The 214,520-nt window shown below is 40.3% G+C and overlaps 3 protein-coding genes and 2 long non-coding RNA genes across 11 annotated transcripts; 2 read left to right on the forward strand and 3 right to left on the reverse strand.

Moving 5' to 3' along the window:
• Positions 1–8,061: 8,061 nt before the first annotated feature.
• Positions 8,062–37,432, reverse strand: LOC102154029. Of its 3 annotated transcripts, none has more exons than XR_005383105.1 (7): positions 36,969–37,432; positions 36,391–36,587; positions 34,360–35,531; positions 16,959–17,165; positions 12,204–12,300; positions 10,829–10,930; positions 8,062–8,679 (listed from the first exon to the last, which is right to left on the reverse strand). It is a non-coding gene; the product is annotated as an uncharacterized LOC102154029 (long non-coding RNA). The 3 variants fall into 3 exon arrangements; XR_005383104.1 differs by having other exon boundaries at positions 36,965–37,432; XR_005383106.1 differs by lacking the exons at positions 34,360–35,531; positions 36,391–36,587; positions 36,969–37,432 and adding an exon at positions 20,151–20,258.
• LOC111093735 lies at positions 36,349–50,458 on the forward strand. The gene is made up of 4 exons (XR_005383107.1): positions 36,349–36,599; positions 47,208–47,293; positions 49,028–49,176; positions 49,709–50,458. It is a non-coding gene; the product is annotated as an uncharacterized LOC111093735 (long non-coding RNA).
• Positions 50,459–71,077: 20,619 nt separating this feature from the next.
• On the reverse strand, positions 71,078–135,191 carry PROS1 (protein S). Its single transcript, XM_038582503.1, has 15 exons — positions 135,037–135,191; positions 114,672–114,829; positions 111,718–111,742; positions 103,210–103,296; positions 101,081–101,203; positions 100,849–100,980; positions 97,471–97,596; positions 94,181–94,302; positions 91,264–91,379; positions 88,230–88,419; positions 82,842–83,009; positions 81,404–81,572; positions 76,648–76,802; positions 74,135–74,360; positions 71,078–71,561 (listed from the first exon to the last, which is right to left on the reverse strand). Exons 1-15 carry the CDS (start codon positions 135,110–135,112, stop codon positions 71,401–71,403), a joined length of 2,034 nt encoding a protein of 677 aa, XP_038438431.1. The 5' UTR covers positions 135,113–135,191; the 3' UTR covers positions 71,078–71,400.
• A 6,927-nt stretch (positions 135,192–142,118) lies between these two features.
• On the forward strand, positions 142,119–206,434 carry ARL13B (ADP ribosylation factor like GTPase 13B). Of its 3 annotated transcripts, none has more exons than XM_038582506.1 (10): positions 142,119–142,159; positions 156,688–156,758; positions 159,875–160,124; positions 183,798–183,903; positions 184,722–184,924; positions 189,570–189,684; positions 192,622–192,847; positions 195,235–195,351; positions 196,330–196,398; positions 204,319–206,434. In XM_038582506.1, exons 2-10 carry the CDS (start codon positions 156,704–156,706, stop codon positions 204,393–204,395), a joined length of 1,218 nt encoding a protein of 405 aa, XP_038438434.1. In that variant the 5' UTR covers positions 142,119–142,159; positions 156,688–156,703; the 3' UTR covers positions 204,396–206,434. The 3 variants fall into 3 exon arrangements, with proteins under 3 accessions (XP_038438434.1, XP_038438432.1, XP_038438433.1); XM_038582504.1 differs by having other exon boundaries at positions 142,150–142,434; XM_038582505.1 differs by lacking the exons at positions 142,119–142,159; positions 196,330–196,398.
• Positions 167,014–180,093, reverse strand: STX19 (syntaxin 19). Of its 3 annotated transcripts, XM_038582508.1 has the most exons (3): positions 179,047–179,434; positions 173,804–173,984; positions 167,014–171,231 (listed from the first exon to the last, which is right to left on the reverse strand). In XM_038582508.1, exon 3 carries the CDS (start codon positions 171,104–171,106, stop codon positions 170,222–170,224), a length of 885 nt encoding a protein of 294 aa, XP_038438436.1. In that variant the 5' UTR covers positions 171,107–171,231; positions 173,804–173,984; positions 179,047–179,434; the 3' UTR covers positions 167,014–170,221. The 3 variants fall into 3 exon arrangements, with proteins under 3 accessions (XP_038438436.1, XP_038438437.1, XP_038438435.1); XM_038582509.1 differs by lacking the exons at positions 173,804–173,984; positions 179,047–179,434 and adding an exon at positions 179,947–180,093; XM_038582507.1 differs by lacking the exon at positions 173,804–173,984 and having other exon boundaries at positions 179,047–179,433.
• Positions 206,435–214,520: the final 8,086 nt, after the last annotated feature.

Consider the following 214,520-nt stretch of genomic DNA (forward strand, 5'->3'; position numbering starts at 1 on the left):
AGGCCTTGAGTAAAACACTTGTGTGAATTATCTTTTACTTTCCAGATTGATTTGGAAACTCGACGTTGAAACTGCCCAAATCATCATAGCAGTGTCAAGTGGCTTCTGCATTCTATCCAAAGGCAGGATGGCATAAATGAATCAGCAGAACAAATGCTTTTTTTTTTTTTTGATAAATTTTATTTGGCTGCCTGAAGTGTTTAATCATAATTCTTAGACTATCATATACTATATTTTTTTCATACTATACATTTGGGGGTAGACTTTCCTGGAAATTTTTATTTCTCTGGAAGTAAATCAAAACATATTTCAATATTATGACTCTGTTTAGGGGAATATAAGCCCCAGAAAAGCATCTGAATTGAAAAAGTGAGAACTATGGTTTCCCCACTAACATTACCCTCTTTAGCAATGACACACACTGAGGAATTATGGATACATGTGATACATATTTGATTATCTGCTAAATGACTGCAGTAAAAGGAAATTAAAAGGAAAATCCAAATTACCTAAAGGCATAATGCTTCATTGATTAATAATTTCTCACCAAAATATTGTTAAGAATTTGCCACATTTTTATACATAGAAATATAAAATATTAGGGTAAAACTCTACAGAATAGTTTATTAAAACATCTTTCACAATATTTATGACCTTTCCACCAAATAGGCCCAAATAGTAATGAGTATCACATTATTTATGCTTCCTTGAATGTACCTAGCAATGAAGTAAACCCCTAACAGCTTTCAGGATTATCTGCTGGGCCCTCAAAATTTGGATTTTTAGTGTCTGGACCACAGAGTTTGTGATTTGTAGTATGAGAAGATGTTCTAGGCCTGTGCGTTCTAGGATACCTTTTATGTGATTTTTGTGCACATCCAACGTTGAAAGACTACAGATTATTAGAATTTTCGAATACAATTCTTTGTATGTCAGGAATCAAGGTGTCAGTACTGGAGAGAACAAACACCACAGGAGGTGTGAGAGGATTACACATACACAGATTCTAACAGCTTCTCTGTGACTCTTGAATCTTCTCAATAAATCATGGACCAATGAAAAAGTCCAGAGCAAAGGGCCCACTGGGTGGCTCAGTGGTTGAGCATCTGCCTTTAGCTCAGGTCATGATCCTGGGGTCCTGGGATTGAGTCCTGCATCAGGCTCCCCGCAGGGAGCCTGCTTCTCCCTCTGCCTGTGTCTCTGACTCTCTGTGTGTGGAAAGAAAGAAAGAAAGAAAGAAAGAAAGAAAGAAAGAAAGAAAGAAAGAAGAAGGAAGAAGAAGAAGGAAGGAAGGAAAGAAGGAAGGAAGGAAGGAGGAGGGATGGAGGAAGGAGGAGGAAGGAAGAAGGAGGAAGGAAGGATCCTTCTTCCTTCCGGAACTCCTCCTTCCTTCGAGAGAACTTCCTTCCTTCCGTTCTCCTCGGATTAAGAAGAGGAAGGAAGGAAGGAAGGAATCAGAGCATAGAGAAAGAGTAAAGATGTCACACAGAGAATATTGTTGGGAAAAGCTGTTTTCACTCACCCTGATGGAAGATTGTCATTCTCCTCATCTCAAACCTTTCAAGGGGCAACAGGTTTCAAGAGGAGCATTCTGACAGATTTGAAATGTGTGCTCTGTAGTTGAGTAACATAGAGAACAGGTGACATATCATGCCTGAGATTGTTGAACAGATGGCCGCTAGGTTTAACTCCCAGACAACAGAGGGATACAGACAACTGCCTTCGCACAGAATCAGCAGACTGCTGCTATGTGGCCAGTGGACTGCTCTCTCAGTGGTGGTCAAGGCAAAAGGGTCAGCTCGGGTCCTCTCCTACACAGAAATTCTAGGGACAAAAAGACCCCGCCAGATAAGGCTGGATGTGGTAAGCTGGATGCTGGTTTGAGTCTTGATGTCTGCTCAGAAGAGATTAGTGATTCATCTGCTGATGTCAAGGGAAACAAAGGAGGGCACAGAAACCCTCCAAAAGCCCATGAAAGTACACTATGAAGAAAGAATCATCTGCAAGGGGCACCTGGGTGGCTCAGGGGTTGGCCATCTGCCTTCAGCTCAGGTCGTGATCCTAGGATCCTGGGATTGAGTCCTTCATCGGGCTCCCTGCATGGAGCTTGCTTTTCCCTCTGCCTATGTCTCTGCCTCTCTCTGTGTCTCTCATGAATAAATAAATAAAATATTTTTAAAAATCATCTTAGACCAGAAAGCACAGACAGCTAATGATGGTACAATTTCAAGTCAGAACTCTCCAAATCCTTTGCTACCTTTTCTTTGAACCTGCAGGTTAAGAATCAGCAGGTAGTAAATGGAGGGAGCTAACAAATGAGAATGGGTTGATGTTATGGCTCAGTCTTGGAGAAGGAAAGGAGGAAAAACCAGGCATGGCCCCCTTTCTACTCCAGATTTCCATATCTAAGGCTGGCTCAACTTGGAGATGAAGATTTTGACAGTAAATCAAGTTCACACTTTTTATTAATAAGGACCAGACATCCTATTTACCATTTGAGACAATGTTCAACACTTCGTCCATTAACTTTTTAGATTATTTATTTAGTGTGCATATACTTTCTTGAACTGGAAAGAATTTTAAGATGACTCTTATGAGAGACTTTCATAATAAAATAGTAAAACCAAAATAGAAATGTGAGTTCAGTCGAGAGAAAAATAAAGAGAATATAAAGAGAAATTCAACCTGATAGAAAAGGGAAGCTCTCATACAGAGCCCATAACCACATACAGATGGTTAAGAGGCAAACCATTTATATCTCACATTCAGTTTCCTGGAGATGAAGGCCCAAGTAAAACTTACTGTATGATCTTCATTATCAAAAGTAAATGTCACACCATACCATCATGAGCACTAGGTTTTCCTAAGACTACTCTAAAAGAAAAAGAAAGAAAGAAAGAAAGAAAATCTCATTAAATGGGATCTGTAAGTAATGAGATACCAATAGAAGTGAAATAGAAACAAAGGTGCCTGTGGCCCAGCTGTTTACCATCAAAACTTGCATTGTACATGCTCTTAGATAATGAGAGAAATAATATGTATATTGGCTTATGTATTAGTTTCCTGTGGCTGCTGTAACAAATGACCACAGTCTTGGTGGCTAACAATAATGTAAATTTACTCTTTCACACCTCTGGAGGCCAGAAGGCTGAAATCAGTTTCATTGAGCTGAAATCAGGTGTTATCAGGGCCCTCCAGCTTCTGGAAGATCTAGGGAAGAACCCACTCCTTGCTTCGTCCAGCTTTAGGTGGCAGCCCATATTCCTGGGCTTGAGACCACATCACTCTGCCTTTGTTGTCACATTGCATTATTCTCTTCTATCTGTGTAAAATCTCTATCTGCCTTCCTCTTACAAATACACATGTGATTTAGGGCCCACCTGGATGATCTAAAATGATCTCCCCATTTCAATATCCTTAATCACATCTACAAAGACCCTTTTCTCCCCCCCCCCCAACATAGAGTAACATGAACAGGTTCCAGTGATTATCTTTTGGGGGATCATTTTGGAGCATATCACAGCACAGAAGCAACAATAGACATAGTATATAACAAGCAGAATAAGATTTGGTTTGCACTCGTACGCGTTAGATAATTAACTCACATTCAAAATCCAGAAGTCACATTGGATTTCAATAACATCTTCATTAATATAATTAATTCTCACATCACTGCTATATGTAGAATTTTAGGTCTTAGCAGTGCGAATAAAGTAGATTTCTGGAAGCAAAAATGTGTTGGCGAAATGGCCTGTGTAAACGTGGGACCAGATTATTGTAAAATTCCATTACTCAAAATGCCTCTAAGAGCTCTACATAAGGAAAGTAAATTTATTGCTATCCCTTTAGGATAGTAAAATCTAAAACAGCTCAATGTGGGCCTTAGCTCACCACAGAATTTTACTCCTAGACAGGATCTCAGCCCATCATCCTTACTTTTTAGATAAGGAAAGTGCCTCAGCCAAGAGCCGGCCCTTTGGCCCTTCCAAGGTTCCCAGAGCTCCCCAGTGGCAGGGATCAGGGCTAAAACCTCCTCATTCCTGCCCCAGGCTCTTTCCTTTGAGCTCTGCAACTGTCTTTTCTGTTTGGTCATTTCCTGAAATAAAGTTGGGCTTTTGCCCCTCTTCTATTCAGGTATCTTCAATCCTCAACACTGAAGCACATTGATTCCAATTTCAGTTTTTACTTAAGTCTTCAGTTCTGGATTTAATAACATAAATACTGCTGCTGACCCCCTAGCAAGGAAAGGCTCATCTGCAAAAGAGGACTTTTAGGGGGACGGCCCTCACTACTTAACAGCCATTAGGTTCATTCAAAGGAGTTGATCTGGTTAAGACTTAATGTAAACAGAAGGAGACAAAACCTGCAAATGCCCACAGTCCAGAACCGTCTACAAGAAGCAGTGAGCAGGACTTGTGACAGCTGGGAAGGCTTCTATCTGCAGAGTAACTTAAAGATGTAGTGAATCACACCGAATAAGTTGGTTTGTGGTTTCCTAAAACTCGCTGGCTCTGTACCACCGTTTCCGGGGGGGGGGGGGGGGCTCCCTAAAAGGGCGCAGTGTCCTGCTGCTTGATAGTCCTCGCAAATCACCTGCTTTCGAGGTGACCAGGCCAGTTTCCCAAGGAGACGGTTGATTACACGACCTGCCCCGTGTCTCCAACAGGTGCCAGGATGCCCTCTGACAAATCCAGCTTTCAAAACCAGCCCGGGTAGGTGATTTTGAACGGATTTTCTTCCTGTGGTTGTCCCTAACGCAGAACACGGCGACATTACAGCGTGGTCCACCTTTTTTCTCAGAGCGTGAAATGCCGGGCTTGGCGCGCCGCTGTGGTTTGACCATCACGCCCAGGGAGCTCCGCGCTTCAGGTGAGCCGAGTCACATGCACCCTGGCTTCCCCGAACCCGAGCATGCTCCCTCTCGGAGAGATGTGAAGTTTACCTTATTCCTGGAAGATTGAAAAATCAAATAACAAACAACCTTAGTTAGTGTCTGCAATCCATACCTAGTTCAGTAACCCCTGGAGACTGCTCGGCTCCAGTGCGACTTGCAGTGTTGGGAGCTTTCGGGACTTGAAATCCTTTTTTGCTATCAACTCCCAAGCCGAGATGAGCTGCAGTGGGAGTTGCCTTTATTACTGGCAACTGGGGTCTGAAGAAGTTCTCTGGTTTGTTTTATTTATTTTAAAGCCACGAGCCAATTCAAGGATGATGAATGGTGTCAGTTTGACAGTACCAAAGACTGAAATTCTTCATTTCTTCCAAGGCTTAGCAGGGCAACGGCTGCTATTTCTTTTACAGTTTACCGGGCGAAGTGCATTAACTCTTACCTGGATAAGCTGATTCTGAAAATGTGGTATTGGGATCATGATCTAGCCCGACAATCCTTTCCTCCTGGAAGCCCTTGTATGTGGAAGGGTAGATGTATAAAAAGAGATTCTTTTTACTTTTTAAGAGATTTTTTTTTTTCAGTTGGAATTGAATAAAGCCTTCTGATTGAATTTATTCAGGTCAGCCCAGTGATTGAAGGATAGAGCTGAGGTGAACCCGACCCCAACAATGACGGCTCCACGGGCCCAATCTCAGATGGGGTTCAGATTTATTGACCTGAATTTGTCCGGATTGAAAGGAAGTCTCTGGGAAAGCTGACCCTTGCATCGTCTACCTTCCTGCTTCAACAGAAACGTACTCCGCTCCGTGCTTGGCACCCGCAGTGGCAACACGGGGGAGTGGACATTTGCTGCTGAGGCACAAGGAGAGAAAAAGCTCTGTCCAGGTGGTCATTGCCATCCAGGTAGTAACGACTTCTGGCTGCTGATGTACAATCTAGTTTCCAATGAGGATCATTTTGTCTGAAGCAGTTGTTTGTCACTTATTCTTTCCCATAAGTAATTGGTTAACAGCACTTAAATATTTTCACTGAAATGATTATAGAAATTCAATAAAAGGATAGAAGACGTTATTTCATTATTTCTTATGCATTCTTTTCTTCAACTTTTTAAATATAATATATATGTTTTAAAAGAAAATTATTGATAGGGATTAAGTCTACAAACATAATAGTAAGGAAGTTTGAAAAACCAGTATAACAATAAAATTTTGCTGAAATCATGATGCTACTTAAATTCATGCAATAACTGCGAATATAACAGTGGTTACTAAAAGCTTTGGCTTAATAATGAAAACATATCCTGTTTCAAGGTATTTACAATCATCCTGAAAAAGCAATATTAATACACTGGAAAAAAAAAACAGGTTACAATGTGCAACAAAACCTGAATGTTACCATCAAATACTGCAAATCTTATGAAAATTAACTTCCTTTTATAGTGAATCATTTTAATACATAATTGTTAAATAAGGTGGCATAACTCCAAATACTGATGGAATTCAGATAAAGAAGAAATTAAATGAAATATAGGGTATTCGAATTATGAACTAGTATTTGGTGAACAGAAAGTATATTTTTAAAATAGGATTAAAAATAAAATAAAAATAGGATTGGAGGAGGACATTGCCAATTAGAAAAAAATGCTATCAGATGTTATGAGCAGGGATTATCCTGGACCAATGAGGCCTCATTTCTCTGGTGGATGAAACACACTTTTAAATTACTTTAATGAATATTGTTTTCCCTTCACCCCAAATTTTTAAGAAGTTGAAAGCTGAGTGATTGTTAGGATAATTTCAACTCATGTCAAAAAATAAATTATAGAAAACTAAGTTGGAGAAAAAAATAGACAAAACACAATTTCTTTTCTGAAAGGATTGAATTTTTGTGTTCAGATTTGCTGCTCACAAGCTCGACAGATTTTTGAAAAGTCTCTTTCTTGATTTAAAATGAAAGCTGAGTGAGAAATGTTCTTGAATTCATTAGACTAATATAACACTTCATAGTTTACAAGTATAATGATTTACGTTACTTATTTTATCCTGGACTGGAGAGAGGATAACTGCTTCCAGGGTCACCCCTGTCCATCTGTGTGACTTTGGCCTTTTGTTTTTCTATTTCAAACTTCTTTCGAAGTTTAGTTTTCCACTATATGGAATAACTTACCACATAGAGTTGTTGTAAATCCTTTGTGCTTGCTATAGAGCTGGCGCTCCAGCGTTAGCCCCCCCCCCCCATGCAGACTAAGCAGGGCCTCTATTTAAATAATGACAAAATTTGGAAAAACTCGAGTAACTTCTTAAAGTCTTCACAGATTGACAACAGACACATAACAGTAGTTTTCAGATTTACCGTCTTGTGATCTTTCTGTTGTGTCGTATAGCTGCAAATACAAATAATTTTTCATATGCTTATATGGATAGATGGGAGAGTCTCTAGGTACATTTTTACCTATATTTAACAAAGCCAATTTGGCTTCTGTATTTAAGTGGTGTACACTTAAATATGCTTCTTAAACTGTGTCCAGGGGGTATGTGTCCCTGTGCCCTTGTTATTCAAAACCACAGACTAAACTTGGAGCATTTTAAAGATGGAGGAAAGGGCAATATTTTATGTCAAAATAAAAACCACATATAAACCATATGCAATGAGGTAGGCTATTTTTTAATATAAAGCAAGAACTGTGCTTCAGAAGTTTGTTTTAGATCATATCCCAGTCTCTGGTCCATCGGGTCATGTTTTGTGCTGTGCCTGATAGGTTGAAAGGAAGGTTTGACGAGCACTGAACTACCATGTTAAAGATCACAGAGGCACCTGTGTTCACGGAAGTCTACATTTTGCAGAATATAGGTTAGAGATTGGCTGGTCTCTAACCCTGTCCATACTGGAGTCTCTAAATATTCTTGTATCTACTCTCCAGCATTTCTCCTCCTCCAACTGGAGCGAAGGAGCGCTCAGCAGAGCACAGCCAAGGCAGCCCGAGGGAGGGAACACGGAAGGCCTGCTCTAAACGACGCACAGTGCCTTCCGTATTCTAAGGGGCAGGATTTTTCTGGAGGTGAAATTTAAAAGCCTTTTTTTTTTTTTTTTAAGATTTTATTTTTTTATTCATGAGAGACACTGAAAGAGGCAGAGACACAGGCAGAGGGAGAAGCAAGGCTCCATGCGGGGACTCGATCCCGGGACCCCGGGGTCACGACCTGGGCCACAGGCAGACGCTCTACCGTTGAGCCACCCAGGCGTCCCTGAAATTAAATTCTTAATTATATTATATTAAACGCCGTCGTGTCGGGGGCATGCGTGCGTGGTAGTAAATTGTGAATCCAATTTTCTACAGGGCTCTTCGGGGTGCTGCGGCCGAGATTCGTCAAGTCACTGCTGCCGCGTGCCGCTGGCATCCTGGGCCTGTGCCAGCTGGGGTGCTGGAGGGAGGCCGCAGAGCCTCAGGGTGCAGAGACCCGGCCCGCCCCTGCTTCCTGCCCGTGCCCTAGCGGCCGCAGCACACCTCCCTGCCAGTGACACTTGCTCAGTAAGCATGCTTAATTCCTATTTGCAGTTTTTCCCACATTCCCAAAAGTCTGCGTTAAATCGCTGATTTAGGCATTATTTCTTTTAAAATCATTTCCTTAGTGGCATGGTTACTATCACAAACAACAGTGACAGATTTTTGCTTGCTTTCATTTTTTTCTCCAACTTGATCTCTTCCAGAAATCTCCAGAGCAATCATACTATCTCTCATCTCTCCCCCAAGAATTCTAGATGGCTTGGATAATCTCCTTTTGTGATTACTGGAAGGAAAATATTCAAATAATTAAAATTTGTCTCAACACTACAAGCCATGAGACCATGAGATCTTGTTTCAAACCCTGTTTCAATGTGTCCATATAAAATATTATTGAATGAAGTAATTAATTTGGACTTGCAATTAAAAAAAATTCTCTTGAGAGTTTCTGTGGGATTAGGAACCATTTTTTTCATTTCCTTCACAGATGCAGCATAAAAATGCACCAGAAAACTAAACCACTATACTTCTCACATCTGTTTTTCCTACTTTATATATCAAAAGTCTTAATTTTTTTCCCTTTTTTTCCTCTTCTTTGTGTAATGCTCTATAGGGCCTTGTGAAGCGAATATTTTCAGCTTTCTACCATTTCATAGGAAATAAATACCCACAAGAAGATTTTTAAAATAGTTTTAAAGCTTTTATTTTGAAGATTTTTAATCTTTCAGAAAAGTAGAAAGAGTTCAATAATAATTTCTCATATGCCCGTTGTTATGGCTAATTTTATGTGTCTACCTGGCTAGGCCAGAGTGCCCAGATATTTAATCAGTGCTATTCTGGATTTTTCTGTGAAGGTGTATTTGGATGAGATTACCATTTAAAATCGCTGGACTTTGAGTAAAACAGATTGCCCTATAAAATGTGGATAAGCCTCATCTAATCAGTTGAAGGCCTAAATAGAATAAGAGACTGATCTCCCCTGAGCAGAAGAGAATTCTCTCAACGGACAGTCTTCACACCTGAACTCCAACAGGGGCTTTTCTCTGATTTTCAGCCCACTGACCCACTCTACAGATTTGGGACTTGCCAGCCTTCATAATCATGGAAACACATTTCTTAAACTATATATATTAATAATTATATAAATATATAAATATTTTACATATATAATTTAAAATAAATTTACTCACACACATACTCACATACATACAATACACACACACATACACACCTTATTGGTTCTACTTCTCTGGAAAACCTTGAAAAATACACCCATTATCGCTGTTAGCAATTGGCAGTTTCTCTATTTTCTTAATCTATTTTTGTTTGCAATTATTTAGAATAAACTCAGACATCATGACATTTCATCCTTAAGTAACCAATACACTACCATTGGTAATCTCTGAAAATAATATTTTCCCACAAAAGATAATACTATTATCACACTTAACAAATTTAATAATTCTTTATATCAGTTAATACTTACTCCATCTTGAAATCCTCCCAACGGTCCAAAAAATGTCTTGTTCAAACAAGAAGCCAATTAAGAACCAATCATTGTCTTGGGGTGTGATTAGACATAATACTTTATAGGTGATGCTGTGTAGGTCATAATAAGAAGCACGTAATGTCGGCACTATTAGTGATGCGAACTTTAAACTCTGGTTCTGGAGGATCTGAAAGGAGCCTGACCTCTCCTTTGTAAAATTACATCTTTTTCTTTTTGTTACCTGCAAATAATCTTTGTGACAATATTTTGACATCCCATAAAAATATGTAACAACCTTTTATCTCATGATTTTATCATCCATTAATGATCCTTACATAAAATTACATCAAATATTTTATTAGAGTTGCAAAAAAAATGTTAGCAAAATATCCAATGATAATTTATTATAAGATTGCAGGAAAGCCAGTTCTATCTTCCATCTCCTAATTTGTTCAACTCTGAAACACACTAGATAGAATTTTGGGTTGTCATGATTGCAATCAGTAAAAGCAAGTAAAAGAATTGCTCGGGATAGATGAAAGCCTACTTTAGGATCTAATTTGTGTAAGATGAGGGGAGTCTAAAAGACTAGTAATGCAAATATTGATCTTCAGGAGTCCCAGCCCCTATATCACTTTTAAAAATTAGTTGGGATATATTATATGAAATATTCTGATAGAATGAGGAGCAGATAATGTATGAGTTATGCTCGACAGTGCAAACCAAGGAGTTATTAGCTTGGAATTTCACACACACATCCCCCAGGTTTATTGAATTATTTTTATAAAGATCTAATCAAATAACTGTATATATAACCTGCTAATTTAACACCGTTGTTACCAATTGTCATGTATTTCCAAATGGTTTCGGCAATTCTTAACCTTTTTTCTTCCCATTTTTTTACATATTCACTTTGAATCATAGGTTCTTAGACTTTGAGTCTTACCTCTTTGGTATCTGATTTTCACCGTTCTTCCTACTACTGTATATCTTCTGCATATATCAATTTTCCTTCAACTTTACTAAGTCAGCAGCAAAGGAACATCCACTGAGGATAAATGGAAAAGATATTAAATTTAAGGGCTATGGGAATTTAGAAATTAACTTTCTGATAGGAACAAGAAGATGCTGAGACAATCCTGGAAAAAAGCCAGTTCTCTCTAAGTTTGTGGTCTGTTCTAGGAGATTGTAGACATTTAATTAAGATCCCCAAAGACTTTGAACACCGAATAGTTATTCAAACTCATTGTAAACCCTTTGAGGTTGACTCATTACTAATATTTTACATTTTAGGGTAAGTTTTTCCCACTGACACTAACCAACACAACCTTAATGTGGGTAAGTGGAATAGGAAGTTCAAGATCACTGAACTCTTGTAAAGTGACCTATCTATTGTTTTTACTTAATTCTTCAGACATGCTTTGTGGCTTTTTAAAGTTATGACTATTAGATTTTTAAGTTCTATTTTCCATCCAGTGGCCCTAATCTTCCTTGGAAAATCTTGAACAATAGGGACAGCTGTTAAAAGAATGAGCTCACCAATTAGTTTCATACTGGAATAATAAATAGTGTAACAAGTAACTCATCTTACTGTTTATTTCTTAAGGGATGGTGTGGAAAATGTCCACTCATGACTCAATTGCAATAAAATAAATAGGATTCGATCTGTATGCTTTGGTTGACAAATTTTCCTAAGCGTAGAGCTGTGCCAAATTAAAATGAGAACCTGTCTTCACAAGCTTGGTTGTTATTTGTCAAAGTATTTATTCATCTTTTTAGTCTAAGAAAAAATCAACGATGAACAAATTATTCTCTTAAATCCAGGTGGTGTGCAACAGTTTTCTCCTTAAATTAACTCAGCATTTAGTCTGCATGGTAGTCCATCATGGGAAGTAGTACATGGAACAGTATCTACGGAGAGATGATAGGTTTCTGTAGGTTCTAAATAAGTATCTATACACTGACATCTACTTGTTCTATTTCAGTGATGGGGTTTACTCATTTTACCTACTCTGAGGTGACGCATTACTTTCTTTAAATGTAGATGTCTTTTTTTTTCCTTTATATTTCAATGTCTCCTTTTCCTTCCTTCACCCAAGGAACTTATTGGTCTGTTGTGAACTGAATGTTGGTGTCCTCTCAAAATTCATATATGAAGTCCCTACTCCTCCCCCTACCCCTATCCCCAGGGTGCTAGTAATAGGATGTAGGGCTTTTAGAAAACAATCAGGTTAGATGAGATCCCAAGGGCAGATCCCTCACAAATGAATTAGTGACCTTATAGGAGTCGCCAGAGAACTTGCCTCTCTCTGCTCCCTAACCTGTGAAGATACAGCAAGAAGACAGCTATATACACCAGGATGTAGGTTCTACTAGGCACTGGATCTTCAGTCACCATGATCTTGGACTTCTGAGCCTCTGGAATGATGAGAAATAAACAGATGTTTTTTAATCCACCCCGTCAAGGATAATTTGTTACAGCAGCCAGAACTAAAATCGTCTAAACTAAATAATTGCATGTCACATACAAAAATAAAAATATGTTTGAAAAATAATGCTGGTCAACTCCAACATTGCATATGAAACCATTTCACCTCATTTTACGTTTTTACTTCTTACTCAAAAGACAGTGTTCTGCAGTTCACAAACACATCTTTCTGGACAAGCTTAAAATTGAATGTCCATTGGAATTATTATGTGGTCCAACACAACTTTGCTTCTCATTTTTGCCTTCACAAAGCTTGTGAAGTGAAGACAAGCCCAAAGACAGTTCCTATGGGGATGCAAAATGCCGACATTCGTTTCTGTGTGACCACCACAAGGCTAACTGGCATCTAACCTGGAGGTCCTCAAGAACACCCAAACTGGGATCCCTGGATGGCTCAGGGATTTAGCACCATGCCTTTGGCCCAGGGCATGATCCTGGAGTCCCGGGATCGAGTCCCATATTGGGCTCCCTGCATGGAGCCTGCTTCTCCCTCTGCCTGTGTCTCTGCCTCTCCTTCTCTCTCTGTGTTTCTCATGAATAAATAAATAAAATCTTTAAAAAAAAAAAAAAAGAACACCCAAACTTTTTTTTTAAGATTTTATTTATTTATTCATGAGAGACAGAGAGAAAGAGAGAAAGACAGAGACAGAGACACAGGCAGAGGGAGAAGCTGGCTTCTCATAGGGAGCCCAATGTGGGACTCGATCCTGGGTCTCCAGGATCACGCCCTGGGCTAAAGGCAGCGCTAAACCACTGAGCCACCTAGGCTGCCCAAGAACACCTAAACACATAGGAATGCCTTCCTATGTATGTCACTTCAATCAGAAAAAAAATTGAGGAGGAAAGTGATATTAGAGGAATTAGTAAGTAAGGGAGTGGTTGGGGAAAAAAAGAAAAAGACAATAGGAAGCATTTATAGTGGCTTTCTGATTTTCTTTGAATGTTCTCTAACAAAGTTCTGGAATAAAAGACCATTATAACATTATGTACAACTGGTAAACTGCAAAAATGGAGAGTTTGACAGAGGCCATTATTAAAGTCATCAAACTGAACAAATCAAAACCAAGTAAAAATAAAATATTTTTATTGAATTTATTATTGTATTAAATGTATTATTAAATTTTAACAAATACTAGAGACACTAACTTCAAGCAGTTAAGTAATATTAACACATTAACTTGAGAAAATGTTTACCTCTGCCTATAATGCTTAATTATAGAATAATTCAGGGGCATTCATTTGCTTTAAGATATTTTCCAAAGCGGTTTATTATACTGTTCCGTTTTCCTCCTGTTTCTTACCAACAACCCCTGTGCAGTTAAAAATAAGTTTTAAAAATTGTCTGTGATAAAACTCTTGCCTTTCTTTATGAGTAGGTACATTATATTAAATATAAATGGCATCAAATAAACCTGCAAATTTCTAAGCCATGCATGAACTCCTGTGGGCTTCTGCCCTGGTCTTTTGGCGATTCTGAAGTTGAGAAACTATCTCTTTATGGTTAATTACTTGCCCTGACACAGAACTACAGGAGAAGGTAGGACTAGAGGTAAACCCAAGAGAAGATTCCAAATGGCACTCCTCAAAGCTTGTTAACCATATACAGTGCAGGCAGAATGTATTTTCAAACAATGATCCACAGCAGCATTTCTTGTTCGACAGAATATTTTCAGATCCTTATCATTCCCTCATCAGGAAAGAGAGTCTGTTTTTCCTCCACTTGTCACCGAGTGGAACTTTATGGGTGAAATATACCTCAAGTGACACTGTGTGACTTTGAGGCAGGGTTGTCAGGAAGGTGTGGCTTCTGCTTGGCTCTGTTTCAATCTCTCAGGACACTCACCCTGAGAACCTGACCACCACATAGAACTTTGTAGGTGTTCAACTGACAGCTCCTGCTAAAACCTTAGGTGACTGCCACACGGGTTGCTAGTTACACATATGACTCAATGACTCCAGCTGCCAGGTTGCTGGTTGCCCCTGTTGACGCTGGATGGAGCAGAGACAAGCTGACTGCTGAGCCTTGCCCAGTGGAAAACTTGTCAGCAAAATCAACGTCGTCTTGTTTTTAAGCCACTGAGTGTTGTGGGTTTGTTACTGTTATGGACTGGACGTGGCCCCTCCCCCATCCATAATTTTAAGCTCTAACTCCTAATATGACTGTATTTGGAGGTAGGGCCTTTAAATAAATAATAATGGCTAAATGAGGTCCTACAAGTGGTACTTTAATTCAGTGGGACTGGGGTCCTTATAAGAAGATGGAGAGACACCAGGGCTCACTCTCTCTCTCTCCACTGACACACAAAGACTATGTGTAGACACAGTGAGAAAGTGACCTTCTCTATGCCAGGAGGAAAGGCTTCATGAGAAACTGACCTGCTGGCAACTTGGTCTTGACCTTCTAGCCTCAGAATTGTGAGAAAATAAATTTGCTGGTGTGTAAGCCACTTCCTCGGTGGTATTTTGTTATGGCAATCTGCGTAGATTTTGGAAGCATGAAGTAGAGTACTGCTATGAAAAATATCTAAAAATGGGACAGAAACACTGCCAGCTGGGACTGAAGGGGACCGAGAAAATAGGACAGAATGAAGCAAGGCTGTTGGAATTCAGGTGTTGTATAGGATGGGGCGCCACAGCTCTCCAACTTTGAACAGGCCTTCTCCCTCAAGAAAAGCTAACAATGACTCTGAAGGCAATTCAGACACCATGGAGGATGCCACTCCCACCTCACAGCCAGGGGGCAAGGATGTTTCAGGAAGGTTGCAGAGGGCAAGGCTACCCACAGAGCTGAGGGGGTGGGGCTCCCAGGTGGGACTGAGGAGGGACAACACTACCCTGGGCCTCAGAGGCAGAGCCTCCAGCCAGAGATTATTCTCAAGCTTTAAGACCTAGTAGAATTTTTCCCTCCTTGGGATCTGTCCCTCCTTTTGTATTTCCATTTTCTCCTTTGGGAACAGGAATGTCTATCCTCTGCCTGTCCTATCGTTGTACTTTGGAAGCACATAACTTGTCCAGTTTCACAGGTCCTCAGCTGGTGAGGAATTTTGAGTCTGGAAAAATCATAGCTCAAGTCTCACCCATACTCAATTTAGATGAAATTTAGATGAGACTTTGGAGCGGATGGTGGAATGGGTTATGATTTGGGAAGGGCTTCTTCTGGCATGGGGTGAATTCTGCACAGGAGAAGGACAGGCGTTTGGGGGGTGAGAGGGTGGAATGTTAATGACTGAATTGTGTTCCTCTCCATTCACTTGTTGAGGCCCTAACCCCCCGTGGGACTATATTTGGAGATAGGGCATTTACAGGAGGTATTTCAGATTAAATGAGGTCATAAGGGTGGGACCCTAATCCAATATCCTTAGAAGAAGGTGTCCTTAGAAGAAGAAGAAAAAGAACATGCCCACACACAAGAAAGGCTCCAGGAGAACACAGAAGCAGCTCAGTGTTAAAATCTTCAAATATAATTGCATATTTGTCTATTTATCCTTTTATTTTTGCCAGTTTGGGGTTTCATGATTTGAAGCTCTGTCATTAAGAGCATACATATTCAGAATTCATGAATTTTCTGGATGAAAAGACCCCTTGACCATTATGCAATAGCTTTCTATATCCCTGAAAATAGTCCTTATCTGAGGTTTACTTATCCTGACATTAATATCATCACACCCATTTCCTTATGGTTAATGTTTACCTTGTTCATCTTTTTTCCATCATGTAACTTCTAACACAGCTATATTTTTATGTTTATAATGAGTTCCTTGTAGACAACATATAAATGGGTTTGCTTTTTCATCCTGATAATTATTTTTTTTAAGATTTTATTTATTGATTTTAGAGATCAAGAAAAAGCAAGCAGGGAGAAGAGCAGAGAGGGAAGGAGAAAGAATCTCAAGTGGGGACTCTGAGCTCAGCTCCATCTCATGACCCTGCTATCATGACCTGAGCTGAAACCAAAAGTTGGTGCTTGACCAGGCCCACTGAGCCTCCCTGGTGCCCACACACACACACAAAACTCTATCTTTAATTAGGGTGCTTATACTATTTACACATAGTACAGATTTCTTGCGTATTGTTCCGAATGTTGGCTTTGCAAGCAAGTATAACAAATAGGAAATTAATTGTAAAGTAAGTTTATACAAATAGAATCTCACTTCTATCTGTTGAGTAGTTGGGAATTCTGACCAAGATAGTTTTGAAGGCAAAAAAAAAAAAAAAAAAAAAAATTGGGGGATCCCTGGGTGGTTCAGTCGTTGAGCATCTGCCTTCGGCCCAGGGCGTGATCATGGAGCCCCGGGATCGAGTCCCACTTCGGGCTCCCTGCATGGAGCCTGCTTCTCCTTCTGCCTGTGTCTCTGCCTCTCTCTGTGTCTCTCAGGAATAAATAAATAAAATCTTAAAAAAAAATATTCTGACACCAAAATTATCTTCAAGCTATAGATGATCTTGCATTGATTGATTATTAGCTTTTGGTCAAGTGCTTTTGTTTTGAGTGATCTAAACTAAGCGTCTTAGCACATGCCCAGTGGACTTTCATTTCCATAATTTCATATCTGTAATGATATGGGTCACTGTTTATCACTCATGTTACCGGTACCACAGTGCAGTGCAACTGCAGAGCTGATTCTGTCGCCGTCTGCTAGTTCTTCCATGATCATACACCTTTGAAACTTTGAGTTTTGCTAAAATAAAAAATCAAAGGAAAGGAACTGTTTTCTCATAAACTTTGCACTTTGCTTCTCTCCAGAGGTATGTATTGACTTTGCCACCTTATCAGTCGAGGCTTCCATCCTAATACCTAGAATATGAAAATAATAATATCATTAATATTAATATTAATTATTAATATCATAATAATATTTTCTCCAAAAGAATTTAGAAAATATGGTCACATTCTCTTACACCATACACAAAGATAAACTCAAAATGGATGAAAGATCTAAATGTGAGACAAGATTCCATCAAAATCCTAGAGAAGAACACAGGCAACACCCTTTTTGAACTCGGCCACAGTAACTTCTTGCAAGATACATCCACGAAGGCAAAAGAAACAAAAGCAAAAATGAACTATTGGGACTTCATCAAGATAAGAAGCTTTTGCACAGCAAAGGATACAGTCAACAAAACTAAAAGACAACCTACAGAATGGGAGAAGATATTTGCAAATGACCTATCAGATAAAGGGCTAGTTTCCAAGATCTATAAAGAACTTATTAAACTCAACACCAAAGAAACAATCGAATCATGAAATGGGCAAAAGACATGAAGAAATCTCACAGAGGAAGACATAGACATGGCCAACACGCACATGAGAAAATGCTCTGCATCACTTGCCATCAGGGAAATACAAATCAAAACCACAATGAGATACCACCTCACACCAGTGAGCAGGGGGAACATTAACAAGGCAGGAAACCACAAATGTTGGAGAGGATGCGGAGAAAAGGGAACCCTCTTGCACTGTTGGTGGGAATGTGAACTGGTGCAGTCGCTCCGGAAAACTGTGTGGAGGTTCCTCAAAGAGTTAAAAATAGACCTGCCCTATGACCCAGCAATTGCACTGCTGGGGATTTACCCCAAAGATACAGATGCAGTGAAACGCCGGGACACCTGCACCCCGATGTTTCTAGCAGCAATGGCCACAATAGCCAAACTGTGGAAGGAGCCTCGGTGTCCATCGAAAGATGATGGATAGAGAAGCTGTGGTCTGTGTATCTGTGTATACAGTGGGATATTACTCAGCCCTTAGAAACGACAAATACCCACCATTTGCTTCGATGTGGATGGAACTGGAGGGTATTATGTTGAGTGAAATAAGTCAATTGGAAAAGGACACATTATATGGTCTCATTCATTTGGGGAATATAAAAATTAGTGAAAGGGAATAAAGGGAAAGGAGAGAAAATGAGTGAAAATATCGGTGAGGGTGACAAAACATGAGACACCTAACTCTGGGAAATGAACAAGGGGTAGTGGAAGGGGAGGTGGGCAGGCGGTTGGGGTGACTGAGTGATGGGCATTGAGGGGGGCACTTGGCAGGATGAGCACTGGGTGTTATGCTAAATGTTGGCAAATTGAACTCCAATTTAAAAAATTTAAAAAAAAAAAAGAAAAGAAAATATGGTCACAAGAGAAAAAGCGGATATTTCCAAAGATTTCCCTTATGTCTGTGTCTCTGGATGCAAATCTTTCCTTTTTATTGCTCCCTCTCCTGAAAAGGCATCCATAGTATAGATAAGACAGTCTTCTCTCTTCTCTTTTGCTTAGTACATTTAACTGATGAAAAGCAGAATGCTGATATTATCCAGAGACAGCCAAATTGCCCTTAAGGGAAGGTGTCTGAATCACTTGCTGGGCTATAAAAGGGATTGCTAAAAATTCAAATGATAACAAACTGTTGTAACAAAAACCATCATTTTTAAGGATTCTATCTCATTTTTCAACTTGGTGTTAGCTAGAAAAGAACAAGTAGAAGGAAATAATGCATGGAAAATAACAGAAGTTCACTTGCCTTTAATTGAATGAATGTGACTCAAATTTGAACTCCTGGTGTGCCCTGAAAAATTCCCTTATTTAGTTATATATTAAAAATGGAGAACTTCAGTGGAAGATTTCAGTATACCAAATCATAAGCTAACTCCACAGAGAATACCATAAATACTGATTTTTCTCAAACTGTATAAAAGAAAAAAAGATAAAATTCTGTTATAGCTATCAGAAATTTCTTTGGGACAATTATGAGTCTAGAGAAATCATATCAACTCTATATAATCTAGTTATGTCTACTAAGTCTGTATTTTACATTGAATATGTTCTGCTATATAACAATAAAGAGAAATATTATAAAGTTGAGAAGTAAAACCTTCACTACTTTAGAAACTTAATCTTGTTTCCTTAATCTCTAAAATTAAATAACCTGGGATCCCTGGGTGGCTCAGCGGTTTGGCGCCTGCCTTTGGCCCAGGGAGCGATCCTGGAGTCCTGGGATCGAGTCCCCTGTCGGGCTCCCAGCATGGAGCCTGCTTCTCCCTCCTCCTGTGTCTCTGCCTCTCTCTCTCTATGTATATCATAAATAAATAAATAAATCTTTAAAAAAATAAATAAATTAAATTAAATTAAATTAAATAACCTAACCTTAAAAATGTAGATGGCAAATCACTTACACATAACTGCTTTGTTTTTTTGTTTTTGTTGTTTTTCTTTTTTTTAGAGAGTGAGCACAAGTGGGGAAGGGGCAGCAGGAGAGAAAGAGAGAGAATCCTATGGAGGTTCCATGCTCAGTACGAAGCCTGATGCAGAGCTCAATCTCAGGACACTTAAATCATGACCTGAACCAAAATCAAGAGCTGGACACTTAACCAACTGAGCCACCCAGGCACCCCACACAGATCCACATTAAAAAAAAAAAAATCAGCTTGCATAAAAAGCTGAACCTAAATTTACAGAAGAGCTGAAAAAAATGTTAACATTTAGAGATCATTTTAAATGGATCTGAATCTAGAGCTCTTAATTTACATAATTAGTTATAGAGTTTTTAACACATCTAAGCTGCTACTTTTTTAAGATTTTATTTATCTATTTGAGAGAGAGAGCACAAGCAAGGGGAGGGGGAGAGGGAGAGGGAGAGGGAGAAGCAGACTCCCCACTGAGTACGGAGCCCAACTTGAGCCAAAGGCAGATGCTGCACCCACTGAGCCACCTGGGAGCCCCTATGATGCAGCATGTTTATTTGAACTTTAAAAAAAAATAGCATTTTGAAATATGAAGAGACAGTAGAGATTACCTAGTGTAATTATATTCCTTTTAGAATGGAGAAGATTTGGGTTAAGAAAAGATGAAACACTTGCCCCAAATCTCCCTGCTAGTTAGTTTGCCACAGGGGAATTAGAACTCACATCTAATGACTTAGAATAGTAACAATACTAAGTTAGAACAGGAAATTACATCACAGTTAGAAAATCTTTACTTCCAAGTAAATATCATTTTACCTAACGCTCTTTCTACCACATCCACTATTTTTGTCCTTCGATTTGGTTTCTACTGTTCATTCTATGTACCTGTATGATTTTGCTTGGGAATAACAAACTATCTCACTTTCCTTTTACTTAGTGTAGAACAGCTCATCTTCTAAAAATGAAAGCCATTCTTCTATCTTAAGCAAGACGATTTCTTCCATGGCGACTAGTAGCATTCAGATTTACTGACCCTGACAAATGAGAAGAGTAAGTTTTTAAGTGAATATTCTACCACTGAAATGTTTCTTGACTAACAAATGATTTCCTCTGCTCGTTTGGCCTACGCTGAAGTTCAACCACTCATCTGTATGAAATCCCTCAATGTGTATAGTTACTTTTTTCCCTTAAGTACTTATCATTGGGTATGAAATGATCTTAGAAATGTTTTCTAACATACTACAATGGCAGAAAATAGAAGGCTAAATCACTTTATTCTATTTTATGAATTGTTCGCTATTCTGCTTTCTTAAGCATCTTCTTCTAAGCTTCTATTATGTAAAATGTTGACAGTCATATCTTGAGAGAAAATAGAATTGAAATTGTAATGAATGTCTCTAATGGAGATCAGGGTATAAAAAAAGAAATGTGTTATTTTTGAATAACAGGTGGAATGTGGTGACACTCAAACCCATCATTTTAACATTTGAGGGGAACTACCAAAGAGAGATAGATATGCTGAAAATAGAAAAAAGAGCACATTATTCAGAAGCACAATATTAAATTGTTTTATACATTTGTTTCTATCTATAAGGTGCCACAATATTGGACTATATCCTCAAATCTGATCGATCTGCAAATAAATTTGAGTTTATGTATATAAGCATAAAATGTGGATATAAAGAAAACTCCCAGGGCATCTGGGTGGCTTGGTCAGTTAAGTGTCTGCCTTGGGCTGGGATCATCCCCGTGTCAGTCTCACCTCTCACTCTTCTTCTGCCCATCCCCCTGCCATGCTCTCTCTCTCTCTCTCTCTCTCTGTCTCTCTCTATCTCTCCCTTTCTCTTTCTTTCAAGTAAACAAATAAAAAAAAACACTTAAAAAAAAAACACTCCCTATATTGGACTTATATTTATGTTTGTCTATGTTTATTTACTTCCTCTTCACATTAAAACTGTGATCTTTGAAGTTTCTGTATTAATAAGATAAGCAGAATAATTTAATTCCATATCTCAGGTATGATTTATTTCTCTTCCCTTTTGGGGAAATGAGCTAATTCCCATGGATTATCCAGCATTATATATGGTTTCATTATCTTTGTTTATTCAGATAGCATTCAGTTGCCAACTTGATGGTGACTGTAAGACACAAGCTAACAAAAAAAGAGTTTTTCATTTTGATACCAAGAAGTCATTAGGATTAACAAGTTAATGTTTATCAAATTACCCTAAACACTCAAGTGCTTGTTTTTGCATTAGTACAAAGGATTATCTGGTAAACCAGATTAATAGCAGTGAACAGTGTGATAAAACAAGAATCATCTGCTTTAAGGAATTAAGTAATTATATATAATTAATGGAAAGGAATAATAATTAGTGAATACATAATACTTATACAATAATCAGTTAACACTTAGAAAATAATTAACTTTCCTAATGACCATTTTCAACAAAATTAATGTATTTTGCATGAGTAACTAGTGACAAGTAAAATACTAATAGCTCCTCATTACAGCACCGCCAGAGGGGGTAGAAAGAATATGGTGAGAGCAAACCTTCATGTTTTTCATTAGTATACTCATGGTTCTTTTCCTGAAAAGTAACAACCAGATCCTAATATTGTGCTTCTTAATCTCCATTCAAAGAATAACAATGGTTCCCCACTACTTACAAGATTAAACCTCAGTACTACAGCCTGACACTTAATCTGATTAAAATCCAACCCAGGTTCTTCCCCAAATTTTACTTCACTCTTCTATTTCTGCTTTTTAAATAGTTCTTGAATGTATAAAATGACTACCCTTATTTTCTTGAAGTTAAGAATTTGGATAATTGATGGCAAGGTGATCAAAATTCAAAGTACTTTAGCTTGCCAGATATTATAATGATCTTTCAAATGATGCTGAACTTCCTCATTAAGATCAGTATTCAGAAAAATAATAACCAGTCATCACCAGAAAAAGAACTAAGTCCTGCTTAACGAAATAATGAAATAAAACTTCCATTGGGACTACACCTGCTTCCAAATGCTCTGCAGTTATTGTCAACTCTTCTAGGACATGGTATATGCTGTAGGAATTTCCCTTATTTTTCCATCCTTGACTTTTGAACATTTGCCTCGGTATCTAATCAGTTGGGCGGCCCAAGATTTGCCCATCTTAGACACCTACCTGCTGTTCTTGGCAAAATATCCACTGGGAGTCTTTTTGAAACATGAAGCTGAACTACAGGGGGAAAAAAGATACACAAGAGACTAACTTAGCCCACAATATTGTTTAAAGGCTAGCAGGAGCATGACGGAAGGAGATCACATTAAGAAGAGACGGAAACAAAAAAATAAGAAGAGACAGGTCTTCTGAGAAGGCAAAAAAGACACAAAGACATAGGGAATTCAACATCATGTGGCCTTATCCGAGAGATGTGTAAAGATTATTCAGTCTGGACACCTTATTTTGGGAACAAGGACCAAAGATACGGAGTGGTTGATACAGTAATCTCCAGTCAGTAAGTGCGATATAATTTAAAAATGAGTCTTCTGATTGATAGCTGGTGTACAATTTTTCTGCTCATCTATGCTCTAGATCAGGGAGTGCACCCAAAGTGGAGTGCACCTACCTTAGAAGATGAATAAGCCAAACCACTGTACCGGGTATAGAAAATGTTAGCATTTCTGATTATATTGACTTTTTACATTTCAGAGAGAAAAAGAGATATGTAATTATGCTTTCCAAGATTTTAATGTTCAGATTGACACTAGTCGCCACATTAGGGTGATATATATGTAGATGTTCATGTCACCTACAGTGCGCAGCCCTGAGAAAAGAGTGAGACATCTACAATTAGGAAAAAATGGGATACAAGTTCGTTTACTTATGCATTTGCTTTCATCTATTGATACATATCATAGTCTATATTTACATTGCCCCAGAAAGTGAATTTATAGATTACATTTCACAGTTCTTTTTCTGTGTTTTTTTTTTAAGACTTTAAAAATTTATTTATTATGAGACACACAGAGATTGACAGAGACACAGGCAGAGGAAGAAGCAGTTTCCCTGCGGTGAGCCTGATGAGGGACTCAACCCAGTACCCACAGGTGGATGCTCAACCACTGAGCCACCCAGTTTCCCAACATTCTTCAGTTTTAATCAACAAGTGAATTTACAAATTGCATTATCTAGTTTCAATGAAATGAAACCTGCATAAAAAGGGGAAGTGGCTAAAATTAAATTGTTGCTAATCCTAATAGGACAGCTTTACTGGCTGCATTACAAAATAAAATCAATGAAAGTCTAATCAGATCTGATACAATATCAGCAAAAATATTAAAATCATCAAGAAAGTGACCAAAAATATGAATATATATATATATATATATATATATATACACACACACACATTGTCAGTAATGGCAACTCTCACTCTAAATGTATATTTTGTGTTGAGGTATCAGTTAATGAATATTATATTTGTATAATGAACAAGAAATAAATAAATGGCCAGTGTATAACCAAAAATATTTTGAGACCGCTGCTCAAAGGGACTAGATATCAAATAACAATAGATGAGCCCAAAACTGGAGACACCCCATTTGTCCATCAGCAGAAGAGTGGATGAGCAGGCTGTGGTCTGTTGACACCAGGGCAGGACGCTGCAACGGAAAGGAGGGGGTCATGGAGATAACCAACAGCTCGAATGAATCCTCAAAGCACGTGCTGAGAGCAAGAAGCGAGACCAAACAAGAGAAAAGGGACGTACCAAGGGATTTCATTAGTATGCAGCTCAAGTTGAAACTCTACAGTGAGTGCCAAAAATTAAAACAATGTCCCCAGGGATGGAAGACAAATGACATGGGGCGCGCGGACCTCCCGGGATGCGGAGAGTGTCCCTCCCGGTTTGGGAGCCCGGGCACCTCCCGTGTGCGCACGAACCAGGTGACACGTGCGTCCCATCTGAGCACGCGGCACTTACGACGTCCGTCCCTCCCCGGGCCCCGCGGCCGCCTCCCTGAAGGAAACGCCGAGCTCGCTCTCGTTCGGGTCCTGGTGTCTCCACTGTGCGCCGCGGGGCCCCCTCCCCCCTGCTGGACCCCCTCCCCCCCGCAGGGCCCTCCCCCCGCAGGGCCCCCATCCTCCCCGGTAGGGACCCCCCTCCCCTCCTCCCTGCAGGGCACCCCTCCCCCCGCAGGGCACCCCTCCTCCCGCAAGGCCCCCTCCTCCCCCAGGCCCTCCCCCCCCCGCAGGGCCCCCTCCTCCCCAGGGCCCCCCTCCCCCCGCAGGGGCCCCTCCTCCCCCCAGGGCCCCCCGCCCCGCAGGGCCGCCCCCCCCGCAGGGCCCCATCCCTCCCACAGGGCCCCCCTCCTCCCCGCAGGGCCCTCCCCCTTCCCCCCTCCCCCCCCCCCCCCCCCGGCCGGCGCTGTCCAAGGCGGGGGCTGCTGAGCAAAGGAGAGGCGCCCCTCTCGTGCAAGCCGTTTGCTCTCCCCTGAACTCCCGAGCAGTTCTCCTGTCAGCCCTGGAGGAAGCTTCTCCTTGTTCCTGGACCAGCAGTGGATAAAACGTTCCAAGTCCCCGCAGGCCTCGGGCTTCAAACCCGTGGGTTCGGAACCAGCTGCGGGCGGATCCGCGCTCCCCGCGGGCTCCTGGGCGGCCCAGGCAGCTCCCCCGGGCCTGGGGCTGGGCGCTCGGCGACCTACGCACCCGCACGCGCTCGGCCAAGGCCCACCCCGAGGCTGAGAGCGCGGCCGGCAGCAGGGCCCCGCGCCCGGGGGCAGCCTCATCCCCACTCGTGGGACCAACAGGCCGAGACTCCCGGGGCCCCTGCTCCGCTCCGCCTCGCGACCGCGTTGGGCGCCTCGCCCTGTGCCCGCCCGGCCCAGGCCGCCAGGCCCTGCTGCCCCCTCTGCAGGGCGGCGGGCTGGGTCGCCGGAATTGCTCAGCGCCACACCTCTGGGGGCTGGGGTGGCAGAAACCTCTTTTAAACCCACTAGAAACTTCCTCCCAGAGCACACCAAAACGCTTTTAGGATGTGACAACTGAATTCAACAGCTCCTTGTAGAATTCCGTTTTATGAGCCTGCTGAACCGTCGAAGGAGCTTCTTTTTCCTTCCACTTACTGTTTTACTGCCAGCCTCACCCTAGCCTGTCAGTTGTTTCCTGCTAACTGCCTCATAAGGCATCCCCTTAAAAAAGCAAAAACCTGTGGGGGGGAAGCCAGCAGTTATATTTGTTCTATTTACAGCAATAAAACTGAACTCTAAACTTCGGGAGGGTTTCTCTGGACTCACAACCCAGGAGCTAGCATTTGAAGTTCACAAGCCTCTGACAAGTCCTGGTCTCCGTACTCCAGGCATTTCACAGCTAAGCCTGCAGATCATGGTTGTAATAAGCCCTGAAATTTTAACTTTATGAAACAATACCTCCCAGCTCCTTCACAAATGCAATACACTCAAATTTAATGTATGTGATTTCAAGGAAGAAAGGTATGAAATTGGAAACTAGTCTCTTGATAAGACATTTAGATGTTAGCACTTTAACACAGAATAATTTTTTTTCTGAAAACTTCCATTCTCACCACATCTTCTAACTAATTTAAATAAGAAAACAATTATTTTAATAATTAAGTTACCTAATTTAATTAGGAGAGATAATCTTTATTTCACAGAATGGTACTTTTACTAGACCTGCTGGAGGGAGATCCATGTAACCTCAGGTGACAGCCAAGCCCACAGCATCCTCCTAAGGAAAGTGGCCAGAACTGGTTCTTTCTTGAATATTATGCTTTCAAATGTATAGTGAGTGACATCAACCTCAGTCCTTTGATCACAACTGATTGCAAAAATAATCAGGGCACGAGTCAAAGACAACTACAGTGGAGCAGGTCAAAAGTGAGGCCAACCATCTCTGAAAAGCTTTGGCCGGAAACTCTACTCAAGGAACTTGCCCCATATTGAAAGATGATAAAACAAGCCAATCAAAGATTCATTTTTAGAAATGTTAAATGAAAAGATATCTCATATTCCTATTAGATCCTTGGTGATAGTGTCACAGTTTCAGTTCTCCAAAGGGGGTAGTACTCACTTAGAAGAACTTTCAACCCAGTATTTCTATAAAAGCTTAATTAGTTCCCTTCGCCAAAGGTAATTCCTATGTGCCTCTCTCCCTCAGTATTAAAGAATCTGACTAAATAACAAACACCAGCGCTGGGAATAATGCATTTGTTTTTATGTGCATGACAGAGTAAGTCAATAAAACAAAGCCTCATCATTGACATCATAGATCATATTTCTTACTTGCAGCTTTCCTCACCACTGGGAACATGTTTAAAGGGAATATAATTTGGAGGAACAAAAGGAATTAATTTAGCCAAGCAGTTGACTGTGAAAATTGTATTATTGAGAGAAGAATACTAATTGCAAATAAATAGGTGGACTGGTTCATTGTACTAAATTCCCACTTTCCTCAGGCCGTGCCTCGGTTAAAAGTAGAGCTTCTGTTTTAAAATAAAAAGTTGGCAAATACCAAGTATATAATGAAAATTCTCCCCAGTTTATACTGCAAACCAACTTCAATCATCACTGACTTTCCACTGACAAAAGCGGCCAACCAAAAATAAGGTCAGCACAAATGTTACCCAACCAAAAATTTTTAAAAACACCAAATTATAGCTAAACATATAAAAAATTCTTACACTACAGTTTGGATCTTATCAATACTTCAGGTGGGTGGTAATTAGATATAGAGGGGTCTTTATTTTAGCATGGTTAATCATTATTCCTCCCATAATTTTGCCTTCTCAATAATATAAACCCTGATGCAGTTTGCACAAATTTTGCATATTTTCCATAATATATACATTCTTATTTATAATGCAAATCTAATTATAGTCGGTCATAAAAAGGTAAATGATATTTTGCTACTCATAATTGGTTTTAGGATCAACAAAGCTATTATCACTCAATTTCTGCTAAGGGCACTCTATCTTCATATGTGCCAGGTACCAGTGAAACTAAGCATTTTTCCACGTTTTAGTCCATTTTTTTTAAGATATTATTTACCGAAGAGAAATGGGGAGAGAGAGTACACATGAGGGCAGGGAGGGGCAGAGAGAGAGGGAGAAACAGGCCTCTGCTGAGCAGAGAGCCCCATGACATGACCTGGGGCTCCATCCCAAGACCCCATGATCACAACCTGAGCCGAAGGCAGACACTTAACTGAGCCCTCCAGGTGCCCTTCCATGTTTTAGTCTTATCTTTCTGAATTTAACCTTCCTTTTTTTTCCCAATAATTTGAAGGCATTAATGTGCTTCACTACTCCAACCTTCATATTCCATCTTCTATAAACCTCTTTTTTTTTTTTTTTTTTATAAACCTCTTTTTTTTGTACTTCTCTTGAACGATGACCCCCAACCAGATTTCTTTGGTGACTTCCCTTCCCCCCTTTTCTAGTGACTTCCTTGTCCATATCCAATCACTGTCCTACTTTGTCTTCCATTTTCTTTGATCTTATTTTAACCCTAGCCCAGAAATTTTGTGCACATGTTTGTTAAGTTTTGGTTTAGAGAGTTTGAATTGGTTTTTTGAGGATGGTCTAGTCAAATAACTAATTGAACTAATTAGTCTTAGGTGGCAGAGAGGAGCCAAATTTTTTAAAAGATTTTATTTATTTATTTATTTATTTATTTATTTATTTATTTATTTATTCATGAGAGACACAGAGAGAGAGGCAGAGACACAGGCAGAGACACAGGCAGGCTTCCCTCAAGGAGCCTGATGCGGGACTTAATCCTGGGACTCTGGGATCATGACCTGAGTCAAAGGCAGACGCTCAACCACTGAGCCACTCAGGTTCCCCAAGGAGCCAAATGTATCAGAAGAGAGCCAAGTAGCAAAAGACCAGGATCAAAATCTTAGTTTCTGAAAAAAATATTGAGTTTAAATAGCTCTCAGTTTTACTTGAGATTAACAACATAAATTAAACTATTTGAAGGCATCTGCCTAGAATCTGGCATAATAGTAGATTGTAAATTCGAAAGCAAGTTTATAGAAAGTTGGCCCACTTTCTCAAAATGGCAGGGTAAGTGTAGTTTGGATAGTGGGTATAATTATTCTTCATCTACCCACCAATTGTTATCAGAGGACAATTTAATTCAATCAGACTTATCAAACATTTACTGGTGTTCTAAGAGTGTTGGTCATCCATGCTAGATACTATTAAAGATGGAATAATTTCAATATAAAAAAAAGTTCCTCCCTGTGCAAAAGGAGACAAAAGAAAGCCTGCAACTTGATACTAGATACTAAGCATTCCAGCGACTTTGCAAATTTAAATTAAACCATCCTTTCATGAAGAAGCATTGGATTTTAAACCTAGGTAATGAAAGTTATTCTAAATATGAATAATACTGGGAGCTTCCTTGTACTTTCTAGTGGTGAGAGATACAAAGAGAAGTTTAACTTCAAAGTCCACAGAGGGCAATGGAGGTACCCATTAGTCCTTGTTCTCCACACAAATCGTCCACAGAAGAGGGTGTCTTTTGAAACTCTAAGGCCATGAAGAAGATAAAACTAAACTTAAAGAGTTTGCCTCTGCAATTCAGAGTTCAAGATGCATCAGAATTTCATTATTCAAATGCACCCTTTCAGTAACATCAGATGAGATTCGATCTTTGGCTCAGAAGCTCAGGCTAGGGTGACGGAGAATCTGGAGGATCTCTCCTAGGTCTGATAACAGTGATGTATGTGATTTGATTGGTTGGTTCATATTCATGATTTATCAAACACTCTCTAGGTCAGTAGTTCTAGAATTCATAGAACCTTAGAGCAGAAAGGAACCATACGAAATCACTCTCAAATAAATGACTCAGTGATGGGTGTTTAAAAAAAAAGACAACCAGCCCAAAATTGAGTCTCTTATGCTAAGCCTCATGTCAGCAAAACAATACTTAATACCTAACATAATTGCAGATTCACCCTCTCCCAGGTATGTAACCTTTAACCAGTCAGTTTAGAATTACTAGGTCAGCACAGTGGGGTAATCCACTCAGTGGACCTCCTCTGTCCCCAATAGGAAGATGACTGTGAAACAATCCTCTCTTTCCTACAAATTTTCTTGACTCCTTCTGTCCATAAAAGCCTTTCATTTTGTACAGCTCTTCAGAACTCCTTTCTGTTAGATGGAATAGTGTCCAATTCATGAATCATTGAATAAAATCTATATGATCTTTAAAATCTCGTTGTATTTGTCTTTTAACATGGGAAGGTGAATCCTGTGGTAGTTAGGGGAGAGAGAGCATTAAGACCAATTTTTCTGCCTTTTGGAGCACTGTTTCATTCTACTAACACAAATACAGAGAAAAAAAGCTTTAGTCCACTGGTTAGTTTCATTTTTCTTCTATCTTTTAGTTCTTAAAACCTTTTGCACTCTAACCCTGCTTTCCATAAATCTCTAGGCTCTGCTGAGGTGATTCTTCAACATTTTCTGCTGTAATTGCTATTTATTTAAGCAAAAGAATAATTCTAATGGACTCTTTTTTTGGCTTGCATCTCATAAGAAAATGCGAAATCTCACCCCTAAGCTATTCTTTCAAATAATAAATACTTTATTTTTATTTGAACTAAAATTACATTTTGTAAGCATGTTCCAAATTACTGTTCTAGAAAACTCAAAATGCTATATGAGGCCAAAAGGAAATACTTTTCTTTTTGCTATAAGAGTTCTTATCTAAAAGAGCAAGGGATCCAACTAATTCAATACCATTTTACACCAACTCAATTCTAAATAGTCTGAAAATATGCTCATAATTTTAAGCAGAGTGCATAACTCTCCTTAATCAATCAATCATTTTATGTGCTGGCAAGAACTCATTCAAATGGAGTTGAGTGAAAAACAAAACAAAACAAAAGACCCAACATGCAAGAAAAAGAAAGGAAACACAACAATGTGAAGTCTAAGGTTGGTGTAAGAGGTTTTTATTCATACAAAAGAAAAAGGTGAATATGGATTTCAGGAGCCAAAAATCATCAAGGTAAGTTTTGATGACAGAGGAGGGGTGGACTGACAAGAAATAAGAAAGAGATACCAGAATTTTTCTAAGACTCTAATTCTCTCTTTGACATGTGTACGTTTGTCTGTAGGTCCACTTAATGTTGTCATGTCCATGACGGAGTAAGAAATCAACCGGGAGCAAGATATACCAAAAACACTTCTCCTTAGCCAAAGTTTAGGAAAGAAATTTATAGGATCTGGAAATTGAGGGGAGGAATGCACAAATGGAATGGTAGCTGGATGAAAAGAGGCCCAGCCGGGCTTTTTGATCATGTCCAGTAATGACTAGTCACGGCTGGGCCTGCAAAGTTTCCAGCCCTGCTGGGGAACCATCTGAGCATTGAACTAAATGACCCTCCATGATTCTCAAATACTCTAGTAGATCAATCGCATTTTAACATTTGCACAGCTGGTTATTTGGTTAAATGTGGGCAATTCCCCAAGTCCTCATTCGATTTTGGAATGTATCTGTTCACTTAGAGCACGCTGTAATGTGCTGCGTCCGCTCATGTATCTGTACCCGGGGAATTAGCTCAGCAATCCTGTGCTCCCACAAACCAAACATCCCTCCTGGAGAGACGGTAGAGGGCTTTCTGAATTCATTGGTCATAGCCCTAAATGCACACTATCCAATAATGGCTATTTTAAAACAAAGAAGTTATTAAGATTAGCTAAAGAATCAAAAGCTAAAAAGAAAGAAGAAAAGAAAAGAAAAGAAAAGAAAAAAATAAAAGAAGAAAAGAAAAAAAAAAGAAAAGAAAAGAAAAGAAAAGAAAAGAAAAGAAAAAAAAGAAAAGAAAAGAAAAAAGGCCCAGTGGCAAAATTAATCCCCAGATGATTTATGATCGATCTACAATCTATCGATGTTGCTAAATTTCAGTACAATTAAAAAGCAACTCCCTCAAACAATGGGTCACAAAATACCAGAAAAATTGCCCATGGACTCTAAAAATTTAGCAGGCAAGATTTTGAGATTCATGACTAGTAACTGCTGATTATGGCATTTTAAGTTTACCACTGAACTTTTACGTCTTTTTATCATAAAAATGTATATTCTTCATACCTATTATATGGAGATTTTTCTCCTACCATCAAGGAGGGAAGCAGAGACAATCTGTTCTTCCTCTCTTGGAAGGGAAAAGAGGTGAGCTTATTGGATGAATGTGATCCCGGCAGCCTTCCATTGCTACTCCCAACAGGCTTTGCTGCTGCCCTGTACCAGCCAGGCCCCCCTGAGCCCACTTCTCAGATTCTTTCCCATAAAGCAACACTTATGGTTGCAGAGTCTTCTTCCTCAGTGACTTTAGCTTTAGGACTTCTGCTTGGAGAAAAACACTTAGATATTTCATTTGTCCAATTACTTCTCAAGAGAAACCTGCCCAGATGATGTTTCTACCCAACCCCTCTCGGTGTCTCCCTCTATAAAGGAGAATGATCGAAACATCTATCTCAGAAGGTTTTGTGAGAAATAAAAGTGCAAATGCATGTAAAGTCTCTGCTACTGGACCTGGCAGTTAGAACACGTGGTGTGGATGTTAGCTCTCATGGTCAAGCATCCTACTACAAGGCAAAAAGGCACTTTCAAAAATCTTAAAAAGAATTTGTAGCTTAATATGTAAGTTGGAAAGAGGGGAAATAATAGTAAAAGAGGACACAGAAAAATACCAAAGGCAAAAGACACTTTAATTCACTTCAGTTTAATTCATGGAGCTACATCTGCTTTGAGCTTAACCTAGATGCAAAAAAGGATGTCAGTTGAATTGTTCTTCATTCCATTCATTTTGTGGATTTTTTTTCCTTTACAGAACATTCCATCTACTTCAAACAGAGGCTGTAGAAACATCCATTTCTGAACATAATGGAGATTGTGAATGCTATGATATTTTTATTTATGTCTTGGGCATTTAAAATAGCATGTGCGGGGAAGGAGTGGGATGTTCTAGGTAGTCAAGAGTGGGCTCTCAGTAGTGAAAAATCTTACAGGTTCAACAAAGCTATACCCACAATATATCCAAAACACAATCTGAAATACATAGGAATATGTGCATCCATGAAACTTTTGTATTTTTAGATGCTTCAGAGTTCATTTCTCTTAAAAGTGAATGAGAATGAGCACCTATATGGTTGCATGAGTTATGAAATTAAGAAAAATGAAAGTCAAAAAAGCCCTTTCTAGAATCACTCAGCATTGTCATTTACCCCCATGTGATAGATTTAATTATTTTTGTCCTTATACATTTCTAAGAAGTGCTCAAAAATAAAGTTTGGTTTCTTTTGCCAAGAACTGAGAAGGTTCAGAAAGCAGGGAAGCAGGAACTGACCTCAAAGGGTTAATGAGGGTAGAAGCAGTGGAAGGGAGACTGGGTGAGGTAGTTGGTGCAGCTGGGGATTGTTAATAGCAATCAAGGGCCACTATAAACAAATCAGCAGGAAATAGAGAGACTCTACATTTTCCTGGCTTGGTAGCAGGAGCCAGCTGGACAGAGGGAATTTGGCTTAAAACTCTCATAAGGAAACTTGGCCTTTTTCTTTTTCAACCATTCCAGCATGGTAGGTCACTGAAGGAAACGAACTGAACCTGCTTACATGATAACAGATTAAATGACTATCACAAAATATAAAATCCACAACAGATGATGACTAATGTAACACAACAACATAGGAACAATTTCACAGCTAGGGAAAAGTGGGTACAGTTTTAAGAGTAGCCAGGGAAACTCAAACAAAGAAAAGAGAGAAAAGAAGAAAAAGTTATTAATTTATAATATATATATTATAAATATATTTATATATAAATTATATAATATATATATTATATTTATATATATAAATATATATATATATATAAATTATATTCCCCAGAGTTTAAAAAAAGAAATCATTTGTTTGATAGCATCCAAACCAACAGAACTGGTCACCATGATCAAGTCTGCTTGAAAACATCCCATAGGCAGTCCTTAGGCAGCTGCTATTGAGGATCAAAGGAAAAAACAATCTGGAAAAAAGAGAGCCTGAAAGGCTTTCTCTCTCAAAAAAAATAAATAAAATAAGAATAAAAATAAAGGAATGATCACAATTGAGAAAAAGAAGCAAATGTTTTCTTCCAAGACCTTCCTGTCTGGACACTGTCTGTGCAAACCTCCATCATCTCTGCCAAAATTTCAAATGTTTACTACACCCAGACCCAACTCCAACAAATCTCCATTGTTGTTGCTACTGGTGCTTTGTGGTCCTTGGCCTAGCATTGGCTTTCCTGCTCCGTGGCTCCCTTTGTTTCTACCCACAGGGTGCACACTTCACTGTCCAGGGGACAGACAGGACGCCAAGGGATTCTCCAACCATGCATCAGCAAGGCGAATTCACTCTCTCCTGACTTCCTTTCTCTGTGTCAATTGTCTGCTCTATAAAGCTGACTTTCTCAGTCTGTCTAGCCAGAGCGTTGACTTCGGAACTCAGATCAAGTAGAGACCCTACATTTACCATGACTTGGTGTTTTCTTCTTTTGGCTATGACAAACTGGATGCTAAAAAGTTGCTATGAAATCACTATTGCTATCAATTGGGCAGCTGAATCCTAAGGGGTACCCTGAAGATGTCTAACCCCATGGAGGTGAGTTAACACAGCCAGAAAAGGCTGACCGCACCTGCTATTAGGCCTGCGTCCAAGCGATGGCCTCCATGCACAGCAATGTGCTTGGTAGTTAAGAGGCCCACTCAGGGCAGAGTCTCCATCCTATCACCTAGCAGCTATACCTACGGTAACCAGGAAAGGTACACACCTCGTTGAGATCCAGTTTTCTCATTTGCAAAATGGAGAAAATAGTATCCAAAGCACAGTGTTGCTGGAGGATCTAGCATCTGAATGTGTGCAAAGTCCATACCATGGCGCCAGGCACAAAGAACAGGCTTTTGGAAAAAAATAGGCCAACTCTCATTACTTTTTCTAGGAACCGTTTTTGAAAAATTTTATGACTTTCCTCCATTTGAGGCAGACTCATTTAACTCATACCCAATGGTGAAATTATAAATATTTTGCTATGAATAGTTTTACCTCTCCTTTGTCATTTTTTTTTTTGTCAAGTGCATTATGTGCACACAATTTCCACCAAATAAAGGCAGAAACAATTTCTTAGGATTTTGCTTTTCTCTCCTGGGCAGCAATTATAATTTGCTTGGAACATAGTTTATTGTAAGTCATCAAATACATTTCCCTAAGGTGTCATTGCATACCACCTATCTAAATATTTTTTCTGCTGATTTACTTATTTATTCTTCAGAACAAAAATAAAGAAAGCCCTATGACAAAAAAAATATAATTTACTTATCCAAGGGTCTTACAAAAAAGCGTGTACAACTTTAATACACTGACCCTCTATTTACAATGAAGATCTCCAGCATCATAGTTTTTAACCTAATTCTGTGCTTTCCAAAAATTCTTAGTTTGAACTTACACACAGAAGAGATTTACACTGAGCAAAGACTATACATTTGAAAAAGGAAAACCCAGTTATAAGTCCAGACATCATGGAATCGGGTTTTTTTGTTTTGTTTTCAGTCACCAAGTTAACAAACATATAGAGCTCTTAGACGTGCCCACACTCCACTCGGCCGACAGTATGATAGTGAAAAATAGTCTTGCCCTAACAGGGCTTGAACTGTGGTATGGAAGGTAGAAAATAAACAGATAGTGCGTCTGCTGCGTTACTTCGTGGTCAGTGGCAAGAAGAAGATAATGTGGGCAGGGAGGACCCGAAACGGGAGGTTGAGGTTGCACACGTGGACTGGGGCGGCTCGCGGTGAAGCTGAATTTTGATGAAAACCTGGAAAGCGCAAAGGAACTAACTCTACAATGTCTGAAGGAGCAGCACTTGACGGAGGAGCAGCAGCCAGTGCCAAGGGCCCGAGTTGGGAGTGTGCTCGGCTGTTTGGGGAGGAGCAAGGAGGATCAGAGCTGGCATGGAGGAAATGAAAGGAAGAGAAATTTAAAGAAGGGGCGCGAGCTTGCAGGGTCTTACCCTTGTACATTCTTTGAATTGGTAATAAATACTGCCTCGAAAATAATTAGAAGTTTTATGATCCTATAAAATAGCTACTCCAGGTGAAGGTACTCTAAATAGAATATCTTAAAGAAGGAAATATAGGTATTATAATATATGCACTTAGAATAGAAATAGGATTTTATTCAGATATATATGTAAGGATAGATACATATGTATAGATATATAAATAAGGACGATTACTTATCAGACTTTAAGGTTAATTTACTTGGAAGTGACTTTTTTTTAAAGATTTTATTCATTTATTCATGATAGACATAGAGAGAGAGAGGCAGAGACACAGGCAGAGGGAGAAGCAGGCTCCATGCAGGGAGCCTGACGCAGGACTGATCCCTGGACTCCAGAATCACACCCTGGACCAAAGGCAGGCACTAAACCGCTGAGCCACCTAGGGATCCCCAGAAGTGACTTTTTGATACTCCAAAGTCCTTGGTTGCGTGTGTACTACATATAGTGAGTCTTTTCTATACTTCATTTTTTTTTTAAGATTTATTTACTTTAGAAAGAGCACACACAAGCCAGAGGAGGGGCAGAGGGAGAGAGAGAGAGAACCCCAAGCTGACTCTCTACCAAGCTCAGAGCCCAGGCGGTTCATTCTCAAGATCCTGAGACCATAACCCGACCCAGTAACAAGAGCCGGAGGCCTAACAGACTGGGCCACCCGGCCGCCCCTCCTTTAAATCTGAAGCTAAAGATATGTATTAGAGAAAATTCAATGACCATTGAATTGGGTTTTTTTGTTTTTGTTTTTACCTTTTGAGATAAATCACAGGGTTGATCGTTTATGCTTAGTTTAAAAATATGGCAGAGATTAAATCAAGATGGTTTATAAATAGGACTGGCCTCCAGTAGCAGGTAAGCAGCTCCGCCCAGCGAAAGGACCGTTGACTCTGCAAGGCTCAGGGCTCCAAATCCCTCGTGCGCAGCGAAGAAGATTCCTTCAGACGCTCCTTGAATCCAAGGTAGGAGAAAATTATGAGCAGCAGAGCACTGCACGTGTGTACACGATCCTATTCCTTTACAACCTTCCAACCCAGAAAATGCCCAGAGGCGGCAGGAGAGCGAGGCCGAGGAGGACGCAGGGCGCGACCCGAGGCCGCAGCCGCCCCCCCCCGCCCCCGCCCCTGCCCCCGTAGAGGAGCCACGCGGTCCTGAGAAAACTAACAAAAAATGAATTTTAGGACCGAAATGAAACCAAAGGTTTACAGCACCATTTTTATAATTTCAAATATAAATTTGCTGAGATAGAAGGGAAATCTTTAACCCCAACTAGGACACGTGAAACATCTACACCTCATTCCATTCCTCTAAGCAACACTGTGCTTACCCACCAGGGAGAAGAAAACATGTTATATTTCAAGTACGTTTGTCTCCAAAATCCTGAAACTAACGGCCCGTGTCGCTAAGACGGTAAACCAGGGGCGCGGCTGCCCCTGTGCTCGAGCTTTGGCGCGGCCTCCCCAGCGGCCGCTGAGTCCCCGCAGTCGCGGCCCGCGCCGAGCCCGTGGCAGCCGGCAGTGTGGCCGGCCCGGTCCGGGTCGAGTTGGCGCGTTGCCCGGGGAACCCGGGGGGCCCACTGCCCCCCTACCGGGTAGCGGGACTTGCTCCCAGTTATCTTTACGTCCCTGCACCAACAGGACGGATGGAGGCCGGGAAAACTGCTGCCGAGCCCCACCCGCACCACGCAGTGTGACTTCCCAGCGTCTCCCGGGCCGCGTGCCATCCACGTGCGGGTCCCCTCCGAGGTCTAAGAAAGCAGGCGTCGGGAGCGCCTCCGCGTGAGCCCCCTGGCGGCCTGCTCGGGCCCAGCGCACCGGCCTACCCCGCGCCCCACGCACCGCGGCCTCCGCACCTCCCGCTGAGTGCATGACCACCCCCCCGCGTGCCCCCCACACCCGGCCTCCGCACCTCCCCCCGAGTGCACGCACCCCCCGCGCCCCACGCACCCGGCCTCCGCACCTCCCCCCGAGTGCACGCACCCCTGCGTCGCACGCACCCGGCCTCCGCACCTCCCCCCGAGTGCACGCTCCCCCGCGCCCCACGCACCCGGCCTCCGCACCTCCCCCCGAGTGCACGCCCCCCCGCGCCCCACGCACCCGGCCTCCGCACCTCCCCCCGAGTGCACGCACCCCTGCGTCGCACGCACCCGGCCTCCGCACCTCCCCCCGAGTGCACGCTCCCCCGCGCCCCACGCACCCGGCCTCCGCACCTCCCCCCGAGTGCACGCCCCCCCCGCGCCCCACGCACCCGGCCTCGGGGCCTCCTCCCCCCCCCCGGTGATAAAATCCCGGGCAGGCTAGCGCGACCCGACTTTGTCCGCGGCCCCTTCTGTGCAGCGCGACTCGCCTCACGCCTTAGGATGGTTTCCAGGACGCTCCTGACGAAGACGGAGACCTGTCCCCAGGTTCGCTCGCACCCACGGCCCGGTTGGGGTCCTCACCGCCCGACTCCGCACTCCCCCCGCAGGTTCCCCCCCGCAGCCCCCCCAGCACCCAGCACCCAGGGCGCGGAGAGGCTGGCCCGTCCCGCCGCGCGAGGCCCCACGGTCGTCCCTCTGCCCTGTTCATCCGGTCACTACTGCTCCAGCCTTTCACACACGTCAGCAATTTCAAGTTCTTCTCCAATCCATTAGTTACCTTCTATATTTTTTTAAAAAGACGTTATTTATTTATTCCTGAGACACCGAGAGAGGCCGAGGCCCAGGCAGCGGGAGAGGCAGGCTCCCCGCGGGGCCGACGCGGGACGGATCCGGGATCCGGGGTCACGCCCTGGGCCGAAGGCGGCGCTAAACCGCTGAGCCCCCGGGGATCCCCTTTTTAATATTTTTAAAGCCTATGCAGCTGTGTAGTCTGTTCCAGCGCACTGAAAACTTTATTGTCACAAAGACAATGCGGTCTGATTCAAACTATATTTGAATTTTTTTTAGTTTTTATTAATCCTTAGGAGCTAATGCGTTCAGAGGGCTAAGTGGGACAGTGCCACACGAAATGCTAATGCACAAGGGAAAAAAGACCAGGAAGAGACAAGAGAAATGTGATGAAGCTGTATAAATAATATATATTGGCTGAGATTTTCTTTAGGAAATTCATCACCTCCTTTCAGAGTTGTCTACTGCCTCAAACCACCGCTGAAAGATTATATTAATATTCTAGTCCCTTTAAATGGATTACTTGCTTTGTCAGCGATATTTGTGGGTTTTCTTTCCCTCAGAAACTAGAATATACTCAAATGTGAAAGTTGTGTTGCTGTTTACAGTGTACTTTTACATGTTATCTCGTTTGACTATATCAGCAATGACCTCTTCCTTTTCCTTGACGAGGTGTAAGTAAAGGTGGCGTAAAATGTGAGAACGAATTTCTTAAGAAAACCTTTATTTTTAAAAGGAAAAGCAGCTCCCCCATGACATACATACATCCTCCCTCGTCCCAAGAACTAAATACCTATGGTAACCGATGCGAAGCTTTATGATACGGCTGCAGAATCAGCATTTTTGGTCAGCTTCTATTAACTGATCGTCATGGCAGATGAATGAGAAGGGTTGAGAGCCAGTGTCAACTGGCACGCAGACCTAAGGAGCGTCCAATTCTTTCTTAACCGTGCTCTTAACGTTTTATGAGACATACACATGGCTAAGTCACCACATGTTGAAAAGCTCGCTCTCGCTCTCGCTCTCGCTCTCATACAGACACACACACATAAACACACATAAATATAAAAAATGATTTTATTAATGCATTAATGTGTAAAGTTCTTTTATGAATGTTTTCATCTAGTAACAGCTGATAGAAAATAAATAGGTGGTCTCTTATCTAGAGTTATTTACTCCCATTTCACAGAAAATGTGTTAGGTTCAACGAAACAGTTGCAGCTAAGCTAATTATAAGAGTGAATTTACTGTGTATATATTATACCTCCTTGGATTCTTACTGTTTGGGGGGAAATTTTATACTTTTTAGATTGTTTTTATATTTCATACTTTTAAGGGCATTCTTCCACTGAATTCACAATAACAATAACTTAAAGATTTTTTACTAGTCAGCAAATAACCATAGATGAAGTTAAGAGCCTCGTTAAGGAGAAGATCAGTAATGCTATTCTTTATTCTGCAGCCAATAATTTTATAATTAACAGGAAATAGGCCAGTTGTTTCTCCAGTATAGACGGTTTCATAGGAATTCTTGTGATGTGATTGCCAAGAATAGATTTCTGTGTCTGCTTAATGGTCATTGAAGAAATGACACATTTTCCAAGTTAACTGATCAATTTCTTCGGCAGCTCTCTTATTCAATATAATAAAAACAAAGCATATAACCAAGGATTCTAAAGCACATAAAGAATGTTCAAAAGTCTGGCTTTTACACCCATAACATAAATAAGCACCAAGTATATCTCTAAGCTGAGAAAAAGTTATTATTCTCTCTGAGCAAGAGACTAAACCACTAGATAGGATGTACACCAAGCTTCGTGTCTGTGAGTCTGCTTTCACAGAAAGGGAAGTACTCAGCACATTTTTACCACCCAGCAGCACAGAGAGCCCACAATTATGTTTAAGACAAATCCATATTGTGGGCTCGAACAATCACTGCTATATTAAAAATCTCAAGTAACACAAAGATCGTGTTAACACACAAAATCAATCAGATAGATGTTTGAAGTCCACAAAGAAGTCACTGTAGCTATTCTTCAACTATTCCTTTGATTTCTTTTTCCTTTCTTTTTTTTCTTCTTTTTTCTTTTTTACTTCCTTCCCAAAAATCAGACCCTGATACTGGCAAGTTGAATTAAAAACCTGTCATAAGACATCTGTAAATGATTCTGTAACCAATGGCCATGGCCAGACCCCAAATTTAATTATGTGTAAAATGACAAATAAAACAGAAAAAGTTCCAAACGTAATTAACATGGCGAACATTAAATAGATTCAATGGATATTATATTTAGAAAGTCCCAGCATTGAACAGGCGCCTAGCGCAAAGGCAGTATTTTTCTTCGCATCACACACAGCACTAGTCATGAACGAGAGCATGCAACAATTGATTTAAAACCTTTCTGAAACTGTGGGTGCTTTTTCTCCACACAAATACATCATTGAAAACACAACACAGCTCCATGAACAAAGAGGCTAGGCCCATCCATGCCAGACGAGTAGCATGAACAGAGAGGACAGTTGCTTCCTTGTCGCCAGCCCTCCTCTGGGCTAAACACAAAAAACTTTCATGTCATTCAGACTTCATTTCTAGTTTGAGATGTTTTCCAGGAGTCTATTTTGGTTCAAGTGCTTGAGGGATTGGTAATGTGCCCTGGTCTTGGGCGAAGCAGCGTCATGCCTGTGCAGCCAAGTTTAAGAACCACTAATGGATGTTCCTTCTGACCTAGATGGAATACATGTAAAAACTACAGAGTGAGGTTGGATTCCCAAGGTTCCCTGTGGCCTGTGACAATTGCTCCTCATCTTTAGTGTGCATTAGAATTATTGGGAGGACGTATTAAGATAAAGATTGCTAGCCACACCACAGAGTTTCTGAATCCGAAGGTCTGGGACAAGGTCAGGATTCGCATTTCTATCAGATTCCCCTGGAATGCTCATGTTGCAGGCCCGGTGACCAGGAATTAGGGCAGATAAGCCCACAGTACCCAACGTGCTTTTCACATGTGAAGTGAAAGTGACTAAGCCTGGGTTAGTCGGGATTGTCTAGAAAACGGAGCCAACAAGGTGTGTGTGTGTGAAATGCCTTTGACCGATTGGATGAGACCCACCTGCATTATGTGCGGTGCTCTGCTTTACACCTTCACAGAAACATCCAGAGTAATGTTCAACCAGATATCTGGACACCGTGATCCAGTCAAGTTGACACACAAAGCAAACTACACATGTTCCCATCCACCCACAAATGTAAATACAACATTAAAAAGAAATAACTTCTCATTTCCAAATCTCTTTATTATTGCAAGTTACCAGGGGTACAGTTCACATTAATCAGACGGTGATAGAAACAATAAGAAAGTTGAATGATCCAAAAGTGATTGAGTTTGGCCATAGTCAGTGACAAAACCCTCAGTGTATTTAGTGACCCAGCAGGTACAGCTTTCTATGTGATATTTTAGGATGCTTATGAAAAACAGACCCGGGACTCACTCAAGGTACAATTATGAAGCCGACCCTTCCCCTTTCCAGTGCTCCTGTGCTGGGTGACAGGGCTCCACGGTGTCTGACGCCCTCGAGATTGCCCGTTCCCTCCATCAAAACCTCTATGTCCTATGCTCCTGTCCCCAAAATCTCCTAATCTCAGCTGTAAACATTATGACAAACGAATATGCTGTGAAGTGCAGAGATAATTTGATGACACTGACTGATTTTTATGTGGCTCAATAAAGCCAACCCCTGCCAACATTATTTTTCTGAAATTGCAGGTGGAGAGCAAAGCTAAGCACGTAAAGGAACTTATTTTTCACACTGGGGTCTATGACAAGGCGAGCCTTAGCGGGAGAGCTTTTTCAAAACATTTGCTGTGTCACTAGTATGCAGGCCACATTAACGCGCCTGGGGATGGGTTGGTTCCAGAAAATTCGAGTAAAGCCCCTCCTCCCGCATCAGTAGTTCTCAATCCTAATGATGTATTACATCACCTGGTGGGTTTTCACTGTGTCCAGATGCCAGGGCCCCTCCCTAATCCAGTTATGAAAGAGCGTCTAGGATGGTGGGGCCACGGACCTGCTCTCCCCGCCCCCCTGGTGCCGACGGGCCTTCCATTTCCAAGCGACGTCAACCACGAGGTCACTGAGCTTGTAAGGAAAGCAGGCTACGTTACCCATCATAAACAAAATCTTTGTGGTATCAGTTTTACCATCTATAGTTACAGACTTTGTACCTCGAGTCAGCTGAAGTGAGAAACAGCCTCGTATGGGAAGAAGTCTGGGGGGAACATGGACCTCTGCACCTCCTAACTTCTCGTTCTCTCAGCTTTCTCTCTGTTACCCTTTGAAAAATTCTCCCTTTCTGGAAATTACCACCGTAGGTATGGGGCATTCCAGGTACTTAGGCAGAACAACAGGGTTTTAAATAGAATGATGATTAAAAATAGAGCATTTTCCCCCCTGATGGGGCTTTTCGTTTGCTAGTCTAATGAGCTTGAAAGACAAATGGCCTGCAACCACCCTGAAGTTTCTTGTAACATTTGATCAACCGGAGCAGGGGCAGGTCCTCAATCAACTGAGGCCGCTCGGCGGCTCCAGCCCAGACAGGAGCTCAATGAGTCTTATTGATTGGCTGACAGAGGATGAATTGTTCTCACCGTTTATTTCAGTTTTTAAGGTATTTCAAACACACATCTTTTAGTGCATATTTTAAAATAAGATACATACTTCCTTTTTTTAAAATTTATTTTATTTATCTATGTGAGAGAGCGTGAGAGAGAGGAAAGGCAGATGGAGAGGGAGAGGCAGACACCCCGCTGAACAGGGAGCCTGACGTGGGACTCGATCCCAGGACCCGGAGATCATGACCAGAGCTGAAGGCACAGGCTCAACCGCTGAGCCCCCCAGGCGCCCCAAGATACGGACTTAAATATTTCAATTTTAGAAAAGCAACGTAAACCTTCAGAAAACATTCATACTGAAAAAGTTTCTGTTGGCCTCGAAGAGGTAACTCTGAGAAAGAAGAAAGGACCAATGCTCGCGTAGAAGCGCTGAAGAACTGTCCCCAAAGTGTTTTTTCAGATTTTGGACTTAAGAGAATTTTAGGCACGTGGGGGGCAAAACATTCTCGCTGTTACAAATCCTTACACAAAGGAGACACCCACCCTCCAAACAAAACCTCACCGTCTGTGACTGCCCGTGGGTAGGCCCACATCTACACGGTGACCCCTCGGCCCCCCGACTGCAAGGGCGCCGCGTTGGAGAGCTGTAGGCGGCCTCGGGGGTACCCCATGCCCCGGAGGAAGCTCAGGTCCCCCGAACCCAAGCCTCTCGGCCGCCTCTGCACCTAGCACCTGCTGTGAGGAGCAGGATTAGGGGCTGCCGGCCGCCCCCAGCATCTTCATCAGCTTCTCAGAAACCGGAACGTGAGGCCTACCTCAGATCAGCCTCTGTCTCTGAAAGGATCCGAATAGCACCGTGGAGCTCTGGAAAGCTGGGCTCGCTTTGGTAAATTAGACATCTCTGAACACAATCTTTATAGCTGGAAAATCGGAAAATCGACGATTTCTCCTATAACTCCAAATGTAAAAGGACATAGAGAAGATGTTTGACAAGGGGCGCCTGGGTGGCTCTGTTGTTGGGCGACAGACTCTTGATTTTGGCTCAGGTGGTGATCTCAGGGCTGCGGCTCCGGCCTCGGGTACCTTGCTGGGATCCACGCAGGCCCTGCTTGGGATGCTCCCCCCTCAACCCCGCCCCACCACTCATGCTCAGGCTCTCTCTCTCTCTCTTTAAAAAAAAAAAAAAAAAAAAAACCAAAAGATTCTCTCCCTCTTCCTCTGCCCCCACTACTCTCATGTGCCGCACTCTCTAAAACAAAAAAAAAAAAAAAAGAAAGAAAGAAAAGAAAAGAAAGAAAAAGAAAAAAAGAAAATGTTTGGCAAGAACAGTGTACTGAGTGAACGTGAGCGAAGACATCAGGGTAATTAATTTGTTAACAGCAAAAAGAAAATTTTCAAAGACGACCAGAATGCCCGGGGCTAGTCTACAGTAAATATGAGCACCACTTTTACATTATTTCAATACATTTTAAGATACACGGATCATTAGTATGCAGTTTTCAAGTGGGTAAGGTTGGTGATGTTTTTAATGGTGCATTTTGTTGTATTCATCTTTATTCATTTAACTTTTCAGTAATGTCTCATTTTGTTTGCAATTGTGCCACAAAATAGTTGCACCCGTATTTGCAAATAGGAAAAGAATGAATGAGGTCGTAAATATAATTATTAATTTGCATAATATTTATAATTATTATATTTATGTAAGATTTATATAATTTGTAATAACATTTATTTTATATATACAATTACAGATAATGATTATATCACAATATTAGTGATACTGTTCATAATCAAATTAAAATACTAAATATTTTAAATGCACAAAATTAAAGTATTTGGCTATATTATATGTATGTATTATTTGTACAAGTCAGTTTTGATGTTAATATTCTAACACCACTTCCTTCCTAGCCTTACAATACAAGTTTTTGTTTTATTTTTAAAAATGACTAAGAAAAGTTGCATTCAAATATGAAATTCAGTAGATCTCTTTAGAAGTAAAACTCAACTGTCATGGAAAACTTATGTTAATTGGATCTATTTTAGAGATACATGCTAGAATGGTAATTGCGTTTAAACACATAATTAATAAATAAAACATGAATTATTATGACTCAAAGAAAGTTTTCAAATTTTAAGTCTCTTACTGTTCACAATTTCAGTAAAGCAAAAATACATATGAACCTCCGTGAGAAGTCCCATTGTTGCTTAGTCAGCATTAATATGCTCATCACTGTCTACTTGGTGCTGGCCTTGTTATCAGCAAGTTTCTAATATCTCAAACTAAGATATTTTTGAAAGAATGAGAAATGCCATTTGTCAGGCAAATCCCTTCACTGATTTCATTGCAAGATTTAGGAGGCACAGAGTCAGAAGAGAACTTTTTAACCTAGTTTATTCTTTGAAATGTTGTTTTTACCTTACAACAAATACTGCTGTCGCAGAGATAAGAATAAGAAAAATCCCGATAATTTTCAGGATTACACAGGACACACCCAACGTATTTGATACAGTTGCTTTGGGCTACCCTTCAACCACCTGGATACTCATCACGCTCTTCAGCTTGAAGGAGAACCTATTTTGCTCATTGAAGTGTCAACTGCATCTCTTACCCTGCACAGCGCAACTAAAACTTTGCTTCTTTGGTTAAATTCAACAGGTAATGAGACCTTATTATGAACCTGGCACTTTAATATACATTCAAAGAAATACTCGAGGATAAGACACAATAATTGAGGAAAGAAAGAGAGAACTGTAACTTTTATAGCTCACAAACTCACAAACTCAATGAGCAAATAGTGCAGATGCACACGAAATAATGCATTTTAGTAAACCACACAATAGTTCCCAAAAGTGATGAAATAATTACTAGTCCCACACGGGAAAGGGAGACAGGCCCGAACACGGGAGGGAGGAGTGGACAGTAGTACTCTAAGACAAGAGACTTACTTTTGTTCTTAGAAGAATGGATAGAGAGGAAGGGGCCACGCTTCCACATTTAGAAGAACAACTTGAGTAAAATTGTGTCACTGGCAATAATCAAGGTCTGAGAGACATTAAAAGGAAGAAATTACTGGTCATGAAATGCTGGACAAGGATGAAGACAAAAAGAAATGATTATTTTTAAGGTCCAAATCCAGGAGACCAAGAGAGCAAAGTGAACGTAAATGTGAAGGGACCTTTCACAAGAGAAAAGCTTGAGTTGGGTTTGTGTATGTTGAATATTCAGCCATTCCCGGGACAATCAGGAGAAAATTAAAAGTGGTACCAAAGCTTGACCAACATGAGATGTAGTCACTGCCACCATTTCTGCTACAAGGAAAAGCATAATAACTAAAACTTTTAATTATTTTGATCATAGCGTCTCTTCCTTCAATATGAAACACAGAGCAGCGGATATTTTCAGTAAAGGTTTTAGAGGGATCCCTAGAACTCCTGAATTTTCAGCATCTCTGAGGAAATGAAGTTCAACTCAGGGCCATTTCAGCCCCTTCTATGGCTTTTCTTATAGGCTCACTTCCCCACACTCATCAAAAGTTTTCCTATTTCTTCTAACAGTCTTCTAATTCATTAACTCGAACTTTGCTCTGAGAATATGAGAAAACTATGTGTCTGGAGTATCAAGGTGAAGAATAAGTAGCATGATCATACTTCCATCCTCTCACTCCCTAGACAGATGGCATGGTGCAAGCTCCCCACCAGGAAATAAGCAAACTGACCATAAGCTTTTTCCATGTTTGGCAACATGATGTTTTCTAGAAACAGAGAGTAATGATCCAGGCTCAGCTCAGATTTTTGGTCCAAGAAATACAATAGTGTAACCAGAAAAAATTCAAAAATATTCAAATTGGGGTGCCTTACTCAGTTGAGTATCTGACCCTTGATTTTGGCTCAGATCATGGTCTCAGGGTTACAAGACAGAGCCCCTCATTGGGCTCCAGGGAGTCTGCTTTGGACTCTCTCTCTCCTGTCCCTCTGCCCTTCCCCTCACCTCTCTCTCTAAAAAACAAAAACAAAAAAATAAGACATTCAAATCATTTAAAAATGTCCTCTTAAAAATGGTGACAAGATGGAAATAGACTTTAAAAACCGCAAATCATCTGAAATATTCATTCTCCCCATCTTTACAACTCTTAACATTCCCCATATGGAAGGCAGCAGCTCCTAAAAGTCTTCCTCTCTGATGCTCTCAAGGCCCCACCACCATCCCGTGAGAGGCTCGCCTTTCCTTCTAATGCTATTCTTTTTTCTCTTCCCAAAGTAAATACTCTGTCTTCCCTTTTTCAGTTTTTTTTTATTATTATTATTTTCTAGTTCATTGCCTCAAAACAGCACCAAAGTAACATGGGAATTGAAAGAACTTTCCTTGGAGGTCAGAGGGAAGAAGAAAATCCGGAGGGGTAAGCAGCACATATTGACGTTTGCAGTTCCCATCACATATGGATGCCTAGTTTCAGGGTCGTTTACTTTTAATGTGTCTTATTTTGTCCTCAAATCTAGGCTCTTCAGCGGACAATTCAAATTCTCAGGAGATTTCTGGGCTTTTGGAATCAGGGCGAGACTGAGTTGAAACCTCCATTGTGCAGTCAGCTCACCCGGGAGGCGCCACTGTCTTCAGTGCTTCTGGGCCAGGGGAGTGAGGGCCTCAGCGCTGGGCCCAGGCGGTGCCAGGGTCTCGCTGGCCTCGGGCTCCCACAGTGCCCCCCAGAAGGCAGGCACGGGGTGCAGTCTGCTCCAAGAGCTAGCGCAACATTCACATGTTGCCTGTTTTCCTCACACACACTGGGTTTCTGTCTTATTTTGTTTTTAAGGAGTCAGAAGTTGGAGAATATGATTTATCAAATTGTATTTAGTTTTTTAAGTGTAAGTGTACTACCGAGAAAGAAAAAACTCTATATAGATTGCTTTTCTTTTTCTATGTATATTTTATTTATTTGAGAGAGAGAGATGGGATGCCTGGGTGGCTCAGTGGTTGAGCATCTACCTTTGGCTCGGGGCGAGATCCTGGAGTCCCGGGGTCGAGTCCCGCTTCGGGCTCCCTGCATGGAGCCTGCTCTTTCCTCTGCCTGTGTCTCTGCCTCTCTGTGTGTGTCTCTCGTGAATAAATAAATAAAATCTTTAGAGAGAGAGAGAGAGAGAGAGAGAGCAGGAGGGAGAAGCAGACTCCCCACTGAGCAGGAAGCCTGATGAGGGACATGATCCCCAGGATCATGACCTGAACTGAAGGCAGACATTTAACTGACTGAGCCACCCAAGTGCCCCATCTTTTCACTTTCCTAAATGTCTTTTTCTTTCTAAAATGTCCAAGGACTTTTAGGTTATGGGTAGTGAACATCTACTTAACTAACAACTCTTATATCAACTACGAGTTTCAATGACATGCTTGTTCAGCTGGGTGAAGGGACAGCAGCCGAAGTCACGCCAAGGGGCTTCAGAGTTTCCCTAAGTGCTAGGGAACTTGGAAGACACCAACGAATTATAATCACGTAGCAAATAACAATTACATGAAATAAAAGGCAAATCATCCAGAACGAATGAAATCTTATTTAAAGCACATTATGTACCAGGTAAGAGAAGTGCTGAATATTTGAGTGGGGATGAAAGAAAATTTGAAACCAAATTCTTTGATTTTAGATAGCTATTCCGTGAATGCATATGTTTAATAGCATATTATAAAGTGTCACTTCTGAAACACCCTTATGCTCGCAGACAGCGTATTCTTAGGTCACAAAATTATGACGTATATATATCAAGTCACTTAGCGCTGCTGGCAAGTGTTGCCAGCCTGAAATATAAAACAGAGAGGATAATAAAACTTTAACAAGCAGCAATAAAACTAATGAAATATAATCTCAAATATACTAGTCTAATTCATCCAGAGAGGAAACACAATCACCCAATCCCGGGGATGAGGAAATGAAGCCAGCTCCATAAAAACACATATTCATCACAGTAACATGGATCATTTTAGAATTAGAACCAAAGAGCATTCAAACTGGTTACAGGAGTGTGATTATCAGGGCCAAATAGATGAGGATGACAGGATGAAGCAACATGTGTAAAAGCTTATTTTGGCTCAGTATTTAAAGCTGTGGAAATGAAAATATTGATATTATTTTTATTATTTTTAATAGAATCTTCCGTGCTGAGGACAGAGAAACTTCACGGTCATCAAAGTGAGCAGCATTTAAGAAATTAAGACTTCCAAGCTCACTATATGAGCGGGTCACAGTGTATTTATACGCGGTTCACACGTGCCTGTGGACCACGCGTCCAGTCCCAGGTAACTCCTGGGCCCCCGAGGTTGGGATTAAACTATCACGAATTCCGCCCCCCCCCCCCGCTGCCCCCCACTTATTCTCATCCTTCTCCTCTGTTCTTGAGAACCTGGATTTCCGAATTCAAGGAGCAGCAAGGAGAGGGCAGGAAAGGGAAGGAAGAGTGGGAAAGGGCAGCGCAAGGAGGGAGGAGGGCCAAGGACAGGTGCTCTGCAAGCCCTTCCTCGGGAGCTTCGGGGCTCTGCACACAGAAGTAAGGCAGCGAGCTAACCAGAGAACAGACCTCCCCAAAGATGGAATCAGAAGAGACAAGGTTTTAGTTTTTTGGGTTTTTTCCCCCTTTAAGAGACAACTTGCATGATCGTGCATGGAGTACAGTTACACATCCAGGTAAATTAGCAAAGGGAAACGGGTCAGCGCTGCCCATTCCTGGGGGCACCCACGAGACAACCAGGGGCTCTGCGCTTGGTGCTCACCGCGGGGAGACAGGGGAACATCAGAGGACTGTGTACCAAGGATTGGTTTCTTCTACCCAAGGAGGCTGAGGAAACACAGAATGTCAAGTGCGGTCAAATCACGAATAGGACCGGATGCGGAACTCTGTTCAGCTGCGTGTAAGACAAGCACAGGCCATGCGGACGACCAAGGCCGCGCGGAGATTGTGGAGGGCTTGGGAATTTCTCTTAATCAAAGGGCAACCTGGTGGGAGTGTTTTCCTAAAGTGATGAACTCACAGAGAGTCCGATTACCTGCCACAGGCTGGATTGACTAAGGCGTTTGCAGAAACTCTAATAAGGGTTTTGTTGAAAGACAGCAATGGAAAGAAGGTGTCACCTGAAAAATGTATGAATAATAAGATGGACTTTTTCCTTTTTTTAACCCTACATTTAAATGATAGAAAATGGAATATGAGGTTAAACTCGAGTATTAATAATCAAATTCATCCTACCTTCTATTGTTTCACTTTTCTTTTAAAAATTTGTATACTTCTCTCCATTGGTTTTATTTCAGTGTGTTTGATAGGAGTACTAATACTGGCCTCAGAATTGTTCACTATTTCCTGCCTGTACTGAAATTTTAATATCTAAGTATATGCCTTTCCATCTTAAACGTGGTAAATATTCGGTGGCTCAGTCAGGCATCCGACTCTTGGTTTCTGCTCAGGCCATGATCTCAGGGTGGTGAGGTGGAGCCTGAAATCCAGCGCCCAGCCAGGGCAGAGTCTGCTTGCGATTCTCTCTCCCTCTTCCTCTGCCCCTTGCACTCATGATATCTCTCTCTCTCTCTGTCTCTCTCTGTCTCTCCAAAATAAATAAATAATTCTTTTTAAAAAATAAATAATTCTTAAATAATAATAATACAGAAGGAAAAAAAACACTTTATAGAAATGAAATAATAAGGTTTGTAAGAGTTATAGGTTGATAACGAGTCATTGCTATTATTTTCCTTCTTAATATAAATGCCTGATAATTATTTTTGCTAGATGATGCCTTTAACATCAACCTGCTTTCAAGGTTCACTAATAATCCTACCTGCCTAGGTGGGGGAAGGGGAAACCTCAATATAAGAGCGTAAGTCGACAGTATTCTCAATACAAAGGCTGCTCCATGGAAATGGAGAATTGAATTAGGCTACCTTTATGCTTGAAGAGGGTAATTTCACTTGCTACTTCACAGTTGAGCCTTTTTAGGGCTCGCTTTCATTATAACATATTCGTGTAGCACCATCGTGTGGTAAATCAGACACATACCAGCTTACTTGAAATAGTGCTAGAAGATCCCAAGAGAGGGGGGAAAATGTGCTATTTGTTTGAATGTATTCTGATCACTTTCATTTCATCCAGAAGAGCCTAGAAAGAGTTAGCTGTGGTGACTCATACCCATAGATCTAAGCAAAGTGCTTGTTTACTAGATGGGCTGTGTTTGAAGTCAGAACCACGGCCAGCATAACTGATAAAAACACAGGGAGCAAATTAACGTTTCCCATTTTGGAACTGTTTTAATGTTCTGGGTCTCTCATATAAAAGGTCTATCAACTATTAAAAGTTGCATCTTTTATATGTTTCCAAAGTCACAAGTTATAGTTAAAATAATATTCTATAACCGATGGTGCCTTTCTTATCTAACCGAAAAAAACCCTGAGTATATAAATGGGCAAGTTTAAGTGCACATATAGGGTGTTTGAAAGGAATTTAAATGGGAAATGTTAAACATACAGCTTAACAGCATACTTTCCTCAGTTAGATCATTTGTATCCATTTTCAAAAGCACAAAATCAAACTTTAGTTTTAACTCTCTTCTGCTTAATTTTCAATATCATCTCTAATACCGAGGAATGGGTGTAACGCTGCAATTGCTTTAACAGATTTATGTTTTACAAGTTAAAATTTTTCTTCCAAGATCAGAACATGGAAGTCAAAAATATGAATTGGTAAAGCAGTAACTCTGGATTTAAATACAGAAGTTCTTCTTATAAAGATTTTAATTTTTTTTTCAGAAACAAAACATAATTAAAATTTAAATATAGCAAAAACTACAGGAGGTACAATTCTCTCACTTTAGAAAGTATCAAATGGGCTGATGAAAATTTTGCCTTTAATTAATAGTGTAAGGAGAGAAAGTACGATTAATTAAACTCTATTAACTTTATATATTGTTTTAAGAAATGACAAGTGCTTTCAACTATATTACCTCAGATTATAAATTTAAACACACCAAACGATTGTGTGGGACGAAATTCTAATTTGTTTTCCTCTTTCCCTGTCCCAATTGAATACCAACCACAAATTGCTTACTATATTTAAAGATACAAAATTATCAACAGATATAAAATCAGAAAATGAGAGGGGGAAAAAAGATCAAAAAAGCAAATATCCTAATGAAGAAAAAAAAGAACATATTGAGTAGAGATGAAAATTATCTAACCCAAAGATTAGACAAACACTATTATTTGGTTGTAGGAGAGTCTATTACGGAAAACAAAACAAATCCAGTAGATAGACATAATAAAACAAGTAGAACGCCTCATGGAATCTTGACACACTTAAAGTCCACAAGTTATTTAATTGTCTGCCAATCCCATAAAAGTTTAATTTAGTTCACAGTGGCTTCGGTTCCACAGGTGTGTCAGGGGCAGCTCCCCGGGGCGGGGCTACAAATCTAAAGCCTCCTGAATGTTCACCCTCATGAAGATGAAGGGCATCTAGAAGATCCAGCTATGAGGTAACCCCAAGGAAGGAGCACTGGTCGCCTTCATAGATACATGTCTGTTTTCTTAAGAACGGAGGCAGTCTGGGTCAACGTTTTTTGACTGCCTTACAGAAACTCATTTAAAATAGTTTTATACAGAATGGGCATTTGTTACAGGGATATAAATGTATAGGGCTCCTCAAAGGGCATCCAAAGACAATGATGGGATTGGTTATGGAAGCAGAGACTAAGTATTTAGAAAGTAGTATAGTGTTTTGTCTGCTGATTCTTTTTAAAAATCTAGTATTAGTTTCCTATGGCCATTGTAACAAACTGCCACAAATTTGGTGGCTTGAAACAACAGATTTATTGTCTCGTAGTCCTGGAGGCCACTCCAACCGTCTTCTTCCAGGAGGGCCTTGAGTTAGTGAAGCATCTTAGCCAGCATAGCAGAGAGCAGGAAGTGCTCGAGAGTTCTCCATCACCACTGCCTCCCAAGATGGCTATAAGCCAAGCACTGATTAGGGAGGGAGTATGGAGCCGGCAACGTTGCCTTGAGTCTGGACAAACAGTGCATTGTAAGTCACATTCCAAAATTCCCCTGCTGCATAAGGCTATCACCACCCTTGCTTGAAATAGCACCCTTGCCACTTACCTTCCCCCTCTTGCTTCCCTTACTCCCTCACCAGTTTATCTGGGAGCACTCTCTTAATAAATGGCTTGCATATGAAGCCCTTGCTTAATGTCTCCTTATATTGAAGAAAGTGACCTACCACTTAAGGCATTTCACAGACATCATGTTTAATCTCCCCTTAGACTGGGAAACCCAACCTAAGACAGAAGCTATCTCATACAAGCCACGGCGAGAGGAGCATCCAAACCTCATTGAAGAACCAGAACCAAATTTCCCACTTCTCTCTCTGGGCCTCCCGAGCCTCATGAACTATTGTTTTTGAAGGTCTGTTTTATTTTTGTCTCTGCATACATCTATCTCTGAAGACTTTATTATATATGACCATAACTTTCAACCTAACTTTTTGGTCTCTATAATTTTCTTCCACTGAATATAATAACTCTCCACAATCTGTTAATGACTTTTATAACAGTTTTATATAAAGGAAGCTTATTTCAATGAGCTTTAATAGAAAAAAAGGATCACTCCACAGCTTTAGAGATTATAACACTCTTCATAGTGATAAGCGAAATTAATTATTTCTCAGTCTCATTCAAGTGTGGAATAAAGGGGGAATCTGATTGAACCCGATTATATTGAGGTAATATAATGATATTATATTGATCCTAACACCAGTCATGATCAGTATATAGTATACAAATAACTGTCAAGCTTAATCCCTTTAACAAAGTTCTTCCTTTATAAGAAAAGAAGTGCATGCTAAAAAGAATAAAATAACTAGGAGTTAACCAAGGAGATGAAAGACCTTTACTTGGAAAATTATAAAACACTGCTGATAGAAGTTAAAGAGGACACAAATGGAAAGATAGTCCATGCTCCAGGCTCAGAAGAATTAATATTGTTAAAATGTCCATATTACCCAAAGCAATCTACAAATTCAATACAATCCCCATTCAAATACCAACATCATTTTTCACCAAACTAGAATAAATAATAGTAAAATTTGCATGGAACCACAAAAGATCCCAAATAGCTAAAGCAATCTTAAGAAAGAAAAACAAAGCAGAAGTTATTACAATTCCACATTTCAGGATATACTACAAAGCTGTAGTGATCAAAACAGCATGGTACTGACCCAAAAATAGACCCATAGATCAATGGAAAAGAATAGAGAGCCAAGAAATAAATCCATGCTTATATGGCCAATCAATCCACAACAAAGGAAGGAAGAATACACAATCAGGAAAAGACAGTCTCTTCAATAAATGGTGCTGAGAAAACTGGGCAGCTAAGTGCAAAAGAATGAAACAGGACTGCTTTCTAATACCATATGCAAGCATAAACTCAAAACGGCTTAAAGACCTAAATTTGAGGCCTGAAACCATAAAAATCCTAGAAAACAGGCAACAATTTCTCTGACATCGAGTGTAGCAACATTTTTTTGGATATGTCTCCTAATGCAAGGGAAATAAAGCAAACAAACTATTGGGACCACATCAAAATAAAAAGCATTTGTACAGCCAAAGAAACCATCAAGAAAACAAAAAGGCAACCTACTGAATGAGAGAAGGTATTTGCAAATAAACTCCAATAAGGAGTTAACATCCAAAATATATAAAGAACGTACACACTAAACACCAAAAGTCAAACAATCTGGTTAAAAAACGGTCAGAGCACCTAAATAGACTTTTTGCAAAGAAGACATTCAGATGGCCAGCAGACACATGAAAACACGACAACGTCACCCGTCATCAGGGAAATGCAAACCAAAACTATAATGAGATATCACCTCACATCTGTCAGAATGGCTAAAACCAAAGCCCGCAAGAAATAACAAGTATTAACGAGAATGTGGCGAAATAGGAACCCTGTGTCCTGTCGGTAGAAATGGAAACTAGTGTGGCCACTGTGGAAGACAATAAGGAAATTCTTCAAGAAATCAAAAATAAAACTACCTACCCTATGATCCAAGCCATCGTGCTATTGGGTATTTACCCGAAGAGAACAAAAGCACGAATTCAAAGGGATGCCTGAACCCCCATATTTATTGCGGCATTACTTTGAGTACCTGAGTTATGGAAGCAGCCCAAATGTCCATGGATAGAGAACATGTGGGGTGTGTGTATGGTTGTGTATAGATAGGAACATCCTACATATATTCTGTATATAATACTCCTATATGTATAGGAATACTGCCCCAAACATAAAAGGGAATGAAATCTTGCCATTTGCAACAACATGGACAGAGCTAGAAAGTATAAGGCTAAGGGAAACGAGTCAGCGAGAGAAAGACAGATACCATAGGATTTCATTCATGGGTGAAATTTAAGAAACAAAATAAATGAACAAATTAAAAAAGAGAGAGAGAGACAAACCAAGAACCAGACTCTGCACCACAGAGAACAAACTGAAGGTTTCCAGAGGGCCGGGGTGGAGGGATGCGAGACGGTGAAGGGCAGCAAGAGCTCACTAGTCTTAGGGCACCGAGGGGCGCAGGGAACCGCTGACTCTGCCGTACACCTGCAACCAGCCACCTGTCCACGCCCGCAACAAAAGCCGTGTACGTGTGGCGTACGGAGGCTTGGCCAAAAGACAGACCAGAATGATTTGCTCTTTCTAGAGTAAAAAGAAAGACAAAGAAAGTCTTCACAGAAATAACCTTAAACGTGGACTTGAAGACTAAGTAAAAGTTCACCGGCGGGCAAGCGGGGGCGTGATATTCTATGCAGAGAAAACCGCATAACCCCGTCCGACCAAGCTTCACATGAAGCTCAAATGAGCAGAAACTCATTTTTTCTGGTGGGGTTTTTGTTGTTGTTTGCGTTTTTGTTTTTGTTTTGTTTTCCCTATCCTCAGTACTTGCCATAAGGCTGGTCATGCAGCAGCTGCTCGGGAAGGAGCATCCGGGGTTGCTGAAGCAAGAGGGAAGGACGGTGGGGGCGCGGGCGAGACGAGCGAGGGCCCAGGGGGGACAGAAAGCGAGCCTCGGGCACCCCGAGCCGTGTGGGCCGTCGAGGGCAGGGTGCGGAGCAGAGGGGTCCCTGCGAGGGAGGCGGGCCCCGGGGGGGGGGGGGGCTCTGGGAGCACGGGCCCAGGGGAATGGGGACCCTCTCATTTAAGAGAAAGGACACGACGGGAAGAAGACAGACCTGCGGAGTTCATGGAAAGCGCCATCTCAGGCCCATTAATTCTGAGGCGCGGGGGCGTGCTGGGGCGGGGCGTCGGGGCGCTCCCGGCGGGGGCAGCGCTGCGACCCCCAGAAGGCGCGGCGGCCCCGGGAAGCCAGTCCTGAGCGCGGTCCCGCTCCCACGGCGCGGCTGGAAGGATTCGGGTCGCAGGAAAAGGCCGAGAGGAGGATTCCCGGACCGCGCAGGGCAGAGGCCCCGGAGCGCGGAGAGCGGGGGCCACGGAGGCGACGGCACGTGGGGGGCCGGGACTGGGACCGGGAAGGCCGCTGCCGGGCCGCGCCCTCGGCTCCCCGTGTCACCGCCCGCGACACCTGGGACCACGACCTGGAACCTGCGCGCCGGGCGGGGACGCCACGGCCCTGGGACCCGGAGGCCTGGGGGCAGGGCCAAGCCAAGCGGTAGGGCGACTCCCGGGACACCCCACCGACTCCCGCACACACCCCACCGGCTCCCCGGGCACACCCCACCGGCTCCCCGCACACACCCCACCGGCTCCCTGGGCACACCCCACCGGCTCCCCGCACACACCCCACCGGCACCCCGGACACACCCCACCGGCACCCCGGGCACACCCCACCGGCTCCCCGCACACACCCCACCGGCTCCCCGGGCACACCCCACCGACTCCCGCACACACCCCACCGGCTCCCCGCACACACCCCACCGGCACCCCGGACACACCCCACCGGCACCCCGGGCACACCCCACCGGCTCCCCGCACACACCCCACCGGCTCCCTGGGCACACCCCACCGGCTCCCCGCACACACCCCACCGTCACCCCGGACACACCCCACCGGCTCCCCGCACACACCCCACCGGCTCCCCGGGCACACCCCACCGGCTCCCCGCACACACCCCACCGGCTCCCCGCACACACCCCACCGGCACCCCGGGCACACCCCACCGGCTCCCCGCACACACCCCACCGGCTCCCCGGGCACACCCCACCGGCTCCCCGCGCACACCCCACCGGCACCCCGGGCACACCCCACCGGCTCCCCGCACACACCCCACCGGCTCCCCGGGCACACCCCACCGGCTCCCCGCACACACCCCACCGGCACCCCGGACACACCCCACCGGCTCCCCGCACACACCCCACCGGCTCCCTGGGCACACCCCACCGGCTCCCCGCACACACCCCACCGGCACCCCGGACACACCCCACCGGCACCCCGGGCACACCCCACCGGCTCCCCGCACACACCCCACCGGCTCCCTGGGCACACCCCACCGGCTCCCCGCACACACCCCACCGGCTCCCCGCACACACCCCACCGGCTCCCTGGGCACACCCCCACCGGCTCCCCGCACACACCCCACCGGCACCCCGGACACACCCCACCGGCACCCCGGGCACACCCCACCGGCTCCCCGCACACACCCCACCGGCTCCCCGGACACACCCCACCGGCTCCCCGCACACACCCCACCGGCTCCCCGGGCACACCCCACCGACTCCCGCACACACCCCACCGGCTCCCCGCGCACACCCCACCGGCACCCCGGGCACACCCCACCGGCTCCCCGCACACACCCCCACCGGCTCCCCGGGCACACCCCACCGGCTCCCCGCACACACCCCACCGGCACCCCGGACACACCCCACCGGCTCCCCGCACACACCCCACCGGCTCCCTGGGCACACCCCACCGGCTCCCCGCACACACCCCACCGGCACCCCGGACACACCCCACCGGCACCCCGGGCACACCCCACCGGCTCCCCGCACACACCCCACCGGCTCCCTGGGCACACCCCACCGGCTCCCCGCACACACCCCACCGGCTCCCCGCACACACCCCACCGGCTCCCTGGGCACACCCCACCGGCTCCCCGCACACACCCCACCGGCACCCCGGACACACCCCACCGGCACCCCGGGCACACCCCACCGGCTCCCCGCACACACCCCACCGGCTCCCCGGACACACCCCACCGGCTCCCCGCACACACCCCACCGGCTCCCCGCACACACCCCACCGGCTCCCCGCACACACCCCACCGGCACCCCGGGCACACCCCACCGGCTCCCCGCACACACCCCACCGGCTCCCCGGGCACACCCCACCGGCTCCCCGCGCACACCCCACCAGCACCCCGGACACACCCCACCGGCTCCCCGGCTCCAGCTCCGACGAGTTAAACCAGCGTAAGCGCGGCATCGATCCCAAGGTAAAATCCACCCGAATGAACATAAAGCAGTTTCGAAGTGGCTTTGGGTGAACAACTTCAAGGTTCCGCCTCCCAAGGTTTCCTTCAAAAGACAAAAGCCCATAATTCTCATTTGCTGTCGGGGCTGCCTTTTCAGTTTGCGAAACTAAATGAAAGACAGGGGATGTAAAGAGAGATCCTGAAATCAAGCACAGGGGGGTGTGGGGGACGGGGGATGGGGTGATGGGGGGTGGGGGGATGGGGATGGGGGGTCGGGAGGACGGGCATGGGGGACAGGGACTGGGGTCGGGGGACAGGGATGGGGGCCGGGGATGGGGGAGCCGGGGAATGGGGGAACGGGGGACGGGGGGACAGAGGGGCAAGGATTCGGGAGGTGGGGGGCAGGGGATGGGGACAGGGACGGTGAGACGGGATTCAGGGGGCAGGGGGCCAGGGGCGGGCGCCTGCGTTAGCTCTGCACTGAGAAAGAAGGGGTGGGGGTGGTAGGCAGGGGGGTGTGGGAGGATCCACCCTCCCAGACCGCATAGACCCGGGAATGCAGGTCTGTGAGGCGTGCGGTCAGCTGGAGAGAGAAGGATCAGGGAGGACGTGGCAGGTGCACCAGCTGCCACCAAATGACTTGAAAATGGCTCATTTTAGGTCATGTGAATTTTACTTCAATTTAAAAAAAAAGTGGGCGGGCGAAAGGGAGGGCCTGCAAAGCTCGCAGTCAGGGTCAGGACAGGCCACGGGCGAGCGGGACCGGAGGCTCTGGCGACACGCACCTGCCAGCCCTGGGCCACCTGCTCTGACTTCATGACCCGAAGCAAAGCCGAGTGGGGCTGTGCGTCGGTCCTCGAAGGCGGCGGAGAGAAGAGGCGTGTTGCAGGCGACAGCGTGCGCACGGGGGACACCGGTTGGGGGGTGGCAGGCTCCCCCGGAGGGGAGAACCAGGCCTGGTGACCGGTGACGGGGGAGACGGTCGTTTCCTTTGTGCCTGAGCAGAGAGCATGCGAGCACTTCCCAGGGTGTCGAGGTCACGAGGAAGGACCCCTTGGCAGGAGGCTCTGACACTCGACGCAAAGCCTGGGGTTGCCCCGGGCTGCTCCGTGGGAATCGGACCCGCGTGTTGGGCCTGAGACGTGAACCCCAAGTGGGGACGGAGAGGGGCATCTGGGCACCCCAGCGTCTGCCCAGCGCCCCAATCCTGGGCCCTGCACCGTAGACCCTGCGCCCCGGACCCTGCACCCCAGACCCTGCGTCTCGGGCCCTGCCTCCCGGACCTGCCTCCGGGGCCATGCACCCCAGACCCTGCGCCCCGGGCCCTGCACCCTGGACCCTGCATCCCGGACCCTGCCTTCTGGATCTGCCTCCCGGACCTGCCTCTCGGGCCCTGCACCCCAGACCCTGCGCCCCGGGCCCTGCACCCCGGACCCTGCATCCCAGACCCTGCCTTCTGGATCTGCCTCCCAGACCTGCCTCCCGGGCCCTGCATCCCAGACCCTGCGTCCCAGGCCCTGCCTCCCGGGCCCTGTGCCCCAGACCCTGCACCCTGGACCCTGCACCCCGGACCCTGCGCCCTGGACCCTGCACCTGGGGTGCAGTGCCAGGGAGAACGGGGTCCGCAGGGTGCGGCGGGGCGCAGGAAGCCGCCGGCTCCCAGGTCGCACTGCCCCGGACTCGAGTCCATCCTCCGGGGCGAGGATTCGCTCTCGTCCTTTGGAGAAGTTTGCAAGTGAGGACAAACCGAGGAGCCGGAGAAAGCCACTGACCAAACGTAGGAACTTGTCACTTAGTCCCCGGTCACCTCGCCGGGGCTTTTACTCCCCGGGCTGTGCTGGAAGCAGGTGAGGACGAGTCGCGGACGCAAAGGGCTACTTTAAGGGATTAAGAACAAAAATGAGTCATCTGATCATGGTGTTGACTTTGGACAACTCCTAATAAATCTTCTGAGCGCTTCTCTCAGCCCTAACGTCCACTTCCACGTCGTGCATTGGGTTAGGCGGTTGGTGGAGCGACAAACTGCCTGGCCGGAGGCCTCGCCGAGGAGCCCGCACCTGTAGAAGCCCAGAGAATCCTTGGAATAACTTTGCAATATATATTCCTCTCCGCACTTGACCTCACCATGGCCATGAAACCGCTTCTCTGGATCTAAGAGCCTGACACTTTCCAGTTTCTAACCAGGCAAATGAAATATAAGTAAGAATAGATAAAAAGCTACTTTAAGAAACACAGATTTATTAATTAAAACGGATTTTTTTTCTTACTAATTATTCGAATTATTTAGTATCTTCCATCCGGCTCACTCCAAAGAGGTCTGATACTTATTTTTAGTGAAAGGGATTTTATCCTTTCTCGCTTCTGGCCAGCTTGCTGCTGCGCTTGGCTGGGGCAGTCGGCAGCTAAGGCAGGAAGATACTGGCCACAAAGAGGACAAAAAAGGGCCCGGGAATCCATCAACCCTAGGCTTCAACTTGCTGTGAAAAGTGGAAAGTGTGTGCTGGGGGCACAAGCAGACTCTGAAAATGATCAGGCTCGGCAAAGCGAACCTGGTCACCCTCTCCAACAGCTGCCCAGCCTTGAGGAAATCTGAAACAGGAAAGTGCACCCTGTTGGCCAAAACTGGTGCCCATCACCACAGCGGCAGTAACATTGAACTGGGCGCGGCATATGGGAAATACTGCAGTGGGCACAAGGCCACCATCGACCCAGGTGATTCTGGTATCATCCAAAGCATGCCAGAGCAGACTGGTGAAAAGGAAATCATGCAAAATTTTTCTTTAATAAAACTGGCCTGAGTTTATATTTAAAAAAAAATCAAAAATAAGTAAAACCTGAGTTTTAAAAATTAAAAAGCAGAACAAAGCATTAAATAATAGCTGCCAATATAATTGACTACATCATGGAAAATAATTTTTATCTGAATGAACCTATGATCAACCACTAAGGGTCCATTCTAGAAAGTGAAATTCTAGAGTCTCTTATTTTTGCTTTCTAAACCACACAATTAGCTGTCTGAAAATTATATAGAAGGACCATAATATATCAGCGCTTTAAGTAATTCCTAGAGGAAGCAACAAAGACATTTTAATACTTGCAGGGGAAATGCAGCAAATGAATTACGCAAGTTAATTATAGTTTAGATTTCCTTACCTCCCCCCCCCCCCATAATTTACAAGAGAGTCAGAATCTATTTATTTTATTAAATGAACATTAGCATGAGTGCTCGGTGGATTAGCATGTCTGCTCTTACACCATTATGAATGTGAATGAACGCTCTGGGGGTAGTGATTAACACTGTGATCATGAAAGCCCACAGCAGAAAAACACCTTCTGAGGTTTTCCAATTTCACTTTTTCCTAATTCTGGCACTGTGGAGAAAGGGATGCATGTAAGTCACTTTGTAAAAGGTATACAACCTCCTCTCTGGTGCAAAACATGGAACCAGGAAAACAAAGCAGCTTGTTAACCATTTTCAAGACAGGCCTAAGAAAAAAATTGAAATGTATTGATAGATGAAGTTGGATCTTTAGGAATCACTCCTTTTATGAAGTGGCACGTGGCAAGTTTCTGGTCCTACAAAGTAGAAGATAAGACTTTCAACCTTTAATAAAAGCCATTATTCTAATGCATTTGGGAATCCAGCCAACCTTTCTCTATTTAATAATTACAATAATAAAAATAATAACAAACACATATATCACTTACTATGGACAATTTAATCTTCACATCAACCCAACAAGCCAGGCACTATTATCTCACTTTGCAGATGAAATAGGCAGAGAGACAATAAACAACTTAGCACTAACAGCTACTTAGTTATGGGACTGGTGTTTACACTAAATAGTCGGGATCCCTGGGTGGCGCAGTGGTTTAGCGCCTGCCTTTGGAGACCCAGGATCGAATCCCACGTCGGGCTCCCGGTGCATGGAGCCTGCTTCTCCCTCTGCCTGTGTCTCTGCCTCTCTCTCTCTCTCTCTCTCTGTGTGTGACTATCATAAATAAATAAAAATAAAAAAAAAGAATTAAAAATAAATAAACTAAATAGTCTGGGGGCACCTGGGCAGTGCAGTCTACTGTGCAGCTGACTCCTGGTTCCTACTCAGGTCCTGGTCTCAGGGTCGAGAGATGGAGCCTCTTGTAGGGCTTCACACTCAGCACAGAGTCTGCTTCCCATTCTCTCTCCCTCTCCCTCTGCAACTCCTTGTTCATGCTCTCTCTCCCTCTAAAATACATAAATCTTTTAAAAAAATAAAATAAGTCAGGCTCCAGAATTCATATCCATAATAATAACAGAATATTCCCCTCAGTTTCTACTCTGTTCTCTTAAATTCTAACATCAATCTAATATATGAAGTTTAGACATAGAGTGAGTGCCTGGGATGAAGGCTTGCCCCTCCCCTGCAAAAAAGATATGCCTACATCTTAATCCTTTAAACTCTAGGTGTTCTGAAAAAATAAAATAAAATAAAATAAAGTGTAGGTGTTCCTTCACGTGGAAAAATAAGCTCCTTAGGTGTAATTAAGCTAAAGACCTTGAGACGAGATCACCCTGGATTATCCGGATGGGCCCTAAACTTAGAGGCCAGGGTCAGGGCCCAGAGGCAGAGCGCGACCGCCACCGGAGCCGCGTCTGTCCTGCTGCCGCCTGGGCGCGCGAGGCTGCGGCCCGGCCTGCCCTCGGGGGGCGCGCAAGCACGCCCGCGGCCTGGGCCGCCAAGCCTGTCCCCGCGGGAACGCCTGCGGCTTGCGCGGACTCCCCGGGACACGCACGCGAGCAGCTGCTGCGAGTGCAGTCCTAAGTGGGGCCGCCCCGGGCCGCCCCCTCCCCGGCCCGCTCACCGGGGCGCTGCGGCCAGGCCGGAGTCGGCCCACACGCCCCGCAAGCTCTGGTCGCTGCTGCGCGGAGCGGGGCGGGGCGGGGACGGCGCGGGACGAGCGGGAGGCGGGCCCGGGTAGCACGGCCAACCTCCCGGCCCTTCCCTCCACCACCCCGACCCGCCCGCGCGTCTGCTCGAAGACCGGATTTGTATTCTCGACGTAATTCCTGAGATCAGATATTCTCGGGGCAAAAGATACCTCGAGTCACGACCTGGGCCTCGATGACGGCACCAAACCCGTGGGCGCGCCTCCACTGTCTGAATGTCTAATGGTTTACCGGATGTTTTTTTCTTTTTTATTTTTTTTAACCCAATATTTTTTCCGGCCGAATCAAAAGTTTTGCCTAATTTTAGCAGTTTTGCAGCTGCAGGAAACCTTCTTCTACGTATTGGATTGTGTTTTCCCAAAATGTATATGGGGAAGCCCTAACCTCTAGTATCTCAGAATGTGACCTTATTTGGAGACAGGGTCTTTACAGACCCTAAATAATCAGGCTAAAATAAGGTCATTACAGTGGCTCTAATCCAATATGACTGGTGTCCTCGCAAGGAGACATTCAGAGACAAACATATAAGGAGGAAGATGATGTGAGGTCAAGGCAGGAGACAGCTATCTCTGAGCGGAAGAGCGAGGCTGGAACACATCCTCCCCTCCCAGCCCTTAGGAGGAGCCAACCCTGCTGATGCCTGATTTCAAGACTCCAAAATTGTGAGATTTACTTAAGCCACATGGTTTGTGCTAATTTATGCAGCATCCCCAGCAAACGAATATCATTCAGAATCCCTTCAACCACGGGTGACCATTTCCCTTTCTCTTCTAGCAAGTCCTTCTTACTCTCCTCTTTCCTGGACTTGATCCTTTTAGAATTTGGATCTACTCTTCAAACTAGTATAACCTGAAGAGCAAAACTGGGCAAAAGTGGAACTGAGAAAAAATTATTTCGACTTATCCCATTTGTGAATACAGAAATGTCAAAATATACTAGAAATAAGAACCCTTTAAATGATAAATACAAGGATAGTTCAATGTTAGGAAATCTGTTGATATACCTTACTACAGCATATTAAGGAAGAAAAAAATAATCCCAGTGGACACTGATGACATATAATAAACTTCAATAAGCAATCTGGAAAAAAAACATAGAAAACTAGAAAAAATACAAAGTATTACTGATAAGTAATTTACAAGAAAATTGATGAGTAATATCTTTAGAAATCAAAAACAAATTTTAACTTAATGGTAAAATACCAAAAATAATTCCACTAATATTAAGAACAATATAAGAATGACTGTTAATACCCAGCAATACTCTGAACGCCCTAGCTAATATAATGAGTAAGAAAAACAAATGAAGCATAATATAGAGAGAAGAAAAATTATCATTATTTTAGTAGCAGTGAAAACTATAAAAACCAAGGAAATCTACTGAGTCAATTAAATGGATCATTCAGTGAGGTGATGGCTTATAAGATAAATAATAGATGATACTCAATATCTATGACACATAAAGAAGCCCTAGACTTCAATAAGACAAATCATCCAATAGCAAAATACATGCTAAATAAGCAAGCGTCTCTCTCCAAACAAAACAATATAAAATTCCAAAAAAAAAAATACATGCAAAGTTGTTCAATCCCATTAGTTATCACCAAAATGCAAATAAAAACAACAAACCAGCACCTTTTTCTCATCAGACTAAGAAAATATTTAAAATATTAACAATATCAAGCATCAGTAAGCAAGCAGAAACGCTATACATGTAAATTTTGGAGGACTAAAAATTGGTATTTGGCCAAATAGAACAATAAAATCAGAAAGTGTGGTCATTTACAAAAGAGCCAGTCATTTAAACAAGCTTTATCAAGGCTCTCCAAAGCAATGTGGAGATAATATCCGAGAGAAGATTTGATACTGCAATCCAATGAGGGTTGTTTCAAAACATTTCTTCAGAGCCCTACCGGTCAGAGTGTGAAACCTGCAGGAGAGCTGGCCTCAGCAGATTCCCCTGCCAAAGCAGTGCTTCCTACACGATGGAAGATCATCTAGAAGGAGAGTTATCTGCTAGAGTAAGCGTAATGCCAGAACTTTGGTTTGTTTTAGAAGCATACGCATTTTCAGACTTTTATTTCTGTATAAAATGTATATTTAAAGTTAGGGTGGTTTTTTTTTACACAACTATTATTTTTATAAGGTGTATATATTACATGCTAGAGTAAGTTATTTTTCTTATGGTAGAAGAATTTTTTTTTTTTTTTGGTATCTGGTTTTAATAAAATCTTTTACCAGAAACATGGCAATAGAAGATAGAAGTTAAAAGTGGGTTGTAGAAATACAGCTTTTACTGGGTAGCTTCAGTGAAAAGAGTCCTTAGAGAGGACAGAAAGCTTAATCTCCTAGTGGGCATGTCCAGCTGGTTGCCTGGACTCCCTCTTTGCAGTCCCTTGCGCACCCAGCCCCCTCCCATCCACCTTGCTTCACCGGCGAGGCGTGTTTCTGTCCCGTACCCTAAGATCACCTGTAGGGGCTTAAAATCCTCCAGGCCCAGACTGCACACCAAACTGATTAAATGTGAATCCTGGGCTGGAGGTGGGGGGGAGGGGGGCAAGGGAGAGGGAGGTCAATAGTACTTTTAAAGGTCTGCAGGCGATTTCACCGAGCAGGTTGGAGACGCGCTGGCCTGATGCAGGCCCCGGCTGCCTTCCCGCCAGCCTTGGTGGCTCAGAACGGGCTCTTCCACCCAGGCCGGGCCGCTCGAGTATCTCCCTCGGGATTCTGGAGCCGAGGATGAGGGGCAGCCTAGGCCGTTGTTGGAGAACCTGCTGCGGGCACCAGCTGAGCGGGCTCACCTCGCTCGCTGTCCGGTGGCGGTGGCGGTGCCAGGCGTCCCCGCGTCCCCCTCGTGCCCGGGGCTCTGCGGGCCACGTCCCGGCCCGCCCCATGCACCCAGCCCAGACCGGCTCGGGGCGGCCCTGGGCCCGAGGCTCCCTCCGCATCTCTCGCCTCTCCGCGTGCCCCATCCCGCACGCGGCCACCGGCCACCGCAAGCCGCCGCTACCTGCTACCTATTCCCGCTCGCGCCCACCTTTCCCTCCACCGGGGAGTCTCCCGATCAACCTGCCGCCTGCGCGGAGTCTGCCGGGACTCCCATGATGCGGTCCTTGCTCCGGGCGTCTGCTCGTGGCCTGGAGGCCCAAAGCCCCAAGACCGCGCTCTCTGCAGGCCTCAGCTCTGCTCGGGCCTCTCCGTGGCTGCAGATCGCGCTCTCCGCGTGCTGTGTCCTCACACGGCTGTTCGTCTGTGTGCGTACAACCCAGGTGCGTCTCCCTCTCGCAAGGACCGTAGTTGCACTGGATGAGGGCCCCCACTCTTGTGACCTCACTTAACCTTTATTACCTCCTCAAATGCCCTATCTCCAAATACAGTCACATTAGGGTTTGGGGCTTTAACATGTGAATTTTGTGGACATGCAATTCAGTTCCTAACACCCATCTAAGACCTTCTTGATATCTGCTTCTTGAAGCTTCCAAATTAATGCACTGCACAAAGAGAAAAGGGGCTTTTTTAGACAAATAATAAGGCCTACATCAGTAAAGATGTTCACACAGAGCCTGAAAGATCACTTCTCAGTGATACCATTTGGTCCTACTGATTTGGCTTCTGTCTAAATTCCAGACCCATGTACCTTTTTTGTTTGTTTGTTTGGTTTGAACATGAACAGTAAAAAAGTAACCTAAAATCTGGAATTCCAAGGTAAAAGCTGATTTAAATTAAGCCATGATATGCAAAGAGTCACAGAAGATACTCCTGCTGTCCGGGTTGGACCTCTACAGTTCCTTTCTTCTCCGTGACCATATTTGTACATAGGTGCAAGGGCATTCACTTCTGTAGCCCAATCACCCAGAGCAAACTTTGGCATATTGTATGTGTCCCGCAAATATTTGCTGAATGAATGAATTTATTATGGCTTCCAAACACCTCCATAGTCACTGCATCTAGTAGGTGCTCAGATTCTATATGTTAAAAAGAATTGAATCGGAGCATTATAACAATAATGATGAGAACAAGAGGTCAGAGGCTAGCGATTTTCCTGATTTTTCTCCCATCACTGCCCACCCTGGAAAGTTCAGCCCAGAAGACGGAAGGTACTGAGATACCCGGGAAGCTTTCCCCCAGTGATGTGCAGTACATGGCCTTCGAAGGCTCCCCCCACCCCCCTTCCAGGGACAATCTGATTACCAGGAAAACTTGAGGTAGTATGCCAGTAGCTTCCAAGGAATCAGGGCCTGTGAGGCTTAGTCTTCCATCCTACAGAGGGCAGAAGGAATCGAGACGGAAGGAAGGAAAGGCAGGAGTGAGGAAGACATCCCTGCTTTCTTGGAGGGAGCCCTATGACCAGATGCCATGCGCCGTGCACAGAGCTCTTGTGAAGCTAGACTGACCTGATGAGTGAAATAGCAGTTATTGCTTATCAGGTACAGATCCCTTGGTCTTTTCAGGCATTCCTAGAGTATTTGAAACAACAGAGGGTACAGTATGCAAGCAGGGGGAGTGAGGGTCCAGCTCAAAGTGGCCTGGCATGAGAAAAATTTCTTTGAAAGCTCCTATTTTTGCTTCATATCCATTCACCAAAGTCTTTCAAGAGAAAGAGGTTCAACAGCAAGTTTTGGACTTTGGGGAGATTCTGGGAAAATGTGGTGTTTGAAAAAAAAAATCCCCAGTACTTAAAATTTCCAGACTAATTGTTCTACATATTCTAGGGGCTATAACAAAGACAGAGGAATGTTAGGAACGGAGAGTAGCCCCTCCAAGGAGGCAGGGAGCACGTACCAAGGAGGTTGCTACATCACCCCAATGATCGATTCTACCAGAGGGTGTAAGTCAGGCAAGTTTCTTCTTTCATGGAATATGATAGATACGACACTCTAACTCGGGAGTTTTCATGAACTTGTCGTTTTGGCGTGCTACTGGATTTGCTGTCCTACACTCCCAGGCGTTGCACTTTTATATAACTAGGTCACTATTAATGCGCCAGCCATAGCCTGTGATGCTCGGATGTTCCTATGACGGTAGGCTTGAAAATTGTCACTATTCTAGCATCAACCTCACACCATGTTGAAGGGAGCCCTCCCTCCTCTGCATTTGATGTACACTGGCTAAGCCCCCAATTTCAAAGAGGTAGGAAATAAGGCAAGAAAAATGCCAGTGGTAGTGGTTGCAAGCCTTTCCAGATATTTCTGGTAGAATGTTACATGATCATCCTCATGAATTCCTCCAGGAGATTCTTTGATGATTGGTTTCGGGGACACTCTGGGGAATACACTCCTTGGCAGCTACCTGGCCGGGAGCTCCACCTCCGGGGCGTGGAGCATCATCCCCACACCAAGCTTTAAGGTTGCCATCCTCACTTTGGATAAACTAGCGGAGTCCCCTATCCTTCTTCTTGCCTTATTGTATATTTACTTCTGTATCCCTTTCTTTCTTTTTCCCTTTTAATTATTACTATGTTTTTCTCATTCCTGCTTTCTCTTCACAGACATATTCTTCTTGTTATTTCTGGGTCTGCCTCTTTCTTGTTTTACCTCTGGCACTCTTCCCCTCTTTCTTTCCATTTATATTTGGTCCTTCTGTTGATCTTTCTCTACCTATTTGCTTTTTTTCTATGATCATCTAAATTTTCGTTTCTCACTCCTTCTTCTTTTTCCTGTTAAATTTTTTCTTAAAAATTTCGATCTCTACTTCATTATCTCAGTACAGATACTCCTTTCTATGTGTATCTCAAGTGTCACTACTAATGTCACCTACTTCTACATAAATGTCTACAAGAAAGTAGCTATTTCTTTTTGTATTTTTTTCTATATCTCTTATCCTCTTTATCCTGTATCTTTCTTTTGCTTCTTTTTCCTTTTCTTCTTTATTTTCTATTTCATCGATCTTTTTTTATATATATTTTATTTATTTATTCATGAGAGACACAGTAAGAGGCAGAGACACAGGCAGAGGGAGAAGTAGGCTCCATGCAGGGAGCCCGGTGTGGGACTCGATCCCAAGACCCCGGGGTCACAACCTGAGCTGAAGGCAGACGCTTAACCTCTGAGCCACCCAGGCATCCCTATTTTACCAAATCTTTCACTGAGTCTGTTTTCATCTTTCTCATTTGCTTTTTTCTTTGTTGCCCTTTTCTCTCCTCCTGGTTTTGTTCACACAGGCTCACTTATACCTGTGTCTCTCCCTTTCTCCCATCTCTGCTTTTCACTCATTTTTAACATTCTATCTATCCTTCTGTATGTGTGTGTGTATGTGTCAACTCACATGCACCTGGGAGACAAAAGGATGGTTTTTCCATCTGAAGACTAGTCACTGAATGAGATTTAAAGTCTACCATTTGAAACTTTAGCAGGAAAGAGGAATTCTCTTCTTCCACAGCAAAAGACCGATTGTCAGATGTTCTCTGGGAAGGCCTGAAGCCTGGTATTGCAAGATCATTGTCAGCTGATTCGTGTTTGTAAGAAACACCTGCCCCAAACCTTCTAAGCCATATGTACATGCACCTCAAAGAGAGAGAAAATTTATAAATGGGTCTCTGGAGCCTTTCTGAAGATCACTGCATGTTGGAAGTTTTCTGTTTCTGATGGAAAACGTGGAATTGATCTCTATAGTTGTCTTTGTATCTGGGCATAATTAAACAAGAATCACAAAACTCTTCCCCAAAGAAAATTCACTTTTCCCTCCCTTCCTTTCTTTTTTCCCTTTTCATATGCTTTCAGGTTTTCTACTTCTTTGCTTTTGTACACCAATGTAATTGTCAATGGCTGCTTGCTGAAATTCATCACTCATAGTACCTGGTGGTAAATTGGGAGAAAGGTTACATCCAGTAAGATGAGCTAGCACAATTTCTAGCACATGTCGAACGCTCAATACATGTTACCTTTGCTTTTCTTCCCTTTCTGAGCTCCAGTCTACAAGTCAACTACAGCTACTGATTAAATATTTGACCTTTATACCTTCCAACTAAAGAGCTACTGTGGTGCGTGATTTACATGTTTGTCATATAATTTTATGTTCTAGTCAAAGAGTTGATGGAATATAGATACTCACATATTTTTTTACAATATACTGCAATTTATTATGTTTTACATGATATAAAATATCTATAGTAGAAAAAAAGTTTATTTCCTAAAACTTTTAATGAAATATCTGATACATACCTAAAGTGACTGGTAGGTGTGGGAGTGAAAAAACTGTCACCTGGAATGCATTGCCAACAAGTACGTGGCACTCTCACTTCCTTACTCTAAAGACACGATATCAACTCTGTCCTGTCCCAGCTTTCCGAATTCTTTTGGTCTCTCAACAATCACATCTGGCAACTTGCTCTGATAATTAAAGTTGGATTCAAGGAAAACTATGAACTTCTACATTATTTATTCTCTCTGCCATTCTTTCCATATTAGGTCCTGCCTTTTCTAATCTAGATCTTGTGACTCACAGCCAAACTTAAGGACTATCCCCACCCAAGATTTCAACATCCATTCCAATACAGTCTAGTATCTCATGCTCATAAAACCCAATTACTTAACCAGCAAGATTCATGTGCTTCCATGAAAATATGGGGGAAAGCTACTGGTTCAAATGTGAAGCTAAGTTTAAGTCCCCATGAGGAACTGTTTTTGGAGTAAAGCTTCAAAGCCTTCCACTCAATCCGTACGTAATAGGTCATTGTCTCACCTTCTGCCCTCATTAGGGAAAAACACAAATAAGTAAAATAGGATCTGCTATGATCAATAGTATTTAGTCACATGCACTTTTGTTTGAGTTTACTTCCCTTGCCTTCCAAAAAACAGAGATATTTCAGCACTAGCTCATGGTGACAAAATTTAATTTTACTTTTACAAACATAAAAATGAAGAAATGTCATTTGTAGCAAAAATTCAAATTAGAAATGTTTGTGTATTCCATTATTTAATTTCTAGGCAGCAATAGAGGTAAGAATTTTTTTAATGTGATTTGTATCACAAGAGGATCTTGTTCTTCTTGAAAAAGGACCTTTTTAAAATTCCAGGAAAGTCAAAGTACCATAAAATAATCAAAGTCTGCACAGTGCAGGGAAAACCCTTCCGCTATTATTGAAACATAAGTATAATTACGCACAGGAAAAATATATTATCAGCACAGGAAAGAAGCCTTAAGAATTCTTTGTGCTTTTCAAAACTGATGGACACGAGTGAGCTCTAATATCATTATGCTTAGAAATGGCTTCATCCAGATCCAGCTGAACACCATTAATGTTCACTTCCATACAGCCATTGTAAAAGACATTCACTGGTGTGGCACCAAATGGAATATCTGCAAAAACAGAATATTAAAATATTAGCCCAAGACTTTTGGCATCTTATTTGCTTACAATTAGAGGAACTATCCAGACTTCCCATTTCCAACCAAATTCTAATCATAAAAGAAAAATTAGTAATGTAACTATTCAATAAGTTTATATTAAGTGACTCCTATATATATAAGGTATTCATTCTGCTTGGCACTGGATTCAGCATATCATGAGTTCCTCTGATTTCACAAACACAGGCTCTTTCAAACCTAAGATAAATAAACACACTTTAAAAAGAGTATAAAGGAGAATATTTTTACCTGTGATGTTCTATTTTATTGTTTTCTTTTTAAATTTGAGCAACAGTTTAAGTGTTGTTAAATCATTTTTTCAACTCCAAACTATAGCTGCTTGGAAATCTTTTGAAAATGCCATGATAAATATATCTCTTTTATTACTAGCTCTTTTTAAAATGTCATGATAAACGTATCTCTTTTATTACTGTTGGAATAAAAGCAGATTTCTATATTTTCCCAAATATAGCTTCTTGCTGAGCATACAATGACAGGTCATATTAGGAAATTCACTTTATGCACTGTTTAGTGTTCTAAAAAATAATTTTATTAATGCTTCAGTGACAAGTTTAGGGCCTTTGGGCCTTTCGGCACTTACGCTTTCCTCATTCAACTTAATACTTGAGTAACACCCTTGAATTCCTAAGAACTATGATTCATCTGAATAGCATCCATCTCTCTACTTGCTTCTCTTTTTTGGCATCTCCTCCCTATGAATTTCATTTCCAATGGGCATTTTTCAGCCTTTATTCTCCTTCCTTAGTACCTTATGCAAAAAACATACAGATCAGATTTTCTACCCTTAATCTGCCAATACAGTGAATAAAGTCCACACTTCTCCAGGGGCTCACAGCATTCTTCATGAATCCCTTTCAAGTCTGGCTGAGCATCAAAGATTATGCCACTATTATTAATCTTTTTTTTTAATTTATTTTTATTTTTATTTATGATAGTCATACAGAGAGAGAGAGAGAGGCAGAGACACAGGCAGAGGGAGAAGCAGGCTCCATGCACCGGGAGCCCGACGTGGGATTCGATCCCTGGTCTCCAGGATCGCGCCCTGGGCCAAAGGCAGGCGCCAAACCGCTGCGCCACCCAGGGATCCCGATTATGCCACTATTATAGCAATCCTCAGAATTGCCCATTTCCCCTGGTTTTTGATTCATAACATGCAATTGAATATGCCTATTTTGCATATCAACTGGTAACTTACCTATTGCACTGTTTACACTCCTAATATCTCAATTGTCTGTTCTCAATTTTCCTCACTCTTTCTCTAAACACATCTTGCCTCAAGTCAATCTTCAGTGCTGGTGCCACAGTCCCGGAACCATTGAAAGTTGATAGTTTTACTTCTTTTGAACTCTTTCATTGTTTGTCTGATTTACTAAAATTGCATGCCACATCTCCGATCTAATCACTGCGCGCTATCTTCCTGCCATCATCCTAGTCCAGCAGCTTCCTCGTCTGTCACATGGGGATAGTAATAGCACCTGCCTCAAAGGTCTATTTTGAAAATTAAGTAAGTTGATCCCTCTGAAGTGCTTTGAACGATGCCCAGACTGCTTATCATGCACCATTGATGAGAGTGTAGTTGTTGCTTCTGTTATTGTTACTGCTTCTCCACCTGGACTGCTTCAGGAACCCCTGGCTCATCTCATCCACTTTTGCATCCCAGCTGTCCATCTCTGTCCATCATGCTCAGTGGGTTTTTAAAATTATATTAAAAAGCCATTTCCTTGTCTAAAATTTTTTAAAGAGTCTCATGGCTCTTATAATAAGACTCGGGACACTGAACCAGATCTACAGCACCCCCCACACACACACTCAGTTCACAGCCTCATCCTCCACCACCATCCCCTTTGCTCAATATGTCTTCACCACATTTATCTTCTGTATATTTCTCAAGTGAATCAACCCCCCATTTTTGCCCACACATAGACATTTTAATTGCATATTAATTCCAATTCCTACCCCACTGCCTGGTTAAATTTTGTCCTTCAATTTATCATATTTATTAGCCTTTTCTTCAGAGAGCTCATTCCTGGCCCCCATGAGCAGGCCAAGTCCCTGTTTTAAGACTCTACAAGCAATCCATACTTTTGCTTCATAGAAGTTATCACTATTTAATTATTAAATAAATTGGGATGTAGGTTCTTAATAAATAAAAGGCAAATGATGGGTGAAGAATAAATACTGAACTCACAAGATTACTGTGAGGATGAACTGAAATAATAAACACTTCTAACCAGGAGAGTCAGATGCAACAAAACTTGGTTAGTTTTAGTTCACCATTAAAAAAATAAATAAACCAAATGTACTAATAAAATGTCAATATAAATCCCCAGGAAAAGAATAATGGATACTGGAATTTTGTCCTCCCATCTAAGGACAAAGAATTTTGTCCTTTTACTAAGATTACATATTTAAAATACTATTAATTTGACTTAAAAGATACTTTTTAAAACTTTTTAAAGATAATTTTGAAAAAAAAAAAAAGAAGAAAAAGAAGAAGAAGATACCTGGAAGACCACCCAGGTAAGTGGTCACTGTTCCTTTCATTGCTTTGTCCAAACTGGCAAATTGTTGTGGAAGGTCTTCAGAGGAGATGGTATCTTTTTTAACTGGAGTTGACAGCTCCAGATTGTTTCTGTTGACTTTTAATTCCAGATGGACTTGTTGATTGGAACACAGATTGACAGCCTCTATCCGAGATATTACAATATTTTCAACAGACACTAGGATATCCTGAAAAACAGAGCAAAGATTCAAGATAAGCAAGTATAAATGGTAATGCCACTTAAGAGTGACTTTTGAGGGCAGCCTGGGTGGCTCAGCAGTTTAGCGCCACCTTCAGCCCAGGGCCTGATCCTGTAGACCTGGGATCGACTCCCATGTCGGGCTCCCTGCATGGAGCCTGCTTCTCCCTCTGCCTGTGTCTCTGCCTCTCTCTCTCTCTCTCTCTGTGTGTGTGTGTGTGTGTGTCTCATGGATAAATAAATAAAATCTTTAAAAAAGAAAAAAAAGAGTGACTTTTGAGTTTTTAAATTCAAAATCTGAATTTCGATGAGGGAAAAAAATGTATGTTAGAGCTTCCCAGTTTAAATTTCAAAAAACAATTGTTACAATAATCATATTTTTAAAAATACATGAGTTTTACAAATTACAGGTTCAGCTAAGACATAAACGGGTAGTGGCTTCTGCAAATTCAATACACCAAGAAATTGTTTTACCAAAGATGGGAACCTAAAGTAGTGTCTTAAGCAATATTTTTCTGCTTGTGAGCCTTCCTAACTTCAAAACTTACATGTGAAAAACAGAGTTGAATCACTCTTTGTTGGGGAAAAGACTTGGAAAATTTCAAGTGCTTGAGTAAGCACATGCCAGCAAGACTGAAAGGTTTCTGTGTGCCACACAAGCAAGCCTGTAAGACTCGGGAGAAAATGAGTGAAGAAATCCTGAGAGAGGAAAGCCAGGAGGAAGTTACAGAGAGTTACCAGCAGTAAGTTACAGAGAATTTAACAGAAGATAGTCCAAAGAGAAAATGTATTCATTTTGCTGAACTTTTCAAACTGCTGACATACAAGATTACCCAACTTGTAGACACTGATGTATGCATCTGGATTTTCTGTGTGCAAAGGAAATGTAAAAAGACAGAATTTAAGACCAAAACTAGGAACTTGGGTGTTATGAGACGGTAGAAAGGTAGTCTGAAGTATTTTAGGAATCCCAGTCTCAGCTTTGCAAATAAAGGTCATTTGAGGAAATCTGTTCCTGTTACATGTCCATATCTTTGAACTCGCTGATAGTCTTAAAATGGCCAGCTGACAAAGGGTTCCAGGGTGATCAACAGGATGTGGGATAATGTTAGGAAACTGGACACGGGTCTGGAGAAGGCAATCTGGCCTGCGGGCAGAGACAGGAGCCGAGGAGTCAAACACAGAAAAGATAAAATAAATATCGAGGATGCGCCGTCTGTTATCTCCTCCTCTGCAGGAATGTAGCGCCGGAGACAGGATTTCCATTTTGTTTATAGAAAAGAAAAAAAGGTAAGCAGGAAGCTGGACTCAACCCAGCAAGCTCCTCGGGCAGACTGGAGATAGAGACCCGCCAGGGTCCCCTTAGGTTGCTTAGGCCACCAAGCTGCAAACAGCACACCCGGGACGGCTACAGACACTCCTCGGGGATGCGGCTGCTCCTAGGCCGGCCCTGGGTGTGCCAGGGGAGGCCGTGCCAGCCTTGTGTGACCCGCTGCGACCTGCTGTGACCGACCTGCTGTGACCCACTGTGACTTGCTGTGACCTGCTGCGACCCGCTATGACTGCTGTGACCTGCTGTGACCCGCTGTGACCTGTTGCAACCTGCTGCGACCTGCTGAGCGCAGTGACCGCTGTGACCCGTTGCGACCTGCTGCAACCCGCTGTGACCTGCTGTGACCTGCTGCAACCCGCTGTGACGGCTGTGACCTGCTGTGACCTGCTGTGACCTCTGCAACCCGCTGTGCCGGCTGTGACCTGCTGTGACCTGCTGTGACCGCAGTGACCGCTGTAACCGCTGTGACCTGCTGCAACCCGCTGTGCCGGCTGTGACCTGCTGTGACCGCTGTGACCGCTGTGACCTCTGTGACCGCTGTGACCTGCTGCAACCCGCTGTGCCGGCTGTGACCTGCTGTGACCTGCGGTGACCGCTGTGACTGCTGTGACCTGCTGCAACCCACTGTGACGGCTGTGCCGGCTGTGACCTGCTGTGACCTCCTGTGACCGCTGTGACCGTTGTGACCTGCTGCAACCCGCTGTGCCGGCTGTGACCTGCTGTGACCGCAGTGACCGCTGTGCCGGCTGCGACCCGCCGCAGGGCCCTTGGGCTCCCAGGAGGCCGCCCGAGACGATCTTCTGCGACGGCTGGTGTTTCCTTTTCCCCAAGGGGGCCCCCCTTCCCGCGGCCGGGTCGGGCCCGTCCTGCCCGGTACTGGGGTCCCCGCGCCCCTGCGGAGGCCGCGCCCGCCCCGCGCCCCGCGCCCCCGAGTCCCCGTTACCTGAAGCGTCTCGGAGATGGAGTCCGCCAGCGACAGGGCGAGGGGCACGGAGCTGCCGGAAACCAGGGCGAGCAGGACGCCGGTGCCGGCCGAGGCGCGGACGCTCAGCGACGCGTTCAGCTGCCAGGCGCCGGCCGCGGAGTCGGAGTCGGGGGCTGCGGCCGGACGGGGCGGCGTCAGCGCCCGGCACCGCCCTCCGCGGCCGCCCCCCCCCCGCCGGGTCCGGGGTCCCCCCCCCCCCCCCCCCCCCCCCGGCTGTATGACCGAGGCACCGGCCGGCGGGAAGCCCGGGATGGAGCCGGCCCGGCCCTCCGACGGGGCCTCTGGACGCGCGCAGACACTAGGGGTTTCCCCCGTTGGTGCTCGCACAGCTTTCCCGGCGCCTCCGCCCACCCCCGCCCACCCCCGCCCACCCCCGGCGAGCCGCGGCGCAGGCGCTGCTCCAGGTCCACGTCTGGGTGGAGCCCAAACCCGGCGCAGCGCCTCCGCCTCCGCCTCCGCCTCCGAGGGAGCCTCCGACGGAGCGTTGGGCACGCGCCCGGCCCACAGGCATCTCCCCGCAAGCCCACCCGGCAGCTCCGGCGGCCGAGCTCTCCTTCCGGGGCCTCTGGGCCTCATCACAGCCCTTTTCTTTCCCTCCCTTGTTTTTCATCCCTTTTCCTCGCCACGGGGCTGACCGTCCCTCCCCCTGGAGTGCAGACTCTACGGGCCTCTGGCACCCCCTTGTTCTCCACACTAGTCACTCGACAGATACTTGAATTGATAGGTTTCCAAAGTAGTTTAATTCCTAAAAATATTGGGGCGTCTGGGTGGCTCAATCAATCGTCCAGCTTCACCTGGGGTCATGACCTCGGGGTCCTGGGATGGGGCCCCGCCTCCCGCTCCCTGCTCAGCGGCCAGCCTGCTCCTCCCTCTCCTTCTGCCCCTCCCCTGCTCGTGCCCTCTTTCTCTCAAAGAAAGAAATAAAATCTTGTAAAAATATATAACTTCGCATTTTGAGTGAAGTCTTCCTTATTTAATATGAAGTAATAGAAGACAATAGCCCAAATATCACTAGTAGGTTTTGAAAAGGTGAATGTGAATGGAGAAAATAATGTCCCCTTGACAAGATAACCTTCCATTTAGCCACACCTAATGCTATTACATTGTTCATTATAATCCTTTAATTCCCACCCAGGAAAGTGAAAAAAACGTATATATATATATATATATATATACATATATATATATATAATCATTTTGAAATGAATAAATTTACTATAAGATATTAACAAATTCAAACTAAAATAAACATGCGAATGTACAGGAGTTATAATGTAAATTAAACATTAATTTAAAAGTAGGTCACTTTCAAGGTATCCATGAAATAACTACTTATGAAAATAATTTTTTCAGATACAGTATAACTCTTCATTTTCTTTTCAGAGTCTTTCCTTTGAACAAATTATTGTAGGCCTAGTTTTTTCCTATATTCAATCATGAACCCCAATTAAAACATTTTTTAAAAATAATCCTTCATATACAGACCTAAAGTTAAGGGCATTGGATTCCTTTACGTTAGGAACACAGTGCCTATATGCTCGGGATTAAAAAAAAAAAAAAAAAAGGAACACAGAAAGTACTAGTGTAAGATTCTTCCTTAAAGCTGTAGTAACACTTTTTTTAGACTGCAAAAACACACATTTAAAATGTAATTTTTCCTTAAAGCAGAGATATCAGATTAACATTAAATTTATAATGCAAAGTATTGGTAGCTCAAATGATGAACCCCTCAACAGAAAGAGGCAAAGAACCTAACAAGATAATTAAGATGTAGAAATAGCTAATAAACACATAGAGAGGGATCCTTAGGTGGCGCAGCGGTTTGGCGCCTGCCTTTGGCCTAGGGCGTGGTCCTGGAGACCCAGGATCGAATCCCACATCGGGCTCCCGGTGCATGGAGCCTGCTTCTCCCTCTGCCTGTGTCTCTGTGTCTTCTCTCTCTCTCTCTCTGTGACTATCATAAATAATTAAATTAAAAAAAAAAGAAAAAAAACACATAGAGAGATCGTCAACTTCAGGAGAAATTGGGTTAATAATATTTAAAACCACAGGACTTAAGTTTTCAACTCTCAGATTGTAAATAACCCTCGCATACACTCTCTTACTCTGTTGGTAGAAGTATAAACTGATAAAACTCCTTTGGAAGCAAATCTAACCGAGCAGTAGGAACCACACATTTGCAAAGCCTTTGATGGACATAATCTAAGATTCCCTCCTATAGAATCAATCATATAAAGGTATAAAGATGTGTGACCAAGGGTATTATGGAAAAACTATCTGTAAAGACAAAAACCTGGGTGGGTCTGGCTCCTGTCCTGCTTAGACTATAGGAAACTGGAGAGAGCACCGCTCCCCAACCACCAGCACCACCACGAGGACCCCTTGTGTAGCCCCCGCGGCCCGCGGCCTGAGGGGAGGAGCGCAACCCGCAGGACGTGCACAGCCCATTGCTCCCGTGCCTTCTCGTGCCTTCTCTCGGCAACAAAGCCTTAGGGCTTGGGCGGAAGGCAACAAACCCTGTCGCCCTTGGCACACCTGCGGAGACTCGGTACATGGACAGGGCAGGGAACCTGGGAAGAACCAACCAACCAACCAACTGCCCTTTACCAAGAAGGAGCAGAAAAACATCCTGAGTCCTGAGCATTAGATCACCACCACCACCACCACCACCACCACCCCCCGCTGGCGGTTGGGAGGGGGCAATGAAAAGTTCACACCCTGAGGCCAAGGATCCAATACTTGCCAAAAACAGAATCTGTGTCAGAACATTCGAGAATGCTCCCCAGGCCCTGCCAACAAATGTTGAGTAACAGAGCATCTTCTGGGGTGCAGCAAGACCGGGGAGCGGCACGTGAAAACAGAGGCATGTCAGAAACATCACCTGAAGTCAAGGATACATCAGTCCTTAGGGAAACTCCTCTGGCAGCCAGTCGCCCTCACCAGCGCCAGGTGACGGCAGGGATGGCAAGGGCGCCGCGGCAGCTGCCACCTCTCAGCTGTGGCTCCCAGCTCCCACCTCCCGGCTCCCACCTCCCAGCTGTGGCTCCCAGCACCCACCTCCTGGCTCCCACCTCCCGGCTCCCACCTCCCACCTCCCAGCTCCAACCTCCTGGCTCCCACCTCCCACCTCCCACCTCCCAGCTCCCACCTCCCAGCTCCTGGCTCCTGGCTCCCACCTCTCAGCTGCAGCTCCCAGCTCCCAACACCCGCTCCCAGCTCCCACCTCTTGGCTCCGACTCCCACCTCCCACCTCCCACCTCCCAGCTCCCACCTCCCGGCTCCCACCTCCCAACTGTGGCTCCCACCTCCCACCTCCCGGCTCCCACCTCCTACCTCCCAGCACCCACCTCCTGGTTCCCACCTCCTACCTCCCAGCACCCACCTCCCGGCTCCCACCTCCCAGCTCCCACCTCCCGGCTCCCAGCTCCCACCTCCCGGCTCCCACCTCCCAGCTGTGGCTCCCAGCACCCACCTCCCGGCTCCCACCTCCCAGCTCCCACCTCCCGGCTCCCAGCTCCCACCTCCCAGCTCCCACCTCCCAGCTCCTGGCTCCTGGCTCCCACCTCTCAGCTGCAGCTCCCAGCTCCCAACACCCGCTCCCAGCTCCCACCTCTTGGCTCCGACTCCCACCTCCCGGCTCCCACCTCTCAGCTGCAGCTCCCAGCTCCCAGCTCCCAGCTCCCGGCTCCCACCTCCCACCTCCCACCTCCCAGCTCCCACCTCCCGGCTCCCACCTCCCAGCTGTGGCTCCCACCTCCCACCTCCCGGCTCCCACCTCCCACCTCCCGGCTCCCACCTCCCACCTCCCACTTCCTACCTCCCAGCACCCACCTCCCGGCTCCCACCTCCCAGCTCCCACCTCCCGGCTCCCACCTCCTACCTCCCAGCACCCACCTCCCGGCTCCCACCTCCCGGCTCCCACCTCCTACCTCCCAGCACCCACCTCCCGGCTCCCACCTCCCAGCTCCCACCTCCCGGCTCCCACCTCCTACCTCCCAGCACCCACCTCCCGGCTCCCACCTCCCACCTCCCACTCCCGGCTCCCACCTCCCAGCTGCCGGCTCTCACCTCCCGCCGAGACGCCCCGGCCCCCGAGGCTCGGCCTCTCCGCCGCCGCCCGCCCGGGCGCTGGCCTCCAAACCAAAGGCGAGCCGTACGGAGGAAACCAGGAAAAGCAGCAGGTGGTGGAGGGACAAAGCAATCACGGAGACGCAGATACTGCCCCTCTGAGGAAGGGAACTTAAAACCGTGATGATTAATCAGTGGCAAGGGGGTCGAAAATGCGGACAGCATGTGCGATGAACAGATGGGAAACCTCAACAAAGGGGTGGACATTTTAAGAAACAATCAAATGAAAATGCTGGAAATGGAGATGAATCCTTTTGATGCATTCATCAGTAGACTCAACACTCTGAGAAATCAGTGGACCTTAAAATAGGTTAATTGCATTTACTTGCAATGAATCCCGTTATGTGCCATCAATCTTTTTTAAGATGATCTTTAAATAATAACATAAGCATATTCCACTACCTTTCCCCTCACTATACTGCAAAAATTTAACAACGAAATATATGACAATATGAATAAGCCTAACACCCTGCCTGGCACATAGTTAAGCATTCAATAATATTTACTGCAGGAACTATTGCTGTTTGTCAATGAAACAATTTGGTCATTAGTGAGAAAGAGAGAGACAAAATGAGAAGTCACTTACTATAATCTATGCCAAACACAGCCACTCCAGAACCAGGGTAGTAGGAGCCCTTCTCCACCGTGACGAGACAATGCTTATTCTGTTTTTCTTGAATAATTTCCTTTACTCCTGAAGCTCCTTGATTCATCAAATTCCAGCCTCGTATACATCCATCTAGACGAGGGTTAATCTAATGAATTAAAATATGGGTCAAGGAGTGCCTCTTCAACAAGTCAGACCCATAGGTGGCTTAATTGATTATAGATGCAGTTTCATGTAGAGGGAAAAAACCCTTTCTTTGATGCCATTTTAAAATATTTTAAGTATTTTGAATTTTATCTAATTTTTTAAGCTGCCCTTCAGAGGGACGGCTCTGATCAGCTACTGTGAGTTTATGCCATCCCAGGCTGCGACCCTAATGTTCAACCCCTTCAGCTCAACCTGCCTCTCCTCTATCATCCAGAAATAACTTTTCTGCTCTCAAGTTCCATATACACATCTAGCTGTGGCCCTGGGCTGTATATGGGTTTGTTTTGCCTCAGACACTGAGCCTCTTCAGGAACAAGAGTGTTTGGGCTCTTTAGTCTCCATCAGAGCAACCAGACAGACTCAAGACCCATAGTAGCCATTTCATAAATAGTTTCTGAAAAATTTATTGTACTTTTAAATGTCTTGATTCATCCATTTCAAAGGAACAGATAGATGTATTCCCTCTGACATGGCTCAACTAATTCAGGTTTTACATCATATTGCAAAAATCTTTAAAAAGTGAAGGTAACCATGAATTGCCATGAGTAAAAAGATGGATATCAAATAGTAAATATTTAAGTTACATCAGCAAGTATAATTGACAGGCCCATGACTTCAAATAAAATTTTTAAGACTCCTCAAGGACAGTGCTTAGTCTCCTTCATGAAGCCTACTCCACAGTCAGCAGACAAACATCATATTCAGAAAGTCATCAATTATATATGACTTCAATTTATGATAGGCTGAAGTTATACTCCCAGCAAAGATTTTCTTTTTAAAGTTCCAGCTTTATATGCTATTTTATCTTCCAAATTTAAGTCCTAAAATAGACCCAAGAATATTCTTCGACCAGCTTCTACAAAATATTGTATTTTGGACTCGAATATATGCAATATATATTTGCAATAGGTGAATATGGACAGTAATCATGTTTACACGCATTTGATGCTTGAGAATTGAAAAAAATCTACTTCCCCATGGGTAATGCTGGGCATTTAAATGGGCTCCAAAACACTACACTCATTTCCTTATTTCCTTAATATAATTTTAAGGATCACTATGTTATTTTTCCTTGTTCAATTCAAGTTGTCACAGTTAGTATATTCAACAAAATAACTCCTTCTGACTCTCAGAAAAACACATCTTCAAATCTATTATTACAGGCAAGAGGAATTCACCCGTGATGAGTGGTATAAGCTTGGATCATTACCGGTCTAATGAGGACATTCTCCACTTTCCGAGGTAATCCTGCAAAATATACTTTAGTTTCTAGGAATCCATTTGAAGGCTTAAAAAGGCGTCCGGGTTTATTTATATTCATGACGGCTTCCTTAGCTATTTTTATACTAATACTGTATTCTAGTTCTTCCACAGAGACCTACAATTAAAAAGACAAAAATTCTATATGTTGGCAAATTGAGCTCCAATTAACAAATATACAAAAAAAAAGACAAAAATTATCAGGAATGCAAACATCACTGCATGTCATTTGAAATGCTAAGATTGAAAAATCCTGTTATTATTCAGGTGAATAATTTTTCAAAGCTATCATTTTAATGTAATTATTGATTTGTTGCAATCCATTGGAAAAGTCTGGTTATTATAAAGATGGTAAAAATGTGTTTTAAAGTGATAATTCTTGATTGAAAATTAAATGAACATCATATTTTAATGGAAAAACCTATAATATTGTTCTTTTGAATTTAAACATCCAATTATAATATACATATTTCAAATCCAATGTATCATAAAATTAAGGTTCTTTTTTTAAAGTGAGTCATTCTACAAAAATCTGAGAAAACTTTTAAGTGTTCTTATGTTGCACTTGTCTGACAGTACACATATGGAATCAATAATGGAAATAAATTCTTACTATCAATTATGAGAAATCAGTACCTCTAGTATTTTGTCCATTACATACAGATTATATTTTATTTCAAAACTCAAAAGTAATTGAGGTCATAAGGAAGCACAACACATAAAGTTAAATTGAGTTTTTCCAATTTTGAAAGTAGTTTGTTTTTGTCTTTGTTTTAAGTAGGCTCCACGCCCAGCATGGGGCCCCACATGGGGCTTGAACTCCTGACCCTGAGATCAAGACCTGAGCTGAGATGGAGAGTCCGATGTCTAACTGATTGAGCCACCTCAGTACCCTGACAGTGGTATGGGTTTTTAGAAAAGATTGAAAGTGAGAGTCAACAGCAATTTAAAAAAAAAATTTTCCCAAAAAGGTGACTCAAAAAACCACTGCTGCAATGTCCTCATGCAAAACTACGTGTAGCGCCCAAAGTGCAAACTCTTTGTGTACTAATCAGCAGGCATGTTAAAGCGCTGCTACAGGAAGGGGAAAGCCGTGCTCCAAAGTAAGATGACTTTGATAGCATTTGCAGATTAAAGTCGGTCAATACTGTCTAGTCAATCAGAATCATTTTACTCGACTGTTCCTCCCTTGAAAGATGTTGAGTCAACCCCCAGGGCCTCCGGGGCCCCAGTCTCCCTTGCATCTCTACACTTCCTGCTCCTGCTCAGCCTACACTTCCTGCTCCTGCTCAGCCTCCTTTGCTGGCACCTCCTCTTCTTTCCAATGTCTGTAATGAGTCCAGAGCTCAGCCCAGACCTTTTCCCTCTAGTCACACTAGTATTTTCAAATGAGGGCTCTCCTGCTCCATGTCAGGGCATTTGGAAACTTGGAGGGTAAGGGTGGTACTTTTAACTGTCGGAGTGGGTAGGATACCCAAGCTGACACTGCAAGATGCTGGACACTAATATGCAGGATAGTCATGCAAAATAAGGATTAAAATATTCAATATCCTGCAAACCTTCTGAACATCCCTACAGGATATGCATGCGGGGTAAACTCATGCTTATCTGAGTTGCTGTATATATGAACACAAAATATTTTTTGTGCCATTTCAGCATATTCCCTGAATTTTTCAAAAACAGAAATCTTGTAAACCAAGGGTAAATTGATGTTTGCTTTTGTTTGGGTCATTACCAAGAGTTTCTCACTATTTTGGAAAATTATTTTTACCAATGGCAATGCCATCTATGCACTTGAACTGTGGATACAACACCCAGCATAAGTCTTCATCTGCAGCTTTGGCATTATTCTATATATAGGAGCAAGCTTTGGCAAATATTGTACTTGACCATTTATGTGTTGAAATATCTATTCTTATAAACCACTTTCTTTTATTTCTTTGTATAATAATGAGAGCATTATACTGGTTTCTATCAGGAATATGCAAAAGTAGCTTAGGTTAATGATGCATTTCATTACAGGACAGTAAAGGAGCGGCCTGAAAATATGGGGCCATGTACGAGATAGAGTTTAGAACCACAGATTAACAATAAACAGTCTCCTGGCCTTTGAACCCCTCTTTATCCTGAATATTCAGAAGTTTTTATCTACTTTAAATTGAAGGCTGGACCTTAAAAGTATGTCCAGAATCTGCCCACTTCTCACCAGCCACTATCAACATTCTAGTCAGTGACGCCATCTTCTCTCCACTGAGATGACCCCGTTATCTGTCCTGTCCTTACTCTCTACTATCTGGTTTCCACAAAGCCATCATGTCCTGACTAGGATCACCTTTTAACAAACATGCAAATTAAATCATGTCACTTCTCAGCATTATCCAAGTCTTCCCTACTTAGTATAAACTCCAACTTCTCACTAGAGTCCCCATGACTCTACTTGGTCTTACTCCAGAACACATTTCTAACCTCATTTTCTACTCCCTCCCTTACTCCACTGCATCTCTACTAACCTTTATGTTGTTCCTCAAATAGAACAATCACCTCCTTCTCCCTGGTGCTCTATACTTGCTGTTCACATGGGCACAGCGTCATTTTCCCCACAGATTTCTCATGATTTGTGCCCTTATCTCCAGTCAGATGTAATCTCATCAGCAATGGCTTTCCTGAGTCCACATGCACACTCACCATCATCGCTCTCTACCCCGGACCTCGCTTTTGTTTTTTCCTCCTGGCACTAACCACGATCTGACATATCTATGTATTGATGCAATCTGTGGTTTACATCTCACCCCTAGTATGCAAGCTTCACGAGAGCAGTGATTTTGTTTTACTCACTGTTGTAGCCGCGCTACCTAGAGGAAAGACTAGCACATAAAGTGCTCAATAAATATCTTACTGAATGAATAAAATTATGACACAAATTACAGATCTCCCACCAATATTAGAATCATATCCAAATATGAGATGTAATAATGACTTATATCGATATTTATTTCTACGGTTTATAGCCGTTTTAATTACTTAACAATTACATGCATTCTACTTAATCTGAATTACAAAACGATTCTACATTTTAATTTCTTATTTTTAAAGTATTTTATTTGAAATTTTTAAATTATTTAAAATTCTGAAACAACTGCCATCAACTGAATAGTCCACTTTATAGATTAATTTAACCTAACTGTCAATTATAATGTTTACTTAAAATATGCATTTGAGATAATTTTTTTTTTAGATTTTATTTATTTATTCATGAGAGACACAGAGAGAGGTAGGTGGAGGGAGAAACAGGTTCCCTGAGGGGTGCCCGATGTGGGACTCGATCCCAGGACCCCATGGTCATGACCTGAGCCAAAAGCAGATGCTCAACCACTGAGCCACCCAGATGCCCTTAAATTAAGATTTTTTTTTTTTAAAGAAAGCCAGCACAAAATTTATGACCAGATTAAAGTTTTTCTCTGACTTGCTTATTTTTCTTAAATTTTTAATGTCAAGTTGTATTCAGCTTATATGGGGAAATTTTAATTAAAATATGGGCGTATCAAAAAAAATATGGGCGTATCATTAAATAACAGTTTCTTTCTAACAAGGATCATGAGCACAGGAGACAAAATGTGTGGAACTGAACAGCTGCCTTCTCTCCAGCCCAGAATCCTGCCTTTAACATATCGTTCATGGAGAATTCATTAGTAAACACTACCTGCAACTCAAGATGTTAGCCTCATAGGTAAATATTTACCTTCTTTATATATATTCTGTGTTGCCTAAAATGTATCCAAGTTCTCCTCCAAACAGATAACATTTTCAATTTGTGTCAATCAAAAAATTTTCTATTTGCTCTATTTTGCTGAAAAAGTGATCTTAGTGACTTTTAGATAGGTGATTTGGGTGTATTGGGCAATAAAAAGCATTCTTCAGTACACTGGAGGGATAGCTGTACGCACCGAACATTCCACATATAGATGTAGCACAGGAAAGAGGCAGGGCAAAGCTACACACACTAAGAGAGCACATGAAGAAGCCTGAGAACTCTAGTGATTACTCACAATTGCATCTGATCCCATGAAGACACTCTTCCGTTAAGAGTCAAGAATCCAAAATCTATGGCTATCAAAGGATGAATAGCCCCATTTTTGGCCAACCACATCTGTGCCCAACGGTGCTTTATTATTACCTGTGCTGTAATGAGTTCACATTATGCTGTATTAGCTCCTAAGCCGTGAGGTACTCAGTAAGCTGGAGAGCAAGAAGCATCTCTTGCCATGGTTCTAGCTCCCTGAACTCAGGAATTTAGGCTTTTAAAAAGTGCTCAACTAAAAGCTTATTGAATATATGAGTGGATGAGTGAGTAAATAAAGAAATGAAATAATTCAGTGATAGCTTCACGTGTCTTCTCAATATGGACCTCTTGGCAGGTCTCACAGGCATAGGAAGTGTCTTTTCTGGGTACCACCTGGTAAGGTGAAGCTGGTCACTCAAAAATCACCTGCTGAAAGTAGCAATAACTGTTGCAGAAAAGAATTTTCCCCATTATCGACTAGCAGTAATTCTCCTTTGTGAAAAATTCCATTTAGGCTCATTTTTAGGGGTTATGTAAAAATGTCCATCTCTAAGCACTCTAATTGGTTCTAGCTAGTATATACTCTTTGTACAGGTTGATTATCTATATGCTAACATTTAAAATTGAATTAATCACTATAGTCTTACTCTTACTATGTATATTTCTACATTGCTATGTGTTTTTCTCTTTCATTTAAAAAATATCAGTGGCTACTCAGTGTGGCTGTCCTTGGTCAGTGGTACCTGTGCATGAGATGTTATGCCTGCTAATGATCCCTAACCTACGGGAGAGACCTCAATAACTGCCATTTAAAATGGTAAAGGGATCCCCGGGTGGCTCAGTGGTTTGGCGCCTGCCTTCTGCCCAGGACACGATCCTGGAGACCCAGGATCGAGTCCCGCATCGGGCTCCCTGCATGGAGCCTGCTTCTCCCTCTGCCTGTGTCTCTGCCTCTCTATCTCTCTCTCTCTCTCTGTGTCTGTCATGAATAATTAAATAAAATCTTTAAAAATAAAATAAAAAGGTAACAAGTTAAAGACAGAGCAATCCAAGCAAATACCTGAAAACAATTTAAGTTACAGGAAATCCTAGATATACTAGGTGAGGTCATCATTTATCAGAGGCTGTTTCAAGGATTTACACTGTGGGGTATGCTTCGTACAACATCAAATAAACCTAGGTCTGTTTGATTTGGTATCAGTATAAACATAGATTATTAATGATGTTAAACAAACCGTATCAAAGTGGGATGTTACTGGTAAAATCCACAAAACCTACCGTATTCCACAGCCCATTATTAATAGCCTTGCCTCCAGTTGTGATTTTGGTTGTAAATTCATTCTTAAACTGAATTTCAATTTTTCCATCACGAAGCGCAATCAGGAACCAAGCCGAGCGGTCAAGAGATTCCGCATACAGGATAACACCTTCTGAATCGTATGTCCGGAAATCAAATTCAGCTGAAAATCTAAATAATGGAAAAAGAGAGTCTTATCAGAGAAATATGGGATGCTCAATGTCTATTCTTTTCCTCTTGTACTAGCAAACAGCAATATGCTGAAAGAGCCAAGCATTTCTTTCTTTCCTGAGACTAATAAAAGAGCAGGGGAGAATTAAACTGTTCATGGGTTCTCTCTGGTTCCATGTGTGTTTAAAATCAAGTTAGTATTTTTTTTCTTGCTTATTCTTGGAGTCCTGTTCCCCCGTGAACAGATACTTTGGTAATTTTTCTTTTCTTTTCTTTTTTTTTTGGCATTTGTTTTTAAGGCACTCTTTTAAATGCTGGAACTCCCACATGTACAAGTACCAGATCTATCTCTCCTGGAGCTTTCTATATAATCTGACATTAAGATTCCTTTCTTTTTTTTCCTGTGTCAGTAAGTCAGTAGTAAAAGCTGTTACAATTTCATGATTGGTTTATACACAAAAGGCCCATTTTCCCTATAATTTCATATATGTCAGGAAGGACTCTCTCACAGAGATATACAAGACGGCGTCTGGATGACTACAAACATAATTAAGCCTTCATATGTGGTAAGAAAAGCCAAAAACTTTAAAATAGATCTGTTAGCTTGATTTCAAAAGCTCTCCAAAATTCTAATTGTATGAATCACTATATGAGAGCACATGCAAGGACAGCTTAAAACGTATCATCTAGCCACGTTCTGGGTGTATCAGATATTCTGGCAATATCTGTCGCTATTAAGACTCTGGATATATATGTAACTATTACAAGGGAAGAAATATCTTAGAAACACTGGATTAAAAAAATCACATGTATTGATCAGTGCCCTATGACACCGTAATGAGAATCAGTATTGATATTTCCAAGAAACCAGTAAATCAAAGTGATTGAAAAAAGACAAACAGGGAATAGAAACATAGTTGTATAACTATTAGTCACTTCAGTTAAGCTACAATAAAGATAATTTAAGGTAAAAAGTCAGGATTTCGGATAATTGCCAAGGCAGGCAAGGAAGAAAGGGCTATGGGAACACCTCTACCTACAAGTAATAGTAATAGGGGCACCATATGCAATGGGAATAGATTTAACTTTAAATGGAACAAAGAAAGGCTGATAAAATAAATTTTTTAATCTTTAGAATTCCAAGGAACATTTTAAAGATATTATGTGGAGTAAGGTATATTGGACAGATAACAATGTAGTAGTAATTTACGGAGCTAAGATTATTTTAGAAGGTTTTTTGGTGGGTTTTTTTTTTTTTTTTTTTTTGGTGTTTTTCTGTTTGTTTGTTTTTTCCTTAGGATAAGGACCTCTATTCGCATAACCACCACATTTTGCTGATGTCAAGCACATATTATCTTGTCAAAACCCAAATCTGTGTATGCTCACAATCCTCCAAAAGTTGATCATATAACAGAGATAATTTCCTTCTCTTTGCAAAATCATGCTAAACCAGTAACACAAAGAGTTCTGTTCTGGATTCTTTCTGTCTAGAATACATCAGCATACATTGGGGAAGAATTCATTCTTTTTCTGAAGTTTCGTAGAATGAAAAAGAAGAGTGAATTTGTTAACTTTAGGATAGGATAAGTATTTCATCCTTGGAAACAGAGCTGAAGGAATTTGCAGAAAAAGGGGGAAGAAAGCAACAAAGCACCAGCTCTTCTTTGTGTTGCTTACTAGGTGGCACTTTGTACAAAATTCATCAAGCTGTACATTCAACATACATGTATATTTCTGTATGTGTATCTATATCATACTTCAATAAAAAGCTTAAAATAAATAAGGAACAAATAAGTAAATACTGAAAAAAATAATTATTTAGTCTATTTGATCCAATGTTAGAGCCCAAACTATTGTGAATTATCAGAACAGAATCCCCCTGAACAGGCCTAAAAATGTGCAATTATTGACCTTTTTCCGCTCTCATTCTCATTATTCTCTTAGCAAGGGAATGTTGTCTCCAGTCTGTCACTAGACAATATTATCTGCTCTGAGTTGTTAAAAGGGAAAACCAGGTCTTGGTGGATAAGAACATTGAAGGAGCACAATCACATCAGTGAATCTTAGAATACAATTCAATGTTCCATAATGATGTGATTTCTATGAATTTAGTCGAATTATTTAATGAATAATCATTCATATACCTAATGAATTAAGTTGTATGTGTGCGTGCTTATCTAATTAAAATATTTTAAAATATAGACTTTATAATCAGTCGCAAATACATTTCCTTTCCATTATTCCTACAAAATTCCAATGTCTTTTTTCTAGTTCCAACCATGTATGACTCTGAGAAAATTTGATAATTAAAGTAAAATCATGATTCTAAAATACAATTACTCTTTCCCTGGAGGCAACTTAATGGTAGGAATAACAGACAAGGTACTCAGTCAACTAAAATCTTGTGATGTGTTTCTTTGAAATACCACCTAAGCAATCTTATGAATTTTCCTTAATAATTATGAATATAACTATATTCTAAAAGCAATGCCTTGAGTATTTTCTCATTACTTAGTTTCTATAACATGAATAAAGAAGGATGGAAATGTCACAAATGTATTAAATCTACTTTCCCAACTTAAGTATGTATTCACTGGAAAAGGAAGAAGGACTTATTAAAACGATCATTGGAGAAGGTCAGCCTAGAACAACCCAAATGATTCTAGCATGAAAATTACAGGTGTGAAGGAGTAAATTAACTTTAGGGTTCCCCAAATCATCTGATTGATAATATCCCCTAAATTACCTAATTGAAAATGCAATTTCATACATTTCCAACCTTTTCCGTCCCTTCTACCCTTACCCGCTCACCTCTAGAGATTACCATTGACATTGGTAGCTCACCTGGTGATTTCCGGCAAACGAAATTTTAAATATAAAACCACCCCTACAAATTGCTCTGCCAGGTAAAGTAATTCATAATTCTTGTCGAGGTTCAAGGGCAGGCACACTGGAACAGCCTGGGGGAAAGGAAACAGAAGAAACAAAACACGTAGGTTATTGCCTGCTGTTTGTGTCAGGTTACACACCCTTTCTCTGATTCCTAGTGGTCTTGTCAAACGTATCCTCTGTGATATATTAAATAAAGAACACCCTTGTAAAGCAGCATCCTTTACTTCCTTACATAGTCCATCAGGATAACCTCCCAGAACACAAGTTTTCAAAAGTCTTGCTCCATGTGTGTGGCTTATATTTTTGTCGTTATTTCCCTTGCAAACCTCAGCCCAAACCCAACCTTCTTCTTCCAGTAACATGTCTCCCCTTAATTAACTGCGGTTCTGATGCTTTCTAAGAATTACACTGGAAAAAAATGTCAGAGTCAGAAAGCATGGAAGAATCAGTACATTCACTCATTCATTTATTATGACAAATTTTCTGAGCAAAAACGTATCATCCAGATAATGGAGTGAGGTAGGGAAGCCGAAGGGACTCTATTTGAGAAAGACCACATCTCTGCTGTTCCTTGCTCAGCCCTATTTACTCACATTCTAGATTTCACCTTGCATCTGTGTCAAAACCAAAGAAGCTATGTTCCCTCTCCAGGGGGGAAACAAGAAAGCTAATCATTCTCCGAGTTTTGTCCTAGGCCCCCAAACACCTGATAACACCTAAGAAGAGGCCGGATCCCAAACATGTCCCAGGACCTCAGCTGACACTGGCATCAATACCCCCTACCTTCGATGATTTATAAAATAACACCTATTATTCACCTATTATTTGCCTTTGATTGGACCTACCCTGGATTCCTGAAGGAGCACGTACCCTGGACCCCTTTGCTATACAAACCCCTAGCCCTAAATCATGGAGAAAGTCACTCTCTTTTCCTTTCTGAGGCCCCCAGACTCTCTGTCTGCTCTACCGTGTCATTCACACTATCCAATAAACTCCACTTTCACTTTCTCTGGCTCGCATCTGATTTCTATCCCGTGGGAAGCCCAGGAAACTGGTCTTGGCTGGTCCTGTGGGAACGCCCCCACCCCACCTCCCCAGGTTCTCGGACTCAGCCTGCCTTGTATCAAAGGCAACGCGGGAAAACCTAAATGGGATAAAGATAAATTAAGGTATCTCGTTGGTCTCCAAGGAATATACAGAAGAAAAGAAATAATTTAGAGTCATTAATTTAGTATCAAGGATTTTTTTTTCTAAGAGTAAAATCAAACATTAAAACAGAAAGCTTTTCCGGGATCCCTGGGTGGCTCAGCGGCCGCCTTTGGCCCCAGGCGTTATCCCGGAGACCTGGGGTCGAGTCCCGCGTTGGGCTCCCTGCATGGGGCCTGCTTCCCCCTCTGCCTGTGTCTCTGCCTCTCTCTCTCTCTGTGTGTCTCTCATGAATAAATAAATAAAAATATTTTAAAAAGAATAAAAAATAATTTTAAAAAACCCAGAAAGCTTTTTAGGGATAAGCTTGGGCGTCCACAGCAGGATATTCAGCGGGGTGCTGTGTGTGCGGCACTGTACTAACTCAGGTCCAGAAACAACATCTCTCATTTCCTCTCAAAACTTCAATAAACCTCTTCTAAGGTGGATGGTGATGTGTAACCACTACAAATACTAAAATAACAAAAGACTAAATTACAAAAGAGACATTCGCACAGCATGACATTCATTTCAGTACAATAGAAGTTACCACATATGCCAACCATCTCGCCTTACCTTCCTTACCAAGTCAGGAGCATTTATTGAATGTTACACTTTTGGGCATACACGGTTTTGTCCTAGTAACGAATACAGAGGCATGTGGATACACATGATTAAATCACTGTTTACGTCATTTTTGTCTTGTTTTTTACTGTCTGACTCATAATCCTATAACATTTTACCCTCACTTGTAAAAAGGAATCCAAGAGTTGCCCTAGATTCACTAACACATGATCCTTATTTAGGGAGAAAAAAGTTTCAGGTGTTGACCTATTTATTTCAATGAAGGAAAAACCACCCCCAACATTCAATTCCTAGTCGATTATGAATTAAATCCAAGTAACTAAAAGCAAGTTTGAGAGACACAGATTAACAAAATCAACCTCTATGAATTTTGATATTCTTAATCCCCAGTAAATCCTACTCTGACAGTTATTTCCACCTGAGAGTTTATGAGTGCTCTTGCAAGTGCTAACATGCCAAAGTGCAATCAAACCTGTCAGAGTAGGATAAAGAAAAGTACACATACGAAAATGTTCCCGCTGGTTTCTATGTGAGTTTTTTTCCTCACAAAGAGAAGTACAAATCTTAACTTTTCTTAATTTCTTGAATAAAAATGCACAATGTATTTTGTAAATGTACAGGCTATACAGATGAGCCCTTTCTGAACTATGAACCTGCAGTCTTTTTTTAACCTAGTCACTAATTATCCCCAATATGTATAGCTTACATGACCAAAATTAGTAAATAGATTGACTCATAGCCTGCTAGACTTAGAGCAATTACCATGGAGCATCTGTATTTTCCTGGGGCACGTGGGTGGCTCGGTCTGATTCTTGATTTCAACTCAGGTCACGATCTCGGGTCGTGAGGTTGAGCCCCTTGTGGGGCTCCATGCCCAGTGGGAAATCAGATTTTTTCTTTCCCTCTCTCTTTGCCCCTCCCGCACTCATTCTCTCTTAATCTCTCTCATTCAAAATAAATAAATAAATCTTAAAAAAAAAAACCCTTTCAAACAAAAGAACATCTCTATTTTCCTGACTCACCTCGGCTATGTGGAAATAAGTACCCCAGTCTCTCCATTTAGAAAAGACATGGGAAGTTTATCATTACAAAATGTTACCTCACAGCTCTTGTGATCTTGGGCGAGTTTGAATCCTTTTCTCCCATCACAGTAACAAGAGTAACCTCCAGGGTAGTTGACACAAAGTTGAGCACACAGGTTCTCAGAGCATTCGTCCACATCTGGGGTAAAAGAGAACATAAATCTTATTATCTTCTGAATATTCAATCCAATAGGAGTATTCTGATTTTAGTAAAAGATGATCAGTGACAATGGAGGCGCCTGGGTGGCTCAGTGGGTCAAGCATCAGACACTTATTTCAGCTCAGGCCATGAGCTCAGGGTGGGGAGATGGAGCCTCGCATCTTGCTCCATGCTCACGTGGTGTTGGCTGAGATTTTTCTCCCTCTCCCTCTGTCCTCCCCTGCGCTTGTGTTTGCTCGCTCTCTCCCAAATAAATTAAATAAATAATCATCAGTGATTATAATAGGTTCTCAGTAAAAGAAATCTCTGAATAACATGAACTCATATTTCAACGTGTGGCATGGAAATTTAAATGAGTTGCAAGTGTAATTTCTATCTATTTACACAAGTCAAGCAACAAATTTTGATGTATAACTTTCCATACTAAATAATTAATAAAAATATCCCAACTATACAGCATATCCCAACTATGGAATATGCTATGTATCCCAATTATTCCATACTAAATGAGTAATAAAAAATATCTCAACTATCTATTTACACAAGTCAAACAAATGTTAATGTATAACTTTCCATACTAAGTAAATAATAAAAATATCCCAAATATACTAATAATTAATAAGAATATCCCAACTATAAATTTTCCAATTTCTGAATTTGAAGGAAAAAAGACTGAGCGTCTCAAGGCAACCATCATTTCTAACTACATGAATTCCACTGAGACTGCCTCCCAGTTGTTTGCTTTGATGAAAAGAAAGGGAAGGAAGAGGAGAGGAGAGGGGGAGGGGGAGGGGGAGGAGGAAGACAGAGGGGAAGAGAGAGGAAGGGGAAAAAAATCCCTCTTAACTGAAGGTTAATATAATCAGGTATTATGTAATATCAAGAACCTTTGACATTCCATAATGCAGTGACCGGTAGTGACAATAAATTTAAGGACATATCTTTATTTCTTATCATTTAAAAAAGAAAAACAAAACCCCTATACTGTGAAATCTTCTAGATAGCCCTGTCCTCACTCCATATTTTGAGAAAATCATCCTTGAAAAGTTGTAATAACATGCTCCAGCTAGTCTACTTCAGAGCTACATGACATCCTTGATATTTTCAATGAATGCACCCTGAGATCCTTGAAAATTTGCAAGTACATAAATGCATATATTCGTAGCATATAAATTCCCCCCATTAAATGCCCTAAAGTACAACTCCAAAATTAATGATCTCTTAGCATTAAAATTAAATTGCAGATAGTTAACACAATATGAATATTGTACCTATGTGTCATACACACAGCCCTTAAAAACAAAATCTGTCATTCACTGAATAAAAACTACAATATACATGATCAAGTTGGCTAAAACAAATCTGAATATTACCACAGTAATTTCTTTTTTTTTTTTAAGATTTTATTTATTTATTCATGAGAGACAGAGAGAGAGAAGCAGAGACACAGGCAGAGGGAGAAGCAGGCTCCGTGCAGGGAGCTCGACGTGGGACTCGACCCCGGGTCTCCAGCATCACACCCTGGGATGAAGGCGGCGCTAAACCACTGAGCCACCCAGGCTGCCCTACCACAGTAATTTCTATCTAGAGTTGTGGGAGAACAGAAATGGTGTGTGGAGGGAATATTTTTTGGTGATTGCACAGGAGGTAAAACTTCAAAATATCAAGAGAAGGAGATACATTCGAAAAAAAACCTATTCTAAAATTACTATTGATTTAGGCAAATTCATAGAGACAGAAATTAGATTAAAGGTTATCACCCAAAAAGTAGATAGAAACAGAAAGTAGATGAGAGTTTGGGAGAGGGAGGAGGGGTAATTTATTGCTTAATGGTTACAGAGTTCTGTTTGGGATGATGAAAAACTTTGGAGAGAGATAGCAGTAATGACTCCATAATCATGTGAAAGTAATTAATGGCACTGAATTATACCCTTAAAAATGGTTAAAAGGGTACATTACATCATATACATGAATGTAGTATGTATATTCATATATATATATTCCCATATTAGAAAATCACTATTGATTTGATTAGTTTTAGTTATGATAATTGAATTTATTTTTTTAAAAAACTTAAAGGAGGGCAGCCCAGGCGGCTCAGGGGTTTAGTGCTGCCTTTAGCCCACGGCATGATCCTGGAGACCCGGGACCAAGTCCCACGTAGGGCTCCCTGCATGGAGCCTGCTTCTCCCTCTGCCTGTGTCTCTGCCTCTCTTTCTCTCTCTCTCATTAATAAAAAAATAAAATCTTAAAAAAAAAAAAACTTAAAAGAGGACATGAGGTAATTTGTGTCTATGATTAAAAATATATATATCCCTTTAATACCTCTATGCCAGCCGAGTCACACCCAGCAGCACTCCTCGGCCTAAATGAGTCCAAAGGGCTCGCTCAAATCCACGGCACTGACAGTACTAATCAATAATTCTCAAATTTCTAGAGCTCGGTTGTTGTTCAAATATGATGAGATTTTTCTTTTGTATGTATTTTTTTTAATTTTTTAATTTATTTATGATAGTCTCACAGAGAGAGAGAGGGGCAGAGACACAGGCAGAGGGAGAAGCAGGCTCCATGCACCGGGAGCCCGACGTGGGACTTGATCCCGGGTCTCCAGGATCGCGCCCTGGGCCAAAGGCAGGCGCCAAACCGCTGCACCACCCAGGGATCCCTCTTTTGTATGTATTTAATTACAACAGAACTATATGATTTATTTAAGAATAAATGACACACTGATCCAGGCACAGAAAATCATCAAAAAGCTGGGTATAAAACCAGAAGGTTTCAAACCATTCGCGTTACACCCATGTGATTTTTAAACTTGTTTTCTTTTTGTATGTGTGTTTTTCCTTCCAGGTTGAAATTCTTTTCATCTTTGAATATGGTTTAAACAATGAGAAGGTACGTTTATCTGGCTTTTATCATACATGGGAGGTCTCCAATTCACACACAGCTTAGGAGGCAAACGGAGGGCGCAAGGCTGAACCCAAAGACCACGTGTCTTACATGCTTTTCCTCGGAACAAAGCCAGCGACTACCCGATTGACTAAGCTGTGTCATGGGACTTGTCAGACCGAACCAATGCTTCCAATATCAAGTCGAGGCCCCGAGCCACCCTCCCCACCATCCACAATGGCACCACCACAGGTCTACCTTCACAAGACTTGAGCGCGGGATTGTATCTGTAGCCTTCCGCACATTCGCATTCATAGTCCCCGGGGATGTTCTTGCACACGGCTGCGCCACAAATGTCCGGCATTATCGAGCACTCATCCACATCTATAAGGGAAACCAAAATATTAACAAACATTTTTCCCATACCAGAAGATACTAGCAAAGAGCCCTTGATTTGTGTTTCCTGGATCTAGTTTATTACATGTAATGAGACAACAGAATGGCGGGGGAATAACAAAATTTTAGATCTATCATCATGTTTTGGTTTACTAAACATGATTTCTTCATACAAACATATAAGGAATTTGATGTTTGCTAAGTTCTTTATAGTTCTGTAAAAGAGAAGAGGGCTTTAGTTATTTTCTTATCTACCAAGTTACATTGCGTGAATAAATGGGAGAAAAGATTCCTCATATTCTGTTGTTGTTGTTTTTTAAGATTTATTTATTTATTCATGAGAGACAGAGAGAGAGGCAGAGATAAAGGCAGAAGGAGAAGCAGGCTCCTCACAAGGAGCCCGATATGGGACTCAATCCCAGGACCTGAGGTCAGGTCACAACCTGAGCCATAGGCAGACGCTCAACTGCTGAGCCACCCAGCATCCCAAGATTCCCCATATTCTTAATATAGATCCCCAAATACATGTTATTTAAATATATTCTTCAAAGTAGATTTACTCTGTATTATCACAAATATAAAAAATAAAAATGAGGTGGCTCTTCAGTGAGGTTTTCCTTTGGAAATGGACAGTAGCTAAATCTGCATACTATTATTGTTGGCTAAACTCCTCAAGAGTAATTCAAACTTAAAAGGGAATTGAGTGAGGTCTCAAAGTATTTATAAAATCCCAATACAAATTTTAGTGCTACATTAATATCCAGAAGCATTTATTATACTACGTGGTGGAGTAGGAAACAAATTAGATAAAAGCATGTATGAGAAAAACAAAACAAGCAACAGAAATAGTTCAATGGCGACATAATTATTAGCAAACTGTTCTCTTCTGTACTCTCTGGAGACAGATAAGTTCAGAATGGAAAATATATTTTCTACTCCATAAAACTCTAAAAATTTCTTACAACGGCATGTAAATCTACGATTACATCAAATAAAATATTCATTTTTTAAATGAGCTATAAAAATCCATATTTTAAAAGAAAGTGGAAACATATGACTAAAACTATTTGGTTTGAGGCATTTTATAGAGAATTATCTAAATCATATGAGTTCAGGTTATAGCACATTGATTTTATTACTCTACACTGACATCTAACGTCTGATGAAAAGTTTTATTCTTACATTTTTAGACAATTACAGGCAACTTGATCTCAGGCACATCCACATCTTGGCAAAGGCCCTATTTTAATCGTTGTATACATATTCTTCTATCACCTGGTTCATGGATAAAGACTGTGTGAATGAAGTATGCAAGAACATATGTTCTGGTCATCAGAGACATTCTCCTGCGTAAGAGAACTTTTGTAAAAATCTATATACAAATGTATTAACTGAATGGATAAGAATTAAATACTTTTTTAGGGATCCCTGGGTGGCGCAGCGGTTTGGCGCCTGCCTTTGGCCCAGGGCGCGATCCTGGAGACCCGGGATCGAATCCCACGTCGGGCTCCCGGTGCATGGAGCCTGCTTCTCCCTCTGCCTGTGTCTCTGCCCCTCTCTCTCTCTCTCTATGATGACTATCATAAATAAATAAATCTTAAAAAAAAATACCTTTTAAAATTAAATACCTTTAATGAAAAATGTACGTCCACAACTTATTGAGGACAGACATTCAAGTATTTAAATGCAGAATGGGTATTAGTTGCTTATAGAATGTGTGTAGTATCCTGAATTATGATGGTTTTCTATAACGTGTTCTAAGAGTGTTGGTATTCTCAATTTCTGACTTCAAAAAGACATTCAAATAGGCAGACAAGAAAGCTGTATGGTCACAAACTGGATAATGGTTTAGGAGAAATTGTTACTTAATGCAGTTCACTTTTTTTTTTATTTTTTTAAGATTTTATTTATTCATGAAAGACACACAGAGAGAGGCAGAGACACAGGCAGAGGGAGAAGCAGGCTCCATGCAGGGAGCCTGACGTGGGACTCGATCCCGGGACTCCAGGATCACATCCTGAGCCAAAGGCAGACGCTCAGCTGCTGAGCCACCCAGGCATCCCTGCAGTTCACTTTAGAGTCATTTGATTGCACTTTAAATGATATTATAGTAAATTATACCATGCCAAACACTATAGCACAGTGAGGGACAGATCATCCCTTGAATACGAATTCAATCTGGGGATTTCCCACAGCAGATGTGAACAGAGTTGAACAAGGACACTTTACTTTAACTTACTACATGTTTCCATCTCACAGCAAAAAGAAAAAGGACAAGGAGACAGGGAAGAAGAAAGGAAAGAAGGAAGGAAGGAAGGGAGGGAGGGAGGGAGGAAGGAAGGAAGGAAGGAAGGAAGGAAGGAAGGAAGGAAGGAAGGAGAAAATTATTTCCAATTTCTAGGGTAAAAATTTAACTCCAGGCTGGAAAATTTCATTTTTAGTCATCCACGCGTCTAGCACGAATATTTGAAGATTTAATTACAGCAGTTAAAACAGTCAAATGGGAAGGACAATAGGCGGTGGGGGGGGGGGGAGTCAAAATGTAGGGAAACAGAAGGACAAGGAAAAACAAAGGAAATACATGAGTCAAATGACTTACTGGGAAGCTAAACTGACAGGGATTATTTAAATCTGAAGAAAAAAAATCGTTATGACCAATGATGAGATCTTAAATGTATAAAGAGAAAGGAAACTAGTTTTCATCTTTCCCAAAACCACAACACGAGAAAAAGTGCAAGAAGAAACATTTATATTGGATATATGACAGGTATATCTAACAAGGAAATATGAAATGCAGTGGAAGCGGTTATTGAGGATTATGATGGATTACTTGGTATAGCTGTTTATCTTACTGGAGTAAAGGAAATAATATTATAGTGTCTGAGAACAACAAAAACAATGATTTTGCAAAGGCTCGAGTAAGCAAGGACTTGCCCTGAAACTTCACTTTATCACTATTTCATTAAATTCTTTAGTCAAATGCACACACACACACATACACCCAGTGAGAAAGCATAAAACAATAAATAATAAAATACAGTAAGAAAACAATGAAAAGTTCTATAAATAACGCAATACTCCATAAACATTCAACGAAAAGGCTCGTATCACAAGGCTTCAAGGTGGGTAACAATGTATATTTATTACAAGTACTTGGAACCAGAGAGTTCCAAGAATTTCCTGGGGAAATTCCTCTAAGTGAGCTTTGCTCTCGCACCATGAACACCTTCTTGCTCTCACCTTTGCAGTCCTTCTTATTCAAAAGCATAACAAAACCACTTTTACAGGAACAGTGGTAACTTCCAGGTGTATTATCGCACATCTGGCTGCAACCTCCATTTATATTTGAGGGATCTTTGCACTCGTTTATATCTAGGAAGGGAAAAATAAATGATTATTTAATGCAATAAGGCCTTTGGAGAACTTTCCAGGGGGCCAATCCGGGTGAGTCAAGCAGATGCAGAATACGTACCGTACTCACACCTGTCGCCCTGCCAGCCTGGCTTACAGATGCAAGTGAATGTAGCTTGGCCATCCCTGCAGGTCTTGTATCCATCCTCGTTGCACGGCAGAGGGCTACACTGGTCTGGAATGGCTGAGGGAGACAGACAACTATTTAGTTTTTACCGTGTGGCATGGTCAAAAAGAATTATATACCCTTTAATACAAATCCTGTGCACGGAGCCTGTATCCAACGGAAAAAATCACGACTCCTTCCCTCAAACAATACTTTTTCATAGAAAAGTGAGTCCTTTATTTTTCCCCCTGTGGTCATTTATCTCATTTCCCAAACTGCACACCTGAGTGAGATCACATGGCATCTGTCCGTCTCTGGCTGGCCTGCCTTGCCCAGCATAACACTCTCCAGCTCCCGGCTACGCTGCCACAAATAGCAAGATTTCATTCTTTTTTAAAAAGAGAGAGTCAGACCAAGAGGCCAACTCCTATCTGTGGAGAATGAGCTGATGGTTTGGCTGAGGGCACGTGGGTGGGGAGATGGGTGAATGGGCCACGGGGATTGGGGGGTGCACTTGTCATGAGCACCGGGTGTTGTATGTAGTTGTTGAGTCGCTACATTGTGCACCTGACTCTCATATTGCACAGTACATTGGCTAACTGGAATTTAAATAAAAAATTTTTCAAAAAGAAAGAAAACACATACCTTACTAAAAAAAAGGTGAGTCCATTATATAAATCTTTACAATTATTTTGCAAAAGGGAACTACTTTTATATTTGCAAATATATACAACTACACTATATACAATATATATCTACAACTCTAATTTGTTATTTTTTTGTACAAATTACCTTATTTGATCCTTAAAACAATTCAGTGAGGTAGGCAGAACAAATAAAACTACTCAGTATCAATAGAAAAAAGAATTTGGGGCTTCCGATATGGGCCAAGATGAAGTAACAGGGACCAGATTTATCTTCCTGCCTTAAATAAATGCAGCTCTGCTCAAAAACACATAAAACAAAGGTTTCCAGACACTGGACGGAGTTCGGTGAGCAGAGTACTGGGAATTCCTCGGGGAAGGCCGTTTTCTTCACAAAACGTTCCAGCACCTTATCACCATCTTAAATGATATGCCCATTTGTGGGTCTGTGGTCTCACCCCTACTAGACACCGCAATGGTCCCTTCGTTCCAGCACATTTCCACACCTGTTTCTCAAGCCTCCTAGTTAACTCTGCAAGTTCCTTCTGACACATTCCCCTTTGCTTAAGTTAGCCTGAAGAATTTTCCATTACACATTAAAAAAAAAAAAAAAAATTAAACCTAACCAAAACCCAATTTCCAAATTTTTCAACAAAGTTTTTGTGAAAAGTAGTAACAAACTAGGTATTATTAAAATTATAAAAAAGCTAATCAGTTTATTTTCATATCCTTTGGTAAATTAAAAAATAAAGTATGGGATTAAATACACACGTTCAGGCAAACTGTCTTACCTGTGTAATTACAATCAATTTAAAATCAGAGAAAACGGAGACCAATGAGTATTTGGATAATGTCAATGCCACATGTAAATTATTCACTAGATGAACTTCCCGATTTACGCCTTGCACTTTCACCTTTTCGTCTTGGACTCTCATCTGGGAAATTGGGAAGTTAGAGACCAGTAAACTGCCAGAATTATCACTAGGCCCTACACGAACAGCGGGAGAAGGCTAATTTGATGTTCTAACATTTTCACATTTATGTTGCTGACGCCAAAAGCTAGAAGAACAAACATGACGCCACCTTAACCTGTTCATCAACTAGAACATGAGGTCGTAACTACGTGATTATTTATGAAACAACACTCAAAATAAAGCCATCTGGGAATAAAATCCTGAATCAATGCCCTAAAGCTTGGTAAACAAGGAACTGTTCAACTTAAACAGTAGGTGGAATATTTATTTTGAGTAAAGGAGCAGCATTTAAATTTGAGAAAAAAGACATCCTCTTAAGTGGTTTTGAGAATACCTATTTGCTGGGCATGAACACTTCTAGGGCTCATTTGTTGATTCTACACATTATACGTTTACATGGTGTACCTTATTCACTTATGGGTTTTTACTTTGTTTTGTTTTTTACATGGATGGTAGAGGTGTTTACCAGTGACACAGCTCCTTAGATCGGGGTAAGCATCAGTGGACAGGCGCGCAGCAGTGAACAATCCAGCTCGGAAAGAGCCAAGACAACCTGTAAGTACAAATGTAATCACTTACTTTATCTGAAATCGTGGTGGAGGTAGAAATTATCCAAAGTGATAGAACATTCATCTTCCTGTGGATTTATAGGATTTGGCATTCAAAATGTCATCCCTAAATGTTTCCACCTACATTTTTGAAAAATTAAAAATTCTACAAGGAAGATTACAGTAAGTACAGAATCATGAAAAACTGGTTTATGGAAGCTTCTTTTTGAAGAAGAACCCCAAAGCAAGACATGAAAAAGATCGCAGATTAACAGAAAAATTCATTGGCAAGTAAATCTATATTCTTAACTCTTCAGCAGACACCCAAATTTACCCTCAAATCTGTAGACCAGAGCCTAATTTAAAAGTGTCTATAATTAAGTCACTAGATAAGTCACTGTTTTTGATCGCTTCGGGCAACTTCTAATTCTTCCGCTGTTGCATAGGGAGTAGTAATAACAACATTGGTATAATGCCTCACTGTTACAAAGTAGGTTTACTTCATTCATTTTATTCCTCACTATTATTCTGCAAAATTAGATACAGCAATATGGCAGCAAAAACGGCTGAAATAACAGGTAAATACTTACATACTTACATTAACTCGGAGTCCTTTAGTGTCAACAACCTAACAGTTCTTAGTAGTCACTGAAGACAACGTCATTGATATATACAGACATATCTATGGACGTCAATCACTTCATTGGACAGCCAATCCCAACTTGCTAAAGAAGTGGTATTTTGATTTCCTTCTGCTGAGCAACAACCCCCCAAATTAGAGGCTTGAACAATCACTGCATTTTGCTCACCGTCTGTGGGTCAAATATTCAGAAAGGGTTCAGCTGGGCTGTGTGTCCCTGCGGCACATAGAGTAAGCCAGGGAAGCTGAGGCTGGAAGGACCATCCCCAGCTGGCTTCTGGCTCTCATGGTGGCAGTCAGGCTCCCCTGACGTCTCTCCCTGTCCTCGGCCATGTCATGCTTCAGGGCTTCTACGTGTGGTGGGGTTTCTCCTGGCAGGCTGGTCCTAAAGGGGCACCTCTTTCACGGCAGCTGGCTTCCAGGAGGAAGAAACCAGAAGCTGCAGGGCTAATGAAGAGGCACTTTGTCACCTCGACCACAGTCTGCCGGTCAAGGCAACCCCAGGGCACACCCAAGTGCAGGGAGCAGGGAGGCCCTGTATCTTTAGGATCACTCCACGCTGCTGCCACGTATGTAACTGCTTCGCATTTTTGACTTGTTAAAACTTTATCCCCCTGCAAGGAACCATCACTATTATAATCCACCCCCCACCTGTGGAAGATACTCAGGTCGCCACCCGGTTCCCACCTCTACCAGTTGCATGACAATGGACATCTCCATGCATAAGAAATATATTTCCAGGGCTTTCAGGAATCATCAGATCATTAGATAGGCAGGTGCTTAGTGGCTTTTCTGAGGTGTGTTCCCACCAGAGAACTTAAGAACTTCTCTATCTTGGCTTTCTAATTTTTGCCATAATAGGCAATAAAGTGATATATCATGCTGTTTTTCTGATTTCTAGTTTTTCTGACATACATGTATGTCATTTAAAAAATGTTTGTGTTCTCCTCTGAAAATGTTCCTTATTAACTATTTTCCTATTGGCAGTTATTTATTGTTTATGTGGGTTTGCAGAAATTTGGACATTTATGAATATCATCTCATCCTGTTATCTGTCTCTTAACCTTATCTTTTATGTCTCTTTTAAAAGAAGTTCTTAATCTCTTGTAATCAAATTTACCAATTATTTTGTCTTAAGGTTTGTGCATTTGCAGTTTTTTCCATGCCATTGTTTACAAAGATAGTCTACTGTATTATTTCTTTAATTTCATGGTTTTACTTTAACATTTTTTAAGTGTCTTTATTCCATCTGGAATACACCATTACATTTGTTGTTACTTAAAAACCCAAATTTATATTTTTGATTAGTTAGCCAATCTCCCCCACACTAGCATCTCAACAATTCAGTGATTTGCGGTGTTATCTTTATCAAATATTAGGCTGGCATATATACATGGGTCTGTCTCTGAACGCTGTAGTGTCATTAGTCTACGTGTTCTCACAATATCATATAATTTTCTTTCTATACCTTTGAATTATTAATATTTGATGAGGTGCTTCATCCTTTTACATTTTTAAAGGTTTATTTAGACATGCGGAGACTTTTATTCCCTGATTTATAAGCTAAACTGAACTTCCTGGATTCCTTTAAAAAAAAATCTATCTGAAATTCTAAATGAGATTGCTTTTAATAGATAGATTAATTTGGAAAGAATTGTTCTCCTTTGGGTACCACTCAATCAAGGTCATGAAATGTCTTTCCATGATTTCAGCTTATCCTCTATGTTCTTAATTCAAGTTTTAAATTTTTCTCTATAGAGGTCTTATGAGATTTGTTGTTACAGCAGGAGGTATTATCTTTTCATTTTCTATTGTACTATTTGTGTAAAGAACTACTACTGATTTTTATAGACTAATCTTAGAGCTATCTAAAAATCTCTCATGTGCTCTAAAATATTGTCTATGGATCTTATTCCTAAGGATATCTCATATAAGTTATAATTAATGATAGGTATATATTTTGCCAATGACCTACATAATTCTTATTTATTTCTCTTTCCTTATTGCATTGGCTATAACTTCCAGTGCTTCTCTTCTTATCATCAATCATGAAGAGACTACATATAACGTTTATCCAGCAAGTATAATGTTTACTCCAGATTTGGGGGTTTTTTTTCTTTCCTTTTTTCCCTTCTTCCTCCTTTTTTTCCTTTCCTTCTTTCTTACTCTCCTGCTGTGCATATTTCATTAGAGTGACCATATATGCCAATTTCCCCAAGACAGTCCTATTTTTTTCTTTTTTACCTGGCATTTACCTAGAGTAGTACTAGTCCTAAAGTATCAAAATTTGTTAATTATATGGTATTCTGCATAACCTTCACCAAGCTCAGAAAGTTCTCTTATAATCATAGTTTGCAAAAGTTTTATAATTAAGTGCTGAACTTTATCAACTGCTTTTTCTGTATGAATTGAGGTAATAAGGTACTATTTATGTGGACAATTACATTGGTAAATTGTCTGATGTTAAACTATTCTTGAGGGATCCCTGGGTGGCGCAGTGGTTTGGTGCCTGCCTTTGGCCCAGGGCGCGATCCTGGAGACCCGGGATCGAATCCCACATCGGGCTCCCGGTGCATGGAGCCTGCTTCTCCCTCTGCCTGTGTCTCTGCCTCTCTCTCTCTCTCTCTGTGACTATCATAAATAAATAAAAATTAAAAAAAAAAAAAAACTATTCTTGAATTTCTGGAAAGAACCTTACTTTATTATGATATATTATTTTTAATACATGTTAGATTAGATTGGATATCATTTTATTTAGAATTAATTTATCATTGAAAGGGAATTTTATTTTTAATTTCTTGTTCTTATCTGATTTTGTTTTTTGTTTTTTATATTTTTTATTGAAGTTTGATTTGCCAACATATAGCATAACACCCAGTGCTAATCCCAAGTGCCCCCCTCAGTGCCTATCACCCAGTAATCCACCCACCTCCCCTTCTACTACCCCTTATTCATTTCCCAGAGTTAGGTGTCTCTCATGTTTTGTCTCCCTCTCTGATATTTCTCACTCACTTTCTCTCCTTTCCCCTATAATCCCTTTCCCTATTTTTTATATTCCCCGCATGAATGAAACCATATAATGATTGTCCTTCTCCGATTGTCTTACTTCACTCAGCATAATACCCTCCAGTTCTATCCATGTTGAAGCAAATGGTGGGTATTTGTCGTTTTAATCGCTGAGGAATATTCCATTGTAGAATATAGACCACAGTTTCTTTATCCATTCATCTTTCGATGGACACCGAAGCTCTTTCCACAGTTTGGCTACTGTGGACATTGCTGCTATAAACATTGGGATGCAGGTGTCCTGGCGTTTCACTGCATCTGTATCTTTGGGGTAAATCCCCAACAGTGCAATTGCTGGGTCATACGGTTGCTCTAGTTTTAACTCTTGGAGGAACCTCCACACAGCTTTCCAGAGTGGCTGCACCAGTTCACATTCCCACCAACAGTGCAAGCAGGTCCCCCTTTCTCCACATCCTCTTCAACATTTGTGGTTTCCTGCCTTGTTAATTTTCCCCATTCTCACTGGGTGAGGTGGTATCTCATTGTGGTTTTGATTTGTATTTCCCTGATGGCAAGTGATGTGGAGCATTTTCTCATGTGCTTATTGGCCATGTCTATGTCTTCCTCTGTGAGATTTCTCTTCATGTCTTTTGCCCATTTTATGATTGGATTGTTTGTTTCTTGGTTGTTGAGTTTAATAAGTTCTTTATAGACCTTGGATAGTAGCCCTTTATCTGATAGGTCACTCGCACATATCTTCTCCCATTCTGTAGGTTGTCTTTTAGTTTTGTTGACTGTTTCTTTTGCTGTGCAGAAGCTCTTATCTGATTTTGGAATCAAGATTACACCAAGTTTTCTAAATAAGCTCACAGCGTAGAATCTTATTCTTTCTTCTAGGACACTTTTATAAAAGAAAATTTAACAATTTTTTTTTTTTAATTTGGAAGGAGTCATCTATAAAACATCTGGCTCTGGATTTGAGCATGGAAGAGGGCTTTGGTTGAAGTTTTACTTGTTTAGTAATTATTTGTAACCAAGTTATCTACTTCATATAAAATTATAATGTTTTATATTTTTCTGGGAATGTATCCATTTTATCAAATTTCCAAATATACTTCGGTATAGCGATTTGTATTATTTTGTGATTACATTTTATGATTATCTTTATCATTATAAATTCAATCTAAGTTGGGCTTATCGTATTTCCTCTTTTTATCCTACTCTTTGTGTTTTGGCATTTTCTTTTTCCCTCTTTTTCTTTTTCCTTAATTATTCTTGTTAGGGGTCAATCTAACTTACTAACTTTGTGAATCTTCTCTTTTGTTTTCTTTTAACTTATTTCTATCTTTATTTTTGTTAGTTCCTTATTTCTTGTTATTAAGAGTTTGCAGTATTGTACTTTTAATTTTTTTTCTTGATTTGTTTGTTTAGGTCAGCGTTTAAACACTCCTCAGCAGTCAGTGCCCCACTTTCTACACACACATACTAGGTCAAAACAGCCTTCAGTTTATCCATGGATTTTTCACACTTCTTGTTTTTCATTTTATGTTGTTATCATTAGTGCCTGGAATGCCAATGTTTCCCTTGAGATGATTTTAAGAGAAGGAGTCAGCAGTCTGGGCTAATTCACCAACTTGGCAAGAATGAGAAGCTAAATATCTAATGTTTATATTAAGCTCAGAACCTAACATTTCTCCAAAGAAGTTTCTCTCTCATTAATACAATCATCCACTCTGTCATGTAATATTTTAAAGACTCACATAAATAGTAGAGCTATTTGTTCTACTTTCTATGGAAAGAACAACTTAAAAACTTATGTTTGTATAATGAAACCCAGATTATTCCTTATCAAATTCCATGTTTCCAATGCAGTACATAGGATATGTGGATAAACTGAAGTACTTTCTGAACCCCTGAATCTCTAAACACCACCCACTGTGTTAGTATTAGTGGTCTAGGTTCTTGGGTGTCTTTATCTCACTGTAACGAGATTTCTGAATAACCAAGATAACTGTAAAGTTATGTGAGCCTTGCCAAGAACAAGATTATAAAGTTGTTTTTTTCCCTCCAATTTGCGCCATTGGCCTATAGAATATATACATCAAATGACAGAAAAGCATAAGTAGAGCATTTTTTTCTGATTTCAATGGTAGAATTTATTGCGTACACCTATACATACATAAAGACCAAAATATAGATTGTGAATCAAAAAATAGAATATAATAAAAAGTATAGCTTTATTTTATATTATTGTTGGTTAAATAATAATACTTTATGTTTGAAGAAAGTTTGATGTAGTAAAAAAATCTTATCTATATAAAAATACTTATTTGGTATTCCCAACAGGTCTGAAGTTAGAAAATATAATTATGGTGCACATTTAAATTCAGAACCTGCAAAAGCTAAATAACTTGCTTAACCTGACACAATAGAAATCTTTAGATCTGGGAGTAGAGCCTGCATCTTATGGGGTGTTTTTGTTTTTGCTTTCTGGCACTTGGTTTTTCTACCATGCCTCCAAATAATAAAAGCAAAGAGGAAAGCAATTCGAGTAGAGCCAGAAAAGAGGAAGTTGAGAAAGATAAAAGGAGAAAAAAAGAAAAGCATTTTATCTAAGGAATTTTCCCTAAATACATAGAGCTGTATTAAAATGTATTTAGATTATTTATCTATATCCAAATGTTCTCTGTGATCAAAGTATGTACTTCTAGAGTGCTGCTGATGCCTGCAAAAACACAGCTTCATTACATGGACCTAAAAAAACAAGGATTAATACTCTCTCTCTCTATATATATATATATATTTTTTTTTTTTAAGATTTTATTTATTCATTCATGGGAGACACAGAGAGAGAGGCAGAGGGAGAAGCAGGCCCCCTGTAGGGAGCCTGATGCAGGACTCGATCCCAGGACCCCAGGGTCATGACCTGAGCCAAAGGCAGATGCTCAACCACTGAGCCACCAGGTGCCCCTGACATTATTTCTTGCTAGAAACTTATTAGGTAAATTGTTATTATTCATTTGACAAATGAGAAAACTATGGCTCATAGAAACTAAATAATTTTAAGATTTTGAAAAAAAAAATTTTAAGATTTTGTAGTAGGTAAATATTAGATTGTAAGTTATAAAAAGAAATTATAACAAGTCAACTGGAAAACACCCCACAGCCCACAGAACAGAAATGGTTATGCCATGAAATTCTAAAGAGAGACACCACTGAACTGATGTCCTACAGCTGTGAAGACAGATAAAATGAGATGTAGTATATTGCAATTGCATCTCCTTGGCTCAGGATGTGCCACACAAGAGTCAGACCGTCACAAACACAAACACATGTAAGAGTAACCACTTCAGGAATTATGAAAAAGGACACTTGGTTCTAAAAGGGTCTTCTACTTAGTAGTCTTGGGCTTTTATCTTGTTGATTGCCCTGAATCGTAAATATAAGAACATACCATCATTTCAGAGTAAGGCTCCCTAGGAAAAGGGGAAAGGTATAAATAATCCCCCATCTAAAGATGGCCTCTGGGACTTCCGCATGGGTATCCAGAAACAAAACAAAAGCAAACAAAAAGTAAAGCCTTAACTATAATGAAACTTCAAACTTCAAGAGAAATGAGTTTAACAGAAACAATTATTTGCAAAATCATATTAACAACTCTAAGCTGCATAGTTATTAATGCATATTAGATCACATTTCTATGGGGTTCTTTTTTTCCCCCAACGAGTATTTCCTTTTGATTTCTGCTGGAACCCTCAAGTTGGCTGGGGTAAGGACTGGATGGAAAGAGGCACAAATGGGGAATATTCCAAGCCTAAAGGAGGAGTCCGAGCATGCCTGTGTGGGCTGGACCTACAGAGAGTCCCATCAGAAAGAGGGGACTTTTGAAGATTTGCAAATTGTACTCTACTTATAAAAGTAATATTAATATATTTAAACATTTGCTTAAAGCAAACTGGAGCTTTGTTATGTTTTACTTATATTGAGTTGAAATCCTCTAATCTGAGTGTAGAAATGCCACCTCCTTCCTTGAGACTCCAGAATGGTATCAAAAAGCAAAACATAGATAGGATACTTGAGGGAATGGTGAAATGATGTTGCAAAGAAAGACATTGTTAATGATTTCTATAACTATTTAAATTATGATGATTTATATCATAAGCTCTGGAGAGTGTAGAAATCTTTACTTTCATTAAAAGATAAACTATAAGTTCCAGTTATAAAGTAAACAAGTCCTAGGGTATAATGGATAGGATGGTGACTATAGTTAATAACACCGTGTTGTATATTTGAAGGTTGCTAAGAAAGTAGATCTTAAAACTTCTCATCACAGGAAAAAAAAATAGTAACTATGTGTGGTGACAGATATTAACTAAATTACTGTGTAGTCATTTTGCAACATTTATATACATGTATTAAATATTATGCTGTATACCTAAAACTATGTTATATGTTAACTGTATCTCGATATTAAGATAACCTATGACAATTTATATGCTTATAAAGAGTGTCCAGATACCTAAATACAATTCATCATCAGCCCATGGACCTTTATAACAAAGAAACAGAATGAAAAAGACTAAAAGTCAAAATGCCATACATTAATCAATGAATCATTTCAAACTTGTCTACATATCCATAAATAAAAAACACAGCAAAATTGCATATAAAATGAGATCTTAGTTCCAAAGCTAATTAAATTATATTAGAAGATGAACTTGATCATATCTAAATTCCCTTCTATCTCTATGGTTATATAATTGAGATTCTTTCAACTTACCTAAGTATTTTGGATAAAAATAATCCTAGAAAGAAAGAAAAGAAAAAACATATCTTAGCAAGCCTAAATTTCACTATATAGTTAAAACTTAATTTTATCATGTGTTTTATATTAAATATGCAAATATATTACATATAACTATCATTTCCATATTACATTTCTGCTATATAGTAAAATATGTGAGTAGATAACTAATAACATTAAGCCAATAAGACGCTTAGCTTAAATAAATATTGAGCAATAAAATCATGTTACATAAGCTTCTAAACTGAAAACAGTTTCTACTGAAGATGTTATTACATGTAACATGCGCTTTCTGTTTGTAAATCTTAATTTTTCCATAATGATCACATACTCATTTGACACATTTCCTGTCATGCTGAATACATATGCCAGATTTAATGTTGAATAACAGTGACATAATTTGAAATGAATTAAAGTGAACATTCATCTTTTAGCATCTCATGTACATGTAATACTTTATTTATAAATTGGCTGTGTACCAAAAGTCTGTCTGTAAATCAGTAATTTGGACTAAGAAATGTACTTTACCAAAGGGAGAAAAATGTTAAAAATGATTTCTCAAGGTAAGGTTCGTAGGCTGGCTCCCCAAAGCCTCTTACGCCATAACGTATCTAACGTGTAACATTAATGGCACAAGGACATCTCATGAGAAACCAACATTTCTACACAAAAACATACACAAGTAAGGAATGTACCTCATCCAGGACAGAGCCAACGTCTTCACTCTTGCTTCTCCCACATATAAACCTACACAACACTTGTCTATAGTTCATAGGGATGTTATATGGATGGGATATCCTACCAAGTAATTCTACCATGGTGTTTTCTTCTACAGAACAAGAGCCCGGAGGACAGGCAACAATGAATGGGTTCAAAAGGAGATGATGTGAGTGTGAAAAGAAGATATGAGGGACAGCGGGCAGGTGAGCAACAGGGTGGAGACTGGGAGTGTGGACTAGGGTATTAGGGATGTGGACAAGGAGAGGCTGGGGAAGGATGGAAAATGAGAAGCAGTCACAAATGTATTTTCTTTTCCTTGTCTTTCATTTCTCTCATTTTTTCTTTATTATCTCTATCACCTTTCTCTTGTATATGAGACCAATATAAGAAGGTGTAGGGGAAGAAGCACATATGTGCTTCACTAGTTTCCATCCTCTCCACTGTGGTCTTCTACCTCACTCTCCATTTGCTATTCAGAGGCTAAGCTACAAGAACATATCTACAGTGTTAGAAATATATACTAGAGTATTTATGGGTGATGTAATAATATGATATCTCAGGGATGCAGGCTTGCCTTAAGTGATCTAGCAAAACAAAGCAAAAATTAGACTGGGTGGGGTAGAGACTAAGCAAAACAAGAATGGCTGATTGCTGATCATTGTTGAAATCTGGGGAGGTATATGGGGGTTTATTTTATTTTATTTTTTTAATTTTTATTTATTTATGATAGTCACAGAGAGAGAGGCAGAGACACAGGAAGAGGGAGAAGCAGGCTCCATGCACCGGGAGCCCGATATGGGATTCGATCCCAGGGAGCCCGATATGGGATTCGATCCCAGGTCTCCAGGATCACGCCCTGGGCCAAAGGCAGGCGCCAAACTGCTGCGCCACCCAGAGATCCCGGGGGTTTATTATATTATTCTGACTACTAGGGTATATATGTATTTAAGGTTTTATACTATATATATTATATATAATATATATCCTACCCAATAAAAGTACTAATCTGCTATATGGTATGAAATAAAATATTTTGTCTTCTCAATCACTGATCCACAAAAAGCAATGAAACGGAGAGAGAAAAAAATTTGGCTCAATCCTGAAGAGTAGTAAAAATGATTCTGCGGGTACCTTAGAAAAATGTTCTTTGAACCTATCAAAGTAGGTAGAGTTAAAAGGCTTAAAGAGGAACTCTGGAGGACACAAGTTGTTACTGTCTTGGACAAGTTCTCTACCTATAGAAAATGTTCCTGCTCATTATCTCTCATCTAGTCTCGTGGTCCCAGGAGCCACAGCTGAGCTAAAGGAGGTACTTTGTATGTGTTTTCTCCCTCATTTCCTTTGGGCTACATAGTTCATCTCAGGGAAAATATCTGATGTAAGCTTGATGGTTATCAGATTTGAATTCTCAAGGTCATCTCCATCCTAATTTTTGGAAGCACTGTTTATAATCCTAGTTTCCACAGGGCATATTAGAAAACATCCTTCCCCCGAAAATCAAGGAACTAAAGATATGGTCGGGGGTCCCATATTTCTGTATGATATTTAGTGATCTTTATGATGAAATTCTTCTACACTAACTTGGGATAATTTATACACTGAATATATAAATTCTAACCCCAGGAATTATTGATCATATTAAGTCGGCTCGCGAAACTTCCCAAGGCTTTATGGAAGTTACACTTAGGGAATACAGTACTGTAACGAATTCTTCAGTAAGCATTCACTGAGTACCTATGATGTACCAAGTTCTGGATTAAATATCCTTGTTTTCTAAAACCTGGTTAAAAATGCCAACGGAGAGATGTAATGAAGTATAGTGATAATGTAGACACACACACACACACACACACACACACACACACATTATACTTGAGATATCTTCCTCTCCACCTACCCAATACTACCATTTTCTGGTTGGGAAAAAGTATTTACAAACCATGAGGTCAAGACCACTTGTTTCTAATGCAGTATAACTGAATGATAGTTTGGTCAGAGCACACAGCTTTGGCAATAGTGTCTTCCGAACAAGCCCACTTTCCTCTGAAGTCACTTTCTTCTAAAATGCTTCAGTGGTTACATGTGGAAGGTGATATACACAATCATTAACTTGAAAAAGGAACCCAAGGAACATGACCTCAAGCTGGAAATGTTCAGTCTTTAATTGTATGTCTAGGTATGCTAACTTATTAGATTTCATATATTCTTACCGTTTCAGGGTCATTTTCAAAGATCTCTCTGGCTTCCTCTTTATTGCACAATTCTTCAATGCATTCTCTTTCAAGATTACCTTTTTTGGTTTCTTCAAACATAGAATTTGCACGGCGTTTCCTAACCAGGACCTGAGAAGCATGCTCCTTTGACAAAACTGAGGGAAAAAATAAGTTTTTATGAGTAATCCTTTCATTTCTCCACCTAAAATATGGTATTGTATTAAACAGTGAGAATTAAAATCATTGTCTGATTGTGAACCACATAACGTTTAAAATCAGTATAGGTGACCTGAGAAGAAAAATATGCAGATACATAAGCAGCTGGATTAACAACTCCAAGAGCAGGTTTGGTGTGCAAGCTCCAGCACTTGTATAATGACCTATATGAATCACTGAAGTTCATGCATGAGGCCAAACACATCAGACAATATTTAATGTTTACCTTATTATGACTACACTTGGAAAAAGCATCATGCTGAAATGCCTATATCAAAAGTTACAGTCACGCATCTTTAAAGCGAGAGTCATAAGCTTTCTCAGTTTTAACGGAAAACCACATGACCTCTGTAAAGATAGAGAAATGTGGGAGTACAGTCTAATCAGCTATTTAAAAGGTACTCAGTGGGCTAAAACATTTGATTTATTCATACACACAGGAAAATAAAATCTTTGGAACAAGGAAAATCATGTGCAAAACACAAAATACAGAAGGCAAAGAGAAAAAAATTGGTAATATCGACTGCATAATGGCTGAACAACAACAAAAATAACATAAAGTTCAACATCAAGTGACAGACTGGAAGAAAATATTTCATGATGTAGAACAGAAAAATTACATCCTGAATGCATAAACAACTTTTGCAAATTAAAACAATAGCAACCACAATAATAAACCAAGGAATAATAAGAATGTGTGCAAGATTAAATACAAAATAATATAAAGAAAAACTATAATCAAAATCATATAAATATCACTAAAGAAGAAAATAAAAATGTCCAATAAATGTGAAAAGATGTTCACTAAAAATTTTTTAACTAGATTTTTGCGCATTAGATTTGCACAAATTTAAAAGACTAATGCCATCAAATATTGGTAAGGGCAAGGGGAAACAAGTATTCTTGTATATCAATGGTGGGAATAGACACTGGTAAGCGTTACCTTAAGGTAATCTGCTAGTACCTAAAAATTTAAAGCACACATACTCTCCACCTTAATATTCTGCTTCTAAGGATGCCCTACAGATATGTACATGTACTGGAAAAGGTGTATATGGAATGTTTGTTGATAAACTGTTATATCAAAAAATTAGGAACACTATAAAGAATTCTCAAGAAAAGAATGAAAAAATAAGCTATAATAAATCTGTACTGAGGAATAATATGCAGCTATCAAAGAGAAGGAAGTTACTCTTGTGCTGAAGATCTTCAAGATATATTATTAAATTAAAAATGAAAATAGTGGGATGCCATGCCCATAGCATCACCCTATGAATATCAGTCGTACTTGTAGATATGTAAATATCATGTGGACAAATACGTAGAAAAGAGTTTTGAAACACTCAAACTACTGATTGCAATTATGTTTGAAGATAAGAATGGACAGTATGGGGCTTTGGCTTTATTGTTTTAGTATGTAAACATAACACTAGTTTTTTTTTTTTTTTTTTCAATTTTTATTTATTTATGATAGTCACAGAGAGAGAGAGAGAGGCAGAGACATAGGCTGAGGGAGAAGCAGGCTCCATGCACCGGGAGCCCGATGTGGGATTCGATCCCGGGTCTCCAGGATCGCGCCCTGGGCCAAAGGCAGGTGCCAAACCGCTGCGCCACCCAGGGATCCCATAACACTAGTTTTTAATGAAAACTTTTAAAAGCAAAAATGAAATCTACAAATAATTTTTTAATACTGATTTTTTAAAAAGATTTTATTTACTTATGAGAGACAGAGAGAAAGAGAAAAGACAGAGACACAGGCAGAGACCCAGGCAGAGGGAGAAGCAGGCTCCATGCGGGGAGCCCGACATGGGACTCGACCCCGGGTCTCCAGGATCACGCCCTGGGCCAAAGGCGGCGCTAAACCGCTGAGCCACCCGGGCTCCCCTTTAATACTGATTTTAACCACAATAGTTCTTTCATTAAGATGAGCAAGTAAACAGATAAATTTGTTTTTCTCTTTTTTATCTTGTCACCTGGTGAATAACGAATATACAAAAGATGACAATAGAAGGAAGAAAAAGAAAGGCAGCAGAAGGACTAATTAGTCAACAGTCACCATACTTATCATCTGTTGAATAACTGAACACCTTTCAAGAGTGAAGTAAGTAATGTTACTTTAATGCTCCTACTTGGCCTCTATTATTTCACAGAAGATGAGACTCACTTCAAGAGCGTGCAAGACGGCTGCCCCAAGTTATAATAAACAGCAAAATTAGGGCTTAGATCCCAATGTTCAGACCTGCGACTACCCATTAAATCCGCTGCGTCTCAGAAAACAGGCAGAGGTTTCATTTTCTCCACTGATTAGAGGAATAATCAAAAGGAAAATTGTTCCACCTCTGCCCTAAAGGATAACAATGTTAACCATAAAAAACTAGTCTAAATTTGAATGCTTACGTTTTATTTCCCCTAGTTTCAAACAAATAGTAGTGTTTGAAACTGGCATGGTACTTAATGACTTTCCATGTGTATATGACGTCATTTGATCATCCCATCAGCAACGCCATCCTCCAGAGGACACAGTTCTCATCCCCACGGGCTTTGAGTTGCGCGAGGGAAAGAGGCTGAAGGAGGGGACGCGGCCGAGGCCCGGGCTGGGCGGCGCCAGCGGGACCGGGGGGAACTGGGGAGGCCAACAGCCGCCCTGGCTTGTGGTCCGCTCACGTATAAATGGGGAAATCGCCTACTTAGAACAGGTGTGGGGAGTATTAAAGGAGACGATGCGAAAACGGCGCGTCCACGCGTGCAGCCGCGACCATCACGGAAAATAGCGAAGCGGCCGAGAGGCTGGTGCAGGGCGGCGCCGGGCTCCGGGCTTCGGGCTCCGGGCTCAGGCTCCAGGCTCCAGGTTCCAGGCTCCGGGCTTCCGGCTCAGGCTTCAGGCTCCGGGCTCCAGGCTCCAGGCTCCGGGCTCCGGGCTCAGGCTCCGGGCTCCGGGCTCCGGGCTCCGGGCTCAGGCTCCGGGCTCCGGGCTCCGGGCTCCGGGCTCCGGGCTCAGGCTCCAGATTCAGGCTCCAGGCTCAGGCTCCAGGCTCCGGCCTCTGCGCGGGGCACGAGCTCCAGGCCTGCAGAACACCCTCGCTGTCCTCAGAAAATAAGCCCACCGACTTAGAAGCGTGCTTTCAGAGGAGCCTACTACTCCTGGTCAAAAAGAATATTTAAACCTGACAGCACAGACCCAGATTAAGAACTACAGAGCCGGAGGATGACCAAACTGTGTGGGTCAGGGTGCTTCTACGCAGCCGGCCTCCAAAACGTGTCTTCCTTTTGCATCACTGTCCCTCGTGACTTCTCTCACGTCTCTGTATTAAGAAGTGTTCAAAGTCCTTGTTAGAACCCAACCGAGTATGTTGCTCGAAAAGTATTCCCTTCGGATTCAAATTTGTAGGTTATAATGATTAGTTCTAAGTCTTTCAGGTTAGAAGAATGACTGAATTATCTACATTTTTAACTTCTCTAATTCCTCCCTCTTCAAAACAGTGACCGTAGCAGGTTGAACAATTATGTCTATAACACAATTGTTGTTCAAACCTTAACAGGAATTCTTTTTTGAAATTGTCTTAACAGCCTCCATATCTTTTCTGCAGGGGCAAATCTTTGTTTTCTGAGCATAAAATCTGATTCTCTTATCCTCAAAAAAGGAACTTACTGTTATTGGTACTTGATAAAAGGCACCTGTAATAAAGACAGTGGGGTTAGCACTGCGTCTGGTCAGAGGAGAACTTCCCAGTGTTCAGTTGGGTCAGTCCCACCCCACGAGGGAGGTAGTTTCCTGAGCCCCCTCTCCCAACTTAAGTGTTCACACTTGCTATCCACTGTTCAGGGGGTGGTTAGGACCACTGATCTTGGGCAGGTTGCCCAAAACTGATGAGTGAGGTGAAGGTGACGTTGCCAATGAAAGAGATCTAATGGACGGCCCATCCCTCAAACCTTTTCCATTCTGCTCTCTTGTTCTTTGCCAAGATGGTTCTCACATTCCTCCTTCCAAAGCTCATCTCTTTTTCAGTTATGCTTTCTGACTCTCCTTTCCCCAGGCCCTACTTGTCTGGCATCCCAAGAATGAAGAACTACCCCTAAAAAAAATGTGTCTGAGAAGAAAATCTCTGGCTAGCATTTGGGTTGGCAGTGTTTGAATCTTTGTTTCTGCTTCCGTGTGGGACGAAGCAGGGGAAAATTGTTTTCAATGTACAAATAGAACAACTAGATAATACTCTGAGACGTAACTGCTTCACGTGTGTCAACTGTTGAAATGGCATGTTTTCTTTAGTCAAAGCCTGAGAAAAATAGAACTGCACATAATATAGAAAAAAACATTGATTAATAGTGATGGGAAAACATGTGTCCAGATATTACCAATTTTGTTTAAAATAATCACATAGTAATCAAATGTGAAATCTTTCTTTTTTTTTTTCTATAAAGATTTCAGCCATGGAAGATTTCTGAGGAGGGATATTTAAAAATGTGAAGATTGTAAGGACTATGAAAACCAAAAGATAGATTTTTATTTTTATTTTTTTAGGATTTTATTTATTTATTTGAGAGAGAGACAGTGCAAGCACACAAACAGGGGGAAAAGGAGAAGCAGGCTTCCTGCTGAGCCAGGAGCCCAGCATGAGGCTCCCCCAGGACCCTGGAATCATGACCTGAGCTGAAGACAGAGGCGTAACCAACTGAGCCACCCAGAAGCCCCCAAAAGATAGATTTTTCATTAGTCATTTGTCAGCCTATATAACCATTACCAATTTTCAAAGAAGCTTGTGTTTGCCTTCAGGAAGAAACGCCATGTCTGGATGCATGCCACACTTCAATCTTTTTTAAGTTAATTTTTTTAAAAAAGAACTATTATACTTGCTTTTCTCTAAAGTTCTTATTTCCCTTTATATTGAAGACTCTGCTGCTGACCAACTGATTCTTCTCATATTATTATGTCAAAGGTTAGAGAAGTGTTTGAAAAAGTATTCTCTAAAGGTGAACTATGCATGGAGGTATGCATTCATTCTTGAAGAGGACCAAGCAATAAATAGGCTGATGAGAAATACGTTAAAAGAGTCAAAAATCGTAAGAGTAGATCTGGATAAGAATTTAAATATGGGAAAGAAAAAGAGGAAATAATCTGTGAGCTGCAGGTTGTACATATCATTGAGTCCTAAAACATTTGCATTAAGAGAGATGAAGGCTGGTGTTCATTTAGATGTAGAAAAGCCATCGGTGCCATTAAAAAAAAAAAAATGTGATTGTCAACCCCCATTGTGGATGAGGAGGGAAACAATGCCTGAACTGTTTGGCCACAACAGGAGTGACATGGACCTCTCCTTACTCCAACACTTAATTACAACTTCAATTTACAGTCTCTAGTCTAGAAAAACAAAGAATAAACCAAACACTCTGCCATTGTTTCCCCAAGGTTAAAACCTTTGATTGTAGCCCTAGACAGAGAAAGTGGCACACGTCAGCTAGTCCTTCCAAAGCGACAAGGACTTCTACCCAGAAGACAGAACAGATAGCTTATTACCACCTCATCCCCCCCCCCAAAACAAAACCCTCAAAATACCCAAAACACAACAGTAATCATTGCTTTGATTTGGTGAGTGATAAATCACAGGGCTTCGCCTGAAGGGACACAGAGTTGGAGGCTGCGGGGTAAGGAGCGGGTCTGGAGGCCTCCTCCCCAGAGAGCCTTGGCCCCGGGGCTCCCCCAGCAGCTCCTCTCTGACGTGCACCAGACTTGCCCGCAGCGGCTCTCCTTGTCTCTCTCCCCTCCTACACACCAGGACACCCGAACACCTTCTGATTTTGACGTCATGGACCAAGAGGTTACGGCACAGGAAAAGTTGTGGATTTGTTCTATTTGACCTATTTGTTAGGATAGCATCAATTAATATTATTAGTTCACTGGCCTGTGTCTGTGTTTATGTTTGGAAAAGCAACAGGCAAACTGTACTTGGACATTCTTAAAGGCAACACTGAAAGAGTTGGCCTAATTCTGCACTATCCTACTTCCTGCAACATCCACCAGATATGAGGCAAGGCTCAGAAAGACTCTAGATACATCTTTTTTGACTCTTAAGATAATTGTTCTTTTAAATGCTGATGTGGAAATGAGATTATTTGGAATACTAGTATAGTATTAAGTAGGTGTTTTTTTTTTTTTTTTCAAGTAGGTGTTTATGACTAAATCCCCAAATTTCTGCCAGACCCTTAGAATTCCTGGTTAACTTTCTAAAAGGCAGTCTTTCTAAAAGGTGCAGTCTAAATAACAATGGAAAAAAAATAATTTATTAAGGGGAGAAAATGATTGGGATAAGGGGTAGGGGAAGAAAGACAACAAAACAAGTAATAAGGAAAGACATATTTAACATACAGAAACTTTGGCCTTCTTTTTTTTTTTTTTTTTTTTTTTGGCCTTCTTAAAGAAAAAAAAAATTGGCCACAAAGTAGAAAAAACTACCTCTCCCCTTCCATAGTTATAGCAAAAAGAAAAAAAAAAAAGTAATTGTGTTCTACTTGACAAGGCATATGGTCTGAATGTTTGCATCCACCTCCCTGAATTTATGTGTTCAAGTGGAAATGCCCAGTGTGGCTGTATTTGGCAAAGGAGCTTCTTAGGAAATAATTAAGGTTAAATGAAGTCATGAGGATGGGGCCCTAATCCTATAGGATTAGTGTCCTTATAAGAGGAGATATTAGCAGCTCTCTCCTTGCAAGCATATAGGCCCTGAGGACAGGCCATGTGAGAACAGTAAAAAAGCAAGGTTTACAAGCCAGGAAGAGAGACCTCACGAGAAACTGAACTGGCCAGAACTTTCATCTTGGATTTTCCAGCCTCCAAGACTATGAGAAAATAAATCTGTCTAAGCCATGTAGTCTGTGATATCCTGTCGCAGCAGTCCAAGCAGACTACTATATAAGGCAAAGGCTAGTGACTATTACCAGCTGCCTTTAAAGACATGGAAAGTGGTGTTTATGGTTAGTGATGTCAGAGAGCAGTTATCTATTCTCTCTCCAAGACTGCATTAAAATGATTTCAGGAGAATTTTATTTTATTTTATTTTATTTTATTTTATTTTATTTTATTTTATTTTATTTTATTTATTTATTTATTTATTTATTTTATTTTTGAAAGAGTTATTTATTTATTTTAGAGAGAAAGTGAGCGAGCATGTGCTGGGGGAGAGGCAGAGGGAGGAGCGAGAGAATTCTCAAGCAGACTCCTCACTGAGTACAAAGCTCCATGTGGGGCTGAATCTCAGGACCCCGAGATCATAACCTGAACAGAAATCAAGAGTTGTGGGATGCCTGGGTGGCTCAGCGGTTGAGCATCTACCTTTGGCTCAGGTCATGATCCTGGGGTCCTGGGATCGAGTTCTGCATCAGGTGCCCGGCAGGGAGCCTGCTTCTCCCTCTGTCCCCCTCGGTGTCCCTCATGAATAAATAAATATTTTTTAAAAAGAAGAAAGAAAGAAGAAAATCAAGAGTTGGTTGTTTAACCTACTGAGCTACCAGGCACCTCGATTGCAGGAGAATTTGAAAAAGGAATAACCCGCAACAGTTGAAAGAATGGGAAGAGTCACTGGCAGATAAGAATTCCAACAAATTCTCCAGAAGCTGGAAAGCTGATGAAGACCTGTTGATAAATATAGGACAGGAAGGCTTGATCTAAAACAAACCCATGGAGTTACAACGGAAGTAAGAGCTCTTCTGCCCTTGAGAAGTCAAGTCTCAGATGATTAGTGGCAGGGGGAGAGAGGTAACTAGAAGCAGAGCATTCGTTTGAAAGTCCAGCAATGACGCAGCACTGGTTTCGCAGCGCACCGCAGTACATTCAGAGGGCGCCTAATAAACATTATCGTATAAGTGAATCAAGTCATGAGCGTATAAAGAGCTACGTGCTAACCCTCCCTTAAAAAACAAAAAAGCCTAACTAGACTGATGTATACAACAGAAGAAACTCACACAAGCCCCCTAAAGCCAACTCAGCACTGTTGCTTAAATACGAAGAGACAACCAAGAATCATCAGAAATATGGAGGAAACAAATTAACGCCTATCAATAGCATGAAAAATAAAACCAATAGGAGAAAAAAAAAAAACAGGTAATTCAAAGAGAACTTTAAAAAACATCTTAAAATCTAATGAATATCTTCCAGGCGCCAGGGTGGCTCACGGTGGCTCAGTGCTTGAGCATCTGCCTCTGGCTCAGGTCATGATCTCAGAGTCCCGCTTGGGGCTCCCTGCATGGAGCCTGCTTCTCCCTCTGCCTGTGTCTCTGCCTCTCTCTCTCTCTCTCTCTCCCTCTGTCTCTGTGTCTCATGAATAAATAAATAAAATCTTTAGAAAAACAAAAAAGCAAACTTCCAGGGAGAAATTTAACATGCATCCAAAACCTTTAGATATTCAGCTAACCTTTCTATTTCTAGGAAAGTAATCTGAGGAAAAGAGAATGGACATTTGTAAAGAAATATGTATGAATATGTGCATTACAATATTATTGATCTAGCAAAACACCAGAAATAATATAAATTTCCAAAGATATGTTTTTGATTAAATATATTATGATGAACATATTATGAAGGAAAATTATAAATCTATTTTAAAGTGTGACAGATTTTATTGATATGAAAGCTAGCATCATATTTTTAGGTGACATATCCAGTTAAAAATAATATTTGATAAAAATAAAAAATAATAATATTTGAAAAAATAGTATTAAAACACTATTCCATTCTTGCTTGTATGTATGTATTTTAATTTCTAAGTATATATATATTCAGACAAAGTTGCTTATAAGAATATAGAGGAAAGCATTATTTTGGCTAACGGGACTACAGATGCATTTTTTTAGTGTGTATCTGTATTCTCAAATTAGGTTATTTTAATCATGGATTTACTTGAATGGTTTAAAAATATTAGGAGTTACTAGAATATAGGGAGTAGTTTAAGCTGAAAAAGATATTCAATAAGGCCAGAATGGAACCCAAGGAAACTTTAATATTTAAGGGAAACTAGAGATCATCAAAACAACAGAAGTAGAATGAATAACATGCCTTATAGAGAGAAAGAAAATTTGAAGAAGCTAATGCTTATAAAAGGAGGTCAATTTCAAAAGATAAGTTTCGGGGGTGGGAGTGAATGGGTGACAGGCACTGGGGGTTATTCTGTATGTTAGTAAATTGAACACCAATAAAAAATAAATTTAAAAAAATAAAAAATTAAAAAAAAAAAGATAAGTTTCAACAGCATCAAATATCGTAAAGAAGTCATTAGTAAGAGGAGCACCTGGGTGGCTCAGTTGGTTAAGTGTCTGACTCTAGATTTCTGCTCAGGTCATGACCTCAAGATCCTATGACTGAACCTCACCTTGGGCTCTGCACTGAGCCTGGAGCCTGCTTCAGATTCTCTCTCCCTCTCCCTCTGCTCCAACCCCTGCTCATGCACATGTGTGCTCTCTCTGTCTCTCTCTCAAAAAAAGAAAAGTTAGAGCAGCCCGGGTGGCTCAGAGGTTTAGCGCCGCCTTCAGCCCAGGGCCTGATCCTGGAGACCCGGGGTCGAGTCCCAGGACGACAGGCTCCCTGCATGGAGCCTGCTTCCCCCTCTGCCTGTGTCTCTGCCTCTCTCTCTCTCTGTCTCTCATGAATAAATAAATAAACATCTTAAATAAATAAATTAAAATGTTTCATTGAAAAAAAAGAAAAGCTATTAATAATTATTACCATTATTTAGGATGAGAGCTACAAGGAGTCGGTTTCACACTAGGATCACTGTTAACATTCTCAATCACCAATACCAGTGGGAGGGTGAGAAGAGAGAAAATAAATCCTGCTTGAAGAAACCACTTCCTCAGGAAGTTCAAGTGAGAGCAGGAAGAGAAAGAGGGGTAGCAACTCTGGGTAGACAGAGTAAAGGTAACATTTTCCTAAAGTTGGGAAAGTCCCTCACAGAACACCTGTGACACACAATGAGAAAATGTCAATATGCCATTTTGAAAGATGGAAACCATCACACAGATGCAAGAAGTTATCATTTTACCATTTTCTGTAAAGATTTAAAAGCCATTGTTCTTGAATGTTTTTAAAGTCCATTCCAAAAACTGAGCAAGAGGACTAAGAAAAGCTATACTAAGAGATTAGAGCCAGTGAGCCAGTTCCTGTTACTTTCCTCACAGTAGAAACACTCAAGAATCTAGATAGATTATCCTTATTATGCTTCCCCTCAAGCCTGGAGGACTCAATTTCCATATTTAGAACAATGTAATATAAATAAAACTCTTAAATGAAGTGGCATTTTCATACTAACGTCAATAACACAAGTTACTATATTTATTAAAAGTAAAAAGGTAAGCAAGGAATAAAAAGCATCACAACTCTACTTTCTAAAGACACTATTAAAGGGCTACCCATTTTCTTCCAGTCTTTTGTGTGCAGTATTTTTTTGTCTAAAATCACTCAATCCTTGCCCATCCCCCCAAGTTATTATAATTAGTTACTTATATGTCTTTCCCAGATTCGTGCAAAATAAAATAGGAATATTTAGGTAAAAAAGGATTTACATCACCCAAAAGAAAGAGTCAAGACTCTGTTTTTGCATCACCAAGGTGAGTTTTTTTTCTTTTAGCATTAACAAAACATTACCCTCAATCAAAGCTTAACAATTTAAAGATAATTTGAGTTTTGCTACTGTCACATATCATTTTGCCTTTTTTTAAGTTTATTGACTGGTGTCCTAAAACCTCAATCTCACACCTGATAAAAATTCCAACACCTCTCAAGATGTCACATCCTTTTGGAGCTGAGGTTCTTATGGGCACTATTGGCTTTGTTTGTTAGTTTTCACTAAACTCTTCATCTCTGCTATATCTTATGGAACTATTCTCTTCTCTTTGTTCTTAATCCAGTTAAATGTGGAAATCAATCTCTGCTGAAGAAACCTGGGGGGGTGGGGGTAGGTGACGGGGGAAGGTACAAAGGGCTATGGTTGACATCAAAGCAACTTTTGCAATTTAACGTTGAGTCTTAAGAAAAGCCAGTTCCTAAAGGTCCTCTGTCCACCTCACATGTAATAATTTCCTCCTGGATGGGGTGCCTGGTGAATCAGTCAGTTAAGCACCCTACTCTTCATTTCGGCTCAGGTCATGATCTCAGGGTTGGGAGATTGAGCCCCATGTAGGGCTCTCTGCTGGGTGTAGAGCCTGCTTAAGACTCCCCCCCCCTTCTACTCCTCTCCCACTGTCCTTCTCCCCCTGCTTGTGCGTGCACGCTCTCTCTCTCTCTCTCTCTCTCTCTCCCTCTCTCCCTCTCAAAAAAAAAAAAATCTTACTGGAGACATTCCTAGAAGCTGCATTGTCTTGCCATATGGATCAGCTTCTTTTCTCTCTTCTCTGACAACCTCTCCCCCTCTCTCTCCCTTGTTGCCTCCCACTGCCACCCCTGCAATTTCCATTCACTTCCTATGCAGAACCACTTATCCACCTTTTCTCCTAGCTCCTTAGACACCAGCATGATTCAGATTTTAACGTGCATAGGAATTACCTGGGGTCTTCTTAAAATGAATATTCTGAATCAGTAGATCTGGTGTGGGCCAGAGATGCTTCATTTCTAACAAGCTCCCAGGTAATAGTGCTGTTACTGGTTCACACACTACTCTTGAACAGCAAAGTTGTAAACCATGTTTTCAGGACTCCACTTTCTAAACCTGAAGTCACTTTTCAAGGTAAAATAGTAGCAGTTGTCAAAAAAGGAATAATTTCAGTATTAATTGTTAACCATATTTTTTTTCACCCTCCTTCATTAACAGCCAATCAATGTCATTACACTATGTCCTCAGCTTAGGTCTGTTGGGCACAGTTAATTATGCCCTCTCTATTTAACAAATAGATAGTTAATATAGCCTCACACTTTGTAATAGATATCACCAAAGGTTAAATGAGCAATACGTGTTTGTGCTTCTCTTAGAGGAAAAAATAGTAATCTTAACCTTAGAGGAGAAATATTTGTAACAGAGACCACGCTGACCAAATATTCCATGTGTGTTCTTGAGTTGGGGCTGTGAGAATTACAAGTGAATTTTGTCCCTTTCGTGCACAAGTACACCTCCTCCACTGATCTCCCCTCTCCTTTCTCTCATTGGAGAGATCAATGCACTTGGAAGAGGATGCTTCAGATGACACCTCGGCTCGGGTGGCCCCTTTGATTTTAGCTTTGCGAGACCCTGAGCAGTTCCCTGGACCTGTGCCTGGACTCCGAGTTAATAAATTGTATCATTTTAAGATGCAAAGTTTGTGATAATTGGTTATACAACAATAAAAAACTTAATACCAAAAGGCATATATAATTTTGAATCAGGCTGAACGTTTGGCTATTGTTGCTTTCATTCCTTGTGCTAGGATCACCACTTCCAGTTCTAACAGTTGGCTTGGTTGGCTAATGCCATCCTGGGCAAAACCTTGGCACACACTAAATAGCAATGAAAAGCCAGATGTCCCTTGGCATAATATCAAAGAAAGAATTCACAAGGACCAGGAGCTAGGTTCTGGCTTGAATCCTTCACATAGTTCCCACCTATTCACTCTCTCACTTACCCATCCCGCTCCCCAGTATGAAGTAAAAGAATATTATTTCCATGATTATCATAGAAATCAATTGTTAAGGAAATCACTGGGGTTTCTAAAAAGCATTTTACTGGCTGTTCTCCCTAGATTGGAAATGCTGATGGCAGGTGCTGCAATGAAACTGGGCTTCCAGATCTCAGGGGGAATGGGAAGAACACGGGCGGCTGAGCTTAGGTGGCAGCCCATATTCACGTGGATCAAAGTCAGGGTGAGTGTAGTGGTCAAATCTTGGAGAAAGAATTGATGAAAATCTCCCTCGAATGAAATGGGAAAATTCTTCACTGAATTTTTTTTTAATCCAAAAACATTGCAAACAGAGGTTGTACTTCAGTCACAATACAAAGAAATCACCACCTCTCCTCAATTACCAATCTTGAATCGGCTAGTGGATCCAGAACTTCTTGAATGAAGGAGAGGAGAGGTGCTTGTGAAGAAGCATCCTGTACACAGTGAACTTTCCCTCTTGTTTTCTCCCACGCAAATTAACTGTGCTGAGTAACTACACCAAGGGAAGAGATTCCAAAAACCTTTAGTGATTATTAGATATTGGCCTTTAGGGAAGCAAAACACCTAAAATCTAAGGTTTGCTGGTTAGAACCGAGGCCTGTGGGGGTCAGTTGATTAAGGGAATTGTGTCCTAAAACGATCTAAATATCGATCCAATAGAACTCAAACTCCAAACTGTGACTCATTCTGCAGGTGTGACCTATTTTCAGCAACAATTTGGTCATGCAGAGTATTCCTGCCCAAGTGAGAGACAAGTTTTCATACAGCTGGGTGTTCAACACTGAGATGGAAGGATGCATATTGGCAGATCCCTTATTGTTGAAGCATATTCCATTTTTAGGTACTCTACTCTGGTCTGTTTATCATACAAGTCCAAAAGCTGCCAGACACAGATGGAAACAGGAATAAGAAACTGATCTCTAGCTCATTCAAAGTCGGACTCAAGCAGTCAGTGACCCATCAGATCCAACTGTGTCAAGTCGTCCGTAGGACAGTGGGGTACTCTGGTACTATCCAGGGTATCAAAGCAAGTCCCCAAACAAGAATTTCAGTAGAGGTGCTTATGATTTGAGAGCAAGTCACATTTCCTTCTGCAAATAATTAGTCTCCCTTTGAGATACTGCTCCTGGAATCCTTTTGGACTTTAGTGAAGTCTGCAAATCTGACCACAGGATACCTGGTGACCAGCTGATCTAAACAGCTCATTGTGAACTGGATGCTACCTCTTCCATCCAGCCAGAAACTTAGTTGTGACAGTAGGTCCCCTGTGACACATCCCAGTGGTATGCGTAGGATGGGACTAAAGGCACAACTAAGTGGCCTGGGCTGGCTGTTCGCTCTCCTGACGTGAAGTCCTCCCTCAAGCTCCCCTTACAGTGTCATGAGGAAAAGCCTATGACCAACCTCCTGAGGATGAAAATCAACTAACTGAAGACAAAAATCTCTAGTTTACAGACACTTTGTTGTCACATACCAATGCAAGCCAGAGGCAGATCTGCTATGAAACCACAGCCTGCAACGAACAAACAAACTACAGCCTCTCTCAAGGGTGATCCCAAGCAGAAGCAGAATTTTTGGAGAAGAAATAACCTCACTCTGGGCAGACATACATGTAGTATTTTTCATTGTCCATTTTGCTCAGAATGAGATCAGGACCTACTCTGCTTCCTGAGTGGTTGTAAATGGTCTGGCTAGCTGTTCAGAGACGATAAAGAGCTAGATATCAGGTCTAGAGACAAGGACAGTTGGCAAGAATGGTCCAGAGCTGAGACTCTTTGTGTTCCAGGTGAATTCTCACAAGAGAGCCCCACACCAGAGAAGTTCTTAATGACAAGAGGGGATAGAATGGTTCACTTAAGGATTGCCAGTTGTGTTTCTTCTCAAGGCAATCTAGAGCCAGGGTCACAAAGTCAGAAATGCACACGTGTCCCATAGGAACCATAAACAAGGGACGAGGATGTGGTGAAAGACGGCAGAGGATGGCTGGAACTGCAGCAACCTAGAGAGAGTATACTCTATCTTCAAAAAGCAGCTTTGAATCTGCCATGTTGGGATGTGCATGCAGTGTCGCCAGGACGTCCTTCAGTTCTTCAAGAGAAGTCACAAAGCAAAATTTTTGGATGAAATTTCCTGATTTTTAAGACGCCATGAGGGCCAAACACCCAAGTCTCTGGATACATTTGGTGCGAAAACTATCACTTGGTGTGTCACTTGGTCTACCATCGCTAGGTAGAAACAAAACAAAACAAAAACAAAACAAACAGCCACAGTGGCAAGGACGCAGACTACATATTGACTCAACTATACAGACTTTTCTTCACAAGGCTCTCACTCCTGAAAAACACCACATTTGCCAGCGTAACTGCCATTTCTTCTGCTGCTAGACATTGAACATATTACAAAACCCACCAGATCTTGGTGGATGATTGATTAGTTAGGGCTCTTTTATCATCCAGGAGGTGTACACTGTACTCAAAGACAGATATTCACTCGATATTTGGATGCAATTTTTTCTATTGGCATCACTATTGGTAGACTTATTTAATGCTTTATGCTAAGCCCCACAACTTTTTCTCTAACTAAGGAATTGACTCCACAGTAAAGGAAATAAGTCAATGGGATGACTATTATGGTTTTCATGGGTCTTAATATGTACCCTCAAGCCTAAAAGGAGGCTAGCCTTATATGACAACAGATAGATCAATTATCGAAGGCTCTCATACTGCCTTTTTGGACACAATGTTCTCTTCCAAAACGTGGTTTTAAAACTTTGGGATCCCAGTTTTGGGGGTTCCTTACTGAGTCAGTAGAACATATAGCTTTTGATCTCAGAGTTGTGAGTTTGAGCTCCACATTGGGCGTAGAGCTTACTTAAAAAAATGTAGTGTGTTTTTTATACCGTCTACAGTGCTTTTTTCTCCTAAAGCTAAAATACCCAGGTCAGAAATAAAAGTAGAAAAGGAAGAAGTACTTGTCATGATATGATGTTTAGTGATTGTTATGGATTGAATGGTATCCACTATGAAGATGGTAATGTCCTTAATCCCCCAGTACTTGCGAATGTGATCTTATTTGGAAAAAGAAGCTTGCAGATGATCAAGTTAAACAAGGTCATAAGCATGAGCTCTAATCCAATATGACTGATGTCTTTATCAAAAGGGGAAATTTGGAATACAGACTCTCATGTACAGAGAGAAGATGATGTGATGACATAGGGAAAATGCCTTCTACAAGCCAGGAAATGTCTGAGGCTATCAGAAGCTAGGAGAAAAGCGTGAAACAGATTCTCCTTCACAGCTCCCAGAAGGAATCAATCCTGCTGACACCTTAATCTCAGACTTCTAGTTTCCAGAACTATGAGACAATAAATTCTGTTGTTTAAGCCACCCACCTGTACTTTGTTACAGCAGCATAAGAAACTAATTCAACGACCTATTCTCATGTTTTTGTTTTTGTGTTTTTGCTTTTTTTCCTTGCAATTGTCTTTTGCTCATCTAGAAATTGGTAAATCAAGAAGAAATGCATTCACTATGGGACCCAATATATTTTCCACTGAATTAGAAGCTGAGACTGCTAGTTCTTTATTCCTGTTGAAATATTTTAAAAGATTACGCTTGTATGACAATAATCAATGCAAACTAGTGTTGTTGCCATGTATAAATCAAGTCTAGAAAGACTGTTGCTCCTTCAAGATGACTATTGTATACAATAGAAATTGTGGAAGAAGAGATGGATACAATATCCACAGATGGGAACAGGCTCAGATCCTTCCTGACCAAGAGTGTAGTTCATCTCAGAGATAAGACAACAAAATTAAACATAAGGCAACTGTGTGAAAGCAAAAGACATGTGAGTTGGGGAGTGAAGGAGGAGGTCATAAACACCAGCTCCTGCTCAAAAGGAAGACAGGTCACCCTAAAGTACTTGTATTCTTTTGCTTGTCTTTCTAGTATTATTAGTCTTTGGATTTCATCCATAAAGCAGAGCAGAGCACATTGACATGGGATTATGAGAGAAGGAGAGGAAGTAGGAACATCAGCCAGTGACAGTAAACTAAGAAATGGTAGCCTTGAGCCTTCCTCTTTGGGTGTGGTGACTAGAATCTATTAAGGAGAAGGTCCTTTCTACTGTACGTTAGTTGTTTGCCTTATATTAAAAATAAACACATTATACTTGAAATATCTCCAAATGGTGTTTATGGAGAGGGCATGTGTATATGTTGTCCAGCCAATCATTACAACGCATAGACTTCTCTTATTTCTGCTTCCTTCGCAGCTTCCATTCCTTTGTGGGGGCTGTCAGTCACAGGACTCCAGGGATACGTTAAACCAAAACAATCAATTCCTCTCTTATGGGAATTTCAATCATGGGCAGGTCCACCCAGGACTGGAAGGTAGTTAGAACCCAGTCATCTGATGGCAGCTCCTAACACAGCGAGCACATGAGTACCCACTATACAGATCACCAAGATGCCTAAGTCCCTGTCATCCACTGGCCTAGTTATTCAGCATGCCATTCAGTAGTCTTCCAACAAATCTACTCAGCTTCCTTCCTTCCTTCCTCCCTTCCTCCCTCCCTCCCTTCCTTCTTTCTTTCATTATTATTGCTTGTGGCTAAAGAATTTGATATATGTATCATCAGGCTTCTTATTTCTTTTATTGTAATATGTTGAAAGTTTAAATATAGATCATTTAGCTATAAAGAGGATACTGAACTTGGTGGATAGAAAAGGTCTATTATGAAGCATTACAACGTATCCTGGCATAGAATTGATGGTAAGAGAATATGGCACAAGGTATCATTGCTGCACCAGAAATTGTCTCTAACTCTTCCTAATCTTAATAAAATCTCTCCATCAGTGCAACATTTTGAACTCTAAAATAAAGGGCATTTTAAAAAGACAGGTAGATAAATGATGAAAGGAATAATTAGAGAGAAAGAAGGAAATTAAGAAGAGAAAGTAAATATGAGTCAGTAATGTCAAGAGTAGACTGCATTCACCTAGAAATGGAAGTCAAGATGGGATCAAACTAGCACAGCCTGAGTTTCTCCTATTTCTCTTCATCGCAGTCCTTAGTGGCAGGTGATGGAATATGTAGACAGTATATATTTTAAATCTATCTCTCTCCCCCTTTCTGTCTGTCTCTCATATTTATTAAAATATAAGACATTATAAAAATATCTTTCGCATATGTAAATGTCTTCAAAGTCAGTTAACCTCTCTGACCAATTCATTACTGTTAAAATGAAGTTAAACTGGATAGTTTAAAACTATCAAAACTAAAACTGTGATTTGTAAATCTTTTTCTTTAAATAGCAAATACATTTCTATTGACTATCCAATGAATTATAGGTCAAATATTTAGAATGCTAATTCTATCTCAAATGTAAAACCTTAGGGAGTAAAAACATTCCATCTGTATCTCTGTTTCCCCATCAGTTAACCAGAGATGATATTTTTTTAAGATCTTATTTATTTATTCATGAGAGACACAGAGAGAGAAAGGCAGAGACCAAGGCAGAGGGAGAAGCAGGCTCCCTGTGGGGAGCCAGATCCGGGACTCGATCTCAGGACCCGGGGTCACGCCCTGAGCCGAGGGTGGATGCTCAACCACTGAGCCACCCAGGCATCCCCAGAGAAGATTTTTAATACAATTAAACTACTCATACTCTTAAAAATAAAGTCAATATAGGGCCAAGTATTCTTTATGTCATATATTTATACTATTATTTCCTCTCCTCTATCAGTGTTTATATGTAACAAGTGTATTTCTTCATATATATGGTTTCATTACATTACATCTAATACGCACAGGCATATACATCATTTCAACTCCATCTAGATTCAGTAAAAATGTAACAATTCTATGAAAAGAAGAGGTTTAGCACATTCCCGTGATGAGAAGTAGTGAATGTGGAAGGCTACTTCTGCCTCTTTCGGTTGCCGGGCAAACATCTGATTGTTCTAATGAACCATATAAATGATGAATTTGTGCACGTGGTCCACATACAGGCTTCATGGTAATGGTTTGAACAGCAATGCAGCTATTAAAGCTCTTTAATATCAGATCAGCAAATGATGTTTTGACGTTGAAGTTAGAATTTTAAAACACCTCCTTCATCCTGATCAGTAACTAATTCAAACTAGCGAAATATTAGTAAATTCCTACTCAATTCTCCTAAAATTACCATCTCTGAAAAGTTTCCACAGGCGCTTTAGTAGGCAGCCTAAAAGTTTTTGCAATTCAAAGTTTATCTCTCCCATGCCATTTCCTGAAAATAAAACGTAGCACAAGTAAGCAGTTTAAATCAATAACCGTGCCTAAGCTTTGGAAACAAATTAACTGGCAATCAAAATGTACTAAAATGCCGTGAGAGCCCTTGTACACTCTTCACCGAAAACTCAGTATCCTGCCTTGAATCCACCTATGGGAACATAAAGAACTGGCAATACAATGATAAAATACAGAGAATTCGTGCCACGACCTCAGAGCTGTGACAGTGTCAGAAATACTTAGTACAAAATGACCTGAGAAGCACACCGGTTAGCAGTCCTTCTGATTTCAAGGTCAGAAAACGACATCTGCCTCCCGCTATGCAAACCAGCAGGGATCCTAAAACAATTGCTTTGTCAATGTTGAGATAAGCGCACTCGGCTCAAAGTCCAGAAATTGCAAAAGGGAGGCAAACTGCAGCCAGGGGTGCGGGGGGGGGGGGGGGGGGGGCGGTGGGCGGCCGCCAGCTCGGGGACACGCAGTGGCCCTCCGCCCCCGCCGCCCCCGGGGAGCGAGCGCCCGGCCGGCCCCCGGGGACTGCGGAGGATGGGCCGGGCCAGCGGCGGCGCCACCGCGCAGCGAGAGCGGCCCCGGGCCTGGAGCCAAGCGGCCAGCAGCTCCTGCCCCCGCCGCTCCTGCCCCTGCAGCTCCTGAAGCTCCTGCCCCCGCCGCTCCTGCCCCTGCAGCTCCTGCCGCTCCTGCCCCTGCCGCTCCTGCCCCCGCAGCTCCTGCAGCTCCTGCCCCTGCCGCTCCTGCCCCTGCCGCTCCTGCAGTTCCTGCCCCTGCCGCTCCTGCCCCTGCCGCTCCTGCCCCTGCAGCTCCTGCAGCTCCTGCCCCTGCCGCTCCTGCCCCTGCAGCTCCTGCAGCTCCTGCCCGGGCCGCTCCCGCCCCTGCAGCTCCTGCAGCTCCTGCCCCTGCCGCTCCTGCAGCTCCTGCCCCTGCCGCTCCTGCCCCTGCCGCTCCTGCCGCTCCTGCCCCTGCCGCTCCTGCAGCTCCTGCCCCTGCCTCTCCTGCCCCTGCAGCTCCTGCCCCTGCAGCTCCTGCCCGGGCCGCTCCCGCCCCTGCAGCTCCTGCAGCTCCTGCCCCGGCCGCTCCTGCCCCGCGCCCCCCGCGCCCCGCACACCGCCCGCAGGCCCGCGGCTGCTGCCCCCGCCCGGGAGGCCGGGGAAACTTTCCGGCGGCTGCAGCCCCCGCGGAATCCTCCGGCGCGGCTGCCGCGCGGTGGGCGCCGGGGACCAGGGACCGCGCGGCGGGCTACTCACAGTTGGCCTCGGAGACCGGGAGCACCAGGACCAGGCACGCCAGCAGCGCCCCGCAGCGCCCAGCCAGGAGCCTCATCGCGGAGCGGACGGCGGGGGGACCGGGGCGGCGGCGGCGGGGACCCGGACGGACGCGGGGACCCGGACGGACGGACGCGGGGACCTGCGAGCCCGGGCGCCGCTCTCCGAGGACTGCGGGGCGGCGGCGCCTGCGAGCCAGCGCTCTGCCCAACAGCGGGCGCCGGGGGCGGGGGGACCGCCCGCTCCCAGCCCCCAGCCCGGGAGGGGAAGTGATAACGAGGACATTTCCAGGAAGCTTTTCGAAGCTGGGGGCAGGGCTCAGGGGGCGTGTCGGAGGCCTGGTAAACACTGTCGGGACATCCTGCGTCCTCGCCCAGGTTCGCTCCGGTCTCCGCGCGGAGCCCTCCCAAGGGTCGGGGACGCGGACGGGGTCGGGGACGCGGACGAGGACCGGGACCGGGGACGCGGATGGGGACGCGGACGGGGACGCGGGCGGGGACGGGGACCGGGACCGGGACGGGGACGGGACCGGGATGGGGACCGGGATGAAGATGGGACAGGGACGCGGACGGGGTCGGGGACGTGGATGGGGATGGGGTCGCGGAGGGGACCGGACTGGGATGGGGACGGGTACGCGGACCGGGACGGGGACGGGCCGGGGACGCGGACGGAGACGGGGACCCGCACCGGGACCCGCACCTCCAGGGAGCTGGGGCGAGAGGGAACTCTGAGGACTCAGGACCGGGGTCCAGGTTCCGAACGAACGATCGTGCAGGAGATGGAGACATTAATCAAGCCTAGAAGCCAGTGACTCCAGGAAGGCCTCAGACGAGAGATAATGGAGCAAATGGGATAGTTGTGATCATCCACATTTTTCTTTCGTTCTTGTATTTATGGTTAAAAAAAAAAAAGAAAACCCAAACCTATGGCCAAAAAAAAAAAAGTTCTGAGAAAAAAAAAATGAGAATGTCTCAAATTCCATCACCTTCGAACAGCTCATGTTTTTTGCGATATGACCTCCACGTGTTGTGTTCAGACATGAACATTTGTAATGTTACGTAATATTTAAGGCTGCATGTGGAGCTAAAACGCCTGATTCAAATCTCAATACTTTTATCATGCACTCATTCTGTAACTTTAAGCAAATTGCTTAACCTCCCTAAGCCTCTGTTGTATCTCCAGGATAATAGTGGGTTTTCATGATGTTCATGTAAGGATTTAAGAGATAACACATGTAAAGCCGTTACTGTGCGTTCAGTAATAGTCCTGAAGGCATCTCTACTGTTATCACGTCTAGAGTTGCTGCCCACATGAGCCTACCGCCTGGTTTCCTTTGTGGGAGTGATAGACCCTCGGGGAGGGTCTCTTCCAGCTCCAGCTGCCTGTGGTTCTGCGACCCAGCTGAATGGAAGTTGATATTAGAGTCACTTTTTCTGATAAGAACACTTGCAAAGGAATTGCTGGATGATTCCCTTTTTGAAATTCTTTTCCTTCTTGCTCTGACTCTACCAAGACAAGCTATTCGCCAGTTTAACCCCAACCCCCAAGTGATTTAATTGTAAATATGATTCTAATCTCTGTAGAATTGTTTGATGTGCTAACAATCATAGCCTTAAACAAAATGACCTTTAAGTACTATATTTAGATTTAATGTAATAATTAAATTTATTTATTTAATACATTAAAATTTATATTTAAATGCACTTAAGCTAGGAGTCTTTCTTCTTTTTTTTTTTTTTTTAAAGATTTTATCTATTTATTCATGAGAGACAGAGACAGAGAGAGAGAGAGAGGCAGAGGAAGAAGCAGGCTCCATGCAGGGGCCTGATGTGGGACTGGATCCTGGGACCCCAGGACTGCAGGACCACATCCTGGGCCGAAGGCAGTCCCTAAACCGCTAAGCCACCCATGGATCCCCAGCTAGGAGTCTTTCAAGTAAAGGCTCAATTTGGGAATCTCCTTATAAATCTCAAAATTTCACAAGGAAAGAGAACTTCCAAAATCACAAATCAATAACATTCATAGCTATCTCCAATATCCCCAATATAAAAAAATATACAAAGTTTGAAGAAGGAAATCTTAGAGAGACATGAGTTACCCAAAAGAAAAATCTTGCTCTCCTGAAGACTTCACTTTAAAGTGATTATCTTTTTAATACCGTAACTGTGCATCACAGCGTCAGTAATTTGTCAGTGATGAAAAATTGTGTATCCTACCTCTACTGTCATGTCAGACTTTGAAAAATCAGTTACTGAGATGTTTAATAATAAAATTTAATAATACATCTTTGGATAAAATTTTCAGGTTTTTAATTTATCTCAGAAGTCTACTCTGTGACGATGTTAACTGGCTTTAGCTCAATAAATTAATGACTGGTCCGTTTCACTTGCCCAAAATTTATTTTCAGTACATTTCTAAACATGTTTGTAAGTTTGCTTATTTTAAAAGGAGTAATTTCCATGGTTTTACTTTGGGAATGTTACTTTGTTAAATGCTTGCAAAATGGATCAGAGCAAGGAAAGATTAGAAACCAAGTTACAGGGATCCCTGGGTGGTGCAGCGGTTTGGCGCCTGCCTTTGGCCCAGGGCGCGATCCTGGAGACCCGGAATCGAGTCCCACGTCGGGCTCCCGGTGCATGGAGCCTGCTTCTCCCTCTGCCTGTGTCTCTGCCTCTATCTGTGTGTGTGTGTGTGTGTGTGTGTGTGTGTGTGTGTGTGTGACTATCATAAATAAATAAAAATTAAAAAAAAAAGAAACCAAGTTACATTTATTCAAGAGAAAAGATGGAGATGCAGAGGATGGTGGGAATGTACAACCACTAGGAAAAATACTTTGGAAGTTCCTCGAGAAATGAGAAATGGAACTATCATACGATTCAAGACTCCCACTACTGGGTATATATCCAAAGGCATCACTATCTGGAAGAGCTATCTGTCCTCCCACATTTTGCAAAGCATTATTCATAGTAGCTGAGATATGCAAACCACTACCTAAGTCTAATCAGTGGATGAATGGATGGGAAAATGTGTGATATACAGATATATAGATAGATAGATAGATATGGTTATCTCACAGTCAGGTATGGCATTTGGGCATTATGCTAAGTGAAATAAGTCCCACAGGTAAAAACAAAAACTGCGAGGAATCACCTATATGTAGAATCTAAAAGAAAAAGAAAAGGCTAATTGGTAGAAACAAAAAATAGAATGGTGGTTGCCAGTAGCTGGGAGTAAGGAAATGGGGAGAAGTTGATAAAGGGTATAAAAACTTTCTATAGTTAAGAGCAAGTTCTGAGGATCTAATGTCCAGCATGGTGACTGTAGTTAATTATATCATATTCTGAAATTTGCTAAGAGAGTAGACCTTAAGAGTGTTCTCAAAAAAAAAAAAAAAAAAAAAAAAAAAGTAGCACTGTGAGGTGATGGAGGTGTTAATTAACTGGATTGTGAGAATCATTTTTACCATGTATACACATACTAAATCATCATATTGGGGATCCCTGGGTGGCGCAGCGGTTTGGCGCCTGCCTTTGGCCCAGGGCGAGATCCTGGAGGCCTGGGATCGAGTCCCACGTCGGGCTCCCGGTGCATGGAGCCTGCTTCTCCCTCTGTCTGTGTCTCTGCCTCTCTCTCTCTCTCTCTCTGTGACTATCATAAATAAATAAAAATTTAAAAAAAATTTAAAAAATGTTGTCAATTATCACTCAGTAAAGCTGGAAAGAGAAATCAAGTAACATTTAGGATACTAAATAATCCCTGGAGGATTAAATAAGAGTCTTAGCTAGAATGATGATAGCAAGATTGTTTTCATTATCCAGAATAAACTAGATTACACTATGGTGAAATAGCCTTGGAATTACAATGTTTAAAGATAAGTGTTTATTTCTTACTCATGGGAATTACACTGTAGGACTTTTTGGGCAGATATCTTCCTCCGGGTGTTGGTTCAGCTTTCCATACTGTTTTGATTTTATAGTATTTCAAAGTTAACACAGTCTCCCTCAATTTCCACTTCACTTACATTTCACTGGACAAAGCAAGTCCCATGACTTCTAGAGGGTGGGAATAACTATCTCCTATGTTTGTAAAAGGAAAAGAAAACTGAAAATACCATGCACTTCCTACGTCTAGCAAACCACTTAATGTATTGGAAAAACTATAGTCAACTTAGTTAATTAACAGACCGACTGTACATTGGCACCTGAAATGTTTGGTATTGTATCATTCTCAGGGGAGACATGAAGTAGAGGTGAGGTTGAGTACATTTTTGGGGTTAAAAAGGAGTGTTGAGTGTAGTTCCAGAAATGCTGAAGGAATATCTGCATGGTGAGTCCCTTCAAGCACAGGAGTAGTAATTGGATTCTCTGAGAGAACACGTTTTTAAAAAGGAAAACACAGAGGGAGGTCAGATCTTGGAGAATACTCATGAGAAGCTGAAGGAGGAATGACTAATGAGATCAGAAGAGAACCAGAATAGTGCGCAATTGTGAAGAGCCAAGGAAGGAAAGAGTTTTAGAAGAGGTAACTGTATTAAATGTATTAAGTGATGAAGAAGAAAATGAGACCTGATTTGGTTATTAGGAAGATATAAGTTATGTTTTAAAAATGTGTTTTGAGGGATCCCTGGGTGGCGCAGCGGTTTGGCGCCTGCCTTTGGCCCAGGGCGTGATCCTGGAGACCCGGGATCGAGTCCCACATCAGGCTCCCGGTGCATGGAGCCTGCTTCTCCCTCTGCCTGTGTCTCTGCCTCTCTCTCTCTCTCTCTCTGTGACTATCATAAAAAAAAAATAAATAAATATTTAAAAAAAAATAAATAAAAATAAAAATGTGTTTTGAGTAGTTCAATGGATGCAGAACCCCAATCACAGTAAATTGATAAAAAGAGTGAACAGAAAAAAAATAGTGCTATAAGGTTTTTGTGGTAAACCACAAGTTTAAAAAGGGATTGTGAAAGTAAAGACTCAGCAGAATAGTACTAATCATTTGATAGCTAAAGAGGAATTGTGGATCTTTCATGCCTTGCCTTCTTAACTCCCTCTCCACCCTGGAAATTGTAGCCAAAGATCTTGGGAAAAAATGGGGAACTATATATTTCACATGTTGGATCAAGAAGAAATAATCAAAAGAACAGGATTTCAGAAAAGTTGAAAAATGATGTTTGTCAAAGTTGCAGGGAAGTGGTTAATCTTGGGAAAGATGAGATAGATGTCTTCAGATATTAGAAAATGAGAAAGGAAACAGATAACAGTGAGAAAAGAAAATTCGTGAAGGTTTAATCTTTCTTCATTAGCACTGTAAAATAGAAGTATTATTGTGCCTGGACAGGATAGTCTGGGCAGAGAAAGCACCCGGCACTGATGGAAGGGCAGATTCAGTTAGGAAAACCAGTAGAGGCCATGAAGCCATGGCAGCTGGAAAGAAATTTGAAGTTATCAAGTCAGGACAAGGAAAACAGTGAACACGATTCCTAGCAATTTGGAGAAAGAAGTAGGAGGAATATATGGAATATATGCCACAGATATTTTTGAGACAGGTGACACCAACTTCAAAATCTGCTATGATTTGTTAGAAACTGCACTTAAGCTTTATTTCTCTCATATCATCTTCTTAGCAACCTGGCAAAATAGGTATTTTCATCCCCATTTTGTAGATGGGATACTTGGGTCCAGAGATGGTGAGCTGTAAGTGATGCATATGAGTTGAATCAGGCTTATATGAACGAGTAAACAACAGAGAATACCTTTAAAACTAAATCTGTTATAGCCCCAAACCATTATTTTCCCCTGGATACACTGGGCGTCCCAGGGCCCTCTCTCCTTTTACCAGCATTTGAGAAAAATGTATTTAAATAGAAATGGATTCCCCAGCTTCAGAAACATCCCGGAGAGCCCCTCCCCCCAGAATCGGGGTGTATCAGACTAGGAGTCTGATTTACCTTCCTAATAAAGACCTGGCTGTGGAGTGCAAAAAAAGAAAAGAAAGAAAAAGAAAGAAAGAGAAAAAAAGAAATGGAATGGAATGGACACATGGGTCCTTACATATCATGTGTGTATTTCTACTCCCTCTCAGGAATGTACTTGTTATTTGTTTTCCAAGAAAGTAAAAAAAAAAAATAATAAAAAGTAAGGCAGATACTACGTATCCCTGTAAATAAAATTAAACATATCACAAAACAGGCATCAGGTAACTCTCCATCTTGCAGAAACCAAACAGCTAATATTATCTAAAAATCCTAGAAAGAATATATATCAAAGGCTAATACTTGGGACGCCTGGGTGGCTCCGTGGTTGAGCGTCCACCTTCGGCCCAGGGCGTGACCCCAGGTCCTGGGATCCAGTCCCCATCGGGGTCCCCGCAGGGAGCCTGCTTCTCCCTCTGCCTCTGTCTCTGCCTCTCTCTCTGTGTGTGCTTCTCATAAATAAATAAAATCTTTTTAAAAAATGTTAATACTTGTTATGTTTGCGTGGTGAATGTGAGATCTTATTTTGTTCATCTTATTCCTCTTTCAGTATTTTTCACATTGTCTACAACGAACACATTATTTCTTTTACAATCATAACCCCCCCCCCCCAGTAAATATCATACGATTCCATTTTACATTTTTGCTGCCAAACAGCAATAAACACGCAGATGAAAACGGCCCTAGTTTTCCTCCTCGTCGCTGGTTTGTAAGGAGCCCAGTGTGCTGTTCGGTGGTTCCGCGCCCGCGTCTGCCGGAATCCCAGAGGATCCCCAGCTCCGCTTCATCAACCAAATCCCAGGAGCCCTGAGATCTCTGGACGCCCGCCGGGGTTAGAGACAGACCAGGACAGCCCCCGGCAGCACACTCTGCACGGGTTTGCACAGAGGCCTTGTCCACGACGGTGGGGCATTTCTCACCTCCTCCGCGGACGCTCCCGTTGCCTAGTAACGAGAACGCCCTCCCCGCCCCGCCTCCGCGGGGGAGAGGCTGGCCCTTCAGCCAATCAGAGGGCCCCGCCGGCGGCCGCCGCGCGGTGATTGGGGGAGTACGTGGGCGGTGCCTGGGGCGGGCCTTCCGCCCTGGGGGACGTCAGCACGTCGACGCGGGGGTTTTCTGTCGGCCGGCTCCGCTCGCCCGGCTGGGGTCCGTGAGTCTGCGCCTCGGGCGGGCTGTGCCGGGTGGGGGGCCGTGCTTCGCTCGCGGGCGGGCGCGGGGACCCCCAGCCTTGACCTCCCTCCCGACGTCTCGGCCTCAGAGGTGCGGCGGAGCGGCTGCGGCCCCCCGGGGACTCGGCCCGGGGCAACCACGGCCCTCGCCGCTCGGGGCTCGCATGGGAGGCGGCGGGAGGTGCGGCCGGGCATGTTCAGGCTGATGGCCAGTTGCTGCAGCTGGTTCAAGCGCTGGCGGGAGCCCGTCAGGTAGGCGGGGCCGGGACGGGGGCGCCGGGGGGCCCTTCTGAGGGACGGGGTGGGGGACGGGACGGTGGCGCGGGGGGAGCCCGTCAGAGGGACGGGGTGGGGGACGGGACGGTGGCGCGGGGGAGCCCGTCGGGGGGACGGGGTTGGGGACTGGACGGCGGCGCGGGGGAGCCCGTCAGGTAGGCGGGACCGGGACGGGGGCGCCGGGGGGCCCTTCTGAGGGACGGGGTGGGGGACGGGACGGTGGCGCGGGGGGAGCCCATCGGAGGGACGGGGTGGGGGACGGGACAGTGGCGCGGGGGGAGCCCGTCAGAGGGACGGGGTGGGGGACGGGACGGTGGCGCGGGGGAGCCCGTCGGGGGGACGGGGTTGGGGACTGGACGGCGGCGCGGGGGAGCCCGTCAGGTAGGCGGGACCGGGACGGGGGCGCCGGGGGGCCCTTCTGAGGGACGGGGTGGGGGACGGGACGGTGGCGCGGGGGGAGCCCGTCGGGGGGACGGGGTTGGGGACGGGACGGCGGCGCGGGGGAGCCCGTCAGGTAGGCGGGGCCGGGACGGGGGCGCCGGGGGGCCCTTCGGAGGGACGGGGTGGGGGACGGGACGGTGGCGCGGGGGAGCCCATTGGAGGGACGGGGTGGGGGACGGGACAGTGGCGCGGGGGGAGCCCGTCGGAGGGGGTCGGGGTCGGGACGGCGGCGCGGGGGGAGCCCGTCGGAGGGACCGGGTTGGGAACTGGACGGCGGCGTGGGGGGAGCCTGTCGGGGGGCAGGGTGGGGGACTGCGCTACAGGTATTAAGATTCAGCACCTGCTACTCGGTATTCATCCATTTAGGTGAATACTAGGTGGCAGGCACTGCGCTAGGCAGGAGTCAACGAAAATGATGCTTAACACAAAGAAGCCTTAAGTTTGTTACTCCTTATGAATAATGTTGACTTTTTAATAGTTCTACTTTGGAATTAGGCCAAGGGCAAATTGTAACACAGTTTTGTTTTTCTTGTGGTGGGACAGAGGTGAGGCTGGGCAGAGCAATACCTCAGAGGTGATGTATCTTTCTCAGTAGGTCATCTCAAGGGGTGTGAGAGCTTGAGAGGCCCATTATCCTGGTGTTAACTCTGACCAGGGCTGTGGCTATGGCTGTGTCTGCCAGATTGCTCAATAGTGTTTCTGAGTCGAACAGATTCCTATCTAAATCTTAGGAGTTTTGGCACTTTCCCTCTGTCAAGTGTGGATGCTTTTTGTCTTGCAGCATTTTGAGAAAAAATGTATGCGAGTCTCAGTGCTTGCAGGTAGCACTCAGGAAATGATCCTTCTGATCTCAGGAGACAAGTGCCTACTGGTCAGTTACCCACCTTCATTCATTTTATGCTTCTCAGTGTAGATACTAATTCTGGTGGCTGTGTTCTTTATTCCATTTTTTTCCATTTCCTGGTGAGCTTCAGTTGATCAGCGCTTTGCCAGAGATCACAGAGAAAACTTCTGGGATACAAAAATAAACCTAAATTTTTATCCCAAAATTTATTGTTCAATTTTATTACCAAAAATATAAAATCACATTCTCTTTTGTCTTCACAGCCTTGCTTCTGTTCTTCTTTTAGTATGTGAAGATGCTCAAACCTCTCTTACCTAAAAAACAACCCAAATAAATGTTTCCTATTGCTGCTGTAACAAATTACTATTAACTCTGACTGAAAACAACACAAAATCCTACAATTTTGAGGTCAGAAGTCTCAAATGGGTAAGGAGGGTTGCATACCTTCTAGAGGCTCTAAGAGAGAATCTGTTTTTCTTTGCTTTTTCTAGCAAAAAAAAAGGTTGCCTGCAGTTGTTGACTTGTGACTCCCTTCTTCCATCTTCAAAGCCATTTGCATAACATGTGTCTTCTCTGATCTTTTATCAGGACTTTGAAGAGGCCCTCTTCTGAGGACTCTTGTGTTTACATCAGGTCTGCACAGTACTCCCGAGATAAGCTCCGCACCCAAGGTCCTTAACTTAATCGTGTCTGTAAGATTCCTTTTGCCATGACAGGTTCCAGTAATGAGGTTGTGGACACTCCAGAAGTAATGAGGTTGTGGACACTCCATTCTGTCTCCCTAAGGAACAACCCTCTGCCCCTGCAGCCTCCACCTTTCCCTCTTAGCTGCACCCCAGCAACAGTTGGCCATGGATTACTGATCCTTTCCCGACCTCTCTTCCTCTCGTGCATCCCTTAACGTTCTGCGTTTGAAGACCTTTCGATTCTGTTCTCACCACACCGGCTGCTGCCTGATTATTACATCCAGTGGATTCTTTCCAATCTCTTGGCATCATTTGCCACTGAAGACCACTCTCTTCTTGAAATTCTCTGATGTATTTTTCCTGAATTTGGGAATTTTTACCTTTCTGCCTGTTGTCTTTTCTAGTTGCCAGGTAGCCCTTCTTCATCTCACTCTCAAGTCTTCCCAGGATTCTGTCTTCAACTCTCTTTTCTGTGTATTCTCCCTTTATGGGCCATTTTACCTCATATGGTGACTCTAGCTGCCACTTAAACATTGACTCTCACATCCGCGTTTCCAACACAGAGACTCATCTGCCCCTTGAAGATTTACATAATCCTATTCCACCAGAATGCTCAATCCCAGCACATCCACAATTGAGCTTATTTTTATCCTCTCTCATTTCCATGCTGACTTGTTTCTGCCTTCCTTTTACCCAGGTCGAGCGGAGAGTAATCCTACATACCTCTTTGTGCTTTGTTCTCTCAAATCAAGTCTTTTGGTTTCTACCTGCTTATACCACTTGTATGTCTTACACTCTTTTAGCCTTTCCATACCCGCTGCTCTGTTTCAGATAAAATTTCTGTTATTTCTCTCCCACATTTCTTTGACAGACTTTTCACTATTCTCTGATTCTCTACACTGTTGTCAGTGGTCCTTTTTCCTTTTTCCTCCTGTCCAAGTTCTTCATGCCAAATTTGCCAGACTTAGTTCTGTAGTCCTCCATCCCTCACCAAATGTCCTTCTGTTTTTGGTTGGCTGTTTCTGATCATTCCTCACATGCCTGTTGGGAGATTCTTTCTTTCGGGACACTTTCTTTGAATTCCATCTAGATTCTTTACCTTTTCATTGTATTTGCTTAGCACCCTGTATTTGGCTCTACTTATCCATGTATTGTAGTAAAATGTTAATTTAGCTCTTCTCACCAGTCCTCCAGAATGGCTTGTGGACAGGAGCTGTTGTTATTTTAAATACGTTTGAAAAGAGTTCATGTTTATTTTTATCTAAAGGTGATGAATGTTTATGTAGAACATTGAAAGCACAGCTAGGCAAAAAAGTGGCTTATATTAGTAATTCACAATCTCACCCCCAAAGATTTACATTTTAGTGTAGAATATCTTACATACCAGTAAATTCCCTTTTTATTGAGCTATAAGTGACATAGAAGATCCTATTAGTTTTAAGTGTATGCCACGATTATTTGATATTTTTATCCATTACCAAATCATCTCCATGGTGAGTCTAGTTAACCATCTGTTACTATACAAATCATTAAAGTATTATTGACTATATTCCCTATGGTGTATATAACACCCTCATGACCTATTTAACTTATAAGTGAAAGTTTGTACCTCTTAATCCCCTTCACTTATTTCATCTCTCCTTCTATGGTAACCAACAGTTTGTTTCCTATCTCTTGTAAGTCTCTTTCTGTTTGGTTTGTGTGTTTGTTTTTTAGATTCCACAAATAAATGAAAGCATATGGTATGTATGTCTTTCTCTGACTTATTTCACTTAGCATAATACCCTCTAGGCTTGTCCATATTGTTGTAAATGGCATGGTTTCATTCTTTTTTAATGGCCAAGTAGTATTCCATTGTATATCTCTATACCACATCTTTATTCATCTATTCCTGCACATTTAGGTTGCTTCGTTATCTTGGCTATTGTAAATAATACTGTGATGAACATGGAGGTGCATGTATCTCTTCAATTTTATTTTTTTATTTTTTTATTTTTTTTTATTTTATGATAGTCACAGAGAGAGAGAGAGAGAGAGAGAGGCAGAGACACAGGCAGAGGGAGAAGCAGGCTCCATGCACTGGGAGCCCGATGTGGGATTCGATCCCGGATGGAATCCAGGATCGCGCCCTGGGCCAAAGGCAGGCGCCAAACCAATGCGCCACCCAGGGATCCCAACACGTATCTCTTCAAATTGGTATTTTTGTTTTCTTCATATAGATACCCAGAAGTAGAATTAATGGGTCATATGGCAGTTCTATTTTTTATTTTTTTTGAGGAACCTCCATACTCCATATGTTTTCCATAGTGTTTTCCATAGTGGCTGTTTTCCATAGTGGCTGCACCAATTTACATTCCCACCAGCAGTATATGAGATTTCCCTTTTTTCCACATCTGTACCAACACTTGTTATTTTTTGTCTTTTTGGTAATAGCCAATCTGACCAGTGTTAGGTGACACTGGTTATAGTTTTGGTTATAGTTTTGATTTGCATTTTCCTCATGATTAGAGACATTGAGCATCTTTTCATGTGCCTGTTGGCTATCTCTATGTTTTCTTTGGAAAAATGTCCGTTCAGATCCTCTGCCCATTTTTTAATCAGGTTTTTTTTTTTAGTTGTATCAAGTTATTTTTTAAGATTTTATTTATTTATGAGAGACGGAGGGGGGTGGGCAGAGACACAGGCAGAGGGAGAAGCAGGCTCCATGCAGGGGGCCCAATGCTGGACTTGATCCCAGGACCCTAGGATTACTCCCTGAGCCAAAGGCAGACACGCTCAACCACTGAGCCACCCAGGTGCCCCTTGTCAAGTTATATATTATCCTAAGTTTTATACATTTGGGATATTTATCCTTTATTTGTTGTATGATTTGCAAATACCTTCTCTCATTTAGTAGGTTGCCTTTTTTGTTGATGGTTTCTATATGTGTAAATTTTTAAGCAATGAAGAAATAATAGAGTGTTATTTTACAGCTTCTTTTAATTTATTTTTACTTTAATCATAATTAACATCTTTTTGTATCATTACATGTTTTCCATGAATTATCTTTTCAAGTAGTGTGTTGTATAGATTGACCAAGGTATGTTTAATCATTCTGGTTATTAAATGTTTAGAAAATTAAAAAATTTTCACTCTTATGAACAGTGCTTGGGTGGGCACCCTTCTGTAAATATTTTTGGAAATGAGATTAGAGATCAACTGATGAGAGCAAATGAAAAAGTTTAAGGTATTTGTGGTGTGTATTGCCAAATTGCTTTTCAGAAAGACTAAAAAAATTGTTACTCCTACCAGAAGTGTATAAAAATGCCTTTTCCCCTCAAAAAATGAGAGTCATCGCTTGTTTTTTTTTTCAGGTTATGGGGAAAATGCTATCCGCATTAGTTTCTGTTTTCTTGATTCCTAGTAAAACTGTTTTTCCCTTGGACTTTCATATTTCTTCTTTTGGGACTTTCCCAATGATTCCTTTGCTGTATTTCTCTTGGGTGAAGTGCATTTTCTTACTGAGCTTGCTTGCTTTCTCTCTTTCTTTCTTTCTTTCTTTCTTTCTTTCTTTCTTTTTTTTTTTTTTTAAAGGTTTTATTTATTTACTTGACAGAGAGAAAGACTACAAGCAGGGAGCAGTGGCAGACAGAGGTAGAGGGAGAACTGACTCCCCCGCTGAGCAGAGAACCTGATGTGGGGTTTGATCCTGGGATCATGACCTGAGCTGAAGGCAGACACTTAACTGAGCCACCCATGTGCCGCCTTACTGAATTTTTCTAAAACAGATTTTAAATGTATATAGTAGTAATCATTTCTCTGTAGTGTATATTGCAGATATTTTTCTTCCATTTGTCATGTTTGTAAATTTTTTGTTGATGTTTGAAGCATAAGCATTTAAAAATTTTTTATTCAAATACACCACTCTTTTAGTGTAATAATTGAATTATATTCCATTATATGTATCCAGGATTATATTCACCTATACTTTTTTCCTAGTACTTTTCATATTCTAATTTATAACATTTAAGACTATTGAAATTTATTTTGTGTATAGGGAAAAGCATGTATCCTGGGCACGGAACCGAAGCCACGGTGCTCAGTATATTCTAGACCTTGTAAGTGGGTCCTCACCCTTACATATTGTCATCTACATACTCTGAACTCCTATTATTTATGCCAATAGCATCTAGTTGATACAATAGGGCATATAAAATATGATAGAATATGCAAGAGTTGAAAGATGATTTCCAAGATTTTTAGCAGGAATAGAGAAGGCAGGAAAAAAAAAGAATAGAAGGCAGGAGTTTTGATGGGGGTATAATTTTACTGGGATATTGAAGGAATTTGTATTTCTTTTTTTTTTTTTTTTAAGATTTTAAGAGAGAGAGAGGCAGAGAGAGAAGCAGGCTCCATGCAGGGAGCCTGACGTGGGACTCGATCCCGGATCTCCAGGATCAGGCCCTGGGACGAAGGCGGCGCTAAACCGCTGAGCCACCCGGACTGCCCGGAATTTGTATTTCCTAAGCTTTCCAAGAACATGAACTCATGAATGACTCACCTAAGAGAAGAAGAAAATTAGTGTCAATTTAAATGAGAAAAAAAATGGCAACAAGAATTATGTAATATTACAATTAAACATAAAAAATTAGTATTATTTAAACAAAATGAAAAATATGGTAAGTACTCATGTGCCTACCACCCAGATTTATAAGTATTAGCCTTTGGTTATCACATTTCAGTTTTTTTCTAAGGAAATAACAAATCTTTGAAGCTTCCTGAATCCTATTCATCTCCTACCATCCCTCCCCAGAGGTAACCACTAGCTGGAGCTAGTTTCTTGTTCACCTATATTTTTTGGTGTCATAATGCAGCTTATCAAAGTTTACTTCAAATTTATTAGTAAATTATTATTCACTGTGACCAAGTCTAAAAGAGACTCAATTGTTACTTCAGCACTGTGGATTAATGCTTTCTGTACATCACTGTGGTATCTAGTAAAAGCATATCGTGATAGATAGTGTATGTCATCTTTGCTATGAATTTTTTTGACGGGGACACATTTAGCACCTTAATAGCCATCATTTGGATTTAAATAAATGTAACTGTAAATCCTAGACCGTTTATAGAAACTGCTGAGTTTTTAATTTGTTAATTAAGCTCTACATACAGATTAGCAAGGATTATCTGATGTGCTGTCCGCAGAAGCGGAATGTTTTACATTTCTTTGTAAACTGCTAGGGCTTCTTGTTTATTCTTAATGAGAAGTTTTGAATTTTAGGATAAAAAGGGACCTAGAGGCGTTCTGATTCTACCCCTCTATATTCTAGAAATGAACAAATTGACACTAAAAATTTGACTTAAAACTTCAGAGCTGGCATTATGACCTCAAGTTTGGTCCTCTTTGCTCCATAAATTTAGGTAGGAATTTTGATGTAATATTATCCTGGGCTCTATTATCTGAATTAAAATGTCAGAAAATAGTTCACTTGCACAATAAAGTCACACCATATTTTTTTTTTTTTGGTGAATTTTTTATTATATTGATTTTTTGTGGCAGGTTTTTTCTTTCTCTTACACATTTATCATAATGTGTTCCCAAGTTTTTTTTTTTTTTTTTACATGTGTTTATGTTACTTTTTAAATTTAGAACTTGCTTTATGTAGTTCTAAATATTTTCAGAGGGATGCCTGGGTGGCTCAGTGGTTGAGTGCTTGCCTTTGGCTCAGGGTGTGATCCTGAAGTCCCATAATCAAGTCCCACATCGGGCTCCCTGCATGGAGCCTGCTTCTCCCTCTGCCTGTGTCTCTGCCTCTCTCTGTGTGTCTCTCATGAATTAATAAATAAAATCTTTAAAAAAGATTAAAATATTTTCAGAAATACCAGTTCAATGTGTCTTTGTGTGTGTGTGTGGGGGGGGGGGGTGTGTTTGGTGAAATAGTTTTTTTTTTTTTGACTTATATTTTTGAAGTTACAAATAGTTTTTATGTAATTATCTCACTGGAGGTCTTGTCTTCTTAGTTGACGGTCAGAAAGTTTAGAATTGTGTTCAAATGATTGCAATAACATCACTCAAAAAAGATTAATAATACAAATATTTTCTGAGTCTAAGTTCAAAATTCCAGTATTGTGTTGCTTGTATTTCTGGTATATCAAATTACATATCTGTTATATAAAGAGACTCTGAGATCAAATATATAAAACAAGGTTTTTAGTCTCTTAATCCCTACTTTTAATTTTTTTTACTCAGAATTATTTCACTTTTAAAAATCTTTCTCACTGTTGTTACCTTGAAACCTTGAGCATGTAAACTTTTTCAGAAAACTTCTGCCAGTAAGAAGATAGATCATTTTAGTTATATTCCCTAAGATTGAACTATTACTTTTATGTGAGGATTTACATAAGTTAAAACTATTATCATACTTTATCAACTGGAAATTGCATATTCTAATTTTACTAGATATTTATTCACTCAGCAAATGGAGTCAGAAAATACATTATGCTGTTTCATTCAGTAAAGGTGCTTACTTAATGTGTGGCCAGCACATTTGATGCTGGGGCTACGGAGTTGATTGGCAAGTTCTCATAGAGGAAGGACACTGTATGAGACGTTGCATGAGAAAATTAACATGTGTTTGCTGTTGTAGCACAAATGGTCAGAAAGGACGAGGGGAATACCTGGGCTGGTAGGCCTGCTGGAGTACAGTGGAAGACGAGGATCTACAGAGTTTGGACTTGATTTTAAGGAACCTAAGCAAAAAAATGCCATAGTTAGATTTTCATCAATATCATGGTTAGGTTTTATTAGCAGCATGCAATTCATGACTTTGGTTAGTGTACCTGTTATTAGGTACCTACCATCTGTTAGGTCACCAACTAAATTAAGATGGTAATAGACCTAAATCTGGGGAGGGAGAGAACTTCAAGATGCTCTGATGAAAATGAGCCATTCTTCTTGGCTAATCTGATGTGTATATACAAAAATGTGAGTAAATGACAGGTTAGACAAAATGGTCCAAGTTACCTTTTAAAATAATCAAAAATAAAAAATAAAAAAATAAAATAATCATTACTATTTTTACAAACCATTGTGTTTAAATGTCCCACAGAAGCTGCTGTTGACTAACTTCTTATTAGCATGTAACCTTAGGTAACTGTGCAGGGACAGTATGAATATAAATGATAGGGTAAAGTAGCTTTGGACTATAAAGACCTACTGTATAAATTCAAAGCATTGGTTATGGCAGGGTTTGGGAAAAGATGAGCGCATTTACTTCTGAGTTACTTAATTTGAAATAATTACCAAAAAGATATTTTTATTTTACAGAACTTTATAGTATTTGATATTGTTCATCTCTTAACCCTTCTGGAGACTATTCCCGATGTTGCTGTTTCTTTGGTCTCCTCATTTCTTTCTGACTACAGTTTTAAGGATTCCATGCTCCCCTGCCCCTGGCTCTTCTCCTTCCTATGCCCTCCCTGGAATCTTTCATCTGTTCTCATAGTTTTAATTACCAGGTGTATGTCTCATAAACCCAGGACAGATCTCCCTTTTGGCTTCATACTTCAATGAGATGGGCGAGTACTGATGTCAACATGTGTAAAACTGAACCCCATTTATCCTCTTCTGTAATCTGGTTCCTGCCTGTTTCTGTGGTCTCATGTCATGGACTCCCTGTCTTGAATTGTATGCTATAATAAGAATATCTAGTGGTTGAGCACTTATTTTGTGCCACAAGCATTGAGCACTTTACTTGCACTGTCATATTTCATTTTACCACATCCCTAAAGGATGGATGTTGTTACTAAGTAATTTGACTGGTAAAATAATATGGCCTAGGTCATATAGCTTGGAAGTGGCAAATACAGGTCTGTGTAATACCAAGCTTGTGGCAGTATATCAGATTACACACCATCCTGATATTTATTACTAGTATAAGCATACTGTGCATCTTAAAATACCACAGAATCCTTTTCCATCTCAGCCCCTTCTAGTTTGGTATATAATTAAAGACTTACTTTTAACTGTAGTAAAAGTATCACTGTAAACTTTTAGGAAGGTCACATTATTAACTCTTTGTTGATACTAGTTCCTCAAGTAGCAGTGCATCAGGTTTCCTTTAGACTCAATGCATAGTTGTGTCGAGTCGTGATTATGTATGAGTTTAACAAGCGTCTTCTCCTTTGGTTGAAGTCCCCTCTACTCAGGTGTACTCTTAGCCCCTGGCTTTAGTACCTCCACACCCTGCCAGTCCTCCTCTCCTTGGTGGCAGGCCGTGTTCTCTGTCTGGAATCTCTTCATACTCCTACCTTCTATTTTCACCTTCCCCTTGCTTGGCAAACTTCTCCACTTTAACAGCTTAGCTGAGGCATTGCCTCTCCAGGTTGGGTAAAGTCCTCTTGCTCTATTACTTTAATATCTCGTAAAGATAGATGAGCATACTCAGCGGTCATAGTGTCACAGTATATTTGTTTATGTTTTAGTCACTTACATTAGAAGGTGAGTTCTCTGAGCTAGAAAACCCTGTCTCAGGCATGTTTGTGTCCATAATACCTAATGCACTTTTATCAATTACTGTCTGGTCAAATGACTAAATGATTGTTTTTATTGCTAGTATCAACTTTTCCTGACATTATAAACTTAAGAACACTGTATATATATATTTTTCAATTGAAGGGTTAATGTATTTGATTAATAATCATGAGGTTAAAAGGCAGAGTTCTTCCATCTTTCTTTTGTCACATAGGCACAGCCAGCTGTTCCTAATCGGTGATAATTTACCAGACAGCAATGACATGCACGTTTTGACATGTATCAGATTGTACATCTTCATTTTTTAAACGGTTGCATAGAATTTTGAGCGTTAGGTGAATGTTAACCTTTTAAACCCATTCTATTCGAAGTATTAATTTAATATTTTGTTATCAGACATTGCAGTAATTCATGCGGTGATTTTCATTTGTACTGCTAATGTTATGTTTACTCATTAAGATTTTAATTACCCCAAATATTCAAGTCATGTTTTCAAGTATATGACATAATCTAAAAAATCAACTACCTTCAAGAGTAAAAAAGAAATCCAAAGAGACTTATTTTGTGCCAGTCTCAGCATAATTATAATTTTTCAATGTGTTATTTTCATGTTTGAAGTACTTTTTTTTTTTTTAAACATAGCCTTACTTTAAAAAAAGGAAAGCTTTTAAAGTAAAAAGCTGGAACATCTGGGTGGCTCAGCAGTTTAGTGCCTCCTTAAGCCCAGGGCGTGATCCTGGGGAGTCCATGGATCCACGGATCGAGTCCCATATTGGGCTTCCTGCATGGAGCCCACTTCTCCCTCTGCCTGTCTCTGCCTCTCTCTCTGTGTCTCTCATGAATAAATAAATAAAATATTTAAAAATAGGTATAAGTAAATAAAGTAAAAAGCTAATATCCTTGGTAGCAAGCTTTAAAGAACAGTGTTTCAAATGTGTAATAGCAATTATTTGGAAGGTTTTTTGTTTTGTTTTTTTTACCTGAAGTCTTGACAAGAATGGAGAGAAAACATAAGAGGCAACCTGAGTAATAGAGAATGAGGGGCCATTTTCCTTAAAAAAATATATTTGAGATTTTTCACTTTGGCTTATAAGGCATGAGAAAGCATCAGTTCCGTGATATTCCTAGGAATTGCTGACCTGGTTGCAGCTGGTCCCCCTTGACTTCTAGAGCAGGTGTGGTTGTCTGCTCTCTCTTCTTGGGATGCCTGGGCTTCCCCATGGCAACAGTCGTCATACATACTCACCTAGCACCTTTTTTCTTGCTCTCAGATACAGAAGGGCTAGGGATTGTGGATGTTTGCTGCTGTTATAAAAGGTATTTAATACATATTTATAGAGTAAATGATGCAAATAAGCATAATGTGGGCATTTTGTTCTCTAATAGTAATCATTTTGGTTCATGGTTATGTTTGAGCATGAGAGATCTTGAAATGCATTATAAATTTTCAAAGGGCAATTGAATTAGTTTTAATTTTATTTTAATCTAATTCATTGTATATCTAGTAACTTAACTTACCTAAAATATTATATAAATGCTACATTATCCATCTCTTTTGGATAGACATTTACTATATTTTAAGAAATTACTCTGTGTTTATATCTTATTTGATATTTGGTAGTTAGGAATTCTTCAAAGAAAATAATGATGCTATACTCCGAAATACTGTTCAGCTTTCCTTAAGAAGTAAACTCATGTTTTCCAAAGTTGATAATGCAGGTACAATTTCTACGTACATAGAGGTGTCCAGACTTCACATACTACCTCAGGTCCGTAATCTGTCATGGTTCTCTTTGGCATTGCTACTGACCTCCCACTTGCTGACTAGGGATGGGAAATGGGGAGGCTGCTAATTGTGGCTTACTTTATTCTTACACTGATTCAAGCTTAGATTGTACTTCCCTTTATTCTCCATGTGGGTAGAGACAGTTGAACATTTAGAGGACTGGTTCCTGGATAACAAAGGAAGTTAATATGGAGAGTAAACTAACTTCATTCACAAAAGTTGAAGTCCTCACCTATAAGGCCCTACATGATCTGGTCTCTCCTCAGTTTCTGACTCCCTGTCCTCTCCTCTCCATTCTCACTGGATTTTACCACACTGGCTTGCATGCTGATACTAGAACATTCTTGCATGCCCCCACATAGTGGTTTTGTCCTAGGTGTTCTCTCTTGACCCAGATGTTTGCATGACTAACTCGCTCCTTCAAGGCCTTGCTTCTCGTGAGGCCTGCCCATATCACCCTATGCAAAACTGCAACCCAGCTCCTATCCCTGCTCCTGCTTCTTTCTAGCCTGCTTTATACTCTGTTCTTTTTTTTTTTTTTTTTAACATACTTAGTTCTTATATTTTTTATTATTGCCTCCTGCCACTAACATGTCAGTTTAGTTAGGGGAAGAATTTCTGTGTTCTTATTTTTGCTGTAGTAGTTATTTTAACAAACAGGTGTATCTCAAGTACTTAGAACACTGGTGTCTAGTGTACAGAGATGATGGCCAGTAACTATTTGTTTAATAAATGACCAACTTGGTTTTTGCAAGACCGAGTTTGTTCTTCTCAGTGTATGATCTGTAACTGGACTGCCTTACACCTTCAGCTCTGTCCTTTCTTTTTGTTATATGGATCCTTTGAATACATCTGTAATAAAACAAAATGAAACAAAAACAAACAGATCCAAGAATCAGGGTTAGAGAGATGTAAGAATACCCCTTCTTAACATCTAAGTTCTGTGTTTGGGTTTTTGTTTTGTTTTTTTTTTAATCCCTTTTTGGGATGATTGTTAGTGAAGAATGACTTGGCTGAAACCCTGACTGTAGCCCATGAGCATGTGGCCCTGTGGCTTTAAAGCAACAGCTGTGTTATGCTGTGGCTTTGTCTCTGCGTTCCTAGTTCCCAAACTTCTCTTGTTAATGGCTGGTCTTAGCTCTTAGATGATGTGATACGTTAGCCTGACACAGAAATGAGCTCTAGTGTGGACTATATTGCCAAGATAAAAGAACCACTGTAATAGGTTTGTTCTTTTTACCTATCCCAGGTTTAAGAAGTCTCTAGGAGTCAAGTGATTGAGGTTCTGGTTCTGGCTCTAAGCGACTCATTGTCTCACAGCTCTGGGCTTATGTTTCTTCAACTGTAAAATTGCACTAGACTATTTTTTTTTCTGATTCTGTGAAATTTGGCTATATCATCAAAAATATTTTAAGCTTTGTGATTGTAAGAGCCCTCTTTCAAAATATGAATGTTACCACTTGAGTTAATAATCATGTTATTATATTGGATTTATACCTGGTAAGGTGTTTGCTGCATATCTAAAAACAAGTGAGCACACCAGTAGTGCCTAGAACCTAACAATAATTGTTTTCTTAAATATTTTACAAGAAAAAAGATTCATGATAATCTTTAGAATTCAGTTAACCAAAAAATTAAGTCTTTAGTCATGATAAGTAACTCATATGTTAGAATCCTTCTCTCCTCTTTCTCTTTTATTCTTTCTCGACCTTTTGCACTATCTCTTGTACAATCTTCTTTTCCTTTTTTTTTTTTTTGCTTATAGAACAGAAGGATGATACTTTAAAGGTATTTCTCAAGAATTTGCTTTTGGAATCTATTCTATTGAACTCCCTGGGGTCTAGAAGATTGTCTTATACATAGTAGATGCTTCGTAAATGTTGCTTGAATGAATGAATTTGCTTTTACTTTTCCCCAATATTAATTCAGAAAGTGATTTTTAAATTTTTATTATTTTAAGAAAGGTGACTCTTGTGATGGTGGGACTTGATAATGCTGGTAAAACGGCAACGGCAAAGGGAATCCAAGGAGGTAAGCTGGAAATATTCATTATTAAATTATTCTGAGTTATTTAAGTTGCTTTGTTACATATTCATTTGGTATAGATGGTGTACACTCCATTACTTTAAATTTTTAAATTCTTAATGGCTAATGTGGTGAATAGACTCCAGCTTAATAGTACCAGCCTGTTAACATGTTTCAGATTTAAATAAGTGCAGAGATGCAGAGGATCCTTGAAGTCTTCAAGGAAAGGCATTTAACATCTTGACCTGGATTTGAAACATGTAACCTTGAAAAAATTACCTAATCGGAGTTGTTTCCTGGAAATGTTGCCATTATTTTATCTGTACTTACATCTCTCTCCTGCTCAGAATGTTCTTCTCCCTTCTTTGTCCTAATTATGTAGTTTTTAATTCTTCATTTTTCTTTCATGGCCTTTCTGAAGACTTTGTGTATCATAACTTTCCCCTCTCCTCTTTACCTTTTTCCTCTTGAATGCCGTTGGTCTTAGTTTGGGCTGCTATACCAATATCATAGATTGGGTGCCTGAAACTACAGTTATTTCTACAGTTGTGGAAGTTGGAAGTGTGAAGTTGGAGTGGTAGTGCAGTTGAGTTCTTGATAAGGGCTCTCTTCCTGATTTGCGGGCAGCCGTCTTCCTGCTGCCTCCTCCTGTGGTACAGAGGCAGGAAACAAGCTCTGGGGGCTCTTCCCAGAAGTGTACTAATCCCATCATGGGAGCTCCACCCTCATGACCTCACCCAAAGCTAATTACCTCCCAAAGGCTCCCCCTCCAAATACCAGTACGATGGGGATTAGGGTTTCAAAATAAGAACTTTGCCAGGAGGGATCCCTGGGTGGCACAGCGGTTTGGCGCCTGCCTTTGGCCCAGGGCGTGATCCTGGAGACCCGGGATCGAATCCCACATCGGGCTCCCGGTGCATGGAGCCTGCTTCTCCCTCTGCCTGTGTCTCTGCCTCTCTCTCTCTCTCTCTCTGTATCTGTCATAAATAAATAAAATATTAAAAAAAAAAAAAAAAAAAAGAACTTTGCCAGGACAGGGAGCACATGGCCACAGGACACAGACATGCAATTTATAACATCCTCACACTATCCTCTTTTTCATAGAAATACAGGTTCTTGTGTTATTTCCCATTAATATATATCTACCTTTATTGTACTGAATGTTCTGTGAGGACAGCAACCCTATCTTACTCATCTTTATATTCTAATGCCTAACAAAGCCCTGTTCTGAGTAGGTGTCTCTACCTGTTAGCTAGCTCCCTTATCCCTACTCCAGCATTGTTGATTTATTTTCATCGATAATTTCCTGGGGGTAACTCTCATATCATACTCAAAGACTGCTGCCTATTTTAATTGTGGAAACCAGTTCTGGCCTGGACTAGATCCATATTTTTGAATATCTGGTGTAATCCTGTTTGGGGAATATTGTGCTGCTTAAATTGCTTCTAAACTTTTCTACTAGATAATGAAGGTCTTAGAAAATTATGACATGTAATTTTTTCTTTTTTTTTTTTTCTTTTTTCTTTTTTTTTTTTTTTAGCTCTCTAGGGAGCTGTTTAAACTGCACTAAGGTATTTGCTGCAAGGGAGTAGTACTTTGCAAATCTGTTCCCCAGTGACACCTAAGCCTAGCAGCAAATGCCTTTCAGATTTTTCTTTGTAATAGCAAATGTTTTGCTGAATGTGGGAATGATAAGTCCACCTACACCAGTGTTAGGTGTCTCACCTAAAACAGAGCCTTCTGCAATGACTGGAATGTTCTATATTGGCTCTCTCTAATAGTAGGGTCGGCCACTAGCCACCTGTGGCTTTGAGCACTTTAAATGTAGATAGTACAGCTGAAGAACTGAAATATAGTTTAATTTTAATTGATTTTAATTTAAAAAGCCTCATGTACTTTGTGGCCATTGTATTGCCCATGCAGCTGTAAACAAAGTCCAATGGACTACTATTTGTTGTGGATTCTGGTGATGAAGAAAGAATGAGAGAGACAAGCATGAGGTTTGAACTGTTCTTCAAAGCCATGGAGTCACCGGGTTCTATTAACCTTTCATGAGTTCTCTCTTTCCATTCTTCTCTTTTTATTTTTATATCTGTCTGAAACGTGGCCATCACTCTCATTTCTAGTCAGTTCTAGAGACTTTGTAAAGATGTTTCTTAATAAAGCACTACTTTAGTCACCTTACTTATATTGGTCTGCTGAAATAACTTCCCTGGCTCCTCATTCTTTCCAGAACTCTCTTCAGTCTGCGTTCACGATCTAAAGAATTTACTCCTGGCAGCCCCGGTGGCACAGCGGTTTAGTGCCACCTGCAGCCAGGGGGGTAATCCTGGAGACCCGGGGTCGAGTCCCACGTCGGGCTCCCTGCATGGACCCTGCTTCTCCCTCTGCCTGTGTCTCTGCCTCTCTCTCTCTGTGTCTCTCATGAATAAATAAATAAAATCTTTAAGAAAAAATACTTTAAAAAATAGTTTACTCCAACTGCAGCATTCAACTTGTTTGTACTTTCTTTCCAGAAAAACTCAATTTTAAACATATGAGAACATCCAAAACGTGTCCCTGTAGAATTAATGAAATCTACTCTATATTTGCAAGCTGCCCAGAAAAGTTTCTTTAGTCCAATTATAGTTTTAATTCAGTAATTAAAAAAGAGAGTCTACTCATAGCTTCTCCCATTTTTTTGGTTCTTCTCAACTATTCTTTAAATACTCACTTTTTCTTTATAACATCACAGAGGTTGTACTATGCCTGGGGATGGTGGTGGTATAAAGGGCTGAAATTTTTAGTATTTGTAACTTGGAGAGTTCATTTATTTATTCATTCTACAGATATTTATTAAGTACTTGTTCTGTGGTAGAGAGCTAGCGTTATATCAGTGCAAAACAAACAAAAACCAGAAATTTTTATCTACTTAGAGCATAAAGTTTAGTTGGATATTTTATAATATCCACCCTTCTCCCAAACCAGTATACTTAGATATAAAGGTTAGTGTGTAAGCAAATAATAAACATTCCATTTAGGGCTAAATTATGATGAAAAACACTTTTTTGTCATTTAAGTTGTGAAGTTAATGTTATTAATTTAAAGTCTAAAGTTTGTTTCTTTTGTATCATTTGAAACAGAGTATCCTGAAGATGTAGCTCCTACTGTTGGATTTTCCAAAATCGACCTTAGGCAAGGAAAGTTTGAAGTCACCATCTTTGACTTGGGAGGTGGAAAAAGAATTCGGGGAATCTGGAAGAATTATTATGCTGAAGCCTATGGGGTAATATTTGTTGTGGATTCCAGTGATGAAGAGAGAATGGAAGAGACAAAAGAGACAATGTCAGAAGTGCTGAGACATCCTAGGATATCGGGAAAGCCTATATTGGTGTAAGTAATGCTGGTGTCATTGTAAACACAGAAGCAGTGGCATTAGCCAATAAAGAAATTTACCTAAGTTACAAAATAAGCTAAAATTGTCACGTCCTAATATAATAAAATGTGATTAACTGGTATTATTAATATAGTGAGGCCCTGTTATGTTCTCCATAAGGATTAGGAATTGAGGTATATTAAGAATAAAAGTTAGACTTAGATCTTCTGGGTATTCAAATATAAGCTATTTTATTTGATAATTTACTTTTTATCAAACTCTGCATTTTGAAATGGCCTATTAACAAGGTTCTAGAATGTTTTTCCACTTTTTTTTCCCCTCTTAATAACTGATGTTTTGCCTTTGTCTTGTCTTTCTTAAAGAGTATTCTTGTTTGGAAATTATTTAAAAGGCTTATTCTTCTAATGCCACATTGATTTCTAAATTTGTATTTCTATATTTCCAAATTGATTATGTGATCTGCGTTGCTACCAACTTAATCATATGCTTATATCATTTTGTCTAGCTGCCTAAGCATTTTTTTAAAGTGACAAAGGACTTTTACACCACCTGCCCTCACAGCCTTTCTGCATAGTAAACACCAGATGGTGCTGTAACTCTAAGACATAGAAAAGGGAAAGTCCTTTATATTGCTCTTAAAATCAGAGTGAGCTGAATGTGTGCCCTTGCCTTCTTGTCCCTTTGTCCTCATGCTTGTTTCATTTCTGAGGATTAAAAAAAAAAGAAAAAGCCAGCTTAATCATGTGGGTAAATAAGAAATTTTAAGCAGAGTTTCTCAGTGGTCCTCAGTGTAAATAAATATTTTTAAACAAAATAGTTTGGAAGATCTGATTACACAAAGTAAGACTTCATGGCATCATTTATTTATACAGGTTATATGGCTTAATTATTCACCAATTAATGAAGTTATTTGATTTGTGTAATCAGTTCTCACCTTTATTGAATCTGAAGGAAAGTTTAATAGATATTTATATGAAGAATGAACTGTGTTGAACCCCGTAGGCTAAAATAGTCTCTACACATTTAAGCAAAGAATTAGTGACTTCTAAAGTAAAAAGTGGTAAAGATTGAGATGACTGATGCTCATGTGTAAAGTAATTGTGTGTTCATTTTTTAACCTAATATTTATTCTTTCATTTATTCATTCATGCATGTGTTAATTCCCCAAATATTTGTTGCACATCCACTATGTGCTAGGCATTGTTCTGGTGATGGGGATACATTTGGGAACAAAAACAATTTAAATCCATGTATGACCTCAGAAGCTTAACATTCTAGGGGGTGATACACACATAAATGTAATAAATAGTTATGTGGTAAATTAGGTGATAAATATATTGAAAAATGCAGGTAAAAGATCTAGGATCCTATAGTGGTGCTATGACGGGTATGTCATAATTAGGATGATCATAGTAAGTCTTATTGAGGAGATGACACTTGAGGGGAGAGAGGCAGTCATGCAGATGTATGTGGAAAAGCCCTGAGGCAGGAGCATGCAGTTCGTAACTGACTATAGTTAGTTGATCACCAAGTGATCAAATAATGGTCATCAAGAGACCTGCTTTCAGTTCTCTCACCTCCCTCAGCTAGTAGATCTTTAGAATAGTGAGGAAAAAAATTCTGAAAATTTTCACCATTATAGGGGATTGTTTCACCATTATAATTTCATGGTGAGATCTCGCAAAGACATGAGAGTTAATAATGGATGCTCTCATGCTTGTGAGATATAGAATGGTTTGTCATTTGACCAGTTTTTTCTAGGGGAATTTTACAACCAGAAGATCTTTATTAATAAAGGTAAACTGCTTTTGAAATGAATGTGCTTTGAAAATTTACAAAATGTACAAAATGCACATTTTTAATAAATTTAGTACACATAGGGGAAGAGTGAGTTAAAAAATGTTTTTTTTTTTTTAATTTTTTTTTTTTTTTAATTTTTATTTATTTATGATAGTCACACACACAGAGAGAGAGAGAGAGGCAGAGACACAGGCAGAGGGAGAAGCAGGCTCCATGCACCGGGAGCCCGATGTGGGATTCGATCCCGGGTCTCCAGGATCGCGCCCTGGGCCAAAGGCAGGCGCCAAACCGCTGCGCCACCCAGGGATCCCAAAATGTTGACCGACCATGCAGAGCCAACCACTGCTAACATTTTGATGAATTTCCTTTGCATATTTTTGTAAAATTTGTAATGTATACAGTTGCATATAATATATAAAATTTCATATCCCATCTTTATTTTTTAAAATATACATATATTTATTTGTTGGTTTTTAAATAAGCTCTTGTGACCCTGAGATCTACAGTCACATGCTCTTCTGACTGAACCAGCCAGGGACCTTCTACCCCACTTATTTTTTATGTTTCTAAATCCCTCTTAAATACCTATCCAAAACTCATATTTGGAAATTCTCCTATTTACCTATTTCTCTCTGATTTACAAGTAATTTCTCTTATTATGTTACTGTCCTGATATTGTTTGAGTCTCTCCTTCTCTCTGGTCCCCTTTATACTTCTCCCCTATGTTCCTAGTATCAGCAGTCTCCTAAGCAGGCTCCCTGCAGTCTTGCCCATCCTCCAAGCTCTCCTCTACATTGCTACTAGGAGCCTTTTTCTTTATTTGATGTTTTTCAAATTTATAAAATTCGGTATTTCACCAAAGAAATCTGATGTTTTACAAAACTGGTACCTGCTTTAACAAGTGAAAGAATTCAAGAATATATTAAGAGTATGAGAGCTCCTTTTAGAGTACACATTTAGTCATTTTACAGTTCATCTGCTTCCAGTCCCTTCAGGTTGCCTTCACTGCTCCATGCAGATGAGAAATTCTGTGTAACTGATCCTGCCCTGGCACATAAGAGGTATGCCAAAGAATACTGCACTAGGTAGTAAGTGGGAAGGGCCTCCGGCAGAACCCTGCTAAGCTCAGTGCTCGGGCCTAGTGTGTTGTGGAAATGTCGATGGAGGGTACCTGAATTAGGAGGCAGGCTACAGTGCTCCTTGTTGCACTTAGCAGCTTCCTTCCAGCCCACAAACATCTGGACCTATCATGGGCAAAATTCAATGACAGCATCTAATTTCTTCTCTTCATCCCTGTGTGAGCCTTAACTAGCTGATTTAGGATCCACAAAACCCCACAACTCACTTCAATACCTAGATAATTTTCGGGGCTCCTGGATGGCTCAGTCAGTTCAGTGGCTGCCTTTCGCTCAGGTCATGATCCTGGGGTCCCTGGATTGAGCCCCGTATTGGGCCCCCTGCTCAGGCTCCCTCTCCCCCTGCCCCTCCCCCTGCTCATGCTCACTCTCTTTCAATTAAATAAGTAAAATCTTAAATATATCTAGATAGCTTTTTCTTCCCACCTTCTAATTATGAACAGTGAACAGTATAAAACCTCTGAGAAGATTCAGTCCTTCAACAGAAATAAACCTTAAAAATTAGAACATTGTTTATAATCACAAAACTACAGATTGATGGAACTGGGATTCATTCATGCTATGGGCAACGAAGTTAGATGACTACAGCAGCAGGACCTGGGCCATCTCTGGGTCTGCCTGTCTTGTCCTTGCACACGAGCCTGACAGCATGTGTCACTACAATGAAGACACAACAAATTCACTTTACGTCACAGACTTGAGGGTTCTCTTGAAAGGTCAGAATCATAGAACATCACTAGGCCTCTGTGTTTTATTAGCTCAGAAATTCTGTTTTACAGTTCTATAGCATTTACTACTTAATGAGCGTAATATTTTGATTAAAATCTCTGAAATAGTGGTGAAAAGTTGAAAAATCATGGTTTAGAGAGAAGATGGAGAGTCTGGAACCTGGATTCTGCAAGTTGGTGTGAATTTATGACCCTGGAAAGTCACTCTACTACTTTGGACTTGGTGGTCAACTGTCTCTTCTATACTAAAAGTAGCTGGAAAATTTTGTAATTCTCCTTTTGTATTCAGCTTATAATTACGTGAACCATACTATATTCTTACTATTGTAAGAATCCATTTTAGTAAAAAAGTACAAGTAATTAAAGAGATGTTATTCAGATTTCTGCTCTGTAATCATGTTAACCTGTTTATTTACCTAGAAAGTGTTCCTTTTACTCTCATAGCTACAATAGGGATTAATTTATGTTCTGATTAAGGTTTGAATTATATTATCTGCCCTCATGTACCCTCCTATACTATTGCTTTAACAATTTATAAATTAATTAAAAAAAAAAACAAAATTATTTACTCCGGACAGATAAAGACTTTTCCAATAGAAAAACAACTTTTGCAATTATATCAATAGCACTGGAATCAACATAATCCCTAATTTCTTGCTTAGTTGAAATATAGTTGACATATACTATTAGTTTCAGGTGCATAACATAGTGATTCAACAATTATGCATATATTACAAAATGCTCATCATGTTAAGTGTAGTTACCATCTGTCACCATACAGTTATTACGATATTACTGACTCTATGTCTATGCTGTTCTTTTCCTTCCCATGACTTATTTTACAGCTGGAAGTTTACCTCTTAATCCCTTGTACCTATTTTACCTACCCCCACTCCCCTTCCAGTACTAAGCCCATAGAAGTTTTTCATAAATAATACAAGGCACTATTTGTTGATGCCTCTGGAAAAAACTGAGCTGAAGCTTTCCTTTTTTATGGTTAAAACTCCTCTAATACTTAAAACTGGGATAACTCGAGATCCGAGGCTAAAATTTCCTCCCAGGACAATAACAATTCTCCTTGTGTTAGCACATTTGAACTTTTGGAATGATGCCACTTCCTCATTACATACTGTCTGTTTTCCTGTGGAGCTATATGACCTATCTCTTGGCCAAACATTGTACATTAGATGCTTTGCAGCAAAAGTAATAAATATAGAGGAGTTTTATTCAGGGAAGAAAACCGTATCTCTGTTATGATCTTACTAGGTGTTAGGAACATTTCAATAAAAAATATTTTTTTGACGCAGAGGTCTTTGTTCTATGATGGCCTCCCAGGACCCTCTGAGATCACATACACAATCCTGAGTGCATGTGCACTTTTCTGTGGGAACAGATCCTAGCTCATCAAATTCCTAAAGGATTTCATGACCAAAAAGGTTAGAAACCATGACAGTGAGTTTCCATATTAGGAGGAACAATAACCAGGGTTTTATTATTACTTTTCCAATAGAAGATTTTTGTTTCCAGACTTTATATGCCTACTTGAGCCAACTTTTTTCTAGATAGTATTATAGGAAAATGTTAGTTTACAATTTTCTTTGAGTCATATTCTTTATTATAAGTGCTTAGAAGCTAATTAAGGTTACAGGTTACTCTAATACTGTCATAAAAATTTGAGGAAAATGCACTTTTACCAAGTTAGACCTTTAAATAATAAATAGGAGAACCTAAGTCCTTTATAGTTTGCTAGAAACTCGTAAGTGTGCAAGTATGGACTACCTATGTTCCTTAATCCCTTGATCCCTAGATATAGGTGGTGAGTCCTTTAATGGACTATTTTTAAGATTTCCCTTCTTTTCACAGTGAATCTTAACCAAACTGTCATCTTCATCCACCTTATTCATATTGTTGACTCACCTCCAAACTTCCTTACCAAAGCCTTCCTTTTGTGTCTCCTGGCATCCAGCTTCACTCTTGGCAGCTCTAGTTTATAATGAAGCTCCTCAGCTGGTTGACTTCCTAGGTAATTGATGCTTAAGGAACCTTCAGAAGTTCCCATCATTCCCTTCTCCACAGGAACACACTTTATTTAAAAACAGTATAACAAAAAGAAACCTGCTGGTAGTGTTGTTAGCAAGATGTTTTCTGGGATCCATCTGCATCAGCATCCACCCACACCTTTTAGCTTTCTGAGAGTGGAGCAGGGAATGGGCTTTTTTCACAGGTTCTCCAGATCATTGTGATGCACAGCAAAAGTTGAGAACTACTAGTATAGGGGAAAGCGCGGGCTTTGGAGTCAGACAGGCCTTGGGTAGCTTCCTTGCTCTCTCTGAGCTTTCATGTCCCCATTTGTAAATAAGGATTTTAGTGTTGTCATGTGAATTTCAAATGATGTATTTATAGCAGCCAGTGCAGCACTTAGTAGTGTTCTGTAATGTGATGATGGATATGAATAGTTATTGTTGTTGATACACTGTGCCTGGATGGAGATGGATTAGGAGAGCCAGTTTTAAAGTGTGTCATCGTATGAATTCAGGCCACATGAAGCTTCTGATTACAGAAAATGACATAATTTAGGAGGTGAGAATATAAGCCCAAATAAGTGCTCATATTAATTTTACCAGATTTCCTAATATCATACCTCTAATGCTTAATAATTTTTTCTCTTTAAGGTAGTAATTTTAAGGAAAAAAATTACTTTTTAGTACCTATTGAGTGTGTGAATAAAGTATTTACAAAATGTTCAACTAATTAAGTATCCTGTTGTTTTTGTTGCTTTAGTTGGGGGTTTTTTTGTTTTGTTTTAAGATTTTATTTATCTGAGATAGAGTGAGTGCACATGAGCAGGGGAGAGGGGCAAAGGGAGAAGGAGCCTGACATGGGGCTTGATCCCAGGACTCTCAGATCATGACCTGAGCCAAAGGCAGACTGAGCCAGCCAGCCACCCCTCTTTTTTTTTTTTTAAGATTTTATTTTTAAGTAATCATTATACCCAACATAGGGCTTGAATTTACAATCCCAAGATCAAGAGTCATATGCTCCACTGATTTATCCAGCCAACCAGGGGCCCCAGGGTCATTCTAATTGGTTTTAAAATGTAACAATGAAAATTATATGTGATACATGTGATGTATTACTTGTTATAAATCTTTCTGTGCTTAAGTCTTGCTTTAGAAGCACTATGTACAAAAATAAATAAATAAAAGCACTATGTACAGATATAAATGCTAATAGAAAATTGCTATTTTACAAAGCCACCTGGACAAAATTATGTTAGTGAATATTAAATAATACTTAATATTCTCAGTTTCCATGATAAATAATTAGGAACAGTTATAAACAGGCGTCAGTAAGGTACCAGGTTAAAGGAAATAGTACAACTTTAGAAGGGACAGAAGAAATTTATCACCAGCTGATTAGATGGAGAGTTTGTCAGTGGTTTTAAATTCATCTTTTTTTTTTTTTTTATAAAGTTCTTTATACATTTGGAGCTGACACATGTGAAACATTTTTCTCCAATAATACTTGATAATTGACAAAGTAGAAAGCTCGTTAATCTCCTTATATTTTATAATTTAGAAATTATTTTATAGTGTTAGTAGATATATATATTTGTGCTGTCCTTTAATTTCATCATGCTTTCAGTCAATTATGTGGTCTCAGTTCTTTAGGAAATAGAAACTATTACATGAGAGTTCTCTCATTTAGGATCACATTTTTGCTGAACTATCCTTATCAGCTTTTCTTCCTGAATGTTGCCTTCTCTCCTAGTACTTGGAAAACGTGCTTCAGCTCCTCTGTAAGGCCAGCTTCTTCATCTGTACTATAGGTCCCAGCCCTTCCTACTTTTGCATATAATTCCTTCCCTTTCTTATATCAAGACTTTGGCTCTCTGGATCATTCCCGTTAGTGGGATAGTCTTGCCAACTATTATGGAATCTTTTGACTCTGCATTCCTCTTCAGCAGGTAGTTCCTTTTTATAGTCCTCTATTCACATGGCTGGAGAGAATAGTTTATAGCAGCTGCTATACTTTTTCATGCGACCTTCTTTCTTCCACATACTCCACTTGTGCTTAGATACCTACCGTTCCTTGAAACTGCTCATGTTGCAGTCAACAAACTGTCTCCACGTTGCCAAATCCATTCATCAGTGTGCTGTGCTCAAGTTCACCTTTCCCTCAACATTGTTCTTTTAACACAACATTGCAGCATGCTTTTTTGGTTTTCCTTCTACTTCATTGATGGCTTTTTCTCAATTTCCTTTATTAACTCTTGCTTTAGGAGGAAATTTTGGGTACTCCAGCCTCTTTTCTGGGCATCTGGTTTTTTACATCTACAAACTTCTTGGGTGACTTCATTCTAACATCACCTGACCTTAAATATTGTTTATTCAAATGACCCAAATCTATATTTCTAGCCCTTACCTCTTCCAAGAGCTCCTGCTGACACAGCTAATATCTTAGAAATCTCCACTTGGGCCTTTTATAGTAATCTCATGTTTTCTTGGCCAAAATAGGATTCTAGATTTCCCTTTTACCCCCAATTCTGAAACCCTTATCTCTTTTTCTTGATGACATCCTCATCCAGTCAGTATCCTATAGATTCGAGTTCTTAAATCTATCATAAGCTAGTCTAATTTTTTTTTCTTTCATCACTAGTTGTATAGTATGTAGTAAAGAACTGCTTCTAGAATCAGACTGCCTGGTTCAAATTCTGATCCTCACAGTTTCTGTGACTTGGAACAGGTTACTTAACCTTGCTGTAGCTCAGTGTTTTTGTTGGTAAAAATGTAAAATCATTAGAACAATGCTGAGATGTAATACATATTTTATTAATCCTGAGTATTAGTACTGTCACCACCACCACCTCTACTCCCATTCTAGTCCATGCTTCCACCTCTTTTACTGGGCTTACTGTATTAACCTGATTATTTTCTATACCTGCATACTTGTCCTCTACTCATCTGCCCCAAACCCATTCTAACCCACATACAGTGGACAGATTGATTTTTCTCAAATATAAATTGTATAACACTATTTTCAGCCAAAACAGTCTGAAGGCTTTGCATTGATTAAACTTGCTGTAAAGTTTGAACTTATGTGGCTTACAAAAGCTTCAATCTAGCCCCTGCTGACCTTTCTTTTTTCTTTTTTTAATTTTTATTTATTTATGATAGTCACAGAGAGAGAGAGAGAGAGGCAGAGACACAGGCAGAGGGAGAAGCAGGCTCCATGCACCGGGAGCCCGATGTGGGATTCGATCCTGGGTCTTCAGGATCGCGCCCTGGGCCAAAGGCAGGCGCCAAACCGCTGCGCCACCCAGGGATCCCCCCTGCTGACCTTTCTTAACTTTATCTCTTACCTTGTTACTCTTCCCTTACCATGATACAGATGTGTTACTCACTTTTCTTTAAGCAGAATAAGTTATGTCATCCTCAAGGTCTTTGTAACTGTTTTCTATACCTGGGATATACTTTTACTTGTCTTAATCATTCAGATCTTCATTTACTATTACCTTTCAGAGAGACCCTCACTGACCACCCAACCAAAAGAAGCCACTCCAACCATCTGTGTCTCAACGCCTTGTTTTAAGTTTCTACTGAGAACTTAATATTATCTAATATTTATATTTGTTAGTTACCTGCTTTGTCCACTAAAATGTGAATTCCAAATCTCTATCCCTCTGTGAGTTCAAACTCTATCCCCAGCCCATAGTGCAGTGCTCAGCTTATGTGGTAAAGTGATGGAGAAACTTTGGAGAATGCAGTTACCTTTATTTTCTACATTATTTGCCAAACTTCTTGACTTGTAACAGAGTGTACTGAAGGGAGCCATGTTCAGGAAAACAGTGCCTTACTTTCTTAGGCCTTAAGCTAGATTCAGCTCCCAGTTACCAAACAGATTCTTCATTGAGTACATGGTTAGAATTTCCCAAGGTATGTTGGCCACTGAGTTAACTGACCTATCTGAGCATAAAAGATTTGACAGAGCTTCTGGTTTGATTTTGCTTTAATACAGCACTCAGAGGTCTTGTTATATATACCTCTTAACTACTAAAAAACTCTCAAATACTCTCAAACAATCCAGAAGGACTGTTTAAGCAGTTGTCACTGATACTCATCTTACTAAGGCATAAAGTTACAAAAATACATACTAGCGCTTGATAGTTGAACAGAAATATGATCATTGATTTCATTTTCAATAGTTAATCCATGAGTTTAAAGTTAACTATACTGTTTTTAGTTTAATAAGTGAAGGCTTGTTTTGTCACTGACTTCAAAAGTTTCTGTTCTAGCAGGTAAGGACTAAAGAGGATAATTATGACTTCGTTGTGATGAAAGTTGTGTGAATGGATCTATAAAATGAAGGAAAACACTGAAACGTAGGATATCTTCATCCTAAAACTGGAAAATGTCTAAAATAGCCTCTTTATTTTGAACTACAGCATGGACAACACCAACAGCACAATACCTTACAAGGATTTCTTTTTTTGTATTTTACAGCTAGTCCAAATTTCTCTTTAGTAGTATTAACGTATTCTTTTGTACCGTTCACCATCATTTCAATATTGTTGATGCTTTCTCCTTGTTCCTCTACTAAAAGAGATATCTGAATGAAAAGGTCCCTTAAGTCCTTTATTTGGTTCTCCAAATTAACAAGTTCCTTGTGTCTCTGTTCTATCTCTGAGAGTTGTGCTTTAGTAATAGTGATTTCTGTAAGTAAGCTTTCATTAAAAACTTCCCATTTTCCTTGATAAAGCATATCATTTACTTCTTCTTCAGGCACTTCTTTTCCAGCAACCTCAAGCTGACGGAAAATAAATGTCTTGCACTTCTCTTGCTTTGCTGCTATTGTATCATTGTATGTAAACATGGTTTGCTGAAATTGGCGGAACATAGCAGCATGCTGAGATTTCAGTATCCTTGTCACCACTGATGATGGACCATTTTCAGCCTCTGACTTTTTAACTTCTTTTACTAAATCATCCAAACCTCTATTAATGTGTTCTGCTTGGATTTTTATCTCCTTTGTAATGCTAGACTCTCTCTTAAGTAGACTAAACCTTCTCATTGAAGCCAACAGACTTCTCTGTTGCTGCCCAAATTTTTGAACATCATCTGTCAAATTGTTAATACTCTCCTGTAGTTTTTGGATCTCATGCAGGTGTCTCTCAGCTACAGGCTCTCTTTCATAAATAACAGCTTGCTGCAAAAACACTCCTTGTTCTTCTGCTTCTATAGCTGACACATGCCTGTCTTTAGAGAGTTCGATTTCCTTTGTTCGTTGCTTTAGTTCTTGAAGTCGATCTTTCATCTTCCCTTTCCTCTTAAGAAGCAAAAATGATTGAGTCAAACAAATAAAAATTTGGCATTTTTCCCTCAGTAGCAGTTGGCTTCACATAGCTATGTGTGTCTTCCAGGGAAAATCCTCCTAGTTTTCTGAAAAGAGGTTGAAAAATTAGAAAAATCATTAAGAACTTCCTCATAAAAATAACTGAATAGGAAAAGTAATGTAAAATAATTTATAAGTTATTATGCATCTTTGTGGGACTACTGTGAATCCTTTTTGGTTGAGTGAAGTAGCTGAGAAAGCAGTGATAGAGATCCCGTTGCCCCCAAATAAGTACTTTAGTGTCATAATATTGTCACATAATAGATTTTTGTGCATACAGAGAATATATGTTAGAATGGAAGATTTGACCATATAGTCAAGTTTTAGAAGTAAAAGGGCACTCTGAAAATGCCCTTACTACTAAAGATACTGTTCCCAGTTAGTTTGGTCTGTGTAATGTTAAACTCATTTTGCTAAATATGTGTAATTCAGTTAAAATCAGTACAGTGATGGCAGATTCTATTTGAGCACTTGAAATAATATAGAAAATGTGGAATTTATTTTAAAATTTCTGAGGCTTCTTTCTAGATGGATTAACACATTATTTGACATAGCTTTTTTTTTTATCCATTATATACATATGAAAACATATTCTTGGTTTGATTATGCTCGTTTCCCATTCTTAGCATTCATTCCTTTGTAGAGATATCCAGACTTAGAACAAAATTTATGTACATTCATATTAAGTGCTATTTTTTTTTTCAAACATGAGAATATATAAAGTCTTGTTTTGGGGTGCTCATAATATTGACATTATATCCTGTGTTGGTAGTTATCCACAGGATTAAATTTGGTGTACATAATTTATAAATAGTGATTTATATACATATATAATGATATGCATATGTATATAAAATGAAGGTAATAAATAGGGATGCAAACTGGTGAAGCCACTGTGGAAAAGAGTATAGAGGTTCCTCAAAGAGTTAAAAATAGAGCTGCCCTATGATCCAGCAATTGTACTACTAGGCATTCAGAGAGTTACACGTGCCCCAATGTTTGTAGCAGCCACATCTACGTCCGTGTTATAGAAACAGCCTAGGTGTCCATGGACCAATGAGTGGATAAGGAAGAGGTGGTGTGTATATATACAATGGAATGTTACTTGGCCACAAAAGGGAATGTAATCTTGCCATTTGCAATGACATGGATGGAGCTAAAGTATATTACACTGAGCAAAATAAGTCAGACTAAGAAAGACAAGTACCATATGATTTCACTCCTATGTGGAATTTAAGAAACAAAACAAATGAGTAAAGGAGGAAAAGAAAGAGAGTGGGAGAGGCAAACTAAGAAACAGACTCTTTGGGATCCCTGGGTGGCGCAGCGGTTTGGCGCCTGCCTTTGGCCCAGGGCGCGATCCTGGAGACCCGGGATCGAATCCCACATCAGGCTCCCGGTGCATGGAGCCTGCTTCTCCCTCTGCCTGTGTCTCTGCCCCTCTCTCTCTCTCTCTCTCTCTCTCTCTGTGACTATCATAAATAAATTTAAAAAAATTAACAAAATAAAACTTGAGGAGTGATTTAAAGCATTTTTAAAAAAAAAAAAAAAAAAAAAAAAAGAAACAGACTCTTTTTTTTTTTTTATGATAGTCACAAAGAGAGAGAGAGGCAGAGACACAGGCAGAGGGAGAAGCAGGCTCCATGCACCGGGAGCCCGACATGGGATTCGATCCCGGGTCTCCAGGATCGTGCCCTGGGCCAAAGGCAGACGCCAAACCGCTGTGCCACCCAGGGTTCCCTAAGAAACAGACTCTTAACTATAGAGAACAAACTGATGATTACCACAGGGAGGGAGGGTGGGGGGATGGGTTAAATAGGTGATGAGGCTTAAGGAGGGCACTTGCTATAATGAGCCCTGGGTGTATGGAAGTTTTGAATCACTATATTGTACACCTGGAAATAATGTTACACTGTATGTTAACTAACTGGAATTTAAATAAAAAATATATTGAAAAAGGCAATCTATGTTAATATTTTCACGGTGCATCTTGACTTTAGAAAGGCACTTAATAATACCTTTCATGATATTTTTGCAGATAAGAAGCTGTTGGGGAGTTAGAAATAATGCATCGAATCACATATAGTATTAGTATAAGCCAGAGAAAAATCAACCAGTGTTGGTATTCAAAGATTAAAATAACACAGGACTGTATACTAAAAGTAACAAAATTATGTTTAACCAGGACAGATGTAAAATATTGCAGCTAGCTTAGAAAACACCTTTACATCTATAAAATGGGAGATCCTGTGTTCATAGCAGTACTTATGAAAATTACTGGAGATTTAGTTGATTCTGAGCTTTCTACAACATAATCATGCTTTCATGAAAAATAGTGTCATGTCTAGATTGACTAAGAAAAATAACAGTAGGCTAGATGACTCTGGGCCAGTCAAAGCAGATGGAAAAAGGGCTGTGTTAGGCTCTGATGTTTTGAGATGAAAATACATAAATTGGGAATTTCCAAATTGTCATGGAAGGATGAGATTGGAAGACTGTAATACAAAGAGAATCATTGGAAGGAATACAAATACTTATCCTGCAAAGGAGATATAGGGAATGTCTACAGCTGGTTTCTGGAATGTATAGGTCTGTATGTACTAGAGGGATATGACTTACTTGGCGTTAGTCCAAAGACGATGGGTGGAAATCACATGGAGAGAGGTTTGATTTAATATAAAGACTTTTCAAACAGTAGAATTGTCCCAAGGTGGAATGAACTGCTAATGAGTTAATAAGCTTGCCATCACTGGAGGTGTTCAAGATTCCTGGACGATGACCCAGTCGAGCATGTAGAGGCCTGTTTTGCGCAAAAAGTTAAGCCAGTGTCCTAATAATACTCCTTTAGTTTTAAAGGATTGGTATTTTGTCAGATAATTATTGAGGCTTACTATATGCAAAATTTTAAATGCTGTAGTATTTATTAAATAATATCTGTCTCTGAATAATTTACACTCTGGATTTGGGACAGTAGACAAACATAAATGAGACCATTTTGGATCTTGATATATCAGTTAAGCAAGACTTCTCTAAGGAGCTATTTGAGCTGTGAGACCTAATGTTGAGAAGACAGCCAAGGGATACTATCTGGGGTGTAGGAGATGGGGTGCCAAGCCAATGAATGGAATTCCAGAAAGAATCCCTATAAGGTAATTAATTTCTGCATTTTTCTTATGGGAAATTGAGAATCAGAGGAGTTAAATGTCTTATCCAGAGCTTGTTAGTAGTAGTAGTGGTTAAATAATGCCAGATTTCCTGGCTGTTAGACCAGTGCTTTTCTCAGCATAAGATATATAAAATTTCCCAGAATATATATATATATATATATATATTACATAAAGCTGGGATAATCTATATGCTCTTTTGTATTCAGTATTTTATTAAATATCTGATGATTATGTTGGTATAGATATTTTAAAACACTCAAAAGCATTGGGAAGTGGTTGTAGAAACAATTCCTCATCTGGCAACTTTGTGAAAGTGAAATTACCACTCATAATTTACTATATATACCTCTGCTAAAGACAACCATCTTTCCAGTGAAGAGGGAGGTTGATGCAAAAGTCAGTTAGCTTAATGATTTATCTTGAATAGCTCCCTACTGCTCTTTGTTTGTTTTAGTGTTATTTATTACTTCCTCCTCTGTATGCTCTCTCTGGTATTAACTTACTGATGCTGAAAATAAATTCTTCCCCAAAGTGTTTAAGATATCATGTCGCTTTTTTTTTTTTTTATAAATTTTTATTTATTTATGATAGTCTCACAGAGAGAGAGAGAGAGAGAGAGAGAGAGAGAGAGGCAGAGACACAGGCAGAGGGAGAAGCAGGCTCCATGCACCGGGAGCCTGACGTGGGACTCGATCCCGGGTCTCCAGGATCGCGCCCTGGGCCAAAGGCAGGCGCCAAACCGCTGCGCCACCCAGGGATCCCTCATGTCGCTTTTGATGTAGTTGCAAACTTTTTCTTTTTTTACATTGACTTTTAAATATGACTTTTATTTTCCTCAAATTAACACATATAGACAGTTTAAGAAGTCAAGTCACTTCAAGGCTTATAAACTGCTGACCCCTGCCTGCCCCACCACATCTCATTTCCAGTTTCCCACTCCCAATGGCAGTAATTTTCAGCTTCTTAGCTGTATGTTGCTTTTAAACTTTCTATTTCTAGGTAATTTGCTTATGTAGGTGTTTCTGCTTTTTCAATTTTAAATATTATATTGAATCTCTGCTATGACAGATATGAATTTAACTTTTTCTTAAACCCCGAGCCTTTCTTCAATTTTCCCTCTCTCAATATAGTTAACCATAATTTTTGGTTAGTCAGTATTCTGTGTTTACATTACCATAACTACGCATTTTCGTAGTTCAAATGTTACATATGCCAGAGTCACATAAGGTACTGTGGTCATATTTCCTTCCTCAGATAATTTTTTTCATTGTTTCTAGGTCTTTTCAGTGGATAGAGCTAGGAAATGTGTATTTTCACTTTAAGAAAGTTTTTCATTGAAGTATCTACGTGTATATAGAAAATGCCCAAAATAAAAATGTTTAAGATAATGATTTTTCACACATCCATGTAACTACCACATTGACCAAGGACTATGTACCTTCTAAAATTTCTCTTGAAGACACTAATTATCGAAGTTTTTCAATTGCCTCATTTTGTGCATGTGCATTACTAACTCATTCTAAAACTCTTCAATTGGGATCCCTGGGTAGTGCAGCAGTTTGGCGCCTGCCTTTGGCCCAGGGCGCGATCCTGGAGACCGGATCGAATCCCATGTCGGGCTCCCGGTGCATGGAGCCTGCTTCTCTCTCTCACTGTGTGCCTATCATAAATTTAAAAAAAAAAAAAAAAAACCTCTTCAATTGAACTGAAAATATCCTCTCTCTATATATATATTTAAAGATTTTATTTATTTATTCATGAGAGACACAGAGAGAGAGGCAGACACACAAGCAGAGGGAGAAGCAGGCTCCATGAAGGAAGCTGGTTGCGGGACTTGATCCCAGGACCCTGGGATCATGCCCTGGGCCAAAGGCAGGCGCCAAACTGCTGAGCCACCCAGGTATCCCTCTTTTGTGAACTTTGTCAGTAGTTTGTCTCTAGTGGGTAATTATATATGTGGATGCTCTGAGTGCTCTGCCATATATATATATAAACCTATTCTTTGTGTTTGGTACTACCAGGCCCCTTGGGAGCTTTCCCAATTTATCCCAGGTAGTAGAAGTATGGGCTTGATGTTTCTCTAGTGATTTCTGTAGCCCACATAACATACATATGAGTCTGATTTTTTTTTCTAGTGATTTTTATATAGCCCCAGTGGACACCTCCCTTCCTGCTGTAATCTTAGACAAACCAACAGGTTTTCCTGTATCTGTATATGGACTATATTCTATTTTTTTCTAGTTCACTACTTCAGGTAGGAAGCCCAGTTTTAGTCTATGCACACATTCTAACCCACAACCTCTAAGATAAAGTATTTGTGTGGAGTTTGCTTTAATTCCCACTTTCCATTTTGACTATGATTGTGTTCCCTTTTCAATTCTGACATCTGGAAATTTCCTGTTCTTCAAATCTAACAGTGCAGTTTAAAATTTTGTCTTTTTTCCCTTAAGATTATATCAAATACTCTATATAAGAGGGGGGAATATCTTGTGGATCTGGACTGAAAGTCATGGGTGATTATCTTTACAAAGTTAACTAATTCAGAATGTTCCTTAAATCCTTAGCATATGTACATGTAAGGTGCACTTACATGTTACATAGAAATGGCATTTTCTAGTAGCTACATGCTTGTAACTATGTGCATAACTATTTCTACCTTGGCTGCTTGATCTTCTAGCTTCATGAAGCAGAATATTAGGCAAAGTGAGACATCTAAGCTTATTAGAATTTGAAAGTTAGAAGAGACAGAGTTCATGAAGCCAGAAAGTATAACAGCTTAGACTAAGTGAAATTGATGAGATCACCATCATATGTAATCTTTTCTGTACCTTACATTTATTTTTCTTAGGTTGGAAGAGTTCTATCCAAATATGAACCATCTTTCAGCATATTTAGCTTACTATATTGTACAGTTTTGAATTGTACTATATTAATAACCATCTTCAAGCTTAAACATGGCATTTGCAAAACGAAAGTTAGAAGACTATTATAAATATAGTAATCGACTTTGACAATTTGTTCTAGGAAATAGAAAAGTAAACCTTGTATGACTCAAACTTTCTCTACCCTATTACAAACAGGGGATATTCCCAAAAATAGAAATATGAATAAAATTACCTCATGCTTTAAGAAATATGCCCTGGGATAGATACAGATATATAGATTTTTTTTTGTTTTTTTTAGCAAGGCATTTCTTTCTACAGTTACTATATTAAATACAATATTTTAATAAATGTAACCAGTTTTTATACAACATAAAATGGAATGTTCTTTTGCTTTTATGAATGAAGACAACTTGTAGACATTTTCTTAGTTCAAGGTGAAGGCAGCTGGTATTGGAAAATCCACCTTTGGCTACTTAAATATGGAAAACAAACTTTTAAAAAAAATTGGCAAATTGCACATATTCTTTCAAAGCTTAAATTATCTGATGTTTTTTGTAATGCAATCTTTCAGTGTTTTTTTTCCATTCTATTTATTGTTAATAAGTTGTTAAAATTTACTTGCTTAATGTAACAATAAGACCATTTTGTTTAAATATTTAAGACCCTTGTATAATTCTGAATTCTAACTTATCTGATTAAGTGGTATATACATGAAATGACTTTTATATTAAATGTAAAACTACATAACCATGGAGATATGTTGTAGGTGTATCATAGCCAACTTTCAAGTCCACCCTTGAAACGTTTTAAAAAGTCATTATGATTTTGATTGAAAATGGATTATTTATTAAGTTCTAACATTGTAGGAATTATAAAATAACTGGAGAAATAGCAAAAAATAAATAAATTTTATAAGCATCACATATATTGCTTAATTTTCAAAGTATTAGACCTACATATATATATATATATATATATGTTACATTTAAATAATGCTGACTTAAATTTTTTAAACTATTAAATATATTTATATTGAGTTTTATAATTTCAATATATTGAAACATTAAAAATGTATTTTGATATTTTTACTGTAGTCCTTTTACAACAAAGTTATTTTCCTTTTTTTTTAAGATTTTATTTATTTATTCATGAGAGACACACACAGAGAGAGAGAGAGAGAGAGAGAGAGAGAGAGGCAGAGACATAGGAGAGGGAGAAGCAGGCTCCATGCAGAGAACCCGATGTGGGACTCGATCCCCGGTCTCCAGGATCAGGCCCTGGGCTGAAGGCGGCGCTAAACCTCTGAGCCACCCGGGCTGCCCCCAAAGTTATTTTCTAATTTTTTCCAGTTTAAAATATTTTTGGAAACAGCAGTGAAGAAATTAAGACCTTATAGAAAATTATTTTAACTTAAAAATTACACGTTTGTCAAATTTAAGCCTAAGTTTTTCACAGTTAAATGTAAAAGTATTCTCTAAAGCAAGCACAATATGACTAATTTATAGTCAGCCTACAAAAGAAAGAATTTTGTGTTTAGAAAATCTGACTTTTTCGTGTTTCCAAAATGAAAACTTATTTTTTAAAGGAATTAAAATAAAAAGTTGATTTTTGGTACAGTGGATTATTTCTAAGAGCTCTAAACCCAAATCTTATTCAATATATTAGCAGTATAAATGAACAGATCAGCTACCTGTCCAAATCTGAGCAAACCAGTAACTTTAATTATCTACGTAGTTATTTTTAAATATCACACAATCCAGTCTTTGGATGTCTTGCATGGAAAAGTACAAAAAAAGAGTAGTTTATTTACCTTTGTCTTGTTCTTTTTGTTGCTTTCCACCTGCGGTGTTGAGGTCCTGCCCTTAAGAGAAAGACTGAGTATCGTCTGTAACGTTTCAATCAAATCATTTAAGCCTCTGTGTTATGGTTCACAGGCTAATTTCTGTATGGTTTTTCATATAGTTAATGTAATTGAAAGCCAAATAATGAAGTCAAGTAAGTTAGACATACAGTTGTCCTTTTGCTGTTAGTATCAAATGAGAGAACAAATTGCTTACTTCACACCTGGAGAATCCGGTTTTGCCTGTTAGCCTCCCATTCTTTAGATTAAAGGAAGATCATTTTCATTGGAGCTAGCTGGTAACAGGAAGTCCTTGTTAAACTGCTTACATAGAGTATTTGGCACAGTCTCTGTATTTCTGATTCTGTATTCTATATAAAATACACGAGTCACAAAAGGACGGTCTGTATTTAAACAGAAGTTACTTTGTTTTCTTTAGATATCAAAACTTGCTAAATATACAGAATTTGGAATAAATAAAAATGGAAATTTTTTCCATTTACTTTAAAATGATTGAATTCTATTTTATTGTAGGAAATCCCAAAGGCTTAACCCATGAAATCATTGAATTTCAGTACTACGACAGCCAGAAAAGAGCTTGTCTTTAAACCTTCCACCCTTTTCTTTTTACCTACATCTGCTATTTTCACTTTAAAATAAGTTATTTACATAGTTTCAGTGTAGAAAAACTGAAGTTGTGCAGCAATCTGTGATACTATGTGTAATATCAGTATAACAATTCAAAATAAAATTTTACCAGAGTGAAATATTTATAGAAAGTATTAGAAATGAGATTTCTCTCACGCTACTAAATTTCCTTTAAAAAAATAAAAATAAAAAATAAATAAATAAATAAATAAATTTCCTTACCTTTCCTTTTTTGCTGCCTGAGTTGTTGTGATTTGAGGGTAAGAGGAGGGACATTGCTATAATATCTAGCAAAATAACATTTGCATTTATTCTTTGACTTAGTAGTCCCACTTCCTGGAATATGTTCCCCAAATAATAAATAACTCCTTCACACACTTACTCTTCACGGCACTCCTTGTGAAAACAAATCACTTGGATACAGCCCAAAAGTCCTTCAGTGTAGGCCTGGCTGAATAAACAGAAACAGACCATTTTGCTCATTAATAAAGAATATAATAATTAAAAAGATTTCTCTGTACTGCTCCAGGGTAATTTTAGGATTTACTACTTTTTAAAAAAAGCCTGGTGCTGCACAAGGTTATACTGTACTAGCTTTGGAGAAAGAAGTAGAGGGTAGAGATACACACAAATACCCCTCCCCACCACCAGTCAATAGCAGTGAATTTCTATAGTGCCAAATTGTGTACTTTAAGATACCTTTTCGGGATGCCAGGGTGGCTCAGTTGTTGAGCATCTGCCTTTGGCTCAGGGAGTGATTCCTGGGTCCTGGGATCGAGTCCTACATCGGGCTCCCTGCAGAGTCTGCTTCTCCCTCTACCTGTGTCTCTGCCTCTCTCTCTCTCTCTCTCTCTCTCTCATGAATAAATAAATAAAATATTTTTTTAAAAGCTACCTTTTCCCCCATATACATGTTTATATTTTCAAAAAGGAATAGTGGGAGGAAAAACTAAAACCAATAAAAATAGTTACCTTAAGGAGAATGGAAAGAATAGAGAGAGGAAAAAGGACAGAGATGGAAAATATTGTCTGATTGTCCCTTATTTTTGTAGTTTTGAATTTGGAACCCTATGAACATTTTAAAAATGAAATCTTAAAATAATAAAAACTATCTCTAAAAGGCAAAAGAAGTCTGAAACTAAAGAACTTGGGTACATATCTAGATGGCGGGATAGCCACATAGAGAGGGATTATTCCAAGTAATATTAAAGCCAAATATTTTGACCCATGCATCTTTTTTTTTTTTTCATGCATCTTTTTTTAAAAAAAGATTTTATTTATTTATTCATGAGAGACAGAGAGGCAGAGACACAGGCATAGAGAGAAGCTGGCTCCCTCTGGGGAGCCGGAAATGGGACTCTCTACCTCAGAACCCCAGGATCAGGACCTGAGTCAAAGACAGACACTCAACCACTGAGCCCCCCAGGTGCCCTGACCCATGCATCTTTTGTGGGCTAAATCTTAGAGACAAAAATAACCACAAAGAGATCTTGACCTGTATTTAGAATCCTTTTCAATAATAATATTGATTGATTATCAATATTATATTGATTCTTTTTTTTAAAGTAATTCTTTTTTTTTAAACTTTATTTTTTTCAAGATTTTTATTTATTTATTCATAGAGACACACACAGAGAGAGAGGCAGAGACACAGGCAGAGGGAGAAGCAGGCTCCATGCACCGGGAACCCGACGTGGGATTCGATCCCGGGTCTCCAGGATGGCGCCCTGGGCCAAAGGCAGGCGCTAAACCACTGCGCCACCCAGGGATCCCCAAATACATTTTTAAAATCCATGAGTTCATAATGATATCCCCCCACAAACCAAAGAAAGCAACTTGATCACGTTCGGAAGTTGATAGGACACCAATTCATTCTTATGAAAACTAGGAAATGAAAGGATCAAACATTTATGTTGACTTTCATCTGAATTGTATTTAAGTAAGAGTTACTGAGTAGTTGTTGAAAGCTTACTTTTTTTTCCCCCAGCAAAATCCAGCTAATAAATTCAGAGGGAAGATAGAATTAGAAGAATCATGATTTTATAATCTCTTATAAAATAATGAAGTTAAACAAAGGGCATTAGGGGATCCCTGGATGGCGCAGCGGTTTGGCGCCTGCCTTTGGCCCAGGGCGCGATCCTGGAGACCCGGGATCGAATCCCACATCAGGCTCCCAGTGCAAGGAGCCTGCTTCTCCCTCTGCCTATGTCTCTGCCTCTCTCTCTCTCTCTCTCTCTCGATCGACTATCATAAAGTAAAAAAAAAAAAAAAAAAAAAACAAAGGTCATTAAAGGCTATTAAAATCATTCAATGAAAGAAAGGTTCTGAGGAACTGTATTTTGGATGAATCAAGCTGACTCCAGCCCAGTCCACTGATCCGTTTTTAAAATCACTAAATGTTGTATAACTAGATATTCTATGCCTTTTCAGTATCAGCACCATCTGTGAAATATGCTCATCAAGATTTCAGCTTGAATCTCATCCAGCCTGTACATCTAAATGCAGATGTCACATCTACAGATGTGCATCTAACTACAGATCTAGGAAATTTTTGGTATGCATGTTAAATTGACCTCATAAGGGAGGGAGTTGAATCCTAAACACAGAACATTCTATAGAAATAGGACTCGTTTTGTTTTCAAATAAATGTCATGGAAGGAAAAGAAGTAGCAGTGGTAGTTGTGTCGCAGGGGTGTAAGTGTTGGGACTGGGGACAGTATTAAAAAGATTTAAATGAATACAGTGTATTGTGTATCTTGTTTGGATCTGAATTTAGACATAACCTTATAAAAAAGATGAAGAAATGTTAATTTTTTTAGGTGTGATAGTGGTATTATTTTTAATAAATATGGTAATATTTTAAAATTTAGGGGTGAAATAACTTCACTGGTCAAGGAAAGTAAAGGTTATGTAGATGAGCAAGAATGGCATAATGTTGATAATTTTTAAAGGTAGGTGATAAGGTTTCATTAGATTTATTGTTCTATATATTTATTAAATAATATATATTTGCCTCTAGAATGTCTATCAAACCCTGACCAAGACAGCGTTTCATTAAACTTTTGATCTCTGACACCTGATAGCAAACATTGTTATTTTGTAGTAATTCCTATTTTTTCAATAGCTTATTTTGGTTTTTCATTTTATTTTTTCCCAATTTGTACCTGAGTATCATGGTTTCTATGCCCTTATGCCCAATGCTATGCCAGGTAAATTAAGTGACCCCCACCTCCCCAGTAAGTTGCACATTTATGTGGACACATTGACACACTGAAAATACAGATGAGCTCAAATATTACAGACTCAGTATGACTATCTGGGTGTTCAAAACATGATACAGTTTGCATTTTAAGAAGATAAGGACATAATTGATGTGAAGTTGGAACTGAGGGCTGCAATCCACTTTTCCTCTGTGGAGCATTTCTTGTTGGCCTGTTGACACTTCTGTTAAGTGGATTTTGCTTTTATAGGCCAGTTCTTTCAAACTTATTTTAGCAGTAATACATCAAGAAAAAGCGATGAAATAGATACAATATATTTTTTTAAAGATTTATTTATTCATGAGAATAAATAAATTTTTCCAGGGTAATTTTAAGATTTACTACTTTTTAAAAAAAGCCTGGTGCTGCTTTGAGAGAAGCACAAAGAGAGAGAGGCAGAGACACAGGCAGAGGGAGAAGCAGGCTCCATGCAGGGAGCCTGACGTGGGACTTGACCCCGGGTCTCCAGGATCATGCCCTGGGCTGAAGGTGGCGCTAAATCACTGGGCCACCCGGGCTGCTTGAAAGAGAGAGCACGAGTGGGGGTGGCGGGAGGGGCAGAGGGGAAGAGAGAGGCAAACTCCTTGCTAAGCAGGGAGCCTGATATGGGGCTCATGACCTGAGCTGGAGGCAGTCGTGTAGCCAACTGAGGCACTGAGGCACCCAGGCGCCCCAATACTGTAGTACTCTTGAACTAGTAGGTTCTGTAATCAGGCTTAAATCTTTGGAATAAGAAGAACATGACCAAAATATTTTTAAGTGGATTTATGATTATGTATTTGCTATAAAACTATTTCATTTATGTCTCTTTAGGTTGGCAAATAAACAAGACAAGGAAGGGGCTTTAGGAGAAGCTGATGTGATTGAATGCCTATCTCTGGAAAAATTAGTCAATGAGCACAAGTGCCTATGTCAAATAGTAAGTTTTTGCTGTTTTTTTACCCTACGAGATATGTCAGCATAACTTAGTTTTTATAGAGGTAGCAGGCAATTAGGTGGCAGACGGCTAACAAAATAATTTATTAGTGTTTTACAATAATTTTATTTAATACTATAACATTTGTTTTCTATTTAGTTGTTACTCCCCTAAACTTTCATGATTTCATAGACCTTAGCTTTGCTTTTTGTTTAAGATATTACTGATAGGACCTGTAAGTTATACAAATATGTCATGCTACAAATTTTGTAGAATAGTAAAGTATAGATAGAAAATTGAAGCATAGGAGAGGTTATAATGAGTTTTGAAAAATCGTTATCAGGAAAGTTATCCTGTAATCTTAAGAAAGGTGGGCAGAGGATTCAGTCATTCATTCTAGTTTCTGAAGATGGCAGCAAGGCCATTAATCTTAAAAGATGCTATAAATTCCCTGGTATAAGGAGTTAAAACTTTTCTGGTGTTTTTAATAAGTAGGGTTATTTTTCTTCTGGCAGTACAATTTTGTCTTCTCTTGAGTTTAAAATTATAATTGGCACTTTCGACTTCTCACAATGTGTCTCATAGCTTACAGATAGAATCCTTAAAATATTTCAACATATGTGTATTAATGTTAGTTTAATGATCATTTCAAAGGTGTGTTTTATAAGTTAAATGAGCAGATGCTTCATATCATTAACTTAATGAGTTAGTTTTGATTTGCCAGTAGTTATACTCAATAGTTTATGAACAGATTTTTGTGGAGAACTTTTAATTTTAATTTTAATTTTAATCTTTAAGTCAAATAAATTGCTGTTTTTCAGGAACCTTGTTCAGCAGTCTTGGGCTATGGAAAGAAAATTGACAAGTCCATTAAAAAAGGTCTTTACTGGCTGCTACATATCATTGCAAGAGACTTTGATACCTTAAATGAACGCATCCAAAGGGATATAACAGAACAGCGTGCTCTTGAAGAACAAGAGAAACGAGAAAGGGCTGAACGAGTGCGAAAATTACGAGAAGAGAGGCAAGTAGACCTATTTGTGCCACAGTGCATTTGCAAAGTCAAGAACACCACAGCTCTATGAAAGATCTTATAGTTTTGTCTATTCAGTTTCCTCTTGCTGTTTGAAGGAAGACATTAGGTAATTTTTTTTTTTTTTTTTTTTTTGTGGCTCTTTCTTTATATGAGTTTGGGTGATAGGGTTCTAATTTTCCTAGTGGTGTTATAATAGTTAAATTTATTCCTTAAATATTTATTATTTCCCGGAATTCAAAGATTTTTATCTCTTCTTATGGGTACCATTAGTGTTGCGGTTCTCAATCATGGGGTAATTTTGCTTCTCAGAGGATATTTGGCAATGTCTAGAGATAATTTTACTTATCACATGGGGATAGCTGGAGTGCTACTGGCATCTAATGGGTAGAGGTGATACACAGAACCTTCTCTTGTACAAAGAATTACTGGGCTCACTATCTTAGTAGACTGAGAACCCTTTCTTTAGTCTAAGCAAAGATAGAAGGTAAGCTGTTAGTGGGTCTATCAACTGAAGCAAAATCTGATCTTCAACACTAGTTTTGTCAGAAAGTAGATTAAATTGTAGTATCTTAGTATCTTAAAATATATTTTTAAGATTTCATTTAAAAATATGTTGCTTGAAAGCAAGCTTTTTTTTTTTTTTTTTTTAGTGGACTAGAAGAGCTCCAAAGACTCCTTTTTTTTTTTTTTTTAAGATTTTATTTACTTATTCAGGAGAGACACAGAGAAAGAGACAGAGGGAAAAGCAGGGAGCCCGATGTGGGACTTGATCCCTGGACTCCAGGATCATGCCCTGGGCTGAAGGGAGGTGCTGAATTGCTGAGCCACCCAGGCGTCCCAAAAGCAAACTTTTAAAATGGAATTTAGCAAACTCTGAATTAAAAAAAAATCATATAAATTCAACCACAGAATCATTTATAATAATCTTAATGTGCAAGAAAGTACACAGATTTGAAGTTCAGTTTAGTACTTAATACCATGATTCATTTTTCTCTCTCCACTGGATTGTTATGTGGTAGGGGAGGGGAGAAATGAAAAGATTTATATATGTTTAAAGGTTTATATATATGTGTGTGTGTGTGTGTGTGTGTGTGTTTAAGAGAGGGAGAGAGGTGTGGAGGGACAGAGGGAGAGAGGGAGAATCTTAAGCAAGCTCTAAACCCACTTCAGAACCCATTGCAGGTCTGGATCTCACAACTGAGTCACCCAGGTGCCCCCAAATTCAAATTTTTTTTTTTTTAAAGAGAGGGAGAGTGTGAGCATACAAACAAAGTGGGGGGGGGGGGCAGAGAAGGAGAAAGAGAATCTTTTTTTTTTTTATTTTAAAGATTTTATTTATTCATGAGAGACACAGAGAGAGAGGCAGAGACACAGGCAGAGGGAGAAGCAGGCTCCATGCAGGGAGCCCAATGTGGGACTTGATCCTGGGTCTCCAGGATCACACCCTGGGCCAAAGGCAGACACTCAACCGCTGAGCCACCCAGGGATCCCCAAAAGAGAGAATCTTAAGCAGACTCTGTGTTCTGCATGGAGTCCAGTATGAGGTGGAGCTTCATCTCTGGACTGAGATCATGACCTGAGCTGAAATCAAGAGTCAGACATTTAACCAACTGAGCCACCCAGGTGCCCCTAAAATGAAAAGATTTTTAAGTGAATTTCTGTAAGATACAAGGATGTCTTCTATCTTATCTAAGTAAAATTGGCCTCCCATGTGCTTTTTTTTTTTTTTTTTTTCTGATAAAGCCATTTTGGAAGATAGGTTAGGCTGGTTTTTTTGTTTTTTAATTTTTATTTATTTATGATAGTCACAGAGAGAGAGAGAGGCAGAGACACAGGAAGAGGGAGAAGCAGGCTCCATGCACCGGGAGCCCGACGTGGGATTCGATCCCGGGTCTTCAAGATCTCGCCCTGGGCCAAAGGCAGGCGCCAAACCGCTGCACCACCCAGGGATCCCTCCCATGTGCTTTTAACATAGTCCTAGTCTGGTAGGCAAGAACCCGCTAATCACCCTTGGTTATTCGTTTGTGAGATGCATCCTTACACTGTCAAGGAAATCCTTTCATTACTGGTATCTTTTATTTAATTCAGAGATAAGACTTAAAAAAATATTTCTAGAGATAACTCCCCATCCCCAAGTGCTCAATAATATGAGCAGATCGTCTTCTATCTCTCTCGATACCAGTATGAGATTTTAGTAAATGTGAGACTCTTTGTTTTTTTTTATCCAAGTGTATCATATTTTCATGATATAAAGCTCAGTACAACCAGTCATTCATGAAAGTATACCTTTTAGGGATCCCTGGGTGGCGCAGCAGTTTGGCGCCTGCCTTTGGCCCAGGGCGCGATCCTGGAGACCCGGGATCGGGTCCCACGTCGGGCTCCCGGTGCATGGAGCCTGCTTCTCCCTCTGCCTGTGTCTCTGCCTCTCTCTCTCTGTGACTATCATGAATAAATAAATAAAATCTTTAAAAAAAAAAAAAAAAAAGAAAGTATACCTTTTATTTGCTGAAGACTCTTTTGCTTTCCTCCACTAAGAAAACAAAAAAGAACCAAAAATTTGAGTTGGATTAAAGAAGTTTAAAGTTATCTTTTTTTTTTCAAGTTTTTACTTTTTTTTTTTTTTTTTTTACTTTTTCCATAAAGTTATTGTAGATCATGTTATGGCAGGCTTTTCTGTTACCTACTCCCCTTTCCTTCTTTCTCCTAGCTAATAATTACTATTACTTGTGGTCTGAGGCCTTTCCTGTTGAGCAGAGAGACTCTGTAATTAAAAGTAAATTGGAAAAAATAAAAATAAAAAATAAATAAATAAAAGTAAATTGGCATTTAGAGAAGAATTATTTTTAAAAAACCTTTTTATTTAATTAAATCCAATCAAGTAGGTTCAGATATTTTTGAAAAACAATGAAACATGCTACCTGAAAATAGTATGTCAGTACTAGGTTACCTGAAATTGCTTAGTAATAAATTAATAACATTAAGAGCAACCACTGTCTTCTAGGTATGTTCATTTACAGAGTGCTTTGTCTGCACAGCCCTATGAGATAGATATTTTTATCCATATTTATGGGGAAGCTGAGGCTTAAAGATCCCGACAGAAGTCCAAGGTCATAGAGGTAATAAATTGCAAATCTCTACCTCTTGGCTTCGTACATTCAGAATGAAAGGATATATCTTCCCATAATAGAACATAATTAATAAATGTCATAGTAATGAGCATTCACGTTACCATACTTGCAGTGTGGCTGCAGATCTACAATACTTATTTTTTCTGTCTTGTGCTACTTGTTTTAAAAAGTAACTTACTGTTCTTCATGCCTGGAGCAATGTTAACTATAAATCACAGTGATAGTGGTGCAGTAGTAACTAATGTGGAAATAATTAATCCTAGTGATATTGGGCAGCTTAGTTATATAGTCTCTCTACCTTTATACAGCAAGGATTGTTATCCAGTTTATTGTGATACACAGCTTGACACAACACTGAAGGGGGTGTTAACAAGAGGACTTATTTATTTGTTAACATCAGTGAAGAGGACGGCATTTATTTGGGAGGTAGTTAAGAAATGGATGAATATAAACCTTTGGCACATAGAAAGTTAATTAACAAGCACCACTGACTTTTTTTTTTTTTAAGATTTTATTTATTTATTCATGAGAGACAGAGAGCGAGAGAGAGAGAGGCAGAGACACAGGCAGAGGGAGAAGCAGGCTCCCAGCAGGGAGCCCAATGTGGGACTCGATCCTGGGACTCCAGGATCATGCCCTGAGTTGAGGGCATACACTTAACCGCTGAGCCACCCTGGTGTCCCGCACCACTTACATTAAGTAGTCATAGGGGATGTTATTTTTGTCAGCATTTCTTTTTTTTTTTTTTAATTTAAGTGATCAACTATGGAATATTACACAGCCATAAGACATAATGAGATCTTACATTTGCAACAACAGGAATGGATCTAGAGAGTATTATGCTAAGTGAAGTTAGTCAGAGAAAGACAAATACCACATGCTTTCACTTAATATGTATATTTAAAAAAGGAAGGAAGGAAGGAAGGAAGGAAGGAAGGAAGGAAGGAAGGAAGGAAGGAAGGAGAGAGGAAAGAAAGAAAAGAAAGAAAGGAAGAAAGGAAAGAAAGAGAAAAGAAAAGAAAAGAAAAGAAAAGAACAGACCCATACACATGAAGAACAAACTATTGGTTGCCAGGGGAAGGAAGAATGGACAGGCAACCTGGGAGAAGAAAGGCAGGATGTGTAGGCTTCCCATTGTGGAATGAAGAAGTTATGAGGATGGAAAGGAGAGCGTAGAGATAGTGTGATAGTGTCGTATGGTGACAGTGGCTACACTTGTGGGCACAGCATACGGTATAGACTTGTTGCATCACTGTGTTGTGTAACTGAAACTAATGTAATATTGTGTGTCAGCTATACTTCACATAAAAAGTCTAAGTGATTAATCTTCACGTGGGACTGAGAGGCCTCTTACCTGCACTAGGATTTCTGAAAGTCAGTAATTCAAAGCCATGTCCAGATGTTTAACTTTCTAGATTTAATAGCCTTAAACCTATCACAAGTGTTCTTAAACATGGTTCAGCATTTTCTCATAAGGAATTCCAAATTTTTCCCTCAAACAATAGAGAACAAAGGGAGCGAGAACAAGCGGAACTGAATGGAAGCAGCAGCCTGGCTGAGTTGGACCCCGAACCAATTACTGTTAATCCTTTCCAGCCAATAGCATCTGTCATTCTTGAGGTAGGGATGGTGGCACATGTAATTTTTATGACTTAAGTTATAACGTTGGAAGCTAAGAAGGGAGATGGGGAGAAGTATTTCACCAGAGATTATTTCTAAAGGAAATTAAATGGGAGAGATGGATTAAAGGCCTGCTGCTTTTTCTTCATCTTAAAGTTTGCTTTTTGATTTAATATAGAAAGGAAAGCTGACCTCTGAGTTAACTGAGAATGAAAATGAAGATTGAATGTACCAACTGTCGTAGTTACTGTCCTGATTAATCTTTTTTTGTCATTTATTTCGTCTGATAGGAATATATTTACTCTCATTTACATTGTCTATCTCCCTGTGTTGTTGTTACTGTCACTTTACAGTAATATTTAGGTGCTTGTGATGCATTTTAGAGTATGTAAATGATTTCCTAATTATTTTCCCAGGATACTTCAGAATGTTCGAATCTATAGTAAGTTCTTCTGTATATGAATATAATTTATTTTAGTTTTCATTGCCAGCAGTTTTACCAAAATTAATTCGTAGACTTTACTCACGAAGAAGTTAAGGGGCTGTGTGTGTGTGTGTGTGTGTGTGTCTGTATAGTTAGTTGTATCTTTGCTTTCATTGTCTGCTGGTGTCCAGAGCTCGCATTGGCCTTCTTTTGATCACCCTGTGCAGCCGTGCCTCTTTGGAGGCAGAGCTTCCTAAATCTCCATTCACTTAGAGTTTGATGTGGCAGCTGGCTTGGTGGTCCCACCTGTATCTTCTCCATTCCTCTTCCCCTGTCACTGCCTCCTTCCACACAGGTGCTCATCTGGAAAGGTGGATGATTGTTTCTTCCTTGGGGCTGCTGCTGAGGAGGGAGGCAGCTCCACAGGTAAGAAGATGATTGGATAGTTTTGGTATTGCCTTATTTTACAAAATAATTGGTAATATGAGATAGTTTGACTTAAGTTGCTTAGACAACAGAAGGTTAATTGTATTTAATCTTTTTTTAACTCCACTACATTTACCTTAAGTATATGCTTTCCTGAGTACATTAAAGCTGTCTTAACAACTTGAGCTAATTTATCTCTATCCCATTAAATACTATGGTTGCCAAGTTTTGTTGTATGTGCTTAAAAAAAACACTGATAGAGAAGAAGAAGGAAATCAAGTTTGACTTTTCACTTTGAAACATGAATTTATATTTGTAATAAACCTCATTTTATATGGTACCATGGTTATTAATAACTTAGAAGGCCTTAGCACTTCTACCAACATTGTATTTTTCGTGATATAAGGATGTGGACAGTAATGATGTATAGCATAGTATGCTTTAAAGTCAAAGTCCCTGAGCTGATTAGTGGCAGAAAGTACAGTTATTATGCTTTTAAACTATGTTAATTTTGAAAATATGATCAGTTAAGAAATGAAATAAATGAAAACATATTACCTAAAATCTTTTTTACCAAGCAAATTTTAAATTTTTTTTTCTTTCTATAAAACTTCTCCTTTAAAATGTTTGTATTTTAGAGAGTCACCTTACAGCCCTTTGCTTTTATTACAGATTAAAAAAATGGTGAGGTATTGTTTCCAGAATAGACAGACTGATCAATGGAACAGATAGTAACAAACCTAATTATGCATAAGCACTTTGTATAAAATAAAAGTGACATTTCAAATCTGAGAGAAAAGGGAGTTAGAGTAATGAAGAATCATTTGGAAAAAAGTAAAATTAATGAACAGTGTATATACCAAATTGAACTCTAGAAGACTTAAGTGTGTACAAAAAGAAGACTTGAAAGTACTAGCATGTAATATAGTTAAACATTTGTGTATACTTGGAGGAGAACTTTCAAAGCAGGACAATCAAGCCACATATGAAGCGATAAACAGATTAGTCTTATTATATCCAATTTTTAAACAGCTGTTCTATAAAGTTAAAGGCAAAGAACAAACCCTAATGAAAATTATTTGTGACATATAAGACAAAAAAAGAACCCTTAAAAATTCCTATGAAAATAATGGGAACTTAACAGAAAAAAAGGTTTTGGCTTCCCATGGGTAGTTTCCTTTAAAAAAAAAAAAAAAAAGGCAATAAGGTTATTTAATAGTTCATCTTCACTAGCAATAAAAAAAATTGAATTAAACTTTACACCAAGGTACAAATATGTATTTATTAGTTTGGTGGGCATGTAAAAGACTGACAATGATATACAGGCATAGAAGATGATATGGGGAAACATCACTCCCCTCACTCTGCCTGGAGTATGAATTGACTTTAGTCTTTCTGAAGGGATGTGTGTAGTTACCAGTAGTTCCACTGTTAGGAATTTATTCTAAAAAGCGAATTCAATAATTATATTTCTTAGAATGAAAAATTGAAAATAATTTCTCTCTTGATTAGGATTTGGTAAATTAAGTTATGCTATAACCATTCAGAATGGTAATATAATTGATGAAAGTAGTAATGGCTAACGCATGTAGCATTATATAACATGGAGCTAAAACTTTAATGTGGGTCAGGTATTATTCTAAGCACTTCATATATTCACTGACGAGAGAAGGAATATATATTCATAAGTAAAAAGTTAATTCTTTTTTGTTTAAAAGACAAATATTTAAATATGTATATAAAGAGAAACATTCAATCAGATTTATGTATGTTTGTGGGTGGTGTATGTCTGTATGTGTGCAGGTAGGAAAAGAAAAACCCCTCTTAGTGATTATGCACCAAACAGATCATTTCTTGATTATGGAATTACTGGTAATATATGTTTACTGGTAATATATGTTTTCTTTATCTTTGCTTTCAGAAAGTTTATTAATTAAATGCTTTAATGATATATTCAACAAATAATTTTTTAATAGAAATATCACAGTGCTCTGAAGTTACAGAATGCTTTTGGATTGTTTGATTTCTTCCTTAAAACTGTCTTAGACAATTATTATATTAAAAATGATATATTTCATTTTTGATAGAATGAAAGAAAACTTGAAAAAGAGAAAAGGAGACAGAATATGGAGAAAGACAGTGATGGCCGTCCCCTGAAACATAAAGTGGAGCATGAGCAAATAGAGACACAGAGCCAGATCAGTGATAGTAGCCAAAAAACCAATGAGCTTGGAGTAGTAGAAAATTACAAGGAGGCTTTAACACAGCAGTTGGAGAATGAAGATGAGACAGACCAGCGATCATCAGAATCAGGTGATAAATCTAATTCTTTAAAAATATACATATACACACACACACATATATATATATACACAAAACTTAACATGTTGTATATGTCTCACTTGTCATGATTATTTTTACAAAAAAGTATACTGTAATATTTTTTGTCGCCAAATGCTGTATTTACATGGTTCTCTCATGCTTTTTAGTTTCTCATTAGTGAATTTACTAACTCTTGGTTTTATTCATGATGCCTTAAAATGTAGTCCTTTGTAATTTAAATGAATTTCAGCAGAAAATTCTGTTTTCAATTTTATTTCATAAATTTGGAAAATAGCATAGACCTAGGAATCCTTGGAATGTATTGAACTTTTAAGGCTCTTTTGTGGAGTTTTGTATGGATTTTATTTTATTTATTTATTTATTTTTGGATTTTAGTTTAAACCTCATAATACTACCGTCAGCATCACTTCTTTTATTGACTTGCTATTTGTATAGAATGTGGACATACTCAGTTGAATGCTGTTGAACATTAAAGTTGATAGCCATTTTCGTCTTATTTTAATATCCTACAAAATCTTCAATTCATAATTGCTTTTCTTTCTCTAAATGGTTATGTGATTTAACTAGAAAGTTCATGTCTTTGGTGTCAGAGAGAGAATCAGACAACCTGGGATAGAATCTAGGTATTTGTTGTGTTACATTGTATTGTTTTTCAGTTTTAGTTTCCTCATCTCCAAAATGGCGATACACATCATTTTATTTCACAGGGCTTTTAGGTTACTTACGGTAAAAATAACCTTGCAGTGTTCCTAGCACAGAGCCTCACACATGACCGGGTAATCATTACTTCCTTGCAACTTCTAGTTAGCAGTATGGTTTCATTGTATATTAGAATTTTTGTACAATATCAGGAAGGCTAGTTATGAAAGTAAGATGGTAATCCTTGAGGTTCAGATTAGCTAACATGGATATTTTGCTGTATAAAAAAAACAGATTTGAAAGCTTCCCTTAGGCAGGTGGGGCAGCCATATTTTACTCATGTAGTTCTGTTAACAGAGTTAAACAGAAAGTAGACTTAAAGTAGCCGCTCAGTATATTGAAAAAATTTTTTGAACACTAATAGTCTTTGTTAAAGAGCAAAAGATTTGGTAGATTATTTTAAAATATACTGTAGGAAGATCCAAGATTGTCAATCATAATAATAATAATAATAATAATAATAATTAACATTTTATACCTCAGAACATGGTTTCAGATGTTATTTAATGCAAGATTGTATTATTTAACATAACAATCCTAGAGTATATTATTCCCATTATTTTGAATAGGAAATCAGGGACTTGGAAAGATTGAGTTACTTAGTTAAGATCATATTTCTCATCTGTGGCTGGGCTAAGAGCCCACTTCCTATCATCCACCCATTATCCTGTGCTCCTTCATGACCCTGAGCTATGCCCATCCTGAAATACCATATGGTTCTGGACTTTTTCTTTCCTTTGTCTCAGCTGTAAATCTTAGGGTTTAATTGTAAAACAATTTTTCTCTGGAGTAAATGTCTCAGATGACACAAATAATTTATTTAGAAAATATGTTTTTAAGCATGTTTATATTTCTTATTGCTTTGGAGATTTCATAGATGTTGGCTATTTCTCATATAACATAATTATCATTTTATAAAATGTATTATATATAAATTAAGCAGTTGGGATTGTCAATTAAAATATTTCAGTAATTTAGGTGGTTATTTGACATTTATATGGTAATGACATAGATGTCCTTAAGTTGTTTATATGTACTTAAGTGAGAATCTGTAGTTATTTTTTAGAAAGAACACAAATTCAATTCTGTAATCTCTAATAATGTGATTTTGGTTACATGTATTTATATTGGGCATACATTGGGGATATTTCAATGGGTAATGTGTTTAGATTTGATTAGGGTCTTTTCACATATTGAAGAATTAGTTTTGGATTGTTAATACCTAGAATCATTCTATATATTCTACTGAGACAAATCAACATCTCTCGTCTTTCCTTGGCTGTTTTGAGTTTCATGAAAATCCCTTCAATTAGACAATTATATTTACTTAATACATTTGGGAAAAAATGTAACTTACTTTTGGAAAGGTAAACTTTTTTTGTATTCTGAATAACCTCTCATCAAACTTAAAATACAGGCTTTTTTTTTTTTTTTTTTTTTGCTTGTATCATATTCATTAATTATTCATTAAGTAAGCAATCATTTAAAAATTTATTCTTGGTAAAAGCAGATTCACATTTCATTACTAGTAACAATTTCTAAAGCTGAAGATAAAGTTTTATGGTAATGATAATATGAATATTCTAGTTTCATTCTTTTTTATTATAGAAGTTTACATATTCCGAGAGGCATATATTTCCATGTTTATATTTTTGTAGATAATAGTAAAAAGAAAACTAAGAAACTAAGAATAAAAAGGAGTCACCGTGTAGAACCTGTTAATACAGATGACTCTGCTCCTAAGAGTCCAACACCACCCCCACCTCCTCCTCCTGGTGAGTAAATTGATATTGATACTGAACTTAGAAATGCTGCTTTAAACAGGAAAAAGAAAGACATTTTGTTGTTTTGTTCAGTATGTTTATTATTTTGTGAATTTATGAAAAAGGCAGTTTTCTCTACTTTGTTCAAAATTTATTGTAAATTATGTATTCTCTTTTTTTAATTAGAAAAAAAATGTTTCCTAAAAGTAAAAAAAAAAAAAAAAATACATAAAATTAATAAGAACACTTCACCCAAGCACCTCCTAGAATGGATTCAAGTCCTGCTTGAAATATCAGTACCCAGGTTGCTAAAAGGAATTTAAGTTTAATAAATGGATGGCTAATGTAAGTTTTTTAAAAGTTGGATCTTTTATCCTGAAAGTTAACATTTGAAATCAAGACGTGTGAATTTTTCCAATATATTTCCAACATACATACTGACCTTCTAAGTTGTTACGTGATTTAAAGGAATATTGCATGTAAAACACCGGGACATGCTAATTGCACAATAACTGTGAGAAATTTTTCAGCACCAGGCACAGTACCTCACATACCATAGGTGCTAAATAAATATCTAAATGTATATGTTTATAGTGTCCTTTTAGCTCTGTTAGAAGGCTTGAGGCGGTAACATTTTTCTTTGAGAATTATTTTAAGATTCAATTTCTAGTATTTCATTTATTAGTAAACATTTCCGTTAGCCTTTGCGAGGGCTTGGAATAGTAGCCTAAGGTAATTTTTGATGGTGGTGAAGATGCTTATATTTTTTAACTAAAGATATAGTAAAAACTTAAAGGAGATGTTATCAGCCTATAATTACATTTTTAAATAAAAACTATTTCAATGGCTTTGTGGTTATTCAGTACCATTCAATATACATATATGACTTGACATCAGATATAATATACATTCCTGTCAAGGGAGGGAGCCTCTCAAAAGGCATAGAGACATTGTTTAACAGTGTTTTAAAATGTTTTTCTTTTTCTTTAGTTGGCTGGGGAACCCTTAAAGTCACTAGACTTCCAAAACTTGAGCCTCTTGGTGAAACACGTCATAATGGTAATGCAACAGGATCAGTTTTCAAATATACATATTCCATCCACTTTTCTTTACCTCATTACTTCAACAAACTTTTATTTTTGGAAGCCTTTCAAATCCACAACCATCCTTTTTCATTATGCTTCACTTTTTTCATTTTATTTATTTTTATTCTTTAGTGCCTTTGCCTCCATATAATTTGTTTACCTTGGAGTACAGATGTAAAAATAATCACATTTTGTGTTTATCCATTACATATTTATGTAAATTGTTATGAGAAGTGAACATTTATAAGGCAATTTAAATATGAGACATTACAATAATGCTTAGCACTAAAAACAGCATTGTCCTATATGTGCTTAGTATACTCAGTAATGCCACATAATTATTCTTTCTCTTTTCTAATAAGACCCAGCTGCTGAATATTAAAGTGAAGTAAAGATCAACACAATTTATAAAATCAGAGACTAAATCAGTAAACCAAATAAAGTCCAGCTAAATAGAAAGTTACTAAAGCCTTTTTGACTCAAGAAAATAGGTTGTTTTGGATTAAATCAACACAAGGTGTAGTCCCACCAATATATAGCATTAGAACTCCACAACTGGAAAACTAGAGAAAGGACAGTTGGATATAGAGAACTACCTGATACAACAGGCAGATGTTCTAATTTTAGACCATCAGCTGAGGCTCTTTCAATAAAATGTTTCTAGAATGCAAAAGGATAATTACATGTATATTGTAGCTCAATAAAGTTCTCCATCAAGAATATTTAATTCTTTTTCTGATGGCTCTATTTACCTAATCTAGAACTTGGATTCCCAAGGAAACCCATTTACTAGGAAAAAAAATCAGACGTTTAACAAAAGCATTATCGTGTAACTTGAAATTATATCAAGCTTTATAAAATATTTTTATTCAAAAAGTACATAATTATAAATGACCTGTTTGCTTTCTTTTTCAGAATAGTATAGGTTAGTAATAAAATACACCTTTCATAATTATTAGTGAAAATTAAAGGATTTTTTTCATTTCTAAATACCAAAAAGTTTGTCCTTAGACTACATCAGCATTACAGTAAATCACATCTCTGAATGACTGACTTTGCCTCATGATGTTTTTATTGACTGTAATAGGTTAGTTTGTGTTTAATGATACTCAATTGTGTATATTAGAGTGCATTATCAGTAAAGTTAATATAGTTGTGTATGTATGCATATGTGTATGTACACATATATAGAAAAGTACTAATTTCTCATAGAACAGATATTTTTTCTCTTACTGAATTTTAGGCATCCGAAAAGTAACCTTTTTGTATTTGACACCACCTAAAACATTGGTGATACCAAGATGAAGAAGACATGATTTCTGCCTTTTTTGCAGATACTAGATACTAGTCTAATAGGAAAGAGAATACCTGAGCTTACTGTAGTAAGCTGTGGTGTGGAATTGAAGCACTGCATGGACAGTTAGTGAAAGTGATGTCACAACTGTTAGTGAAAGTGATGTCCTTCAAAGGAGGAGAAGGCAGTAAGCAGAAGAAGCAGACTATTCAAAGGTAGAAGAGTGGGAAAGGGTGTTGCTTATTTGGAAAATAAAGTTCTTGTATTTGGAGCTTAGATTTATGTGGGTAGGGTGGTGGGTAAGAAAGAAGACATTTGAAGTTAGAGTTTTGAAATTGGAATTATGGCTTAGGGCCAGATTGTGAAGGGCCTCACATATCTGTTAAGGTGTCTGGACTTGCTATAATCTTCCAAGAGATATTACACATTTTTGAGCAGAGAGGTAGTTGTGTTGTTTAGGAAAATAATTTTTGTCACAGTGAAAAGTACAGACTTCATGGTGGCCACATTTGAGGTAAGATCCCATCTAAGAAGCTGTTGTAATAGTCACAGTGAGAAGTGAGGAATGGAAATTGGAATGGAGAATAAAAGATGAGAATAAAAGATGAGAATAAAAATGTATGCAGGGGGCAGCCCCAGTGGCTCAGTGGTTTAGTGTTGCCTTCAGCCCAGGGTGTGATCCTGGAGACCAGGGATCGAGTCCCACATTGGGCTCCCTGCATGGAGCCTGCTTCTCCCTCTGCCTGTGTCTCTGCCTCTCTCTCTCTCTCTCTCTTTCTCTCTCTGAGTGTGTCTCTCATGAATAAATAAAATCTTTTAAAAAATGTATGCAGGAAATATCTTAATGATTATAAGAAGTAATATTTGATGGAATGGATATATGCAGTGAGGCAGGGGAGAGAGGATAGAGGGTTATTTACTCAAGCAGCTTGAAAGTTGGTGCTGTCTCTAAGACTGAAAATACTTAGAGAAGGAAACCTGCTTTGGAGTTATCTGTAGGCTTATCTATTGGAAATGTCTCTTGGCCAATACAAATGAGATGCAAGAGTTCAGAAGAAAAGAAGGGACCCTGGCGGGTAAAGGGTGTGCAGATAGATTTTTATTTTTAGTTGCCTTCTCACAATAGAAATTCTTTGCCCGTAATAGATGCTCTGTAATCTTTAACTGAATGAATGCAGAAGGAGATGATAATTTGTTTCTGAAGGAAATTTTGTAGAATGAGGCAAAAAGAGGTGATGGGTAGCATCCTAGGGGAACAGTTAGGGGCAAATGAATAAAGGTAAAAAATAGGTTAAGAAGGTTGTTTTGTTTTGTTTGTGCTCATTTTTCTGTGTTTGTTTTTAAATTAAACTTCTGAGAAAGAATTGAAATAAATCAGCTAAATTTAAGACCCCCAAATCCCAATATTTTAGTCAGTTTTCAGTATATGTCAATAAATGTAGCTTCCCAGAGCAAAGAAGACACTAGAACTCCACAAGTTTTAAAATATCTTTATTGTTTTCTTCCTTTAAGTCTAAGTGTACCTAAGCTGGGTTAAAAAAAAAAAAATGCAATCAACTCTGCTTTCATTAGTGGGGAAGAAAGCAGTTATAATTAAAAATTCTAATAAAAAACCTTAAATTTGTTTTTATGGTTTATTGGGAGATCTTCATCAGAGATGCTGATAGCTGCCGGTTTTATAATTGCATCCTCCTCTTTTCTCTTTGTATACATTTCTTTGCATTTGGTTAATGGCAAGTAAACAACAGATACATGATGAACTAGAGTAGTAATTAAAAGTCAACTGCAAATGACTTGGCACTTTAAATTTACTGGGATGAAAAACAGTTTTTTATAGTCACATTGGGAATTTTTAAGGCAAATCCTTACTTGTTTGTTGATAATAGACATTTACTTTGATAGCAATTTGAATTTACTTTCCTTTTTATTGTCCATAATGCTTGCTCAGTTTAACAGGTAAGACTTGAGTTGAGAAGAGAGACCTAAAAAGAGTATCTATGTTTACTACATAAACACTCAAACCATACTTCATTAACATGTGTTACACATTATGAGAACTATGTCAAGGATTCTGTTAGCTAGAAATACCAAATGCACTAAAGCAACTAAAGAATGTTTCAAATATTAAAATGTGAATGAAGATAAAATTTTGAAGCAGTTTCACTACCCTTCAATTTGATGTTTAAAAAGTTTGAAGCTCTTTAAATAAAAATGTGTGTTAGCCATTAAGTTGGTCTTATCGCTTGGGCACTAACATTGACTTAATTCCCTATGGTGAAGATTATAAAAAACCTACTTTGTATAGAATGATTTTACTTTCTGGCAAAGAAATAATGCAAAGTCTTTATTGAAAAAATAAAATCATTCCTTGGGAGGGAAAACAATACTTCTTGCCATGTGTATGTGATTTATCTTTTTAGGAGAGTACCTTTAAATTCTAGAAGTATAACATATCAGGAAGTGTATTCATCCTGGTTTAATTCTGAGTTCTGTTATGTATTAAAATTTTCAAAAATTTTGAATTTAAGAAATTAGAAAAGTCATACTTAAAATTTGTCAAAAATAATTGTTTTACTTTAAATTATAACAATAATACAGCAATAATATTAACTGTATATTCTATGTTCCTGGCATATTGCTAAGCACTTCAGGTACATTATCTCATTTTAATTCTTCTGAAAGCCTTGTAAAATGGCCAGTAATATCCCCATTTTGTGCAGGAGGAATTTATACTCCAAGGTCACATGGCTACTAAGTAGCAGTATCAGGATTTGGACTTAGGTCAGTCCAGCCTTGAAATCCACATGTGTAATTCATTATGTTACACTATTACATTAAGACTTTGTAGGGCATCCTTGCAGCTTACTAGGTGCTTGGAATTTATAGTTGCTTGAAAAATCATTTTCTCCTAATACCTTTCTATATTTAAAGTGATTTTCTTATAGCTAGCCTACAGTTGGATCATATTTTATGATTCACTCTGACAATCTCTGTCTTTTCACTGTGGCAGTTGTACCTTGACATTGAAAATGATTATTGAACAGAGTGGGATTAATACCTACTGTATCCATTACTGTGTTCTACTTGATGCCCTCATCCTTTGTTCCTGTTTTTGTCTTCCACTCTTTTACTGCCTTTTATGTGTGTGTGTGTTTTAAAGATTTGTTTATTTTAGAGACAGAAAAAGAAGGAGCAGGGTGAGAGCAAAGGCAGAGGGAGAGAGAGACTCTCAAAGAGACTCCATCCCTCAACTCTGAGCTCATGATCAGAGCTGAAACAGGGAGTTGGACACTTAACTCATTGCGCCATCCAGGGGCCTCTGACTTTGGTGGTTTTAACTGAACATTTTATAGGATTTCATTTTTTCTCCTTAGCATATCAGTTATACTAATTTTTTATTTTTACTTTTTTTATTGGCTGCTTTAGAGTTTGCAATATACATTTACAACCAATCCAAGTCCACTTTCAAACAACACTAGATTTAATGGGTAGTGCAAGTACCTGAAATAATCAAATAATTTAAATTCCTTATATGTGTATGTATATATTCATAAGGTATATGCCTATGTATACATAATCCAATACATTGTCACTGTATTTTGAACAAACTTTTAATCTTTTTGATCAATTAAGAATAAGAAAAATACATTTTCATTTTACTTATTTCTTCTGCAATACCTTTTCTTTCTTTATGTAGATCTGAGTTTCTGACCTGTATTATTTTCCTTCTCTCTAAAGAATTTTTTAAACATTCCTTTCAAAGCAAATCTGATACTCAAAATAAATTTCCTCAGTTTTTGTTTGTCTGAGAAAGTCTTTATTTTTCTTTGTTTTTGAAGGACAAATTTGTAGGGTACAGAATTCTAGGATGGTGTGGTTTTTTCCCTCTAATCTCTAGAGGGTTTTTTCCTTTTTTACCTCTAAAAACCTCTTAGAGGTTTTTAACCTCTAAACAGGTTAAATATTTCACTTTACTTTCTCCTTGCTTGCATGGTGTCTTAAGAAAAGTTGGATGTAATTCTTATCTTTGATCCTCTGTTGGAAAGGTGTTCCCCCCCCCCATCCGTCCCCCCCGCCCTGCTTCTTTTAAGGATTTTTCCTTTTCTTTGATTTTCTGTAGTTTGAAAATGATGTGCCCAGATATCGTTTGTTTGGCATTTATCCTGCTCAGTGTTCTCTGGATTCCTTCATCTGTTCTTTGATGTCTGACAGTTTGGGGGAAATTCTTAGTCATTATTGCTTCAAATACTGCTGCTTTTCGTTTTCTCTTCTTCTGGTTTTCCATTACAAATAAGGTAATGCCTTTTGTACTTGTCCCATGGTCATTGGATATTCTCTTCTGGGTTTTTTTTCCAGTCTTTGTTCTTTGCTTTTCAAAGTTTCTAAGGGTTTTATTGATCCATTCTCAAGCTCAGAGGTTCTTTCCTCAGTTGTGTACAGTCTACTAATAAGCCCATCAAAGACATTCTTCATTTCTGTAACAGTTTTTTTTGTTTTAATCTCTAGCGCTTTTTTTTTTTTTTTTTTTTTTTGGTTCTTTCTTAGGATTTCCATTTCTCTGCTTACATTGCTATCTGTCCTTGCATGCTGTCTACTTTATCCACTAAAGCTCTTAGCTTATTAATCATAGTTGTTTTAAATTCCTGGCCTGATAATTCCAGCATTCCTGCCTTGCCTTGTGTTGATGCTTTATCTGTCTCTTCAGATTTTGTTTTGTTTTTTGCCTTTTTCAGAATGCCTTGTTTTTTTTTTTGTTTTATAGTCTGATATGGTGTTCCAAGTGAGAGGCACTGCTGTAAATTGGCCTTTAGTGATATGGTGGTGATACGTGGTGGAAGGAGACGTGTTCTATATTTCTGTGATTAGATCTCAGTCTTTAGTGAGCCTGTGCCTCTGGACTGTGACCTTCACAAGAGTTTCTTGGTTTTTTTCTTTCCCATTAGGTGGACAAAATGGATAGTGCCAGATGGAATTGGTGATTTCCTTCCTCGGGTCAGTTAGGGTTTGATGCTACCCAGTAGTTAGGCTCTCGTTGACTAGTTTCCTCTCAGGGCAGGCCTTGGGCCCCAGAATAGAGTGCTCTGGGGTAATTCAAAATGATTTCCTTTATTCCTCCCCTGCCAAAAGCAGGAGGGGATTTTTTTCTCCCAATATTTATTTTGGGAATTTGTTCGTGTTCTTGGAGATAAATCTCACAATATTGCAGGGATCATCTTATGACTTAGTCCCCCTGGAGTTTTTAACTCTCAGATTTGTTCCTACTAAGCCTCCAGCAATTCATCAGTTGAACTTCAGGTTTTCCTATGTGGTCCCTGGTTCCTCTGGTAGTTTCTATTCATGAATATAAGCTCTGGTAAACTGAAGCTCCCTATATATTTGCCTGTCTGTCTCCAGGATTGGGGCAGTGGTTTGTCTTGTGACCTCCCCTCTTAGGAAAATGAGACGAGTTGTTGATTTTTTAGTCTGTTCAGCCTTTTACTTCTTGTTAGGATGGAGTGGTGACTCCTAATCTCCTTAAATGCTGTTATGACTTTGTCAAGTTAACATTTGTTAAGTAGGCCCCTGGATGCCTTGTTTCAAAAAGACCGTAGGGGAAATTGAAATAGAAGTGTATTACTCACAGGTTTCACAGGGGGCGGTGGAGGCAGGGTGCAGGCAGAGAGAGCTATCGGAACTGGGGCATATGCCAAGTCCAGATTGGTGAGTTCAAGACAAAAAAAGAAGGTAGTTTTATAAGCTCTACCAGGGTTTTATCTAACAGAAGGCCCTAGAAGGTGAGGGAGACTGTTGATCATAGAGGGCACTGAGGAAGTTATATCAGGAACTTATATTTACCTGTAACCTTGCAGGCTGTGATCGAGGCCATGTGTTTATTTGCACGAGGGGCTCGTTAGCTAGACTCTCAACATATGTGAATCTGGGAAACAGGCCTCTAGTACATTTTCAATATATTTATTTCAAGTGATCCTAAAAATCTATGCTGCTAGAATATTTTTAAGGTAATAGGTTAGAAAATACTTACTGAAGATTTACATATGCTATTAAATTTAAGCCAATTTATAATTTTAAGGGACAGGAACTTACTATGAAATGAAAATAAGACTTTCTTTGTTTCAAATATGCCTTAAATCACTGAATTATAGTGAAGTATCACTGTAAAAGATTACTACTTACTAGAAAACTAAGATGACTAATTATTGTCCCAAAATATCTACAAGTAATAGCCACTGGATGAAAACATGGATTGTACAAATACAGACTTATCAGGGCCTTGGCAATAGGTTCCATAGATTTTGAATATTTGTTATTTGTTTTATTCTAATGTGAAAGTATAATTGGAAATAAAAATAGTATATACGTTAGATATTAAATCAAGTAGAAATTAATTTATAATCTAGAGTTAAGAATTTATCCTACTAGTTGTTTTGAATTTATTCAAGTTTTCTTGGATTTTGAATTTTTTTTGTCTATTCGCCTTATCCATTATTTTACCCATCAAGTCGGAGCACCTTTACTCTTTTAAAGGTGTTGGTTGGAAAACAATGAATTATATCAAAAATTTTGACTTACTCTGTGTCTTGGTATAATTTCTTCATGTAGATTTCTATGGAAAGCCACTGCCTCCCCTGGCTGTGCAACAGAGACCTAACAGTGATGCTCATGATGTGATTTCATAACCAAGTCGCATGGATGCACTCTTCTAATATAGGCAAGATCCACTAGAGGATATTCTTTCTCAAAGAAGAAGAAAAACCCAAAACATTGATGACTGGGGCAAGATAACCATAGCATGATTTCAGTAAGGCGATGAATAGTCAAAGACCTGACTGATCTGACAACTATCCATGTTATTCATTTTTTTGTTGTTGTTTTTGTTTTTTTTAAAAAAAGGAAGCAAAATGACCAGTAGATGGGATGAGGATTTGAATCAATTTAACAGGAGTTACCGTTGACTCTGGATTTTACAGTCCCACTCATGGGCATATTCCTGAAGGAAAGCCTTTTTACAAAAAGAGCTGATGGACTCCCTACTTTCTTTACTATTTGTTTAATAGTCTTTATTACTGTATCTTACATATTTTTTTTGTAAGATATATGTGCATGGAAGGGGAACTCTTGGGAATTTATAACCTAAGTTTTTAACTTTTTATATTTTTCTACAACTTAAAAGAATTTTAATTACCATGATATTGACTGCACTTTTCTATAAATGGTTTGTTTAAATTGTGTCTGGAAATGGAGTTGATTTACTTGACAAACATGAACTATACAAACAGGATGTATTTATATGGCTTCAGGTATGTTTTATAAGAGTATTGTCCTTGAATTATACATCTTAATTTTACTTAATTTTAAAATAATACCTTTTTAAAATAGGTTCTTAGATCTTTATTCTTCCAAATTATGTTATCTGAAAACACTACCCAAGGAGGGCTCCATTTTTTTGTTGTTGTTTGCTTTTTTTTGGTGATCAGAATAAATGAAAGAGACTTGAAATACTTTCTTGATCTAAGTGCTTTTTAAATTAATTAAAATGTTATGTTGAGATATTGTTAAAATTCTCAATGAACACCTCTTTCATAGGATAGACCTTTTCAGATCTAGGTGCTCCTTGTCACTCTCATTCTATCAGAAGCCACAGTGGGTACAGAGACTTGTGTTTTATAATCAGATAATGCTTGGATACTCAGTCAATAAGAACAAAAATGTTGGTTTAAAATTACTTTTATAAGGAAATAAATCTAAAATAATTTCTCAATTTAAAAGAATAGCACTTCTCTTGCACTGAAGAATGTCATCTATAGGATTCTCTATTTAGGCAAACTTTGAGAAATATATTTTGAGTAATAGATTTATAATGTTGCATTTAACTGAAAGTATATACATTTATATCAAGGTGAAAATGCTATAAACAATATGACTCCTTTTCACTTTGTTAAAATTGGTAAGTTTGGTAACTTGTACTGACAACAAACATAACTAGTATCTAACAATAACAAGATTAAGTATGTCTAAGACAGTTTAATATGATTGTTTATTTAAAAAATTTTACTTTGGTGCATCACATTTTAGTCACATTTTTTAAGTCCCTGAACTTTCCTTAATCAGGTCGCTTATTACTCTAGTCAGCACCAGAATGCAGTTTCTTGAAATTCTGGGCATAGGACATCAGGGACACTGAGTAAAACACATTCTACTTCAGATATAAAATCATAACACCCTAAATTTGATAGGTGGCCGAAATGTAACGAAGCCAACACAAGAAGATAGAATGTAAATTTTGAACTTAATTTTAGAGAAAAACTTGTTTGTGTATCTCTTTGGTTCCTTTGTGTAACATTTACACTTACTCATTTTTTTTTAAACACTAAACCTATACTCTTGTCATCTTTTTAATTTTCATCTAGTTTAAGAGTAAATAAAAGTCTAAAATTTTTTTATTTCCTATAAGTGATTACTATAGTAGACAATACTGTTCATTTATTAAAAATGAGTAAAAATGATTTTGAAACTTAATATGATAAAGTAAATGTTTATATATTTCTCTCAAAATATTAATTTGTATTCTTAAAGCATTCTAAAAATATTTTAAAAGAAGTTTTGTAAATCCAGGTTGCTTTTAACAAGTAAATGCCTTTTTTGTCATATGCTGCATTTTTATTCTTAATCATCACAAATACTGACATTTTCACACAATAAAAATAATATATATCAATATGCTGTTTTGTTTCTCATTTGATAAATTTACATGATTTTTTTGGTAACAAAATTGAAAAGGAATTTTCAAACATGAATGTTGGAAGAAATCTTGTCAATAGATTAAAATAATGATAATGAGTTTTTATTTTACATGAACTTGTTTTCTCTTCACAAGTTTTCATAAATGTGAAAAAGAGTATTGTCATTTGAAAGACAGCTAAAAATAACGTCATATCACCTTTTGGTCCTAGATGATCCAATGTCTGTTTTTTGCTAAGTTAAAGCTACTGACCCAAAAATATATTTTTACTTAAAGGATAATTCTATATGCCTTTTCCACCAAAGGCATTTATATAGTGTATATAATATTGTATGTAGTTGATTTTAAGTATAAAACTATGAAAGCGACCCTAGAAAGAAATGTTATAAAATGTTAATCATGAATTTTTTGAGTTATTGGTTGTATGTGTTCCTCAATTTTTCCTTTTTTTTAAATAAATTTATTTTTTATTGGTGTCCAATTTACCAACATACAGAATAACACCCAGTGCTCATCCCGTCAAGTGCCCCCCCTCAGTGCCTGTCACCCAGTCACCCCCACCCCCCGCCCTCCTCCCCTTGCACCACCCCTAGTTCGTTTCCCAGAGTTAGGAGTCTTAATGTTCTGTTTCCCTTTCTGATATTTCCCACACATTTCTTCTCCCTTCCCTTATATTCCCTTTCACTATTATTTATATTCCCCAAATGAATGAGAACATACAATGTTTGTCCTTCTCCGATTGACTTACTTTACTCAGCATAATACCCTCCAGTTCCATCCACGTTGACGCAAGTGGTGGGTATTTGTCGTTTCTAATAGCTGAGGAATATTCCATTGTATACATAGACCACAGCTTCTTTATCCATCATCTTTCGATGGACACCGAGGCTCCTTCCACAGTTTGGCTATTGTGGACACTGCTGCTGTGAACATTGGGGTGCAGGTGTCCCGGCGTTTCATTGCATCTCTATCTTTGGGGTAAATCCCCAGCAGTGCAATTGCTGGGTCATAGGGCAGGTCTATTTTTAACTCTTTGAGGAACCTCCACACAGTTTTCCAGAGTGGCTGCACCAGTTCACATTCCCACCAACAGTGTAAGAGGGTTCCCTTTTCTCCGCATCCTCTCCAACATTTGTTGTTTCCTGCCTTGTTAATTTGCCCCATTCTCACTGGTGTGAGGTGGTATCTCATTGTGGTTTGGATTTGTATTTCCCTGATGGCAAGTGATGCGGAGCATTTTCTCGTGTGCTTGTTGGCCATGTCTATGTCTTCCTCTGAGATTTCTCTCCATGTCTTTTGCCCATTTCATGATGGGATTGTTTGTTTCTTTGGTGTTGAGTTTAATAAGTTCTTTATAGATCTTGGAAACTAGCCCTTTATCTGATAGGTCATTTGCAAATATCTTCTCCCATTCTGTAGGTTGTCTTTGAGTTTTGTTGACTGTATTCTTTGCTGTGCAAAAGCTTTTACCTTGATCAAGTCCCAATAGTTCATTTTTGCTTTTGTTTCTTTTGCCTTCATGGATGTATCTTGCAAAAAGTTACTGTGGCCGAGTTCAAAAAGGGCCTGTGTTCTCCTCTAGGATTTTGATGGAATCTTGTCTCACATTTAGATCTTTCATCCATTTTGAGTTTATTTTTGTGTCTGGTGCAAGCGAATGGTCTAGTTTCATTCTTCTGCATGTGGCTGTCCAATTTTCCCAGCACCATTGTCTTTCTTCCAATGGATAGTCTTTCCTCCTTTATCGAATATTAGTTGACCATAAAGTTCGGGGTCCACTTCTGGGTTCTCTATTCTGTTCCATTGATCTATGTGTCTGTTTCTGTGCCAGTACCACACTGTCTTGATGACCACAGCTTTGTAGTACAACCTGAAATCTGGCATTGTGATGCCCCCAGCTATGGTTTTCTTTTTTAAAATTCCCCTGGCTATTGGGGGTGTTTTCTGATTCCACACAAATCTTAAAATAATTTGTTCTAACTCTCTGAAGAAAGTCCATGGTATCTTGATAGGGATTGCATTAAACGTGTAAATTGCCCGGGGTAACATTGACATTTTCACAATATTAATTCTGCCAATCCATGAGCATGGAATATTTTTCCATCTGTTTGTGTCTTCCTCAATTTCTTTCAGAAGTGTTCTATAGTTTTTAGGGTATAGATCCTTTACCTCTTTGGTGAGGTTTATTCCTAGGTATCTTATGCTTTTGGGTGCAATTGTAAATGGGATTGACTCCTTAATTTCTCTTTCTTCAGTCTCATTGTTAGTCTATAGAAATGCCACTGACTTCTGGGCATTGATTTTGTATCCTGCCACGCTACCGAATTGCTGTATGAGTTCTAGCAATCTTGGGGTGGAGGCTTTTGAGTTTTCTAGGTAGAGTATCATGTCATCGGCGAAGAGGAAGAGTTTGACTTCTTCTTTGCCAATTTGAATGCCTTTAATGTCTTTTTGCTGTCTGATTGCTGAGGCTAGGACTTCCAGTACTATGTTGAATAGCAGTGGTGAAAGTGGACATCCCTGTCTTGTTCCTGATCTTAGGGGAAAGGCTCCCAGTGCTTCCCCATTGAGAATGATATTTGCTGTGGGCTTTTCGTAGATGGCTTTTAAGATGTTGAGGAATGTTCCCTCTATCCCTACACTCTGAAGAGTTTTGATCAGGAATGGATGCTCTATTTTGTCAAATGCTTTCTCTGCCTCTAATGAGATGATCATATGGTTCTTGGTTTTTCTCTTGCTGATATGATGAATCACATTGATTGTTTTACGAGTGTTGAACCAGCCTTGTGTCCTGGGGATAAATCCTACTTGGTCATGGTGAATAATTTTCTTAATGTACTGTTGGATCCTATTGGCTAGTATCTTGTTGAGAATTTTTGCATCCATGTTCATCAGGGCTATTGGTCTGTAATTCTCCTTTTTGGTGGGGTCTTTGTCTGGTTTTGGAATTAAGGTGATGCTGGCCTCATAGAACGAATTTGGAAGTACTCCATCTCTTTCTATCTTTCCAAACAGAATAGGTATGGTTTCTTCTTTAAACGTTTGATAGAATTCCCCTGGGAAGCCATCTGGCCCTGGACTTTTGTGTCTTGGGAGGTTTTTGATGACTGCTTCAATTTCCTCCCTGGTTATTGGCCTGTTCAGGTTTTCTATTTCTTCCTGTTCCAGTTTTGGTAGTTTGTGGCTTTCCAGGAATGCGTCCATTTCTTCCAGATTGCCTAATTTATTGGCAATAAACAGTATAGCTGTTCATAATATGTTTTTAAAATCGTTTGTATTTCCTTGGTGTTGGTAATGATCTCTCCTTTCTCATTCATGATTTTATTGAGTCTTCTCTCTCTTCTTTTTAATAAGGCTGGCTAATGGTTTATCTATCTTATTAATTCTTTCAAAGAACCAACTCCTGGTTCTGTTGATCTGTTCCACAGTTCTTCTGGTCTCAATTTCGTTGAGTTCTGCTCGAATCTTTATTAACTCTCTTCTTCTGCTGGGTGTAGGGTCCATCTGCTGTTTTTTCTCTAGCTCCTTTATGTGTAAGGTGAGCTTTTGTATTTGAGTTCTTTCCAGTTTTTGAATGGATGCTTGTATTGTGATGTATTTCCCCCTTAGGACTGCTTTTGCTGCATCCCAAAGATCTTGAATGGTTGTATCTTCATTCTTATTAGTTTCCATGAATCTTTTTAATTCTTCCTTAATTTCCTGGTTGACCCTTTCATCTTTTAGCAGGATGGTCCTTAACCTCCACGTGTTTGAGGTCCTTCCAAACTTCTTGTTGTGATTTAGTTCTAATTTCAAGGCATTATGGTCTGAGAATATGCAGGGGACGATCCCAATCTTTTGGTATCAGTTCAGATGCGATTTGTGACCCAGTATGTGGTCTATTCTGGAGAAAGTTCCATGTGCACTTGAGAAGAATGTGTATTCAGTTGAGTTTGGATGTAAAGTTCTGTAGATATCTGTGAAATCCATCTGGTCCAGTGTATCATTTAAAGCTCTCGTTTCTTTGGAGATGTTGTGTTTAGAAGACCTATCGAGTATAGAAAGTGCTAGATTGAAGTCACCAAGTATAAGTGTATTATTATCTAAGTATTTCTTCACTTTGGTTATTAATTGGTTTAAATATTTGGCAGCTCCCACATTTGGGGCATATATATTGAGGATTGTTAAGTCCTCTTGTTGGATAGATCCTTTAAGTATGAGACAGTGTCCCTCTTCATCTTTCACTACAGTCTTCGGGGTGAATTTTAGTTTATCTGATATAAGGATGGCTACCCCTGCCTTCTTTTGAGGACCATTTAAATGGTAAATGGTTCTCCAACCTTTTATTTTCAGGCTCTAGGTGTCCTTCTGTCTAAAATGAGTCTCTTGTAGACAGCAAATAGATGGGTCCTGCTTTTTTATCCAGTCTGAAACCCTGCGCCTTTTGATGGGGTCATTAAGCCTATTCCCGTTCAGAGTTACTATTGAAAGATATGAGTTTAGTGTCATCATGATATCTATTCAGTCCTTGTTTTTGTGGATTGTTCCACTGGACTTCTTCTTAAAGGGGAATTTTAAGAGTCCCCCTTAAAATTTCTTGCAGAGCTGGTTTGGAGGTCACATATTCTTTCAGTTCCTGCGTATCTTGGAAGTTCTTTATCTCTCCTTCCGTTCTGAATGGGAGCCTTGCTGGATAAAGTATTCTTGGTTGCATGTTTTTCTCATTTAGGACCCTGAATATATCCTGCCAGTACTTTCTGGCCTGCCAGGTCTCTGTGGAGAGGTCTGCTGTTACCCTAATACTCCTCTCCATAAAGTCAGGGATTTCTTGTCTCTTGCTGCTTTAAGGATCTTCTCTTTATCTTTGGAATTTGCAAGCTTCACTATTAAATGTTGAGGTGTTGAACGGTTTTTATTGATTTTAGGGGGGGATCTCTCTATTTCCTGGATCTGAATGCCTGTTTCCCTTCCCAGATTAGGAAAGCTTTCAGCTATTATTTGTTCAAATACATATTCTGGCCCTTTGTCCCTTTCGGCACCCTTGGGAACCCCAATTAAACGTAGGTTTTTCTTCCTCAGGCTGTCGTTTATTTCCCTTAATCTATCTTCATGGTCTTTTAATTGTTTGTCTCTTTTTTCCTCAGTTTCCCTCTTTGCTATCAACTTGTCTTCTACGTCACTCACTCTTTTTTCCACCTCATTAACCCTCGTCGTTAGGACTTCTAGTTTGGATTGCATCTCATTCAATTGATTTTTAATTTCTGCCTTATTGGATCTAAATTCTGCAGTCATGAAGTCTCTTGAGTCCTTTATGCTTTTTTCTAGAGCCACCAGTAGCTGTATAATAGTGCTTCTGAATTGGCTTTCTGACATTGAATTGTAATCCAGATTTTGTAACTCTGTGGGAGAGAGGACTGTTTCTGATTCTTTCTTTTGAGGTGAGGTTTTCCTTCTAGTCATTTTGCTCAGTGCAGAGTGGCCAAAAACAAGTTGTATTGGGAAAAGGAGAAAAAGAGAGGAGAGGAAGAAGAAAAGAGAAAAAGAAAAAAGAAAAAAGGAAGAAAAAAAGAAAAAGAAAAGGAAAAAAGGGTGGGGGAAGCAAGCAAATCAAAAAGCAAAAAAACAAATAATAATAATAATAATAATAATAATAATAATAATAATAATAATAATAAAACACGGGGGAGTATCTTCTGCTTCTGTGTACTGTAAGTCCCTTGACTTCCCCTGGAACTTGTCCGTCCAGCTGGTCTTCTGGGGGAGGGGCCTGTTGTGCTGATTCTCAGATGTTAGCACTTGGGGGAGCTGCTGTGCCCCTGCCTGGTGCAGGGCTCAGTGGGGGTGGTTTACCCCGTGAGGCCCCAGGAGCAACAGCCCTAGTGGCCGGGCCAGCTCTGCAGCCCTGGAGTCAGCCCCCGCAGTAGTTCTGGAGCTCTCCGTCTGCAGGGCCTGGAGGCTCCGGGCGGGGCCGCTGATCTGCTCAGCTCGGGGCAGGAGCGTCCTTGCTGTCCTGGGCCCTCCCGGCCTCTGCCTGTCCCGGGGGGAGTCCGGATCCTGGGCTGTGTCCCGGCGCCCTGTGCTCCGGAGCCTGCGCTGTTGGATTCGCGCTCCCGCCCCGCAGCCCCCTCCGCGGAGCCGCCCCCGAGCCCCGCAAGCTGCTCCCGCCCCGCAGCCCCCTCCGCGGAGCCGCCCCCGAGCCCCCTCCCCCGAGCTGCTCCCGCCCCGCAGCGCCCTCCGCGGAGCCGCCCCCGAGCCCCCCCGAGCTGCTCCCCCCCGCAGCCCCCTCCGCGGAGCCGCCCCCGAGCCCCCCGAGCTGCTCCCCCCCGCAGCCCCCTCCGCGGAGCCGCCCCCGAGCCCCCCCGAGCTGCTCCCCCCCGCAGCCCCCTCCGCGGAGCCGCCCCCGAGCCCCCCGAGCTGCTCCCCCCCGCAGCCCCCTCCGCGGAGCCGCCCCCGAGCCCCCCCGAGCTGCTCCCCCCCGCAGCCCCCTCCGCGGAGCCGCCCCCGAGCCCCCCGAGCTGCTCCCCCCGCAGCCCCCTCCGCGGAGCCGCCCCCGAGCCCCCCGAGCTGCTCCCCCCCGCAGCCCCCTCCGCGGAGCCGCCCCCGAGCCCCCCGAGCTGCTCCCCCCGCAGCCCCCTCCGCGGAGCCGCCCCCCGAGCCCCCCGAGCTGCTCCGGGTCCCCCGTGCGCGCTGCAGCCCTTAGGGAGCTCGGCGCACTCCCCCGGGGCGCAGGTGTCTGTTAGTGTCCCCGGGAGCCCGCGGGCCTCCCCGCCCTCCGGGTCCTGCTCCACCTCCCTGGAGCCCCTTTCCCCCGGGAAGGTCGGTGCAGCTCCTGCGTCTCCGGGACGGGGCTCTCCTGTCCTGGGGACCCTCGCCCCGGCCTCAGCCCGGCTCCTCGCGGCCCCTCCCCCTCGGAGGCCTTTTGTGTCTTTATTTCTTTGTCCCCGTCCTCCTACCTGATAGAAGCGCGAACTCTTCTCCCCGTAGCGTTCCAGCTGGTCTCTCTTTAAGTCTCAGGCCGAATTCGTAGATTTTCAGGATGATTTGAAGGTTATCGAGGTAATTTTGTGGGGACAGGTGACTTGGGGACCCTCCTCTTCCGCCATCTTGCCCCTCCCCCCTCAATTTTTCAAACTAGTCTTTAAAATTTTGCTCATTTTATAATGGGAGAATCAAACATATAATTTCGTAAATTAGGTGCCATGCTTTCTGCAAGCTTAAAATTAATGGTCAAATGAAGAACTTAACATGTAAAACATTTGAAAAAAATTTTTAAAGATTTTATTTGAGAGAGAGAGAGAGAGAGCATATGGGGTCGGAGGGAGAGGGAGAAGGAGGAAGTTGAGTCGCTGTGCTGAGCGCTGAGCCCTTCATGGGGCTGGATCCCAGGAGGCCTGAGATCGGGACCGAGCCAGAGGCGAGAGTCAGACACTCGACGGCCGGAGCCACCAGGCGCCCCTGTAAAATGTATTTTGAATAGTTCAGAAACATTTATCCGTGGAATATGCCATTTTATTTGCAGCTGATCTCTTAAGTATTGTTTTACCATGGTAATATTTTATGTGATCCTCGGTTCTATATGCTGTTATTCATGTTCAATTTCTCCCCTTCTGCACTGCAGAAACCTAATACTTTTGGGTGTCAGCAGCTTATCAAAAGTGAAACTGCTTATACAAATAAAGCTGCAGCTTATAAACTTTATTATCCTTGGCTTTAATGCTTAAGTTTTTCTCTAAGTGGAGTAGACTTTGCAACTGAGGTTCTGCTAATACTATTTATCAAGAAATATATTCCAGCTGACCCCAGGAACAAATTCCTATATTCAAAGACTTACATTAAAGTGTGATTATAAATTTTCAAAATAAGAACAATCCATTAGCTTTGTGGAAACGATAATGGAAACCTGTTTGGACGAAGGGAAGACAGGAAATCAGAAATGAATCTCCTCTAATGAGGGGCATCCGCTTCGAATAGAAGGGAAAATAGGCGAAAATCAACTGCTTGTTCAGAGCCCGCGCTCTCCCGCGCTCGGTGCTTTGCAGCGCGGACCACGACCCGAGGCCCTTCCCGGCAGAGCACGTTACCC

The sequence above is a fragment of the Canis lupus genome, chromosome 33, assembly GCF_011100685.1.
Source record: "Canis lupus familiaris isolate Mischka breed German Shepherd chromosome 33, alternate assembly UU_Cfam_GSD_1.0, whole genome shotgun sequence".
In the NCBI taxonomy this organism is placed as follows: Eukaryota; Metazoa; Chordata; class Mammalia; order Carnivora; family Canidae; genus Canis; species Canis lupus.

Coding starts and splice junctions, on each gene's coding strand:
- PROS1 (XM_038582503.1), bottom strand. CDS start 135,112: ATGAGGCTCCTGGCTGGGCGCTGCGGGGCGCTGCTGGCGTGCCTGGTC. Junction 88,420..91,263: donor CGTTTGCCGGAAATCACCAG/GTGAGCTACCAA, acceptor TCCATTATTTAG/ATTTTCAGCTGAATTTGATT. Junction 74,361..76,647: donor CCATCTCCGAGACGCTTCAG/GTAACGGGGACT, acceptor TCTGTTTTTCAG/GATATCCTAGTGTCTGTTGA.
- ARL13B (XM_038582504.1), top strand. CDS start 142,376: ATGTTCAGGCTGATGGCCAGTTGCTGCAGCTGGTTCAAGCGCTGGCGG. Junction 189,685..192,621: donor TAGCATCTGTCATTCTTGAG/GTAGGGATGGTG, acceptor CATTTTTGATAG/AATGAAAGAAAACTTGAAAA. Junction 192,848..195,234: donor CCAGCGATCATCAGAATCAG/GTGATAAATCTA, acceptor ATATTTTTGTAG/ATAATAGTAAAAAGAAAACT.
- STX19 (XM_038582509.1), bottom strand. CDS start 171,106: ATGAAAGATCGACTTCAAGAACTAAAGCAACGAACAAAGGAAATCGAA.